Source organism: Sorex araneus, chromosome 2 (genome assembly GCF_027595985.1).
Source record: "Sorex araneus isolate mSorAra2 chromosome 2, mSorAra2.pri, whole genome shotgun sequence".
Taxonomy (NCBI): Eukaryota; Metazoa; Chordata; class Mammalia; order Eulipotyphla; family Soricidae; genus Sorex; species Sorex araneus.
Genome location: NC_073303.1, coordinates 40,647,140 through 40,935,497, shown reverse-complemented (window position 1 = coordinate 40,935,497; position 288,358 = coordinate 40,647,140). Strand labels below are relative to the sequence as shown.

At 43.6% G+C, this 288,358-nt stretch overlaps 3 protein-coding genes and 2 non-coding genes across 6 annotated transcripts; 2 read left to right on the top strand and 3 right to left on the bottom strand.

Annotated features, from left to right (window-relative positions):
• Positions 1-10,991: 10,991 nt before the first annotated feature.
• LOC129401663 (WAS/WASL-interacting protein family member 2-like) lies at positions 10,992-58,148 on the top strand. The gene is made up of 3 exons (XM_055124397.1): positions 10,992-11,172; positions 15,516-15,871; positions 57,819-58,148. Exons 1-3 carry the CDS (start codon positions 10,992-10,994, stop codon positions 57,876-57,878), a joined length of 597 nt encoding a protein of 198 aa, XP_054980372.1. The 3' UTR covers positions 57,879-58,148.
• Positions 58,149-99,675: 41,527 nt separating this feature from the next.
• Positions 99,676-186,250, bottom strand: CEP192 (centrosomal protein 192). The gene is made up of 46 exons (XM_055127300.1): positions 186,180-186,250; positions 183,960-184,127; positions 182,416-182,541; positions 177,000-177,172; positions 175,043-175,092; positions 173,541-173,661; positions 170,004-170,152; positions 167,186-167,330; positions 166,469-166,557; positions 159,839-160,073; positions 159,131-159,274; positions 157,068-157,132; positions 156,081-156,290; positions 153,715-153,841; positions 153,275-153,304; positions 151,502-151,632; positions 149,727-150,549; positions 149,508-149,634; positions 147,476-147,623; positions 140,891-141,809; positions 139,321-139,469; positions 136,599-136,829; positions 135,827-135,952; positions 135,322-135,465; positions 135,137-135,200; positions 132,577-132,716; positions 132,392-132,484; positions 131,728-131,846; positions 131,177-131,353; positions 129,315-129,405; positions 128,966-129,142; positions 124,176-124,436; positions 123,585-123,700; positions 120,091-120,200; positions 117,750-117,900; positions 115,396-115,559; positions 114,716-114,839; positions 113,321-113,426; positions 112,240-112,438; positions 110,517-110,596; positions 110,175-110,270; positions 108,213-108,332; positions 107,607-107,728; positions 105,441-105,570; positions 104,933-104,991; positions 99,676-100,091 (listed from the first exon to the last, which is right to left on the bottom strand). Exons 2-46 carry the CDS (start codon positions 184,121-184,123, stop codon positions 99,953-99,955), a joined length of 7,464 nt encoding a protein of 2,487 aa, XP_054983275.1. The 5' UTR covers positions 184,124-184,127; positions 186,180-186,250; the 3' UTR covers positions 99,676-99,952.
• Positions 124,076-124,271, top strand: LOC129402711 (U2 spliceosomal RNA). Its single transcript, XR_008628779.1, has one exon. It is a non-coding gene; the product is annotated as a U2 spliceosomal RNA (small nuclear RNA).
• Positions 125,658-125,790, bottom strand: LOC129402969 (small nucleolar RNA SNORA66). The gene has a single exon (XR_008628978.1). It is a non-coding gene; the product is annotated as a small nucleolar RNA SNORA66 (small nucleolar RNA).
• Positions 186,251-192,485: 6,235 nt separating the features above from the next.
• Positions 192,486-212,784, bottom strand: SEH1L (SEH1 like nucleoporin). Of its 2 annotated transcripts, XM_055127302.1 has the most exons (10): positions 212,541-212,784; positions 206,976-207,026; positions 205,646-205,792; positions 204,131-204,342; positions 201,999-202,097; positions 198,853-198,993; positions 197,748-197,905; positions 195,860-196,010; positions 194,842-194,917; positions 193,161-193,283 (listed from the first exon to the last, which is right to left on the bottom strand). In XM_055127302.1, the coding sequence occupies exons 1-9, from the start codon at positions 212,649-212,651 to the stop codon at positions 194,905-194,907; spliced, it is 1,083 nt and encodes a 360-aa protein (XP_054983277.1). In that variant the 5' UTR covers positions 212,652-212,784; the 3' UTR covers positions 193,161-193,283; positions 194,842-194,904. The 2 variants fall into 2 exon arrangements, with proteins under 2 accessions (XP_054983276.1, XP_054983277.1); XM_055127301.1 differs by lacking the exon at positions 194,842-194,917 and having other exon boundaries at positions 192,486-193,283.
• Positions 212,785-288,358: the final 75,574 nt, after the last annotated feature.

Sequence of the window (288,358 nt, the reverse complement as noted above, 5' to 3'; positions counted from 1 at the left end):
CTGCAGAGGGGGTGTGAGCCTCACTGAGAATGACTCACATTTGAAATCCAAGGGACCAGCCTACTTGGGGACCACCCACCAGGGAGAGGAAGAGGCAGCCCAGCACCATTAGTGAACAGTGAAGACCGGAAGCCGCAAAGGGTAGGTGTGGACTGGCCCCACAGCACTCCTGGGTCCACAGCAGGTGACCAGGACAAAGGGCCACCAAGGAGAAAAAACTAAAGGCTAAGACAAGACTGAGATAAACATGGACCCACATCTAAAGTATCAGATCCGGTGCCAGAAGCCACCACATTTGGGGGATGCGGTAGGGGGGGAGGTGAAGAAATGGGAGCCACAAAAGGCCAGGCAAGGGCGTCCACCCCCAGCGGCAGCAGCAGGTGGGCCCTGCTTGCCAGAAGAGCTTTCCAGCCCTGAACAAGAGAGGTGAGAGCAGCTTTCCGAATCCACTCGGCTGCCACAGGCGAATCAGAGACCTCTATCTCCCTTCTACTAACTCATCGGGAGAGAATCACTGGGCTGTCTGCCCCCCCATACACACACTCGGCTGCCCCAGGTGAATCAGAGACCTCTATCTCCCTTCTACTAACTCATCGGCAGAGAATCACTGGGCTGTCTGCCCCCCCCACACACACACACACCCTATCCCCCCAATCACACACCTGATTCAACCATTCCTACTGTGGGTTCTGGTGTTAAAGTTCTCACCTGACCTCAAAAAAATGATCTTGACCAGGATCCTACCCAGCGGAGCCTTGATCCCAGCGATCTTCCTTCAGAAACCACTGGCTATAGGACTCGTCAGCCAAGGCTTCTCTTTCACCGAACCCCACATGCTGATCTGAACCCCACATGCAACTAAGAGCCACATTCGGGAAGAAGCAGGGACGAATCCATTCACTAGACTGCTGTGTACATTTCACTCATCCTGTGTTCCTGGAAGCCAAGATACATGAAATGAGATGTTGCCGGGGAAAGCTCTGGAAAGTTATCGTGGTTTGGCAGAGAGAAGGTATTCCGTGGCCACGTGCACGTGGCGTACTAGTGTGAGCCACGTGGGGTACGAAATGTAAGCATTTCGTGACACACCACAAAAATACTGAATCTTCAAGAATTTTAAAGAATTCCAGTCAAGGCAGGTCTCCACTGCAAACAACTGAGTATGAAAGCAGAAGGTGGGCCTCCCACCAGGCTTATTTCTTTCACTATTACCCGTCGGACTAGAGTGATAGCACAGCAGGTAGGGCATTTGCCTTGCATGCGACTGACCCAGGTTTGATTCCTCTGCCCCTCTCAGAGAGCAAGCTACCGAGAGTATCCCGTGCAAGGCAGAGCCTGGCAAGCTACCCATGGCGTATTTGACATGCCAAAAACAGTAACAAGTCTCACAATGGAGATGTAACTGGTGCCCACTCAAGCAAATCAAAGAACAATGGGACGACAGTGTTATACAGTGCTATTACCCCTCTGTTGACTAGGTTCCTCAATGGTTCCTCAGCAAAGGTTCCTCAACAGAACCAGCCCTGCCCTGAATACAGTGCCAGAAACAACCAGAACAACAATACTCACTACGACAACCCTTACCCTATATTTAGATGCTGCAAGTGACTGATACTCACCAAACACACAGCCACTCTCCCCACCTTTATTCACAACCTTTTCTTTATTTCTTCTTTTTTTTTTTTGCCTTTTGAGTTATACCCGGTGATGCTCAGGGATTACTCCTGGCTTATGCACTTAGGAATTACTCCTGGCAGTGCTCAGGGGACCACATGGGATGCTGGGAATTGAACCTGGGTTGGCCACGTGCCACGTGCAAGGCAAATGCCCTACCCGCTGTGCTACTGCTCCAGCCCTATTCACAACCTTCTAAGCAAGTTTTCCTTCTCCCATTTCTGCTCATCTGTAATCCCGGGCATGGGTCCACCTGCCTTTTCTTCAACCAGCCTTGTCCTGGAGTCACTCACCCTCATAGCCATGCCCGGAAGAGCCCCTTCCTCTCACAAAATCCGCATCCCACTTCCTGGTACCCCCGCTGCCTCCCCTGCTGGCCTCAAGGACACAGGGACAGTCTGGGAAGCAGCCAGATCCCTGCAGCCCCTCCACAGACTGGCTGAACAACCCCATTCTTAGAGGCAGGGACTCTAACCAGTGCCCAGCCCCGAGTGAGACTAAACACTCTCCACAGTAGGGGTCGCACAATCTTGATGGCTTTTCCTGGGTCAAAGAAAGCATGTTAGCATCAAATCCCTGCCCTCCAAGACATCAGAATTGCCCGTCAAGGTGCTCAAGCATCTACATTGCAGAAAAATGCTCTTCGACAGTCAGGGCAGTGTCGTGGTGAGGCACAACATACACATTTGAGGTGGCAGTGCTCAAACACTAAACAAATGATCTAGGATTGATTTTGTTTTGTTTTGCTTTTTGGGTCACATCCGGCGATGCACAGGGGTGACTCCTGGCTCATGCACTCAAGAATTACTCCTGGCCATGCTCAGGGGACCATATGGGATGCTGGGAATCGAACCCGGGGTCAGCCGCGTGCAAGGTAAATGCCCTACCCACTGTGCTATCGCTCCAGCCCTGATTTTTTTTTTTTAAGTCACGCTCTCCTTAAGTGTCAGAACTAGCTGCATGCCCTTCCACCTCTCCCATATCTGTTCTGGGCAACTTTGTTGTTATTTTGGCATAATTTGGGTTGTTTTTGTTTGTTTGGGGGTAATACCCAGCAGGGCTCAAGACTCACTCCTGGCTCTGCCCTCAGGAAGGGATTCAGGGGATCAGACTGTGGTGCTGGGGACTGAGCCCACACTGGATGCACGTAGGTGAGCACCCTGCCCACTGTACTACCTCTCCTGCCCCCCCACCTCTCTTCTGATTGCGTGCTCCCACAGCTCAAAGGCTAGAAATCTTCCCATTTTTCAGCATATACCGCCTAAAAGGGAAAAAACTGCAAGCGTACACACAAAGCAAGTAAATTTTTTAAATCAACGTGTAAACATATGCACTGTGGCAATCATGCATTGTACACATAAGACATTAAAGAGAATGAACTAAGTTTAAAGCTCCCGTATATTTGCTTTCCAGGTGCTGGCACCCACTGCTTTCTGGAAGGCACCAGAAGCCTTCCAGAGGTCTGTCTGTTCAGACTCCTCTGGTCTGAACAGCTCTTCCACTGTCTCAACCCAAAGACAGCTTTCCCGATGCTTCTGAATTGGCCACTGTAGATGGTCATGCACCCTGGACACTACTGCCCATTACCTGCATTGCCATGCAAGCACAGAGCCCAAAGTGCTCCAGAAGATGTGAAGAGGAGGCACAGGGAAGGAAGGAAATGTGGGGAGACCATCAGACCATCAGTTCAAAGTCTTTCCAAATGGCTTCCTAACTCCTTACTATGGTTACTATTATTCTCCTTCCCTGTGTGTGTGTGTGGGGGGGGGGTTGTTGCGGGGACCAGACGCCATGCTCAGCTCTTCAGCTCTGGCATGACCAACATGCTCCGGGGGAAGCTACCTCTTCACTCTTCATTTGACCACATCTCAGTTGCCGTGCTTGCAGGAGAGAGGGAATCACACCTGGCCGCGGCCTCACACCGTTGTAGCTGCAGTGCTCACACACACTCAGTTTCAGCACCTCAGCTCCCTACCGCAGAGCCACGGGGGTTATACTTGGGCAGGTTGGGGTACGGCCAGTAGAAGTGGGCACTGCCAGAGACTCAGGATTGCCAGGAAGGTGTTTTTGCTGCTGAGCTGGCCCGGGGCACTGAAACATTCTGGGTCTTTACCTGAGTGATCTGAAACACTAGCTCTTACTCACTGGGCCCTTCTGGTCCACAGGGGTCCAGCCTGCTCCGAGGTTCCTGGCTCACCCGAGTGGGAGCTGGGTTTCTCCCACGTCAGGTACAGAGGGCACGTCACAAATGTTCACGTGGCTTCACAAGAACTGCCCTCTCAGTACGAGGCTCCCTCCAACTGCTTTGCACACACATGAGTTCACAGGACCCTCTGCACCATCCAAGAGGTGAGCAAATACTCGCTTGCTTTTGTTTTTTGGGTTTTATAGGGGCCCCCGGGATGCTCCCAAGTGATGTTCCTCCCCAGAGCAAGTTACGAGAGTTCAAACCTCAGGCCCAGCCTGGTGACACATTGCAAAGGTTCACCAGGGCTACCCCTGACAGTGCTGGGGGGTGAGGGGGCGAGAGGTCTGTGCTGTGCGGGGCATCAAACTCAAGGCCTCGTATATGCAAGGTACGTGCTTTGCCATGGGAGCCACGTGCCAGGCCCCGAAGAGTTGTTTTAAAGAAGGACAAACTGACCTTCCCATGGGCATGAGGCTCCTTGGGTCTCTCGCAGACCCCAAAAGAGAGAGCAAAGAAGGTGGACACGAACAACCCTCACGCTGCAACTTCCTTGAACCAGGAAACCTGGTCAGTCTGTCCACACCTGCTAGCATCTGTCCGTGCACACCCCAAACAGCATGACACCCTGGGCAGGAAAGCCGCTGCCCAGGTCCACATCTGAACCATGATGTAGCTTCCTCCGTGGACTGGGTGGGGACAGACGCTGATGGTGGGCACCAGAGGGACAGCTAGTCCCTTCGGCACATAATGTGCCCTGATTTCCAAAATCTAATCTATAAACCATGCTCCAACCGTGAAAGGAGGAGCATTCACGTCACAATGCGATGTGCTATGACATTAAATAACAAGTGCTCAAACTCAATTAAGGCCCAACTTATTTTTTAAGGGGTGGGAGGATTGTGATATTTTTCTGGATCTAATTGACTTAATAATTCTAATTATGACTATTATGTGTGTACATGTACACACACATATATATATTCACACTTTTCTTTCTTTTTGACACTTTTATTTTTCAGAGGAAAAACCATTATAAATCCAGGGCCTCTGGTTTAGAAATGAGAGATTTCTAAATTTCAATCTTATATCTGAATGTCAATAGGAATAAAGCTAACTTCTATAAAGGTGCAATGTTTATCTTAATAGCCTAAGTGGCAGCAAAACAAATGTCCAAGCAAGTGATCCAACCGTAAACATTACCTCCACCCTTGAAATCACGCATGAATTATGTCCCCAAAAGCCCTCTGTCCCTGTTAGAAAAACATTCTGGCATTTTGTCATTCTGCTGGAGGAACAAACCAAATTCAGTCAGGTCAAATTAAACAAAAGTCTGCCGGCCTCACACACCTCAACCAACAGCAAACACGGGGGGAAAGTACACAAGGTGTATTTTTCAATCACCCACAGTGCCCTGAGCAAATGTTCCAGAGACCTATTCAATAACATGGCTAGCACATAACTCCCCTGGGAGCCTGTGGGAGCCCCGACACAGGCTGCTCCCCCCAGGGAACCGCCTGACCCCCGCTGGGGAGCCCACCTGGCTCCCTCCCCTGAAGGTCCTCAGCCAACACCATCTCCAAGATTTCTGTTTCATCTACACAATCTAACACAGTTTTGGCAAATCTGACCTGAAGCACAGTGAGATTGTGACTCACGCCCTGCTAGCAGGAGTTGTGGGCACAGCGACAACCACCGCCCCAGCCTGCCTCAGCCCCCTTGTCTGGGCTCCCTCACCAGCACGCAGACGAGACTGTGTCGGTGCCCATGTGGGCTCCCAACCTTGCCCATGACCCACAGTCCAGGCCCCAGGAGTCTACACCCACACCTACTGAATCATCAGGCACACAAAGGGGTGTGCGTGTGTGTGTGTGTGTAACACACTATGATGAGCCTTAAAGACACAGAGGTGTTGGTGTCACCCTCTGAACTAGCATTGTGAGGGGGCTCCATCCACCCTGACCCAACCTCTCAAGCTGCCTTGTCAGATGAGAACTAAATCTGATGATAACAATCCGCTCATGACAAGTAAGATGATTTCCTCCCTTTGGGGAGAGCTCTGGTTTGGGGGTGCGGGGAGGGGGGTCAGACGCTGTTGCATGTACGTTAGAAAGGGCCCAAGCCAGAGCTGGAGTGATAGAACAGCGTGTAGGGTTCTTGCCTTGCACACAGCCAACCCAGGTTTGATCCCCAGCACCCCATAAGGTCCCCTTACCTGCGCCAGGGGTGATCCCTGAGAACTGAGTGAGGAGTAAGCCCTCAGCACCACCAGAGATGGGCCAAAAACAAAAAAAATAATACAGTAGTAGAATTTCGCCTAAAATTCAATTAACTCTGCAGTGTGATTATTCACCAACAACATTTTGTTGGCCCCTAACAAAATTTCAGCAAACAGCAAAACTCTTTTTCACCTGGAATTCTGATGATATTAATCCAATTTTTATAACACAACCATAGAAAGGAAAATGTAGACAACAAACTATTTTATATCAAATCAAAATGATTTTATTTCACAGTAATATTCCATATCTGCAAGGTTATATTACTACACACCCCCTTATTTGTGGGAGGATATGGGGGGCCCATCCTTTCTGAAAAGCTATCTGGCAATACTTCTGAAGTTCTTAAACCCACCAACTCCCCTTTTAGAAAACTACCCTTGGGGTTGGAGCGATAGCACAGCGGGTAGGGCGTTTGCCTTGTACGCGGCCGACCCGGGTTCTAATCCCAGCATCCCATATGGTCCCCTGAGCATGGCCAGGAGTAATTCCTGAGTGCAGAGCCAGGAGTAACCCTTGAGCATCGCTGGGTGTGACCCCCCCAAAAAAAGAAAACTACCCTTAAGAATATTATCAATGTGGTATTATTTTTTATTACACCAGAGAAAATGTACCTAAATGACTCAAAATAGGTTTCTTGAAAGATAACAATATGATCATAAATTAAATATTACAATCATCAAAACTGGTATTTAGAGACCATTTAAACTGCATTTAAAAAGGAAGGCAGGATGCTAAAAGTTTTTAAAGTACCTAAGTTGTATACCTCTCAGCATGTTGCAATATAGATTATATGCATGTCATTATTAATCTATAAACATTGCTGAAAAGAACTGACTAAACAGTTAACAGGCTCTGTGTTCAGAGGCTCACTCAGGTGGTGACTGATGGACCATGATGCTGGGTATCATGCATGCAAACCCAGGCATCCCGCATGCAAAACATGAACTCCAGACTACTGAGTTATTTCTCCCATCCAATCTTAGTCTTTTAAAATGCTCTTCTTAGGCACAGAAACCAATCTCAGAAACACAGCGGCAGCAGGCAGATATACTCCTGGACTCTGAATTAAACTACGGCCCCATGCAGCCCAGGGAGGGGAAGGGTTTCTGTCCCTTGGCCTTTTCACCCCGGACAGCATGGCGACCACCACCGTTCGGAACCAGTTGGACAGAGAGTTAGGAGTTTGCAGTGATGGGACGGGATACATGGGGAATCTTGCAATGGGGGAGGCAGAACCGGCCCTGCCTCCTGCCCAAATGAGACCCCGAGCAGTCGCCCATGGACAGCTCCTCCGCTCCTGAACAGCCATGATCTCAGCGCCACAGAAACCAATCTCGGAATGCAGTGGCTGCTGGCAGAAATACCTCTGGACCTAATACCAGAATTCCAAATCTGGGCAGTCATTTTCGCGACCGTGCAACATCATATGCTCTTTGTTACCAACAATAGAAAACATACAAACTAATGATGCCATTCCGACAGGTCTGCTTGTTTGGGGGGGTGGGGACTCCAAATAATGACAGTGAGTTTCCTATAGAAAATTGAATGTAATCAAAGTAAGAAAAGAGTAAAGTGAAAATTATCTGCCACACAGGCAGAGGGGGAGTGGAGGGGGGGTATGCTGGGGTTATTGGTGGTAGAACATGTGCACTGGTGAAGGGATGGGTGTTTGAGCATAGTATGACTGAGACTCGATCCTAAAAGCCCTGTAACTGTTCTCATGGTGACTCAACTAAAATAAATAATAAATAGATAGATAGATAGATAGATAATAAAATAAAATGTAATATTTACATTGGAACACACACAAAAAAATAATAAAATGCTCTTCTTTGTCTCTTTTCAAATCTTCCTCCTCATCATTAAGAAGTATATAATCAAGGGATGGAGAGGGTTTTAGAGATTACCTCTGTGATTTCAGCTCAAAGACTACTGAATTTTTTTAAATTTAATTTTATGTTTTACGGACTGGAGCGATAGTACAGCAGGTAGGTGTTTTCCTTGCACGCAGCCGACCCAGGTTCAATTCCTTCGTCCCTCTTGGAGAGCCCGGCAAGCTACTGAGGAGAGTATCACGTCCGCACAGCAGAGCCTGGCAAGCTACCCGTGGCATATTCGATATGCCAAAAACAGTAACAACAAGTCTCACAGTGGAGACATTACTCCTTGAGAAAATTGAGGAGCAATGGGATGACAGTGCTACAGTGATACTGAGAATCAGCATGAGATACACGGTTACAAAGTTGCTCACCATTGGTTTCAGTCATAGGACGTTCCAACACCCGCCCTTCACCAGTGTACATTTTCCACCCAATGTCCCTAGTTTCCCTCCCACCTACGCCCTGCCCCCCAGTCTGTCTCTATGCAGGCACTACTCGCCCCCTGCCCCCTTCATCTCTCTTTCCTTTCTTCCTTTTTCTTCCTTTTAGGCACTGTGGTTGGCAATGCTGTTCCTGAAAGGTTATCCTGTCCATCACTGCCCCTCCTTTCAGCACAGTTCTCAGTTGGAAATGATCACTCTGGGCAAGAACAGACTGAATTTTTTTAGAAATGATCACTCTGAGACAAGAATAACTGAATTTTTTTCGAAGCTAGGTTCAAACGAGGCGGGCAGAGCCCCAGCCCTGCCTTCAAGAAGCGCAGAATCACGGAAACCGATTCTCATTAGGGGCTTCCTGTCCGGTCGTGCCCCACGGTGGCCGGGGGGCCAGCCAGTGAGGAGCCGATTTCTGGGTGCCCGGTGCTGCGGCAGACAGCAGACAGGAACTCCCAGAGGCCCGAGCCGTCACCCAGGGCAGAGAGCGCTTGGGCAGCCCACTAGGAGTCAGACACAAGAAAGGCTCCAGAGTGCCGCGACACGCTGGGGCACCACAGAGGAGTTGGCGCAGGGGGGCAGCTTCCCCCGCCCCGCTGAGCGCTCGGCGGGTGTCGGCCCCCCTGAAGTCTCCACCTCCTGGGAACGCCTCGGAGCAGCCCCCATCTCAGACACTCTGGTGTGTCTGGGAAAGGACGTGGTCGTGCCAGACCTCGCTCACGCGAAAGGGACACGGATGCTGTGTTCCTGTTTACAAATGGGAAACTTCGAAGAGCGATGAACATGGCAGCCCTGCCCCTACCCGTGTACCGGCACCCCCAGGGCCGCTGGGAAGTTGGGGAGACACATTGTGACAGGACTTAGCACCCCAGAAGGACGGTCGTGTGACAAAGGACACCCAGAGATGACGAAAGGGACTGACAGCCAAGGGCCTGTGCTGAACGCTATCAAGAAACAATAGCAATGGGGCTGAAGAGATATTACAGCGGGGAGGCACCGGCCCGGCACATGGCAGGCCAGGGTTCAATCTTTGGCACCCCATATGATCTCCTGAGCACTGCCAGGATTGAGCCTTGAGTGCAACACCAGGAGTAAGTCCTAAGCATGACCAGGGGAGGCCCAAAATTAAGGAGGAAAGGAAGAAAAGAAGGAATATGGAAGGAAGGAAGGAAGGAAGGAAGGAAGGAAGGAAGGAAGGAAGGAAGGAAGGAAGGAAGGAAGGAAGGAAGGAAGGAAGGAAGGAAGGAAGGAAGGGAGGGAGGGAGGGAGGGAGGGAAAGAAATAATGAAAGAAAGAAAAGGAGGGAGGGAGGAAGAAGGAAGGAAGGAAGGAAGGAAGGAAGGAAGGAAGGAAGGAAGGAAGGAAGGAAGGAAGGAAGGAAGGAAGGAAGGGAGGGAGGGAGGGAGGGAGGGAGGGAGGGAGGGAGGGAGGGAGGAAGGAAGGGAGGAAGGAGGAATGGAGGCAGGCAGACAACAGAATTGATCTAAGGGTTTGAACTTGACCTTTCTTTCAAGAAATGTGAGGTGCAAGATCCACCAAACTGTGGTTCGTCAGGCCCAGCCTCAGACTCAAAATTGAGGCCCTTCCCCGGGGGCAGAGGTTCGAAGCAAGGCTGGGGAGTGGGGGGCAGAAGGTCAGGTAGAAGACCCAGGGTCACAGACAAGGACAGAAGGGCCCGAGGGCCAGCTGGCCGGTTGTCCAGGCCCCTCTCCAGGCAGCTGTGGCCGGGTCCTGGGGAAGCCCCCGAGGCCCAGCCAGCTCGGGCAGCGTCAGAGTGAGGGCCAGGCCCCACTCAGCGCACAGCACTGCTCTGTCCTCCCGGGGCTCGTCGGGCTTCTCCTCAGGGACTGGAGATAAGGGTGGACCTCACTGGGCATCACGGGGCTGCGGCGAGGCCGAAACGAGTGACATGGCAGCAGCACTGAGTGTTGTGCCGTCTGGGTGGGCCGCCACTCCTCTCTGACCAAGGGCCCGGGGCAGGCGGCCTTCCCGAATGAGGATGACGCAAAAGCAGCCCTGGGACTCTCCAGCCTCCCACGGCAGTGAGCCCGGACTATGGGAATCCCTCCGTTCTGACTGGGCCCCGGAGCCACCGGTCCAACAACGCCCGGCCGGACAGCCACCAGCTACCCCCACTGCCACCTGCCGCCGCCACCGTGGGCCCAGCAGATCTACCTCCAGAGCTGCCATCCTGCGGGCCCCTCGCCACCCCGCCCAGGAGGAGCACCTCCGAGGCCACCGAGACAGCGCCTGCTGGCCAACGGGATGGAGCCAGGTCCCCGGGGAGAGAAACGCCTGGCCCACAGAGGGACCGGGGCAAGGAGGCCGCCTACACCCACCCCACCACTGACCTTCGCGCCCCCCAAGCAGTGGCGGCCCGCTAGCCTGTGTGTCGGAGAAGAGCGAGTCGTCTGGCAGGAGCCCAGGCTAGGAGGTGGCTTTGTAATATGAGCACTGTGTCCGCTAACAACTAGAGCAAGACCATTAAGTTCATTACACCTGTCACTCTGCCAGCTGACTATCCAAATTGCCAGAGATGAAAGTACATTATGCCCAAGGAGTGCCACCCAGCCCCCTCCGGGCCGGCTCGCACACTTATCTCAGACAATTTGTTCTCAATGCCTGCACCTGCGGAAGGAATGCGCCCGTAAACAGCTTGAAACTTGGCTTCGCAGAAACCTCGGAGCAGCGGAGAACAAAGTTGACTTTCATCCAAAGCAAGTCCCTGGGAGGAAGATGAGGGACCAGGTCCTCCCCTCGCCCCCCACCACCCTCCTCTCGAACCCTGCCGCTTGCCACCGCCGCCTGTGTGCAGGGTGGGGGAGTAGGTGGAGGGGAAGGGGCAGAGTGGGGGTGGGGGTTAGAGCAGCCCATCTCCACAGACGCGAGCGGCTGCCCTGCAGTACAGCCAAAAATAAAACAGAGAGACACACCCTCTTCATTTCTGAAGCAAGTCACAGAACTGCAGGCAGCCGGCACAGACCTTCCCCGCAGCTGACTACCCACCCGCGCGTCCCTGGGTGCACAGCCCCTGCCGCCTGCCTGCTGCAGAGCCGTTTGCAGTGCAAGCGTGTTGCAGACAGCGGTAACTTATTTATCCCTGTCATGTAACATTAGCAATCTGTCTGGAGCTTGGCAAGCACCGACTTGCACTGTCATATAAACTGTCTGACAAACTTAAAGGTTTGTAAATGCTTCTCTCCCAGCAGACAATAAAGCATCACCCCCTCCCTCAAAAAAAGTTGCCATCTCCTTTTCTGTCCCCTCCCTCTCCCGTCTTCTTCCAAAACAACAAGCTAAAGCACAAAAACAAGAAAAGACGGAAAAGAGAGAAAACCAACAACAAAAGAATCCAAATGGACCAACAGAAACGATCCCTCAGCAGGATTCTTAACCTTGAAAGGCTCCACATTTTTCCAATGCCAAGTAAATCAGTAAATAAATGGGTGGGGGAGGAGAAGAGGAGAGCGTGGCATGGCGAGGGTCAGTGGTGAGGGGGACAGAGCAAAATCTGCAAAACAAAGTACAGTCATTAAAAATTAATAAAGGGTGCGGACATCAGCTCCCAAACCCTTCAGCTCCTGGGGATTTGAGCCAGACACTGCATCCTCATTAAGTGCTGTCTGGCAGCTTGCCGGAGTTTTAGTGGGTTCTGGGAATGCCAATATATTAACCAGAGGACTTTTTGCATACCCTTTAGAGTTTTTATTCTAGAAAAGTCAACCATTTGGCACAGTAAGGCCTTATTTTTGTCCGGGAAAGCTCTCAGCTGCCAATCAAGGAAGAAATTATAGCTATGTTCTTCGTAATTTCCAAGGCCTATCTAGAAAACAAGCTTGGTGGAAAGAAAAGTCCTCACAAAACAGCTTAAAAGGCCAAAGTAGCATTTTTTAGTGGGGATTCAAAGCAAAGTAATCCAGACTGAACGCACAAGGATCTGAGGCAAATGTTATCGTCAAGCCTTCCTAAGATGGATTAATTAAAAATAAGCACTAAATATTCCTGGGGCCAATGATAGTATAGGTGCTTGCCGGCTTCCTTTCATTGGCTAACAAGTGAAGTAAATAATACCACCAACAAAAAAATGATCCCTAAAAAGTGGCAGGCCTCATGACCTAAATTTTCAAATGGCAGGCAGAAATGTCACATTCCTATTTTAAAACTTGAGATTGACTTTCCACACACACCCATAATATAGGTCAAGGTGTAACTCTAGACTAATAGATCCCATATAGGCAGAAAGTCACTTTGGCATCAGAAAAATAATGACTTCCGGGAGGTTTTCTGAGCCCTAAATGAGGACAGAAGGAACGGAGGAAGGAAGGGAAGGGAGAAGGAGGAGCAGGTGACTTGGAGCAGTGGGCTGTCTGCTGGTCACACTTGATAGCAGTGGGTTTCTATAAAGCCCAGACACATTTCTAAAATTTTCCTGGTTAACACAGAACACTCAGGGCTGGAGCGATAGCACAGCGGTTAGGGTGTTTGCCTTGCACGCGGCCAACCTGGGCTCGATCCCCAGCATCCCATTATGGTCCCCTGAGCTCTAACAGGTAATTACTCTAACAGAGTAATTTCTGAGTGCAGAGCCAGGAGCAACCCCTGAGCACCACTGGGTGTGACCCAAAAATAAAAAGAAAGAAAAAAAAACATGGAACACTCTTGGGATCAGAGGGAAAGTACAGTCATTAGGGCGCTCGCCTTGCTTGCATCAAACCTAGGTTCAATCCCCGACACACCAGGAGTGATCCCTGAGCACAGAGCCAGGAGTAAGCCCTGTACACCACTGAGTGAAGCCTCAGAACCAAATAAAGAAATAAAAGTAACACTCTTCTGCTACAGCTCTCAAGCCTTGAACTTTCCATCTCTATTAACTCTCACCAAAGGACAGACACATCATTGAGACTTCAAAGACATGGACTCAGGGACCAAGGGATGTGGCTCAGTAGTAAAACGCATGCCTGGCATGCATGTGATCTTTGTTAGAACCCTGGCCAAAAAAAAAAAATTTTTTTTTAATTTAAAAACCTTCTGAGCCCAAACACTTCAATTCCAAGGTAAGGTGAGAAATAAACAAGAGCTATGAGAAAGGCCTGACCAGTGCCCACTGCATGGGGACCTGGGACTTCTTGGCTTATAAAAGGTGACACTGAGCAATCACCTCCCTCACAGACCCCAAGGCTGAGTGCCAGTGCAGAGATGCAGCCTGAGTGCAGGGATTTCGACTTGACAGTAGGCCAGAGAGTGCCCACAGGGAGCAAAAGTCACCCTCCTCTCTCCCCCTCTCAGGGGCAGAGAGCTACATCTCCAGCAGCCCGGATCCAAAACAGACAGTGTCCCCTGAGCTACAAGGCGGCACTGCCAGGCTGCTAAGTCAACCAAGACTACAGCACAGTCCCAAACTGTAAACACCTCTGCTGGGTCTCTGCTCTCAGCACACTAGGCAAGAAAACTATTCTTAGCACAGTCAGCAGGCCTGGGAGGTGGGGGATAAATATTTGCCTATGTATGTATATACTCAGAGGGGGCAGAGGGGTGAATCTCAAATGGTGTGCCAACAGATCGTCATAAAATCCCTTAATAAGCAGCTGGCACTGCATTGGCTGGGTTCCTCTGCAAGACTGTGGCCGTGCAAACCCAGTCCCCAAGAGGATTTAAGAGACAGCTCTAAAATCCTGTTGGGAAAAGTCTAGAACCACGGCCAAAGGGCAGCTAACTCTTCCAAGGGTAACAACAGAATGTTAAGAAATGAGGTGTGGGGGGAGGAGAGGGAGGGAATCCTTAAATATAAGGGAAGAAGATAACTGCAACCCCATTAGGACAAATTCCATTCTGACATTTCCAGTCCTGTCCTAATTCTTAACAATATGTTCAGTGTGTCCAGGGCAAAGTGAAGCTCTGAAAAGAATTAAGCTTTCTAAGATCATGAGGCATTTAACCTTATGCTTTAGAAAGAACTACTTGGCTACAGCCATCAAATGACATCTCAAGGGTTGATAGGAAACCGAATAATATAATCCAATAAATATACGCGGGTAATATTCAGACCTACTCATTAGCCAAATGTAATGGCTCAAATTTGACATGATGATCCTTTCCTGAATACAAAAAACATGGTCAAGAGAACCGTGCACAGTACAACACAAATGTAAGGATGACAGCAAACGCCATATGAAGACTAGAGAAGGCAAAGTCTCCATCTGGAAAAGGCAGGACTTAACTGAACGCATTGTCAGTTTCTCAGTGCAAATTCTATAGCACCTTCCCTGCAATTCAATCTTCAGTTCTGACGCTCCAGGGGAGAAACCAATGGGAGAATAAGGTTCTTGGCTGGACAAGCCAGGGAGAGGGCCCATTTAAAGGGAGCCTCTTAGTGCTAGCCCTGAGAAAAGGAAACAACCTCCATGCTAGTGACGGATATTTTTCAAAGCCAAAGCTGCTCACCATCTCTCCCCATCTCTAACTGCAACAAATGTATGAAAGTCGCTTTCCTCATCAACCTTCTGTCTCTCTATTCTGGTGCCCAGCACACAGTAGGGCACCCACAAATAGTTGTCACGATTGTAATTAAAATTTTTTAAGCGGCAGGAGGATGATGAGGGTGCGTTTCGAGGATAAAAAGATGCATGAGGGATGAGAAAAGAGAGAAAGCAGAGGAAATAGACGGGGCACAAAGAAAAGGGGGGGGAAGCAAATCTTAAGGATCCGATTCTAGCTAAGAAAGTCTTGGAAGAAAACAAAAATCCGGCCAGTTTCCGTGGTCACTGCCACTCAGCGGTCATTCCAAGGCGTGGGCAGGAATGGTTGGAAGCCCTGCTGGCTTTCAAGAGTTTCTAACCCATCCTGACCACCAGCTAACCCGGGACCCGGAGCACGGGCCAATACGCCTTCTCCAGGCGCACCCCACCCACACCCACGCACACACACAGGCACACGAGCGCGCGTGTGCATGTGGCCCGCCCGGAAATCCCTGCTTCATCAGGAAGCCTGCACCTCTCCTGATGTACAGACAAAAAAGTTTAAAGCCGAGCAAGTGGCCCTCTCCACCACCAAAGCGTATTAGCCGGGAACCAGCTGCGTACTTACAGCGCGCGCCCCCAACCCCACCCAGGGCGGCGCAGCCGGGCCGGGGTCCCACCGCAGCCTCTCCACCGCCGCAGAGGGCAGACCCCACACCACGAAGGCCAGTGGCCGGCCAGCGCCGCCGGCTCGTCGCTCGCTTCCTGCTTATTCCAGCGTGAGGGTCAAGTTCAACACCCGCCCGCGCTCCTCCCGGGCTCCGAGACGCAGCCTGAGCGCACCGGCAGCCGCCGAGACAATCGACTTCCCCAGCCAATGCCGGGAGCTCCGGGCGGCCCCGCGACCGACGTCAACGCGCTCGGGGGGACCCGGCAGACGCCGCGTGAGGCGGATCCGAGGGTGGGTGAGCCGCCAGCAACTGAACTCCGGGCGCGGGGCTTGCGGGGGGGCGGCGGCAGGACGCCGGCGGCGGGGTGCGGTCCGCCCCCACCCCGGGCTTCCTTCCCGCAAACTCCCGGGCAAGGTCCTGCCCCCGCCGCCCGCTGCCCTCGGGCCCCCTCGCCCGCCGCGGAGCCGAGCCCCGGGCTGGGGCAGCCCCGCCACGCTCGGCCGGGACTCCCGGCTGCAGAACGCGGCCGGGTCACCGCGGGACCTCCCGCGCCGGAGCACTGGGAAATAGAAAACGGGGTTGGGGGGAGCTGGGGTGGGGGGTGAGTCGGCAATTCTCCTCCCAGCAGAGCATGCCCGCCGGGACCGCGGGACCCCTTGGCTCCAGGATGCCCGGCGGACGCCCCCTCCCTCCCCACACTCGCTCGCTCGGCCGGCGCCCCCTCTGCCCGCCCAGGCCACCGCGACACCGGTCACACAGACCTGGCGCGAGAGTCCCGGGGGCTGGAGGGCGGGGGGGGGGGCGCCCCGGTGGGAGGGCGCGCGGCGTCCGGCCGCTCCCTCCAGTCCCCGCCGACGGCGCAGACTAGCGGACGTCCCGTTCCCAGAGCGTCCGGTGCCAGTACCTCCGCCGACGGACCCACAACACACACACACACACACACACAGAGCAACACACAAACACACACAGGCACACATACACACACACGCAAACAGGCACACACACGCACACACAACACATATATGCACACGCACACGCACGCACACACACACACACACACACACACAGAGCACCGGCGCGCAACTTGGGCCCCACACTCACCTGCGCGTCCAGCCGGCGGCGGGGCAGCCCGCAGTGCGGCTCGCGGGGCGGCGGGTCCCGGCGGCCGCGGGGGAGGGGCGCGGGGTGCGGGCGGCCGCGGCCGGGGGGCGCCCCGAGAGCGGCGCGCAGGGGCTCTTTAAGAGCCGGGGACCTTCCCCGCGGGCCTCCCCCGCGCTCCCGCCCCCCTCGCACTTTCCCAGGGACTCGCAGCCCGTCTGGCGGCGGCGGCGGCGGCGGCGGCGGCTCCTCCCGGGTGCGCGGGTGCGCGGGGATCCCCGGGCGGCGGCGCGCGGGCGAGCAGGGCCAGCCGCACGCGCCCGCCTGCTCCCGCCGGGCCCGACCCGCAGCCTCCGGGGCAGACGTCGCTGTGGCCGCCGAGGGAGGTGTCCCGCCTCCCGTCGCCGGAGGGGGGAGTGTCCCGCCTCCCGCCGCCGCCGCCGTCTGTCTGCAGCCGTGACTGCGCGGCGAGCCTGTGTCTGTCTCCAACTCCTCCAGCCGCTCCTCCCGCCCCATCCCCCTCCGCGCCGGGGGCCCGGCGAGCGGCCAGGCTGCAGGGGCGGGGGGCGGGCGGGCCCCGGCCGGCTCGCGCAGGCCGCGGGGACCTCTGCAGGCGGCGCGCTCCGAGCCCCAGCCGCCCGCCGCCCAGGCCGCGGGGACCCCCGAGCTCTCTCCGCGGGGCCCGCGGGCGCTGCAGGGCCTGGGAGGCGCGCGCCCACCGCCGGCCGCGCCGGGAACTCCAGGCGCCGGGACCTCGGCTCGCCCCGCGCCGGGAGGCTGTCTGGGCACGGCCGGCTGGCTGCTAGGTGCCCCGGTGGCCCGCGGGCTGCGTGCGCCCTGCGGACGCGGGCACTCAGTGGGTCTGTGGGACACTTAGTGGGACGACCCGCGAACTCTACCCGACCACGCTGCCCGCCGAAAGGAACGGGGGAGGCTCCAGGCTATGGTCGGCGGGTACTTGCCAGCTCTGACCCTTTTCTCCTTGAAGCACCTCCATCCCACATCTCCACTCCCGCAGGCCCTTTTGGACCCAAACTCTATTTAATTGCAGACCAGGTGCTTTACGTCGTCCAGAAATACTGGCTTTGACGTCAGTCAGTCTGACCGTATCAGTGGGATTTTGGGTGACTGCCCTCGCAAATGGGCATTTGAACTGTGCCAAAATCAATCTACCTGCAGATACCACCCAAGTCCACAGATCTGGACTATTGTTCAGGGCCTAACAGATGTGGCAGCTAACAAAAAGGGTTAACAGAGTTCAGCCTCTCTCGGCACACACACAAAATTGATCAGTTCATCTTTACACCATATCAGAAAAGAGACTCTGGTTATCAGTTAGTAACTTGTCAGTCACTTTTTAGTACGATGTCGGCTTCATTCAGCCTCTCTGCACTGCTGAGCTGTCCCGGAACGTCTAGGTAAAATCTGATCATTGCTCGTAGGCACTATGGTAGCGAATGCTATTTCTGAGAGCATGTGCCAAGCCCCTTACCAAATATTTACCAAAAAAATAGATTTTTTGGGGGGGTCACACCCAGCGACGCACAGGGGTTACTCCTGGCTCTGCACTCAGGAATTACTCCTGGCGGTGCTCAGGGGACCATATGGGATGCTGGGAATCGAACCCAGGTCAGCCGCATGCAAGTCAAACGCCCTACCCGCTATGCTATCGTTCCAGCCCATTTAACATAGATTTTTGATTCTCATAACTGTGCATACTGTTTTCCCATTTTACAGATGATCCCCTTTATGACTCTAGAAGACTAAGTAACTTGTTACCAGGCCATAAAGAGAAGGACTTAAAATAAGATAAATGTTTGGACTGTAAGGCCAGTTGGTGGTCCCCAGAAGGGAAGAGGGGAAACAGGGGGGAAGCCAGGACAAAGGGGCCAAATTTATGGTGAGAGATGGAATTGGGCTTTCAGTGGTGTCTTCCACACAGTCACTGTCTCGACATGTTGGTTTTCACTGGTATCCACCTAACACGTCATAAAGCAATGTTCCTTCAGTAAAAAGTACGCCTTTAAAAAGAGAGCTATTTGAACATTATAGAAAATGCCCAGGACTGCGCGGAGGCTGGAGTTGACCCATACTGCCACCTACCTGCTGCAGCGTCACCTTCCAGTTCAGTGCGGCTCAGGCCAGCAAGGACACAACATCTCTCTGCTCTCCACCCAGCCAGGTGCAGGCAACAAAGAATGCCCAGGCCCCGGGCTAACAGGGAGTATGTAGACCAGTGGAGAACTCTGAATCTGGCTGCTAAGGTAAGCTGGTTCGTGCTTAATACCAGCAACCTGGGTGTGACTAGCACATCCGGACAGGGTTATCTCCAGTGTTAGGCAAGTGTCTACTTCACGGAGGGTAGGTAGCTCAGAGGCTCTGAGTTTGGAGAAACTCTGCTCTCTTCTTCTGGGGTTGAAAGAGAAATTGCTTTTTCCTTCTAAGCCAGAGGAAGAAAATGTTTCTTCCCCACGCACAAAAACAATTTGTCCATGCTTTTCATTTGCACATAATTTCCTGTGTCGCATTTGACCTTTTGAGATTGAGAGCTGCATTTAAAAATCGTAACCTTGGTTTTGCCATTTTTGACCAATCTTGATCTCCACTTGCCCTTTCTCACTATCTTTCCTGGTTTATAATTAGAAACTACGGTTCTCTCGATTCTATTTCTAGAAAACAGCCAGCGGAGGGAACTGTCCCTGTGTTTGCCACTCGATCCTTCCTGTATTTGTTTTCTGTTCCAGATATTCCCTCCTTCACCCCCACCCCTCTAAACTCTCTCTCTTCTCTCTCCATCTCTCTCTTCCTCTCTCTGTGTCTGTCTGTCTCTCTGACTACAGCAGTGAGAGAGACAGAGGCTTTTATCTCTGGGTTTACTCTGCATAATTTCAAGCTTGTCTCAGCTTGACCCTAAGCCTTAGTAACCAATCACATTCATTCACGGTCCACACGAAAACTTAGAAGAGACCAACTTTTGTTTTGCTCATTCTGATCCCCAACACTCTGGACTGTCTGACAGTCACAAAGGGCTTGGAAGATATTTGCAGACTAAAGGGTGCCTCCTGCAGGGATGGAGACTAGGTGCGCTGAGGTCGAATCACTCAGTTGGATAGCTAGCAACTGAAGTTGCTTTTATGAAATGGAAGGTGGGGAAAAAAATCTTTCTCATGATAAACTCCTTGTTCTTTACATTCTTTTTTTTTTTTGCTTTTTTTGGGTCACACCCAGCGATGCACAGGGGTTACTCCTGGCTCTGCACTCAGGAATCACCCCTGGCGGTGCTCAGGGGACCATATGGGATCCCGGGTTGGCCGCATGCAAGGCAAATGCCCTACCCGCTGTGCTATCGCTCCAGCCCCCTTGTTCTTTACATTCTTATTGATTATGTCCTGGCCATACTTTGACCACAGGAGCAAGGCCATTCTATATGAAGATGAGAAAATGGGAGCAAATATTACCAAAATATGGATTCTGAGTCCGAACAGAGCCGAGCAGAATGGAAATCAGAGACTAGAACTCAGTCCGCTGGCTCTCCGACCTTACATCCAACCGAAACCGAGCCCTCCAGCTCTTTGTACCTTTTCATTTCAATAAGAAATGGGCGTGTATGGGACTTGTCATCACAACAACCAGAGCAACTGGAAGAGAAAGAGGGAAAGAAAAAAGTCACTAGAGAGATAAATAGATGAATAAATAAATAAGAAATGGGGAAGAGACAGTGAGAAAGAGAAGCTTGTGTTGTGGGGCCATTCCACGGGGAAGCAGGAGCCCCAGTTTGGATGAATACACAGGACCAGCCTCGCTGTCTGAGCTCAGTCTGGGCGTGAGACGCTGTCACCAGGGCACGTCTCGTCATGCACCTCCATCGCCAGCCTGTCTCAGCATTTAATCTCCAAACTGGAAATGAAACTTCCTACCTCAGCATCTATCATGAGATTGGCTCTGTCCCCAGGCCTTGCATTTACTTCTCCAGGATCCTGCTGCTTCCATGACACCAGGACCCCCCTGCCCTCGTCTTTACTCCTCTCTTTACTCCTCCTCCAACCTATTTTGAGTAAAACCCACCAAAGAAAGAAAGGAAACTGTTTATGCAGTCAGCTTCTTTCACTACCCCCTGGGTAACAGAAAAGTGTCTGCTCCTGGGGCTGGAGCGATAGCACAGTGGGTAGGGCATTTGCCTTACACGTCGCCAACCCGGGTTCAATTCCCAGCATCCCATAAGGTCCCCTGAGCACCACTAGGAGTAATTCCTGAATGCAGAGCCGGGAGTAACCCAAAGAGAAAAAAGAAGAAAAAAAATCCTGCTCCTAGGAGAGTAGGAAAGGGATGACAAGACAAGGATGTCAGCAATTACCAGAGGGTCATCCATCCAGGCACTTTTTATCCATGGTATCTGTCCATCAGCCTCCTTGCACTAGTAAACCACCAGCATTCACAGTTCTTGTGCCTGGATCACCCCCAAGTTAACCCAGACCCAGGAGGGTCTCTAAGTCTCGCTGACCCTCCCTGAGCTTTGGGGGCTCTCTCTACAACAGTGACTGGCAGATGAGGCCAGTTCAGCCTCTCCTGTGCCGCATTGCCAATAAATACATGCTCCTCTCCACTCCCTACGGTGGTCTAAATGGTTTCGCGTAGTCCCATGCCCAGCTGTACTTCATAAGCAGTAGTTCCCTTCAGTCCGCTGGGGACAGGCTTCTGGTGACTGCGCAGCGTCCACTTGGTTAGACGGCTTCTGCGCTTCCCAGAGTTCCCTTCCCGAGGGGCCCAGAGCAGGGATACCACCACTGCGAGTGCGTGCAGTGTGGAAGCTCTGCCGGACAGTGTGGCACCTAGCTCTGCGGTGTCCTCCCGTGACCTGCTCTCCCTGATCCTTTCTCCTTGGGCTGATGGGGCATGAGCACAGCTCCGTGAAGGGCACCAGCCTCTGCCACAGGTTGCCAACACAGTCACAGTTAGAGTGGCCACTGGGAAGATCGCTCCAAAGACTAGAGTTGAGGCCTCGTGTACCCAAGACCCCAACTTTGATCATGGCAATGATGCATGGCCTCCAGGCATGGAGGTGGGGGTGGCTCTGGTGGCCCCGAGCACTGCTGGGTCTGATCAGCACCATGTTTCGGAGCTCAAACATTGAACCATCCAGCCCACATGGCTGGACCAAGTATCACTGGGGGAGGCCATGGGGACCTGTGAGCCCTGTTGGGAGGTATCGTCCACCAAAATAGAAATTAGGTGGGGTCCACAGGGTCTCTGCTATGCATCTGTCTCATTTTTCCTACATCACAGCCAATTTTCTAACCCATTAGCCAGACTCTCAAACCCAAACTCAGTCGTCTCCTCCCCGCTTCTCATCGCCTATAAAGGATCCCAGGCCCGTCGCTCTGACCAACACTCTTGACTCTTTTCTGCTTGGGCCACAACTGACTGAGTTCCAATCACTTGTGCATCTCCCAGTCTTCGAGACAGGTTAGCTGTCTGTGGTGAACATAACTCCTCAGTCTAGCTTTCTTTTAGGAAAGGTGCACACCCCTCTCGCTCCCCCGAAGAGGGCAAATGACTCCCAAGAATTACTTTACACAAGAAGATACTCAATGGCCAGTAAGCTCGGGGAAACGTGCTTGAGGGGAACGATGAGAGTGTGTACCCCCTAGGGAAGTGAACGTTTAAAAGACTGGCAATTCTACGCGTTCAGAGGACGGGGACTAATTTGACATTGCACGCCAAGCAGCCCCTCCCACCAAACAGCATGAGGTCAGGCTGCGGAGACAGCCCAGGTTTGACCCCCATCATCACATGGCCCCCAAGTATCACCGGAAGTAACTGCAGAACACCAAGCCAGAAGTAACCCTGAGCCGCAATGGGTGTTATCTCCCCCCAAAAATGATAAACCATAATATCACTGAAAGCAGATGTTCACTAGTTTGTGCATCAATAGTCAAAAGGAAAAAATTGGAAACAACACAGATGTCCATCCATGATAGAGAAGAAAGCCTGAGATGAGAAGCAAAGGGAGTCGGGTCAGGGGAGTGAGGTATAAAGGTGGTGTTAAGAAACTGTAACACTGTAGCACTGTCGTCTGGTTGCTCATCAATTTGCTCGAGTGGGCACCAGTAACATCTCTATTATGAGACTTGTTGTTACTGTTTTTGGCCTATCGAATACACCATGGGGAGCTTGCCAACCGTGCGGGCGGGATACTCTTTGGTTAAGGAACTATAGAGACAAATATCCAAACCACAGAGTCAACAACAGTGAAATCAAAAGACCCAGACCTTAACAACTGAACTTAGAAAAGTGGCTGTCAGGAGAACAGGCCCTGAGGGTCGTGGGGATGGGGTGTGAGGGGTGGGGTGGCAGGATATGGGAGGGAACCTGGGAACATTTGTGGAAGGAAGTTGACACTTGTGGTGGGATCAGTGCTACAATATTGTATGTCTGAAATTCAACTATGAATAACTTTGTAAATCACAGTGTTTTCATAAAAAAGAAAGTCTGGCACATTCAGATAACAGAAGTCTTTAGAGCATTCAGAGCTCTTGGTGTCCGTGAGAAAATCACATGCTTCTTGCCCTTTGCAGTGAGAAGTGTCACACATCAAGGGAAGCATTCGAGTGAGGGAGCCCAGACCAGGGCTACCCGGAGGTACTTCCCAGGGAGTGGGAGTGTCTAGCTTCTGGGTGGGTCTGACGTTAACACTGATCTCAGCTTGGTGCCCATGAAGGATGCTTGAAGGGATCAGATAGAGAAAATCTCCATCAGCTGGTGCCTTGGCAGAAGCTGTCACCCCATTTCAGATGATCCCTGCCATGATCTACAGCCCTCACAGCCCGTTGTGTAGCCCGCTCTCAGTCCCGCCCCGGACTCACAAATGAATCTCGGAACCCAACAACTCACTGCAGGGATGGTTCAATACCATGTGCCAGGCTGATTTCACCAGGATGGAAAATCAGACGGGAGCAGGTCTTCTCTCTCTCTGCCTGTACCAGATGAACCCCCGGCAGCCTCAAACCTTGAGAACCCAATTGCCGCCACCCTCATGGCCAATCTTCACAGGCTCGTCCTGGGGCCCCCACACAAGAGACTGAATCCGCAGAAAAACCCAGGCATGCCGGACCAGTGACTGAAAGTGCCTGTTTTTCGGGGCTGGGCTGTCCCTTCCCATCTTCCCCAACCCCCCCTCATCAGAATCCTGACTGTCACGCCCATGAACTGCCTCCTGGTGCCACTTAAGCCCATTGACAGCCATGATCCAGAGACTCACAAATGAATCTCAGAACCGAGAAGCTCGCTGCAGAGATGGCTCCAGACCCCAGTTTTTTAAATTTTTACAATCTCAAGAGTGTGCAGTCGTGAAAGCAGTTGTGTGATATTTCATACTTTTTTTTTGCTTTTTTGTTGAATCACTGTGAGATAGACCCTTACAGACATCTTATACTATTCATAACAAGAGAATGCAGAATAAATATCTAGCATCGCCTGTGGGGCAGGCTTGAGTGGTGGTGGGAAACTTCGAAATAATGATGGTGGGAAGGTGTAATGGTGGTGGAATTGGTGTTGAAAAATTGAACGTAATCAATTGTTGTGAACAATATTATAAAAATAAAATTTTTAAAAATTTTTAATTCCCCTCCCCCCCAAAAAAATAAATCCAGCCTGCAACCCCTAGAGCACCTGCCCGGAACCTTCTCTACACATGCATGCACAGCATGGTTGGATGTCACAAGAGAAATTGGAGAGGCAGAATTTAAGGGCTAAAGATACTATGTGAAATTTCCAAATAGAATAAGCTGATTCATGGTGATGGGAGTAAAGAATTTATTTGGTGACATCTGGGAGGAAATCATAGAAAACTTTCTGGGAGGGAGAGAGGGGTGCTTTCAGCGTTTGGATCTGGTGGCCCTGCAGTGGCATTCGATTATACAGGAACTCACTAGGTATATACCTAAAGTTGGTGCGCTTTGCACATGTATTGTAAGATCGAAACAGAATGATTTTCAAAGGGAATCTGTTGATGGAGGGTTTTAACGATATGCAGTAGCAGGGTCACTTGCCTGATGAGGAAAAAGGAGAGGGGAGTTGTGCCCGCTATAGGATCCCCTCCCAAACACCTCACAGATCTTCCTCCTGCTACACAGAACTCAACTCAGCTCTCCTGAATGAATCACTGATGCTGAAGAATCCTTGAGGTGCAGAAGACACACACATATGAGACACTCATACCGGGCAGCAAATTTCCACGAATCAGGACAGTGCTTTGATGTCCCCTTACTTGTTCTACTGGGGTTGTTGGGAACACATAACTGACCTTGATGTCTGAGTTCAAACCCCCAAATGTCAAATATATATATACATATATATATAAATATATTTATCTAATGCTTGTATCAGCATTGCTAACATGCGCATGGGTATACTAATATATGTATCTCTGCATGTTAGTATTGCTTATATAGGGCAGGGCACATACCCATAACATACAGGGGCACACACACACACACACACACACACTCACTCACTCACACACACCTGGATCTACAGATCAATTATATCAATACCCTCTAACATATTCTTCCTGAAATGGTATCCCATTTTTATAGTGTGGGGAGTGTGACTTTCAGCAGACACTCAGATATGCTCTAAATTGAATTTCATTTTCTGTAACTGTCACTTCTGACCCTCAGCTCTCAGTCTCCTGAGCCGCTGGGAGACCTTGGCCCTGTCCTTGGGGCTGCTCGCAGCCACATGACAGCTCCATTTTAGAGCACATGGGACTTAAGCACAGGGATTTGGAGCATGTGGAACCAGGGCTCGGAGCACACACACGGCTACTCTGCCACCTTTGTCACCATCTCGATGCCCTCAGATATGCAGAAGCAGCTACCACTGCCTCTTGCTTGGGCACAGGAGTCTTTCTTGAAGCTGTGAGTCAATTTAGTCTTCGGACCCTGCCATCTTCCCGAGGGTTCTCCCACGAAGCAGAACCTGGGCAGCCTGACATTGACCCGTGACTCTCTCGGTCTTCTCTGCACAGACAACCTTTCCCTCGCTGTTACCAGAAGCCCTTTACATCCACAGATCTCTCCTGCTCTCCTTCTGAAACCTTCATGGCCATCTCTAAACTCTCCTGTGTCTACGATTTTAAAGATCAGAAGTCAGACGACTTGGGCTATTCTCTGCCACATCACATGCCTGGTTAATCCATTCAATACCAGCAAATTATCAGCTTGAATAGGAGAGAGAGAGAGGAAAGAAGGATAAATAAGAATCTATGTTCTGCTTAATTATGGGGTGGGGAGAACTCTAAGGGGACCCTAAATGACTCTGGGCCACCTCAGTATGTGTCTCAAGCCTGTGTGTCTGATGCAGGTACCTCTGGGCCAGGGCTATGTTCTAGCTGAAAATGGGCAAGTGGCTCCGGATGGCTCATATGTTCACGCGGTCCTTTGGATGCAGTTTTCTCCAACCGGTGGCAGGAGAGAAAGGCAGAAATTCAAAGCATAAGAGTTATTTGAAAGGAAGAAGGCTCTTTAGTGCTGCCTTTGAAGATGCAGGGACTGCAGAGCAGATGTGGAAATCTGCTGGGGGATGAGAGAACCCCCCACCACCATGGGTAGCAGGACCAGAAATAGGGTTACAATCCTATAGCCAGAACAAGGCTCAGGAGGGAGAGAATCTGAAACCTCACATAATAGCCCCTGGACCACCGTCTCTTGACCCAGCTACGGCCTGTCCAGAATTCGTTTCGATCCAGAGAGATAGTACAGTGGGTAAGGCATTTGTTTTACACATGGCAGGCCCAGTTTTGATTCCTGGCATCCCATATGATCCCCTGAGCACTGCCAGGAGTGATTCCTGAATGAAGAGCCAGGAGTGACCCCTGCACATTACTGGGTGTGACCCAAAAACTAAAAATAAAAAATAGAAGAAGAAGAAAGAGAGAAACCTCAAGAATGTGCATCATCTGTGTGCCAGCCAGGAGACAGATCTTCCAGGAGCCCGATCCTGGCCTTTCCTCTGAAGATGCTAGGGCCAAAGTTGGCTGAGGCATGCTTTCAAGTGTGAAATAATGAATGACTCTCACAAAGTCTCAAGAAAACACTTTTGTCTAGCCAAGTGACTTTTAGATGTTTCAGACTTTTCCTCTGACCTGGTCCTTGAGCCAAAATTCTACAAAAATTGGAATTCCTCCTAAGTAAGGAAACTGGGTGAAGTCCGAGACTTGAAGAGTAACCTGGGCTTGGGTTTTGGCCAAGTACTTTGTACTAACCACCAAATGCATATCAAAATGCACTTCTTTCTAAGTGAATTACTGTGTTATTATACATGGGTCAAGAATATGTTTTTATTGACTATATGTTTACCTTTGGGGGACCACACAGGGTGCAGGAGTTAGAACCCAGGTCAGTCACATGCACGGCAAGCAGCCTGCCTACTGTACCATCTCTCTGGCCCCTCTCTTTATATTTGAAATAAATAAAATTGATTCAAAATGTTTTCTCGTTAGAACAAAACAAAGAATGGTTTAGTCCAGTAGAGCTGGAGGAGAAGCATCAAGTATGAATGTAGGTGTTTTAAAGGTATTCGAGCCCAGTCACTAACAGACACCCTGTTTACGGCCTGCCCCAGGCCCGGATTTGGTCTCTGTCACTCTTTCTCACAATTTGGGGTCATAAATCCCCGGAAACTCAACAAGTCCATGTTAAAGACAGGAAAAAAAATTAAGATGAATCCAAGACATCTTAAAGGTGAGCAAAGAGTGTTATCCCGATTACAATACCTCTAGCCAAACCAAGATGCTTTTAGCTGGCAAATGTTAAGGCTGGGAAAAGTCATGAGTTAATAATGCACCTTTTAAAAATAAGTTATTAAAGATACACTATATATAGGAGCCAGAAAAAGATAGTACAGTGGGTAGGGAACTTGCCTTGCAAACAGCCAACCTGGGTTCAACGCCCAGCGCCTCATACACTCCCTTGAGCACCACCAGGAATGATTCTTGAGCATAGAGCCAGGAGTAATCACTGAACACTGCTGGGTGTGACTCTAAAACAACAGTAAGATGCTGCAGGTTTTGAGACACGATCAATAGGACTGGAAACTAAAGAAAGCAGGGGGTAAAGGAAAGAATCATGGGGTAATGGTGGAAGAATTAGTGTAGGATCACTGTTTCACTGCCATCCCATTGCTCATCGATTTGCTCGAGCGGGCACCAGTAACATCTCCATTGTGAGACTTGTTGTTACTGTGTTTGGCATATCGAATATGCCACGGGTAGCTTGCCAGGCCCTGCTGTGCGGGCGGGATACTCTCGGTAGCTTGCCGGGCTCTCCGAGAGGGGACTTTCATATTATCAGGGGGTTTGCTTTGGTTTGTTTTTTCTTGGGCTGGAGCGATAGCACAGCAGTAGGGTGTTTGTCTAGCACACGGCTGACCTGGGTTCGATTCCTCCGCTCCTCTTGGAGAGCCCAGCAAGCTACCGAGAGTATTTCCCGCCTGCACGGTAGAGCCTGGCAAGCTACCCGTGGCATATTCGATATGCCAAACACAATAACAACAAATCTCACAATGGAGACGTTACTGGTGCCCGCTCGAGCAAGTCCATGAGCAACGGGATGACAGTGACAGTAACAGTGTTTTTTCTTTGGTTTTTGAATCCCACCAGTGATACTCAGGGCTTACTCCTGGGTCAGCACTCTGGGAGAGCTCGGGGACCACGTGCAGTGCCGGGGACCAAATTGGGTCCCGTGTACAAAGCAAGAACCCTATCCACTATACTATCTCTCCAGCCCAGCTATTGTCAAGAATTATACCTTAATTTAAAAAATCATTTTCATGGGGCTGGAGTGATACCACAGCGGGCAGGGCGTTTGCCTTGCATGCAGCGGACCCAGGTTCAATTCCCAGCATCCCATATGGTCCCCTGAGCACCGCCAGGAGTAATTCCTGAGTGCAGAGCCAGGAGTAACCCCTGTGCATTGCCGGGTGTGACCCAAAAAGCAAAAAAATTTAAAAAATTTAAAAAATTAAAAAATAAAAATAATTTTCAGTTAAGCCCTTTCATAAAAATATGGATGGAGTACTTTTTATTTTTTTAATGATGTTTGTTCACCTATCCAAATCATATGAATGACTCACTAAAGTTCTGACCTTCTCAGTTGGCGTACAAGTGCATAAATGATAGAGCCAGAGAAGCGGTTTATACAGTAAGGTGTTTGACTAGCCCGCAGCTAACCTGGATTTTTTTTTTAACTTTTTTAAAAAATTTTTTTATTGAATCACTGTGAGATGATTAGATTTCAGTCACACAGTATTCCAAAACCCATCCCTCCACCAGTGTACATTTCCCATTGTCTCCAGGTTCCCTCTCACCACCCTCCCCTCTCCCAACCTGGATTTAAAATCCCTGGCACTGCGCATGAGCTCCTGAGCCCTGCCAAGAGTGATCCCAAATCACAGAGCCAGGACTCATCCCTGAGGACCACCAAGTGTGCCTTCCTCATACACACACATACATACACACATACACACACAGAGAATATAATATTTTTTTGAGTAGGCCTTTAGTTTTTTTTTTTTAATTTACTTATTTGGTGCTGGGGTTTGAACCTAGAGCCATATACATTCTGAGCATGTGCGCTACCTTATCCCCTACTCTAATAAACTGTTTTAAGTGTCCACAGTTCTCTCTCCTGGAAAGAGACAGCAAGGTCATGTAGTCACAACCAACAACCAGACCCAGAACAACTTTGACAATAGCAAGGAGCAGCTGAAGACTTGAAGAAGGAGTTGTCTGGGCCAACTGTTACCACAGACAGGGTGTCATTCAATCTCTCTAAGACTCAAGCTCTTCTCGAATCTCCTGCCCTGATTAACCAGAAAGAAAATTTACAAAGCTAAGGACTGGGATGCTAGTATTGTGGGTAAGGCACTTGCCTTGCATGTGGCTGACCCAGGTTTGATCTCAGCATCTCATATGATCCTTTAAGCCCTCCAGGAGTGACTTCTGAGTGCAGAGCCAGGAGTAACCCTTGGGTACCATTAGGTATGGCCCAAAAACAAACCAAAAAATACAAGACCAAGAAGTGCAAGAGCACTACAAAGATAAATGAATACATAAACAAGGGAGTAAGTCCATTTGCGCTGCAGAACTTGGAATTCCCTACCTGCAGTAGCAGGGAGAAGCTGGGGGAGGAGTGACACTGGGGCAGGGACATAGTGACATTAGTCCACTATAATTTGACCACTGGCTCTTCCCTTCCCAAAGCTGCTGAAAGATTGAGATACTTTTTCCTACAGCTCCTTCCTTAAAAGCCAAGGCTCATTCTCCAGGGTGTTGCTCCCTTAGGACTACTGACACCAAATGAAACTTGCGGAAAGGTGAAGGCACCAACTATATGGTCCTCTGGTGCTTCCCCTTGTCCTGTTCTCAATCATTGATCGACAAATATTTATTGAGTGTAACTTTGTACTAGATTCTGTTTGGGGTGGGGAGGAGGGATTCAACAGTGAACCAGACAGGCAAAGTCCCTGATGGAGCCAGCATTCTAGCAGAACAGACAAACACAAACACATTAAGAAATATTTGTGCATATTTCTCTCTCTCTCTCTCTCTCTCTCTCTCTCTCTCTCTCTCTGTGCGCGTGTGTGTGTAATTATGTAGTGCAAATAATGATTCAGGGAAACCAAAATTAGATCATAAGCTAGAGAGTAGCAGGACTCTATTCTGGAAAGGAGGTGAGGCAGGATTTTAGATATAACACACTAAAGAAACAAAACCTTAAATGAATTAAGGACCCACCTAGGAAGCAGGAACAAGAATTCCAAGTGCCAAGTGCAAAGGCCACAGGACATGAGCACACATTCCTTGTTCAAGGAATAGCAAGGAGTAAGTGAATGTCAGGCATAGAGTGGTTCAAGGGAAAGCAGGCTTGAGAGAGGAAATGCCAAGAGCGTTGGAGATCATGATGAGCATCTGAAATGGGATTCCGATAGAAATGGGGGTCAATGGGGGAGAGCTTTGAGCACACTCTAATCTACCATAAAGGAATCGCTCTGGATGGCCTGTGGGTGGCTGTGAAAATGGTGGGCACAGACAGACCTGTCAGGAGCTCTAGCTGAGTACGTCAGACTGCATAAGCATCAGCATGCCAGCAAGAGAAGACAGGGCATGAAATGATCCTGAGAAAGAAACTACTATCGCTTCTCGGCCTTTTGGCTAAGATCAAGTGTAAAATCTGAGAAAGAAACTACTGACCTCCGAGTCTGCTGTGGGCATGCAGTGGTCCTGATCATACCACAGAGCAGTGCATAGATCACAAATACCAACACACACACACACACACACACACACACACACACACACAGAGGGAGAGAGAGAGAGAGCCCATCTAGCCCCTCTCCACTCCAGTCTTTTTCTTCCCTTTACCCAGCATTATTCACAATAGCTAAGATAGCAAAGCAATGAAATTCCTGTTGGATGAGGAATAGGATATTATTCCAAAATGAAATTTTATTCATCTATTTTTTTATATTTATCTTTTTTTTTTTCTTTTAGAAACACAGACATAAGAGCTTGGGGCCAACTTCTAGCTGAGTGCTGGGCGACCATGCAGTGTTGGGGATGTCTCCAGGCTTCCTACATGCGAAGCAGGCACTCAGCCTACTGAGCTGTTCCTCCCGCCCTTGGCTATTTTTAAGAGATAAAAGGAGAGCCAGGGTGTGGTTCACTGGTCAAGTGTGTACTTCAACAAGGTGAAGCCCTGGGTTCTATCCCAGTAGAACAAAAAAAAAAATTAAATAATATAACTACAATTAGGGACTGAAGAGATTGTTACAACAGGTAGGATGTTTGCCTTGACCTGAGTCGTATCCCCAGAACCCCATATGGTCCCCCAACCCCAGCTCTGAGCACAGAGCCAGGAGTAAACGCTGAAAACAGTTAGTATGGCCAAAATTGTTTTTTAAAAATTACACCAAATTTTGCCTTTTGTGTTAAAATGAAACTTTGGGGAATTATATGAAGTGAAAGGAGTCAGAAAAAGAAAGACAAGTGTTGAATGATTTAACTCTATGTGGGATATAAGGAAACAGAGTTGATGAACAAACAAAACAAAAATAAACCAGTGGACTTTGGTAATAGAACTTAGGTTACCAGAGAGAAACAGGGTTGCAGAGAGAAAAGGGCTTCCGTAGGCGGTGGCAGAGTTTTTTTAATTAAAAAAAGAGAAAAAGACGGCAAGAAAATCCCCCTTATTATGGGCCCCATCAGAGAACTTGTTTTACACAGTATGTAGCATTGTAGCACTGTCGCACTGTTGTCCTGTTGTTCACCGATATGCTTGAGTGGACACCAGTAACGTCTCCATTGTGAGACTTATTGTTACTGTTTTTGGCATATCGAATACGCCACGGGGAGCTTGCCAGGCTCTGCTGTGAGAGCGAGATACACTCGGTAGCTTGCCGGGCTCTCTGAGAGGGACAGAGGAATTGAACCTGGGTCAGGTCGGCCGCGTGCAAGACAAACGCCCTACCCACTGTGCTCTCTATCGCTCCAGTACATTACAATATGAATTATAAAATTATAAAGTATTACTACAAGTATATGTATTTAATTACAATGAGTATAATATTCTTATATGAATAACATCCTATTTTAAAATAGTTCAGACATATAAGCAGATGAAAAATATACCTACATAACTTTAGAAAGAGAAAAGGGAAATTGATGTTTTACCTACTTGTTTCACCAAATCATCCTGTCTAAAAAAATGAATAAATGAAAATGGAAAAAAATTGTCTGGGCCATAACCAACGATGCTCAAGGTCTACCCCTGGCTCTGTGCTCAGGGGCCAGAATTCGAAACATCATCTTGGCCATAGCAAGGCAAGAAAGAAGATGAACTTCTGTACTCTCCTCTTCTGAGAGGAATTTTACCGTGAGATTTTTCTTGAGAATCACAAGTAATTAACGAAGTTGACATCACATTTGATTACTTTCTATCTGGATTATTGAAGCTTTTTTTAACACCTGCCCCCAGCATGTCTCCCTCCCACCCTCGTTTCTCCTCCAGGAAGCTTTCCCTACTGCCAGGGCCTACTGATGTGTCTTCATATCGCTTCATTGCACACATGGGTGGAATCTCCACTATTAGTCTTTGTCTTATGATTTACGCCATGTCACATAATCCCTTCAATGCCCTTTTGCTTTCCTGAGTATAGCATTTTTTTAAAAAAGTTTATTTAATAGCTGAATAGCATTCCATTATGGAACAGTATCCTGATAAGGAATAGTATTTCATACATACTTTATCTTTTTGTTGTTATTGTTACTGAGGTAGCACAGTTACAAACTTACAGCATCTGTACCACCACCCAAGTGCACAAAACTCTCCACCTCTCTCTTTATATGGCTTGGAGTCTGCCCCTCCCCCAAAGTCCTTCTCCCCCATTCTACATGGTGACCTCAGTTCTGTTGTCAATAGTCCAAGGGTTTGTTTTCACTGGACACTATGCATTCTCTTTGTTTCTTTATAAACCACATGAAGTGAGATCATCTGGCATTTGTCCTTCTCCCTCTGACTTATTTCACTTAACATGACATGCTCTCTCTTCATATTGTAACAGAAGACAAGATTTCATCTTTTTGCTGAGTAACATTCCGTTGCTCCTTATCCACTCATTTCCATCTCGCTCACATTTACAGATTGTTGTTGTAAACGGGTTGTTTACAGATCTTGCTTATTGTAAATAGCACTGCAATGACTATATGTTTTCAGATTTTTTTTTGGATTATGTTCTTGTGTTCTTGGGATTAAAATTTGTTGCTCTATATGGTAATTTTATTATTTAAGTTTTTGAGATGTCTCTATACTATTTTCCATAAAGGATGAACTAGATGACATTTCCACCCACAGTGAAAGAGGGGTTCTTCTTCACCTCTATCACTGATTGCTTTCAGTCTTTTAATCACAGACCATTTCTCACTGGTGAGGGATGTTTTCTCATTATTGTTTTGATTTGCATTTCCCTGATAATAAATCATGTTGAGCATTTTTATATGCCTGTTGGTCATCGGTATGTTATCTTTAAGAAAATGGCGGCCACCAAGATGTGATCCCGGGGGGCCACACGTGTGCGGCCTCACCGCAGCTGCACGAGCATGACTCCAGAGGCCAGCTAAACTACTTTTGGTACCGGCAGCTTTTTGCAGAATGTCTCCAGACTGAGAACTAAGCCACGGCCCCATGCCTACGCAGGAGGGGAAAGGTTTCTCTCTCTCTCTCTCTCTCTCTCTCTCTCTCTCTCTCTCTCTCTCTCTCTCTCTCTCTCTCTCTCTCTCTCTCCTTTTCCTTGCCGGGAGGTGGGGAGGGGGAAGGGCGTGGCGACCGCCATACTATGAGGACCACTAATGAGAGATACAAGCTTGCAATGATCCAATTTCTGGAAGAAATTTCCCTGGACTTAGTTGCTAAAATACAGAAATCTAAAACCGCATGACCTCATATCTCTTCTCAGCAGGTCTGACTCTAGTGGGGAACTCCTAAGTAATAGTGAGTTTTTTGTTGACATATTGAATGTAACCAAAGTAAAGAGAAAGTAAGGTGAAAATTATCAGTTACCCAGGGTGGGAGGGGAGGGGGGCAGTGAGAGTGGGAGGGATGGGAGGTATACTGGGTTTTTTTTCTTTTTTTTTTAGTGGTGGAATATGGGCACTGGTGAAGGGATGGTTTTTTCAGCATTGTATAACTGAGACTTAAGCCTGAAAGCATTGTAATTTTCCACATGGTGATTCAAAAAAAAAAGAAAAGAAAATGGCTATAGAGCTCCTTTCTTCAAGTTTTTATGGGGCTATTTGTTCTTATGTTATTGAGTTTTACAAGTGTTTTATATATCTTGGAGATTAGACCATTGTTAGAAGAATGACTTTCAAATACTCTCCCCTATTCACTAAGGTGTCTTCTCATTTTATCCATTGTTCCTTTCATAGTGCAGAAATGTTGTGATTGATTGTAGGCCTATTAATTTGTTGAGGTAGGGGATTCACATTGGGCTGTGTTCTGAGTTTACTCCTGGCCCTGTGCTTAGGGATCACTACTGACAGTTTTGCGGGACCATATGTGGTACCAGGATGAAAACAGGATCAACTGTGTACAAGGCAAGCTCATTACCACACTGTGCTTTCTCTGGCTCCTCGTTTTTTTCTTTTCTTTTTGGGTCACACCTGGCATTGCACAGGAGTTACTCCTGGCTCATGCACTCAGGAATTACTCCTGGTGATGCTCGGAGGACCATATGGGATGCTGGGAATCGAACACGGGTCAGCTGCGTGCAAGGCAAATGCCCTACCCGCTGTGCTGTCTCTCCAGCCCCTGTTTGCTTATTTTTGCTTTTGTTTTGTCATTGGAGTTGAGTCACTGAAGGTACCTCTGAAGATGATAACATAGGTATCTCAATGTTTTCCTCAATGCATGTTATGGTGCTTTTAATGGTATAATGTTGAGCTTAGTCCACAACTTTATGCAATTATTACAAATTGGGTACTCTGATTGCTTTTATATTGAAGCTACTATAATTAATGCTGCAATAAACTCAAGTCAATGTATCTTGCTGTATTGATGTCATAGTCTTTGAATAGATACCCAAAGTGAGTTTGTTGGATCATCTGATATTTCTTTCTTTAGCTTCTTGGATGCTCCATGCCACTTTCAAAATGGTTGTACTGATTCTATTCCCACCAACAGTGCATGAGAGTTCCATTTCCTTCGTACTTTCCCCAACAATTGCTATTGTTACTCAGAGGTATGAGGTGGTAGCTCATTGTGGTCTTCATTTGAATTTCCTGATAATCAATGATAAGGATCATTTTTCATATGCCTATCAGCCATTTGTAAGTATTTATTCTTTGGAAGTATTTATTCAAACATTCTGCCCAATTTCTCATTAGGTAATTTGTTTTTTGTTATTATTAAGTTGACTTCTTTATATACTTCAGATATTAACTCCTTATCAGATGCCTGGAGTGTAAATACCTTATCTGAGTCATTAGATGGTCTTTTCATTGTTTATGTAGTACAAAAGCCTTTCAGTTTAATGTAATCCCAATTGTTTATCTGTACTTTCATTTCTCTTGATCTTGGGATAAACATCTAATGCCAACATCATGAAATATTTCATGCATACTATCTTCTGTGTACTTTATTTGATCTTTTTAATGCCCTATTCTTTAATCTGTTTGAATTACTGTTGCATATACAGTTAGAGAGTCATCCAATTTCATTCTTTTCCTTGCATCTACCCAGTTTTATCAGTGCTGTTTATTAAAGAGACCTCTTCATCCCTTGTATGGTCTTAGATCCTTGCTATAAACTCAATATTGATAAATATGTGGGCTTATATCTAGGCTTTTCATTCATTTCATTGATCTACTCACTTTTATTACCATGCCATATGCTGTTAATTACTGAAGCATTATAGTTTAGTCTGAAGTCGGGCAACATGATGCTTCCAGTTTTCTTTTTTTCGTAAGAATTGCTCTAGATATTTGAGAGTTTAAGTTTTATTTATTTATTTTAACAACCTTTTCCTATCAACCTCAATGCTTTTTTATTCTATTTCCTTCAGCAGTATCATTGGAATTCAGCATTAAATCTATATACTGATTCTGGTAAAATGGGAGTTTTGAAACGTTAGCTCTCCAACATCATGTAAATGGGGTATCTTTTCATCTCTTAATGCCTCATTTGATGTCTTTTGTATTTATTTTTATTGTATTTTTCAACATACAAGCTTTTCACCCTTGTGGAATTTATTCCACTTTTTTTTTCTTTTTGGGCTTTTTGGGACACACCCCATGATGCACAGGGGTTACTCCTGGCTCATACACTCAGGAATGACTCCTGGCGGTGCTCAGGGGACCATATGGGATGCTGGGAATCGAACCCAGGTCGACCACGTGCAAGGCAAACACCCTCCCCGCTGTGCTATCGCTCCAGCCCCTATTCCACTTTTTAACACATTAGTGAATAGGATTGCTTTCTTAGTTGCTTCTCCTCATTCAAAATTTGCATATAGGAATGCAATACAGTTTTCTGTGCATTTTTCTTCCCATTTTGAATTTTGTTTTGTTTTAGGGGGCCACACTCAGCAATACTCAGGGGTTCTCCCAGTAGTGTGTTTCTCAGAGGTCACTCCCAGCAGTGCTAGAAGGACCTGTTAGTGCCGGGAATGGAACCCACGCTTCCTGCTTGCAAAGCATGTGCTTTACTCTCTGAACTTTCTCAGCCTCTCTAATAGCTTTTTAATTATAGCTTTTTCCACTCTACACATATTCATATCATTTGCAGTGATAATTTTACTTATTTTTTGATCTTTTTTTTTGGGGGGGGGAACACTATCCAGGAGTGCTCAGGGTTTCCTCTTGGCTCTGCGTCCAGGGCCATTCCTGGCCATGCTCAAGGGACTGGGGTGATGCTAAGGATCATGCGAGGCAAGCACCCACTGTACTCTCTCCAGCCCTGACCTGGAGTCCTTTGACCACTACTTGTTTGTTTGTTTGTTTGTTTGTTTGTTTGTTTAATTACGCTATTTAAGACTTATTCTGAATTATATGAATTGGTGAGTGGCCAGAGAGATAGTGTGCCTTTAATGCCCAGTACCATATGTGATTTCCCAAGCACCTGGGCAGAGCCAGGAGTATCCCTGAAAACTAAAGTTTACAATCCCAAACCAAATAATAATAACTTAAAATTTTTAAATAAAGCAAGTGTTGATAGTGGACAGACTTGTCTTGTTCTTGATTTTACAGAAAACACTTTTACTTGCCCCCCACACTGAACATGACATTAGTTGTGGGCCTTTATTATAACTGATCTTTATTATACTGAGGTAAGTTTCTTCTATCTCTGTTTTATTATCTTCTATATCTGTTTTATTATAATAAAGAATATTATCATTATTCTTACCTAATGCTTTCTCAACATATATTAATATTATATGACTTTTTTGTTTCCTTATATTGATATAGTAATTATTACAAAGGCTGAATTGTGGTGGGATTTTTTGTTTTTTGTTTTTTTGGCTTTTTGGGTCACACCCAGCAATGCTCAGGAGTTACTCTTGGTTCTGCACTCAGGAATTACTCCTGGATGTGCTCGGGGGACCTGACGGGATGCCGGAGATGGAACCCCGCTAGGCTCCTGCAAGGCAAACAAACACCCTCCCCACTGTACTATCACTCCGGCCCCTGATTTATATATTTTGAAATATTTTTATCTCCCTGGAAGAAACTTTATTTATATTTATCTAAAAATGTATACATCTTTCCAGGTTATGAAATTTGTAGAATATAGTTGTTCTTAGTGAGTCTCTTAAAATTATTTGTAATTTGTAGTTACTTTAATTTTCCCCCATTAATTTCTTATTACATTAATTAGACATTTTTCTGTATTCTTGTAAGCCTATCAATTTTGTCTTTTTGAAAAATAAGTTCTTGGGGCTGGAGCGATAGCACAGTGGGTAGGACGTTTGCCTTGCATACGACCGACCCGGGTTCGATTCCCAGCATCCCATATGGTGCCCTGAGCACCACCAGGAGTAACCCCTGTGCATTGCCAGGTGTGACCCAAAAAGAAAAAAAGAAAAGGAAAAGAAGCTCTTAATTTCATTGATATTTTCTATGTTTTTTGTTTTCTATTTCCTTACTCCTACTAACTTTTGCTTTTCAGTTGCTTTAGTTATAAAATAAAATTGTTTTTTTTTCCTTTTGGGTCATACCTGGCGATGCACAGGGGTTACTCCTGGCTCTGCACTCAGGAATTACTCCAGGCGGTGCTCAAGGGACCATATGGGATGCTGGGAATCGAACCCGGGTCAGCCGCGTGCAAAGCAAACGCCCTACCCGCTGTGCTATTGCTCCAGCCCCATAAAATTGTTTTTATTTATAATGTTTCTTATTATAATCTGTAGGACTTCCATCTTTGTACAACTTTTCCCACATTTCATATTTCTGATTACCTTAGTTTCATTGTAACTTGTATCCAGATATTTTTAAGTTTCTGTCATAATTTTCTCATTGAACCAGTGGAGGCTAAGCAGCATATTTTGTCTGTTTTGTTTGTTGTTGTTGTTCTACATTTTGTCTCTTTGTGTTTAAAGTTCTGTTTATTTTCTTTTTGTGGTTTATTTCTATTTTTTATAGCATTGTGATCACAAAAAAAAGAAGTATGATTTCGGTCTTCTTAAGTATATTGATACTTGTTTTGTGTCCCAGCATATGGTCTAGTCTTGAAAAAGTTCCATCACACTTGAAGAAAATGTAAACTCAGCTGTTTGAGGTGAAATGTTCTATAAGTGTCTATTAAGCCCATCTGTTCTAGTTCATCATTTAAGGTTATTTTTTTCCTTATTTATTCTCTGTTCAGTTGATCTGTCCATAGTTGTAAGTGAGGTGTTAAAATCCCCTACTATTTTATTATGTTACTTTTAATATTGGTCTTTCTATTAATAATTGTTAAATTTATATTGCATTCCTTTTGCTGCATGGATATTCAGCCAAATATACTTTGTTGAATTAGGTCCTTAACCCCATTCCCATCTCTTATTGCCATCTTTATCTAGAAATCTACTGGATCTAATATAAATGGAGCTGTACCTGCCTTTTTAAAGTTTTCGTGGAGGGTCACTTTACTTTGAACCTGTATTGAGTTGTCTTGGATTCTATGTTGTGCTTCTTGTAAGCATAAAAAGTTCTATTTGGGGGACTGGAGCTATAGCACAGCAAGTATGGCATTTGCCTTACACGCAGCTGACCCAGGTTTGATTTCCAGGGGCACCACCAGGAGTAATTCCTGAGTAACCTATGTGCATCACCGGGTGTGACCCAAAAAGAAAAAAAAAGTTCTACTACATGTTTTCTTAAAATTCTGTCACTCTATGCTTTTGAATGCATTAATTTAGAACATTAACATTTAGGGTGCTTATTAAAATATGACTATTCTTCCCATTTTTTTACATTTCTAGTATTTCTGAGTTATTTTTCATAGTTTCATCTGTGCTTTAACATCATTTTTTTCATATTTTGTTTGATTTCTTTCTCCAATTTTTAGTTTTCTTTCATAGACTTTAAGTTTGTCCTTAGTTTTATAAATAAAGTTTTATACTTATACCCTAAGCAAGTGGATTGATTTTACATTATAAAATTAAACTGCATTTTCCTTCTTCCATCTTTATTCTCCCACAGTGTATACTTTTGGTGTCTTACTGCTTTGGGTGCTATTATCTTTTATTTTACTAGAGACCTTCATTATTTCTTGCAAGACTGGTTGGGTGATTACTAACGGATCTATATTTTGTTACCTGTAAACAGTAACAACAATGGGCCTCATTCCCCTGACCCTGAAAAAGTCCCCAGTAAGGCAGCATTAAGAAGGATGAACAAGGAGAGGCTGGTAAAATCTCAGAGCCTAACTAGGCTGCCAAAATGAAGAAGGATTGAAATGACTATCTATACTTTCAACACTGGCATCGGAAGCAGCCATCGAGGACCTGATGGTGCAAGCGCAGAAGATCAAGTACGACATCATTGGTCTAATCGAAACGAGAAGGCATCGATCACATCATGCCATTTTCAACACTGGAGAAGAACTTTTCCTCGGAACATGCGACAGTTGAGGCGTCGGTGGTGTCGGTGTCCTTGTCAACACGAACTTGGCCATGAGCATTAATTCATTCAAATACCTAACAACCCAAATCAGACGCTTATGCTTGAATAGATACGGTTCATTGCCAGCAGTTTCTATCTTTGTCTTCTACGCACCAACATCAAACTGCGATGAAGAAATTGAGAAGTTCTACATGGAGCTGAAGAAGTTCTATAAAGAAGACCACAGCTTCTACAAGACCATTGTCAGTGATTTTAATGCCAAGATAGGACTGAGGAGGTTGCCCAAAGAACTCCACATCGGGACCCATGGTCTAGAATGGAACAAACAGGGTGAAAGACTGTCTGAGTTCATCATGTTGACCAAGATCATCCCGGGTAACTCACAGTTCCAGAAGGCCGAATCTAAACGTTGGACATGGGAGTCTCCCAGTGGACAGTTCCACAATGAAATTGACCACATCGTATTCAGTCAAAGGTTTTGCCTGACTAAACCACTGTCTCCTTCGTGCAAAATTCTACTTCACGGAGTGGGGAGAAAGGGCTGCGAAGTTTAAGAAGAGAACTCCCAGAATAACCACCAACTGGGAGCTCTTTGGCACTATTGCAGCAACATGGGAAGATACCGTTGTAGACAACATTGACGAGGAATACAATCCACTGGTCCAGCACCTCCATGACTGTGTGAGGAATGCTGAGAGTGTGAAAGCCACAGACACCTGTCTTTGGAAACTCCCGAGCTCATTTGCCAACACGGATTGACACGAGCCTCAGGCAATCACAAGCTAATGTCCGAGCTCGCAAAGCTGTGCAGAGAATCAATAAAGGAAAACTTCAGAGAGAACAGCAGTGTTGGCCAATGTGGCAGAAGCCGGGAAAAGTATTCACAATGCATGCCTGTCCTTCACCAACTATAAGACCAAGATGACTGCCCTCCGATATCCTGATGGATCTTTCACATCTTTCAGAAGGTCAATGGAGAAGATTATTCACGACTTCTACTTGGATCTCTTCAATAGTCATGTCTACCTGCCCACGTACCAAATTCCGCAGGATGGATATGTCATTCCCAATGTTCTTCCTTCCAAAATCTGACACGCCATTTCATCGGTAAAGATGTATATAACACCCTGTCCAGACAAGGTCAGACCTGAACACCTAAAGAATCTGCCACCAGGAGGTATATCGTGATTCTTGGTGGTGGCATATGTGCACTGGTGAAGGGATGGGTGTTTGAACATTGTATAACTGAGACTTTAACCTGAAAGCTTTGTAACTTTCCACATGGTGAATTAATAAAAGAATTTAAAAAAAAAGAATCTGCCACCAGTACTCATCAATACACTGGCTCGGCTCTTCACACACTACCTGTCTGAATGCAAGGTTCTGTCCCAGTGGAAAACCAGCAGAACTGTTCTGTTATACAAAAAGGGAGACATCCACGACATCAGCAACTGTCGCCCAACCTGCCTGTTGTCCGTCGTCTACAAGTTGTTCACTCCAGTCATCCTAAATAGAATAGGCAGAACACTAGACAAAGGACAGCCATGCGAGCAATCTGGGTTCCGAAAAGGATTCAGCATGATCAACCATATCCACAGGGTGACCAAACACATTGAGGTTTCGCAAGAGTTCAAGATGCCGATCTGTCTAATGTTCATCGATTTAAAGAAGGCCTTTGATTCTATTGAGACTGAAGTAGTCATCGAAGCCCTAGCCAAACAGGGCATTCAAACTCAGTACACCAGTATCCTCTGAGAGCCATATTACAGATTCACTATCAGGATCTCACCATTCTACAAGGAAGTGATCATTGATGTAAAGAGAGGGGTTTGGCAGGGTGATACCATTTCACCAAAACTCTTCAGTGCCACCCTCAAGAACGTCAGGCGATGACCGGAATGGGAAGAAATTGGAGTAAAGGTAGACGATCAGCAACTATACCACTTCTGTTTCACTGAAGATATCATTCTAATAACACCAAACATTAGCCAAGCAGCACAAATACTGGCCAACTTTGACGGTGAGTGTAGAATGGTCGTACTGCAGCTGAATCTCACCAAGACCATGTTCATAAGAAACAAGCTAGTTTTTGACGTGCCATTTGCTCTCAACAGAATGAACATCTCTGAATGCACCAGTTATGTGTACCTGGATTGAGAATTCAACATGAGGAACGACTTGGTGCCAGAACTGCACAGGAGGAAGAGAGCAGCGTGGAACGCCTTTAAGAGTGTCAAAGAAGTTGTTAAGAGGATGAAGAACCTCTGGCCCTGGGCACATCTTTTTGACTCTACCAGTCTTCCTGCACTAACATACGCCTCAGAGACCTGGGCCCTACGAAAACAGGATGAGAATGCTATTCGGATCACCCAAAGAGGAATTGAAAGAGCTATGCTTGGAGTATCACGCTTCACTCAAGTGAGAGAAGGAATCCGGAATTCCAATCTCCATCGACGATCGAGGATCAGGGACGCTGCCTCGTTTGCCAAGGTGTCTAAAATAAGATGGGCCAGACACATAATGCGATTTGGAGATGACCGCTGGACTAGATCTGTTACCGACTGGATTCCACTAGACGTCAAAAGAATGCGTGGCCACCCACCTACAAGATGGTCAGACTTCTTTGTCAAGACCCTTAACAAACAGTTTGATACTCTTCGTATTCCTGGAGTGAGCAGACACCACTGAGCCACACTAGCATGCAATAGGGTCGAATGGAGACACGACTGGCACCCGCTCGAGCAAATCGATGAACAACGGGATGACAAGTGATTACAAAGTGATTACCTATAAAACTCTATTCTTTCTTCTACTTTAAAAGATAACTTAGGGGGCTGGAGCAATAGCACAGTGGGTAGGGCATTTGCCTTGCACGCGGCTGACCCGGGTTCGATTCCCAGCACCCCATATGGTCTCCTGAGCACCGCCAGGGGTAATTTCTGAGTGCAGAGCCAGGAGTAACCCCTGTGCATCACCGGGTGTGACCCAAAATGAAAAGAAAAAAATATAAAAAATAACTTAGTAGGGTACAAAATTCTTAGTTGACATCTTCAGTGCTTTGAGCATCTCATGACATTCCCTTCTGGTATGTATGGTTTCTGTGGAAAAGTATGCAGATAATCTTATGAAGGCTCTCTTGTATGTATTTTGCTTTTCCCAAGATTATTGTAGTGTTCTGCTCAGATCTTTAGCACCTTAATTATTTTATGTCTTGGAGTTTATTTGGTTTGGATTTATCTTTTTTGAGATTCTTTGAGCTTCTTCTATTAGGATGTTTAGTCCTTTTCTCAAAAGAGAACTTTTTGGCAATTATTTCTTCAAATTGCTTTTCTAACATTTTTCTTTCTTTTTTTTATTCTATTTTTTAGGGGGTGGGGAGTCACAGATCTGGTGGTGCTCAGGGCTTACTAGTGGCTCTGTTCTCAGAGATCATTCTTGGTGTGCCTCAGGGGACCATATGAGGTGCCAGGGATTGAACTGGGATCAGTCACATGTAAGACAAGCATTCTACCTTCTGTACTATCTCTCTTGTTCCTCTTCTTCTTCTAGAGCCCTTTTAATATGGATGATTTTCTACTTCGTGTGATATCACACGCTCTTACAATTTATACATTTTATCATTCTAATTTCTATTAGCTGTTCTGTTGGATATTTTCCCTGCCACATTTTCCAATTCCTCAAATGTATCTATTTATTTTTGCTTACTATTGACCACCTCTATTGTATTCTCTAGCTCAACTATTAAGCTCAACTATTAAGTCAACGATTAAGCTCAACTATTTGAGAGCACTCTTTATGCTCTCAAAAGATTTATGTTTGAAGCTTTTAAGTCAATGACTGTCTTTGTTAAGAAAACTCATTTTATTTATTCATTGTTTTTCTTCTTTTATTTAATGTTATAATCTTCTTTTTAGGCAACCTACTCAGTTTCATTTGAATTGTTGCCTGAGTTTTTGTTTTGCTCCATAATTTGTGGCAAATTCATCTTCTTTCTCATTTCGTCTAGTCGTGTTTAATGTATTAACTACTGGATAGTGAGTGCATTCATTTGTTGTGCAGATCTTATTCAGAAGTGCAAGCTGCAGGATGAACTCCTGGAATATTTACCCAGGATACTGTGATATCTGTTGCTTTATATACTGACATTTCTCTAGCTGTTTAGATTACTGGAGATAGATTGCCAACATGGGGTAGAAGCTGAGAGAGCAGAGAGCAGAGATGTTACTATTTGGTAGTACAACTATTGAAGCTTCTCCGTTGACTGCTGGTGACTTGCTATGACTTGAGAGGTGCAATATTTGTAAATTCTCACTCCCTAAAGCTAGTTTGCTGTCTTTATTTGTTGCTTTATGTTATCCCCTATTTCTTGGCTGTGGTCTGGCCCCAACTATAGCTTCTGTATCCCAACTCTTTCACTGACCTACAAACAAAAAACAGTCTAGGAGCTGTAGGTGCAGACTGTTGCCAGATCATAGTGAAGAATCATGATTCTCAAGGTCTATTTGTACTATCAGTAAAAATTGCCTCCTTGTAAGTGACTTTCAACTTGTGTGCTCAAGGTTTGGGGAAGAAGTAGACAATTATATAAATTCCCTGTAGGTAAACACAATTACCAAACAGACCAATTATTATCAAGGAATTGAAATGGTAATCAAAAGTCTCCCCCAAACAAAAGTTCAGACCCAGATGGGTTTACTAGAGAGTTCTTCCAAGCCTTTAAAGAAGACCTACTCCCAATCATCTTCATGCTCTTCCAGAAAGTCAAAGAAACATGAAGTCCCCCAGTTTCTCTGAGGCAAACATTACCCTGGTACCAAAAGCAGACAGAGATGCCACTAAGAAAGAAAATTAAAGACCTATATTCCTGACAAATATAGAAGCAAAGATCTTTAACAAAATATAAGCAAACCTAATCCAACAATAGATAAAAAAGAAACCATAAACCCTGACCAAATAGGATTCATCCTGGAGATGCAAGGATGGTTTAATGTACACAAGTCAATTAAGGCCTGGAGTCATAATACAGTAGATAGGGCACTTGCCTTGTATGCAGCTGACCTGAGTTCAATCCTGGACACTGCAACCCCTGTAGTTCCCCTCAGTGTCACCAGGAATGATCCGTGAGCTCATAACCAGAAGTAAACCCTGAGCACAGCCAGCTGTGACCCAAAACAACAAAGATACAAATGAAATACATATATATACAAGTCAACCAATGTAATAAGCCATATCAACATAAGGAAAAATAAAAACCACATGATGATATCAATAAATGTAGAAAAAGTATTTGACAAGATCCAATGCCCATTCATTAAAAGAGAAGTAGAAGAAGCGGCTGGAGAGGTACAACAGCAGGTAAGACATTTGCCTTGCACTCAACTTACCTGGATTTGATCCCGAGAATCCTATATGGTCCCCAAGCCTCACCAGGACTGATTCCTGAACTCAGAGGCAGGAGTAAGCTCTGACACCACCAAGTGTGGCCCAAAGTCCTCCCCCACTTAAAAAATGGGGGGAATAGAAAGAAACTTTCTGAACATACTTAAAGTCATCTACAATGAACCCAGAGCAAACAACATACTCAGTGGAAAAAAAAACAGAAAGTCTCTCCTCTAAAATCGTACATAAGACAAGATTGTCCACTCTCACCACTATTATTCAATACAGTATTGAAAGTCCTTTCCATAGCAATTAGGTAAAAAAAACATATTAAGGGCATCCAGACTGGAAAAGAAAAAAAGCCAGTCTGTCACTATATGAGGATAACATAATACTCCACTTAAAAAAAGAAAACTTTAAAATTTTATCTGCACAATAGAATACTACACAACTGTTAGAAAAAAATGAAACCATGAAATTTGCTTATAAATAGATGGACATGGAGAGTATTGTGCTGAGTGAAATGAGTCAGAAGGAGAGGGACAGATATAGAATGACTGCCCTAATTTTGGGATATAAAAATATATAGTGTGATACTAATATCCAAGGCCAGGAGTATTGGTCCATGGATAGAAGCTTGCCACAAATGTGTGTGGGGTGAAGGGCAGTTAGGATAAAGAAGGGACCAGTATGACAATAATAGTTAGAAATTATCATTGTAGGGCCGGGAGTGATAGCACAGTGGGTAGGGCGTTTGCCTTGCACGCAGCTGATCCAGCTTTGATCCCTAGCATCCCATATGGTCCCCCACGAACCACCAGGAGTAATTCCTGAGTGCATAGCCAGGAGTAACCCCTGAGCATTGTTGGGTGTGACTCCCCCCCAAAAAAAAGAAAATAAAAAGAAATTATCATTCTATCAGTCCTGGATGGCACCACAGCACCGGAGATCCCTCCAGGCCCCATGCCGAGTCACTTCGCCAGGACACCCCAGATGGAGCAGGTGCAGTCTCCCTGCCTACTCCTGATGGAACTCTGGCGTCCAAGAGCTCCCACAAGGAAGGCCCAGGTATGCGGGTACCAGGACTAAATCTCCAGGCAGCATGGTGGCAGAGGCTCTGGCTGGTCCCTCTTGAGCTCTCCACCCGCCCTGTGGCCTAGCTGTCACTTCCACAAGCTTCCCCCGGGTGCCATCTTGGCGCACCAACAGCCTTGGTCCAGAGACTCCCAATTGAATTCCAAAATAGATTAGTGCCCTCCAGAGATGTCTCTGGAACCCAACCATCTACAATCTAGGATTCCGGAAGCGAGCTCTAATGATATTCAAAATAAATATCAATAGAAAATAAATCATCTAGTGTCTGCCCCTGGCAAGCAGGCTTGAATGGTGGTGGGAAAATTCGGGCAAAACATAATGCCCCAAAGTAGAGAGAGATTATTGGGGAAATTGTCCGCCATGGAGGCAGGGTGAGGACTGGGATGGGGAGGGGGATACTGAGGACATTGGTGGTGGAAAATGTGCACTGGTGGAGGAGGGGTGTTCGATCATTGTATGACTGAATCTCAAACATGAAAGCTTTGTAACTATCTCATGGTGATTCAATAAATTTTTTTTAAAAAAGATCATTCTGGATAAGAACTGAGTGTTGAAAGTAGGTAAAGAGATATACATGATAACCTTTTAGTATCTGTATTGCAAACCATAATGCCCAAAAGGGATGGGGGAGACAGGGGAAAGAGGAAGAGAGAGAGAGAGAGGAGAGAAGCACCGCCATAGAGGTGGGCTGGGGAAGAGAAAGGTTTCTCTTTCCCCAGCTTTAAATTGTTCTGTGAAGCCCCAGATATTGAGACAGTGTGGTACTGGAATAAAGATAGACTCTGATCAGTGCAATCTGACTGAGAGTGCTGAAACAAATCCTGAAATTATGGACAGCTAATCACTAACAAAGGTATAAGGAGTATGAAGTGGATCAAGGAAAACCTATTTAACAAATGGTGCTGGGAAAACTGTCTGGTCACTTATCCTGAGGATGCAAAAAAGCACAGTAGAAATGACATCTTTCCCTATATGTTCATTGCAGCACTGTTCACAATAGCCAAAATCTGGAAACAATCCAAGTGCCCTAGAACAGATGACTGGTTAAAGAAACTTTGGTACATTGGGGCTGGAGCAATAGCACAGCGGGTAGGGCGTTTGCCTTGCACGTGGCCAACCCGAGTTCGATTCCCAGCATCCCATATGATCCCCTGAGCACCTCCAGGGATAATTCCTGAGTGCAGAGCCAGGAGTGACCCCTGTGCGTCGCCGGGTGTGACCCAAAAAGCAAAAAAAAAAAAAAAAGAAAGAAATTTTGGTACATCTACACAATGGAATACTATATAGCTGTTAGGAGAGATGCAGTCATGAAATTTGTTTATAAATGGATAGACATGGAGAGTATCATGCTAAGTGAAATGAGTCAGAAAGAGAGGGACAGACATAGAAGGACTGCACTCATTTGTGGAGTATAGAAGAACATCACATGAGGCTGACACCCAATGACAGTAGATACAAGGGCCAGGGGGATTGCCCCATAACTGGAAGCCTGCTTCATGAGTAGAGGGGAGAAGGCAGATGGAATAGAGAAGGGATTACTTAGAAAATGATGGCTGGAGGAACCAGTTGGGATGGGGCATGCATGCTGAAAGTAGATAATGGACCAAACATGATGACCTCTCAGTGTCTGTGTTGCAAGTCATAATGCCCAAACATAGAGAAAGAGTATGGGGAATGTTGTCTGCCATGGAGGCAGGGGAAGGGTTGGAAAGGGGGGATATACCAGGGCTATTGGTGGTGGGGAATGTGCACTGGTGGTTGGATGGGTGTTTGATCATTTTGTGATTGTAACCCAAACATGAAAGCTTATAACTACCTCACAGTGATTCAATAAAATTAAGTTTTAAAAAAACTGTCTGGTCACTTATAAAAAAATTATAACGAACTCAAAACCTTTTCTCTCACCACATAAAAGTCAACTCAAAATAGATTAAAGACCTTGATAATAGATCTAAGTCCATAAAATACAGGAAAACATAGCTGAGGCAGAACACAGCCAGACAAACAGAAGAAAATATAAACAAATGGGACTATACCAAACGAAGAAACTTCTATAGTGCAAAAAAAAAAAAAAACAATGACCACAATAGTGACATTCACAAACTGGGAGAAAATATTTTCCCACTACTCATTTGACAAAGAGTTAATATCCAAGATAAGCAAAGTGCTTGTAAAAATTAACAAAAAAAATCCATCCAAAAAATGGGGAGAAAAGATCAATAGAAACTCAGAAAACACATACAGATAATGTGCAAGTTTATGAAAAAAATGTTCTGTAGTACTAATAACCAGGAAAATGCAAATTCAAACAACAATGACGTATCACCTCATATCAACAATACTGGCACATATCAAAAAGAACAACAACCAGTGTTGGTGGGTGCTACTGGTGGGAGTGTTCAATCCCTGTAGAAAACAGTATGTTTAAAAAACTAATAATTGTGTGTGTGGGGCAGAGGGTAAGTAAGATAGAGAATAGAGAAGGAACCAGTATGACAATAATAGTTGGAAATGATCACGGTGGACAAGAACTGAGTTTTTAAAGTAGGTAAAAAGATATACATGATAACCTATCAGTATCTGTATTGCAAACCACAATGCTCAAAGAAACTGAGAGAGAGAGAGAGAGAGAGAGAGAGAGAGAGAGAGAGAGAGAGAGAGAAGAGAAGTACTGGCCATAGAGGCAGGGGCTGGGGGTTGATGGGAGGGAAGCTGGAGACACTGGTGCTGGGAACTGTACACTGGAAGAGGTTTGGGTGTTGGAATACCATATAACTGAAACCTAATTGTTATCCTACATCAATCATGAGCAGTTTTGTAAAGGTCTATTTCACTGTGATTCAATAAAAAGTTAAAACAAAAAAAAAAACTAATAATTGTGGGGGGCCGGAGTGATAGCACAGTGGGTAGGGCGTTTGCCTTGCACGCGGCCGACCCGGGTTCGATCCCCGGCATCCCATATGGTCCCCCAAGCACTGCCAGGAGTAATTCCTGAGTGCAAAGCCAGGAGTGACCCCTGAGCATCGCTGGGTGTGACCCAAAAAGCAAAAAAAAAAAAAAACCTAATAATTGAGTTTCCATATGCCCCAGAAATTTTACTTCTTGAGATCTACTCCAAGGGCCCAAAAACTCTATTCAGGCAGGGCATTTGAGTTTCTACATTCCTCGTAGCACTATTCACAGTAGCCAGACTCTGGAAACAACTCAGTGTCCAAGAACAGATGACTTGATAAAGAAACTGTGACCTATCAGTGCTGAAGAGATTGTATAGCAGGTCAAGTGCTTCCTTTCATGCAGCTAACCTGGGTTTGATCCCAGCATCCTATATGGTCCCCCGAACACTGCCGGGAGTAATTCCTGGATGAAAAGACAGGAGTAGCCCCTGTGTGCCCCAAAACCAAAAAAAAGAAAAATGGATATATATCATATATATCAGCTATAAGATAGGACAAAATCATGCAGTTTGCTGCCACATGGATGGAACTGGAGAGAATCATGCTGAGTGAAGTTAACCAGAAGGAGAGGGACAGATGTAAAATGATCTCTCTCCTATGTGGGATATGAGAAAACGAAGGAAGGAAGGAACAAATGCCCTGAAACAACAGAACCTGAGAACTGGTCTACACAACTGAGCCTGTGGGGTGTCGGGAAGAAGACACAGGATAGGGCCGTGGAGTTGGGATCCTAATGTGGAGGGAAGAGGGCGTCTGCTGGACAGCGGGGGAGTGAGGACATTGTACTCATAAAAACCTACCAGTAACAGTATTGAAAATCACAGCACTTAACACTCTTTAAATAAATAAGTTGCAAATAAACTCAACTTCAGGACAAGGATCTGTAAGAAGACTGGGGAGCTGGTAGAGAGCCTGGGTGCTGTGCTCCAAAGACAAAAAGAATGTGATTCTCTGGGCCTGCAAGTTATGTGTGTCTCCCAAGCTGGCTCATCTTTTTCCTTTTCTCTCTTTTGAAAATACCCCTGTACTTCCTCCTTGTAAATCTCTTCATCAATGTCCTTCTCTCTCTCTCTCCCTCCCTCTCTCTCTCTCTCTCTCTCTCTCTCTCTCTCTCTCTCTCTCTCTCGCCTTGTTTTACTTTTTTTTAATTCCTCCGATTATCTTCCTCTTTTGACCATAACAAGAAACTGAAGACATTAATTTACTTGTTATTGCTAAGTATTGATGTCCATTTTATTGGATTCTCAAAGCAAATCAAGGGATTCTTTTTCCTTACATAGTAAATACACATAGAAAAATACAACCACATAAGTTGATTTATTTTTTTATTAATAGAAGTACACTGCTGTTAGAAAATAAAAGATTCCATCTCACCTGAGAAATGGAATCATTGTTAAATATGACATTTCTTTGGGGAGGGGAGTGTTTTGTGTGTGTGTGTGTGTGTGTTATCAGGGATTACACATACAAAAAATTGCATTCAACCACTATGCTTCAATTCCCACCTCTGGGATTATTTTCAGTGTGATTTTTGGATCACAGAGGCCCCTGCTTTGGTCCCTTAAACTGCAGATTCTATCTCTGGAGGTCCTCAAGCTCCACCACGGTTGCCCTGGTGACCCCCCGCATAAGACGTTCTGAGCAGCATCGCATCACTGGGCCCAAGCCCTGAACACTCTGACCCTGTTTTCTGATTGTCAACCAGCTGTGACCCCAGTGCCCCCTCAGCACTGCCTGGGAAACCCAAAATAAAATAAATGATCTTTTAAAGAAAGGAATACACTTTTTACTTCTTTCTTTAAAATATGTTAGTGATAATAAAAGTATAAGGTGGAAAAATACAAGCCAACATATCTGTTTCAGAGCTTTTTCTTAAGTCCAGTCTTATGACTCTCCTTCCGCTCCTCTCTGATTTGATTTCCCTTCTTTCCTTCCAAGGGAGCTTGTGTCCTGAAGGTAGTTGTCAAGAGCTATAAAGAATCTGAAATTTGACCCCATTTGTAAGTTAATAAATTACCTTGTTGCTGTATTTTGGGGTGTTGGCAGAAGATGTGAGATTCCAAAGTCAGAGATAAAGACAAGTTAATGTCTGTATTTTCTTTTTTTTTTTTTCTGAACAGATTTTATTCAGAGGTTTCTGAGGGAAGGAAGAAGGGATAAGTGGGAGAGAGAATAGTAAGAATAACGCGCTCAAGAGAGAACGCAGGCTTCTCTAAGGGTGGAGAGCTCTACACACATCCTAGCACTGGACACGAAAGCATGAAAGTACACATCTCAAGGGGGGAGATGTGGGCAACACATGTGCATGGGCACCACATGTGCTCGGCCACGTGGGCGAAAGTAGCACATGGGCTCAGGCAGCATATGCGCACAATGTCCGTATTTTCACCACATCCTGAGCCCAGTTTTCCCAAGGAACTTCCCAAGCCTTCCAGATGAGACTTGCAGGCACGTTTCAGGAAAGGACTCCTGAGTTCTTGGACTTGAATCTTTTCTCCTTGGCAAGAAGGAGACCCTCTGTCTTCCCAGTCTCCAGACACACAAACAGCCGTCTAAAGACTGTTCAGAACAAAAGATCACTTCAAGTGACTCACTTGAAAGAAATGCTAACATCAAAGACCAATAGAAAATTATCTTCCAATATTAATCTTCCTTTCTATTCATGTACTTATACTTATGGTGCATGTAGCACACCCTGAAACTACATATATATGTATATATAGTGTATGCTGCATCTCTTTGTGTAACTAAACTTGATATAAATGCTAACAGTGTGCATATTTTATTCACTACATTATCAAAATGATTCAACTTGATACAAGGACCTTTAGTATTTTGTTTTAAACGGAAATAGTGTCTCACGATGTGATTATACCACAGTGTATTTCTGTATTCTGTTGATGACATTTAAGAATTTCTTTTTTTGTGTTGAAATATTATACGCATTCATGGCTGTGAGACATCTCATACTCTACACCATGAAATACCAAGAGTAGCACACCACATTTGATGGGGTGTAAAGTAGAAGACAACCATAATGCCCAAAAGTAGAGAGAGAGTATGGTGAATATTGTCTGCCATGGAGGCAGGGGGAGGGTGGGAAAGGGGGGGTATACCGGGATATCGGAGGTGGGGAATGTGCACTGGTGGAGGGATGAGTGTTTGATCATTCTGTGATTGTAACCCAAACATGAAAGCTTGTAACTATCTCACGGTGATTCAATAAAATCTTTAAAAATATATTTTTAAAAATAAAGTATAAGGCAACCAATCTCATGCCAATAAAATATATATATTAGCACACAAAGGCTCATCCTGTAATAACACGTTAGTAATCTCTTATACGAAGGCTTAATGGCTCTAGGGTGAGATACAACAATCTTTTGAGATACAACACTTTCCTCTAAGGAAACTTTTTTAGATCATTTTTAGTGGATTGTTCATAGCAAGCAATACAAAATAAATAATTTATGACCTACTTTGGGGGCAGGGTTGGGTGGTGATGGGAAAATTCTAAATAGTGTTTAGTGGGAAGGTGTAATGGTGGTGGGATTGGTGTTGGAATATTGAATGTATAAATTATTGTGAGCAACTTAAAAATTTTTTAAATTAAAAAAAACAAGAATTTCTTTTTTGGGCTGAAGAGATTGAACAGCAGGTAGGATACTTGCCTTATGGGTGGCTTACCTGGGTTGGGTCACATATGGTCCCCAAAGCATGGCCAGGAGTGACCCATGAGCATTGAGCATTTGGGTATCCCTCTCCCAAAAAGGAATTTCTTTTTGTTTCCACTCTTACTGCAATACAACAATGAACATCCCTTTATGTAGACTCATAGCCCTATGACTTGTATACATATTTTTGCACACTGTTGTAAGAGGTTTATTTCAGAGTTTATAATAGAATGGGTCTCACAGTATATTCATCATTGGGTCTTAAGATATGACTCATCTTAAATTTGGGGGCTGTTTCTTTTCTAGGTAGAATTTTGATGAAATAAAGATTTTAGTGGCCATTAGTCTGGAGTATCCAAAACTTTCTCACTTGGCCAAAAAGAAAAAGGAAAAGCAAAAAATTCTGATTGATACATTATGAGGAAGTGAAAGAAAGTAGGAGAACAAGAAAATGGAGGAAAGAGAAGGTGAATGGACACTACTTTTTTTTTTTTAATTCAGAGAGCACATTTTGCCAAGTAAGCAAGGGGTGGGGGAGAGTGTCTCTAAGCAGTATTAAGTCTTGCCAGCGAAGTTTTAAGACACGTAAAAGGGATAATAAAAACAGGCAACTACAATGTGCTGCCTCCTAAAATAATAGCAATGTAGCTGTTTTGCAGAACGAAGGTTGTTGCCTCTGGTTATGGAGGGGATTTTTTCCAAACAAATGTCAATAGTATAATAATACTTTTTACATATAAAACTTAATAACTCTTTTTCCTTCGATTCTGCTTGTAAAAGGCTTACTTGACTCAATTAGTGAATAGAGATAAATCTTTGGTGGAAAAGAAAAAATGTGAAGTACCTTAATGTTATATAAAAAGACAATAAATTATGTAAGAAATGGTAGACTGAGAGCTGTTTTTCTTCTAGGAACCAGGCTTGTGGCTGCACTTATTACTGACAGTGTAAAAAAAAAACTTAGTGGTTTTGAGTACCACATTACTTTGAACACATTTGTGGAGTCAGGAATTTGGACAAGTTCAGCTGGTCAGTCTCTGACCCACAGTCAGAGTAACTGGAGCTGGAACCAGTCTGAAATGATTTCTTGGCTCATTTTTTGATGCTCCATTTCCCTTATGCCTCTGTCTCTCGGGGAATTCTAGGCATCTCACAGAAAAGTGTTTCGGGGATATCTTCAGTTATTAACTGCCTGGGCAGTCAGAGGGAGGGTGCTGCCAGGCTTACAAGGGCTGCAGATGTATCTTGTCAGGCATCACCCTGTCTGCCGGATTCTGTTGCTTCAAGACTCGAGGAGGAGCCCGGAGTCCAGTAGGTGGAGGGGTGGGTGAGGTCCAGGCTTCCCTAGGGGAGCGGAAATCCACACCACAGAAGAGTGTGTGAAATGGCAGGCGCAACCGCAGCAGGCTTTACTTTATAGAACTGTGAAACAAGGAAAGACATGTTTATGTTAACAAGTGAAACTACCCCAAAATATCCCTTAGTGAACAAAATCTCTCCGGCCCTCATTTGCTCCCTATCTTACCTGACGTAACCAATGTGCCTGGCACATGTTTCTGTATGGTCAGGCTGCAGCCGGTTCTGCTGCTGTGACAAGTATGAGCCCACATCCCAGGAGCATCCACAACCTGACTTCCTGAGCAAAGCCGGAAGCATGGCTGTGCTGTCGTCCAGCCCTGCTCGTTCTTGGAGTGTATTTTATTATGCCATTGGATGTTTGCGGGCGGGGTCATACACACCCGGCAGTGCTCAGGACTTACTCCTGGTTCTGCACTTAGGAATCACTCCTGGCGGGCCCAGGGGACCATATGGAGTGTTGGGGATTGAACCTCGGTCAACTACATGCAAGGCAAATGCCCTACCTGCTGTGCTACCTCTCTGGCCCCAACCATTGGATGTTTTAGCTATTTTTATGCTTATTTCCATTGGATAAACCAGCACATCCTAACATTCCCTAATGAAAAATAGTATGTTGCATTTTGGGTTTTGCCACTACAAACAATGCAGAATAAATTTCTTTATCTACAGAAGCCTAAACATATTGATGCTTTCAGTTTAGAGAGTGGGAGCTGCAGCAATAGTACCGTGGGGAGGGCACTTGCCTTGCACGTGGCCAACCCAGATTAAATGCCCAGCATTTGCTATGGTCCCCTGCGCCCACTAGGAAGCCCTCAGTGCAGAGCCAGAAGTAATCTGTGGGCACTATCAAGCGGTACCCAATCACTGTCACAATGTCACTGTCATCCTGTTGCTCATCGTTTGCTCGAGCGGGCACCAGTAACGTCTCCATTGTGAGGCTTATTATTCCTTTTTTTGGCATATTGAATACTTCACGGGTAGCTCGCCAGGCTCTGCCGTGCAGGCGAGATACTCTCGGTAGCTTGCCAGTCTCTCTGAGAGAACAGAGGAATCGAACCCGGGTCGGCCGCATGCAATGCAAACGCCCCACCTGCCATACTATCGGCTCTCAGTTTAGAATAAAGGTTTATTGTTTGGTTTCCCCTCAACAATAATTTATTTTAACTTGTAATAGATATTTTTGGATTATATTCCCAAAGGTTTTAGCAGTTCTTATCCCTACAAGCTAAGCAAAGGTTTTTCTTATCATTTGATTTTTTGTTGGTTTGATAAGTTTCAAAAAAGTAGATCTGGTTATTGCTTTAGTTTGCATTTCTCACCCAGTTTCTAACAATGCACACTAATGCAACATGTCACACTTTTCAATCTAATGAGTTTTTAAAAGCTGTCATTTTATTATTGCTTGCATTTGTGTATCCCAACCAATTCTCAGATGTGAATCAAAAATTTTCATTCTGTTTTAGTTTTTGGACACCCTGAGGGTGCTCGGGCCTTACTTCTGGCTCTGTGCTCAGGAATTACTCCTGGCAGTGCTTAGAGGACCGGACTGGATACGGAGGATCAAGCCCTGTCAACTATGCAAGGCAATGCAAGGCCACTGTACTATCTCTCCAGCCCTAAAGTTTTCATTCTGCATAATGCTTGTGTACAGTCTTTCATTCACTGTCCTGATGGATTGTCTTTCCTTATCAATTACATGAGAAATGGGTGTGCTAACAAAAGCAAAAGCAAAGGTTGCAAAGGCTTTTACTTCATGTATCCTTTGTCTTTTTTCTCTGCTACTGATCTCTTTGTGAAATATCTAAAATGTGTGTGTTAAAATATTTCTGTTGGGAAGAGGGGAAGGTTTTGGAGATGGATGTAGAGATGATAGCACAAGGATGTGACTGTACTGAATGCCCAATGCTGTAGACTTGGAGGTGAGAAATTTCCTGTTTCCATATTTATCACACACGCACTCTCACTCACACGCGCGCACACACACACACACACACACACACACACACACACACCATACATGTGAGAACCAAGAAATAGTATAGTGGGTAGGGCACATGCCTCGCTTGCAATTGACTTGGGTTTGATACCAGCACCACATGGTTGCCCAGCATTACAAGTCTACTATTGTCTAGAAGATTTTCTATAAGGAATATGTGTGTAAATACTGTGTCTTAAAGTTGATAACAGTCTATTTCTGGGCTGGAGAGATACTAATGTAGGTAGAATTGAACCGACCCCTGTTCAAATCCTTGTCACACTCTGCTTCATGAGCGGAGGGGAGAAAGCAGATGGAATAGAGAAGGGATTACTAAGAAAATGATGGCTGGAGGAACTAGTTGGGATGGGAGATGCATGCCGAAAGTAGATAATGGGCCAAACATGATGACCTCTTAGTGTCTGTGTTGCAAGCCATAATGTCCAAAAGTAGAGAGAGAGTATGGGGAATATTGTCTGCCATGGAGGCAGGGGAAGGTGGGAAAGGGATGGTATACCCGGGATATCAGTGGTGGGGAATGTGCACTTGTGGAGGGATGGGTGTTTGATCATTGTGAGATTGTAACCCAAACATGAAAGTGTGTAATTATCTCACGGTGATTCAATAAAATAAAGAAAAAAATTAAAAAAACTTTGTCACAGCATACGGTCACCTAAGCACCACAATCCTGGGCATGAAGTCAATAATAATCCCTACACACCTCCACATGTGCCCCCCAAACCTACCCTCATAATTAATAAATAAAATAACTATTTTCTCTGCACAGGTGTGTCACCAGCTGCGGACAGGTGTGTGTGCTTCACATGCACAGGACCCTGGTTTGACCACATGGCCCCTGAATTTTGCTGAATATAGCCCTTTGAGCCCTAAGAACTACGGGGATGGTCTGCGGTCTGCAGCATGTAGGGCCCTGTTGGCGGAGAACTGTCAGGAGTGGTGTTGCTCCTCTACTTCATTGTATTTCTTTCTTTCTTCAGTGACTTTTTGTATGCAGAGTCAGTCATGATCTTCTGTTTAAAAACACAGGTAAGAATCATTTACTCACCTTCTCCGGATGGAACCCCGGCGCCACTGAGCAGCAACTAACACGGCTCCAGGATTCGGGACTGGGACAGATCCGAGCCGCGGGGGCCACTGGAGTGGGGCGGCGCCAGCCCAAACTCTGAGTGGTCCCGGCCGCCGGAAGTCACGCCCTCGACCCACCCTCGGCGCCATCTTGATGCCACAATCCACAGAGAAGCGGCAGGCATTCTGGTGAGAACGCGGCCCGGACAATGCTCTGGACCCGGATCGGGGCCAGCAACACCGGGGGGCCGGAGGGAGGAGGTGCCACCAGCACACCTTCTCCGGATGGAACCCCGGCGCCACTGAGCAGCAACTAACACGGCTCCAGGATTTGGGACTGGGACAGATCCGAGCCGGGCGGCCGCTAGTGCGGCCGCGCGACCTTTTCTAAAACCTGAAAACATACAATCTTTGAATGGAAAACTAATTATCAAATGCCTCCTTATTAGGGCTATCTTGTTTGGGGATATAACTCCCACAACAATAGTGAGTTTTGTGTTGAAATATGGAACGTAATCAAGGTGAAGAGAAAATAAAGTGAGGTTCATCAGTTATACAGTTGGGGTGGGGGGCGGGGGGGTATACCGGGGATTTTGGTGGTGGAATATGGGCACTGGTGAAGGGATGGTGTTTGAATACGGTATAACTGAGACATAAACCTGAGAACTCTGTAACTTTCCACATGGTGATAAAATTTAAAAAAAATAAAAATAAAAATTTATAAAAAAAAAAAAGAAAAAAAAAAAGAATCATTTACTCCAGTTCATGAGACTATAAGCCTTCTGAAGCTCCTATAAGCACTTTTTGCAAAATACCTGACTGTAATAAATAACATTACACAATCAATTTTTACAATGTAATTGCTTCATAAGAAACCCAATGCATCCATGATAGTTATGACCTACCATGAACTAATTTGACCCCCCAGTACCATATATGGTCCCCAGAGCACTTCCAGGAATAATCCCTAAGTGCAGAGTCTGGAGTAAGCCCTGAGCACTGAGTACTACAGGGTGTGGCCAATAAAAGGAGCAGAGGGACAGAGGGTGACAATCAGAACAGTCAGTGTTGGCTAAGGTATAGTGACAAAGCTGGCTAGGATGTAGTGAAAAAGCAACCATCTTTCACTGTTCCTCGGAATGTTACCTGATTCAATATTGGCAGAAAATGATATGGAGATATCTCAAAAATATAAAACTAGAGCTTACACATGATCCAGTGATTCTTGGTAGCTGCTCCAAACACAAAACACCCTAAACATCCAATAACATATGAATAACCAATTCATGGAATGTATACACAATGGAAAACTGTGTAATAAAGAAAAGAGAGATTGCCATGTTGGTTTTTTTTTATCTGCTTCTGATTTTTAAAATTTTTATTTTATTTTTATAAAATTGTTCATAACTAATACCCAAGGATAATAGAGATAAGGGCCAGGAGGATAGTTCCATGGCTTGGAAGTTGGCCTCACATTTGGGGGAAAGACAGCTGGGATAGAGAAAGAACCATAAGTGAATGATGCTTGGAGAGCTTGCTCAGGATGAGAGATGCATGCTGAAAGTAGACCATAGACCAAACATGATGGTCACTTACTACCTGTATTGCAAACCATAACACCCAAAAGGAGAGAGAGAGAAAGAGAGAGAGAGAGAGAGAGAGAGAGAGAGAGAGTAAAAAGGAATATGCCTGCCACAGAAGTGGGGGAGGATGAGGGAGTGGGAGGGATACCAGGAACATTGGTGGTGGAGAATGGGCACTGGTGCGGGGATGGGTACTTGAATATTGTATGATTAAAACGTAATCACAGAAGTTTGTAAGTCTGTAACTGTATCTCACGGTGATTCATTAATTTTTTAAATTTTAAGTTAAAAATAAACAAACAAGTAAAATTGCTCACAATAATTCATTACACTTAATATTTAAACACCAATCCCACCACCATGCAGCTTCCCACCACCATAAGAGCATAGTGTGTAAAAATTGTTGTATTTCATCCTAGAGCCATTTAAGCCCTTGTATAAGAGATTACAAGAATGTATGTTAAACCCAAACAAATGTGTGCTACTTTTGGTACATCAGTGGGGTGGAGTATGAGAGGTTGCGTGGTCATGAATACGGCTGCACACCCCAGGAATTCTGAAATTTAGAATAGGATTATAGAGCAGATTCTCTCATGGGTAGGGCTTATATCTCTCTCTTCTTGGCCATTGATGAGGTTAGTTTGTGGGTGTGACTGACGAGCCAGTGGAAAACTTGGGAGCTGGGGGAAGGAGACCCAGTCCCACTCTGAGGGAGCTTGAAGATTTCAGTCACAGGCCCTACATACCTGGGTTTTTCTGCAGGTTCTGTCATGGGTGAAGCTGGTGGAGCCTGCGGAGAGCAGCCTTGAGCATGGCTGTGGTTGAGTTCTGGACGTTTTCGGCTGCTGGGGTTCTACTGGGGTGGAGAGAAAAACAACCTGCCCCTCTCAGAGTTGGCTGGGTGAAGACAGTCTGCAGAGGGATGAAAACATTCTAAGTTGCTCTCCTCCAGGAGCTTTATTTCAGAGTCTCTGGATCTTGGTTGTTGATGAGATTATATGAAATATTGCCATTTTTCTCACTTGATGAAACTGGAGGCCATTGTGTCAAGCAAAATAAGTTAGAGGTAGAAGGACAAAGACTGGGAGATTTCACTGAGAGACAATAGAAGGTGGTTTCAATGATGACAAATGCTTGACCCTTGATTAGAAAATTGAAAAGAACAAGAAAGAAAGGAAGTGAATGGACAGGTGTGGGGAGTGGGCAGGGGAAGAGGTGGAATGGAAGTGACATAGAGCATCAGTGGATGGTCCTGGGCATTCTGGTGATGCTGAGGTGAGATAAGTATGTACACCCAAACCATAAACATCAATACTATTGCAAGCATATGACCTAAACTGCTGAATTAAAAGATAATCATCAGAAGGCCCAAGTGTGACAAGCAGATAGTCCACAGTGAGAAGGAAAAAAATGGAGACCCTCTGCTCGTACAGACTATGATCCAAGAGGTCTTCTAACCCATTTTGGCACCCAGAGCGGCTTCTTACAGAAATGCATCTAGACTGTGAGCTGTACTACGACTATGTGCCGCCCGGGGAGGGATTTTCCCTCTTCACCCTGTTTTTCTGTGCGGAAAATGGCGGCAGAGGCATCATCCACGTGGTGAGAGCCACCCCCTAAGACTTCCACCAAGAGGTATAACTTTGCAATATTGTGGCTCATAGGCGATCATGGGAAGGGGGTGTTACCGGCACACCCTCGGCCCAGATAAGATCCACAGCTGCTGCTCGAGAAACAGATCCTCTGCTCCTAAAGACTATGATCCAAGAGGTCTTCTAATGCATTTTGGCACCCAGAGCGGCTTCTTACAGAAAGCATCTAGACTGTGAACTGAACTAAAATATCAGAAATCCAAAACCGCGCGGCCGCTATTGCAGCCGTGTGAGCTCATAGAATCTTCATTATCAGCAATGAAAAGAAATTATTAAATGATGCCTTTTCAGCAGGCCTGATTGTTGGGGGGAAATTCCAAACAATAATAGTGAGTTCTCTATTGAAATATTGAATGTATTCAAAGTATAAAGAGAATAAAATGAAGATCATTAGCTACTTAGGTGGGGGCTGGGTGGGAGGGGGGTATATTGGGGTTCTTGGTGGTGGAACATGTGCACTGGTGAAGGGATGGGGGTTCAATCATTATAAGACTGAGACTTAAGCCTGAAAGCTTTGCATTTTTTTTCACGGTGATTCAATATAATAAAATAAAATTTAAAAAAAAAGGAAAAAATGTCCAACTTCACTTACTATCACTTATTGTTCACTTTGTCACTTATCAGAGAAATTCATATGAAATCCACTGTCCAACCTCATCTCACACCCATGAGGATGCCTCTGCCCAGAGGACTAGGAACAAGAAAGGTTAGCAAGGCTGTGGAGGAAAAGGACAGAAGTTTTAAGGCTGTGACAGAGCTAGGAAGAGGCTCTTGTTCCAGACTTTGATCTGGTAGCCAGAGAGCGCACGTGTTCCCATCCCACCGCATCGCTGTGGCCTACAGCCACCGTGTCCTTGCCTATAGGATGACCAGCTGGGCCTCCACTGATTCATTTAAGAGGCATTTATTAACCACCTACTGTGCCATGCTTTGTGGCAAGATCAAAAGCTTCCCTGCCCTGGAGTAGTTGCTCTGCAGTGAGAGGTTATGCAGGGCAGTATTAGTGGAGAAATTCTCAAGGGAGTGTGTGTGTGTGGAGGGGGGGGGATGCTGTTATTTTTATCATTTGTATGTAGGTCAGTGTTGACCCCAGAACTTTTCTCCACTGGGTTCTTTCCATTCTTAGCAATCCTGACTATCTAAGGAAACAGGATGTCCCTGATCGTGATTCAAAGCCAAGCACTCAGTTCTGGGAGAGCTTTGGGCCAAGAGTCCTTCTAATCTCACAGAAAAAGTAATACTCGAAAATAGCAACTGAACACTCCCTACAGGCCGGGCACCGTTGCTAATACCTGGCAGAGGTTATGCACCCAGAAGACTAGAAAAAGTGCTGGCAAGCGCTGAGGCTGGAGATCTGTGTTCAGGAACTGCGAACTCCATTCCTGAGTGTCACGGGTAAATCGCAGAGTGCTGAGCTCAAGATGAAGAAGATTTAAAAGAAAAATCTCAATCCCTCATGAGAAGTACAACCTCGTGTTTGAATCCTTCAAAACCTTTCTCCAGTCTCTTCTACACTGGCTGGGGCATTTCTGCTGGAGACAGGCACATCCAGGCCTTTCCATACTTAAATGCTTGCCGCCATTTCTCAGCCTGCAGATGATTTTCTGTCCCCGTCAATGAAGCCCATGTCTTCATCTGTGAAGAAACTAAATCCTATGATTACACAAATTAGAATAGTATTCTATCTGATTCCTTTCTTTCATCTCTTTATCATGGTGATTGCTAAGAAGAAAGAAAAAGAATTATTGGGGCCGGAGCGACAGCACAGCGGGTAGGGCGTTTGCCTTGCACGCGGCCGACCCGGGTTCGATCCCCGGCATCCCATATGGTCCCCCAAGCACTGCCAGGAGTAATTCCTGAGTGCAGAACCAGGAGTAACCCCTGAGCATCGCTGAGTGTGACCCAAAAAGCAAAAAAAAAAAAAAAAAAAAAAGAATTACTTATTCATTTAGATAACCAAAATAGATGTTACATAGATTTGGCCTTTGCCCAATCTGAGTTCCTGACTCAGTTCTCCAAACCCCTGGACTCTCCTGAGCGATGAGAGTGAAGCAATGAAGATGCCATTTACTATGTGAATGAGATGGCTTCTGGGCCACACTTCCAGACGTGGGGGGCAGGTGTTGCTGATTGTCAGGAAAACAAACACGATTATGTGACTGAATCTACTGCCAATAACCAATGATGTAAGCGGATGTGCTTACTAAATGGAGCCTCCACACAAGAGAATACTAGACTGAGGCAAGGCTCAGTGAAATCATGCAATTCGCTGCAACTTGGGTGAAAGTAGATGTCACGTTAAATTAAATGAGTCAGAAGAAGAGAAAGACAAATACCAGATGCCCTTACTTATCTGATATATAGACAATAACAAGAGGAAGGAATACAAGGACTCAGAGAGGGATATCTATATTACTCTTGACCCTACATCATAGGATCGAGAAGGACAAGGAAGGGATAAATCAAGGGGGGAAGTAAGCAGAGATAGCTGGGAGGTGGCAGGGGTTGGAGTCAGGGGCCTTGAACGGGTGTAGAGGTGAGATATATGACACATCTAAACTACAGAGCCAGCCATACTGTAAGCAGAAGACCCAAACTATAACAACCAAACTTTAAAATGTGCTTGGCACATTTAAAAATTTTTTTTATTTTATAAAGTAGTTCACAATACTTGATTACATTTAATATACAAATACCAATCCCACCACCATTACACCTTCCCACCATCGTATTTCAGATGTTTCCATCCCGAACCCCAATCCCTCTCCCAAAGCAGAATCAAAGTAATATATTTTGCATTGTTTGTTATGAAAAACTGCTGAAAATGCTACAAAAAGGAATCCTTAGAGGAAAGAGTGTGAAGATTCTTGTATTTAACCCAGGGGCCATTAAGCCCTTCTATAAGAGATCATTAACATGTTGTTAAAGGTTGAATCTTGTTAGATTTTTATATGTATATATATATATATATACATATATGTAAAAAAAATCCCTCTAAAATTGGTTGCCTCTTACTTTGAACCCCATCAAATGACTTGTCACATTTTTAATGCTGGGGGTGGGAGGAACCTGGGGACACTGGTGGAGGGAAGTTGACACTGGTGGTGGGATTGGTATTTGAATATTGTGTGCCTGAAACATAGTCATAAATAACTATGTAAACCAAGATGCATAATATTTTTAATTTTTAATGCAAAATTTTAATTAAAATTTATAGTGCAAAAAATAAAATTTATGAAAGGGTAAATTTGTATAAATTTCAAGTCAATAAATATGAATAACCTAGTTAATGCTATTCATTATAGTAGGAACTCAGAATATTAAAGGATGGCCTTGTGTGCTTGAAGAATTTATAATACTGTAGAACATGGTGTCTAGATGTTTATGTCTATTATTAAATATTTAATATTAATTAAATATGTAGTCAAGCACATTTTCTCTTACACTAGGATAGCATTATTAAAGCATGGAAACAATAACTTTCTTCTTTTTTTTTTTTTTAATTTATTTATTTTTAATTAGAGAATCACCGTGAGGGTACAGTTACAGATTTATACACTTTTGTGCTTATACTTCCCTCATACAAAGTTTGGAACCCATCCCTTCACCAGTGCCCATTCTCCACCACCCGTAAACCCAGTGTCCCTCCCACCCTCCCCAATCCCATCTCCCCCCCACCCCACCCTGCCACTGTGGCAAGGCATTCCCTTCTGTTTTCTCTCTCTAATTAGCTGTTGTGGTTTGCAATAAAGGTGTTGAGTGGCCGCTGTGCTCAGTCTCTAGCCCTCATTCAGCCCGCAACTCCCTTCCCCCACATGGCCTTCGACTACAATGTAGTTGGTGATCGCTTCTCTGAGTTGACCTTTCCCCGGAACGTGAGGCCAGCCTCGAAGCCATGGAGTCAACCTCCTGGTACACAATAACTTTCTTCTAAAATATCTGTTTTCAGGAGAGAATAGCACTGAATGCATTTTATTTTATTGTAACCTCACAACCAAAAACAAACCTTTTTAAGGCTCTATTCTTCTTCAAATAGTGATCTCGGGCTAAAATTAACCATCCATCACCTTTTCCTCTTTAATCAACAGTCTCTCTTTGCAAGATGAACAGACAAGTTAAGGAGACACTAGGCCTCTTTATGGTGATAAAAGTAAAAAGGCTGAAATGTCAACGTACAGAAGCAGTGGCTACCTAACTGACCTGGAAATATAACACCAGCTGGTCAAAGGCCTATGATTTCTTTTTTGACCAACGAAAGAAAAGAAGGAAGGAAGGAAGGAAGGAAGGAAGGAAGGAAGGAAGGAAGGAAGGAAGGAAGGAAGGAAGGAAGGAAGGAAGGAAGGAAGGAGAACAGGTTGCAATCATATCTAGTAATTAAAATACCAATGAAGTTAGAAATCATGAACAGCTTTGTAATTGTGGTCTATCTCACCGTGATTCAATTAAAAAATGTTTTAAAAAGAGATAGAGAAAGAGAGAAAGAAAGAAAGAAAGAAAGAAAGAAAGAAAGAAAGAAAGAAAGAAAGAAAGAAAGAAAGAAGGAAAGAAAGAAAGAAAGAAGGAAAGAAAGAAGGAAGGAAAAAGAAAGAAGGAAACTGAGTTAGTTCTGTAGAAGCCCCCAAGTGTAGGCAATTGCAATTTTCATTTTTAAGACCATAGCCAACAATTTCTCTTAAAGATGAGGCTTTACACCAACCATGGTGTCATAGACCAAGGAGATATACACTGGGAAGAGCTTTCTTGCTTATTTGGGGGAGCTCCACTCTTCACTTCTACCAAGTAAAGGAAACAGCTACCTGTTCAGACTTTGCTCAAAGATAAACTTAGTCCTGTTAAAAATTTTAAGAGTTTACTTTAGCAAAAAGTCTATTCCAACTGGGCAGTGGCAAAAGGAAACTAGTTAAGTGTTCCACAACAGGAGCCAGGAGAAGGACTTTTACGGAGAAGACGCGAAGAAGCAAAAGTAAGGGAATTATTGATTGGCTATGAATTAAAGCCTAGCAGGCTGTGTGTTATTTGTTCTCATTAGGTTTTATTTCTTAACCTTGAGGCATTATGGGTTTCGATTTTGTTTTGCTCAAGTTACCTAAGCTATTAAAGCCATGTCAGCTATGAGCTCCTTGATTAATTAAATGAATGGCCTGTAGACAAATGTTCTTAACAACTTTATGTAAGTCCTAAATTATAAGTGACCCAGATGGTCATTAATAGATGCAACAAGTTATAGAATGCCAATACTTTGCAATACCAATAATAAAAAATAAATGAATAAATGATTTATACACAAAAAAAAAGAATGAGTACCCCCAAATAATCAGACTGAGAAGAAATAGTGCATACCATACAGATCCATTTATGTAAAACCCTAGAAAATACAAACTAATTTTTAGTGATGTTGGAGAACAGACCAGTGGCAATTCTGGATTGAGAAGAGGATCACTAAGGACCAAGAAAGACTTTCAGATATGCATGATAGCCTTCACTATCTTTGCTACAGTGATGGGTTCACAGAGGCATCCCTAGGTCAAGCTTTCCAAACTGTTCTCATCATGTTTAGCATGTCAATACTGCCACAGAAAGCTGTTTAGTTTGCTTCTGTCCAGTTGGGTTCTACCCTTTACTAGCTGAGTGGTATAACACTGGGCCAACTCTGGATATTCCACTGTGTAATATATTTAGTCCTTATTCCCTGATCCCTGGCAACACGCACTGTAGCCATCCTGTTGTTCATCAATTTGCTCGAGCGGGCACCAGTAACATCTCCATTGTGAGACTTCTTGTTACTGTTTTTGGCATATAGAATGAACCAGGGGGAGCTTGCCAGGCTCTGCCATGCGGGAGGGATACTCTCTGAAGCTTGCCGGGGCGGAGGGGCGGAGGAACCAAACCGGGGTTGGTCGCGCATGCAAGAAAAACGCCCTATTCGCTGTGCTATCGAGCGATCTATCTTAGTATAAAAGCCAAATATTCCTCCTAATTTCCTGTTTTATCTCTTATTTCTTTTCATAATTCTTGAAATAAAACTTTCTGCTGGAATACTTTACACTTTAAATTCCTTTTTATCACAAATACATATTTTGTTTTCTGGATATAATCAATTCGAAAGGCATTCAAAACTTAACCCTTTATATATTAACTTCCTAACTTCAAAACTGAATCAGAAGGCTGAGAAAGGGCGGAGGGAGAAAAGAAAAAAAAAGGTGGGAGGAGGCAACTTCCTCTCTTCCCTGCAAGATCACTAAAGCCCAAAAAGGGCAGTTTTCAGACTGTCAGGCTGTCAGACTGATATCTGAGATCAACCCGTCATAACTCTTTACTAACTAGCTCTAGGAATTTTAACTACCAAAAGTTTCAAAGATCAAATAAAATACTGGTAGGATAAGTTTTGCAACCAATTTTATAGCTCTAGAAACTCATGTTCTGAACCAAACCAGTACCTTATGGACCTGTTTTTATTTTATTTTATTTTATTTTTTGCTTTTTGGGTCACACCTGGCGATGCACAGGGGTTACTCCTGGCTCTGCACTCAGGAATTACGCCTGGCAGTGCTCAGGGGACCATATGGGATGCTGGGAATCGAACCCGGGTCGGCCGTGTGCAAGGCAAACGCCCTACCCGCTGTGTTATCGCTCCAGCCCCATGAACCTGTTTTGAGATAACACAATTATTTCAACTCTCATTTTAACAATCCAATGCAATTCAGATGCAAACAAACACATATATATGTGTGTGTGTGTATATATATATATATATATATATATATATATATATATATATATAATACATAGCAGCATAAGAACTTGGAACCAACTTTTACGAAGCATGAGAAAAACCTCTTTTGGCTTAGTTTCAATAGTTCTTATACCTTAGTTATTTCAAATCATGAGTTTTCTACACCAGATACTTTAACAATTCCACAATACAAACATGCTGAAAACACCTGAACTGCCAATGTTTATGGAGATTAAATACAATAAAAAATAGGGAACAAGGAGAATTGACAAGCTTCTTGGTAGACATGCGGGGAGGTGGGGTACCCCAGTTTTACAAGGACAGAAATGACTGATCTAAAGATCTTTACAGGGGGCTGTCACTGATCACACCTGGGGTGGCAATGGGGGGAGGGGGGCACTGCCTTATAGACAAGACAATCAGAAGCAGTTGACAGTTGACAACCTAGAACTGCAAGTGACAACCTAGACCCGTAAGTGAAAACCTAGACCTACAAGTGGGACCAGAAGGTGGAGGCAGGCCTACGGGACCATTCCCTAGCCTGACACTATCTCCAAACAATGCCAAGAATCGACTTCCATTTTGTGGCAATGTAACCTAGTCAGTATTTATTGAAATTGGAGAATCGCACGGCAGAATTGAAAAAAAAAACACACAAGACTCTCTAAATCTTTATTTTCCACCCAGAAAAAAAAGTTATACCTTTCACCAACTGTTTCTGTGAGCAGCCAGTGGAGATTTTGGTATCACTAAGTCTTTCTTAATCAACAGCTTTACAGGCGTATAATTCAAGTAGTATGTGACTCACCCCTGTGTATGACTCGGTGGTTCTGCTGTCCAGAGAGTCAGACAACCATCCCTCCCAAAAATCCTAAAGCACTTTTTATAAAACAAATAACATTTACAATTCCATATCTTTTGGCTATCTTATTCTTCCTCCAGCCCCCGCCCTACAAGACCACGAGTTTACTTTCTTTTTCTCTGAGTTTTCTTCCTATGGGCTCGGTTACTCCAGACACTTCACATAAATAGAATCTGTCTGTGACTGGTACTAATCCTATTTATCTTTGGGTGAATTTGTTAGACAATTTTAGAGCCGTCCAGTGCCTGGTGGCCTCTGCCAATAGAGCCACAGAACTTGACGTTCTGCGAGTGCCTGATAGTCTGGCCCCCGGCTGTGGAAACAGAGCTTGATCCCCTCATAGATTCTGAACAGCGCTAGAACGCTCCCTTAGCTGACTCATGATTTTCAGACTCTGTGTTGCTGATTCTTTGTGTGTGTGTGTGTGTGTGTGTGTGTGTGTGTGTGTGTGTGTGTGTGTGGCGGGAGGTTTGGGAGGTTTGGGAGGTTTGGTGATGCTCAGGGGTTACTCCTGGCTCTACACTCAAGAATTACTATTGGCAGTGCTCAGGGTATGATATGGGATGCTGGGGGTCAAATCACATGTGAGGCTAACACCCTACCCACTTGTACTATTGCTCCAGCCCCTGTTTCTGTCTTTGCATCTGGTTCTGCTTTGGCCAGAATCAACACTTTCACACTGGTGCTAGCAATAAGTGACCAACAACAGAAAATGGGGTCCTTCACTTTCAGACTGTCTATGAGTGTTCCTCCACCAAAATATGTTGAGTTTTCTGGGAAGTTGGATGGGAGTTTCAAGCCTTACATCAGTGAATTATGTTTCTCACTGATTTTACTTATGGCTGAGATTGTAGAAAAAAATGTGCAACTATCTGGAGGGATCTTTCTAAGCAGAAAGCCTTTACTCTCATGAGGTCCATTTGAAATACTTTCTTTTCTTATTCTGAGGACAGGGAGTGTGGTTTGAGGCACACCTGGCAGTGTTCACAGCTTACTCAGTGCTGTGCTCAGGGGAACACATGTGATGCTGTGGATGAAACCAAGGAATAGCCATATGCAATGCAACCACCTTAACCCCTATACTATTCCTCTGGTCCTGAAATATTTTCTTATATTATAAGAATATTAAGTCAGGTTATGAATTCTGTTATAACGAATATTCTGATTGATCTATAGAGGCTAACGCTTAAATTTGATATTTCTGAAAATTATACTAACTGAACTTCTAATATGTTAATGTGTAAGTCTCCTAAGAGAAATATTTTCTCTCCTGAATGTCTAACTCATAGAGCACATCTCTATAAGAAGCAAAATTAATAAAACCAAAGTGCTCAAATATATCACACTTAGTAAATGGGTTTGACTTAAAAGATACAAATACCCTTGCTTGCTTCTTGAATTTCACTCATGTGGAGTATAATTCAGGCATGCATTTTATTTTCTGTAAGACTTGTAGAATGGAGAGATTATGTAGTGGGTATGGCACTTGCCTTGCATGCATCTAACCTGGGTTCAATCCCTGACAACACATATAGTCCCCCAAGTCTGCCAGGAGTGATCCCTGAGCACAAAGCAAGGAATAAATCGAGAGCACCATGGGGTGTGACACAACAACAACAACAACAACAAAACCCAAAACCAAATGATTTGAATTTTTTCTTGAATTCGAGTTTTCTAAGCTTCTTATATTTGTTTTAGATCAAATAAGTTAATTCTGTGGACCAGAGTGATAGACCAGCAGGGAGGGTGTTTTCCTTGCATGCAGCCGACCAGGGTTTGATCACAGGCACCCCATATGGTCTCCCGAGCACCAGTAGGAGTAATTCCTGAGTACAGAGCCAGGAGTAGCCCCTGAGGGTTGCTATATGTGACCCCAACAGGGGGTGAAAGCTGTAAAAAGGGCCAGATCAATAGTACAGTGGGTAGGGCATTTGCTTTGCATGTGGCAACCCCAGGTTTGATCCCCAACATCCCATATGATCCCCTGAGTACCACAAGGAGTAATTCCTGAGTGCAGAGTGTGGACTAGCCCCTGAATATCGCTGAGTATGCCCCCAGAAAGCCAATAAATAAATAAATAAATAAATAAATAAATAATATAAGGTAATTTTTCATTGCAAACACTGATAATAAAATTTCCCATTCCAGAGAGGGGGCAGACAAAAAAACCTAGAGAGAATGGTGGATGGTTTTGGCCCTTTGGAGGTGGATGTGGTACAATAACTCTGTATGCTTAGAGCAGAAACCTCAATGCTATTGTAAATCAAGTTACCTCAGTACTGTTTTTTAAACTTCCAGGACCAGAAAATTATTCAAAGCACATGTTTTGCCCACAGGAAGCCCAGGTTCACTCTCCAGCACCAGGGGCTCCCCCAAGCAGCCCAGGAGAAGTCCCTAAGCCAGATGTGGCCCCAAAACACACACCAAGTTTTCTGAACTCTCTATCTACAATTTTTTAAAGTGTATGGCTAAGAGGCAGAGAGAACACAGGGGCTAAGGTGCTTGTCTTGCACACTGCCAGTGCCATTTAGTTCCCTGGCACCATATTTGGTCCCCTGAGTCCCTAAACACCACTGGAAGTGGACCGACCCAAAAGCAAAATGAACAAACAAATGAAAAACACCAATCATTTTCAATTAAATTGAATCATAAATCAAACACAGTAATAATAATTGCGTTCTGGGGCATGCCATTTTCCATAGAATTTTTAAGGACCTTAGTTAACTTTAAGACTCTGATTAATATTAATTAGTGGATAATCCCAAAGGGCTTCTTATTTTCCTATTACAGAGCAACAATCCTGAGACAGAATCAGGATGAGATCAGGCCCTCACCCCGATCAAGAAGCAAGAAACATAAATTCCTCAGAGCCACTTAAACCACATTTCCAGCATATTGTGCCGAAAGGCCAAAGACCTGCCAGCCAGAGCTTCTTCAGGGCAGCATAACCTGCCATGTGGTTACCTGGGGGGCGGCCACTCCTGCTGCAGTGAGAAGGAGGCTCCAGGCTTCGGAGCTTTGTGCAGAAAATCATCAAGCATATTCGGATCCCCAGTTTGTGTCGCCCCCAGAATTGAGTGCGGTGTCTTATGCCAAAAGACAATGAAGTTGTCAGGTTGGACCAGAAGGTTTTGAAGCCCAAATATGAGCTTAACCTCCCATTCAGATGCCTTGAGGGAGGAAGCTAAGACTTACTCTCCTCTTGCTGCCTCTCCATCCTTCCGCTGGCCCCCTTCCCAACAAACGTTGGGACAAAAAAAATGTAGTTTTCTAGATTTTGACTTTTTTTTTTGCTTTTTAGATCACACCCGGCGATGCACAGGGGTTATCCTGGCTCTGCACTCAGGAATTACTCCTGGCGGTGCTCGGGGGACCATATGGGATGATGGGAATCAAACCCGGGTCGGCCGAGGCTGCGTGCAAGGCAAATGCTCTACCCACTGTGCTATCACTCCAGCCCTGATTTTGACTTTTTGACCAAAAATTGGGGGGGTCTGTAACAATAGCTTTGGGCCATACTAACAACTATATCCTGATATGTGAGGTAGGCTGTGGGGGTGAGGCGGGGGAGGGAAACTGGGGACACTGGTGTTAGGAAATGTACACTAGTAAAGGTGTTGGAATGGTGTATGACCAAACCTTATCACAAACAACTTTGTAACAGTGTATTTCACAGTAATTCAACTAAAAAATAATCAAAATTTTAAAAAGAAAGCAAGCAAATGGGGCCAGAGAGATAGTACAGCAGGCAATGCACTGGTCTAGCACCACAGCTGACTTGGGTTCGATGTCCAACACCAGAAAACAAACAAACAAAATGGCTAAAATGGTGTTTTTTGGGTGAAGATGGGGGGGCTACACCTGGTGATGCTCACGGGCAATTACTGGCTCTGTACTCAGGAATCACTTCTGGCGGGCTCAGGGGATCATTATTTGGTGCTGGGATAGAACCTGGGTTGGCCACATGCAAGGCAGGTGCCCTCCCCATTGTACTATGGATCCAACCCATTCTTTTAAAAAAATTTTATAAAGTTGTTTTTAATATTTGATTACATGTAATATCTGAACACCAATCCCACCACAATTACACCTTCCCACCACCATATTTCCATCCCGAACCCCAAATTCTGCCCCCAAAGCAGAACCAAAATAATTTAATTTGTATTAATTGTTATAGTCTACTAAAAATAAGACAAAAAAGGTTTCTTAGAGGAGCCATTAAGCCCTTCTACAAGAGATTAGTAACATGCTAAATGTTGAGACTTGAGACTTGTGTTGTGCGCATATACATATACATATATACACACATATATATGTATGTTTAAATACATTTCCCCCTAAGATTGGTTGCCTTCTACTTTAAACCCCATCAAATGCGGTGAGCTGCTCTTGGAATATTGGTGGTGTAAAGTATGAGATGTAGAATAGATTCACTCATGGGTGAGGCTCGTCCGAGCGTGTGGAGAGAGGCTGTCAGCAGCAGTTGGGTTCTGGAGGTTTTCGGCTACTGGGGCTAAATCCCTTGGGGCAGGGAGGAGCCTCACCTGTCCCCTCCCGGTTGCCCCAAATGAAACAGCCTTGCACGGGGCCCAGCAGCATGGCTATGGTGTCTCGTTTTGTGTTCTCTTCCAAGATATTTATAATGATTCTCTGGATCATGGCCATTGATGAGATTATATGGCATCAGTGGAAGCATTATGGGTGTGACTGCCAAGCTACCGGAAAAAGGGGAGATGCAGGGAGGACACCTATTCTTGGCTCCATTGGAGTTTTCAGTTACAAGTCCCACATACTTGGGTTTTTCTGCAGATACACTCAGTGGCGAGGCTCATCCTAGCAAGTGGAGAATGGCTCAACCATTCCTTTTTATTGTACACCTTGACTTCCTACACACACACACACACACACACACACACACACACACACACACAGAGTGCACTTCCTATTCTTACTCATGCACTGTCTCTCCAATTCCTCCCTTAGCTGTTTAGCTGTGCCAGTTCATATGGAACCCCCTGCCTCCCCTCTTTCCAGGGAAACCTTCATTCCATACCTGTGACAACCAGAGACATGAGCCTCTCAACAAGAATGCCAGCACCAGGATCTAGAGACCAAGAACGCTGGAACATTGGCCAACACCTTATGTGAGATGGGTTTGGATGAACCCAACAGTTTGTGAGTTGACTGATTTTCATTCCGTAATACAGGGAGAAGGCAGAAGTTCAGGCTTTCGTGGACATGATCCTGCCAGGGTGGCTTTTGTCCTTTGCTCCTCACATGACAGGATGTGCTCACTGCATCCACTTGTCACGCATACTCATGTCCATAATGATTATAAGAAGTCTCCGCAAGAGAGTGATTTCAAAACAGCTGAATAGGAAACCTCAGACCTTGCTTTTCCCCAGAGACAACCAACTGAAAGGTAACATATGGCCCCAGAAGCCTTGATGGGACTCCATGGATATTTGAAACAGACAAGAGGTTGAGGCCCCTTTGTTCTTTCCCAACCACAGGGACAAGTGAAAGGACCCAGCATGCATTTTTCCTCCAAAGAAGAAAGAGTGGGGTGTGTTCCCAACATTCCAGTTTGGGGGAGCGCTATCCTGGCCAGGGGCTCTGGTTGGTCCCGCCTGATTAAACATGCTGATGGAACCAGCGGACTCTGAAAGCCCAAGTTGAGAAAAGGAGAATTTGGAAACTTGAGGTGACAAAGAATGTGAAGTACCACAGACAGGCGCCAGAGGGAGCAAGAGAATGCGTGCTTCTGAAAAAAAAAAAAAGAAGAAGAAGAAAAAAGGAAACCCAAACCTTAATTGGGACACTAGGGATGCAGGGGTGCGCACAGAGAAGAAACATCTCCAGAAAAGGTTGGAGAAGCTTTCTAATCGTCTTTCCTGTAGAAAAGCAATCTGTCAAGATCTCTTCCTTCCCCTACCCCCAGCCAAAAAGCACACGAAGAAACAGGAAAATGTAGTCCAAAGGGGCGGTGGGGCAGTCCCCAGAAACCAATGCCTCACTCAGAAAGAATCCAGAGTAGTCACATCAAAGGGGTCCAATGTGCTGTGAAAGAATGCAGAGAGAAAATTAAACAGAATCATGGAAATGACACCTGAACAGAGATAACCAAAATTGCAGAGACTGACTAGCCCCGGGTCCTGGGGAGATGGGAGAGCAGAAGACCTGCTCCCTCCCTGCCCCCCAACACACACCTAAATAACAGCTGTGAGATCTATAGAAGCTTTCCACCTCCCAGTGAAAGTTTTCGATGGGGAAAACGAGGTAAATTATAACGATTCCCCGATTCTGCAGTAACACGTGTTCCTGGAGAAGCTTGTAGCAGCTTGTCAGGGTGGGCATAAAAGAGAGCGTTCTCCAAACACTGGTTGCTCCTGATAGTGGAAGATAAAGAAGTGGGCAGCAGTTACTGTTAAACAGACTCCCAACACTGAAGCAGCTTCTAAGATATTTAAAGGACCAATGTCCAGGTGGAAAATGTACACCGGTGAAGGGATGTACACCAGTCATAAACAACTTTGTAAGTGTGTATCTCACAGTGATTTAATTTTTAAAAAGGGGGAGAGGATTAATTATTCTTTTTTAAAAGGAGATTCATAAATAAATCTCAAAAGATATCAATAAGGGGGCTGGAGCGATAGCACAGCAGGTAGGGCATTTGCTTGCATGTGGCGGACCCGGGTTCAATTTCCAGCATCCCATATGGTCCCCTGAGCATCGCCAGGGGTGATTCCTGAGTGCAGAGCCAGGAGTGACCCTTGTGCATCTGCATCACCAGGTGTGACCCAAAAAGAAAAAAAAAGAGAGAGATAGATCAATAAGCTGCAGAGATTCCTCCAGACCCCTGCGCCAGGCTGAGTCTCATCCGGAGTACCCCAAAGGAGGCAGGCGAGCCCACAACCCACCCAAACAGAGCCCTAACAGCTGAAAAACCTCCATAACCCAATCGCCGCCATGCTCACAGCTAGCTCCACAGGCTTGGGCCGAGCCTCATCCAGGAATGAATCTGTTGAAAAACTCAAGTTTTGGGTTTTGGGACTCAAGTATGGGTTTTGTGACTGAAATCTCTAGGCTCTCAGGAAGTTGGGGATGGGTAACCTTCTCCCATTCCCTGTTCTTTCAGGATCCAGTCAGGTCTCTGGTGTCATATGAGCTCATTAGCAGGCCATGATCCAGAGACTCACAAATAAATCTCAAAAGAGATCAACAAGCTGCAGAGATGCCTCTGGATGCCAAAGTCACCATACAGTTAAAAATTTAACTCTAGCTGTACTACCCCCACTCAAAATTTTATAATTCACAGCCACGTAGCATCTCAATGAGCTGACAACAAGAGTGTGGCCCCCAAACCAACAACAAACCACTGATATACCGTTGCATGGGATATAAAGTAGAAGGCAACCAATTTCAATTAAGAACATATTAACACACAAGGCTTAGCCTGCAACAACATGTTAGTAATCTCATATACAAGGGCTTAGTGGCTCCAGGGTGAGATACAACAATCTTCACACACTTCCTTCTAAGGAAGGTCTTTATGATCATTTTTAGTGAGTTGTTCATAATAAGCAATACAAAATAAATTATTTAGGGCCTACTATTGGGGTAGGCTTGGGTGGTGGTTGGAAAAATTGGAAATAATGGTGGTGGAACGGTGTAATGGTGGTGGGATTGGTGTTGGAATATTGAATGTAGTAAATCATTGTGAATAACTTTATGAAAACAAAATAAAAAATTTTAAAAGGCCCAATGCCCTTCTTATTCCCTATATTTACCATTTCCCCTGCTATGAGTCAGACTTAAAACAAGGATTTATACAATTTATACAATGCTCGAATACCCATCCAAAACAAGGATATTTTAAAAGTTACTGCATATATACAGATTAAGAAGTGACCTTACTTATAGCCAAAGAGACAGTACAGTGGGTAGCAAGCTTCTCGTGCACACAGCTGACCAAGCATCACCTACGGTCCCCCAACCCCTTCCAGGAGAGAGTGCTGAGCACAGAGTCGGGAGTAATCCCTGAGCACTGCTGGGTGTGCACCCCTCCCACCAAAATATGAAGTGATTTTATCTGCCCAGAGAAAATGTCTGAACCTGTTAATATTTAAGTTTATAGTTCAGGTTGATCCTTCTTGACACAGAAGGGGGGGAAATATTCAGACAAAAGAATAATGATATTCACAATAACAAATAACTGGAAAGAAAAGTGGGACTCAAAGGCAGGGGTGATCAGGTGGAAGAAAGAGCTTGCAAACTTGAGGATGGGACCATAGAAATTAGTGACCCTGAGGAACTGAAATGAAATGAAAAAAATTGAAACAAACTTCAGGGGCCTGTGGGACCTCACCAAGAGGAGCAGCATAAGCACCGTGGGCGCCCGTAAGAGGAGAGAAAGGAGAGGTGCAGAGGATGTTTGGAGAAGTGATGGCTGACGCTCTTACAGATTTGGTACAAAGACATGGGAATAAACATCCTAGAAGCTCAGAGAACTTTCAAATAGGATGAACCCTGAAAAAATACACATTGAAACTTCAGAGGATACACATTGAAACACATTATGTCGCTTCTCAGCTAAAAACAATGAGACTTTCTGGCAGTTTCTTTTCAGAAACTTGAGGTCAAAAAGCAGTGGACAAATAAATAGTCCAAGTGCTAAAAGAAAAAAGAAACTGTCAACCAACAATCTTGTAGCGGGCAGAAAAAACCATCCTCAAAGGGGGGGAAGAAAAAAGGAGAAACAATAGCATGCCAGATTGGACCAAACTGCAAATGGGGGGCCAGAGAGATAGTATAGTAGGTAGGGCACTTAATCTGAACAAGGTTGACTAGGCTGATCGCCTCAGCTGGGTCCCCCATGTCCCACCAAGAGTGATCACTAAGCACAGAGCAACAGTAAGAGTGTGGCCCCAAAACCAACAATAAAAAGCTGAGGCTGTCTGTGACCACTAGACTTTCCCTTAACGAAATGCTCAAGTGAGGCATGAAGGTATAAGAAAAAAGTCAAGTTCCACCTGACTTGAAGGCAAATAAAGCAATCAGGGGCCGGAGCGATAGCACAGTGGGTAGGGCGTTTGCCTTACACGCGGCCGACCCGGTTCGATCCCCGGCATCCCATATGGTCCCCCCAGCACCGCCAGGAGTAATTCCTGAGTGCAAAGCCAGGAGTAACCCCTAAGCATCACTGGGTGTGACCCAAAAAGCAAAAAAAAAAAAAAAAAGCAATCAGGATATCAATAAATGCATGGGCATCTTCGCACCCCCCCCCCACTCATATGTTTCTTTAACTAGGATTATCTGGTCTCTTATTTAGCAAGCAGCAAACTGTGACATGTGTAGTCTCAGGTCTCATGAAAACTCACTTCTGTTCTCTGTTCTCTCCTTTCCTCCTCCACTTCAGGCATAGATCCTACAGGGCGTAATTGCTATTTTGGGCTTTTTTCTAGTTTGTTTTGTATTGTTGTTTGGGGGCCACACTAGGTGGTACTCCTGACTCTGCATTCAGAGGTCACTCCTGGGTGGAGCTTGGGGTACCTTGTGCAATGCCAGGGGGTGGACCTGGGCCGGCTGTGTACAATGCAAGCATCCTAAGCTACTGTACTCTCTCCAGCGCAAATTTTATAGCAATGGTCCCCAACAATAGTTTTGCTTTTATATAGATTGAATAAATATGGATTGAATAAATAAATTATGTATGACTGAATAAATGGAAAACTGAAAAGATAATTAATAATCTAAAAGTCACTAATAGTGTAACTTTGGTTTGTAGCTCCAAAAATTTTTTGGATATAATTTAAGACAAGAATGCACTTCATGAAATGAAGTGGTGTTTAATTTAGTTCATGAAATTACTTGGTGTTTAGGGGTATATAATGTATCACGAAGGACCTTTATAAAACCAACAACTGAAGGAAGTATTGGGAAGTAGACATTGATTTGTTTTTTGCAGTTCTGGGGATCCAACCAGGATTCATGTGAGGCATGTGATCTGTCTGTAAGCCACATTCTTAGCCAAGACTGGAGACTTTTTCTATGTCACTAAAATCATACTGCTATCAGGTTAAAGTGTGAAGAACTTTTTGTAACTAAATATAATCCTGGTGGTCGTCACAAAGAAAACAGCTTCTGTATCTACACAAAAGGACGTTTAAGCATTTCACTACAAAAATAAACACAAAGCAATGCAGAAATTCAGGGACAAAAATGCTGTAATGGTTTGAAGATTTAGGGGGTTAGTGAACCTCTTCCTTGTTCGGGATATAGAGCAACACCCCACACCCCCTAACCCACCCAGAAACCTCTCAGCAAAAAAGACCCAGAACTGAGAGAAACATTTCCTCCTGACCAGATGGCAGTCTGCAGTGGCACCTGGAGTAAAACTAAATTTTAGGTTTTTAGCTCAAGTACAAAGTCAGCAAGACACATCTCCCTTTCTGCATTCCTAATTCTGGGCTGTGGTGCAAGCAGGTCCCCCCACGTCTCTCCAGAGGCGCCTCTAGACCCTGTGTGTTCATGTCACTGAGAGTTGCTTTCTCCACTGTGTCCGCTGAGGCTGAGGCGTCTTCCAGAGAGACCAGGGAGTGAGTTCTCTGGACAGTGCCAGTACCCGGTCAGGAATGCCTCTTGGCAAAGGCTAAGCAAGTCCCAGTGCGTGTGTGTGGTTATATGTGTGCATATAAATGTATATGAGTGCATATGCAGGTGTATGTATGCATGTGTGTATATGTGTGCACGTGTATATACATGTGTATATGTGTATGTGCACGTGTATATGTGTGTGCATATACGTGTGTGTATATGCATGTGTATATGTATGTGTACATGTGTGTATGTGTGCATGTGTGCATATGCATGTGTTTGTATATGCATGTGTATATGTATGTGTGCATGTATGTGTATGTGTGCATATGCATGTGTTTTCATATGCATGTGTATACATGTGTGTATATGTTTATACGTGTGTAAAATGTATGTATATATGTGTGTATATGTGTGTGTGCGTGTGTGTGTGTGGCATTTTGGACTCCTCAGAAGAATGACAAGCCAGAGGCTTCAGGGACATGACTCGACTCTCTCTGTGACAAGACCCTTCCCAGGCAGGAGCTAGGGCCCCCAGCGTGAAAGGAGCCCGCGAGGTGACTGTGAGAGACTGGGGAATGCTGGTCTTCTGGGCCCCTTTTGGCATTTTCTGTGCACCAGAGAGGAAACACACAGAATGGCCCAGATGCACTCTAAAGAGGGCCCCTCACAGGCACAGCGGCTGTCTGCGAGAGACTATAATTGGGACCCCCGTGGGGTTTTGTCTCCAAGACCTGTGGCAGCATAAAGGCTGTGGCGTGCCTCCCTGGCAACCCCCGTGGCCTTGCGGAGTGTGTGTGTGGCATGGAAGCTCCGCCGAGGCCCAGCCATCAGCGCTGTGACGTGATGTTAACAGAAGAGAAACTCTGAAGGGCGGATAAAGGGTGGCGAGAAAACGCCAGACAGGGGGTTTGTCAGCTTCCACTGTGTGGGAGGTTTGAGGCGAGCAGAGAGAGCGCAGAGGCGAATGGTCTCCTGCTGGCTGCGGCGGTGGGTCGCCTCTGCCCTCGCCCCCCCCACAGAGCGCAGCAGGGGCAAAGGGCCTCTGCACATCTCTGTCTGCGCCAAACCCACACGGGCCCGCTCCGGCCACACGGCTCCGCAGGCCGAGGCCCACGCGGCCCACACAGGCCCAGACCGGCCTGAACTGACCCACACTGGCCACACTGGCCCTTGCTGACCCGCACTGGCCACACTGGCCCTTGCTGACCCGCACTGGCCACACTGGCTCGCAGTAGCTCATACTGCCCCATACTGGCTCACGCTGACCACAGGGCCACACTGGCTCCATGACCTGAGGCCACACAGGTCCAGACCCTGGACTCTGCGGCTGGAGTCACTTCCTGTTGGCAGGCCACAGCACCAGAGTCTGAGTGAGGCGGCCCTCTGGGCAGCCCCGTGCAGGGGGCAGGCAGTGCGCCCGGGGCCCCACAGGCCGCCTCGACCTCGGCTCCCCGGTGCCCCGTGCCCCGTCAGCCTCTCAGGGCTGGGCCTCTGCCCTTCCCAACTGCATGGACCCGGCCTGGAACCCTTCCCCTGTGGAGGGCGGCAGGGCGGCCCACACAGCCGGGAGTTTGAATATTTATTGTGAGCTCCCATATTCTCCCCCAGGACTGACAAAGATCGCAATTATCCTGTTCCCGCTGGAAACTCTGGGCTGTCACCTCTTTCACAGGGCTGGTGGGAAAGGAGAGTTTCTTTAACTCACTTTGCCCTGGGACGCAATTACCACCTCATTCAGGGCCCTTTGTGGCCACCTAATCTGGCCGATTATGCACGGGTGACATGGCCACAAAGCACATGACTGACGTACCTGACAGCTCTGTCTGCGACAGGGCCGTCACAAAGACGGACGCGGGTCCTTTGTGGGGTGCTGGGAGGGGGGGAGGTGCTGACATCCTTCCTGACCCCACCGTGTCCTTGGGCAGCCGCGTGGTACTGCACACCCAGAGGGAGTCGGCGGGATCGCCCCAGGACGCGCCTTGCACACAAGGAACTGGCAAGGCCTGGGCGGGGGGGGGGGGGGCTGGAGAGTCGAGTTCACTTAGCTCTGGGGTGCAATCACCACCTCACTGGGAGCCACCTGGGGGGGGCGGGTCCTGCCTCCCCCACCGGGCTGCTGGCAAGAACCTCCCTGGGAACCGCCGTTGCAGTTCCTCTTCTGCTTGGCGGAGCCGCTTCGAGGTGCTCTGGACTGGACATCCCCTCTGGCCGCTGGCTTCATCCCCGGACACAGACACACACATACCTGTGCTTCGAAAAGAGCATCCCCCTTCCCGTGATGCCCCTGCTTCTCCGCACATGTGCTCTGTTTCCTAGCATCTAACCCCCAGTAGCCCGCATGCTTCTCACCAAAAGGATCACACCATAAAAGCGGTTCACAACGTGCCTAACCCTGCGTTTCCCCCTCAGCCGTCTTTGCAGGACTAAGGCTTCTGGGCACTGATCTTGAGCTGACTTTAGCAAACATGCCACAACGGGGCAACCCAGAGCATGTGCAAGGGAGCAGCTTTTCCTGCCTGTCCCCTCCCACCCTCTGCCCTTCTGGACGGCAGAGCCATCCACTTCTGTTTGGCTCTCCTCTCCCCTTCTCTCCCCCACCTCTCCTCTCTTCTCCACCTTTATTCCCTCCTCTCCTCTCCTCTCCTCTCCTCTCCTCTCCTCTCCTCTCCTCTCCTCTCCTCTCCTCTCCCCTTTCTCCATCCTTTCCCCGCCTCTCCTTGCTTCTCCCCTCCTGTCCTTTATTCTCTCCTCTCCTCTCCTCTCCTCTCCTCTCCTCTCCTCTCCTCTCCTCTCCTCTCCTCTCCTCTCCTCTCCTCTCCTCTCCTTTCTTCTTTCCCCTCCTCTCCTTTCTTCCCCTCCTCCACCTCCCCTTCATACCCTTCATAACCCTCCTTTCCTCTCCCTACTCCTATTTTCTTCTCCTCTCTCTTCCTTTCACCTCCTCTCTCTCTCTCTCTCTCTCTCTCTCTCTCTCCTCTCCCTTTCCCTACTCCTCACCCCACCATAGGTCTATGGCTCAGGGCCACTCTACCCACCAGCCTGAGCTCTTCAGCTCTGCGGAAGCCCCCTGCCACGGCTTTGTAACCTAACTCAGTAGACTGTTAATGTTTTAGCCTTTTTTCTCATTTCACTTCCTTATTTGGTAGTGGTGCCTGCTGGTGCACCAAGTGAAGGAGGGAGGCTCTGGTTATTTGACACCAATGAACGGTTTTATAAGGGATGCTGGGCACAGTGGGACCCTGGAAGAGAAGTTGGCCCTTGTGAGCAAGGTTTCTAGAGGCGTGTGGGCTCACCCCTACTGGGCTGGCGGGTGGGAAGTTCCACGTTCATGGATCAGCTACTGACCATCTTGTCAGTGAGAGTCAGCTGACCAAACTGCTTAGTGCTGGACACGGCTGACTCCCGTGTTGGAAGTTCTTGGGACAAGCCGCAGAGGAAGAGTGGATGCTGAGTCCTGCCCAACTTCTGCCTTCAGCTCACTCCTTTCACAGGTGTCCCTTTCAAGAGACTCATAAGAAATGTCAAAGTTGTTTAAACTTTTGTTTGGGGCAAAGGTGTTCTTCAAACCATTCTTGTATTTAAACCATAAGCCCAGATAGATTAAAAAGAATCTATTTTTCCCTAAAACTATATTTTAACTTATAACATGAGCCTGTAAGATAATATTAGGAACTATGCTTATTAGCTTCATAGCATGAATTTTATTAGCAGTATGGTATTCAAGTTTTATTTGTTGAGATTCATTTCCATATTGCTATATATGTAAAGACAAACAGGCAATTAAAATGTGTCTGATATCACTGAAAGAGCCCCCAGTACGCCATCAGGCTATACTAGCACACGACAGGGATGAATGGAGACGTTACTGGCGCCCGCTTGAGCAAATCGAAGAACAACAGGATGGGATGACAGTGACCGTGACACAGTGATCACTCATATGTGGTATTTAAAATAACTGGACAAGGGAATGAAATGTTTTAAAGGGGAGATGACCCTATAGGCCAAGAATCAACCTTGGCCCCAAGGTAGAGGCAAGAGGAGAAGGAAAGAAAGAGTGGAGGGGATAGGGAGAAGAGACAGAGGAGAAGCAACGGGAGCCACTTCAGGGGATTTGGGTATAAAGGTGTTGAGGAATGACAGAGCCAAGTATCCAAACCATAAAGTCAACAACACTGAAATCAAGAGACCCACTCTTAACAACCAAACTTACAAAGGTGCCTGTCAAGAGGGCAGCTGGAGTCAGGGAAGGTGGGGGTGGGGGTGGAGGAGGGAGTTAGGGAGGACGGAGGTTGGAACATTGGTAGAGGGACGTTGACACAGGTGGTGGGAAAACTGCTGCAATACTGAATGTCTAAAACTCAACCGTGAATAACTGTAAACCACAGTGCCTTCATTCGAAACGGGCCGAGGGAATGTGTCTGTCTCGAACACTTAGTTATTTAGAAAAAGAGTGAGGACGCATGAGAATGAATTGGCTGAAGAACCCAGGTATGCGGGTTTTTTTTTTTTTAATTTATTTATTTTCAATTAGAGAATCACCGTGAGGGTACAGTTACAGATTTATACACTTTTGTGCTTATACTTCCCTCATACAAAGTTTGGAACCCATCCCTTCACCAGTGCCCATTCTCCGCCACCCGTAAACCCAGTGTCCCTCCCACCCTCCCCAATCCCATCTCCCCCCCACCCCACCCTGCCACTGTGGCAAGGCATTCCCTTCTGTTTTCTCTCTCTAATTAGCTGTTGTGGTTTGCAATAAAGGTGTTGAGTGGCCGCTGTGCTCAGTCTCTAGCCCTCATTCAGCCCGCAACTCCCTTCCCCCACATGGCCTTCGACTACAATGTAGTTGGTGATCGCTTCTCTGAGTTGACCTTTCCCCGGAACGTGAGGCCAGCCTCGAAGCCATGGAGTCAACCTCCTGGTCTTGAGTGTTAGTCTCCCACTCTGTTATTCTATATACCATAGATGAGTGCAATCTTTCTATGTCTGTCTCTCTCTTTCTGACTCATTTCACTCAGCATGAAACTTTTCATGCCCATCCACTTGACTACAAAATTCTTGACCTCCTTTTTTCTAACAGCTGCATAGTATTCCATTGTATAGATGTCAGGTATGCGGGTTTTGTGGCTGAAATCTCCAGGCTCACACTCAGTCAGGAATGGACCCCCTCCTCCCATCTCCCTGTGGTTCTGGGTCCCTGACAGCCGTGCCCACAAACTGCCTCTGGGCACCATATAAGCTCACTAATGGCCATGATCCAGAAACTCACAAATAAATCTCGCAAGAGAGCAACACCCTGCAGAGATGCCTCCAGACTCCAAAATCACCATTCAGTTAAAAATTTAACTCCAGCTCTAGCACCCATTTAAAATTTTTAGAATTCCTTGAGCCCACTGGACATCTCATACTCTACATCACTGATATACCAAGAATAGCACACCACATTTGATAGGGTGTAAGTAGAAGGCAACTGATCTTGATAAAAAAAAAATATATATATATATACATATATATGGGGTGGAGCAATAATACAGTGTATGTATGTGTATATAGAGCGGGTAGGGCATTTGCCTTGCATGCGGCCCACCCGGGTTCAATTCCCAGCATCCCATATAGTCCCCCAAGCATCGCCAGGAGTAATTCCTGAGTGCATGAACCAGGAGTAACCCCTGAACATCGCCGGGTGTGACCCAAAAAGAAAAAAATATATATATATGTATATATACATATATATGCATATGTGTGTACATATATATACAGCGGGTAAGGCTGTATATATGTATATATGCATGCGGCTGACCCAGGTTGGATTCCTCTGCCCCTCTCAGAGAACCTGGCAAGCTACCAAGAATATCTCGTCCGCACGGCAGAGCCTGGCAAGCTACCCATGGTGTATTCGATATGCCAAAAAACAGTAACAAGTCTCACAATGAAGACACTACTGGTGTCTGCTCAAGCAAATCGATGAGCAACAGGATGACAGTGCTACAGTACAGTGCTACTCACTACTTTGGGGCACTATGGTTTGCAATATACATACTGTCACATTAGAGAGAGGCTGTCACATTTGGTCTTTTATCTACTTTCAGCACACATATCCCATCCCGAACGATTCCTCCAACCATTACTGACTTAGTAACCCCTTCTCTATTCCAGCTGCCTTCTCCTTCAGCTCATGAGACAGGCTTCCAACTACGGAGCAATATTTCTCTCTCTTGTGTCTATTGTCTCATATTATGTTATTTTATATTCCACAAATGAGTACAGTTATTGTGTCTGTCCCTCCCTTTCTGACGCATTTCACTTAGCATGATACTCTCCATGACCATCCACTTATAAGCAAATTTCATGACTTCATCTTTTCTAACAGCTGCATAGTATTCCATTGTGTCGATGTACCAAAGTTTCTTTAACCAGTCATCTGTTCTCAGGCACTCGGGTTTTTTCCAGATTCTGGCTATTGTGAACAGTGCTGCATTGAACATATAGGTGCAGATGTCATTTCTATTGTGTTTTTGCACCCTCAGGATATATTCCAGAAGTGGTATTGTGAGATCATATGGAAGCTCAATTTCTAGTTTTTGAAGGAATGCCCATATTGTTTTCCCAAAAGGCTGGACCAGTTGTCATTCCCACCAACAATGAAAGAGCGTCCCTTTCTCCCCACATCAGCATCAGTACTGGTTGTTCTTGTTCTTTTTGATGTGTGCCAGTCTCTGTGGTGTGAGATGATATCTCATTGTTGCTTTGATATGCATCTTCCTGATGATTAACGATGATGAAGAGCTTTTTTCCATGTGCCTTTTGACCATTTGTATTTCTTTTTTGAGGAAACTTCTGTTAATTTCTTTTCCCACTTTTTTGATGAGGTTGGAGGTTTATTTCTTGTACAATTCTACTAGTGTCTTGTATATCCTGGATATTAAGCCCTTATCAGATGGGTATTGGGTAAATATTCTTTCCCATTCTGTGGGCTTTCTTTGTATTTTGATCACTGTTTCCTTTGAGGTGTAGAAGCTTCTTAGTTTAATGTAGTCCCATTGGCTTCCACTTGCTTGGTCATCCTTAAAGATGCTTTAGCTTCAATGTCATGGAGGGTTCTGCCTACAGGACTTTTCTCTTTTATAATAACACTTAATTAAGATTCCTTTAAAAAAAACACAGGTAGGGCATTTGCCTTGCATCTTTTATATATGCCTTGCACATATAAAAGAAAAAATATACATATATATGCATGTGTATGTATATATATATATATATACAGCAGATAGGGCATTTGCCTTGCATGTGGCCGACCCGTGTTTGATTCCCAGCATCCCATATGGTCCCCTGAGTGCTGCCAGGGGTGATTCCTGAGTGCATGAGCCAGGAGTAACCCCTGTGCATCACCGGGTGTGACCCCAAAACAAAAACAAAAACAAAACAAAACAAAAAACCATAGTGATTACAGTCATCAACCGAATCTAGCTTAAGTCACAGAGGAGTTTGTTATGGAATGGAGCGGGTGTGCAGCTGTAGGGCAGGACAGAAGCAAGGAGAGACAGAACAGGAGGGACTAGCCACTCTCTTGGTTACTTTTTCAATTTGATGGTTTCTTTTACTTTTTTTTTCCATTTTGGGTCACACCCAGTGATGCTCAATGGTCATTCCTGGCTCTGCACTCAGGAATTACTCCTATTGGTGCTTGGGGGACCATATGGGATGCTGGGGATCGAATCCGGGTCGGTCATGTACAAGGCAGATGCCCTACCCTCTGTACTATCACTCCGGCCCCCTAATCTGATGGTTTCTTGTCTCTGTTATTTACTTCCTGTTAACAGTGCATCTTTCCACAGCATCTCATTAATCTCTCTACTCTTCTCTGTATGGGGCTCCAAAGTTTCCCCCAGTTTGTCATTTGTCTTTTCATGATGAGTTTGCCTTTTTTCCACTCAGAAAATTCTAATTTGTCTGCGGTTGAATCCTTTCAACCCTGCTTAATGGCTTGGTGTTTGTCTTCACAATCAGCACTTCATGACTGAAATTGTTTTTTTTTTTTTTGGTATTTTCTTCTGAAAGGTTCATTTTATTCTGAATATATGACACCCCAAAGATGTATTGGAATCACCTATCCCTTATTACCCTAAAATGCCCCCTTGACCATATTTGCAAATTTCTGCATGCGTTGGGATCTCTCTGAAATCTGTTCTCTTGCACTCCTTTTTCTGAGTCGTTGCACTCCCGGTTGTTCTAATATTGTCAGGATTCTACGCTGAGTTACACTGTCAACCTCTTCATAAAAGTTTCTGCCGCCTGAGAGAAGACACTGGGTCCTGGCAGCTGGACAATGAAACTGGAGCCTCCTGCTGTCTGGTGCCTCTGGAACCTTGGGGCAGCAGATTCGAGCCAGGAGAAGGCTTTCCCGGGCAGGGGGCTGAATCCTGAGACCAGACACCTGGAGACAGAGAGCCCAGGATAACGTCTCACTTGAGGGGGCGGAAGAGAGTGAGGAGGGATGAAGTATTCTTCTGCACCCCCACTTCCTTTCAGAGGGGTACATCTGCCCCTATCCTTCTCATTGTCAGAAGACTGGACCAGCTTCCAACCAGCACTGTCCTGGTTGTATGTGTGTGTGTGTGTGTGTGTGTTAGAGTGGTGGCGGGGGGAGGGGTGTTGCTCCTATCAATCTCAAGTCACATTCCCACTTAAAACCATTTAGGCACCATTTATTATTGTAAAGGCATTTCAGTAGAAATTAGGGAGAACTGATAGATTTCAAATCACCTTCAAAATGCAACAGATGTAATCCTAACAAGCTCTCCTCTTGCACACCCCATTGGGATAATGAGAAAAGTGGCATTTGAGAACCAACTGCTTAGAATTCATGCATGCAACACTGTAGCAGTTATAATTATTGTTATGCCCAGTGCTCAGAAAATTCTAGTTGAGGGGCTGGAGAGATAGTACAGCGGTTAGGGCACTTGTCTTGCATACAGCAAATCTGGGTTTGATCCCAACATCCAGTGTGGTCCCCTGAGTACCACCAGGAGTAATTACTGAGTGCAAAGCCAGAAATAATCCCAAAGCATTGCTGGGTGTGTGGCCCTAAACCACCCCTACCCCCCAAAAAAATAAAAAGAAAAAATTCTAGTTGAGTCAAAAAGACATGCAGTTGCTATAACGTATGCATAAAAGTATCATTAACAATATTGCAAATAATGGTACCTATAAAGATGAGGGGGGAGGGGCTGGAGTGATAGCACAGCGGGTAGGGCATTTGCCTTGTACGCGGCCAACCCGGGTTCGATTCCCAGCATCCCATATGGTCCCCTGAGCACTGCCAGGAGTAATTCCTGTGTGCAGAGCCAGGAGTAACCCCTGTGCATCGCCGGGTGTGACCCAAAAAAAGCAAAAAAAAAAAAAAGATGAGGGGGGAATAGTTAAAAACACAAAATAATAAGAATTAAAAATTAAAATGGAAGAAAAAGCACGGAAGGAAGGAAGGAAGGAAGGAAGGAAGGAAGGAAGGAAGGAAGGAAGGAAGGAAGGAAGGAAGGAAGGAAGGAAGGAAGGAAGGAAGGAAGGAAGGGAGGGAGAGAAAAAGGAAGGAAGGGAGGAAAGGAGGGAGAGAGGAAGGAGGGAGGAAGACTTGTAAACCATGGTGCTTAAATAAAGTGTTTGAATAAAGTAAGAGTTTAAATAAAGGAAGGAAGGAAAGAAAGATAAAAAGAAAGAGAAAGAAAGTTAGTGTTAATTTAAATCCTAATAAGGATGCATGGTACACGTAGGTTTGAGGGGTACAGCCCCAGTGAACTTGGGGGCTATTCCCCGGGGAAGCGAGCCAGGCCACAGAGGGCCAAAAAGTGGGGAGGGAGTCGACTGATGGAAGATTCTCGAAGGCTGAGTTAGAGCAGGGAGGCTGCAGGTGGAGGGGCAGCTGCAGGCTCAGCTGAAAGGCAACGAGGCAGAAGGTGCGGTGGCAGCCTCTGTGTGTGTGTGTGTGTGTGTGTGTGTGTGTGTGTGTGTGTGTGTGTGTGTGTGTGTGTGTGAGGAGTCCGTGTGAATGGGGAACAGCAGAGCCTGGCGTTGCGCAGATGAGTCAGTTCTGGGGAAGAGCGACCTCGGCAGGAGGGACTGAAACACACGAGCACAGGCAGGTGCGTGTGGTCCCTCCACTCAGACGCCACTCGGGAGAGACAGTCCAGAGCCAGGGCACTTGCCTGCGCGCAGCCAAGCCCAGTTTCATCTCCAGCACTGCCTGGGCTCCTCCAGGAGTGATCCCTGAGCACAGCCGAGTGCTCCCCAACACCACTCCCCACTCCCCCACCCCAAATACAAATACTCTTTCATGAGTCAAAAGTCCTCTCCAAATACATTTCACATGTTTCTTTATATATTTTCTCTGCTTTGCCTTGCATGCAGTCAACCCGAGTTTGATTCCTCCACCCCTCTTGGAGAGCCCTGCAAGCTACCGAGAGTATCCCACCTGCACGGCAGAGCCTGGCAAGCTCCCCGTGGCATATTCGACATGCCAAAAACAGTAACAACAAGTCTCACAATGGAGACGTTACTGGTGCCCGCTCGAGCAAATCGATGAGCAACAGGATGACAGGACAGTGACAGTTCTTCCACTCTATTTTGACTGTGTCTTATAAAGATCACTGATCTCCGTGGGGCAATATTTTTATCCAGTCACATTACTGAATCCTCTTCTTTTTAAGGGGATTCTCATGGACTCCCATGTAGACAATTCCATCACCTATCACACACTGCCACTCACCATTCCCGCCCCTGTGCCCTGGGGTCTGCCGTTCAGACTCCTGTACACCCAGTGAGTCTCCATTAGCACGACTTGGACTTGAGCTAGGAAGGGCTCATGTTAAGCCAGTGTCCACCCAGCTCTGCCTTATTATAGTAGCTACATATTCATAATAGCTCCTTGCAATAGGAAGGCAGAGAAGTCCAGTCACCTGTCTGTGTTCCATGAGCCTCCGTGCACTGGGCACAAGGCTGGTTCCAAGGACTCTTCTCTTCGAATGGAGGGGACTCCACAGCAGAGGACACTCAGAACTCACCTACTCGGTGGGGCCGGCCCCCTCCCCCAGGCCCTGCATGGCAGGGGAGTGTCCTTCTCTGGGGATGGCACCCAGAGACGAACACACCTGTGTGTGTAAAAACACAAAAAAGAAAAAGAAGGGGGTGAGGAGCACCTCACCGCACCATGCTGGGCACTGGGCACAGAGCAGCAGCGCTGACTCTCCCGCCACCCGAGTTCAGTAGTCTCCAGCCACTTCCCCACCCCGGGGAGGTTGATGGCGATGATGAGGCAGGCCAAGGAAGGAACGGAGCCAAGCTGGTTGGTCTCATTTGCAGTTTATTCCAATTCCAATCTCTTCTCTATCCACTCCCATCTCTCTCTCTCTCTCTCTCTCTCTCTCTCTCTCTGCTTCTTCCCCAACCCCCTCATACAGGCACCTTAAATCCCCCGCCCATCCGGCTCCGGATGCGCAGTGGCTTATGCATAGGTGTGGTTACAATCAATAGGGGGTAAAGTTCTATCCCTTAGGGGGTGCTTTCACTAGGACAGAATCTCTTTCAGCAGGACATCCGCCCAAGAGCAGAACCCCATGGGTGTGTTTCTCCTCTTTGTCCAACTAACATATAAGTATTCATATTATAAATCATTTTGTATGAACATAGCAAGAGATGCATTAAGCTTATAGAATTGCTTTCCTGGGGTCACCTCGATCTCAGACTACAGTGCTCAGGCCAGATTAGTCTTTCCTAGCCCTAGTAGGGTCCTAGTCTTGTCGTTGCTTTTGGATCATGACATGACATGTCCATGACCAAGCTCTTAACATATAATTAAGCATTAGGCGCTTTGACCAGACCCATCTCGATGCCAGGGTAGCACATAACTCACCGCTTGCCCTGGGTCCGTCCCGTCCCTCGTCGGGACCCTGCTTTTGGGGGGTGCTAGGAAGTAAGGGCAGCCGAGGCTTAAATCCAGAAAACAGATGCCCGGGAGTGAATAATATTTGAAGCCAATTAAATCCCATGTTACCAAAGCATATTAATAAATGTCTTTCTTTGTCCATACAAAAAGGATATTGTTTTAAAGTAAACTATTCAAAAGACATAAGAGAGGACAAAGACAATATTAACTTACAATACAAGTTCACTGTCCTAGCAAGGTCTGACCTTACAGATTAACAGAGTCTGATTAGGGGGAAGGTCTGAATAACTAGTTAGGGAAGGGAGCATAGAAGTGATAACAGATAAACAAAGGAATGGGAGTGACTAGGGAGCACTTGATGGGTGTGACTGATATACCTAAGCTCCTAGGGGCAAGGAGAGCAGGACATACCAATGTAGTCTAGAATTGTTTAGAGATTATTACCAGATAAACCCAAACTCTGTGGCAAGGGAGAAAGGACAAACCAATGATATCCTACACCTGTGGAAGAGCAAATGATGGGGTACCAAGCCCACCACAGGCTCTGTCCCTCCTTCCCTGCCTGGTACCCACTCAGGTGCTCTCTGGGAGTTTGTTTTTAAAAATTTTCTGGAGTTTGGGCTACACCTGTGCTCAAGGCTCACTCCTGGCTCTGCTCTTAGGGATCATTCCTGGTGGACTCGGGGGACTGTATGGGGCGCCGGGAATTGAACTGAGGTTGGCTACTGGCAAGATTAACACCTTACCTGCTGTTCTATTACTCCAGCCCCTCTCTGAAGAGTCCAATAAGGACATCTCCAAAGAAACTGCTGGGGATCTGGCTTCCGAGGCTGAAACTAGATGCTTTGTTTTTAGAGGCAGCCCTGTCTGAAACTCCTGTTGGACAGAGTCTAGTACCTGGTCCCGGCTCCCTCCCACCTCCCTGTAGTCTTACATCCCCTCTTAGCACATCCAGAGGAAAACGTGTCTTTCATGTCCACCTTGAAAACTCTCAGGAAGGGGCTGGAGCACTACTGCAGCAGGTAGAGCATTTGTCTTGCATGCAATCGACTCAGGTTCGATCCACAGCACCCCCATGTGGCCCCCCAAGCACTGCCAGGCTTGTCATTCCTGAGTGCACAGCCAGGAGTAATCGCTGAGCATGGCCAGGCACTACCCAAGAGAAATCAATAAACAAAACATCACCAAAACTTTCAGGACTGGGGTCAGGGGTTAGATCTGCTCGGTTCAGCCCTGGCACTGCCTGTCCTCCCCCTCCCCCTCCCCCTGCCTCCAGCATTGCCAAGTATAACCCGGGTGAACCCCAGTCATGCAGGCCCCAGGCAACACCACATCTTCAGACCCAGCACTGAACCGCCAACCCAACGGCTGAGAACCCCTGAGCACAGAGCCCGGCTTGGAAGACCCCCTCCCCTCAAACGACAAGACTTTCTGGGGTTAAATCTCACATCGAGCAAAGTGCTCAGGCACGCACTACACAGGGTCATTTTCAGCGACAACCAAACAGGAAAATCTGACCTGACTAAACAGTAAGGAAGTGATGTCGCGAAGGAAGTTGCCCTGGCACTCCCCGTCCTCCCTCCCTGCTCGAGGACAAAATACAAGATCTATCTTGGGGGTCGGGGGCATGTGTGGCTAGAGAGACGGGAACTGAAAGGAATGAAAATGATGCTGAGGACTAAATTTCCTGATTCCTCAGTGCCTTGTTCTGTGCTCAGTCCGCTCAGCTGTCAACTTCTGGGGTTCTATGAGGGGTGTTGGGCCACGGCTATGCTATGTCCCATATAGCACATCCCTGTTGGAGCAGGCTGAACCCTCAGGGGACAAAACATAGGTGACACTGCCTTGTGTTCTTTTAGTGTTCAGTAATCTTTAAATGTTCCATCACCTTTTGGGCCAGAATGATAGTCCAGCAGGTAGGGTACTTGCCTTGTAAGCGACTGACCCAAGTCTAATCCCTGGCACCCCATATGGTCCCCGAACTCCACCTGGAGCCAGGAGTGGGCCCCAAGCACTGCTGGGTGTGGCACAGAAACAAAAACAATTTAAGGTCTGGAGTGATAGCACAGTGGGTAAGGCATTTGCCTTGTGCTGAGGCTGGCCTGGGTTTGAGTCCCATCATCCCATATGATCCTCTGAGCACTGCCAGGAGTAATTCGTAAGTGCAAAGCCAGGAGTGACCCCTGAGCATCACTGGGTGTGACCCAAACAGCAAAAAAAAAAAATAATAATAAATAAAAAACAAAAGTAATTTAATGTTTATCACTATTTAAATGCATGCGCACTTATAAGTGGGTTTTCAGCTTGCTTTCAAGACCTTGAACATGTCTCTTGCTTGCTCGTCTCTGGTTCCGTTGCTTCCTCTCTCCACTCTGGAGAAGCCTGTGTTCTCTCTCAACTATGTGTTTCTCCCTCTCTCCCCTCACATCTAAGTAAATTTCAATAAAACCTACATTGCCCCACCAAAAAAATAGAACTTCCAGGGAGGGTTCTTGGCTCAAATATGTCTAGATCTTTCCCTGGACATGAAGTTTATTGTTATTGCTGTTGTTTTGGCCACACCCAACAGTGCTCAGGAGCTACTCCTGGCTCTGTGCTCAGGGATCTTTCCTGGTGGTGCTTGGGGGAGCCACATGGTTACCAGGGACGGAATTAGGATTGGCCACGTGCAAGACCAGCACATTAACCCCCATGATATCTTTCCATCCCCACAAAATTAAGCATTTAAAGATAAAACAAAGCAAGGGCAGTCTGTTTCATTTACATGTAAAAGAGATTTTGTTCATTCAGCAAGGTTTGCTCAGGGGCTCCCTCCAATTGTAGGGATGGTGTCCTACCTTCACAGTGCTGGGAACTGAACCGGGGCCTTCCCCAGGCACGCTTACACATGGGCACCTGCACCGACCCCGGCTTCAAAGAGTTTCTTTGAGACGAGTAGTTGTTGGATCGTGGAGGTTTTTGGTAGTTTTTACCGATGTGTCTGATCTGTTTGTGCCGGATGCTGTCTTTTTTTCTTTTTCCTTAAGCACCTCACTGTGTGCCGTTGCTGCCTACATTACCATGAGCCTGGTGACTTCAACCACCAGCCTTTACGGTCTCAGTGAGAGAGGGTGGGGAATCAAAGCTCTAACGAGCTTAGACCTGAGGCCCTCCGCAGACGGTCTCTCCCAGGCTGGCACCAGGGGACTGGCCAGGACTAGGGTTTCCTGAAGACTCAGAGTGTTGGGGCTGGACTAGGCCGCCAAGATGAGCCCGTGGAGACTGTCCCGCAAAGGGGCAGGAACATGAGGCCCATGAAAATGGGCGAGATTACTTGTGTGTCCTGGCTGGTCTGGACGAGGTTGAACATCTCTTTCTTCAAGCTGCCTTCAGTTAATAACATAAATTTCAGGATACGAAGAGTCAGTTTTCCTCTTCTCACAGATTCCAGGTGCTAGCCCAGCCTGTCTTTGACATACAGAACCCAGGTGCTTGTCCAACTTGTCTTTGGTATGCAAACCCCAGGTGCCTGTAGCCCAGGCAAGCTTTCAGCTTTGTATTTCTTTCCAGACGCCAAAACTCACTGACTTGCAGATGTAAGGAAATAATGTATGCCTTACTGCCTCTATGTTCTTCCTGATGACATCACTGTATTGAGCCCTTTTGAGGTATGTACAGTAGGGTGGTAATAAAAGGAGATCTCAGGACACTCTACCTTTTGTCACAGGCTCTGAGCGAACCCGTGATCCTCCATGAAAAATGATTTCTCTCATGTTCCTTGTCTCAGCGCCTCTGACTGAACGAATATTCACACAACACAGAGGAAAAGGATCCACTTTCCAGCTCTTTCAACAGGTCGGCTGGCAAGATTCACTTCCTGCTGGTCAGTGAAAGACAGCCCGTCAGCTACTGACTGGTCCCCCTGGATTCTGTGCCACATGGATCTTCTCAGGAGAGCAGCTTCTTTCAACTGAAGCCAGGGAGAGGGGTCGGAGCAGCAGTACGGGGGAAGGGTCCCTGCCTTGTGCTTGGCCAACACTGGTTTGATTCCTGGAACCCTTTATGGTCCTTTGAGTCCCACCAGGAGCAAGTCCTGAGCACTGCTGGGTGTAACCCAACAAACAAAGCCAGGGAGAGACTGGAAGTTGGAATTCAATGTTTTAAAATTGTATCATGAAGGCACACTTCACTTCGATTGAGGTCATGCTATTGGGTAGAAGCAAGTTTCTGAGTGTGGGGGGTCACTCAGGATCATAAAGACCAGGAGGAGGGACTCCCTGGGGGTGATTGGTTGTATGAGACGCTGTGACACCAGTGCTGCAGTTTGTGTTCATTACCTCACCTCCAAGTGTGAGCCACTGATGGGGGGTGCGGGGTCACACTGTTGATACTCTCTATTACCAAAGCTGCTATTTTAAGAATGCCACAGCGCTGAGCATTCAAGACATGGTCTGCTCATTTTCTTCTCCAGAGAAATGCACAGGAACACAAAAGCACCTGAGCTCAGCCTTCTGTAAAGTAACGGGCTGCTTGGTCGCACTCAATGAGTGTGTCACTAGCCTGCCGACAACGGCAGGTGATGATATGTCCAGAAATCCAGTCCTATAGGATTTGGGGGTTGAGAGATCTGGGGGCCCTGGTTAGTGATACTGCAGGGGTGACTTGGCAAGAAGTGAGCCTGGGATGGTCGGGAACTCAGATGGCATTTTGAAATTCAATAAAAGCTGAAGAGCAACCTGCAAAGACACCGCTTGGTTACAATATAAAAAGTAAAATGTCTTGGAGATGCCAAGTGAGGGGGCTGCTGGAGCCAGGGGCCAACAATATGAAATCTGTTTATGCTAACCAAATCGGGTGTTCAGAATGTGTGGCAGCCAAGACATGTAAGAACCGCTAAGCTAACGTGGTCTACACTGAAGTCGATATAAGTCTTTTAAGTATAAACACAAAGTATAGGTACAAAATCAATCTCATCTAGAGAAATGCTAAATTACTTAGCTCAGGAAAAACTTTCTATCAAACATTTATAAATTAATTCTCTACCTAACTCTACCTTTTCTAGTGAGAATCTACACAAAAATTCCAAAGACCAAATTGAAAAGGAAAGCCATTGAAGAAATGGAGCCAAGAGAACAAATACATATTTATGAGAAACAGTCCAATTTAATTACACCCAGAGATGGTGTCCTATCAAACCAATGCATTGTGCATACAAAATCATCCCTACCTCTAAGTGTAATTGAAGACTAAAAACAGATGCCCTCTTAGCCAGCCTCATTTCTGGACTAATTAAATCAGTAATGAGACCCATTCATCATTCCCGAGTTCTAGAGAACTTCAGGGCTGCTCTGCTGAATGTCTGGCCTGCCTGACACGCAGAACTGTGTGTCAAACGTGCTCACCCAGTTGGGAACCAGATTTGCGATCTGAGATTGCTGGCTCTCCATCAGGACTTCTCAGAGCATGTTGACTTTTTTTTTCTTTTTGGGTAACACCGGGCAATGCACAGGGGTTACTCCTGGCTCTTCACTCAGGAATTACTACTGGCGGTGCTCAGGGGACTATATGGGATGCTGGGATTCGAACCCGGGTGAGCCACGTGCAAGGCAAATGCCCTCCCCGCTGTGCTATCGCTCCAGCCCCGAGCATGTTGACTTTTGCATGTTGGCTTTTCTCTACTTATTTTTAAAAGTTTGTTTTGTGCCACCAGGTCCCCCAAATCCAGGAAAAAACATAAATCAAAGCTCGGCTTGCAGTTCCCATTCTTTCCTACTTCTCTGATCCATCTGGTGAATCCTTGACTTACGTATTCATCCACCCCGGGTCGGGCCATCCCCTCCCCTCCCCGGGTTCAGCAGTGTCCACACTAGCCACCCAGCAGGATGAAGAGCCTGGAGGCTGCAGGGTGACCGTCTGTCTTTCCTAACTAAAGGGCATGACTCCACACAACTGCCAAGAATGAAGAGTGACTGTCCAGGGAAACTGCGGTGGTGCTGGCACATGCAGGAAGCACTTAACACCAGTGATTATGAGGAACTGTCTGGGAAGCCCAAGGCGATGCCCACTGGGAGCAGTGAGAGGGGGTGGAGCAGCGAACACACACCCGTCCTGGACCATGAACAAGCCTGGAGTGTGGCAGGCTGCGGCCAGGTTGCGGATGTTCTGCAGAATGCGGATGCAGATGTGTGTGCCCGTGCTTACATTCTAGAGAGCCAGCTGAGTAGGTAGAGAAGGAGTGCAATATGCAAATGAAGCAGTGTGACAGGGGAATGATGAGAATTTATGTATACTTGGTTTAATAACTGATGTATAGAATGGATTTAAAAGAGATGACTTGAAATTGTGGGTAGAAAGTTTTAAAAATTGCCCACCGTCTGCACTGGGGATGCACGTCTCCATTTTAAGCTCAGAGAATGCCAGCAGGGAACACTGCTGCAGCAAACCATGTAACCATGCTGGGAAGACGCCGTCATGTGCGTGCACCCCCACAATGCAGTAACGCCCGATAAAAACAGGCCCTGGGACCCCTGAGCTTTGTCTATGGCTTCAGGTGCTGGCTGAGACTTACCCGGTCTGACCAGCTGAGTAATAAAGACCTTGTTCCCCCGCTATGAAGTGTCTCGGGCTGCCTGATTAACTGATCACCCGGTTACAACACGGTGAAGAGAGAAAGGGGGCTACCTTGGAGAAGGCACAGAGTCAGGTCAGCAGAAGGCAGCATGGACGCAGCCCTCCCTGAGACCCTGGAGAGTGTGAGCAGCTGGGGGCTCAGTGCAGCAGAGGCTTCAGCCACGCTGGAATAGCTGGAGGGATGGCAGTGGGTGTCTGAAGGGTCAGAGGGTGAGTGAGGCCACAGGGGGAGGCAGGACCCACATAAGGATGAAGACAAGATGGGATTCCCAGGGCAGATGCTGGGGCAGACGTCCAGCTGCAGGTGATGCAGTTATACCATCAGAGGAGTGGTTCTGGTGGACAGTCTCAAAAATGCAAACTATGTTCAGGTGGGGAAGAGGTTCGAGAGTCCAGAGCAGCAGCAGCCCTCTAGTGAGATGGCTCGAGGATGTGAAGTAGAACAGATACGCTTAGGGATCAACAGGCCTGTCATTCTCACCAGTGCTGTCTAAAGGGAGTATTAGGGGCTAGAGCTATAGTGTTATACTGGGGAGGGCATCTGTCTGGCACACGGCTGACCTGGGTTTGAGCCCTGGTATCCCATATGGTCCTAGAGCACCGAGAGGAGTAACCCCCGAGCATCACTGGGTGTGAGGCCCCTCTCCCCCACAAAGAAGGTACTATTACTGGGGGAGGAGGAATAAAATAAAGGCGATATTATTGTTTTACAAGTTCTGAGGCTGAAGGTTGTCCAGTAAAACCTTATTTGATATACAAAGTCTAGGATGGAGTGGGGCAAGACCAGTGAATTTAACAACTGTGTTAACTTCCAAAAACGTTTTCCAACTTGATTTCTGGAAAGAATTTCTAAAGCAAAAGAAAAATGATGTGGGAGAAGACAGAGGAGATGGTTTCTCTAATTCAAGCTCGCAATCCCTGGTTCGAATAAATGAACGGTTCATGCCAATCAGGAAGCTGTAGACACAGCCCCCAGTCTGTGCTTCCTGCATAATATCCAGCTGGGGGGAGAGATAGTACAGCAGGTAGTATGCTTGCCTCGCATGCAGCTGATCCAGGTTTGATCCCCAGCACCACACATGGTCACCCCAAAGCCCCACCGGTAGTGATTCTTGAGCACAGAGCCCAAGAATCTGTGTAAACTGTGAACACCACTGAGTGTGGCAAAAGAAAAAAAAGTAATTGTGATTAAATTATTTATGTGATCAGATGTGGGAGTGTTAATAGTGACCCTCCCTCACACACACACACACACACACACACACACCAAACACTCACAGACTGAGATTTTGTTGCTTCAGTGCAGACAGCCAGGGCTCAGGAAATTTTAATAAGAGACGTACTAGCAACGGCTGAAAAGCTATTAGTGAACATGTTCCTCCTGGTGAAACCAGATCACCAAGGCACCTTCCCTGCCTCCAGATGTGCCACAGCTCAGGAGCTGACACTAGAAGAGCTTGACTATCCCCTGAGCGACTCTTTCACTGCCTCCCCCCCTCCTGCTGCATCCCACTGGCTGCGCACTGCAAACTGTCCCTTCTAGGCTGGATTCTGGGGTACCTGCCCTGACTAGGTTCCATGACAAGCACCATCTTAAATTCTATCAACCTGACCAGTGGGTCTGCGCTGCTCCCCACACTTGAGAAAAACTTCTTTGAGAAGTTTTCCCTCCTACTCCAGGCGACTTGTCAAAGACAGAAGGAGCAGAGAAGGAATTTCTTAGGGAAAGCAAAACTAAAGAGGGAGAGAAAAGGCGCACAAATGTTGGAGCTTGGAAATGATTAGCAAAATAAAGCAATATTCTGATTTCTGCATAAAACAATAAAAAAGGCTGTTTTATGGAAATTAAGTTTATTTCTGATGTGCCACATTAAAATATATGCCACATTTATTGAAAAGATCATAATCAATACATAAATAAAATTCTCTTCTCCCTGTAAAAGTTAAATACAATACCATAGCTACATACATGATATCTGTAGTCATCAGTGTTAACTTCTCAGAAAAAAAAAGGAAAACTATTCCTATCTAACTTATCATACAAAATATATACAGAAAAAGCATAATTGTAGTGTAAGACAAAGTTACCAAAATATAACTTTTGCTGTTTCCATAAAGTGTATTAACTTTTCCCAAGCGCTTCACCGAAGAGCCGAATAGCGATACTCTTGTTTTCATCTGTTTGAATCACGAGCAAAGCATCAAATTTGCCCGCCGACTTTGGCTTGAACTGTATAGGCATGTTGATGTAATGCTGGGCTCTGGAAGGGAAGAGAAATGTCAGGAGCATGACGTCAAGCAAGCAAACGCCGGCCACGGTGCGCGGTGGCTGTAGCAGAGAACCAGCTTCCACGGAAAAGAACCTGGTCAGGACTCAGTTTCTCTTTGGCTCTCATTTGCTCACGGCTGTCACGGGGAAGACAACCCTAGATCCGAGCTGTGTCCACACGCAGTCCCCAACAGAAGGGAATGAATGGAAGAGGTAAAGAGGGGTCTCCTTACTCGGACAGCAAGCCCAACTGGGGTGAAAGCACCGTGGCCTGGTGGTCGACAGGAAGAGAGTTGTGCAGAGTTTATTCTGAAACTCACGGGAAACTTAAGTGAGAACCCATTTGGAAAACTTACTTTCAGACTGTATTGTGCCAGGTAGTGAGTGCCTTATACTGAAAGAGATTCTGTTTTTCTTCAGAAAATGAAGTCCCCAGATTTTTAAGACTACTCTGTGACTGCTGTGGTCAATCAGACCCACATTTTATCACAGCCTGTGAGGCGTCCATCAGGCTCAGCCTGGGGCTTACCGGAGTATTTTATAGCTTTTAGACTTTCCTCAGAATGAAGAGGTGGTTCATCCTTATTGCCACCTCAGAGGTATGTTTTTAGGTTTGGAGTTTGATTTTAGTTTTGGGGCCCACACCTGGCTGTGCTCAGTGCTGACTCCTGGCTCTGTGCTCAGGGATCACTCCTGACAGTGCTCAGGGCACCATATGGGATGCTGAGGACTGAATCTGGGTCAGCAGTGAGCAATGCATGATCTACCTGCTCTATTATTGCGCCAGTCCTCAGAGGTATGTTTTCCAAAATCAGTCACTGAAATGATACGCACTTTTGCTTCCTGATTAAATCCCTGGCATTAGCTTTTGGGTGTGCAGTAGCATAGAGGGCTAAACACTCAAAATAAAGTCCATTTCCCCAGGAATGTGCAACACACAAAGTCTGTTATTAGACCCATTTGCACTCAGGAATTACTCCTGGCGGTGCTCAGAGGACCATATGGGATGCTGGGAATCAAACCCGGATCAGCTGCATGCAAGGCAAACACCCTACCCGCTGTGCTATCGCTCCAGCCCACCATGTGCCATTTAAATAAAAGTGGTATCTAGTCCTTGAAATTCCCAACGATAGCTCTTTCTTTTGTGTTAGAATTTTAGTTCCAAGAATAATGTAGTGCTGTTTACCAACTTAAAGGGCCATTTTGTAACTTATGAATCACTAATATAGTACAAATTTGGAAACAAATCTCTAGAAGATCCCACTTCCAAACAAATCTCTAGAATCCCACGGTTCTATCAGGGGCCAGAGTACTAGTACAGAGGGGAGTGTTTGCCTTGCAAGCGGCCGACCTGGGTTCAATCCTCAGCATCCCAAATGGTCCCCCAGCACTTCCAGGAGTCATTCCTGAGTGAGGAGCCAGGAGAAACCCCTGAGCAATGCCAGGTGTGACCCCACCAATCAAACAAACAAAAGGTCTATATTCAACTGAGGAACTGTTGGGCTACTTCCCTCTGCCACCCAGCTGCCCACTACCAGCAATTTCTTTTCCTTCTGGAGCTGAGGAAACAAGTGACAACAGTGTCCTGTGTACAAAGTTACTGTCCTGGGGCGGGAGCGATAGCACAGAAGGTAGGGTGTTTGTCTTGCATGCAGCTGACCTGGGTTCAATTCCCAGCATCCCATATGGTCCCTTGAGCACCGCCAGGAGTAATTCCTGAGTGGATGAGCCAGGAGTAACCCCTGTGCATCGCTGGGTGTGACCCAAAAAGCAAAAAACAAACAAACAAACAAACTTAAAGTTACTGTCCTTCCACCACCAAAGTGGCGCAGACTCTACCACTGTGCGGTGGCATTTTTAAAGTATGTTGGGGAGGTGGTGACAACAACAGTAAGAAAACTACAATATAAAAAGGGATATTGTATTAATCATGTCATCACAAGCTCTACTTATTTTATTATTTTTTTTTGCTTTTTGGGTCACACCTGGCGATGCACAGGGGTTACTCCTGGCTCTGCACTCAGGAACCACCCCTGGCGGTGCTCAGGGGACCATATGGGATGCTGGGATTTGAACCCGGGTCGGCCGCGTGCAATCACTCCAGCCCCTCTACTTATTTTAAAATTGTTATGGGATCACTCCTGCTGTGCTCAGGGTGGGGGCCATGAACGTGCAAGCCTGAGCCACATTTCTGGTCCCCATTGGCTCCACATGTACAGAATAACCTAAGTGTGATTTAAGAAAAGAATCACGATTTAAGAAAAGAATCATGATGTGCTATATAAGACTAAATAATCAATTTTCTTGATTTTAAATATTTTGATAGTAAAAAAAAAAATCCACAGGGGCCAGAGAGATAGTATAGCAGGTAGGGCACTTGTCTTGCATGCTGTCAAACTGGGGTTCGATCCCCAGCATCCCATATGGTCTACTGAGCACCACCAGGAACAATCCCTGAGTGCAGAGCAAGCAGTAACCACTGAGCACTGGAGAGTGTGGCCTCCAAACAAAAAATAATTTAAAAAAATTAGCACAATCAAGTTACTATGATTCAGAAAAAAGGGACCAAGTGCTTGGTTTTTGCATGTCGGTGCGGAGTGATGGAGTCACGAGCAGTTGGCAGTGTCCCGCTCCCCCAGGCCAGCAGAGGGACACACTCTGCTATGAAGTCTCAGCTGAGAAAAAAGATAATGCAATAGATAATGGAGGGGGTTTTCCCGGGACCCAGTTGGAAGATGAGCGAGTTCCTCTTAAAAAGAAATGAGAAAGTGGTAACTGCCTCAGACTCCCTAGGAACAACAATTCCTCCTCCCTGTTACTCTGTGATCTAGCACTTTAAGTGGTCTGAGGGACCCAAGCTAAACTGGCTCACAGTACCCCCTTTTCATGAAAAAAAAAAAAATTACCCAGTGAAGCACCCTAGAAATCTACCTTCTTTAATGAACAAACAAGACAAGCCCTCCCCACCCCCCACGACCACACCCCAGGCCACTATAATGGCCCTGTCATCCCAGTGCCCTCCCACCAGGGGGCACCATCGCCTACTTTGTGCAACAGCTCTAGAGGAATTTCTAAGGATTTTTTTGGGAACAGTCTCTGAATGCTAAGACGAAAGATATTACAGTAATCAAATGGCTTAACTAATGATTTAAAGAAAATTATCCATTATTACATCCAATAGAACCCCCTTTCAGGTTTAATATTAAATATAATAGAACCTAAAACTTAGGAACAACAGTGATGGGGTCAGAGCAATAGTTCAGCAATAGTTCATTTGCTTTGCATGTGGCTGATGTGGTTAGATTCCTGGCATCCTATGTGGTCCCGAGATTGCTGCCAGAAGTTAATTTCTGAGTGCAGAGCCAGGAGTAACCCCTGAGCATTGCTGGGTGTGACACAACCCCCTCCCCAAAAAAGGAAACAACAATGACAATCCAGTTTGAGATGTCAAACTAAATGTATATCACAAGGAAAAAGAAAATTAGCAAACATAAGAAATTGAAACCCTGCTTTAATAAAAACACACAGCATTTGAAGGATGCCAACTAGAAAAATAAAATAAAAAAAAAAAAGTTCCCCATTTGGCAGGGAGAGGTGGATAGATCAGGAAAAGGGACCATTATGGCACTCTAGAAGAGGACCAGAAGCTGCAAGGAGGTCAAGTGACAAGCATGATACCCCATCAGTAACGTGTGGTAAACCACAGTGGCTGAAAGGGGGGAAAAAGAATAAAGTGCCTGCCATAGAGGCAGACTGCGGGGATGGGAGAGAAACTGGAGACCCTGGGAGGAGAGAAGTGAATATGGGTGAAGGGATTAGTACTGGAACATTCAAAGCCTGAAATCCAATCATGAATAACTTTGTAACTGTAACTCATGGTGGGTCAATAATTTTTTTAAACTTCCCCATTAATCTGGGACAGTCTTGTCTCAAGTAATGAAAATCTAAAAAAACAAACAAAAATGCTAACAAAAATAAATAAAATTAAAAAAGAAAAGTTAAGTTCCCAATTCTCAGCATTGTGAAAGCAACATTTAAGAAGGAATTTGCGAAAAATAACATTTAAAGAGGGAATTATTCATGAGGCTGACACCCAAGGACAGTAGATACAAGGGCCAGGCAGGTTGCCCCATACCTGGAAGCCTGCTTCACGAGGGGAGGAGAGAAGGCAGATGGAACAGAGAAGGGATCGCTAAGAAAATGATGGCTGGAAGAATCAGTTGGGATGGGAGATGCATGCCGAAAGTAGATAATGGACCGAACATGATGACCTCTCAGTGTCTGTATTGCAAGCCATAATGCCCCAAAGTAGAGAGAGAGTATGGGGAATATTGCCTGCCATGGAGGCAGGCAGAGGGCGGGAAGGGGGGTATACCCGGGATACTGGTGGTGGGGAATGTGCACTGGTGGAGGGATGGGTGTTTAATCATTGTGAGATTGTAACCCAAACATGAAAGCCTGTAACTCTCTCATGGTGATTCAATAAAATTAAAATAAATAAATAAATAAAATAAAGAGGAAATTATTCTAAAGTGAATCAGAAAATAAAGTTTCATGGTTTTTTTTTTTTTGTAACTGGAAAAATATTAGGAATCATAAGTTGAATTTAAAATACCGCCCAAATTCAGGCTGCTCTACAGTGGGTATCACACAGACTCCTTATCACCCGCGCAAAGATCCACAAGCGGGGGCTTTGCACTCTGTGCTGTTGGTGACAAAGAAGGGGTGCAAGAGAAGATTCCGGTTCCCTAGGAAAGTGGAAAGCTTGATATCTCGGAAACAAAGCCAAGCATGGCACTAGGAAAAGAACATTGTGATAGATCACAAACTTACCTCAAGGAGTATTTTGAATGTTTGACATAGAAGGGTTCTCTGGGGCTTAAAAACTTCAGCTGGAATTTATAGAAAACATTTACAAAGTTAGGCAAGTTAGATATCTGAACATAAACAAAACGTACCATGCTTTTAATTAAGGGCAACTTTTATAAATATAAGAGCAAGACAAATGTTCACAGGATAAAAACACATTTGGCGGAATTCTAATAAGAATTTATACTAGTTGTGACTAGAGTCAGTGTACCAGATATGTCTGGATATGACAGAAGAGAAAATAAATGAAAAGTTTTAAAAGTGAAAATATAAAATATTTTTCCACTTTCAGTTATGAGGTATTTTTTTTCCAAATACAGCACTAAGGCTACTGAAACACTAACTCATTATTACAACTTTAACATAATCCATAAATAAATAAATTTACTGATGACCACGAGAATGATTATCAAATAGGGGAGAATATTTATTCTGATGAGATGCACATTCGATAGTATTTCCAGTAACTTACCATGTGCGTAATAAAGGAATTATTTCGCAAATTTATTTTTAACGTCTTTGACTCCCCAACGCGAGTTGGCAGAAAGCAATACACGTCTTTTGGGGCATAAACTCCACGGTGAGTCAAGTCAAGTTGACTGCTTTGGAAAAAGATTTGAAAGTTACCATTTAAAATACACAGTAATTAAAGCACTGATATGTATGACAAAGTGCTGCTTTAGTTTGCTCTTAGTCACGACTTAGTTTAGAATGTTGAAGGTGGGCGCCCGCTCTTCCTCAGGAGCCGCTGGCAGCTAGCTCCCTTAGTCAGGCTCCCTATGTGGCAGCCCGTTATCACTTCCACCTCAGAGCAGCTGTTCTTCATTGTGAAGGGAGACTGAGTCCTCTGAGTCTGTATCACAAACTCTGGCCTTTCGCAGCACTTGGTAGCTGTCACTTCCTCTTGCCTTGGCTTCCTGAGTCCACAGTGCTGACTGTCCAGGCAGGCTCACACTCACATGCCCGTTCACGGGGCTCCTATCCCACCAAGGCTGGGCATGGCTGGACACCCTGAACTGCTCACACCACACTCTTCCAGAGCCTTCTCACCCCAGGGAAGCCTGTCCCCTCATACCACATGGATTCCCAGATTAGTATCTTAGCTCAGAGTCTCTGGGGACATACCTACATATCCAGACACCTCTCAGCTATCTCCTCTTCGAACTCACTGAGAAGCTTCTATTCTCCTTTTCCGGGAATAGCATGCGAGCCCACTTTTATCTATCCACCAGAGTCCATCTTTCCTTCCTACGTACTTCTCAAACCTGTTCATCTCTCTTCTTCTCAGTCTTGACCAGAGTCTTGAATTTTTACAATAGCCTCTAATTCATCTTAACTTGTTTCCTTGTGCTTCCTCCTCATCGGACAGACTATAGGTGGAAAGATTTTCCATAAATACTGGAATCACAAAGATGATACCACTGGATCTTCCCAGTAGACGGGTCTGGGCTGATAAAGGGTCTTCTCAGAATGAGGGGGCAAGGGGGAGTGCAGACTCCCCTTTCTGCCTGGAGGCCCAGCAACCCACAGTCACACTCGACATCCTCTGACATAGAAACAGCCTAGCTCTACAACTGAACCTTATCAAACTGCCAAGCCACCATATTGTTCCAGATCCAAGGCTCCTGGACACCTCTGAATTTCATCGTACTGTCAGCCCAGTAGGATCACAGCAAATCTGGCGGAAGCTGCCTAGAAGACCGCCCAGCTCAAGGCGCCTAAACAGGAACACGGAGGCTCAACTAGCACTAACCAGCACAGCAGATCCTCAGGCAATGACCTTGACACATCACTGTGAGATAGAACAATTATCACAAACTGACTGATTGATCCTACAGTTCATAACTCCATTTGCGTCTGTGTTGTAGCAAACAATATGAAGTAAATTTGAGTGCACCTGCAAGGGGGCGGGCGAGGGTGGTGGGTGGGAAACTAGGACTAGTGGAGGAGGGAAGGGCACATGTATGGTGGGCTTGGTGTCGGAACACTTCATTCCTGAAACAACTATATTATGAATAACTTGGTAAATAAGAGTTATAATTAAAATTTTTAAAAAAGATAAAATGAAACACATATTTATTAGGTGATCCAGCAATTCTAATTCAGATATTCACACCCCAATCTAAAGGCTAGTGTTCTTGTGAGAGGAACAAGATCACCAAAGGACCAGCAGACAGACCCTTAAACAAAGAGTTGTGAGTTGCTCCTGATCAATGCTGGGTGTGACCCCATATATATATATATGTATGTATATATATATGAGTATATATATACATACATATATATATATGAAAAGCACCTTCATTCATAACTCCAAATAAGAAGCTACCAAAATACCAGCAGGACCCCAAAAACCATTATGTGAAGTAAAAGAAGACACCAAGAATGTGTATGTATGAGATTCGAGCAAAGGCAATCCACGGCAGTGGACTGGAACAGAACACATCTTGGGGTGAGAGTGCGTGTTGACTGAAGAAAGACATCTAAGAATTAAGAGGTGAAAGAAATCTTCTCTATCTTGATTGGAGTGGTGATGCATGTAAACTCACAGATGTAGTCACTGAATATTCTACTGAATACAATTACACATCAATAAAGTACAAGAAACAAATCTTTAAGAACAACAAAAGCAACATACGCAGGTATGACAGCGGAGGTTTCCGATACTGCTCTTCTTTGCGGCTTAGCTAAATTATCTATTTTAATGAGAGTACCCGTGGAGCTGGATGGTTTTACAGGCTTGTTTTCTGCTTTGACACTCTGTATAAAAAAAGATCATGGGGTGAGGGAGGAGAAATAATCACTCTGGGCGATAATAAAAGCCTTTACCTACTTCTATTTCCTTTATAATTTTTAAAAGGAAACTTAAGGCTTCCCTTCATGCCCCCCCCACACATACACACACACATACACTTTTTTATTACATCGAGCATAGATTTTACACACATACACTTAATTAAGTCTAACATGGATTTCAGAGACAAACCCAGACCTTAAACCTACCAATCAAGAGACAAGTGAGAAAATGAAAATTATAGGGCTGTATTACAGAACTACTGAGATTAAAATAACACTGGGGAAATATCCACATTTTAGTCCAGTTTATCAGATCAGTTTCAGTTTGCTAAACACACACACACACACACACACACACACACACACACACACACACACACACACACACACACACACACACACAACACCACCACCTCCCACCCTGACTTGAATTCAGTGTAATACAAACCTGTCCAGTGAGCTGAAATCTTAAGGTGTGTTTCATATGAGTCTCTGTAAGGGGGTGACACTCAACATCCCAAAATTGGGCATAGTCCCCTCGATCTCTGGGCAAAAATGTGATGGAGACCTACAAAACAATACACCCCAGAAAAAATGTAGATGCTGAGAATCACACACAAGCAAATATAGTTTCACTTATTGCTATGACAAGATATATTTCCATTTGCTGGCATGAAACATTAAGGAGAAAAATTTTTTACATGGGCTAGCTTTGCCACTAATTGAAAAAGAATTCAAATAATTCACTTTTGAGTGGGATGATTGTAATGCCAGGTCCTAAACCAATTCTCTTTTCTTCACAGAAAAGAGAAATGTTTACATAAAAGAAGTTACCTAAAAATTGTAAGACTAAACATTATTAAGACCTCAATGAGGACCCGCCAAACCCTGAAAAACAATCTTTCTCTGGTGCTATGGAACCCTCTGCTGGCCAACTGGCAAAGGCAGACTAATAAAGGGGACCAAAAGGCTACACAATAAAGGTAAAGGAGGGTGGACTGGCCAGAGGAGGAGGCAGAAAAATGTAGCACAAGCCACATACTATTAACTCCAGTGAACTACAGAGTGTTGTTCAGAACTAGTTAGTTACCTTTTATAGACAGACCTCAAGGCCAGGGACACTCAAGAATGATTACGGTGTTGCATTTTAAAAAGTCTGCCAATGTTGAGAGTTTTCTTTATAAGAGAATTTAGTGTTAAAATGCCAGGCCAGGGAGAGCACACAAGGAGCTGGAGCCTCCAGTTCCTCTTAGGCGGGAGAAACCCCTGAGATCACCAGGGCGGATCACTCTCTGCCTCCTGCAGAAAGCACTGACAGCTAGCTAGGTGAACAGTTCATCTTTTGAGTCTGGACTTGACACTGACACTTCAGTGAAGCAATTTCTGCCAAGCCTGAACATAAGAAGCAATGCAAGCAGCAGACCTATGAGCAGGGAGGCAAAAGCAAGAAGCTAATCAGTGTCTGGCAAGATGAGGTCGTTGAAATTAGAGAATGACTGGGTTGGAGCAATAGTGTAGTGGGTACGTTGCTTGCTTTGCATGCTGCCAACCTGCGTTTAATCCCTGGCACTACCTATGGTTCCCTAAGCACCACCAGGAGCAATCCCTGTGCACAGAAGCAGGAGTAAGCTCCAAGCATCACAAGTGTGGCCGAAAACCAAAACAAAAAATTGGGGTATGATAATGTTACAATGAAATGGACATTGAGAACATGCAGAAAGAAAGGGAACAGCCAACTCCTTGAAAAGTTTCAAATGATTTAGAACCCCTGGGGATGATCATATCATATATTCTACAAATCCCATTTACACCTTCATCCAACCAAAACACTAACTCTAAAGGAAGGAGGAAAAAAACATAAATCATGACATGTTCTACACTGGGGACATAATGAGAACTTAACACATTCATAAGCTTCTTTAAACACAAATCAACTGAACAGTGTTGAAAAAGGGATTGTATTTCTTACTTTAATAGATTGGACTGGAGCGACAGCACAGTGGGTAGGGCATTTGCCTTGCACGAGGCCAACCTGGGTTTGATTCCTCCGTCCCTCTCAGAGAGCCCAGCAAGCTACTGAGAGTATTCTGCCCATATGGCAGAGCCTGGCAAGCTCCCTGTGGCATATTTGATATGCCAAAAATAGTAACAAGTCTCACAATGGAGATGTTACTGGTGCCCACTCGAGCAAATCGATGAACAACGGGATGACTGTGCTACAGTGCTACTTTAATAGATTATAACTGAGATATTTACTTTTTGATTCACTACTGTATTCATCAATAATTATGCTATTTAATAATTTTTCCCCTAACAGCCAATCCTCTGGGTCAAAACCAGACACAGCATGTGAGGCCAGTCAACACTATGGCCTTAACCCTCTGAGCTGTGAGACAAAGGTAAGGCTCACCTTTTGGATGCCATGGCTTTCCAGTATGCCAGAAATAGGGGAGCAGATGAATGCAGCATAGGTAGCTCTGAAAACATCTCCACTCTCATCAACTCCCTGCAAGACATGTTCAGAATGAGGATGTTAGTCTCACTTAGATAGAAAATCAGGCAAATTAATTAGTATATAAATTCATTCCACGTCTGCTCCTATTTAAGTATGCACTGGGACCCCAGAACCTCACCCAGATAAGGCATACATTCTCCCACTGAACTAACCCCAAATCCCAAGACTTCAGTTTTTAAACACCATGAATAAAGTTTAGAGATGAAAACAAATAAATTCCAGGTGATTATTACTGACCTTGACATAAGGTGGAGCTAAAGATGACAGATGCCACTTCACTTCTGTGTTACCACGATTCTCAAGTTCCAGACAATTCTCTAAAAGAAATAGATGTGTAACAACTCAAACTTTTGGGGAAGCAAGTGACCAACACATCACTAAGATATTTACTGTGATCACAAAATAATCTAATCATTAGATCAGTAGAAGAGTCCAAGAAAAGTTACATTACCTTCTAACAAACTAGTTTTGATTTAATAAAACGCAATGCAAAGTTACGGAAAGATATTTTTCTTGGGGGAGGGGCGGGGATGGGGGATGCTTTGGGGCCATATCTGCTGTGCTCAGGACTCACTCCTGACTCTGGCAGTGTGCGGTGCTGGAGACTGAACTGGGATCAGCAGGATGCAAGGCAAATGCTTAAGTCCCCTATGCTATCTCTCTGGCCCATGACCTTGACTATCTGCAGTTCTATGTTCATTGCAGCACTATTCACAATAGTCAGAATCTGTAAACAACCCGAGTGTCTGAGAACAGATGCATGAATAAAGAAACTATAGTACAGCTACACAATGGAATACTATGCATCCACCAGGAAAAATTAAGTTAAAAAATTCACTAATAAGTGGATGGACATGAAGAGTACCATGCTGAGCTAAATGAGTCAGTGGGAGAAGAACAGACGTAGAATGGTTGCACTCACTTGTGGGGTATGAAAAAACAGCATAAGACTAATACCCAAGGACAGAAGAAACAAGGGAGGGAGAAACAAGGGTAGTAGAAACAAGGGTCCACTGCTGGAAGCTGGCCACCAGTGTGGGGGAGAGGGCAGTTATGACAGAGAAGGAACCACTATGACAATGATAGTTGGAAATGATCACTCAGACAAGAACTGAGTGCTGAAAATAGGTTAGAGGATAGAAATGATAACCCTTCAGTACCTGTAATTACAAATCATAATGCCAGAGAAGGAGGGAGGGAGGGAGGGAGGGAGGGAGGGAAGTGGGTAAAGGGATGGGAATTAGAACACTGTATGACAGAAACCCAATCATGAATAACTTTGTAACTGTGTATCCCATGGTAATTTAATTTAAAAAAAAAATTAGTCTGAGTAGAAGACAAAATCAATGAGAGGGGCAAGGACCTAAAGGAACAGTGGACAGATGATCCCAAGTCCCTTCTATTAGGTCCCATGTACAACAACTTTGGTCATTGACACTGAACTGTCAAAGGTGGGGGTGGAGACTAAAAACATCAATCTCAGAACACTGAGTATGCCAGTAGATAACAGGGTGATTTACACATATTATTTTACTTATTCCTCAAATCCTATGTGTTAACAATAATCATTTATTTACAACGGGGAAACTGAGAAAGTGCATTTACCCACTCTAGACACCCCAAATTACACTAGTTAGAAACAGAGCCAGTTTCTAATCACTTTTCTCTCCTCTTTGGCTATTTAATTATTAGTTCTTCTCATCAAATATATAGTAAGAATTAGATAGGAATGGCTCTAACCAACAAAATGAAAGGTTCTTGGAATATAGCAGTATAAAATACCTAGGTTTAACTTCTACTATTTTTGAGTTCCTGCAATTCCAGCTGTAACTGACGCAACTGTCAGGATGATCACATTAGCTCTGAGTGGGGAAACTGGCATCTGTAATAATAGGGTGAATTACGAAAAGAGCACAGACCCAGCCTATCAGATTATTCACTGCATAACCTGATACAATACCTGAAGTGTTACCAGGTTCTGTTGTAGGAAAAGTAACACTCTTGTTTCTTATTTCAACTTTTGTGGAAGGTGGTTTTGGCAGTAATTTTGTCAGATGACTAACAGCTCCTGTGGTCATGATTCCAAATGAGGGAGAGGAGAAACGAGTGAGACGTTCTTCTTGTGCCAAGTCTTCTCGAATCTGAACTTTTACAACTTTCTGAAACGAGCCAGCAAAAGAATTACACATAAATTTATCTGAGTTTTAGCAACAATTCCTATTTTTAAATTCCTACTTTAGATCAAAAGAGGCCAAACAAATGAAACACTAAAAACTTTAAAAATACTTTTTCAGATCTCAGAGTAAATCTTTGACTATATCCCCTCTTTCTGCCAACCCCTTTCCTTTTTGTAGAGCCGAATTTGAAAACAATGACTTTTATGAGAGAAAAAGGCTTTGAGGCCCCACTCCGCACCCACACACACACACACATACATACATACATATGTATATATATATTCACACACACACACATATATACATATATAAACATATTTCTCTCTAAGAGTGGTTGCCTTCTACTTTAAACCCCATCAAATGTGGTGTGTTACTCTTGAAGCACGAATGGTGTGAGGTACGAGATGCTGCGAGGCTGCACCCAGGGACAAGTTTACTTGTGGGGTGAGGCTTGTCCAAGCGTGTGGAGAGTGGCCATGAGCATGGCAGAGGTGGAGTTCTGGAACTTTTCGGCTGCTGGGCCTAGGTCCCTTTGGGGCGGGAAGGGGCCTTACTTGTCCCCCTCCAGAGTGCCCCGAATAAAACTGCCTAGCGCGGGGTCCGGCAGCATGGCTATGGCGTGTCGTTTTATGCTCTTTCCCGAGAGAGACCTACTCTGCACTCTTGCCCACCGCCAGCACACTCCTGGAGAATAATTCTTTCTACTCACTAACAGGAAAGCTTGATTTCAAATGCTCTCAGAACTCCACTAAATACACCTAGTGGGGTTGAAAACACCTTCACTTCATTTCTCACTTCTGAGTACTAATACGAACTTAAGCTGCAAATAAGAGAAATGTTGCTTATAAACACTTTAAAAAGTACCTTCTGTCCATTGTCACAGTGTATGTAGATCACACCATTCCACGGGATCATTGACTGGTTTGTGGATAAGGAGGAATTAGGACTCACAAGAACTTGTAGTTTACTCCTTTAAAAAAGAATTTAATAACGAACATGAAGAATGCTCTGTAGTAGCAATAATCACAATCTAATTCCATGACTAACAAAAAGGTAAGTGGTGGAAACCTATCATTTAAGGGCAAATCTTATGAAAACAAACCATGTCAGAGAAATTCTATTTTAAGAGCAATTCAAAATAAAAATTTTGCAGCAAAAGACCAAAACTCAAAAACTCTGAGCCACATGGCAATTAAGAATGATTTATAGTACAAAAGAGTAACAGCTATGAAACTGAAAGAAAAAGGAGATGGAAAAGGAAAGAAAAACTGTTTCCTTTTTACCCAATTGCAATTTTTTTCTGTTACTCACAGATTTCTTCAAGCATCATAGGATTTAAGAGTTTTAAATGTGGACAATGCAATCATATTTGTGATATGAAAGAAATTCCCAGGTATAAAAGGTAACTTGATATACCTCAAAAACAGCTGAGCAAGGTAAGTTTCCATTGCTAATAGTGAAACACATGTGAAAACCTCGTTCTATCATTTCCTTATCTTTATAGCCTTAATGAGTAAATTCTTAATGGATAGCAGTATTTTATTACAGTGAACTAACTGTGATTTAAGCTCAGTCTTAGTCAAATAAATACTCCTAAAATGCATACAATTTCACAAATATAAATAAACTTCATCTTGGTCTTCTGCAAAACTGATCATTGCAAATATGAAGCAATTTTCAAAAGCCCCCTAAGAGTATGTGGAGTTGTAGCTATTGAAAATCAGCAGAGGGCAGCTGCTCGTCAACATTTGGCCCCGAGACTTCCTTCTCCCTTAGGATATTCTTTGTGGAAAACAGAAAACTAGGTTATGGCTCAGACACACCAAAAATCAGGAAGTTTTTTTCTTGAAATTTTGTCCTTTAGACAAAACCAGGAGAACAAATGAGCCAAACCCAGTGGCCACTGACATTTACAGACACCCTGTCCCACCCCCCTAAATGTACGACTGAACTCCTTCCGTCATAATTTTGTAGGCACAGTGCCACGTCAGAGAGCATTTGATGTCTCTCGATCCAGGAAAGCTTTCCCATCTCTTACCTCTCTTTACCTCTTAAATTAAACCACAACTGGTGATACAAATGCAGTGGCCCAAGCTTCACCTGTGGTGGCCTCACAGGGTCCCACAGGATCACGCTGTACCTGACTGAGCACAGTGCAAAATTCTACAGAATCAATTAAAACAACTTAATAAGCATGGTACTCAATAGCTCACCAGCCTACTATATGAGTACCACCCAGAGAAAAGAAGTCACACTTACTCTGGAGAGATAAATCCATGCTGCGGAGTTACTGTAAGGCAATGTGCTGGCCAGTACAGCTCAAATCTCAGTAACCTAGAGGAATGATTTAAAATCTGGAAATGCCCAGTTCTTGCCAGATCACCTAGGATTTACCAGATAAACCAAGTATTACTAAACTTATATTTAGCACTAGTAGAAAAGCCAAATGTAAACAGCAAAATAAATTATATTAGTGTGTTATTGAGGAATTTCAAATCCCTGGTAAACCCAGACCATTTGCTTACTCCTCTAAAAGTATCATGGTACTGTAAAAAAGTTTCAATCCTGAACAAAGTCAGAAAAAAAAAAGGAAATTCAGAAGTAGTTATCACCTTGGGGCACATACATAGGTACAAAATTTGCTCCTACTCTAAAACCATAGCATAAAGAACAACAGCGGCCACTGCTCAGTGAGCACTGTGGGGCAGGGAATGTGGTGGAGGGAAGGCTCGGCCAAAGGAGGACTGGGAGTTGACGAGGAGCACAGTCTCACGGGCCTCTCTCTGGTAAGAACCCTGCTCTGATCCAGTCTGAGCCAGGCCTCCAGGGCAGTGCTGTGGTGGTCACTGAGGCAGGAATCCATCTGTATAACCAAGAGCCTCAGAAGGACAGCATGGGTTCCCTGGGGGCATTTCAGCGGAACCACCCGGGATACTCACATGGAGACGGGGCTACCAAAATTAGGTGTTCAGGCTGGATAGTCCATGTTTCTTCAGGGTCAGGCTTATCTTGAGGAGGGTGAACAGCTTGAGAAAGTGGAGAGCCTTGAGGACCTTTAACTGGTAAAACATCCAAGGAAACATTGCCCCCATGTTTCCCGGAACTGTCAGATGAGAAAGAGGGGGAAAGAAAAGGAGTGCGCAAATGAGAGAGAAATGAAACATGAGAAAAAGCCAGATTACACTATGTTTTTTTTAATTTTTCATAAATCAACATTTATATAAAACTAAAAACATAATGTGCATTTAAGTGAATAAAAATCCTTCACAATACTGTATACACAATTGTATAAAGGGTAAAAAAAGTATCATTTTCGAGTAAGAAAGAGAGAGACAGACATAGAAAGATTGCACTCATCTGTGGAATATAGAATAATAGACTAGGAGTCTAACACCCAAGAATAGTAGAAATAAGTACTAGGAGGTTGACTCCATGGCTTGGAGGCTGGTCTCTCATTCTGGGTAACTCAGGGAAGGGACCACCAAGTAAAATGTGGTCGGAGGTCATTCGGGGGAGGAGTGACGCGTGCCGAATGTAGACTAGAGACTGAACGCAATGGCCACTCAACACCTTTATTGCAAACCACAACACCTAATCAGAGAGAGAGAACGAAAGGGAATACCCTGCCATAGTGGCAGTTTGGGGTGGGGGGAGACGGGACTGGGGAGGATGGGAGGGACGCTGGGTTTACTGGTGGTGGAAAATGGGCACTGGTGAAGGGATGGGTTCTCGAACTTTGTATGGGGGAAACATGAGCACAAAAATGTATATATCTGTAACTGTACCCTCACGGTGATTCACTGATTAAAAATTAAAAAAATAAATAAATAAAATAAATTTTTAAAAAAGTATCATTTTGGTCAAATACTGTGAAACTTTAACTAGAACACTCAGTTAATTTCTTCCTGCTCCTGATGTCTGCATGCCACCTGCAGTTTCAAAGATTTACTAGACCACTACCTAACACGAAGAATTTAAAGAAACTGAAAAACTCTGAATGGAGCCTAAACTACAGTGGTATACATCAATATTAATATCTTAATGCCTTATTCTTCATGGGTTTACCATGGTCCTGTATGAAAGTATGAGCATTTAGGGAAATTTAAAAGTTATCAGGCCTGCATCTTACTCATAAATGGCTCAGAAAATAAGTTACAAATACATTAAGAAAAAAAAAAGGCAAACATGGCAATATGCTATATATAACAATGTGGAGTCTGAATGTAGATGAAATATACTGTATATCATTTAAAATTTTTTCTTGGAAAGTGAAATGATTTCAACTTAAACTGAAAAATAACGGGGCTGAAGCAATAGCAGAGCGGGCAGGGCGTTTGCCTGGCATGCAGTCAGACCTGGGTTCGATTCCCAGCATCCCATATGGTCCCCTGAGCATTGCCAGGAGTAATTTCTGAGTGCAGAGCCAGGAGTAACCCCTGAGTATCACCAAATGTGACCCAAAAAGCAAAAAAAAAAAAATAAAAATAAAAATAAAAAAATAAAGTAAAATAAAATAAAATAAAAAAGAAACTCTGGTACATCTACACAATGGAATACTATGTAGCTGTCAGAAAACATGAAGTCATGAAATTTGCATATAAGTGGATCAACATGGAAAGTATCATGCTGAGTGAAATGAGTCAGAAAGAAAGAGACAGACATAGAAAGACTGCACTCATATGTGGAATATAAAGTAGCTGAGAGGTACAAGCTTGCAATGATGCAATTTCTGGCAGATATTTCTTTGGACTTAGTTACTTAAATACTAAAATACAGAAATCCAAACCCGTGCAGCCGCTAGTGCAGCCACTCGACCTCATATCTCTTTATTCTCAGCAATGGAAAACAAATTATCAAATGCTTCCTTTTCAGCAGTCCGACTTTAGGGGGGAGAAACTCCAAACAATAATAGTGAGTTTTTTGTTGAAATATTGAATGTAATCAAAGTAAAGTGAAAGTAAAGTGAAATTTATCAGTTACACAGGCGGGGTGGGAGGCTGAGGAGGTTGGGGGGAGGTGGGAAGGTATACTGTGATTCTTGGTGGTGGAATATGTGCACTGATGACGGGATAGGTGTTTGAGCATTGTATGACTGACACTTAAACCTGAAAGCTTTGTAACTTTCCACATGGTGATTCAATAAAAGAATAAATTATAAATAAATAAATAAAAAGAAAAAAGAAAAATAAAGGTGAAATACACATTTTGCAACAAAAATAAAAGCAGAGGGGAAAAGATTAACACTAATATGAATCAAATCATCTCAAACTCTGGTGAAAGACTTTACTCTTACCTTTGAGATTCTAAACTAGCTCTGGAGGAAAACTTTACAAATTCTCTTCTGGAAACAGAATCTCTGAATTCTCCAATTACTGAAAGCACCATTTTACGCATGTTTCCATAAAACAGCTGGATGTCATTAGGCCGCTGGGGAAAATCATACACTGAAACAGAAAATAATATTTCAAATAAACAAACTATATAATCACTCAATATCAATTCATAGACTTGGGTGAGAAGTAGCATTTTACTCTTAATGACGATGACGGCGTGAAGTGGATGCAGCAGCTCAGCCTCCATGTCAGGCTCCTGCCCGAGACCAGAATGCTGTTAACTTACCTCTGACCTTTGCCACTTCAGTCTCTCAAGTATAATATGGAGTGATAATCTACTCAGGGGTTGCTGGGAGCATTTGGAATAAGTGTGTTTTTGTAATAAGCATGTGTATAACGTATACTGTGGCCAGGCCCTGTTCTAAGGGAGGGAGGGAGAGAGGGAGGGAAAGGTCGAGGGGGTGAGGAGGGGAGAGGGAGAGGGAGAGGGGAGGTGGGGGAGGGAGAGAGAGAGAGAGAGATGCTTGCCATTGTGGTAGGACGGGGTACGGGAGGGAACCTGGGACCATTGGTGGTAGGAAAAGTATGCTGGTGAAGGGACAGGTGCTGGAACATTATATGACTTAAATCCCATCATGAACATTTGTAACTGTGTATATCACCGTTATTCAATTTTAAAAAAATAAAATTAAAAATAAACATTGTAGGTAAATTAAAATAGTACTGGAGCTACACTCTCTAACAAAGCATTGAATGAGAAAATTTATACAAGTTATACAGACATTAAGAATTACAAATAATGGAAATTTAAATTTAAAAAATACACAGTATCATTTTGAATTTATAACAACCAAGATACCCAATCAGTAAGTCAAATGCTAAAAATATGCCACTAAGCATACATTTGGAAGAGAGTACAAGTACTTGTGATTGCAATATATTCTAGCAAATATTATTCAAAGTAACCATAAATTCAACTGCAATGGTCATATAGGTGAGCTATTAACCAATGCAAAACAGAGCGGAACTGTCTCTCCCACAGCTGAGATGCTGCTCCAGACAATACACAACTTCTCTTGAGGAAGCCTGCAAACCTGAGGGGAAAGTTGTCAATCCCCATTTGATCTCAAATCCCACTTCAATCCTGTCTTGGATGGGTGACATCACCAGCAGGTTGAGCTCTTGGTTGAATTTGTCCCTGAGTGCAGAACCAGGAACGAGTAAGCCCTAAACACTTACCAGGTGTGGCCCAAACACAGACAAAACATTCCCTTATTCTTGGATCTCTAGGTTAAAATTTTTCTTGGAAAGTGAAATGACTTCAACTTAAACTGAAAAATAATGGGGCTGGAGCGATAGCAGAGGGTAGGGCATTTGCCTTGCAGGCGGCTGACCCAGGTTCGATTCCCAGCATCCCATATGGTCCCCTGACCACCACCAGGAGTGATTCCTGAGTGCATAAGCCAGATTATCTACATTTTAGATAACTCCTGTGCATCACCAGGTCTGACCCAAAAAGAAAAAAGAACACACACACAAAATAAATATTCATATATATTTATATCAGTAATAAATATTAGATATTTGAACTGTTTAGATCAAATAGGGTTCAAACAGGGAAACACTGCAGAAATTCAATACCAACTATTTTAGGTTATGGAAGGAGTGGGCATTTGGGTCACATGGGTCGTGCTCAGGACTTACTTCTGACTCTGTGCTGAGGGATCACTCCTATCATTGCTCAGGGAACCACATGGAGCCTGGGATTGAACCACTGTTAGCCCCATAACAAGCTAACCCCTATAATCTCTCCCCATCCCTTATTTTGGGGGTCGCATACTACACATTCCCATATCCACATTCACTACTTCCTGCATGAGTCATAGAGTAAGCATAACAGCTAATAAATTTCAAATAAAATAGCAGAAAAGCAAATGGCAGATGAAATTCAAAGTTCATAATCATTAAATCCTAAACAGTAATTCATTCGAGTTTAGTAACAGATCTACTCATACAAGAGATGCAGTAATAATCTAACCTATACACAGAAGAACTTTCATTTGATCTCACAACAACCCTGCATGAATGAGAAGTTCAAAAGGGAAACAGTTTCGGTGACAGAACCCATCCAATCACATCTAGAGCTAGGCCCTAATCCAGCTAATGCCATTATCTACACTTAACATTCTCTAAATCAATGAATCTGAATAATACTACAAATGATCCATGTCATTTGATTTCTGAAAATTCTTAATTCGAGGAGAAAATTTAAAACTGTTTAAGGTACGTTTGAGTTCTTACCTTCAGTTACAAGTAGCTCATCTTCAAATGTTTCAGCAAAATCAATGCTATGCAGCATGTTGTTTTCTGGAAGGATCTGTTCTAGAACCTCTGGTTTATGCAACAGGGCTCTGTCAATAGAGATTTTTATTTGAATGTGGTTCCATATATGAAGTTATCTTAATTAGATTTTTAAAATTTTTAAAAAATTTTGAATCATGAATTATAGTTATGAAATTATTTATGAGTTTCAGGAGCACAGTGTTCCATCAATCCCTTCACCAGTATCCACTTCCCTCAAATTCTACAATAGCATGAATGTGTTTCCAACAATCCCTTCACCAGTACCCAAGTGGTGAAGTACTTTCCTCAAATCCTACAAAAAGCATGAATGCATTTGTTCATCTTAGACTCTAATACAAGCAACTTTAAAAAGATAATGTTTTGGAAGTTCCTTTATTTTTCTTTTCATTATTTAAAAAAATTTTTTTTATTGTATAAAGTAGTTCACAATATTTGATTACTTAATATTCAAACTCCAATCCCACCACCATTACACCTTCCCACCACATTTCAGATATTTCCATCCTGAAATTTCAGATATTTCCACCCCTGCCCCAGATCCGAAATAATACACTTTGTATTATTTTAAAAAATGCTGAAAATGCTACAAAAATGTTTCCTGAGAGTGTGAAGATTGTTGAAATTCACCCAGGGGCCATTAGCCCTTCTATAAGAGATCATTGGGCTGGAGCGATAGCACAGCGGTTGGGCGTTCGCCTTTCACGCGGCTGACCTGAGTTCAATTCCTCTGCCCTTCTCAGAGAGCCCGGCAAGCTACTGAGAGTATCGAGCCCATGTGGCAGAGCCTGGCAAGCTACCTGTGCGTATTGGATATGCCAAAAACAGTAACAGTAAGTCTCTCAATGAGACACGTTACTGGTGTACGCTCGAACAAATCAATGAGCAACGGGATAACAGTGACAGTGATAAGAGATCATTAACATGTTGTTCAAGTTTGAGCCTTGTGAGTTAATATGTATGCATATGTATGTGTGTATATATACACATACACACACATATATATGCATATATATCTGTAGAAAAAAATATTTCTAAGATTGGTTGTCTCCTACTTTGAACCTCATCAAATGTGGTGCTATACTCTTGGGGTATGAGTAGGATGTGTGTTATGAAGTGTCATGTAGCCACAAATGCGGCCACATGGTTGGAAGTTTCTTTAAAAGTGGTAGATGGTAATATATAATTACCAATTTTATTTTGATGTTAACATTAAAACAGGACCACAGAGCAAGAGAAGAAAGAAAGATGAATAAAATTAGATTCGTTTCAGGTTTTACATTTTCATAATTTGCAATAATCTGTCTTAGTTAGAAACTTGTCTCAGGAAAAAAATATGCCAAGAAAATGACACAAATCAGAGGGGAATTAAACTATCATGTAACTTTGGCTATTTCTCCTCTTGTAGAGAATCTTTGTGATAAGAGAACTAAAAAGTTTTTCTGTAATGTTCAAATTTTCAGAAGAAATTTCATTACTAGAAATTTGTAGCAAAGAGTTGTTCAAAAAATATGCTGTATCTATGTCCCAATAGAGAAAACAAAACAAAATGCCTATTAGCCTAATTTTTCCAAATATTAATTTTAATTTCTAAAATAATTGCAAAAAAATTACCTTCAAAGTTGAGGAGTACACTTGAACATGCAAATAGCAAATGAATATCAAAATTCATTTTAGATAAACCCCCACCTCCAAACTGCTAGTTAATGACTTTCTACAAATAAATGAAACACCTTGAGCTTTATTTATTTTACGTGCATGTTCTCTACACTAGGAAATTGTAGGATAACTTGTTGGCTTGTCCTTTCTCCCTTGCCACAGGGAGCTTAGGTTTATCGTTTACACCATCACAGTGCTCCCAAGTCACTCCCATTCCTTTGCTTATCTGTAACCGTTTTGTCCTCTGCTTCCACAACCAGTCTATCACCTTTTTCCCCAATCAGACTCTGTTAACTTGTAAGGTCAGATCCTCTAAGGACATTGAACTTGTATTGTAAGTTAAATATTGCCTTTCTCTTCTCCTCATGTCTTTTGTATAGTTACTTCAGAATAATGACCTTTTGTATAGATACAGGAAGATAGTTAATATTATGTGCTTTTGTAACTTGGGAATTAATTGACTCTGAATAACATTCACTCCTGGACATCTGCTTTCTCAACTTAAGCCCATAGTCAGATGTCCCCAGGTGAGAAATCCTATAAGCTTAATGTATCTCTTACTGTGTCCAAACAAAGTCACTAATATTAGAATGTTTATACGTTTGTTATATATATTTCGTTAGCTATATATATATATATATATAGCTAAGGAAAGGAGAAACACACCCATAGATGGAATTTCACTCTTGGGTGGGTCATCTTACTGAATGAGAGTTTGTCTAGAAGAAGCTTCCCCTGAGGGAAGGACTTTACCTCTGTTGATTGTATGACCACACCTACCCGAAATTATTACCCCAACCCTCATGATTTGGGATTTAACTAAGGCTGTAAGAGTGGGCTGATGGAGGCAGAGGCAGAAGTATGCAGGAGCAGGATCCAAGAGGAGGATGAGGGCAATCGGGGAAGGAGAAGATTTGGAGGAGAATCAGGGGAGAATGAAGATGAGATTGGAATAAACTGCAATTGATACCAACTAGCCTGGCCCTTGTTCTCTTCTTCATCCGCCTATCGCCATTGGCTGCCCCAGGTGGGGGAAGTGGGGGGGGAGAGGGAGAGGGAGGGAGGGAGGGAGGGAGGGAGGGAGGGAGGGAGAGAGAGAGAGAGAGAGAGAGAGAGAGAGAGAGAGAGAGAGAGAGAGAGAGAGAGAGAGAGAGAGAGAGAGAGCGCGAGCATGCGTGCAAGCCGCTGTGGTCATTCATAATTTATTTTTTATTCCACAGGAAACAAAATCAGTAATACAAGAAGTTTGAATTCAGCATATAAGCATATCACCAATGTTTAAATCACATCTAGACATAAATTTGATAATGCTTCCAATTAATATATATTTTAACTGGTGTACCACATTTTCTAGACTAAACTAGTTGCATTAAATATTCTACGCATTTCTGGTATCAGTTGATCCTTTCAAATAATTCACAATATTCCTAAAAAAATTTTGAGTTATGTGTGTTTATTCAATAAACTCTTTCAGAAATCTTACATCTTCTGAAATCGATGGTCCTAAGTCAGTCTGGCTCATATTTGAGTAAAGAGAAAGAGGCAGAGAATATGTGTCTCAAAATGAAGACACAGTGCAAGAAAATATAGGAAATGAATTGCCTACAGGTATTTCATCCTCATATTATTTAGCTCATATTACGTAGCCACACCAATTTCACCAAGATAAAAGATTATTCATTTACTGACTCATAACAGTGAAACATAATTTATAAACTCCAAATTCCAATTTACCTAGCCTTCATTTTTACTGAATTATCATCTAAGTGACCTACCTTCGAAACCGCTGCCTTAAAATTTCATCTCCACTAAAGAAGTATATTGTCGACATTTCTGTTGTGGTTTGATAATTACATTCTCGGTCTGACGGGTTATATATTATAGTGACATCCTGATGTCAAGACAAAAACAAAATCAAGAGTGAATATTAAATACTCTCCTAAATAGTCCACATAGATATAAATCCACATGTATAACATAAGATTAGGTAAGAATTTCTATTACTTTCAAAGAATAGTGTAGCTTTTAGTCACAAAAACACATACAAATCATTAACTTAAAAATGAATTCATTTCTCCTTTTTCCCTTTTTAGTCTTTTGGACTAGAGCTTGCTGGGTGACCATACTAGTGTGGCAAAGCATAAGCGCTGGCCCTTTGAGTTCTCTAGCCCCGGAGTTCATGTTTCCAATCTAAATAAATTCATACTTAATAATAGATGTCTAGAATAACAATAAATAATGTTATAGTATTAAAGTCTAATTAAAAATCGCTTCTCAGCCTTTTGGCTAAGATCAAGTGTAAAGTCTAATTTAAGTTAACAATCTAAAAACGAGTTATTTACTAGGTAAGAGACTTTCATACTTACTTCCTGTGCTCTTTCCTTGAGCACAAATTTATTGGGAAGAATACTTAACACTTGAGGATCCAGCAAAAGTTTTTTCTGAGAATCCTTAAAACCTACTACTTTAACAAAAGCTGCCCGAGAACCAGTGTTACGAACAGAAAAAACAACTCTGCATTCTTGGCCAGGTATTAGATCTTTCATTGTTATCATGTAGCTGTCCGATAATTTTTTAACATCTTCCAAAATAAGATTACTTGTTCCTCCGTAGCCAGACAAAGGTATCTAAAAGCACAGCATATATACATCCAAAATTACTTTTATGTAAACAGAAACACAATTGTAGTCTGAGAAGAAAACAGATTTAATACAATTCAAGTCACTAATCTTTGTGTACTCTGGGTCATAGTTAGCCCACACCTCCTATCCAGCAACACACTCTGCCTAAAGAGAAAATACAAATTAGAGAATTATGAACTCATTTTCCTTCCAGTACAGAGTCATTATTTTGAGAATGAAGGAAAAATTTTAAAGATTAGCACAGACGTGGTTGCTTAAGAAGTGTTTGGGTGAAGCATGCTGATGCATTTGAAATGCATACAAAACGGATGAATGTTTTCGAGGTGTGATTTAAAAGTAAAACACTAACTGTATAATCTCGACTATGTGACTTCACCATGTAATTCTTTTAAATTTTTAGTAATTCTGAAGTATAGGGGCATTGGGGTGAGTGGGGATGGGTGGGGTGCGGTGGTGGAATAGATTCTGATAGTGTTTGGCCTCGCATAGCCGGCAGGCAGCATGCCAAAGGGACCACACAGATGCCAGTAACTCAAACCAGTCAGATTCTGGAAGCGAAGGTCCAGACTGAGCCAGGCTTGGAGGTGCCGAATGTCACTGTTCAGTGGCCAGACGGCTTCCAAGATTCTATCATGAGTGCTATCAGAACCAGGTCCGCAAAATAAACTGCAAATAAAACGTAGAAAATGCATCCCATGGCAGGAGCCCAAAACTAAATATTCTTTCAAGTATTATTTCATGCCTAATCACTAATATAGGTCCCAAAGAATCCTTTCACAAACTTGAAGACATCAATGACTTATTTAAGTTTATTATGTGCTTAATCCAAATACTTTGAAAATTAAATGCTGGTTCCTCATAAATATGCTGGCTTAACTTTTGATACAAATTAATATCATTTTATTTTATTTTTTTTTCTACAAGAGATAATTTTAAAACCTTGACTAAAAGAGGGCAGAGAATTTATTACTTTTATTTAAAAAGAAAATGTTATAATTAGACAAGAGATCAAGTAATCAAGTTTCTGCAATATTTGTATATGATCTTAAGATAATCTTTCTCGACCAACTTTTGTAATACCATCCTGTACCACATAGCCCAAAAATAACACGTGGTCATCTGCAATGCCTAGATGTTACCAAGCATTGCTTTCTATTTTATTCTCTTTTAACAAGTCCTCTAAAAAGTAGAGTATCTTTGCAGTTACCCTGTAGTAGGATAGAGTAAGCAACCTCAGTAGGAGCTGAGGTTAATCCATTTCTATCACTGCAGTTACTTTAGCAAACCTGGTTCCCCTCACATCTGCAACATCATGCAGAGTTAGTGATCGAGTTTGCACCAAATTAATATCATTTTAAAGGGCATAAAATATAAAGCACCCACAAATGCCATAATGCTCACTCATTAAAAGTGAGCTCTGCTAAGTTTCAAGTGACACAGTATATATACCTTTGCTTAAGTCTAATAATCATACATAACTAATAAGCAGAGTTTAGAAAAAGAATGAAGAGATCTAATTAATAGTAGTATATCCAAAATTTCAGGAAAAACCAATACTCCCTAGCGAACCCTGGATAAGGACATTCCCATGTGGATCACTTTGGGGGTCATCTTCAGTAGCCACCCCAGTCTCTACTCCCTACATACCAGCCACTACTCACTACATACCAGTCACACCCCTTTTCTGCCCACAGTTCTGAAAATCAAAAATGCCTCACAAAATTTCCAAAGCTCTCTGCCTGCTTCTGGTGAGGCAGCTACAGCCTCAAGAGATCACAGTGGAATGTGCAAGCAGAGGCTGGATACAAATCTGCCTGCACCAGTTCCTGGCACTGAAGGCATGTGACCAGGGCAGGCATTTCTCTAGGCCTCAGCAACTAGGTGTATAAAATGGAGAGAAGGACATGAGTTCAGAGAGTTGTTTCCAAAATGGACACAATTATCCACATAGTGACTGTGTGCTGCTGAGACTCAGCATGTAATAAACACGTTTTGATTGGAGGCCTATCATCCTTTACAATATATGAATTACAAAGCACTTCATTGGTTATTCAGACTAAAACAAGAAGTTGGACTGGCAAGCAACAGCAACATTTCAGATCAGAGGTTGACATGACAAATGCAGGGTGAGTATGAGGACATTTCATCCCCGGAGGCGTGTTCTTTTACTGCCCCCAATAAGCTAATTCACAGATACATCATTATTAAGTCAAGCCTTTTTGTGAGATGAAAGTCATGAACAATTGCTGACTTGGGTCCTCATACAACCGATCTCTGGAAAAGACAGGCACCTGCCACGTTACAGCTTCTACTAAAGCACTGGTCTCTCTCCTGAGGATATCAGTTTGGGCATGGCTCAAAACTGTGACTGAATTAGTACTTCTCCAGAAACTCTTAAAAACAGCTTCAAAATCTTGACTGGTAAACCTTAAATTCATCAAAGTATACTCCTTCAAGTCTGAAAAAAATGTTAGTGCTTTTGAGCCACACCTGGTGGTGCTCAGGGCTCACTCCTGGCGGGGCTCAGGGGGCCATGTAAGATGTCAGGGATTGAACCCGGGTTGGCCACAGGCAAACCAAGTGCATTACCCACTGTACTATGCATTAGTTCTGGCTCCAAAGATTAGCTATATGTAGCAGGTTTAATTTCTATCTCACTTTACCTGACAGAGCCCTTCTCAATGAGTTTTCACTTTTATATTTTACTGCTCTGAATACACCCATAAAAGTGACTTAAAATTGGGGCTGGAGTGATAGCACAGTGGATAGGGCATTTGCCTTGCACACAACCGACCGGGTTAGAGTCCCAGCATCCCATATGGTCCCCTGAGCACTGCCAGGAGTAATTCCTGAGTGCAGAGCCAGGAGAACCCCCTGAGCACCGCCGCGTGTGACCCCCCCCAAAAAAAAAGTTAAAATTCCTAAAAACAACAAAAAAAACAGATTATGTAGGGAAGAAGCAAAATATAAAAACACTCATTTTGTATCCTGCAAATAGTATTCAATAAAAAATTCCCAGAACTGAAAAATGCAATTTACTCAGAAGTACCCCAAGCTAATGAAACTCCCAGATATATTCATCTCTGGGCTTAGAACACTGGGGTCTTCTCAGGATAGGGGTAGGCCAAGTACCTACTTTGCCTAAGCCCCAGCAGCCCCTCCCACACCCCACATCCTCTCTGTGAAAGACCTACCCTCACTGCTTCATACCCAAGCTTTGATGAGATGCCAGGCTGCCAAATCGTCCCAGTGCTACAGCTGCTCCAGCACACACCACATGTGCACAAGCCTCCCAGTTTCACACTACTGACAGTCATGTAGGAGTACAGGAAGTTAGATGGGGAAGTTGTGTAGAAGCCCACTAAGCTCAATAAGCAAAACCAGTGACACAGAAGGCTCAATTAATAACAAATAGCCAGTAAATCCTCAATGATTTTAACAACAACACTGTGAGATCTAACAATTTTCACAAATTTTCTTTTAGTATTTTTTGATGATTCCATTTTGCTGTAACAAGCAATATAAAATAAATTATTTTTTTCCCAATAAGGGGACAGGCTTGAGGGGTGGACGGGAAACTGGAGATACTGGTGGAGGGAAGGTCACCCTGGTGGTGGGATTGATGTTGGAACACTGAATGTTTCAAACAACTGTATTAGGATCTATTTTGTAAACCACAGCATTTAAATAAAGTTAAAAATTTATTTTCCAAAAGAACGCAGTTCAGCATGACAGTACCTTAGGCCCGCCCCTGCCCTGGTTGCCAGCCTGCCTGCCGGTGGCTTCTCCAGCCCTGCTGATTAACAGAGACCGTAAGGGACCTGGACAGAGCCCTTCTTTCACTGGCCCCTAATCAAATACTGAGTCTGAGACTTCTGTTCCTTCAGCCCCACAATGAAGACACCAATCTTCCCGTGGAAGGCCTCAATCCTGGGCTATTGCTCACTGTCTCAGAGCACTCTTACAGGAGTGAGCTACAAAGATTCACCAGAGTGTAGTGGGGAAGTGGCACAAGAACCCACCGAATCCGAGGAATAAAGATAACCAACCATCCAGAAGGTGCTCCCAGCACTGACCAGCTCCAGGACCACTCAGATAAAGACTTTAGGGAGACCAGGATGCAGCTCAAAGAAATGATATAGATACAAAAAAGGATGAGCGCAGAAATGAGAAAACTATGACCAGATGTGATAAAACTAGAGGGTACGACAGGTGAAATTAAAACAAAAAACAATGAGTAAGTTGGACACATTTCAAAATTCTCTAACTAAAATGAACCTTAAAAGCATTAGAAGAGACTTGTTACCCACAGGAATGCAATGATGCCTGCTTTTATAAGATGACTTTTCTATAAAGTATATAGTGACTTCCAAACTTGCTTGTAATCTAGATAATCACATGTTTTGACTGACAAAAAAGCAGTGTGTATATAATTTGCCACTATTAAGTCAATAGTTATGATATATCATTAGCTCTATGGGAGGTAAAAAAAAAAAGCAGTAAAATTATCTTACTGTAAACTTAATGCCTGGTTGCGATCGAATTCCAAGATTCTTAATTTCCAGTTTAGCCAACATACAGGATAATCGAGTAGGTGTAAGTAATACAGAAATGTTAACGTCTTCCTTTGGACGAATTCTGATCTCACAGTTACTGGTCAATCGCTCTTCAGAACCAAAAGAGTGTTGGAGCTACAATATAAAAATAATTACTGTATAAATCAGAGCAGGAACACACACATGAATACACACATGAACACACACACACACACACACACACACACCCCGACCATTAATACAAGCTCTTCAAAGACAAAAAAATTAAAATGGTTTGCAAATATAAGTATTCTAGAGACCTACAAACCTGGAAGCAGTCTTGATCTTGTCCTCTAATCACCAATCGTAAATGCTGGGTCACAGAGGCAGAATTATTTCTTAATGTCAGTTTCTGAATCCTAGAAACAATGATGTATTTTACATGGGGGTTCTGTCCATAAATATTACTACACATAACAAGTAAAGCCAGTCAAACCCAGCTGCAATGACCAGAGAAAAACTGATTGCACCTGCTTTCTAAGGAGCTTGGATATGACTCTCCCCACTCCTGGCAGGCTGCATTTCTGAAAATGGACACTTAAGACTTGAGCCTAAGCAACAGCACAGGGTAAGGTGCTGGTCTTACATGCAGCCAACCCAAGGCCGATGCCTAGCACCCCATTTGGTCCCCAAGTCCCACCAGGAGTAATCTGACAGACTTCATGTTCATTCCCTGCATACATCTGCTAGATGAGAAGGATGTCCAAGAACCTCCAGATGGAAATGGAAGCAAGAAATGAAAAAAGATAGCCTGCAGGTCCCTTACTTACGTAAGGACAGTGCTAGGCCACTGTCCAATTTAAAAGCCTAAAAAGAATGCCCACCAGCAAGTTTAAAAGCATGACAGCACTTGTTTGTCTTAGACGAGCTAAGAGATTTCAGCCTGGCATGGCCTCGGTGGAGCAGGTATATCTTAAGAATCGTTATATTAGTCATTTATTATAAGCAGAAACACAAGGTGGGAATGTCAAGAATAACTTAGGGATGATGTGAGGTTCTTTTTCTCTGCCACCCAGTAGATCACACTTTTTTCTCCTTTAAAGGACCTGGGAGAAATACCTCTCCTGAGTCTTGTGGGAATGGCCTGCTTTCTCTGCAATGACAGTGTGCCCTGACCTCTGGGACAGCATCATGAGGAAGCCCCGGGCCCATGCCCTGACCTGAGGATAGGCAAGTGTACAGGCTTTCAAGAGCTACTGTTATGGTGACTATGCCTCACTTTCCACAAGGGGCATTTCCTACTTCAGCCCTTTAAACCCTACTCAGAGCTGCTTTATGAATGGTTAAGCAGATGGATAAAATCTAAAAAGTAGGACGGGATCTTGGAGAGAGAAGTTCAAAGGGTTAGAGTGTGAGTTTAGCACCCTCCAGACTGTAATATATAGTTAAGGCACCTTAACTCCTATACTATCTTTCTGTGCAGAAAATACCGTCTTGGGGCTGGAGCGATAGCACAGCAGGTAGGGTGTTTGCCTTGCACACAGCCGACCCGGGTTTGATTCCCAGCATCCCACATGGTCCCCTGAGCACCGCCAGGGGTTATTCCTGAGTGCAGAGCCAGGAGTAACCCCTATGTATTGCCAGGTGTGACCCAAAAAAAAGCAAAAAAAAAAATACAGTCTCTATTAGAACTCTTGTACTATTTGGTGAATACTCTTCTCATTCACCAACTAACTAGTAAACACCTAAACAGAATATATTTCTTCCTCCTCTATCCTAGAAAAGGAATGCAAATATTAATTGCCAAATTTGGGTAATTAGCATTGGTAATTAGCATTAATCAGAAATTTTTAAAAAATTTACAACTATTTTTGTCTTTTTATTTGGGGGGGCATGGAACACCAACTGTGCTCAGGGCTTCCTCCTGGTTCTACTGGTTCTATGCTCAGGGATCACTCCAGGCAGTGCTCCAGGGACCACATGGGATATCGGCAATCAAACCCCAGGTAGGGCCGCATACAAGGCAAGTGCCCTACCCACTGTACTATCACTCAGACCCTCTACTGCTTTTAAATAGAGGTTAAAATTGTCATTAAAAACGAAGGTTAGGATAGAAATTATGCTGTGGTCATAATGAAGATAATGGAGAGTAACAGTGACATGTTCCTGTGCAGTTAGGTATGTACTCACTGTGTTATACCAAGAGGGACACCTCCCCAAGTCAGAAACTGCTTGTTGGATAAAATGGATGGAACAACCGAACAGCCCGGCTCTGATGTCGGAGAATTGGTTCCCAAAGACACTACTTCCCCTTTCAAGGCTACTTCATACTGAGGTCCAAAGGGCTGCACAAATATCTTCAGGATCCTAACAGAGAAAACAATGTAAACTGAAACCCCAGAATGCAAGTCTTCGGGCAATTGTTTCTCAATATGTTTTATTGATCTTAAATGAACACCTAGTTAACCAGTGGTGTTCTTGGAAAGGAAATGCTAAGAAAATTAAAGTCATCATTATTTACTTGGGTCAAAAATTATTTGCAAATAGGAATTTCTAAACTTCTCAATAGGTGGTTCAAGACATTTTTATAAGAAAAAGCAAAACTGAGGCTAAACTAAGGAGGTTAAACAGCTATCCCATCTAGTAGGTGAGGCTAAGTAAAGAATTTACTCTGATTTCAAGGGTATCTAACAGTGATTTTTGATAGATGAGTGAAAACTTGTCATTACAAGCTATATTACCTTTCCTCACAGGGTTTGGGGTCCTTAGGAGTAAACGAAACTAGAACATCATATTCTTCTCCAGGTTTAAGGAAGAGCTTCTCTGGATCCACTGAAAAGTCACTTCCTTGATCTGAGATCTAAATATTTATATAATTTTAACTGTATGATGACCTATGCAATATAGTTTTTACTCATTTGCTTTCTTATGTGCTTTTTCTGTTTACTGAGGACTTTCTGCCGCCTCCCCCTCCTCCCTGCACCCCTTCCCCCGCCTGTCAACAAATGCTCTACCTTGTCTAGCTCTCTTGCTGAGCACTTTTCCTCCTTCCTCTTCCATATCAAACTTACCTCCACATCATCCCAAAGTGCCACCTTCGCTACCTTCTTTTCCATCCTCAGAATAATGTCTACCTGTGTGGTTCACTCTCGTCCACGTCCACCCAGCATCACACATGCAAATCTTTCAGAAACTAAAGTAGAACTCAGTTCTGTTTACTAGCTGTCAAAGTTAGCACTTCCCACTATTTTATCCTAACATAGCACCCAGCTCTGAAAGCACTTACCCAGATGCTTTCTCAGCTCCCTACAGTACTCTTTCACACAGTAGGTGACACAGCAATCTTCAGAAAGTGAGCAGGTACCAAGAAAAGGCTTGGTACAGCACCCCGACACAAATCCTTACCTTGATATCTAAGGAGACGCCAATATTTCCAGCATTTTTCAAAGGTAAGTGCTGCTTTGCCGAGGAAGTCACACTGGCAAACAAATGCATAGTCTGCAAAATAGAGCAAACCGGGTCTTTAGAACACTGTCAGGATTAGAATGAAATCAAGCAGAAAACAGAATAATGGCAAAGAGCCGAGGTACCTGTAGGTCTTTTGGAGCATGTATCCTAGCTATTCCGGTTCTTGCTCGAAGAGCAACACTTTTAATGACTGGTGTTGGGTTTGGGCTATCAACTTCTATATCAACACTTGCCAAGAATTCCTCTGCTGAGTCCAGAACCTCTACAGAAATGCATTCTTTTAGTACAAATACAAGTTATTTAATTCTAAATGCCCTTAGCGTCCTAATACTACAACCAAGAGATCACAAGGAAATTTTAGAAAGATGATTTTTCTAATGTATTTATTTTATTTGGGTTTCAGGGCCACACCCACAGTACTCAGGCGCTATTATCACTCCGAGCTCAGGAGTGTTCTCTGGCTATGCTGGGGATTCAACCTGGGATTGGCCATATGCAAGGCAAGTGCCTTACCTTCTATACTCTCTCTGGCCTGCAAGATGAATTTTTTTTTTTTTTTAGTCACAGAACAGCTATATGCAAAAAAAAAAAAAAAAAAAGGGCTCAAACCTCTATCTAGACCATTCACAAAAGTCAGATCAAAGTGGATTAAAGATAACATCAGAACAGAATCCATAAGGTACATGGAAGAAAGGTAGGCAAAACCCTCCACAATACTGAAGCAAAAGCTATCTTCAAAGATAAAATGCCATTGACCAAGCAATTGGAAGCAAAGATAAACAAGTGGGACAGCTTCAAACCAAGGAGCTTCTACACTTCAAAAGAAACAGTGAGCAGAACACAAAGACAGCCTATGGAATGGGAAAGGGTACTCAATCAATACCCTTCTGCTAAGGTGTTAATATCAAAAATGTACAAGGCACTGGTTGAACTCTACAAGAAAAAAACAGTCAACCCCATCAGAAAATGGGGCAAATGAAATGAACAGAAACTTTCTCGAAGAAGAAATTACAATGGCCAAAAGACACAAGAAAAAAATGCTCTTCACCATGATCATCAGGGAGATGCAGATTCAAACAACAATGAGATATCATTTCACACCAGAGACTGGCACACAACCAAAAGAACAAGAGCATCCAGTGCTGGTGCAGGTGTGGGGAAAAGAGGGATTCTCTTTCATCGTTGGTGGACATGCCGACTGGTTTAGCCTTCTTGGAAAACAATATGGACATTACTCAAAAAACTAGAAACTGAGCTCTTATTTGACCCAGCAATACCACTTCTGGGAATATGCCCTAGGGCGCCCTACAAAAAAACCCCCAAAAAACACAGCAGAAACACTATCTACAACCCTATGTTCATGTTCATTGCAGCACTGTTCACCATAGCTAGAATCTGGAAACAACCTGAGTGCCCAAGAGCAGACAAATGGATAAAGAAAATATGGCATATCTACATAGTGGAACATTACGCAGCTGTTAGGAAAAATGAAGTCATGAAATTTGGCTAGAATGGATGAGTATACATGGGGCTGGAGTGATAGCACAGCGGGTAGGGCATTTGCCTTGCACGCGGCCAACCCGGGTTCGAATCCCAGCACCCCATATGGTCCCCTGAGCACCACCAGGAGTAATTCCTGAGTGCATGAGCCAGGAGTAACCCCTGTGCATTGCTGGGTGTGACCCAAAAAGCAAAAAAAAAAAAAAAATTAGAATGGATGAGTATACGTAGCGACAGATATAGAAGGACTGCATTTATTTGTGGTATATAAAATACATAATATAATATATAGATAATATTAATACATTGTATAATATTTATTAATTTGTACACACACATATACATAAATAAGAAGTCTAATATCCACAGCCAGGGAAAACAAAGGCTAGGAGGACTGGTCAATGGTTGGAATTAGCCACAAGTGTATGTGGGGCGGAGGGTAGGTAAGATAGAGAAGGGAACAGTATGACAATAATAGCTGGAAATGATTATGTTGGCAAGAACTGAGTGCTAAAAGTAGGTAAAGGAATATTCCTGATAACCTTTCAGTATCTGTATTACAAACTACAATGCCCAAAGAGATAGGGAGGAGAGCAAGAGAGAGCAGGAGAGAGAGAGAGAGAGAGAGAGAGAGAGAGAGAGAGAGAGAGAGAGAGAGAGAGAGAGAGAGAGAGAGAGAGAGAGAGAGAGAGAGAGAGAGAGAAAGAGAGAGAGAGAAGTGCCTGCCACAGAGGCAGGCTGAGGGGTGGGATTTATGGTGATGGGAGGGAAACTGGGATACTGTTGCTGGGAAATGTACACTGGTAGAAGGATGGGTGTTGGAACAATGTATGGCTGAACCCTTATCATGAACGGCTTTGTATGGGTCTATCTCACAGTGATTCAATAAAAAAATTTTTTTGAAAGAAACACAACCCAAAGATAAAATAAAGTCACAGAAGAGGAACGGAGAAAAAAAAAAGACAAGAAAAACATCTACATCTTGATCAAATCAAGAAACTTCCCAGAAGTTCTCAGAGGAACCTATTTGGATAATTCACATTTACGTGGACTGGACCTCCAAATAATATCAATATCTAAAAAACTACTCAAGTATTTACATTTACTGACAATATTAACTCAGTCTTGTATGTAGTTAAATCTATAGAGCAATATAATTTCCCCCAAATGTAAACAAGGTACCTGAAGAACTAATCTGCTTCTTTGGACTATGAAAAAGAACCCAAACTGTCTGAAATTCTGGATCCTGTAAAAATTAGGAAAAAAAATAAGTTAATATACATTGGCATTAAGATTAAGATACTCATAAAGGAAATCTAATTCAGAGCCTTTAATTCTACACCAGTTGTTGCATCTGCCCCACTCACCTGCCCCTCAGAACTAGCAGGCATCATGAGGTTGACGACTGAAGGCGTTGCCAGCTGGGCAAGTACATCGGCATAAGGAGCAGCTTTCAGAGAAGCGAGGATGGGATCCTTGGACAATGTGAAGCAGCGCCAGGCTAAGGCATTCTGTTCGACAGAGAAGTGTCAGAGGTTAGAGAGACAGCACAGCGGGTAAGGTGCTTGTTTTGCATGCGGCCAACCTGGGTTCACTCGCCAGCATCTCATACGGTCATCTGAGCCCCACCAGACGGGATCCCTGAGCATAAAGTCAGGAGTAAGCCCTGAGCACTGCCAGGTGTGGTCAAACACCAAAAATCAAAAGGAGAGAGAACTATCAGTTGCTGAAATGCCAGTAGAGAAATGCTGCTGCAATGTAAATTTACTTACAATTTCTTAACAGAAGGATTAACCAAGAATTTTAAGTGTGTCAATCTCAGAGTCATGTGGGACATAAAGGGCTTCTTACTGTATGTGCATACATACTTACAGCATTAATTAGAAGTCTAATTGGCACAGAGGCATGTGTCTTGTTGATCAGTTTTAACGGGAGAGCTTTCCAGCCTCCATATATTATGTCTCCAAAATCAAGACCATCTTTCTTTTCTGTTTCCACCTAGTTATGAAAAAAAGCAAAACAAACACAGGCATGTTATTGAAAGCGCATGTTAAAGCCCCACTTATAAACAGGCTACCATCACAGACAGCCAGCATTAAAGGTAAGAGTCAATGTTTTCCTAAGCTATATATAGCTGCCATTTTCTACAAAAGCAAACACTAAATTCTTTTTCTGAGGTGGTCTATGCATCCAAATCTCATAGAAAAGACTTTTTTGGCTAACCTTAATATACAAATCTTTAACAGTGTATAGCAAATAGCGAACTATATCCATTGGCTTTGTTACAGAGTATGACATGTAACATAATATTTAAAAGCATACTAATACAGAAATCTTATCATTTCCACTTCCCATATGAATCATTAGCTCCACAACTATTAAGTGAGCATCTACTGTGCACCCAGGACTATTACTTAGCGGAAAACAGGGTCTAATATCATTCTACTTGATAGACAGCAAGTACACCTGCGTAAGACAACAAAAATAATTTTAAATGTTGAAATATGAAGAGTTGAAGAACCAGGTAAATCTTGATAGTAACTATGGCACATTTTCCTACAAATTCATTTTCCCCAAAATTACTTCTAAGGTAACAGGCCTCACTAAAACCACCAAATATGACCATGATCGGTTGAACAGTTACCTCTATCACGGGGGCCTCGGCAATAGCTGTAAGAACAACTCTGCTTGCCAAGGCTTCTGCTTGTATTATTGTGTCAGCATCAGCTGAAAATCGCCAAGAGGCAACACTGAATATACATCTGAAAATCCCAGCACTGCATGGTATGAAAAGTATTTTCATGTCCTCTGTGGCATAAGGTCGAATGATGGCTTTGTTCTTGAAAACTAAACAAGGATGTGTAGAAAGATCCACCTTAAAAAGAGAGCCACATGGTTAAGAAATGGCTCCACATGGAAAAACCAAAAACAGAATCAACTAGTTTAAAATCCCTTTTCCACAAAAAACTAGAGGTTGAGCTCCCATTTGACCCAGCAATACCACTGCTGGGAATATATCCCAGAAAAGCCAAAAAGTATAGTCGAAGTGACATATGCACTTATATGTTCACCGCAGCACTGTTTACAATAGCCAGAATCTGGAAAAAACCCGAGTGCCCTAGAACAGATGACTGGTTGAAGAAACTCTGGTACATCTATACAATGGAATACTATGCAGCTGTTAGAAAAAATGAGGTCATGACGTTTGCATATAAGTGGATCAACATGGAAAGTATCATGCTAAGTGAAATGAGTCAGAAAGAGAGAGACAGACATAGAAAGATTGCACTCATCTGTGGAATATAGAATAATAGACTATAAGACTAACACCCAAGAATAGTAGAAATAAGTACCAGGAGATTGTTTCCATGGCTTGGAGGCTGGTCGCTCATTCTGGGTAACTCAGGGAAGGGACCACCAAGTAAAATGTGGTTGGAGGTCATGTGGGGGAAGGGTGAGGCGGGCGGAATACAGACTAGAGACTGAACACAATGGCCACTCAACACCTCTATTGCAAACCACAACACCTAATCAGAGAGAGAGAACAAAAGGGAATTCCCTGCCATAGTGGCAGGGTGGGGTGGGGGGAGACGGGTCTGGGGAGGGGGGGAGGGATGTTGGGTTTACTGGTGGTGGAGAATGGGCACTGGTGAAGGGATGGGTTATTGAACTTTGTATGGGGGAAGCATGAGCATAAAGATGTATGGATCTGTAACTGTACCCTCATGATGACTCTCTAATTAAAAATAAACTAATAAAAATAAAAAATAAAAAAATAAAATAAAATCCCTTTTCCAAATTACCACAATACCATTAATCGCCTCTTTGGAAATACCCAAGTTGTATTCATTATCTATAAACTACCATTAATCAAATGATAAAGACTTATGAAGATACGTTGAAACCTGTGTCCCTAGCTATTTTAAAGCAACTGGTAATTGCATCGTCACCTTTCTTAAAAAGAGCTCAGTAGATGGCCGAGCACCTGCCCAATGCTGGGTGCAACCAGCTTAGACTGATCGACAAGGTTCTTGTCAAGTCTACTGGTCTCCGGATTCCACACTCCAATCAGCCTTCCTTAATGTCAATGAAACCCGTCCCTTTGACTTCACTCCCAGAGGTGATCAGATTTCCTGCAAACCCCTAGAAAGGGCTCCAATTCCATCTCTTTCCAACCTAAATCTTCTCCTTCGCTCACCTGCTTTTCATCTAATCTTGGGAGCAGAGAGGAAAGGTTAGAAGAGAGGGAGAACAGGATTTTATTTTGCCAGGTAAATAAGATCATTATTGTAACTATTATAGGAACTCAAATTTCTTCATTGAGGTGCAAACAGTCTCAGGCCAGGAGCTGCCGCCCATACTTCCTTGCTCCCCACTCATGAAGCTCATAGGGTCACACAATTAGGAAAGGAGACTTACTGAGTACAGAATTTCAGTCTGTGTAAATCAACTCAGAAACTTGGACAGCAACAGTTAGTGCTAAAATTGTCACCCAGGTTGTTTTTGTTTTTTTTTTAAAGATTGTATAAGAATAAAATCAGATACATAAGTCAAAAAGACACCACTAAAATAAAAGAGAGAGACAGAAGATCCATGCATGCCACAGAGGCAGGCTGGGGTGGGCGGAAGGGAATTAGGACACTAGTGGTGGAAAATGTACATTGGTGACGTGATGGGTGTTGGAACATTGTATGACTAAAACCCAATCATGAACAACTTTGCAATTGTGTATTTCATGGTGATCCAATTTTAAAAAGAAGGATTCCACTTAATAAACAAAGCACAGGTCTCCAAGATAGCTTTTTCTGTTTTTGTTTGTTTCTATAAATAATAGTAACTTATATTCAATCATGTATACAAAACTGAACAGGCAATCCAAAAAACTCATGATTTTCTGTGATTTAAATAGTAGCACTAAAGCATATTTACTTGATATTATAACAATGAAATATAGTGATTAAAAGAAACATTGACTTTTCACCTCTTACATTCAAAGAACAACAAAAGGGAAACCAGGAAAAAGGTGCCTTTTTTTTTTCTGATGTTACACAAGATATAAAGAAACCTGGGGGGTCGAGGGGGATATGCCCCAGCATGAAAGGAAGTGCTAGAAAAAGGGGGAAAAAAACTAAGTAAGCATCAGTGAAATAGTTATGGGGTATAGGGCACTCAATGTGCACTCTACCAACCAATTTGATCCCCACCATTACATATGGTCCCCTGAGCACTGCCAGGAGTGATTCCTGAGCACAGAGCTAGGAATAAGCCCTGAGCACTGCCAAGTGTGGCCCAAAGCAAAACAAAAGAAATAAGAAATTAAAAGCTAAGTCAGAGGGAAAAGAGGTTAAAAAAAAAAAAAAGCTTACCTTTTCATTATTAATACTAACACTGAGAACCCCAATGCTGACCTGCAGCCAGCGGTCAGTGGGATTCAGTAAACTGAGGATTGTCTGTGAAGCAATGCCAAGACAGCATGCATGAGGAAACTTCAATTCTTCAGGCACTCTAACTTTCCCTGGATAAAAATAAAACACAACCAAAATAAGAGTTGTATCAAACACCCAACTATAAGCACAGGAAGCTAAAAGGAACTTTCTGATCATCTATTTAGATAGAGGTATACTTGTTTACAAAGAAACTTAAATATGATGCTAGAATACATGAAGAGCATGCATAAAATTCTAAACAGAACATTATTTTAAAAGTTATTATATGATCTTTGAGTTTTATATATTATCAAATATTTCGTGTTATACTAGAAATTATATGTATATCATATGAGAATATTTTGTCTGTTCGTCTTTGAGCACAGAATTATTTATCTGGTTTGGGGGCCTCACCTCGCAGTGTTCAGGGCTCACCACTGGCTCTACGCTCAGGGATTAGGGATCACTCCTTGTTGGTTTGGGGGACCTTATCAGGTACCAAAATTGAACCCACATCAGTCACCGGCAAGGGAAATGCCTATCTGTTGTACTATTGCTCCAGCCCATAGAACTATTTATGAATTTAAGAGAAATAGATACCAAGTGGTAATTTAATTCTATCTTGATATCTTTTTCTCGTAAATTGCTGCATTGGGTATCATTTTTATGATAATTAGCTGAAGTTTTAGTTTAGGGTTTTTAAAAAATATTTTATTGAATATCCGTCAGAAAGCATGGCACTGTCATCCTGTTGCTCATCGATTTGCTCGAGCGGGCACCAGTAACGTCTCCATTGTGAGACTTGTTACTGTTTTTGGCATATCAAATACTCCATGGGTAGCTTGCCAGACTCTGCCGTTCGGACAGGATATTCTTGGTAGCTTGCCAGGCTCTCCGAAAGGTACAGAAGAATTGAACCTGGATCGGACGCGTGCAAGGTAAATGCCCTACCAGCTGTGCTATAGCTCCAGTCCATCCATGAGAAAGACCACTACAAATCTGTTCATGATTGGGTTTCAGTCAATGATCCAACACCCATTTCCTTGAGTAGAAAAAGGGCAGAAGATGGCACCAGGAGTGATTTGCACAGCAACCAATCAGACACCTTCCCATGTATAGGAGAGGAAGCAGGACATTTGTCACACACTCAAAACCCAAGTTCCTAGAAACTGGAAGGAAATTGGAAGGGAAAGGACTTCTGTAGAAAGCTGAACTAAGCTGGCCACCTGCTGGTCTTTCAACCCATCCCAGGGCAGAGTATTCACCTGTGTATATTTTCCTATTTTTCTAAGGTCACTTCAGGGAACTATATGGCAGCCTGTATCTGAAAATTCAGGACAGAGGAAAAAACATATAAGGAACTCAAAGCAACTAGTATCTCATAACTCCTTGGAGCTAGTTTTGCAGTCCCATTTCTGAAAATTCCAAACTTTTTTTTTTTTAAACAGAAGGACCAGAGGAAACTGTTACCAGTAAGCAATAACAGAAAGAAAAAAGAAAAGTGTCTTACCAAACTCTGACATCCCTTCTGAATCCCAGCGTTCAACAGCATAATTTGCACCAACAGACTGAACAGGCAAATGGTTTGCTGTATTTAGGAGATTCTGATCTAAGGTATTAGAATATAAATCATACACAGAGGAGGACCCCAGGAGTCCAGAGCTGCCATTTTGTCCAAGACAGATCCCCAGGGCTACCGAGCTGTGCACCTGCTCCGCTGCGACGGGCGGGTAGGGGCAGCTTCCCAGCAATCCACAGACAGCACTGCTGCTGGCGTGGCACAGAGGCAGAGCAGCGTTTCCAGTGGGAGGGACTGCACCCAAGTACTTCAGGGCGAAAGGAAGCGTGGGGACAGGATGCTGAGTGCGAAGCGCAGGGACCTCAGTGGGCACACCCTGCCTCTGAGGTACAGCATCCGGCCCCGCTGTGCTGAGCAGAGAGGGACAGTGGCTCGCAGGGGCCGTGGCACGAAGAGTCTGGCCACTTGCGGAACTGTGGGCAGCTGATGGGTCTTCACATGTTATTTTGGGCCCTTCCTCCACAGACACTGGCAGTGATGGAGTCGGGTGTGCTGGCCCTGACCCTGCAGGGTGGCCGAGGCCGGCTCTACTCTGGACCACTTGGTTGACCTCTTCACTGGGGTCAGAGGTCACACCCACAGCAACCAGCTCAGAGTTGGCTCCACTTTCCAAGGTGAGGGTTTTCCCCACTCTCAAGGCAGGTTTCAGAGCTTCAGACTGGCTCCTCAGGAGAGGAGAGGCACCCACTTTGTCCGCATCCTCGTTCTGGAGAGGCAGGGCTAAGGCTCCTTGTCCTCCACCTGGAAATGAAACTTCATCTCTGAATTTTTCCGCACGCTGTTCCTCCAATGGGACTGGACCAGCTCGAATACATGTGGTGCTCAATTCACTGGTGATGTTACTCCGAGTCTTAATAAAGAAATTAAAAAATAACATTTTTAAAGTAATCCATAGTTCAACAGAGCATTGCAAATTCAAATAACACTGATATCATCTCAACAAACATAAAGAAATGTACGTGGTATTAACACACACACAAACACACAAAATCAGTTTACACAAAGAAAAGCAGTTTTGTAGCTGTGAAACAAGAATCAGTTAGAAAACTTAATCATTTTTTTTCTTTTGTGGACAGAGCGTTTGAGGCTACACTGAGCAGTGCGAATGGGTGACTCTTGGCTCTATGACCAGAAGTGACCTCCTGGAAGTAATCAGGAGACCACACATGGCACCGAGGAGCAAAGCAGGGTTGTCTTCAAGGCAAGCACCTTACCTCTGGAACTCTCTCTCCTGCCCCTTAGTAAGTAATATTATGTGGAAGCTAAAGGAGGTGTAAGCCAATATATCTCTCTGAAAAATGTACATCGATAAAAGACCAAAGGTAAGTAATTTTGTGTAAAATTTAAAGGATTTGGGGAAGACAAACTGATGGTTAAAAAAAAAAAATGGAATTAGGAGAACCGGAGCGGCCACACACACGAAATGGTTCCTCTGTTCCTTAAAGACTATGATCCTGGAGGGCTACTAATCACTTCTGGCACCCAGCAGCTTCTTACAGAAATGCACCTAGACCGTGAACTGAGCTGCAACCCCAGGCCACCCAGGGAGGGGGAAGGTTTTTTTCTCTCTTGGCCTCTTCTTTCTATGGGAGAGGCAGTGGCAGCGGCGCCCACGTGGCGACTGCCATCTTCCAGACCCCACTAACTAGAGGTAGGAGATTGCAGTGATGTGGTGCGCAGGAGATCTTGGGAAGGGGGAGGTGTTACCGACGTGCTCCCTGCTCAGACGAGAACTGGAGCGGCCACACACATGAAACGGCTCCTCTGCCCCTTAAAGACTATGATCCTGGAGGTCTAACCACTTTTGGCACCCAGCGGCTTCTTACAGAAATGCACCTAGACTGTGAACTGAGCTACAACCCCAGGCGCCCAGGGAGGGGAAAGGTTTTTCTCTCTCAGCCTTGTCGTTCAGTGACTTCTGGAAGAAATCTCTCTGGACTTAATTGCTAAAATATCAGAAATCCAAAACCGCGCAGCTGCAGTTCACACTCAGCAACAGAAAACAAATTATCAAATGATGCCTTTCAGCAGGTTTGATTGTTGGGGGAAAATTCTAAATAATAATAGTCCTCTGTTGAAATATTGAATGTACTCAAAGTATAGAGAGAATAAAGTGATGATCATAGCCACTCAGGTGGGGGGGGGTGTGGGAGTGGGGTATATTGGGGTTCTTGGTGGTGGAACATGTGCACTGGTGAAGGGATGGGGGTTTGATCATTATATGACTGAGACTTAAGCCTGAAAGCTTTGTAACTTTTTTCACGGTGATTCAATACAATAAAAATTTTAAAAAATGGAATTAAATTGATTTAAAAAAGAAAAGAAAATGATGGGGAACAGAAGAACTTTCATATGATACTGACATGTTAGGAATCGAAAAAAAGCTGTCCACTAACTCTCCCACCCACTGTCCATACCATTGCAGATGCACTGAAAAAGGCAAATTTTAGATGTACCTTTGTCTAGTTAATGGTTTTCTGCTCTACATTAAAAAAAAAAATAGTAGCTCTAGGCTTCTAAAACTTTTGCTACTCATAACCCTTTTCTTTTTTTTTTTTTTTTTTTTTTTGCTTTTTGGGTCACACTTGGCGATGCACAGAGGTCACAGGGGTCACTCCTGGCTCATGCAGTCAGGAATTACTCCTGGTAGTGCTCAGGGGACAATATGGGATGCTGGGAATCAAACCCGGGTCGGCCGCATGCAAGGCAAACGACCAACCTGCTGCACTATCACTCCAGCCCCTCATGACTCCTTTTCATCTAAAAAAGTTCTTACATAACCCCAGGCATACAGGTGTAACATCACAAAGAAATCTATTTTGGGGGCCAGAATGAGTACAGCAGGTACGATGCTTGTCTTGCATGTGACTGACCAGACATGGGTTTGATCCCTGGCATCCTGTATGGTCCTCTGAGCTCCCCACGAGTGATCCCTGAGTGCAGAACCAGGAGTAAGTCTGGAGCACCACTGGGTGTGACCCCCCCCCAAAAAAAGAAATCTAATTTAAAACAAATTTTAAGATTTTTCAATGCCCCCACAGTTATCAACTGCATACCCATAGTTCATGAAGTCTAGAGAGAGAGTTTAATAGGCTGAGCACATGTTTTGTATGCAGGAGGACCAGGTTCACCATCAAGTTCCTAAGCACTCCTGGAAGCACCCGAGACTGCTGGGTATGGCCCAAAAACAGAAACAAAAAAAAAAGAAAAGCAGGTAGGCGCTGAGCAATATGGATGTATTCATTTCTTTATAAAATATATTTAAAAAATATAAATATATATAAATGGGCAGGAGCGATAGCACAGCAGGTAGAGCGTTTGCCTTGCACGCAGCCAAGCCGGGTCCGATTCCTCCATCCCTCTCAGAGCACAGCAAGCTACGGAGAGTATCCTGCCCACACGGCAGAGCCTGGCAAGCTACCCCTTGTGTATTAGATATGCCAAAAACAGTAACAAGTTTCACAATGGAGACATTACTGGTGCCCTACTTGAGCAGATCGATGAGCAAGGGGATGACAGTAATACAGTAAAATATATATACATGATACAAAGAAAGTATATATCATTTATATAATTCACCTTGGGGGTGATACTCCAGCTCTGTAGGGTGGAGCAGCTGGAATATACAAATCCAGAAGCACTGTTAACCCTTACTGATTATTCAGGGTAGTTGGTTTGGAAAGATTTCCTGGATCAAAGTTTTAGAAACAAAATATACTGAAAAACAAAACCCAAATTACCTGACAGTCACCAGTATTAATGTAACAACAACAGAACGTATGTACTGAGTTGTGACTTATTGGTGGCAGCCCTGTCCTCACAAACACACACCTCATGCTTTCTCCTTACAGATGAAAAAAAAAAATGCTGGGGGAGTTTATAAGGTGTAGAAAGAGAAAAGATCATCACCACTATACTAATAATACAAGGACCCAGTATCTAACCACATCATCAAAATACAGCTTTCATTAAAAGGGGGGTGATGGTTTGTTCAACAGGATATCCTATATTAAGAACTTAGTGGTTATATAGCTGTAAATTCTAAGTCATAAAAAAATGTTAAACTTAAAAAACAAGCATATAGATTTTTCTTTTTAAAATCTAGTGTTTCCTATATAAATCTCTCTGACCTACTTCTCTTTCGTCTCCACCACTACTGGATACCATTCGTTTGTCCTTGCTCCTCCGTCCTCCCAAAGAAGCTTAGGTTTACTGAGTTATTCCCACAACAGTGCTCTTGAGGCACACCCAATTCCATCAGGCACCAATAATCCTATATTGCTTTTCTTTTGGTTTAGCAATGTCCTTTTGTATTAACACAGGATGACAGTTGATGCTATGCTTTTGTAACATGGAGTTAATTGACTCCAAAATAATATTTACTCTTGGGAATCCATATTTACCTGACTTAAACCTCAGTTGCCCTTACTTCTTAACACCCTCCAAAAGCACAATCCCAGGAAGGCACAAGGATGGCAAGCCACAAGCTATCCTTCCATCGAAAAGGGACAAGCTAAGGGGCTGGAGCGATAGCATAGCGGGTAGGGCGTATGCCTTGCATGCGGCTGACCAGGGTTCGATTCCTAGAGTCCCATATGGTCCCCCAAGCACCGCCAGTAGCAATTCCTGAGTGCAGAGTGCCAGGACTAATCCCTGAACATCGCCAAGTGTGACCCAAAAACCAAAAAAAAAAAAAAGAAAGAAAAGGGACAAGCTAAGCACCATAAGTATAATAAATTAAGAGCACAATCATGGAACAAACCTTGTTATGACTCCAAAAAAAGTAACTGAATAAGGATCCTGCTGGGTTTAGGAAAGATTTAACCTGGCCTGAGAACTGTAGTCTGGGATATATAGCGAGATATATAGTCCCCAGAAAGAGCCAATTTGATATAAGCTTAATATATCTCTTACTGTGTTTATAAAAAATGACTAGAAATGTTAGTAAGAAGTAAATTTACTATGATTGATTAAATGGATTGTTTAAATGGATTACTAGCTGAGGAAAGGAGAAAGCAATATGTTCAAGATGGGATCCCACTCTTGAACAGATCTCCTTATCTTATAATCTAGAGTGCTGAACACAAGGATGAGATTTTTGTTCTTGTGTTAATCTCCTAGAACTTCCCCTGAAGGAGTGGCTTTACATCTTTCTGTTGTTATGATAATGTTCAACCCCATCTATGGTTATGCACCTCTACCCTTCATGACTGCTATATTACTATGCTGTAAGGAGTGAGGAGAGAGAGATCTAACTATGCTGGGGAAGAAATAACTATGTTGTAGAGAGAAGCAGGAGAATGAAGCTGTAAGAGAGAAGAGAGAAATAAACGGACCCTGATTACCAACCAGCCTGTTCCTCCATACCCTAATTCCTCTGACCTTTGTCTGTCACTGTGGGTCAGCCAGAACAGTTATCAGCCACCGAATGCTCGTGTCCCACGCGCCCATGCTCTTTGAACTCACATACTACCACCATTCTCAGTCCCAGCCCACACTGTCTCTCGCCTGACCCATGATAGCAGCACCTTGTCATATCATCCTGATTCTAATGTGTCTCCACCGCACTTCATGCTTCCTCTCCTTACTGCTACTGGAATGCACCCTCAGAACACAGACACAGGGGCCAGAGAGACAACACAGCAGCAAGGCATTTGCCTTGCACACAGCTGCACCCCAAATGGTCACCTGAAACCCAATGGGAGTGATTGCAGAGCACAGAGCCAGGAATAAGCCCTGAGCACTACAGGGTGTGACCCAAAAAAGCAAGCAAAAAAGAACACCAACACAGCATGTCAGTGTTCCCAGTTTCAGTCTGCAAACTACTCAGCGTTCTAACTACATTTCTTCACTTTTCTATGTACACAACTCTTGCAATCCCTCATATGCAATCTCTATGCATTGTGTATTTTACAGTTCTGGGCTTTCCCCACTGGTTTCTAAGTTATCCTGCAAATTAAGGCTCCTACATAACCTCTCATAAAGCATTGCTGACCCATCACCACTCAAGTCAATTTTCGAATTACCACCCCAGGTAATTTTTAATTACCTCCTTCTGAATCCTCACAGCAAGTCCTAGTCTCATGCACTCCATTACAGTGTATTCGCACCTGTCACCCACCACAATGAGAACTACTATGGAGCAGATAATTAAATGTCTGTGCCTCTATGCCTACACACACAAACATACACACTTTAAAGGTAAAATCAACAGGGCCAGAGAGAAAGTCCAGCAGGTAGTTCACTTGCCTTGTACGTGGCCAAGCCAGGTTCAATCCCCAGCACCTCATCCCTAAGCACCACCAGGAGTGATTCCCGAGTACACAGCCTGAAGTAATCCCTGAGTACAGTCAGGTGTGGCCCCAAAAAACCAAACCACCCTCTACCACCCCCCCCCCGAAAATAGGGGGTAAAAAGCAACTGAAATTATATTCAGGCCTGAATATCAGTCTGAGCCCAACACAGTTATCATTGACAACTGGCAGTTTTGCTAGAAAATACCAAAGTGTTGCCCACCTTGTGGTCCTCGAGGCCCAGGGGTGTGGCTGTGTCGGGTGACGCGCTCTCCCACTCAGACCTGTAGGTCAGGCACAATGAGGGGCACAGTTCACTCTCACGGGCAGAGCTCTGAGGAGCAGCTGAATCGAAAGACTCCAAGGCACACCTGAAAGAAAGAACAGCTGGTGATGGAGCGTCTCATTCCTGACATCACCTGCACCAAGGAAACGGCACTGCTGCTTGCTGCCTGACTCCAACCCTGCTCGTCTCCATCAGGCTCTGCTGTAGTTATCACACACAACTCGGCCATGGATTCATGTTTTAGCCCTTAGTATCTAAAATCATAAAGTATATTTCTACTGAGTGAAGCACATCTGGGTGGCCAAGCATAAAAAATAATGAGACGTTCATGAGCAGATCCTATTTATATGTAAGATATGTGCCTTGGGGGGGGGGCTGGAGCAATAGCACAGAGGATAAGGCGTTTGCCTTGCACGCAGCTGACCCTGGTTCGATTCCCAGCATCCCATATGGTCCCCTGAGCACCGCCAGGAGTAATTCCTGAGTGCAGAGCCAGGAGTAACCCCTGTGCATCGCCGGGTGTGATCCAAAAAGCAAAAAAAAAAAAAAAAAAGATATGTGCCTTGGTATGAAAACATAGCAATGTTAACGATACATTCACTAAAACTTTATTAAACATTTGATTAAAAAATATAAAAAGGCAACCAGCAAGCTTCCTGCACTTGGGTCAGACTGAAAATCTGAACACAGATCAGATCAAAGCCAGTCAAGGCAAACAGAAACAGGTCAGTGATGTGTAAGCCAGTTACTCTTAGGGTTACCCGACACCCAACAGGCAAAGGATTAACCCTCTTCCAGCTCTCACTGATCTCTCCCTAATCTCTCAAGCTCTCTGTCTCCTTCCTATTTCTCTAAATTATTTTGCTTCAAAAAGTAATCTTCAGGGGGTGAAGAAACAGTGCAGCAGGCAGGATGCTTTTCTTGCATGTGGCTGACCCAGGTTTGATCCCTGGCACCCCTTGTGGTTCCCAAGCACTACCAGGAATAATTCTTGAGTGCAGAGCTGGGAGTAACCCCTGAGCATCACCAGGTATGGCCCAAAACAACAACAACAACAAAAACAAAAACAAAAGACCTCTTAAGGGTAGCCATATATCCAAAACACAGATTCAATAAAACTGAAAACATGAGACCTAAGCAGCAACCACTGAAATTGTGTAATGTGCCTGTCAAGCTGACAGAAGCAGAGTGGGGACTACGGTGGGGAGGGAATCTGGGAAGGCTGGTGGAGGGACTGGTATTGAATTATACTGGTATTGAATTAGAGCAGAGCCTGATGGTATTTGTATGCCTGAAAGTCAACTATCAGTAACTTTAGCTCTTTAATAAAAATTTTAAAGAATAAAATAATTTAAAAACAAATTATTTTTGCAAAAGAGCCTTAACATAATCTTATTCCTGACCTGATAATTTCACTTTTAGATATTTTACACAATCAATAATCAAAACACAGAATTTTAGTGGCCATCTCAGTATCATTAAAATGGCAGAAAACTAAGTTTCCAGCAGGAGTATCAAATAGACCAAGACTGATCTATTATGCAGTCTGTAACATTACTAATATTCCTTTCAAAAAGAAAACATATGATTTATAAGAGGGGGAAATAAAATCAAGCAATCTACAAAAATGCACCCAGGGGGCTGGAGCAATAGTACAGCTCGTAGGGTGTTTGCCTTGCACCCGGCTGACCCAGGTTCGATTCTCAGCATCCCATATGGTCCCCCGAGCACTGCCAGGAATAATTCCTGAGTGCAGAGCCAGGAGTAACCCCTGTGCATTGCCGGATGTGACCCAAAAAGAAAAAAAAAAAAAAAAAGCACCCAAAAATGTCTGAAATTTATGAAACAATTATCATGGTTCCCTTTAATAGCTCCAACTATAGATGATTTTCTTCATTTTCCTCTTAATTTTCCTACACTGAGCATGTAACTATTTTAATATTTTTTAAAAGGGGTGGTAATCACCTACCCTGGTAAACTTGTTCCAGAAATCTCACTTGGAGAAGAATGACTCAGTGGTAAAGCGGAAGGTCTGAAGCTGTCCAGTTCATCCTCTGAGATGCACACACCATGCGTGGAAGAGTTGTTCTTCAAGTCTATGAGAAATGTGCATTTTCCAATGAGAAAAGAAAACACAATCATTATATTGCACAGGTTTGTGCATATGATCAATTCCTTTGATACTTACCAATAATTCTGGGTGAGGGTGTGGACTGTTTATCAAAAGCCACACGCTTTTCACTGTTGCTTATTTCACTGACATGCTCATTTTGCCGCTGCTCTTTTCCATTATTATTCTGAAACTCTTCACATAACCAGAGGGAAGCTATTCTGGCGCTTCTTTCTAATGAAGTACTACCAGAGGCTGGAACAGACACTGAGGTGGTAGCTTTTTCACCAGTACCAATAGATGGTAATCTGTGGTCAAGGAGCTGTGTCTTCCCGTCCACCTTCGTACTCTCCCTCTCACTTGTATCTGCATGACCTGAAGGTTCTACTGTTCTCACTGACTCCTGGCTCTTGCTCTGTTCACCTCCACCATGAGAAGTAGCTGCTGTGTTTTCTCCTGGTTGCCCTGAACTTACATCAGCAGCAACTAGGTGTGCTGAAGAAATCTCCTGCACAGACTGTTCTTTAGGCAAAGATAAGTCCCAAATACTGGATACACCAGCTCTTGAAAAGTTTTCCAATCCACCTTCATATCCACTAACTTCAGTCTTTTTAAGGTATTTCTCCATATCAAATACATTGGATCCATTGCTTTTTTCTAAATCATTAGGCAAGAAAGAAGACAAAGTAGACCAATCCTTTGGTTTATCATCTTCCTGAAAATGCTCCTCTCTGGGCTTATTTGAGAGTGCCTTAATCATGGCAGCAAACTGGAAAGGATCAGTGCTCACAGATGCATTTGCAATGGCTGAGGCAATGGTGCTTATCCTAAGTACAGAATCATCACCATCATCCAGCTTGCCTTTGCGTCCTTGGGGTTTGCTGCTTGTGAAGAAAGTGTCCTAGAAATTGAGAAAATATATAGCCGATAAGTTTACCTCAGTTCCACAGACACACACCTATCATCTGTAACTTATTTGCAAATGCTAAGAGTGAACACTAGTGGAACTGGGACTGATGAGCACTGGATGTGCTGCCAAGTGATGGGGGTGAGGGGCTCTGGGAAATGGAGTGCAGAGACCCTCGTGGCAGCTGAGCTCAGAGAGGAACTCTATGATGCCAATGATGATGACCATCTAAAGGGGGAAAAAAAAAAGAAATCAAATGATTTTCCAAGATGGGATCCAATGGCTCTGCAATTGATGCGACATCTTATTAAGCAATTTGCACTCCTACTTTTTAAACAAAGATGTAACCTCAGAATAACAGGTGCCTCTAACAGGTTTGCCTCAGACAAAACTGTAGAGCAATGTCTTTCTCAGAGGAAAAGAACGCATTTTGAGATATGCTGAGAGAAGGGAGTGAGAAAAGCCAGCTGCTGGCTATGCTCTCTTCCTTGACCTGGGCTGTCCGTGGTGCCCAAGCTCTGACAAGTCACTGATTGTAAATTTGTTTTATAAACTCTGTATGCTTCTTATGCATTTATGCATTAATAAGGGTGTTTTGTTTTGTTTTGCCCGGGGGGGGGGGGGGCGCGCACTCACACCAGGCCATGCTCAGGGTTTACTCTTGGTTCTGTGCTCAGGCATCACTTCTGGTGGGCTCAGGGGAACAAATGTGGTGCCAGGGATTTGAACCTGAGTCGGCTGTGTGTAAGGCAAGCACCGTACTTACTGTACTATTGCTCCAGCCCCTAATAAAGGTATCTTTAAAAGAAATCTTGTACTTGAAATAAAACCAGGAAAAAAGTTATGTATTTTTCACATTACCTTATCTTGACCATAATGAGAACTATAGTTTTACTTTTCCTTCATAAAGTAAGCCTTCATAAGCCTTCATAAAGGCTAAAAATACCTCTGTTTTCCCTTTCTGGGTAGTCAATGTCACATCATTTTCATCCACTTGAGAATCAGTCTCCAGATCTTCAGCCTGAAGTGTAACTGATCCTTCACTTGGCTGGGACCTGGGTCGTTCATGTGCATCTCCTATAGAAAAAATGGAATATTGAACTGAAGTCTCTATGCTCTCAGTGGTGTTCAACCTTTTCTCACATGTGAAACAGAAATGATTTGTGCACAGAACAGTGGGCTGGTCACTGACAACCACTGCAGCACTGACCTGTGAAATGAGAACGAGCAGCATAATTAACTGTCAGGGAAGAAGTCCTTAGATCCTAAATATCAGTCATCTTTGGAACTGCTTAAATGGGCACTAAGACCAAAGACCAAAGCAATGTTGATTTGGCTCAATTCCAGAAATCAAAACACTGAAAAAAGACTGGATTTCAGTATCTTCCCTTACAAATACTGACATTTAAAATTTTTGGCTCTCAGGGCCAGGGAGATAGCACAACAGGTAGGAGTGCATACCTTGTAGGCAGGAGTCTCTGAGTTTGATTCCTGACATAACAAAGCCCCCCAAAGGACCACCAGGTGTTGCCCTGATGGCTCTAGTTCCCTGGCCTCTACTTGGGAATGCACCACCATAGCACCCACCCCGCCCCCCTCGCCACACACACACAAGACTGAGCTTTAAGATTTTAACAAATTCGACACTGAACCTCTCTACAATAATAGAAAATTAGCTAACCATCTATATGGAACCTCTGTAAACAAATTCCCTTTAAGTGATTGGAATTATTAGAATATTTAAATTATTTTAAGTATCAGAATAAATATCCTTTAAAAGTCCAGAGCATATGGCTGCTCTCCATATGCTTGGGCTAAGCCTTAACCACGAGTGAATTCAAAGAAAACCCAGGTACACAGAACATGTGACTGAAAACTCCAGGTTCAGCAGAATAGGCAATGGGTGACCTCCCCCAACCTCCCCTTATTTCTGGCAACTTGGCAGTCAAACCCAGAAGCCACTTCTGGCTGGCACCAGATAATCTCATCAATGGCCATGATCCAGAGACTCATTATAAATCTCTTGAAAGAGAACATAAAATGACACACCATAGCCAAGCCATTGGATCCAGTGCCAGGCTGTTTCATTTGGGGCAACCAAAGGTCGGGGAGGACTGTGAGGCCCCTCCCCACCCCAAGGGACCCAGCCCTTGCCCAAGGGACTCAGCCCCCTCAGCCAAAAACCTCCAGAACTCAAGTGCCACCATGCTCACAGCCACTCTCCACACGCTCAGGCCAAGCCTCACCCATGAGTGAACCTATTCCTGGACCAAGAGGCCGCAAATCGTCTCATATCTCACACCACTAATATTCCAAGAGTAGTGCACCACATTTGATGGGGTTTAAACTAGAAGGCAACCAATCTTAGAAACATATTTTTACAGATACATATGCACACGAGGCTCAACCTTTAACAACATGTTAGTATTAGTAATCTCTTATAGAAGGGCTTAATAGCCCCTGGATAAAATACAACAATCTTCACACACTTTCCTCTACGGAAACTTTCTTGGATCATTTTCAGCAGTTTATTCATAACAAACAATACAAAATATATTGTTTCACTTCTGCTTTGGGGCAGGGGTTGGGGTTCTGGATGGAAACATCCAAAATCTGGTGGTGGGAAGGTGTAATGGTGGTGGGACTGGTGTTTGAATATTAAAAGTAATCAAATACTGTGAACTACTTTATAAAAAAAAAAGTCTGGAGCACATCTTACCTGACTTCATATGATCTGTATCACCAGGCACTGTAATAGCAAAAAGTAGGTAAATGTTTCTGATCATTGAAAAACACTGATTAAGAGTTTAATTTTAAAGATTTGGTGGTAAAAATCTGTCATATTTAGATTATCATAGTCTTCTTTAATTAAAAGTTTAAGTAAGAAACACCTTTATAACTCATTAACTCAGTAATTAGGCCAAAGCTAACCTGCCAACTATCTGTATGAACTTTCATTTTCTTTGGTTTCTATGGAAGGACTTAGGTAGGTTTTGGTTAATTCATTCCCACTTTAGACTGAAAAGGCAAGGCAGAGTAATATAAAAATTAAATTAAAAAAAAAAAAAAGCATGCTTCATTGTACTCATAAAGCACATACTCACCCAGCCACTAACTTACAGTTTGAAAACAGAAATGAGAAAAGCAAGTCTCCATTACCTGAGATTTGCTCCTGGTCAAATGGACTTGTTTCTTTTTCCAACTCACTTCCAGGTAGATCCGATTTTCTTATTAAAGCCACAGGCTCTTTCATCTCTGGTGATGTAATGAAATAACCAAACGATGGCTACAAATCAAACATATGCATTATTTCTTTAGTATGCAAATCTTAACAAACCTAAATTTAATAGCTCCAACAAAATCATTCTGTTCTTTCCACTTGACCTTAAATTACCAGAGATAAAAAAAAAATCCAGGCAGAGCCTTTTATTTCCTTCTTTCTATCTTTGATCTTCAGAACTAATATTGTCAATGTTGCTTGTACTAAGAAATCCAAATTAAAACAAACCCGATATGATGCTTCCTTCCTCTAATCCTTGAAGGCCTAGAAAATCAGGGCCTATTAATCATCAGTGACATGTTGGTGAGAAAATAAAAAAACTTTTCTGCCCTCACGGAACTTACAACATGTAAATATTTTTGTTTTTTGAATATTTAAAAAAATATTTTCAATACATGCTTGAAAATCTTTATGAAGATTAGTATGTCACTACTGACTTAAGACAATAGATTCAGAAAGACTTTGGAAATTGTTAAAGGTTAACAGATGCCTATTTGCTTATCTTAAATTTTTTTCATATAGAAAATCTTAATCTGTTAACTTGAACAAAAGTAGTATTCCACACCTATCACCAAAACAGAAATTCTGGCTATATACCCTTTTTTCATGGTTTCGTTTCAGAGTTAAGCTTTTAAAAGTAAATTGTGAATTCCAACACTCTAATTGCGATTTAAAATTACTGAGTTCTAGTTTGAATACCCACTCCCCCCATGAACCATAACTCACTCCCTATTACTGGGATCTGATCATAAGTTCATTGACTCCACCTCCAAAATAAACCTTGGTTTTTCTGTTTCATCCTGTTTTCTGAAAGCTCTACCTACTCCCCCAATGCCTTGATGCTTCACTGACTAGCACCCCGATGCCTGAGGCCTCCAGTGACCTCCTCTCTTACCTAGAAAGGCATCTGAGCACCACGGTCAGGTTTATTCCAATTCTTCTGAGAGAAACAAGGGCCCTACAAGGCCCCCTTACAATCTGGCCCACTCATACTTCAAGTCCACCTACCCCTCATACCCCACCCTCACCACCTGTAGTTTGAAAAGCCCACTTTCTCTTCCTGAGACCTTTCCTAATACAGCACCCCCTGCAGGGAACGGGCTTCCTCTAGATCTTTTGGTGTCCGCCCTTCCTCATTATTTAGGACCTAACTCAGTCTAATTACCCTGACAGCACCCTGACCACCACCACAAAAATAGCCAGGAGACAGTCCAGCAGTTGGGATGCATGCGCCCAATCTGGGTTTGATCCCAGCACCACCACAATTCCCCCCACGCATGGTGGTGTATAGTCCTAGAGGCTCTCAAATATTATCACACATGGCCCTGAGGCCTCTGAGAGTCTCTGGAGTGGTCCTGGTGGTTGCCAGCACTGAACAGCACCACATACCTTAGGCCGTAGCACTCAACCTACAATCCAGCTGCCCAGGTATCATTAGGAATGACCCCACGGCTCCTTAAACACCATTTGGAAAACCCCCTATCCATGCCAAAATTTAAAAAAAAAAAAGGCTCCTTCTCACACTATCCTTCATATTATACACCACTACTGGTTAGTTTTTAATTCTTACATCTATTACATTACATTCAGCTGAAACACTCTACATTTCACAAGTTTTAAAATGGGTTTAAAAAATGAATCTTTCCCACAAGTAATGATGTAACAGTAGCAACAAGCCAGCCTTGAATGCTACCTTAGACTTATTCTAAATACATTATATGACTCATCAGACTTAACAGATCCCTGTAAGATAGGATCCCATTACAGAAATTGGAAAATCAAGCACTGTGGAGTCAAAGAATGAATTAGTCAGGGTGGAGAGAGAGCTCAACAAAGTAAGAGCTCCTTACTTTGTACGCAGGAGGCCCGGGTTTGATCCCGGGCATAGAATGGTTTTGAGCACAGCCAGGAGCAGCTCCTGAGTAATGAGCTAGAAGTAGCCCCCTCGCACTACCAAAGCAAGAGAGAAAGAGGGGGAGGGGGAGGAGAAGGGGGAGGGGAGAGAGAGAGAGAGAGAGAGAGAGAGAGAGAGAGAGAGAGAGAGAGAGAGAGAGAGAGAGCCCAAAAAGCAGGGCTAGAACTGGAGTCACTGACTGAATGCCTCCTAAACCTAAGCTTTCTTTGATTACTATTCTATTATCCCCCAGGTCTGCCTCAGCTTTAAAAGTTCTGTGCTTAGCAGAACTCTCATACCACTCAAAATAGCAAGGCTGGAGACTTTACTTCTGGCATATATCATACTTACTCTCTTCACATTGTATCCACCACCAAGACAACCAAGAGCTTCAGACCTTTGAGCAAAGAACTCTCCTAAAGATAGATGTAAATTACTGGAATCCTCATTGTCCATGTCTGATGTGCCAGGTGATTTCCTTAACAGGCCGTAATTGACTGAAGTTCCCCAGGATTTATCTCCTTGTACAAGCGATGTGTTCTGGGTATCTATATTTTCTTCCTAGGAAGAAAATTACTGTTTCATTTAAAAAAAATTTTTTTTAAAAATCTTTTAATGAATCAAGATGAGATAGTTACAGACTTACACACTTTTGTGCTTACGTTTCAGTCATACAATGATCAAGTACCCACCCCTCCACCAGTGCCCATTCTCCACCACCAGTGTTCCCAGTATCCATTCCACTCCTCCATACTGTTTCATTTCTTTCCCCCAATAAGTCTTCTTTCTATTCTAATATGCCACACAAAAAAATAAATAAAAACTTAAAGAAAATGTCAATTGTTTGAAAATTGGACACAAGTTTTGGACACATTCAAGTATAAGTATCAAATAACTGAAATCCAGAAGAAGAAAAATTTACTTGTGAATAATTGCATTATAAGATGAATTCTTTTAATATACTGTCTAATCATATCGCGAGTCTTAGTCAATCTGCAAAAGAAGTAAATTGCCAATAAAAACAAATATCATTACCTAATTTTAAAACATGATTAAAATCTCAAGTCTATTAAGGAAATTTTAAATAAATTAAAAATTTTCAGTATGTTATAATGTATAGACAAACAAGATATAATTCTAACTATATATCTATTCAGAAAAAAATTAATGTTTTGCCTACATTTCAAGAAACACAGGATTTGGGGAGGGGCGGGCAAAGCCAGGGATCAAACTTAGGGTCTCACAAATGCAAGGCAGGTGCTCTACCACTGAGCTACATATATATCCATCCCCAATATACTATGAGTCCTAAACTTCAGTGAATGTCAAGTTACAAACCTGGATAAACTGATGCTCTTTATTAAATTCTTCTTCATCATGTGCAATCAAATCCAAAGCTTCAGCTTAAAAACAGGATTTTTAAAAATTAGTAATATCCTAACACCTATTAAATACTAGCATAAAAACAAAACAGCTAGCTAAAATAATGAAATATTAAAATAACAAAATAAAAATCAGTATATAAAATCTCCTTTGACTATGCATCTGTACCACGTATATAAATCTGTGGTTGTCAAAATTCCATGCTGAGTGTTTTTTTTTTTGAAGTTATTTACTTGCTCTAGCTTATAAAAGGGACCGTATACAAGGCATATTTTTTCCTTTTTTGGAGGGTGGTCAGGGGAGGGGTTGGTTTGGGCCACACTTGGCAATGCTCAAGAATTTCAACTGGGACCACTGAACAGTCCACCATTTGGTAACAAGTCAGAAACACAGAAGTTTGCCCAGAACTGTTCACACTTAGAGAAGTCCCACCTACCCAAAACCACAAAAGCTGTCTGACAAAGATTAGCCCTCAAAGCTCCTATTGTGCACATCCACTCGCCTCACAAAATGAGTATCAGACCACTCATGTGGAGGTGGACACCTTCAGTCTCCAGCCACGCCATCAACCACAACAGGCGCTCCCAAGATCCCATCTCACTCATGCTCCCAGTCCTGCTTTCCTTTGACATCCTTTGTTACCTTCCATCAAACTTTTTAATAGTCCCCCAGCTTTTGGCATAACAAAAGAAACTCAGGCTAAAAAGAAAAACCTACTGAGGCTAGGGAGCTTGTACACCAGGTCAGGCGCTTGCATCCAGCCCACCCAGGTTCGATTCCCAGCATACCATGTGGTCCCCAAGCCCCACTAGGCATGATTACAGGGTGCAGAGCCAAGAATGTGCCCTGAGCACAGCCAGGTGTGGCATCAAACCCAAAACTATTTCTGTATTTTCTCCCTACTCAGTGGGAGAAAATATCTGAATATGATCTATCAGATAAGGGTCTAAAAGTCGATATATAGATCACTGAACATCTTCGTTCAATCTAGGATTCTCAGCACAAGGCTTAGCAGCACAGCAAAATCTTGACAGACTAAGGCTCAAAGTCATGTTCTATAGACCCAGTTTTCCTTTCACTGTCAGCGCATCTCTTTTGTTTGTTTGGGGGCAACACTGGCAGAGCTTAGGGCTTATTCTAGCTCTGAGCTCAGGGATCACTCCTGACAGGCTTGAGGGACCATACATGACAGCAGGGATCAAATCAGGGTTGGTCGTGCGCATGGCTTACCCAGTGTTCTAGCTCTCCAGACCTCTTCCATCAGTTATACCACATTTCATAGCTTTTACACCAAATGGATTGTTTTTTTATAATTGCCCACCTAGCACAGCATTTCTTTTCTTTTGGTTTTGGGATCATACTCAGTTGTACTCAAGGCTTGCTGGCTCTGTACTCTCGGATTATTGCTGGCAGGGGACAGGGGATCATATGCAGTGCCAAGGATCGAACAGAGCCACATGCAAGGTAAGTGCTATACTATCTTACCTGCTATACTATCTCTTCAGTCCCCATTTAGCATTTCTTTTGTTTTACACATAATTTTAAAACTGAGAAAGTAAGGAAAGTCACTTTGAATTGTGCAATATGGTGGTTCTAAAAAGATGGGCTGGGAGATGGTTCAAAGGACTGAGTTGCATATTTTTCACATGAGAGCCCCTAATCCATTCCTCTGCGCTGCACGGTCCCCAAGAACCAGTGGGAAGAACAACCCCCAAGCAATAAGCCAGAAGACCCCCCAAAGACCACCAAGTATGGTCTAAAATCACCCAAAATTTAAAAATTAAAATAAAAAATATCTAAAATTGTTTGTCTAACTCCCTGCTTAAGGAAAAGGCTCAATTCATTCTGCAATGGTAGCTCTAACTCAAGTCTTTATTCATATATAAATGAGCAAAGACCAAAGTATTATTTCTATAGTTCAGAGAAGATTTGACATAGTCAACAGATATATACTGGATAATCTTAGGACACCATGAGAAACAAAAAGTGTGAAATAAAGTAGAAGTCAATATACTTACAACCACATTGAAAATCTTCATTCATCTCATTAGTCTGAGTATTTAAATCTTGCTCATTATTGAAAGATGTATAATAGGCAAGATCAGTGACCCATTTACCCTCTTCATTTTGATAGACCACATTCTGTTTTTTCAGATCTGTTTCTAAAATTCCAAAAATATTTCATGAACACATGCAATTTTAAGAACAATACCCCTAATTTTAGTTAGCTGAGTTATTAATAGTACTAAAATCTGCCCCAAAACTAGACTGTAAACAGGAAAGACATTTTTCCAAAAGAAATTATCTCTCTGATGGCAGAGAAGCCAGTACTAATCATAATAAAAGTCACTAGTGGAAAAGAGGGAAAAAGAGAAAGAAAACTAGGCTTTGAAAGGCATATTTTCAGGTGATCTCTGAATAATGATATCATCTTTTAATCTTTAAAACATGTATCTATTCTAGGGGCTGGAGATAGTATAGTGTGCTTGCTTTGCACACTGCTGACCTGGGTTCAATCCCCAGCATCCCATCTGGTCCCCCAAGCACCTCAAGGGGAGATTCCTGAGTGCAGAGCCAGAAGTAACTCCTCAGCATCACTAATTGTGGTCCACCTCCCTGATCTATTTTAATAATGATTACATATCTATTTTAATAATGATTAGGCAAGTTCCATCTGGAAATACATTGTATTAAAAATACACAAATATTTTATATAGCTCACTTACGGTCATTACTCTTTTCAGTGGTCTCATTATGTTCACATATTTGCCTTTTACTAGCTGGTGACCAAAGAGTATCGGAGGAATTCATTCCATTGTCAGTAACAGGCTCTGAAGATGCCAAATCCATAGGTTTTTGAAGGGCGCCTTTAGAAGTCTTGGTGTCTAGACAACTATCCACTGGCAAGGCTATTTCTGAATTTGATGCCAAACTCTTATTATCATGAAGAGAGCCTTCCTCCTGTTTTAAATTGTAAATCAAATCATTATCACCACTACTGGTATGGATGCCATGACATAAATAAGATTCTCATTAGTAACCCGGGCAGACTTCAGAACAATTTCTCTTGAACTCCCCTTTAAAAATCAGTAACAGAGCAGCAATTACTTTATTTTTCATAACTCTTTCCAAAATCTCATGGGGAAAAAGTCATTTAGTTAGTATAAAATGATTACAATATAAACTCAATAATATTTGTTTTATTTTCCTAGATCAGTGCGTTTCAGTGCTGGCCTGTGGACTGATGACAGTATACAGAATGTCCTACCCATCCATAATGAAGCAAATGCCACTTAATTGCCAAGCCCCCATCAGTATAAAGATCAATATTTTATCTCTCTGAAGCCATGCTTCAGATAACTTCAGTCATCCACCAAATATTTTAGCAAAGAAACAGTAGCCCATTTCACATGAACAGTATTTGAATTAAATATCGTCTTTTCAAAAGTTAAAGAGGTTCCATTTTTTTTGTTTGTTTTGGGGCCATACCCAGCTGTGCTCAGGGATCACTCCTGGCAGACTGAGAGGACCATATAGGGCTGGGGAATCAAACTCGGGTCCACAATGTACAAGGCAAGCACCCTATCCATAGTACTACCTCTCCAAACCCCTGTTCTATTATTTTTGTTTACATCTCTCTTTCCAGTGGTTTACAAGTTTAGAATATTTTTAAAACAATAGCTTTCAGAACTAACAGAATACCCAGGGCTGGGTATTACATGTAGAAAATTTGCTTTGTGTGTGAGAAGCCCTGAGTTGAAATCCCTGGCACCACAAAAAGTTTTCACTTAACTAAAAACATAAAAAGAAATATATCAAGGCTAAGAAAACAGGACAGTAGATAAAAAGCTTGTCTTACATGCAACCCGAGTTTGATCCCCAGAACCCCATATGGTCCCCCAAGTCCTGCCAGTAGTGATCATTGAACACAGAGCCAGGAGTAATCCCTGAGCACAGTGACCCAAAAAATCAAAAATACTTTTTTTAATAACAAAAAAAAAAAAAAAGTAGGACTAGAGCGATAGCACAGTGGGTAGGGCATTTGCCTTGCATGCAGCCGACCTGGGTTCGATTCCCAGCATCCCATATGGTCCCCTGAGCACCGCCAGGAGTAATTCCTGAATGCATGAGCCAGTAGTAACCCCTGTGCATCGCTGGGTGTGACACCCCCCCAAAAAAAACATACAAAATATGTTACTGTAAATAATGGTTTTATTCTTCGCTTAGTTGTTTGTAAACTATTTCACAAACTATTTTTTATTTTTACCAGTTCACAAGTCTATAATAAATTTAATATTGATTTTAAATTTATACTAATTATAAATTTGGGCTGGAGCGATAGCACAGCGGTTGGGCGTTTGCCTTTCATGCAGCAGACCCGAGTTCGATTCCTCCGCCCCTCTCGGAGAGCCCGGCTACCGAGAGTATCAAGCCCTCGTGGCAGAGCCTGGCAAGCTACCCGTGTGTACTGGATATGCCAAAAACAGTAACAAGTCTCTCAATGAGAGACATTACTGGTGCCCGCTCGAACAAATCGATGAGCAACGGGATGACAGTGATAAATATACTAACAGTTCACAAGTTAAAAACTGCATTCTAGATTATAAATGAGCAAATACTAAGCAATTTACCAAAACCAAGTTCATAATGTGCTCACGGCAAAGATAAGCCAACAGACTGATACCAAAGTGCACCCAACATGTTGACATTACAAGGTATAAGAAAGGTCAGTTTAACATTTATAATAATCACTAAAAGTATAAGCCCAATAGTTTGACCAATCTTATAAATTGAAGTAACAACACATAAAAACTCAAATATTATTTTATTTTATTTTAAATAGGATTGAAACAGTAAATATTAAAAACATACTGAAGAAAACCAGTAACAGCTGCACCAGACACAGCAAATGAAGCCAGTATCTCAAAACCAAGCTCCCCAACAAACTCCCAAATGGTGCTTCTGATTCTTTCCTAGCATAGCAATCCCTGAAAGAGGGTTTAAGACCTAAAATACTCCTAAACATTCAGCTACAACCAATTATCTCAAGTCGTTACTAAGCCTGAATAGCTTTCTTTTCTGCTATAAGATGCGTTGACAAAGAAAGGCTCGTAGCGAGTACTTGCAGCCATGTCTCCAGACTGTGAACTAAGTTTTTGCACCACGCCGGCCAACGGGGGAAATATCTTTCTTCCTTGGTTTTTCTTCCCTCCGGGAGGAAGAGATGTAGTGTCCGCCATTTTATGGGACTTTTAAACAGGCTGTCTGGAGCACACATGGCTTAGAAGTTCCGTTAAGCCAAAAGGGAAAACTGATGGTGTCTGAGGAATATATCGCCTTCGTGTTAAATATAGCAAATCAGAAAATGGAAGAAAATAAGAGAATTGAAAGATTTTATACCTGCCTACAAAATGCTTTGAAAAGAGAAGCCAGTAGTAACTCACATCTCAAAGTGAAAAGCAAAGAGAATAACTCATTATATACTCATAAGAAAAAAAGAAAACCAGAAAAGGCATGTGACAAATGTGTTACTGAAGAAAATGATAATGACCTTGAAAATGATGAGGATGCTGGACTCAGTGTTAACATCTTCCCTGAAGATTACTAACATTTGGTTCTCAAGTGTCCTGGTAGACTGTTTCTAATGAGTATTACACAATTGCTCTTTATAAGAGTATTTTAGTTGCTGAATATATCAATCAGGAAAACAATATTTTCTCTATATTTTAGAGAAACTGTTCTTATTAAAATAAATGACTTTTTCGAAATAAATGTAAATGATTAAATGCCATTTCAGTCACATATTCATTGTAAGAATAAAATTATACTTTTTAGTGGAAAAAAAAAAAGGCTCATAGGCCACTTTTTTAAAGTCTAAATACCTAAAGGTGGTAGCTCTATCAAAAAATGAAAATGATGACTTTGAAGGAAGTTATAAGTTTAAATCCTAGTGCCACCCTGTTACCTGGACAGCATGCCAAAATTATTATAAAAATGATGAACTTTTTTTTTTTTTTTTTTGCTTTTTGGGTCACACTCGGCGATGCACAGGGGTCACTCAGGAATTACCACTGGCGGTGCTCAGGGGACCATATGCGACGCTGGGATCGAACCTGGGTTGGCTGCGTGCAAAGCAAACGCCCTACCCGATGTGCCATCGCTCCAGCCCCTAAAAATGATAAACTCTATCTCCACCTACTAGCACAAAGCCGGTACCTTAAAAATACCAGGTAGTGAACTCAGCATCGAATCCCAGAAGACAGCAGTTCGCCAGAGATTTCTCCGGACTCCACACTGAGCCAATTTCACCGAGACACCTCAGATGGAGCAGGTGTCCTTTCTCTGTCCACTCCAAATAAACACCTGGTGGGCACAAACTTCCAGAAGAAAAACCCAGGTACGCAGGGCCAGGGATTGAGGAATCCAAGCCACAGGGAGGTAGTGGGGATAGGTAACCCTCCCCTTGGGGATCCTGGCTTCACGCCCACGAATGGATCTCTGGGTGCCTTTAAAACTTAATAATGGCCTTGATTCAGACTCACAAATTAATCTCAGGATGGATTAGCTCCCTACAGAGATGTCTCCAGACCCCAGTCATTTACAATTTTAGAATCCCAGGAGTACATGGTCACAAAAGCAGCCACGTGACCTCTCATGATATTCATAATAAGCAATAGAAAATAAATTATCTAGCATTTGCCTGTGGCAGGCAGGCTTGAATGGTGGTGGGAAAATTCAAAATAATGGTGGTGGGAAGGTGTAATAGTGATGGAATTGATGTTGAAATATTGAATGTAATCAATCAATGTGAACAACCTTATGAAAATAAAATTTAAAAATAAAAGAAAGTACCAGTTAGCTTAAAAATTCAGATGTAAAAGTTCTACAAGAAAACACTGATAGTTTTGTGTTCTTCTGTGGGTAACAACTTCTACACTTAACACTCATAGAAGTTAAATTGTGTCTCTTGAAAAAACTGCCTGAGTCTAACCCAAAGAACCTGAGAAACCTTAGGAAAGAGGCCCTTTGCAGAAGCAGTAGTGAAGGATTTTAAGACGAACACATCCTGGGTCTGGGATGGGCCTTACCGCAATAAGCAGCAGAATCTTTATAAGGGAAGAGGAAGATTTCAGAAGTGGTAAAAACACAGGAAGGGAAGGTGATGTGAAGATGGAGCCTTAGATAGTCACTGGGAACTTCATCCAGTAGGTTCTGTGAGAGTCAATAACCAGGATTCTTATTTTACAGCTACCCAAGCATTTTTAACAACTGCCTATGACTTTCATGATGAGAAATGATCTCTGTATGAACTACAACACTAAGCATCATATCTTCAACTAAGAAATTTCCCAATCATTGTTTCTGTTGAAATGACTTGACCAAAATGCTTAGCAATTTAGTTCTTAATATTAAAAATATAATAAACATGCCAGAGCAATAGTACAGTCATAGGGAGCTTGCCCTGCAGGTAGCCAAACCAGGTACAATCTCTGGTATCCCATATATATATATTTTTTAATTTATTTTATTGAATCACCAAGTGGAAAGTTACAAAGTTCTCAGGCTTATATCTCAGTTACACAATGATCAAACACCCATCCCTTCACCAGTGCCCCTATTCCACCACCAATAAAAACAAAAACAAAACAGAAACAAAAGCAAAAACAAAAAAAAACAGTATACATCCCACCCCTCACCCCCCAACCCCCCTCCCCCGTGCGTGAGTGATAATTTCACTTCCTTTTCTCTTTACCTTGATTATATTCCAGATTTCAACACACAACTCACTATTGTTGTTAGAGTTTCAAAACAGACTCACTACTTTTGTTGGAATTTATCCCCCAAGAATACAGCTCTATTAACAAGGAAATATCCCTGAGCACCACCACGAATGATTACTGAGTGTAGAGCTAGGAGTAACCCCTGAGCACTGCAGGGTATGGCCCCTAAACCAAAAACTAAAATATAATAATATTCAATTATCACTAATTAGAGAAATAATTATTGTATTATAACAGAATGTAGTACTTATTCCCAAATTAAAATGGGCACAGACATGTTTAGAAAATTTTTTGTGAGTCATGGCGATGGACACTGGAGCAGATTAGACCTGACCTTGCAAAGCAGCCCAAAAACAAAGCCTCGCAAGAGGGAGTATCTGGGTAAAGTTGGCAAGAACTGGGTGTCAGCACAGGTACTTGACCTTGAGCCTCACTCAACCTCCTAGTCATATGTGCCAAAGACACAGAAACTGTTGTGTATGCTTAGCAGGTCATCCTAACCGCAGCATCTAGTCTCGATTGGGATTGGACCAGGGCCAAGGAGAGGTGATAGGCCAATAATGCTAAACTTCATGTGATTGGACATTCCTGTAAGCCAAGGCCCTCTGTGAAAACACGTGTGTACTTGGCAATACAGTGAACAGCCATCAGCTGCTCCTGGGGGTTGTTTCTCCACGAGCCGATCATCCTTTGCCCCACGTCTGCCCAGACCCGGTATACAACGTGTCTGGGCACGTTAGGGAAAAACTTTCCCCAACAATTTATTCTAAATTACTGCACTGTAATAAAACCAGTAAGATGCTATTTACCTTTTCTTTCTTGCTTAGCTACCTCTAGGCTGCTGAAAGCTGGAATTCTATTAATATAATTGTACAATGATCAATGGCTATACAAATGATCAATATGAAAAAAATTCTATCAACCCCAAATTCTGGTTAGCAACCAGGCTTTATACTCTACATAACTAGTTTCGGGTATGGTCCAAACCCTTGCCCCCTTGAACTCAAAAACAGAGCAATATAAAAAGTTTAGTAATCTAAACTGATAATAAATTCTTTCTCTCTTTTCTTCCTTTTTGGGCCACACCTGGTGATGCTCAGGAATTATTTCTTGCTCATTTCTTAGGAATCACTCCTGACAGTGCTTGGGGAACTAGAACTAGATGAGATACTGGGAAATGAACCCAGGTCAGCTACATGCAAGGTAAGTGCCCTACCCATTATACTCTTTCTCTGGCCCCAAGTAACAAATTCTTGAACTTGCTGACTAGGTAACTTCTACTTATGACATTTTCTTTTTTTGCTTTGTGGGTCACACCCGGCAATGCACAGGGGTCACTCCTGGCTCTGCACTCAGGAATTACTCCTGGCGGTGCTCAGGGGACCATATGGGATGCTAGTATTTGAACCCAGGTTGGCCATGTACAAGGTAAACGCCCTACCTGCTGTGCTATCACTCCATCCCCCAACTTATGACATTTTTAAATATACTAAAATACTGTATTGTATAATATAATCACTGTAACAGAAATTCAGAATTTTATGAGAAAAAAATTTGAAATGCATAGGAACTTACTCTGCGATAATCGGAAATAGCGCCCTTCAAATTTTCTACACTTTGTTTCTCTTCAGATCTCAAAGAACCAGAGGAAAACAGTGACACAACTAAAATACGACAAAAAAAAAAAAAAAGCAATGTCAGGGCCAGAGAGATTGAGATTTAGAAGTTTGTCTTGTAAGCAGCTTGTCCCAGCTCAATCCCTGGCACCACATATGATCCCCCCAAACATTGTCAAGAGTGATTCTTGAGCACTGTGCCACATTAAGCCCTGAGCAAAGTCGGGTACAGTCCAAACTATTGCCCCTTGAATTCAAAAATAGAGCTATTTCAACCATTTAGTAATCTAATGTAATATATGCGCCTTGCTATTTGAATTATTTTATGTAACTTAATACATAAATACATATTACATTTACATACAAATGTTGCAATCTGCATAGGAGACAAAATAACCTCAATAAGAGGCAACAGTGACAGACCCCTCACCATTCAGAGGATTCATTTCTAATTTTCAAATGTCTGCACAGAACACAATCATTCATAATTAACAGATACAAACTACTTCTAATAATACTAATGCATTTGATTACCAGAAGCTCTCTTTAAGTTTTCAACTGCTTAAATATTTGAGAGTGAAAAGTTAATTAAATCATACCAAAAGAGTTATTTTTTGAAAAGGGTTCTATGTCATTACGAACTTTACAAATAAAAAAATTTTATTACAATACTCACTGGTCCCAGGTACACAAACAATATGATCTTCCTCAGACTTTTTGTGGGGCATTTCAGAAATCCCCAAAGAGTGTGAACCATGAGAAAGCAGAGAGCCATTATTTTCTGATTGAAATTTACTGCTGCAGTTAGAATTTTCATTTGCCTGTTGGAAGAATATTTAAGCTTTACTAATTTTTCAAATAAAAACAAACATTTTGAGAGGAAAAATGGGTAGCAGAGACAGCCTTCCTTACAGAAGGATGTCAGATACTTGATACAGAAGGAACTGGAAAAGTTGTCCTTGTAACCACCAATGCACTCACTCTTTCTGGAAGGCTTCAGCAATGATACTTAAACTAACTTCTGAAAGGTGTTCAGGAACAGGATGTTCATGAATGACATTAAAGTAGGAAAAAGAAAAGAAACTTCATGAGACAATCTGGCCCACAGGACTTTAACCTTAAGTACCAACTAGAATAACCAATAGTGGGGTAGCCAGAATTATATCTTCCAGTATGATGCAATAAGTGCAACAAATCACTGCTATTTAATCTGACTCTGCTGGGAAAAAACATCTGAATTCTTGCCACAATGTTCCATCTAACCAGGAAAGAAAATAAAGCAGTTAGATATATCTAGTGTATGGGCTGTTACACAAAAAACTCAGACTTTCTAAACATACTTAATGACATAAAAGAAGATCCCGGGGCCGGAGCGATAGCACAGCGGGTAGGGCGTTTGCCTTGCACGCGGCCGACCCGGGTTCGATCCCCGGCATCCCATATGGTCCCCCAAGCACCGCCAGGAGTGGTTCCTGAGTGCAGAGCCAGGAGTAACCCCTGAGCATCGCTGGGTGTGACCCAAAAAGCAAAAAATAAATAAATAAAATAAATAAATAAATAAATACCCTTTAAAAAAAAAAAAAGAAGAAGAAGATCCCATGAAGACAAAATACAAATATAATTCTTGATTAAATCCTGGATCAAAAACAATGAAAAAGAAAAGGAGTCAGAGAGATAATACGGCAGAAGGGCTCTTATCTTGCATGCAACTGACCTAGGTTCAGTCCCCAGCATCCCATATGGTCCCCTGTGCCTCTCCAGGAGTGTTCCCTGAGTGGAAAGCTGGGAACAAGCCTATAGGACTGCTGAACATGGCCTCCAAACCAGAAAGAAACAATGTGGAGCCTGTTGGTTAAAACTGAGTACAGATGCATTGATTTCAATACCAAAGGGATCATAGAGATAAGAGCAGGTAGGGCATTTGTTTTGCACACAGCTGACCTGAATTCAATCACCAGCACTACATATGATCCCCCAAGCCCACAAGGAGTAATCCCTGAGTGCAGAGCCAGGAGTAAACACTGAGCACAGTCAGGTGTGGCCCCCAAACTAAACAAATATCTTACAATAGCCAGAATCTGGAAAAACCCGAGTACCTGAGAACAGATGACTGGTTAAAGAAACTTTGGTACATCTATACAATGGAATACTATGCAGCTGTTAGAAAAGATGAAGTCATGAACTTTGCATATAAGTGGTTCAACATGGAAGGTATCATGCTAAGTGAAATGAATCAGAAAGAGACAGACATAAAGATTGCACTCATCTGTGGAATATAAAATAACAGAGTAGGAGACGAACACCCAAGAATAGTAGAAATAAGTACCAGAAGGTTGGCTCCATGGCTTGGAAGCTGGCCTCACATGCTGGGGGAAAGGCAGCTCAGACAGAGAACGGAACACCAAGTAAAATGTGGTTGGAGATCTTGCGCGGGAAGGGAGATGCGTGCTGAAAGTAGACTAGAGACTGAACACGATGGCTACTCAATACCCCTATTGCAAACCACAACACCCAAAAGGAGAGAGAGAACAAAAGGGAATAAATACCCTGCCAGAGAGGGGTGGGGAGGAGGGTGGAAGAGATACTGGGTTCATTGGTGGTGGAGAATGGACACTGGTGGAGGGATGGGTTCTCGAACATTGTATGAAGGAAACACAAGCACGAAAATTCGTGAATCTGTAATTATATCCTCACAATGATTCACTAATTAATAAATAAATAAATAAATAAATAAAGAACTATGATTTACAAAGTTAAAAAAAAAAAATATATATATATATATATATGAAATGCTCTCCTGTGGCATTCAGCTTAGGGATAAAACTTAATCACGGTCGTATGTCTTATTGCCACTTCTTTGCCCTTTTTGTAGAATTGTAATTAAATCTTGGCATCCATATTCATCTTCATAAAACTACATGGCAATCAAATAAAAAATATTTCATGTCAAAAAAAAAAAAAACTAAACAAATATATTTAAATTAGAAAATTATGTTTAGGGGGCCCAAAGAGAGTACGGCAGGCAGGGTGTTTGCATGAAGCTGGCCTGGTTCCAATCCCCAACACCCTACATGATCCTCCAGCACCGCCAGGAGTAAGCGCTGAGCACTGCCGGACATCTTCCACAAGCCAAAAAAGGAAAAGAAAACTGTGTTTAGGAAAATGTCCTCATTCACACAAGATAAATGGAAAGTATAATGTTGAATGTCATAATATCCACAACTTATTTTTCAAACTGCTCAGCAAAATAGGATTCTGAAGGAATAAAGAAAATGCAACGATGTTAAAATGATAGCAACTGATTAATCTGGGTGAGAGGTATATAGATGTTCACAGTACTGTTTTTTCATCTTTCTGTGGCTGAACAAAAGGTAAGAGAAACAGAGACTGAAAAGATATTTCCTATAGTTCCTAGCTTTAATTTTTATATTAATATCCAATAGTCACGCAATTATATGTTCAAATTTCTGTAAAACCATACAATTAGAACATACCTGACTAGAATCATTGGTGGGTAACTTAAAATCTTTTTCTGAAGATCCCTGTCCTTCTAGATCTTCATATATCATTCCAGGAATTGCTAGTTGTTCAAAATAAGCCTCCAAATGGTCATCATAAAACTCTTCATCATCAATATCATCATCTTTGAATAAAATGGAGAAAAAATGACAGGCTTAGAAAGAAATGATGAACTATGACTGACTTACAATTTATTTAACAGTTCCAGGAATCAAACTCAGGACCACATACATCAAAGAAAATGCTCTACTATTGTGCTCCATCCGCAGCCCTGAACTAGAACACTTCGCCAGAAAGGTTAGTAAAACAAAAATGGGTCAACTGATCCATTTGCTTTTAATATTTGACAAGAAAACAACTAATGTGATTTCAGCCTATAAAAATCATCCTAAGTATTCTAATAAAAATGGCATCTTTAATCTCTTTTGGAATACAACACAGAAACAAATCCTGGAGCATATATATATATATATATATATATATATACATACATTATACATATACGTATACACATATGTATAAATATATACATATATATACTTATACATAAAATTAGGATATGACTGCATCTCACTCAGTGGGATTTGAGGTCAGATTATTCAAAAACTGTTGTGGCAAGGAGGAAATTATCAAGCAGTAAAAAGGGAAATAAGACTATCATTGGGGAAACAGAAAGAAATTTAACAAAAATTATAGTTTAATGTAAAATGAGCCCTTAAAAAGTGCTATGAAAAAGTTGAACACTGATCGCTATGATTTAGAACTATTCAACCTCCACTTTATTTTTTTTTTTTAATTTTTTGCTTTTTGGGTCACACCCGGCGATGCTCAGGGGTTACTCCTGGCTCTTCACTCAGGAATTACTACTGGCGGTGCTCAGGGGACCATATGGGATGCTGGGAATCGAACCTGGGTCGGCCGCGTGCAAGGCAAACACCCTACCCGCTGTGCTATCGCTCCAGCCCCCCACTTAATTTTTTAAAAGTGAACCAAGAGTTATTATTGAACAAAATTTTCTTAGAAAGATGGGAGAGGAGAAAAAGAATGTATTCAAAAGAGAACATGAATTTCTTCAAAGTAGAACAAACAAGCATAGAGACAAGCAAGTGAGAAAGTGTCTAAGGGAGAAGCAGGGCCTGAAGGACAAGCTTCTAGCTCCACTTTGAAGACACCAGCACTGCAAGGAAACAAGGGAACCAACCCTAGCAGTGGTTTTAAGTATCCTCGTGCCCAGTTCAGCAAGAGCAACATAAAATCAAGACTATTAGTGACAGTGATGATGTCACAGGTTGCCCCTGCCTTGTTATCTCATGTCTTCCTTCCTTTCCCTTTTGTGACTGTGGTGCCCAGTGACCAGTTGTCACACACACTTGGTTGTGGTGCCACAGGGAGTTACACTCTGCTCCGAGGCCAGGGATCACAGGTGAGTGGGCTGTGCCTGAGTGGCATCACCTGCAGCATGCAGGACCAGTTCCCATGGTCTCAGGCCTGCAAGGCAAGCTGCTCTCCCAGTGAGCTCCCCCCAGCTCTCACTGGAGTTTAAAAGAATTGTTTTGTCATCAACATTGAGTCTTAAAAATGCTCATTACAGGGCTGGAGTGATAGCACAGCGGGTAGGGCGTTTGTCTTGCACACGGCCGACCTGGGTTCGATTCCCAGCATCCCATAGGGTCCCCCGAGCACTGCCAGGAGTGATTCCTGAGTGCAGAGCCAGGAGTAACCCCTGTGCATCGTTGGGTGTGACCCAAAAAGCAAAAAAAAAAGCTCATCACTTACACGTGGCCATTTTACCTGAGAATCTGGCCCCAAAACATTGGCAGCAAGATCTGCCTGAATGTCTAGTTTCAGCCCATTAGCCTGGTCTTTCAAGCCATGAATAATCTGGCTTGATAATCTTGTCTTGGTTTACTCTCGATTCAGTCTCCTGCCAGCGCCATCAACCTGCTTGCCAAAACCATTGGCTATAACCCAAACGAGGCTCTCTGCCACCACCCAACAGCCTTTGCTGAAACTGCTTCTGTTTCCTCAAAGGTCTTCTCTTCCTATTCTCTCTACATTAAGACCTACCACAAGTCTTTCCAAAAGAAACGACTCATCCTCTTCTGAAAGCAACCCAGACACATTCCTCAATCAGAAACTTTCCCATAATTTTCAGAGATTAAGTAGTCAAGTAAATTGTTTATAGAGTAGTATTCATTGAGGTACCTCTTTAGCGGGGGGGGGGGGGGGGGGGGGAGGGGAGAGTGTTGCAGTTGTGCTTTGGGGTATTTTGTGGGTTTGTGGTTGTTTTAGGGGGTAAAGGGGCACACCCAGCTGTGCTCAGGGCTTACTCCTGGCTCTCCACTCAGGGATCATTCCTGGAAGTGTTCAACGGAGCATTTGCCAGGGATGAATCCTAGGTCGTGCCACCACCAAGAGAAAATGCCTTATGTGCTTTACGACCTCTCCAGTCCGCCGTGCAGGTTTTTTTGGAGAACAAGGATATAAATAAATACTTCAATGTGTCCCCAATTTCTAAGCTTTATACTGAGTAGCATTTTATACTTTGATGATATTAAACTGAGGGATAAGTATAATTATTATCAGAATTGATAAACAAGAACTAAATCCAGAAAAAATGTTGATTATTTTTCCCCATCTTAGTTTTCGAGCCAGACACATTATTTATTAACAAATGTATATAACCCTATCCTACTTTGAAACTTAAATACATTTTTTTTGGTCCAGATCTTCCTTAAAGAGAACATAAACTTCTTCCCCCATTAAGGTAAAAACCTCTGGTTTTGTTGATATATATATTATACATATATATATTGCTCCTCCTCTTCCTTCTAGTTCCGTTTGGTTTGTTCTATCTATACTGCCCCATACCACCATGTTTTTATCATTTAATAACCGAGGGGCAGGGGTGTCAAAGTGTTGTTTTTTTCTTTTTAATTGTACTGAATTTAACATGGTTATGATAGCGTGAACATGTATGCTTTCGATGTCAAAAGTTGCTGCAGCTTCACCACTATCAAAAAGCCCAAAAACCTTCATATTCCTCCTTCTGTCCTTCTCATCTGCCTCTCCCAAACCCTCACTCCTCCCACTCCTTGATCATTTCTGTTCCATCATCAAAGGCTAAGAACTCATCATTACTCTATACTGTCTATTCCTGGGGCCAGAGCAAGAGCACAGCAGGTAGAGGATATGCCTTGCACGTGGCCAACCTGTGTTTGCCGGGTCTATGAGGAGTGACCCTTAGCACAGAGCCAGAAATCAGTCCTGAGCACCGCCAAGTGTGGCCCAAACACCAAAAAATAAAATATAGTAAAATATACTATCTATTCCCTTGCTTTGTTTCTATATAAAAAGTTTTAAAGACCCCATAATTTCACAAAACCAGCCATTTGTGTTCTAGGAGTAGTAGGGAAAGGGAAAGGCAAAGAGATAAAAGCCTGGCGCAGGTATTCGCCCACAAATGAGCACCCAGAGATAGACTAAAGAAAACCTCAGCTGCTTTACAATACCAGAGGAATCTTCCAAGCTGCTCAGTGACACGAGTTTCTCATTTTCTAGTAAACTAGCCTGGCTTAAGTCACTGTTTAGAATTTTTTCTTCAAAATGCTTTCCAGTATCAGGAAGAGTAATCTGTAAGAGATAAAAATGCAAGTAAGAGAATATACTCACCACTTTAAAGACTATGGTGCAAGCCTGCCAAAATTAGTCCTCTGCTATTGCACTGCAATTCCATAATTCAGGATTTGAAAGGCTGTTTCATAACTTTCTTTCTGCCCATGTCACCACCCTTAAGATCTGAGATCTCATACTGCACATTCTCAGGGAACATCACAATAGCATTAGAATACTACATGCAGTTAAACAACACAGGCCTGCAATAAGAAATGAATATAAAAACAAAACTGAATTTAGCCTAACATTGGACAAGCTTGATTTTTCACTCTTCAATGCAGGGACCATGTGTCTTTTTTTTTTTTTCTCTCATTTCTTCTCTATCCCATTTGTAGGATGCAAGGCAAGTGCCTTAACCCTTAGACTATCTTTCTGACTTATATTTCTCCCTCGTTTTTATTATTTAACTCATGCTTCTCTACTTGCTTTATTATCAATGAATTCTGAGACTTTTAGAAATCCAATTCTTGGGGCTAGAGCAATAGCACAGTGGATAGGGTGTTTGCCTTGCACGCGGCCAATCCTGGTTTGATTCCCAGCATCCCATATGGTCCCCTGAGCACTATCAGGGATAATTCCTGAGTGCAGAGCCAGAAGTGACCGACCCCTATGCATCGCCAGTTGTGACCCAAAAAGAAAAAAAAAAAAATAGAAATCCAATTCTTCAACCTGCTTTGGGAAATAAATTATAGCTCTATATCCAAAGTAGCACTGTAGCACTGTCATCCTGTTGTTCATCGATTTGCTCGAGTGGGCACCAGTAACGCCTCCATTGTGAGACTTCTTGTTACTGTTTCTGGCATATCGAATATGCCACGAGTAGCTTGCCAGGCTCTGCCTGCGGGCAGGATACTCTCGGTAGCTTGCTGGGCTCTCCAAGAGGGATAGAGGAATCGAACCCAGGTCGGCTTCGTGCAAGGCAAACGCCCTACCTGCTGTGCTCCAGTCCATATATCCAGAGTACACAACCTTAAATCCAACCAATTACATATGAAAAATTGGTGCTATGTGATTAATTTTACAATGGTTACATCTGTAGCAAATGTGTGTCATTCTTTAAACAATTTAGTATAAGCAAAAATACACATACCTTTTATAGTGCATTAATTCATATAAGTAACTTAGAAATGATTTTATGTGTCCATAAAATAAAATAAGCAAATACAACATATTATATATTTTGTATTTAAAATATGTTGTATTTAAAGGAATTTAAATATGAGGGTCACAGATCCATTCCCCACAGAGAAACACATGACATTAATATTAATTTAGCTTCTCCCAGATACGGAATAAGAACTTTCACCCTTTAGTAACATCCCAGAATGGATAAGATTACCTTGTTTTCCATATTATTCATCCATGACGGTAAACAAAAAATAGGTGAGTCTGTAAGAAAACAAAGACAGTAACTGAAAGACCACATTATTTTATCAATGAAATATTCAATGCCATAAAAATCATAAATACTTTTCTATATTAAAAAAGGACCACTTATTTATTTTATTTTGGGGGGAGAAGATTTTGGACCATACCTAGTAATACTCAGAGCTACTCCTGGCTCTGTGCTCAGGACCTTATATAGTGCTGGGATTCAAATCACGGTCAACCTCAGACAAGGCAAGACCCTTATCTTTAGTACAACCTCTTTTATCTTAAAAAATACCATTTTAATTATTTTACCCTTTTTTATTATTATTAATTTATTGGTTTGAGGGTCACTCAATTGTGCTCAGGAGGGTTAAGGGACCGTACGCACTGCCTGAACCCAGGTGAGTCACATGCAAAGCAAGCAAGTACCTTCCCTCCTATACTATCTCTCTGACCCCTAAAAGACCACTCTTAAATGATATAGGAGCCCATTATTGGTCAATTAAATTTAAAAATGTCAAAAATATCAAGAGAAAAAAGCAGAAAATATTATTTACAGGATGCCTAAGCTTGGGGGCGGGGGAGGGGGAAGATAAAAAAAATTAACATTACATCAGTAAAAAACCCAAAAATTGACAATTGAAAAAGCTATAAAACGGGTGTTGGGGGATGAAACAAATATAGCAAAAACCACACATTAACTGGAATGGAACACATGGGGATTTTGTTTTGTTTCAACTGATATAGAGTCGGGCCCTGTAGATGACTTGCAGCTAAAAGCACCTTCTTCGCCAAGTGTGAGGTCATGAGTTTGATTCCTGGTGCAACAGACATACACTGAGCACGGTTCCAGGAGCTCTGCTGTCTCGGACCAGAGGGAATATGACAGAATGTGACGTCTGTACACAGTCAGGTGGGTGTGAGCACAACTAAGGGGTAAGCATACGTGCCAATCCCACAACTATACAGGCAGCTTCCTCACAGCACCACACCAATGACACAACACCACGTCATCCCAACAGCAGCAGACAGAAGCGAAGGAGATTTTTTGGGTTTGTTTTTGCCTTTTTGGGTCACACCTGATGATGCTCAGGGGTTACTCTTGGTGGTGCTCAGGGGACCATATGAGCTGCCGGGGATGGAACCCAGGTGAGCTGCATGCAAGGCAAATACCCTCTCCTCTGGACTATCAACTGCGGCCCAGGAGGAAGGGTTTTAATTCGAATAATAATCATTGAATTGGTACAATCAAATGTAATACAACTTCACTGATAGTTTATAAACCATAAAATTACCTTTTAAAAGCATACAATTTGGTGGTTCTCAGTATATTCACAAAATTGTACAAGTACCACCATAAGTGTTTTCACCTCTCCAAAAGGAAATAATTCACAGTGACACCCCATTCTTCCCTCCCCTGCAGGCAATAGCAACGACTAATCTACTTTCTGTCTCTGAATTTGCCTATTCAGTATTTACAGATTTACTGACCCTAACCCTAATCCTCCTTCTGTCCCTCCTTCTTCTGACCCTCCCTCCATCTAGGGGGGAGGGAGCACCAAGCAGTACTTGCGTCAACTCCAGCACAGGGATCACTGTCACCGTAGACAGTGTTTGGGGGACCATGAGACACCAGTTTGATTCCATGTGTGACCTCTTATGACTACCTCCTTGATACATTATTTCTAAGTGCACCAATACATCAGCTTTTGTGGAAGATGGGGGAGGAGACAGCAGGCAGTGCTTGCGTGCAACTCCCAGCACAGGGACCACTGTCCCCCTAGACAGTGTTTGGAGGACCATGTGATACCAGCAATTAAGTCCAAATACCTCTATAGATGGCCCCTAGAGGGAGGGAGGGACAGAAGAAGGGTTAGGGTTAGGGTCAGGTAAGGAGGGAGGAGGAAGGAATTCTAACAGAGTACCTTGCTCCTGTTCCAGTGGAGACATCCTACCAAAAAGATCTTGGCTCTGAGGGGAGTGTACAGTTTGCGCAGTTTCGCCTTGCTGCTTTCCTTTTCTGGCTCCATCACCATGAAAAGCTGACGCACTGAGAAGAGACTCTGACACATGTCGACTCTTTGTATAGCTCTTCTTCCTAGAAACAGAATGTTTTTAATGAGGGTACAGAACAACAAAATAGTTATCTTGGGTAAAAGTTTAAGTCATCCATTAATCAGTTACATACTTCATCTCCCAAAAGGGGGTAAAAAAACGAGTGCAGTAAATCTTTCATTCCTGAGATTAACACTTTCATTTAAGGTCCCAGAGACATACCATAATTTTTCTACCAAAAATCAAAATTTCCTTTCCAAATTAAGTATCTCTAAATCTACTGAAAGTAGAGGAAAGTTAAGGAAAGTAAAGATTTCTAACAGAAAAAGACATAAAGTATATTGATTTACCTGCCAAGTAAGTCATTCCCTAAATACTAAAGACGTGTTTTGTTTTGTTTGCTTTTTGGGTCACACCCGGTGATGCACAGCGGTACTCCTAGCATTGCACTCAGGAATTACCCCTGGTAGTGCTCAGGGGACCATATGGGATGCTGGGAATCAAACCCGGGTCAGCCACATGCAAGGCAAATGTCCTACCCACTGTGCTATCACTCCAGCCTCAGTACTAAAGATTTGGAATGTTCTCTGACAGCCCCATCGCTCCCCCTGGTCTCCCTTTGCGCCTTACCCACTGTGCAATCATTCCAACCCCAGTCCTCCTCTTTTTATCCTTCTCCTCATATATGGATGAAAATGTTCTCCCTTCAATACAGTTTTCCTCCCAATCTACAAAATCTCCTGGTCATGTCATAGCCCACTCCAATCAATTCACTAGAAAGAAGAGTCAGAAAAGAACTTCAGAAAAAAGCCTCTGGTCAGCAGGTATCACGGGTCAGTCTTCAATCTGGCCAGGATTCAGAGCACTGGCATCACAAATTGCTTTCCTTTCTTCCCGACAAAATCTATTCCACCTTCTTGAAGGTCCTGGGTCACCAACATCTTGCTATTATGGAACCCTTTCCCTCAACGTTCCTTTTTACTTCACCACTTCAGTGAACACCTGGATGTCCCACGAGGGCACAGTTCCCCTAATGTCCTACCAAACGGGGACTACTGCCTCTCCAAAGTCATGTTATCATCGAGGAGATATGAAATATGCACGTATGTAAGCCCCCTAGTACCACAGTACCACTTCAAGATAAATCTCCCTAAAACTCCTCAGTTGGGTATCACTACCACCCCCTTTTCATCTGCCTTATTTGCCTATATATCAAAGTTCTGAGTTTATGAATCGACCTAAGCATCCAATCCATTCACATACCCACATTTGATCTACACTCCTCTTCCGTAACCCAAATCCCAAGGCCAAATCATCAATTACTCTCAATTCCCTTGTCCCTCTGAGCCTTTATCAATCCAAGTCTTGATTAAGCCCAACTCCTGACCACGTGTACTCCAGCAGCTGTACTGAATAAGACTGGGACAAACATCACTCTCCCACAAGCAGTCTCACACTAAATTCATGACCACGAACCCTCAGAGATTGGGCTTGGAGTAGTGTCTGACAACAGTACTTCCCTGGCCCATTCATTTTCCCATAATCCCACATAATTGTTTTAATGCAGCTTCCAAAAGTCACCAGCTCTTCCTACACCACTCACAAAGTCTATGGCCTCAGTCTCCTATGAGAAATCTGAAGCAATGAAAAGTAAAACTTCCAGAGATTCTCATAACCACAGTGCACCTCTGAACCTGCGCTTCGAGGAACTGTCCAGGGTGCTACCCATCCAAGGGCCCTCCCTTCACCCCAGTTTGGAACTCTTGTGGCTTGTGTATGCAGACATTCCTCCAGCCATTCTCTCCTCGGTACAGTTCAAGAGGAGATAAAGTTTCCCCTTTGCAACAGATCATTCCTATTATACAAATATAATTCAGAAAAAACAGCAAATAGCCTATTTCCACCACATAAATCACTATTCAGTCCAAAAAAATCGGTCAAGCCTCTTACGTAGCCATCACGTGATAAATACCTAAATGATTTTTAAGAAATACACAATTGTTCTAGAACTTCACATAATAGTCACATTCCACAACTCTGCAAACAAGAAAAAAAAAACATAAAATCTGCAACGTTTATGTGATGAGATATAGACCTTCTCTCAACTATCTACATGAATCAGCTCTCAGTTACACTCCTTTACTTACTTTTGCAACTTAACCCTGCACCCCACTTCTCTCTTGAACTCATTCTGCCTCTTTGGGACTACTCCTCCTAATTTTGTCATGGTTATTAATGACTGAGCCTATCGCTAGGTTACTTTTTGTTTGTTTTTGTTTTGGGGCCACATCCAGCAATGCTCAGGGGCTACTCCTGGCTCAGCTGTCAAGAAATTACTCCTGGCAGTACTTGGGGACCATACTGAATACTGAGAATCGAGACAGGGTTGACCGTGTGCAAGGTAAATGCACTACCCACTCGGGCCACATGTGACGTTACTTCTTTTTTTTTTTTTTTTGCTTTTTGGGTCACACCCAGCAATGCACAAGGGTTACTCCTGGCTCTGTGCTCAGTAATTACGCCTGGCGGTGCTGAGGTGACTGTATGGGATGCTGGGAATCAAACCCGGGTCGGCTACATGCAAGGCAAACACCCTACCCACTGTGCTATCACTCCAGCCCCGATACGTTACTTCTTAATCCTCATATTGACACAATTCAGATTACTCACTCTTTATAGATTTCTTTAGGTAGCTTTTAAGACACTGTCTTCCTCCTACCTCTGACAACTACTCCTAGTGTGTGTTTATTTCTCCTTTCCTTAATGTTAATGTGTTCCCCACCCCCAGCCCACCTCATACACACCAAATCAAGCCAAAGTATTCCTCTCTTCTTCATTTGCTTGCCTCCTTTAATCCTCCAACTTCCTGGGTAGTCTTTTTGCTTCTGGTCTTGTCTCCCAGTGGTCTATTCTCCACAAGGCAGCCAAAGTGAGCCTTGTAGAACATTATTCAGCATGAACCTCTGATCATTTCCTATCAAAGTCCTTATTCATCCAACTCCAGCTTTCTTCCTGCTTTTTACACACACTAGCTTGAACTACCTTGGTGCCTTTGCACTGGCTGTACACGCCACCTCACACCCACAGAGCCAACTCCCTCCCAAATCATTGCACAGCCTCCAAGAGACTTACATCGTCTCCAAGAGATTCACGCTGGCCACTCGCTAATAACCCTCCTAATCTTTCTAAGATACTAGAGTCTATTTTTACATCTGTACTATTCACTGGAATGTCCCAAGCACTTGAAAAAATACCAAGTTAATAATAAGCATGCAATAACAACAACAACAAAATACACACTGAAAAGTGAATAAACTAAAAGGGATTATATCTAGAGAGCAGAGAGCACTTACATCTAAATGCTGCCAAGGAGCATTTCACAACAGAAACATGTGATTAATGAACATGAAAGTATACTCGATCCCTTGGTGCCAGGGCAATAGTACAGCAGGTAGTGTGCTTGCCTCAGACAGAGCCATCTGGGTTCGATCCCAGGCATCCCATATGGTCCCCCAAGCCTGCCAGGCGTGATCCCTGAGTGCAGAGCTGAAAGTAAGCCCTGAGCACAGCCAGGTGTAGCACAAAAACAGCAAAAATCAAAAGTATATCCAATCCCTATTCAATTATGAATTCAAACAGAAAATCAGTATCACCATCAAAAGATATAACTACCAAACTTTCAAAACTTTTCTTCTAGACTATTTTCTGTGCATTTAAGCATGTGTACTGTTTCTCTTTTTTTCATTTTTAAAAGCAAAGATTTAAAATAATACTGGGGAAGGGGAGGGCTGGAGTGATAGTACAGTAAGTAGGGCGTTTGCCTTGCACGAGGCCGACCCGGGTTCAATTCCCAGCATCCCATATGGTCCCCTGAGCACCGCCAAGAGTAATTCCTGAGTGCAGAGCAAGAGTAACCCCGAGCATCACCAGATGTGACCCAAAAAGAAAAAAAAAAGTCCTACAGGATTGGACATGAGAGATAGTAGAGCAGGTAGGGTACTTGCCTTGCTCATGGCTGACACAGGTATAATCCCCAATATCTGACAGGTACAAGCTGCCCACAATCCTCAGTACCAAACCTTGCCAGGAATTATCTTTGAACAAAACCAAAAAAGTACTACAGTATTAGTACAAGGTCTATGACTCAGTAGCAGAGCACTGGGTTCAATCTTTGGCAGCTCAAAAATAAAAACTGAGTGAACATAAATCTTTTAAAAATCCATGTGGTCACTGAATTTAAATATTTAAAATTAAATGTTCTTAACTGAGGAATTTCAATCATAGGAATTTATCTTAATACTTTTCTAGCATGCAAAATACATGTATTAATAAGTTCATTGGACTTATAATAGCAAAAGTTCAATCTAAATATCTAATATTGTATATTAACATTTTTAATTAATTATAATATTTTGTGTTAATTATACATAAAAGACGAGCACAATAAGTTAATTTTAAAACTAGGTGCCATAGCAATAGTACAGTGGGTATGAAGTATGCTTTGCACTAGGCCGATCCAAGTTCTATCCCCAACTTCCAATACGGTCCCCAGAGGAGTGAGTGATCCCTGGGCACACTGTGAGAAGTAATTTGAGCATTTCCAGGTGTGCCCCCCCCAAAAAAACCTAATAAACAAAATTATAAATAACATGCATAGCTTAACTATATCATTGTAAAAAAATATCTTAATACAAATACACAAGTGCAAAAAAAAAGTCTGAAATTTTCTAGGTCTTTGTTGTCTTTCATGTAATATTTCCTAGCTTTTCCAATGAGTATATAATACTTTCAGAAATCAGGGGGAAAAAGGGTTTTAAACAATTAAAACTGATTTAAATCATTTAAATAAATTTTAAGGATTCTTAGAATGGGGCCCAGGGTGGAGTACATGGATTAAGGTACAAGCCTTGCATGCAGCAGGCCCTAGTTTGATCCTTGGCATCACACAGTGCCCCAAGCATCACCACCGGCTGTAGCCCTAGGACCTGAAAACTCTGGGTATGATCCCGGAAGTCCCTGACCACCTCCAGGGATGCCTGGGAAAACCCTTAGGCCCAAGCAATATGGTATCCTCAAGTCCTGACATGAACTGCATGCCCCGCTCACCAGGAACTGTCCAGAAGGGTCCCAGACCTCCGAGCACCATTTGGGAGGTAGCACCAACAAAACCCCCATACCAAGAAAAAATAGATTTTTTAGAATGAGTTCATTAGAGGAACCTGATTTCACAATACTGAATGAGGCTCATTTTTTTGAAAGTGAAAAAAAAAAAAATCATGAACTTACTCATCATCCCGAAAGCTAAGCTGCAGCCGCTCCTTTGGTTCAGTTTCACTCTGGCTACTGGGAGAAGACTCAGATGGAAGTGAAAACCTCTCTTCTGCTAAAAATGATGCTTGGGCATCAATATACCTACACACATACACAAAAATGGTTATTATTATTTTATTATGATTTATTATTGCTTTTTTATAGTAAGTATTAATGTTCACATTTAGGGTGTACAAAGTTACTGTACTTCATTCCATCACCACCATCAAAAAGAAAAACTGACTCAGATATAATTAACTGATGCTAGGTCAAGGTCACCTGACACAGAGCTAACATAAAGCCAACCACAAACAGGACCCGAGAGTTCAAAACTATATCCTATGTGCAATGCACTGTAAAGGATTACTTATGGATTAAAAGGAGTCAGAGAAATCTGAAAGCCTCTAGACAGCCGAGAGTTTTCTCTTCATTAGTCCCTTCACTCCAATGGTGAAGGTGACACTTTTTTTTTTTTTTTGCTTTTTGGGTCATACCTGGCCATGCACAGGGGTTACTCCTGGCTCATGCACTCAGGAATCACTCCTGGCGGTGCTCAGGGGACCATATGGGATGCTGGAAATCGAACCCGGGTCGACCACGTGCAAGGCAAACGCCCTACCCGCTGTGCTATTGCTCCAGCCCCAAAGGTGACACTTCTTAGCAAATATTTAGACTGAGAGAAGAACAGGAGCACGGCTGAGATATTTAAACAAAACAAATGTTTTTAAACTTTTGGATTTCCTGGAGCACGCAGCCACAAACTCTACAACACTGATAAACCAGGAGTAGCACACCAGATTGGATGGGATGTAATATAGGAAGCAACCCATCTCAATTACCAAAATATAAACACAGGAGGCTTAAACTGTAACATCTTAGTAATCTCTTATAGAAGGGCTTACTGTCTCCATGGTGAGATGCAACAATCTTCACTAACTTCTAAGGAAACATTGTTTGATCATTCTTTTATCAAATTATTTATAACAAGCAATATAAAATAAATTATTGATGGCCTGCTATGGGGGCAGACTTAAAAGGTTGCTGGGAAAATAGTAGATAATGGTGGTGGGAAGATGCAATGGTGGTGGGATTGCTGTTGGTATACTGAATGTCTGTAACAAATCATCATGAGCAACTCTGTAAACCAGTGTCTATATAGTGTAAGGGGAAAATAAAATTTAAAAAAAAATCACCATCACATCATCACATAAGACGGGGTAAACTATACCGTCACATTTTGAGATACAACTCAAATTAGGGACAGAAAGGCAAAACACTAGGATGGAAAAAACAATTAGTAGACCAAAAGGTAAGTAGCGCTCAATTCCAAACCAATCTACCACTGCTAATGCAACAGACTGGGAAAGGATATGGTAAATTTTTACCTTTTTCTATGTTAAATTTTATGTAACTGGTCATCCCCCTTAGAAAAATTAAGCTCCAGTCTGAGAAATTGCTCAGAAATATCACTGTAAGTTTCATATGCCTACAAAGTAATCCTTTGTTTAAACACATCTCACCTGTTATCATTGTTGGATCTATTTTTAGCAAGAGTTGAAACTGCAACAGGTAAGCCAAGATTTGAAGCAATAGTGACATTTTCCAAAGTCCCACTATTGCCAAGTAATGAATTGGTTAAAAAACTTGGAAATAACTCTTCAGTTATACCTCGAAAATCTTCCATTTCACTATAACAATAAAAAGATATTTCATAAATCAAATGTAAAATGCTTCTAGATAATTAAGAGCACTAATCACACAACTCTTGAAAACTGGTAAATCTTAGAGGGGTGAAAAAAGGCATCTTTTTGGCACAGCATTGAGGTAAACATGGCTACTTTACAGCTGAGGAGATTAAAAATCCAGTTATCCTCTTATAATTATCATAATTAAATACAACAAGCTTACTTTACTCTTAGCTTTTTACAGCAAGGAAGCAAACTACTACAAATGTATCTAACAAAGAAGAGTCTCAATAATGATGGGTACACACAGATGACTTTAGGGCACACCCCAAAGTTACTAGTAGCATTTCACTCTCATACAGAAAAAAACAAAACTAGGGAAAACTATTCCTTGGTTTCAGAGGTAACTGTTTAGGATAAGTACAGTTTTAAAAGGGAATTCAGGGCCAGAGAGATAACACAGCGGGTAGGACACTTAGCTAGCACACAGCTGACCATCATTCAATCCCAGCACACCATAGGGTGCCCTAAGTCCTAAAAGCAGTGTGATCCCTGAGCACAGAGTCCTGAACACCTCTGGGTATGGCTCCCAAATATAATGAGTCCATTCAAAGAAAAAAAAATTTAAATTGAAATAAAGCAGACTTGGTACACAGATAAGAAAAAAAGATGAAGCTAAATAAAATATATTTGGTACAGAGACCAGAAAAAAAGTTGGTTCACATGCAACCGAGTGTGAAAAACAAGGGAACAAAATCTGTGTGTCTGTGCTTTTTATACAGAACCTCCAAAACACATTGGTCCCTGGATCAATCTGACCCTGATCGAAGTATTGAGGAGCCAATTTCAAAAGCATTTCAAGGAGCCAAGCTGAAGGCCAAACTCCAGCACCACATGCTCAGGGCATACACCTGGCTCTGTGCTTAGGAATCACTCCTGGTGGCTTTTTAGGCAATGCCAGGGATCCAACTTGAGGCCAGCTGCCAGCAAGGCAAATACATTTCCCCCTTGACTATCTCTCCAACCCCCGGAGATATAAATTTCTTATGGTAATAAAAATTTCTCAGGCATTCACCCTAAGAGGATTGGTAGGAGGAAGGGGGGTGGAGGACAGGACCCTGGAGCCTTCACCCTATGAGGTCCAAGGAGACAAGGAGGAAGCAGCCAAGGAGAAGGAATAGCAGCAGCTGATGCTCCGTAAGAACCTTTAAAGGGCTTGTGATTCAGAAACAAAGTGAAAGTAATTGTTCGAGGAAGAAGTCTGAACCCCATTATTTGTTAAACTGAAGATGAGGACTGCAGAGCTATGGCAGGATATGGGATATGGCAACAGGGAGCTCAGAGGTTGTGCCAGCAAAACTTGATTTGGCAAAGTGGCGGCACCTGAGTACTGCCAGGTGTGGCCCCAAAAGGAAAAAAAAAAAATTTATGTCTCCAGCCTAGATATCAAACTTGACCCTCAGATAGCTCATAAAATAAGAATCTTGATTCCTTCTCATTCCACCTCCAGCAAGAAAAGCCTGTTTCTTCAGGCTTCTTCACCAGAGAAAATGATGCCTTCCTACTTTCTTAGACCAAACAACTCAATCATAACCGACTCCTCTCTCTCTCTCACTCTCAAAGACACACACATCCCCTTCAAGACAAACTCTAAGCAAACCCCAGCGGCTCTTCTGTAATAATATATACCCAGAACCTGAAACTTCTCACTATTCCACAGCTCCCCACGTCATCCGGCCACTACCACCTGTGTCCTGTGCCGTTACACATGTCTGTCGCTAGACTCTAAGCAGACATATGAAAGATCACCACAGGGGCTGCAGCGATCGTACTGCGGGAAGGATGCTTGCCTGGGGGGTGTCCGACTTAGCGTCCTACACGGCCCGCCCGAGCACCACCACAGGAGTGATCGGCGGGCGGCAGGGCCAGCTGTAGCCCACAGATGCGAATCGTAAACGTCCGCAACTCCCTCCGTGTAGCTGGCATCTCGGGGCACGGTCTGGGCTGGGGCAGCGTTCCGGCGACTACCTTCCCGAGGCTTACCGTCCGCCTTACCCACGAAACCGATGTCGGGAAGAACGGTTGCCTCCGCGCAGTCCGAACTCAGGAACTCCCACCCGGAACTCGAAATGCAAATTCTGTCACAGAAACAACCAAATCTCAAATCTCAAATGACGGAGGCGAGAGGGGTCCCTCGTCTGACCAAGAGCCTGACGCGAGGAGCCGGGCACAGGGAAAAGTCTCGCGATCTGAACTTGGCCAAGACCGCGGGGGTGGAACCAGGCGTCAACGCGCCGCCCTGGCACGTGCGCGACTCCGTTAACCACCTGACTCCCTGGGTCGGAATTTTAAATCGGGGGGAAAAAAAGGGAGAGAGGAAAGGCATCGCCCTGCACCGCGCAGCCCGCGCCTCCACACAGCCTGTGCGGCCCGAACTCCCGGGCGCAAGGGCGCGGCTGGCCCTCGAGTGACTCGGCCGTGGCCCCGGTGAGTGGGGGGCTGAGGGGCCACTGCAGGACGCGATCTCCCCGATCCCCCAGCCCCCAGCGCCAACCCGTGTCTCTCAGAGGCGGTCTCCCACTCTGGGCGGGAGCCTCGGGCACGGAGCAGCGCGGGGAAGCCCACCCGGCCGGGCGCCGCAGGGCCGCCACCTCGCAACTGCCGGGCTCCGGCCCGCACGAGCCGCAGCCCCAACCAGCTGGCGGGGGTCCCCGCCCGGCCCCGACCCCGGCGCCACCGGGCTCAGACGCGGCCCCGTCCGCCCCGCGCTGAGCCGCGAGAAAGGAGCGCAGGCCCCCACTCACCGAGGCCGGGCGCGCCGGCAGGAGCCCGCCGCCAGGTAGAAGGCGGGTCGGGGGCGGGTGGTCCCGAGGCCCAGCCAATGCGCGTGCGCGGGTCCCCCTCCAGGGCGGCCGCCCGGCCCCGCGCGCCCCAGGGTTCGCGAAGGCTGTTGGCGGCCCGACCCGGAGGGCGGGACCCAGAGTGTCTCGGATTGGACGGCACGAAGGGAAGAGGCGGGCAGAAGCCCGGTGATTGGGCGAGGACGGCGCGTCCTGGATTTGAAGCGAGGAAGCGGCGCGCCGCCCTCAGGCTGTCAGGGAGCTGGAGCCGGCGGAAGGTGTTTCCAGGGAGGCGGCGCCCAAGTGGAAAACCCCGTCACCTTGGTGCGGGCTGGGACCCCGGAGTACCGCCGCTCGCCTACACAGCAAGAACTCGGGCCGAAAAATGACCGCCCTCCACCCACTCCCCCGAGTTTGGTCTGTTAATCGGTTTCCTGACCTTCATAACGCTCTTCTATTCCGGCACCGCTTGGCAGGCGCTGAAATACGTCATTTGCCTGCTAAAAGCTACGCCCACAAGCCAAATTCACCCTCGATTAGCTTCCTAGGAGACTAAAGCTACAACTCCCCATTACTGACCGTGCCCAGACGTCCTCACCTACTACTCTGCTGAAGCCAGAGGGAGTTTTCAAGCTTTCTTCCATACAGCCTCATGAGGGTCAGTCCCTCTTTTCCAAAGCTAACATCATTCATTCAACACTTACTCAAAGAATAGGAATCTGGGCGCTTGGGAGAAAATAGAAGAAAAAACACGAACTTGAATCTTTTTTTTTTTTTTTTTTTTTCTTTTTGGGTCACACCTGGCGATGCACAGGGGTTACTCCTGGCTCTTCACTCAGGAATTACCCCTGGCGATGCTCAGGGGACCATATGGGATGTTGGGATTAGAACCCGGGTCGGCCGAGTGCAAGGCAAACGCCCTACCCACTGTGCTATTGCTCCAGCCCCACAAACTTGAATCTTAACAGTTCCTGCTTCTAATTTTAGTCTGATAGGGGCACGTGTGTATGTGGTCTCTGCTTTCTACTTCCAAAATACTAACAACTCTCATTCCCATATACGCTCTTCACTGGTCCCGTGCCTATATTGTCTTAGCATCTGTTCGTAAAAATAATGAAACTTTACTTTTTTTTTTTTGGTGGTACCTAAGACCGCAATAGCAAGTCTCACAATGGAGACGTTACTGGTGCCCATTCGAGCAAATTGATGAGCAACAGAATGACAGTGACAGTGACCTTAAGACCATTTTGTCCTTGCCTCACTGCCTCCATTTTCACATTTATTGCAAATAATTCCACTTTCAGCCCAGCCCGAGCTGGAGCGATAGCACAGCGGGTAGGGTGTTTGCCTTGCACACGGCAGACCTGGGTTCGATTCCTCTGCCCCTCTCAGAGAGCCCGGCAAGCTACCGAGTATCACCAAGAGTATCTAGCCCCTACGGCAGAGCCTGGCAAGCTACCCGTGGCAGACTGGATATACCAAAAACAGTAACAAGTCTCACAATGGAGACCTTACTGGTGCCCGCTTGAGCAAATCGACACACAACGGGATGACAGTGACAATTCCACTTTACCTGACTTGGTCCTGGTGTCTTTATTTATAATGAATTGTCTTTCTAACTTAAAAACTTAGTGACACCTTCGCGGTTCTTTTGACAGCTCTGTTGCAAAGTGGGATGCCCCCTTTACTGCCTTAATCCATACTCAACAAGATCAATGGAGGAAAATACTTATTACCCAACTCCTGGGGCTTGGAGGAGTCCTGAAAAATAAACCAACTTCTCAATTCTAAAACTGAAAGCATGTTAAGGAGCAGTCCTTGTTTTACAAAAATTCTCTTATTTCCTCCATCTATACCTTAGATATGTTGGAAAAAGACTGCTGGAATGTATCTACATGTTCCAGACTCATCCGCCAGCATCTCTACAAACCCAACTCAACAAAAGGTCCTCCCTTAAATGATTAAGGCACTCCCCACAACACAACCTGTAGGAGTTATCTGCAGGCATTAGACCTCAGACCAACACTGGGTTAAGTTAAATCTCAGTTCTGGTTCTTATTTTCTAGCTGTGGGTTAACTGTCTGAATTTGTAAAGTTGTAAAGTGTCTGAATTTGTGAAGTTGAGAAAAATCAGTGGGCTAGACTATAAAGCCCACTAATGGACCTAAAGCAGCACACATGTATTTGATTTTAACATACTTGCTTATATTCTCTTATATACATTCTTCATCCCTCTCAGGCCGGCAAGCTGAGAGTATCCCACCCACACAGCAGAACCTGGCAAGCTCCCCATGGCGTATTCGATATGCCAAAAACAGTAATAATGGGTCTCATTCCTCTGACCCTGAAAGAGCCTCCAATATAGCACTGTTGAGAAGGACGAGTAAGGAGAGGCTGCTAAAATCTCAGGGCTGGGACTAATGGAGAGGTTACTGGCGCCCGCTCAAACAAATCGAGAACAACAGGAATACAAGTGATAAAGTAAGGAGAAAAAAACGTACTTGTGTCAGGTTTGCTCTGAGAAGGCAGCTAACCTCACAAACACTGGAACATGAAAGCTCTCAGTAACAGAAGGAAAATAAGGAAGCCATTACCAACCTTACTTGCTATTTGAAGAGGAACTGAAACCCCAACGAATTCCAAACCTTGGGGTGGGAGCTATAGTCCAGAGGGTTCGATCCCCGGCATCCCATATGGTTCCCCAAGCACTGCCAGGTGTAATGCCTAACTGCAGAGTCAGGCAGGAGTAACACTGAGCATCGCTGGATGTGACCCAGAAAGAAAAAAAAAAAATCCAAACCTTCAGGAATGCTTAAGGCCAGAAGCACTTCCCATGGATTTAGAAGTGCTGCCTATCCTGTTCAGACAAGACAGCACTGGGGACTAGAGACAGTGGCATGTCCTCACTCTGATCAGATCCCTCACACTCCATGGTCCCCAAACACTGCTTAGCAACCTGGAGGCTTCGAATGCAGCTAGAATGATCCAGGTAATAGCCAGCATTGCAGATCCTGAGCAGCACAGCAGCCACATGCCCTTGCATTGACCCTCCAGCCTGACTGGCCAAAAACCACCAGTGGGTACCAGCCTTCTGACCACTATTTGGAAAAGCCCCCAACCAAGACCGTCATCTTCTATAGTTTTTCTTTGCTACTTTAAGTGGTAAAACCCAACCACCAAAGCCCAAAACCTCTACAATGTTCACAAGGTATGATTCTAGAGTTTTAGATTAATCTCCCATGCAACCTGCAATTTAAATACACATAGACCACTTTTACCTCTAGGTCATAAACTATAATTTCTACCTTCCTCCAAGTTCTACTTTTACCTGTTGAAATTTCCACATTTCTTCCAAATCATACCATCTTGAACATACTATTTTTATGTTACCTCTTTTTACTATGCATGTAATTATCTCATAAATTCTGTACAATTCTTCCACTAGAACATGCACTCAGGAATCACTCCTTGCAGTGCACAGGAGAGCATATGCAATGCCAGGAATCAAACCTGGGTCTGCCGCATGCAAGGCAAGGGCCCTACCTGCTGTACTACCACTCCAGCCCTTGCATACAAACTTCTTTACAAATTCCAATGTTTAATAACAAAATACCTTGCATATGATTCAAGATAAATTGAGCAGGATTTCTATCCATCATCCAATTTATAATTATTGAATTTTTGAATACATGAATTATTTTTTTGGGACACTGTTGGCAGTGCCTGAAGGTAGCTCCTGGTAGTTCAAAGTAAAATGAGTACCAGGGATCAAACCTGGAACTTCCATAAAGCACGTACTCTTCGAGCCATCTTTCCAACCCTTCACAGACATGAACTCTTAATTCTGAGCTGGATTCAACCATAAATTAAACCTCCTGCTTTGAAACACAAGTGTATGAGTCAGACACAGTTCAAGTTGTAGAATGAATGCATGGCATGTGTGAGATCCACAGTTCCATCCCCAATACCACATGAACCCCAGAGCTTCACTAGGGTAAGCAAGCACCTCCAATGCGGTCACATAATAAACAGAAAGAAAAAAATATCAGTCTTGTATTTTGGGTTTTTTTGTTTGTTTTTGTGCCACAACTACATTGCTGAGGACCAAATTAGTGCCAGAGAATTAATCTCTGATCTCTCACTCGAGTCCCATAAGTCTTCAAGTGTTTTAACAGAATATAAGTCTATGAGACTTTAAAATCTAAGTCTTCCAAAAAATTAAATCCATTGAAATTTGGAAAGGGTTTTGTTCTTACATTTTGGAAAGCTAAATGTTAACTTTGCAGGCAAAACAGTTCAATGTTTATACAAACCAGCCTCAAAATGTTCATTAAGATATTTATAAGCCTTGCAATGGAGGTATTGAGTGACCATGAAGTGACAGCTCATTTTTATTTGCATTTGATTTTTATTTGTATTTCCCTAGTGGTAGTGTGCAGTATTGTTTAATTGGGTTTTTGTGTTTGATATTGAATTATGGAAGTTTCTAATACATTCTGGATATTAACCCCTTGTCAATTGAAAAAGATATTTATAAGCTATGCAAACATAACAAAATATTCACTAAGATATTTGGGTTTTTTTTGTTGATGCTATTGTTGTTTTTGGTTTCTGGGTCACGCCTGGCGATGCACAGGGGTTACTCCTGGCTCATACACTCAGGAATTACTCCTGGCCATGTTCAGGGGACCATATGGGATGCTGGGAATCGAACCCGGGCCAGTCACGTGCAAGGCAAACACCCTACCTGCTGTGCTATCACTCCAGCCCCACTAAGATATCTGTAAGATATACAAATACCTTATTAGTTACTTTATCTTTTACATGTTAAAAAGTTCTAAGAGTGCAACACTATCTCAAGAAAGGTGTCATTCCAATTAGTGGTTACAAGAAAGGAAATGTAATGTAGGGTGGGAAGAAAGGGAGAAGAATGACAGGACAAAGAAGAGCACCCTTTTCAATGGTGCCCAACTGAAATACTAAACTTACACTGTAAAATATTTCAATAAAAAGATCTTTCAAAATTCTAACATTTATATCAGCTGCTATTTTAATGAACTGCTACACTATTCGAGCTTCTATTTGAATAAAACACATCCCTCTCTAACCCTGAAATTATACTTGTCAATTTCTGAGAAAAGTAAACCAAAACTATTACAGTTTTAAGGACTTTACCACAATTATTGTCAAGTATACTTTGATTTCAAAATCTAAAAGAATATTAGACCCTACGTTGTTGTCTGACTGAATTGAAAGTCAACATGTTAGATGCAGATGAAAACCTACACATTAACTTTATGCCTTTTTTTAAATAGACAATCTCTCTCTACACCTGATTTTTTTTTTTTTTTTGGTGGTACCACGGATCAACCCAGGTCCTCAGATATGTGCTCTCTATGGAGCGCAGCCCCAGCTATAACTGGATTTTTTTTTAAAGCATAATAAAATATTTTAAGGAGAGTAGGCCTTACTAACTACCAAACAAAAGATATCCCATTACTTATGAAGCACCAGATTTTTATGTTTTAAAAAACATTTTTATTAAATAACCTACTTGGAGAATAATTACAAAAACTTTAAACAGTAATTCCAAGTCATGAAAGGCAATTTCATTAAAAAAAAAAAAAGTCACACCAAACAGTCCATATTATGTTTTGCTGCTTTATACACAGGAATGATTTATTTTACAACTAGTCAATTGCAACATTAGCCTGTAAAATTAAAAAATATATTTTAATGTCTCAAAGGCAAAGTAAACTTCATGATGATATGCTTTCACATTAACCAATATGACAAACCATAAGAAAACACCATGATAACAATTCAAAATAAAATGTACAAAACAGGCACTTTGAAATCAGCTACTGTGTGTAATTCTCACAATTAATGTTACTTGTACATGTCTCATTTCATCAAAGGTGATTAACCAATGGAGCAAATGTGCCTTTGATGCAGAAGCACAAATTAGGTTCCAAACACTGTGTTCTGTTGTAATACATGCAAGACAGAACCTAAATTAGAAAAATCTTCTGAAAGAAAATAAAGAAAAACAAAAAGCAGCCAGGAATGAAAGCATTTACAAGCACTTAAGGCCTTTAAGTGTTAATCAGTGTTTTAAACCCCTTCATTCTCAGGTAAGGGATTAAGAGGCCGAGAGAGAGATCGTCTGCGAGGGTGAGGATACTGGAGGTTGGCAGTGTCAGCATCGCAAGAGTGCTCTACCAGAGGAGGAGGAGGAGGAGGAGGAGGAGGAAGGACCTGGGCATAACTGGACCATCTCGATCCAGCCCGTGGGGAATCCAGAGGGGGAAAGAAATACCTGAAACAATGAAGACAGGAACAAAACACCAAAACAAACAAAAACAACAGAGGGAGGGGGGAAAAGAAAAGAAAAAAAAAAACAGAAGAAAAAGAGAAAAGTAGTAAATACAAAGAGAACCAAAGAGAAGAAAACACATGCTGGAAAAAAAGAAAAGCTTTAGTATATTCATGCCAAAACTAATAGAACATAATAGCAAAAATCAAGACCCTTTCTCAAATCAAGCTTGCTTATGCAAGTATAGAAACTTGAAAAAAAAATACAATCTGTTCAACTTAAAATGTTAAAAAAAAAATTATCAGTGAATGTTACAAAGACAATTTTATAACTTAAAACATTTTCTTATCTCTCAGAAATATATTTGATGTTATCCTGTAAATTTACAAAACTAGTAAGTTGTTTTCTTTAATTAAGCAATGATTCAATGTAGCAGCAGATTGTTTTCTTTTTTTAGTGCATACATGATACTGAAAACCAATTCAATACACTTTCACAGAATAAGGCTAAGCTACTGCAACATACTTTGAAGGCGCAATCTTTGCACATCCTTAGCTTTTTGTGTGCAAAAATCTTAGAAACAGCTACACAATTTTGTAAGTAAAAGGGCTCAATGAATACATACTACAGTCATAATTCTGCCATTTTATAACTTACCCGTAACACTTAGAATTTTGCAATTTAAAGATTTACAGCTTTGTCATCAAAGAATTCTAGAGGATATGAACTAAATGAAGCAGCCAGCTAAATTATAAATATTCTGGGACATGGAATCACTGGTGAGGTTCGTGACATGCAATATCTTAGGAAAAATTTAACTTGCTTTTGTAGTATGTATCCAAATTGTGACCTGCAGGAGACCTGAAGCCATAGCATCCTACCATAAAACTACACAAGCACACTTAGAAACATTTATCTCTTTAGTGAATAATGAAATTTATGAATGAAAATTTACAAAGTCTTTAAATTTTACTACCAATTATAAATTAAGCAATACCATAGGTTTGACTACAAACTGTACAGTCAAATAACTTTCATTTTACTACTACTACTCTCCTTGTATATTTTATAAATATTACAAAGAAACGACAGTTGTATCATATATAAACCAATTCTATAAAAGGTAAACAAATTAGCACTCAAAACAATCTTTATGAAAAATATTTATTCAGTTCCAAATTAAAATTATAAAAATTCATCATTTTAGCTTACTGTTCTAGAAAACAAAAGAAATAAGTCTATATTCTCCAGGTGGGATAAGGTGATACTTTTTCTTCCACCCATCTATCTATAAGGATGGTAACTTTCCTTTTAATTTAAAAATCCAGATTACTTTCAAGAACATTTCAAAAAATTGTTTTGGTGGCAATAGTTTCAACAAAAAGCCTCTCCATTTATATTCCAAAAGTTTCAAATAGTGTCATTAAACTGGCTAGTACAAAAAAAAATGATATACACTGTTTTTTTAAAAGGCCTTTTGGGCTGCGTTTAGTAGTAAGCAGGCTGCTGGTGTATCTTGGGAGAGGTCAAACGGCGCTGGGGGAGGGGAAAAGGAGCTCACTTTCCATTCCTGTGTGCATGCAACAAGCAGCAAAACAGCAAAGTTACTCCAGTTAGCTTGTACTCAGCTGTGCTTTCTGTTAAAGGACATAATACAAATGGAGAAGGGAAAATGCATCACAGATCTAACACATGGTTATTAGCACAGTAAGAACACAGATCAAAACTTCAAAGCTTTCTATGAGAGAAAATATGCATACAAACAGCAACTGAAACAAAGATTTTTTTTTAAAAATCAACACTATTGTCCTTTGCTCCATGAAATCATCTTTAAAATATGTTAAGTTCTATACTAACCTGAAATTGCTTTTAGGCAAATACTTTAAAACCACAAAATCAAACAGAAGAACTTCTTTGTAAAAATATAACAATAAGAGAATAATTGGGGAAATGTGGATACAACTATCTTGTGTCTTTTGATTATTTAATCTGACAAAAGGATAATCACATACAGTTTAAGTTTGTGCTTTGAAGTTTCCAGAATTGTATTCTAAATCATTCACAATGGCATATTAAAATAACATTAATTTACAATTCACATTTTGAAATTTGAATATGAAAACAAGAAGATGGCTCTTTAGATGACATTATTATTTAAGATAAACAAGAACCTAAAATATACTCAATATTTAGGAATCAGAAACTCAGAATTTACCATTTTTCCTTTTATAATAGTCATTAAATTTTAAACATAAAAGCAAACCATTGAACTCTCTTCTGCAAAGTTTTAACGTATTTTATTTGAAATTTCAGTTTGCCCCTATTCAAAGGGCATACTATCAGCACTAACATATAATTACTTATCTAGGACGTTTCTGCTTGAAAGTTACACTTCAGAATAATAGCCTTACAACCTACCTGTAAATATCAAGATGAAGTAAGCTAAAATATGTGACTTTTAAAACATCCATAATCAGTTGTGAATTTCTCTCAGTTAAAATTAAATAAGGCATCTTTAATATGAATAATAGAATTTTTCTTAAAAAAATAATTTTTATTTTCCCCACAAAAGAGCCTACCTGCCAGCAGAAGATCCATTTAATGAATTTTGAAGATTTGGGGTATTTGAACCTAGGGAAGGATTTGAGTTTCCCTGCTGAGAACTCCCATTGACAGGGCTCCCATTACCTTTCAAAATACCAGTACACTTCCAATTGTCCATGTAATTAGCTGAAAGGAAAACGGCCAAATACATTAATGAGATTAATACATATGTTCAAGGCACAAATGTGTATTCACGTCCTTATCATTATAAACATGAGCGCTCTTTATTTTTCTCAGGAAAATGTTAACGATCTTTTTAAACAAAGCACAAATAATGCAATTTTAACTATATGACAAGAATTACTAACTTAAGCAATCCAGGTTTGATCTCTAGCACCCTGTACGGTCCCCTGAGCTTTGCCAGGAAGGATCCCTGAATGCAGCGCCAGGAGTAACCCCTGAACAACACTGGGTGTTGCCCCAAAATAAAAAGAAACACCAAAATCTTCACCATACCTCCTCCAGACAAGAAAAATATTAGCAAGGTTCTTTAAGCCTCAGTACTATCAGAGTAAATCAGTACTATCAGAGTAAATTAGTATTAAAGTTGTTCTCATTATAATGAATTCCAACTAACTGTATATGTAGAACAGTGGTATAATCTCCTTGGTTTCCGAAATCATGTGAGTGCCTAATATCTTCAGAGAATGTATGCAGCTAACAAAAATTTGAGTTCTGAGGGGCTGAAGCAATTGCACAGCTGGTAGGGCATTTGCCTTGCATGCGGCTGACCCGGGTTCAATTCCCAGCATCACATATGGTTCCTCGAGCACCACCAGGAGTAATTCCTGAGTGCATGAGCCAGAAGTAAACCCTGTGCATCACCGGGTGTGACCCAAAAAGAAAAAAAAAAAATTTGAGTTCTGAGTGACTTGTCCAAACTCTGAATGCAAAGTTGGCCACTGGAGAAAATGAATTCAAGAAATCCAGCGCAGAGAGGTTGCTGGGATCGAGCTGGGTAGTCCTGACTAAAGTCCAGAGACAGGCAAAAGCAGCAAAGTCCTTGAGTTCCAATTACAGAAGGACAGATACTCTGGCTCGCTCCATCACAGCTTAAAACTGAAAGAAGGCCCACACACCCAGCTATACTACATTTTATAAAACAGCAACTGTTCAGAATAACCGAACTAAGCTAGAATTTTAAATCCTAAATTTAGGTTATCATCTGGAGTAGTGCAAAAATAAGGATGTCTCAGTCCAGAAGATAACAGAAAAAGTGTAGACCACATCAGTATGGCATTTGTAAGATACTTTGAGAATTGATGACACCAAGATTACTGAACTTTTGGGGTTTTGTTTCATTTTATTCCTTGTCTTGTACCACCCACCAGTGCTAAGGGCTTCCTCTTCCTGGCCCTGTGCTCAGGGATCACCCTTGGCTGCACCTGGCAGAATATACGCAGTGCTGGGGGTCATACCGGGTTGTCACATACAAGGCAAGCAATATACCTGCTGTACTACCTGTTCACATCAGATATATAAATTTTTGGAAGGTGTAGACATAGAGAAGATACAAGGTTTTCAAGAAAGGGTTGGATGACTGAAGCAACTACTTAGTAAGAGATGACTATAGTCATAATCTATAGTCAACAAGGTAAAGGTCAACAAGTTACCTACACAGCAAACATCTTTTCATTAAAGATACTATAATCAGTTGCAATTTTACTTTTAACTTTAAAAGTTATTTTCTACATGTAAACTTAGTATTTCACTTAAGTATTAGCAGCTACAAATCAGATAAACTGATGATATTCTGCAAATAACTGCAGAAACATGTTTTCTAAAATATTAAAATTTATATTTCTAAGGAAAAAAATTCTAAAGTAACAATATAAAGCAGTAACTCCTTTATTGACATCTTACCTTTCCACAATCTCACACAACCATCGTCTCCTGAAGATGCTAGTACTGTTCCTGTTATATTCCAACTAACTCGCCACACCTGAGAATTATGATTATCAAACTGTGCCACTATGTGGATTTCAAATTTTGTTGGCCCACCAGAGGAAGTAAGCTCTTTCCTGTTAATAAGAAGTTTCTTTAAGTAAAAGAAATACAAATGGTCTCTCACATATTTGCCGTTTTATCATGTAAGAATGTGTGCATCTGCGCTGCTCTCCCCCATAAGCTCATGTCACTTTTCTTTGACTTCCCACACCTGCCTTGATTTCACCACAGAAATTTATTTTTGGTTACTATGTCATACAAGAAAGAAATGACAAGAATTTGTGTTCCCCAAAAAGTTTGAGGACACAAATCAACAATTTCAGAAAAAGAATAAAATGATGGGCCGGAGTGATAGTAAAGTAGGTAAGGCTCTTGCCCTGCATCCAGTTCATCTGGATGCCAGGAATCCCAGATAGTCCCGAGACCACCAGGATCCCAAGTACTGAGCCACTGCTGTGTATGACTCCCCCCACTAATAATAATAATAATAATAATAAAGCAGAAGGGAAAAAAAGGAGAAGAAAAAGAACTCACCCAATTTAAAATAAAATGAGCTAAATAGTTTCTTCACAAGAATACCTCAATACTATGTTTTCACTAAGCAGACACCATATATCGTTCAAACATTTGTAGAGTACCTATTAAACTTAGAGCAGAGGTCCCAAACTAATTTGATCTGCTATTCCCTTAAAAAAAAAAAATCACTCAGCATCTTTAAGAAAGTGCCCCCATGGCTGCACCTGAGGTAACTAATCGGCTAGACCATTTCAGTTTCCCCCACCACTCCCAGTCACAGTGTAGAAAACATCAGTGTTCCACTTTGGGAAACACTAATGTAGAGGCTCAAAATCACAAGCTAAATAAAGCACAAAAGAACACAAACCTCCTCGTTACTCAGTTCCTCACACCCCCAGAACCATGCATTTATACCTGATGTGTTTGTCGGCTGTCACCACAAATACAGTAAGTGCAAAGAGCATCACAAATAACATCTTACAGTGTAATTGTTTCGAGAACTCACCTCACAGGCTTCAGTGTGAAAATCCTCACATCTTTGGTCGCTATGGCTAGAATATGGAAAGACCTGCCCAAGTTTGGAGCAAACGCAATATCATGAACAGGGTCTGTAACTGTCATGAGGGTCTCAGCTTTTGCATATTTCCTGTTGAAAACACAATTCACATCGAAAATTTCAGAAACATATTTTTTAAATCACTGTCAAGATAACCTGTTTTTATTTTCACGTGGTCCACAATGAAATGTGTAGATGACTCATACCCCTTGAACTATAAATGCTATATCTGGAAACGGTGTCTTTGAGGATATAATTAAGGATGAGATTATTCCACATTTAGGGCAGACTCTAGACCCAAAGTGTTTGTTCTTATGAAAGACAAAAGAAAAACAAATTTTAAAAAACATGTGAAGACAAAGGCAAAACTGGAGTTCTGCTGCCACAACACAAGGAACTCCTGGAGACACTGAAACAGGACAAGACAAGGAAGAGTCTCGGGAAAAAGACAATCCCGATGACATCTTGGCTTTTACTTCCAGCCTCCAGAGCTTCGAGAGAAGAGTTTGGAGTAATCTGCTACGGCAACCCTAAGATACTAATAACCTCCAGATTCTTTCCTTTGATTTCTTTTTAAATAATTTAACAAAAACTTAATTAGAATGAGATCTGGATTCATTAGCCATTATTTCTTTTTTTTTTTTTTTAAGGATAATTCAGGGGCCAGATCGATAGTACAACAGGTAGGGCACTTGCCATGCACAGGTCAACCCGATTAGATTCCTGGCACTCCTGACATCCCAAGCCCCAACAGGAGTGATCAGTGAATGCAGAGCCAGCAGTAAGTCCTGTCCACTGGTCTGGCCCCAAATAAAACAAAACAAAAGGGTAACTGAGGCATCTATCTCCAAAATACAAAAAAATTCCTCTAAAAGATATGCATACCTGTTTAAGCTCACAGTACAAGAGTTAGAATATGGAAAAACCCAAATATCCCAGGACAGATGAATGGATAAAGAAGTTGTTGCATATATAAACAATGGAATACTACTCAATTGTTAAAAAAAAAAGGAAAGAAAGACAGAATCTTGTTGTTCAGTGCAGCTTAGATGAAGTGAAGGGTATGACATAAATTAAACCAAGTCAGAGGGAGAAAGGCAAATACTAGATGATCTCATCTGTGGTATATAGAGAAATCAAACGAGAATGGACAGTATCAAATATAATGAATACTTGGACACAGGACACTTAGGTGGTGGTGAGGTGTGGTAACTGTGTACATCAAAACCTTACATAAACATGAGACCTAAATTGTAACCATTAAACTTAACAAACAAAATTAAAATAACAAATCTGAGTGACAATACAAGAGATTAAGATGCTTGTCTTGCTTGTGGTCAATCCTGTTCAATCCCCAGCACCACGTATGCTCCCTCAAGCACTGCCAGTACTGATCCCTGAGCACTATCAGATATGGCCCAAACACCTGCACCCCTGCCCACAATTTAATTTTTAAAGGGGGTGGGACTAAATTTTCTAAACAGTTGAGCCAGAATAAGAGTGAAACAGATAAAAGTCAGAGTTGACATTACAGTGATTGATAAAGGAACTTTAGCAAAGTCTAACTTACCTTGACAATTCTATTTATCTACAACAAGCTGTACAGAACAGCGATGCTGCAGACGGAGGAAAAACAGGACTCCAGGAAGGCAGAACACAATTGTAGGAACTTAAAAACCAAGTAACAATGGAGCCTGTTGCAGCACTTGCCTTATATGTACCAACACTGAATGGATCCTTGGCACCCCCATATGGTTCCCAAAGTGCCATCAGGAATGTCCTGAGCAGAGAGCCAGGAGTAAGGCCTGAATACAACTGGGTAGAGCCAAAAAATTCAAACTTCTGAACTGCAGGGTCTATGGCAACTAGACTCTTTCTTGCCTCACCAAACCAATATGTGATTTTACCAAGTGTTTTGCCTACACCATCAGTCTCTAGGTCCCCTGATGGATTTTCTCCTGCAAGATTCTGAATACAACTCTGAAAGTGATTACAGCCCTCAAAACTGTTGCAGATAACTTATATGACCCAAACTAATTTTCTAAATATAATTCCATACTCTCTCCTACCCTATCCATTTCCAGAGTTCCTTATCTCAACAAAATACACATTATCCTTTGAATAATTAAGCAAGAACTCTGGAAATTATCCTAACAGCTCTGTACCTCTTCCTCACCTTTCACATCCAACTGACCACCAGGTTCTCTTGATATAACTTACAAAACTGTATAAAATTGTTCACTTCTCTTGATCTCCATCACCATTTCTCCACTATTCTATTATAAAATCATTGAAATATGCCACCTGATGTCTTAGAGCTTTCTAATCCTGTACCCATTAATGTTTCCCTCCATGAAACATACTTTCTACATCTACAGAGAAGTTATACTGCTAATTATTATTATTAATGATTCCTCAACATATAAACTCTCCGTGGCTTCATACTACACCGAGATTAAAATCTCTGGGGCCAGAGCTATAGCAAATAGGGCACTTGCCTTGAATACAGCCTCTGTGGGTTTGATCCCCAGTCTCCCACATGATCTCGGGTCCACAGGAGTGAACCCTGGGCAAGGAGCCATGAGTAAAGTCCTGAGCACTGCCTGGTGTGCCCTCCCCGCAAAAAATTCTAAATATTAAATTTAGGTCTTGCAGATTCTCACCACATTCCCTTGACTATTACCTTCCAATCACAGCAAAAAATAATGGCTTTCTTGTTCACAGGCCTTATCACATACAGCTTTCTCTACCTTTTTTTGTTTGAATTTTCTACTTTTGTTGTTCGGATAACTTCTACCCATCCACAAGTTTTCTTCTGGTCCCCCGAAACTAGATTAGTTCCCACAGAAAGTCTTAGCATCCTCTTTCTTCCAATTTATAAGATTCATAACCATCTTTTACAATTTTTCCCCTAAAACTTGGTACATAATGAAAACCCAATTACCTTCACCTCTATCATTTACAGGCCTAAAACTTGGCATATCATAAGAAGTAAATATGTAAAGAGCAATGCATCATTCGGTTAAGAAAACAAGGAATAACTTTTTTTTTAATTAGATGTAATTCAGAATAATTAAAACCAAAGCAGTACTAACCTGGTGTTTTCATTATATTCAAATATCTGAACCTTGGCCATCGCATTTGGACTACTATCATCACTTCCTACAGCTATCATAGGGGAATGAGCACGCGAGCTAAAAATAAAAAATAAGAAACCATATTTTACACAATATAAAAAACATTTCATAGTAGTTTTAAAATACTGGTATCAACTTGCTCTACAATCCACAAGACATCACATCTCCACTGGTGCCTAGACCCCTCCCAAACACCTGCCCGAGCCTCACCCTAGAGGGTCGTCCTTGGGAATATATGACCTGGAGCTGTGAATACGGTTCTTCTGCACTGCTTAAAACACCTTTTCCTGGGGCTGGAGCGATAGCACAGTGGGTAGGGCTTTTGCCTTGCATGCGTACAACCCGGGTTTGATTCCCAGCATCCCATATGGTCCCCTGAGCACCGCCAGGGGTAATTCCTGAGTGCAAAGCCAGGAGTAACCCCTGTGCATTGCTGGGTGTGACCCAAAAAGCAAAAAAATAATAATAACAAAATTTAAAAAAAAATAACACCTTTTCCTATGGACAAGATTTTAAGCATTCTACAGATTTTTTTTCTAAATAAAAGATGATTTTCTTTCTGAAAAAAACTGCTCAATAACTGTGGGATGGAAATTAATTCTGTAAAACCAAAATCATGATAAAGAAAAACTTGAGAACCAGAGACATAGTACAGCACCTGCCTTCCACTTGATGGATCTGGCTTCAGAACCATATAAAGTCACTCCACACCACCAGGAGTGACCCCTGAGCACAGAGCAAGGAATAAGCCCTGCAGACTGCCAAGTGGGGACCTCCTCTCACCCCATCCCAACAAAAAAAATCTTGAAGACGGAGAGAGACAGGTGGAAGAAAAGCTGTAAAAAGCTACCCCACTTGAAGGCATCAGTCACACGTCATTCTCTGCAGAAATAAGAAATTAATTTCTTTTGAAAAATGCAAAATAAAAGCAGCAATGACAATGAACTCCACTGGCCGGAACTCTAACTTGAATCATTATTTGTAACTAATCCCAATTACCTATATGGTTTCCACTGCCTCCCTCCCTTACTCAGATTAATTTATAATGTAATTAAAAAACTGGTTATTACTAAAGATTTATAAAGTTTTAAATCACCTGAGAGAAATATCAAGTAAACTGTGAAGTGCTGTAGGAATAAAATTACTGGCCAAGGAAATGTCAATTCCACAGTATTCTCTATACCACATAAACTTTACTTTTAGTGTTCTAAAAATTATTTTGTTTATACGTGTTAAATATTTGAATGAGGACTAAATGTATATTTATAATAATATGGTATAAAATTATGAAACATCCCAGTCAACAACCTTAGTTGAGAATTTCCTCATTTCACAGCAAAAAACAAGTGTTTAGGGACGGCTGTGGGTGGAGGACAGGGAGGGGCCTTTCGGACCCTGATAGAGAGAGGGGAGCACTCTGGTCACTGGTGTGGTGTTGATGGAAGTAATGTGAATCATAACTCAATACAAATGCTGAAAACAGAAAAAGAGCAAGTGTTCACTTTATTTTTTCTGCCTTTTTGTTCATTTCATTTTGGGACCACTTCTGGTGAAATTAAGAGATCATATGTGGTGCCAGGGATTGAACCAGGGTCAGCTATATACAAGGCAAGCAGCTTTACCCGCTTTAATATCTCCCTGACCCTTTTAAAATATAAATTTAATTGTCTCTAAATAAAACATAGTAGGGTTAAAATTGATCATTTTATGGTACTACTACATGGTAGCAAACATTCACCTAAAACAAATTAGTGATCTGAAAAAGTACTAAGTCTCCAAACAATTTTAAAGAAATAAAAAGCAAATCGAGTAATAATCAAATATGAGTAGAAAGATCTGTTTATTGTACTTCTGTTACCACTTTTGATACATCTAAAATTTTCCCTAAAAGCTTTTAAAAAGGGGGGGAAAAAAAAACTACCCTAACCTAAAATATCCTGGTTACATTTTAGAATTTATTACTTTAAGCCATGAAAACAATTCCAGAAGGCTTCATGACTATCTAAAAGCTTTTTAGAGAAAATTCTCCACCACTTAGCTTTACTACTTTCACTAGAATATATTATCACAGTCTGCTGTGTTAGGCTTACCTTGAAGGGTTCCAGGAAATACAACTACAGCTTAGCTTACACGAGATCTCATGCTGCAGAGACCACTGGCTGAGATTCATGACATCGGGTGCCTCATAGATTCGCACTATCCCATCAGCTGAACAGGTGGCTAACATCAGACCCATATGCTTGGGAGCAAATTTCACATCAGTCACTGATGTTCTGCTATCCACCAGAGTTGTTCTCTTAACCTGAAAAAGAAGTTTAGTAACTTAACAATGGAACTCAAAGAAGTGCAAAAAATAAATAAATTAGAAAAAGTGGAAAGAGGACAAGTCTGACATCACACAGAACTCTTTCACCATTTACTAGGATAATTTTGGTCTGAAGGTTATTTAAAAACTGGTATTCAATTCCCTACACAGCATTTGGCAAATACCAAACATACATAACTGGCAATGAGTAACAAGTACCTGTAATTACTTCACTGAAGGCAGAAGAAAATTGGTCTTATAAGGTTTATATTAATCATGTAAAAATGCCATTGGGAGTCTGGAGCAACAGCGGGTAGGGTGTTTGCCTTGCACACAGCCGACTCGGTTTCAATCCCCAATACCTTATTTGGCTCCCCAAGCACCACTAGTAGTGATTCCTGAGTGCAGAGGCAGGAGTAACCCCTGAGCATTGCCAGGTGTGGCCCCAAAACCGAAATAAATAAATAAAATAAAGATGACTTTAAAAAAATGCCCTTGGGTTCATGCCTTCCCCTCTTCCTCCTTTGCTGCTGCGGTGCTGACTGGAACGCACAAACTCGGCCCTGATCATTACACCCTTCAGTTGCGGTGCTTGCAGATGAGCTCACTGGGGTCAGTCGCATTTAGTTGTGGTGCTCATCAGGGGACTACGGGACCCAGCAGCCACTCACAACCAGGCTCATGCACGGCCAGGCTGAGTATTGCAAGTGCTGGCACCCAGACCGTGTGTACCTCACTGCCCAGGCCCTCCACCCCTAAGTGTACACCACAACTGAGAGCACAAGACCCCCCAAAAACAAGCACCTCAAGTGTGCAACCTGATCATGGCAGCAGCAGCAGCAACGGTAACAACAAGGGGGGTAGTGCAATGCCATGTATGAGTGCCAAGACATGGAAACAACCCCACTAACTGCATCCACAACAGATAAGTAGATAAAGGCATAGTGTATAGACTCACAAAGGGGCACTACTGAACTCCTAGATGAAATTGTTCCTTTTGCTAGAACTATAAGGGGTCATATTAATGAAATTAAATCAGAAAAAAAAGACAAATGCCAGATGATCTTGTGTGTGTGTGTGTGTGCGTGCACGAGAGAGAGAGAGAGAGAGAGAGAGAGAGAGAGAGAGAGAGAGAGAGAGAGAGAGAGAGAGAGAGAAAGAAAGAGAGTTACGGTAATTAAAAAAAAAGACAGCAAAATGACCAACAAAACGTACTCTTAGACTCTGACTCTACCTTATGGCTCAGGGACAATGAGGGGTACTCAGCTCTAGACTTCAGAAAAAATAATAAACGCCTTACCCAATGACTCTGTCCTCGAAGTTTATCGTTTGATTCTCCTACTATTTCTTCCCATACAGCAGCTGTTCTGTCAAACGAACAGGAAGCCAAAACCTGTCCAAACTCGGGATGAGCCCATGTCACACGCCACACAGATCCACTATGCGTCTGATGAATTAAAAAGAAACCCAAGTTGACTCACATTTCACCATACTTGATTTTACTTGGAAGATACCAGACAGATCACTTTACTTTGATAGGACTTTAAAAAGCTATCTGATTTTAAAAAAGAAAAAAAAGAAAGAAAGAAAAAGCTATCTGATTTAACATTTAATTCTAAAGTTAAAAGTTAGGGCCAGAGAGTTAGTATTATGGGTCAAGTGCTTTCCTTGCACACGGCTGACCACAAGCCCACCAGGACGGATACCTGAGCACAGAGCCAGGAAAGAGCCGTAAGCACTGCTGGGTATGGCCCCAAATCCAAAATAAATAAATACATAAAGAAAACTGTACAAAACATCATGACCACTTAAAATATGTAAAGGGAAAAGGTAAGTACAAAACCCTGAAAATCTGGGGCCAGAGCAATAGCACAGCTTGTGGGAAGCTTGCCTTGCACATTGCAATCCCAGGTTCGATCCCTGACATCCCATATGGTCCCCTGAGCACCGCCAACTGTAATTCCTGAGTGCAGAGCCAGGAGTAATCCCTGAGCATTGCCAGGTATGGCCCAAAAAGCTATAGAATACTGAAAATCTAAATTTTTTTAATTTGTTTGTATACTATAGAACGACAAGCTTCTTTTTTGTGTGTGGTATACAGAGCAGTGCTCAGGTATCACTCCTGCTTCTGTGCTCAGGGATCACTCCAGGTGAGGGCTCAGGGTACGACATGTGGTGCTGAGGATTGAACCCATTATACTAACTTTCCAGCCCCCAAGACTACAGTTTGTTGTTTTTTGGTTTGGGAGGGGATTTTTTTTTTTTTTGGTGGTTGGAGGGGGAGGGGCACACCCAGTTGTGCTCAGAGTTTACTCCTGGTTCTGCACTCAGAACTAATTTCTGGCGGGCTCAGGGGACCATATGAGATACCTGCAATTGGGATCAAACCCAGGTTCATTTCATGAATGTAAATGCCATACCCAGAGTACTATCTCTCTGGTCCCAAGAACTACAAATTTTCTTAAGTATATTTCTGTTACATTTTATCTTACAATTTTCTCAACACTAAACAGTTAAGTCATTGAACATCCTCAAATAAACATTTCCATTCAATTAAACTGAAAATTGATTACAAAGCAAATCACTGTAATGTAAATAATGTGGTATAATTGAGTTGTAAAAATACTAACCTTCCAGCTAGCAGTACAATGCCATTCTCCACTTTCACTTTTATCCCAGACCTATAAAAATAAATATTTTAGACAAGAATTTCAATAAACTAGTATGAAAAATATGAACCCCAAAGTACCCTCTGGACAGAAAGGAACATAAAATCCACAAGCCTACCACCAGGAAATAAACATTCGTATCATCAATCTAACATGTGCCAAGAGTTCGAGGGTCTCAGACACTAGTCTAAGAACGTAGATGACAGAATATGCTTGAAGAAGTAGACAACTCTGTCACCGTCCGCCGCCTAATGTGCAGTATTTACGGCCTACAAAGTTGTCACGCACATAGAACTAGTGAATACTTAACTTCACTCCTACAGGGAAATCGGAGAGTGTGATTCATTCATAGGAGTTTCTCTGGCAGCATATGTACCAAGCAACTAATCAAGACAACCTGTTGTATGTGTGTTGCAATTATCTCTTAACAGCTTCCATTTTATTTTTAGTTCTTTATTTTGAGTTTGGGGGCCACATCTGGCACTGATAGATTCCGAAACAATTTGGTGCCAAGGATGGAACCCAGATCTCCTCCACAAAAAGCATGCACTCAGCCTGTGGAGCGGTGTGTGTGTGTGTGTGCACGCAGCCAACCCAGGTTGTATCCTGGCATCCCATATGGTTCCCTGAGCATGCAAGGAGTGATTCTCGAGCGCAGAGCCAGGAGTCACACCCGAGCACTGCCAGGTTTTCTCTGAAACAACACCAAACTCATTTGTTAACAAACTCATGGCCAAGAGCACTACATTCAAGGTTGAATAAATATTCCCCGGCATAGTTTCTCCAGAGGGTACATCACACAGTCCTCTTGCACTTACAAAATGGCAGCACTATGCTTGGGACCATTTTAAACTTTGAAATGATAAAGAGAACAAACATTTTTTTAAAGCAGTACCAAACAGACTAGGAAAAAGCACACTGAGTGATGCCGATTTTCTGCCACTCTGCGTATGTCAACAAAGTCTCTAGGTACTGGTCTGGACTTTATAAATAAATTTGGGCACAAAGATAAATTCACAAATACAGAATGTGCAAATAATGAGGATCGACCAAACATGAAAGCAATGTTGGTGTCTCACCCACAAACAAAATAGGCACTACAGTAACGAGATGTACTTTTCAACTCTTAATGTATTTTCTTATTCCCATAATCTGGATCAAATTAACTCTATAGCAGCGTGTTTGATGCCACTGAGTCTCATACTTTAGGTCTTTAAAATACTAAAATAGCACAGCGGGTAGGGCGTTTGCCTTGTATGCGGCCGACCCAGGTTCGATCCCCGACATCCCATATGGTCCTCCAAGCACTGCCAGGAGTAATTCCTGAGTGCAAAGCCAGGAGTAACCCCTGAGCATCGCTGGGTGTGACCCAAAAAGCAAAAAAATAAAATAAAATAAAATGAAATAAAATAAAATAAAATAAAATACTAAAATATTGGGGCTGGAGTGACAGGCAGGTAGGGTATTTGCCTTGCACGCAGCCGACCCAGATTCAATTCCCAACATCCCATATGGTCCCCCCGAGCACCGCCAGGAATAATTACTGAGTGCAGAGCTGGGAGTAAGCCCTAAGCATTGCTGGGTGTGACCCCTACCCCCCAAAAAAAGCAAAAAATAATAATAATAATAATAAAATACTAAAATGAGAATACACATTAATTCCAGATACTTGACATTATGCCAACAAATTTACATACTACTGATGTAACCACATTAAAAAAAAAGTATATAAAGCACAAGTCAGAACTTGCTATAAACAGTTATTCTAGTTATCTGTCCTAACCTAGAGTTGTATCAGCAGAAGTCCTTCCCCCTAAGGTGGAGGGTCAGGGCAGAGATAGGGTATCTATCTCTAGGGTAGGGAGCCCGTCTTGCTCGCCCAAGGTACCAATGACTGTGCTACCTCCAGCCAATGCAACCAAGCACGTGAGCTGCCGCCCTGGCAAGGCAATAAGGGAGAGGGAGGGAAGGGGAGCGGGAGCAAACTGGGAGAGGGAAATTTAAAAGGGCCAGATAGGACAGCAGGGAGGGTACTAGCCTTGTATGCAGCTGGCTTGGGCTCAGTACCCCAGCACCACATAAGGTCCTGTGAGCCCTGCCAGCAGTGATCCCGAAGCACAGAGCAAGGACTAAGCCCAATGCATAGCTGGGTGTGGGCCAACCCCCAACCCCAAACAAAACAAAGTTTGCACCCTAACAACCTGTCACTGTCATCCCATTGCTCATCGATTTGTTTGAGCGGGCACCAGTAACGTCTCTCATTGAGAGACTTATTGTTACTGTTTTTGGCATATCCAATACACACGGGTAGCTTGCCAGGCTCTGCCGTGCGGGCTCCATACTCTCAGTAGCTTGCCGGGCTCTCCAAGAGGGGCAGAGGAATCGAACATGGGTCGGCCACGTGAAAGGCGAAAGCCCAACCACTGTGCTATCGCTCCAGCCCAACAACCTAACAACCCAAAAGAATCAAATCCTGGGGGCTGGAGCAATAGTACAGGTAGGGCATTTGCTCTGCACACAGCCAACCTGGGTTCAATCCCCAACAACTAATTAGTTCCCCCAAAACTGCCAGGCATTACGTCTCCTGAGCATCATGTATATGGTCAAAAAAGAAAAAAAAAATTAAGAAAAGAATTAAAACCTTGAAATTTTGGCCCATGAAACACTAGGAAAAGACTTTGGATAAATCTTACTAAAAGGATGGCATTTTAGTATGTTTAAAAAAATACAGCTATAAACTTTGTAAGATTCCTTGGAAAACTGAAAATAGAATTAACATGATCCAGCAATATCACTTCTGGGTTTATACCCAAAAGAACTGGAAACAGAATCTTGAAGAGATCATGGCTCTATACCAGCTTCAGAGCAGCATTGTTTGCAACAGCTACAATACAGAATTAATCCAAATCCAGACATATGAGTGATAAAGAAAATATGTCATATCCAATAGGATAGAGCATAAATTCAGCCTCAGAAAGAAATTCTGACATATGCTATAATGTGTATGAATAGCAAACAAGCCAAATCCACAAAAACAAGTATTATTGATTCCACTTTTTCTGAGGTTCTAGAGTAGACACGTTCAGGACACAAAATAGGGTCTGTACCAAGGACTGCAGGGAGAATTCGGAACTACTGTTGGAAATTAAGAGTTAAGACATGGGGGTGGCTGAAAAACTCAGATATGCGGTTTTTGTGGGCCTGGAAGACAGGCCCAGAAACTGCCTCTGGCATCATATAAACTCATTAGTGGCCATGATCCAGAGACTCACAAACAAATCTTGGAAGAGAGCAACAAGCTACAGAGATGCCTCTGGACCCCAAAGTCAGACCATCCAGTTAAAAGAGTTAATTCCAGGGAGCCAGATCGATAGCACAGCGGGTAGGGCGTTTGCCTTGCATGTGGCCGACCAGGGTTCAATTCCCAGCATCTCACATGGTCCCGAGCACCGCCAGGGGTAATTCCTGAGTGCAGAGCTAGGAGTAACCCCTGTGCAGTATCCCTTTTTGGGGTATGACCCAAAAAGAAAAAAAAAAGTGGTTGAAATGGTCAATTTTACATATGTGTACATTATCAAAAATTTTTTAAATTGAAAGAGTAATGCCAGTGACTGACAGAGGAAATACTGTTCCTGGTAGTATAAATAATAGTACAATGTAATTTTTCTTTAAAGTTATGTGTATGGGGCTAGAGAAATAGCACAGCGGGTAGGGCGTTTGCCTTGATGTGGTCAACCCAGGTTTGATTCCCAGCATCCCATATGGCCCCCCGAGAACCACCAGTTCCTGAGTGTAGAGTAACCCCTGTGCATCGCCAGGTGTGACCCCAAAAGAAAAAAAAGTGAGTATATATATATATATACACACATATATATACACATATGTGTGTGTACTACTATGTATACACACACACATATATACATACTACATGTACAACATACACACACACACACACACAAAATCTCCCTAAGTTTCTCTACTGGAACCTGTCTAAGAAAATCATTTTATTTAAACACAAACACACATAGAAGGACCTAAAAAATAGTTTACAGGGTTGGAACACGTGCTCTGATGCAACAGGCGCAGTGTGATGCTTGGAACTGCATGTCCTGTCTCCCCCCCACCCCATTCCTTCTACCAGCATAATAGTGGCCCCAGTATCCCTGGCCAACCAGCACCACATTGCAGGGCCCGAGCACTGCACCACCCAGCCCTGACAGCTGCTGAGAATCTCCAAGGAATGGCTGCCCCAAACTATGTATTTTTTAAAACTTAAAACTATTAAGGACTTTCACTCAACACTGCTCCTGAAACCTATGGATGAAACCTACAAATTGAGAAATCTACTTCAAGACTCAGTAATAATGGGTGACATTTTCTATTATTGATTCACAATAGCCAAAAGGTGGATGGCCAATGGATATAAACAAAGTGTTACAGACACAAACACAAGTCACCCCATTTTAACAATGAAAGTCCTGAGGGTCAGGGAGGGACTCAGTGGTAGCAAGCACGCCTCTCCCATGTGTGACCAGGCTTGGGTCCTTGGCAATACTGAAAACTGAGTTTCAATTTAGGATGAAAGGACAAAGTTTGAGGATGTAGTGTTGGATGGTTGCATCGGCCGGGCTTAACGCAACTGAATTACAATGCACCCTTAAAAATCAGTATTTTACCATAACAAAATTAATTTTAAAAAGCCGATCCTAAGCCTCTTTAGTATAATCAATCCATGAATTTGGCAGCACCACTTTAAAAGCGAAAACCACTCGTCAATAAAATCCTTTGAAGGAATCACAGGTACCATAACCCGACTTTTTATTTTCAACAAGTGAAAAAAAAAATCTTCCACGGTTACTTTGCAGTGGTCGAAAATGCAAATAATTCACACTGCCGCCTTCACCTTCGGTCTCTTCACCTTGAGCCAACCCACTGCCATCTCCTAGGGGGCTTTCCTGCGTGTCAGGGCAGTCTACACTCGCCGGCAGCCGGCGGAGACCTGCGAGTTTTCTCCCACCGAGAACAAGGAACACCCGCGAGCTTTTCCACGCGGACGTAAGGGAAGGAGCGTGTCCGGGGGAGCGCGGAGCCCCCGCCGGGAACCCACTGCGACGTCTGGGTCCCAGGGCCGAGTCCCCCGGACCCAACTAGCGAGAAACTTCAAACACGGGCTCCCAGGGGAGGAGCAGGGCGCGAAACGGCTCCGCGCGAAGCCGACGGCCCGCGCGCCCCCTGCACCCCACGGCCCGCGCGCGACGGAAGCACGAGTCCGGGGCGCGGCCCCGCGGCGGGAGCGCGCGCGGAGCCCCGCGCAGGCGCACAGCAGCGGCCCGCGGCGCGGTGACTCCACAATACGCGGCGGCATGGCGGCGCGGGCGGGCCGCGGCTTCCGCACCGCCGGGCCTCGCGGGCTCGGGGGGCCGGCCACACGCGTCCCGGATTCGGGGGCGGCCGCCCGGGCGGCGGCGCCTCGTGCCGCGGCCCCTTCCTCGAGGGCTCGGCCCCGCGCGAGGGCGCCCCGCGCACCTTGACGCTCTGGTCGCTGGAGCAGGTCGCCATCCGCCGCCCGTGGAAGTCGAAGGAGACATCATGGATGAGGTCCTTATGGTCCGCCGCGATGCTGCGCGCCACAAACATGGCTTCCGTCGGGCCCGCGCCTTCTCCGTCGGTCCCTCCCGCCTCCGAAGCGGGCGGCCGCGGCGGCGCGCGGACCGCAGCCCACCAAACCCCGCCGCCGCCGCCGGGGCCGCGCACGGCGCGTGCTGTGTGCGCGTGCCCGCGCCCCTCCTGGCCACGCCCCCGGCCCTGGCCACGCCCCTCGGCCCGTCATGCCCCGCGAAACCCCAGGCCCGCCGCGTGAGCTACCTGGCTGGACTTGCTTCTGCCGGCGGCTGCTGTCTGTGAGCCAGAGACTCACTCTCATACATACATGTATATATATATATGTATATATATATACATGTATGTATATATATGAGTGAGTGCAGATATATATATTAGTGAGTGCAGAAAAATGAAATATATATTAATATATATATTAGTGAGTGCAGAAAAATGAAAAGCTTCATGATGCCACCCCCAGCTCTTGGAGTTGGCGACCAGCTTTTGCTGGCTGTTGCTGTGTGTGAGCCAGAGAAGAGAATATGATACAGTGAAGTACAGAGAAATGGAAAGCTTGGCAATTCCACCCTTTTGGCCTTGCGTCCATTTCCGTTTTTCTTGTATTTCCTACCCCAGAAAGGGCAGAAGTAACAGAGAGGACACACGTGAATTTAGACTGGAGCAGAGCGTTGTTGGGACACTGACTTCACTGAGTCCAAGATCCATGAGGACACAAGAAGGATGGTGCTGAAACTGAGAAAGCGAAAGGTTATGGAGGTCTGAGAGCAGGAGGAAGAATTCCTGGCCAAAATGTTTCCATTAGAACAGACCGATTGGGGAAGACCTAGAGTCTTGGCCATGAGATGCCAGCAACTGGAAAGTTCTCCATGTGAAATGCGAGTCGCCTAGGAGGATGGCAGGATCCCTAGTGAATGTGCATAAAGACTACCCGTGGCAGTCAAGGAGCACAGTTCCTTGAAGCAGCAGACTTGCAAATGTGGTCCTGAGTTCAGCTCCCCAGCATCCTACCTACACCCCCCTACCCCCAGCATTTCAGCAATCTGATCTCTGCCCCACAAGTGACCTCAGCCAGGTGTATAGGCACCACCAGGAAAGGTGTGACCCCTTGGTGAGCACCCTCGGCTAAAACATGTGCCAGAGGTGAGCACATGTGTGAGCACTGCAGGAGCCAGGGATATGGCTCAAAATGGGGCAATGGAGCACTGCATAGCATGTGGGAGTTTGATCCCAGGCACCACTATTTGAAGCGCTCTCAGGCCCCAGCAGCCACACTGGGTCTCCCTAAACCTGGTCATGGTCTCCCAAGCCTTCACCCCAACACCACTCCTCTCCTTTAAATAAATAAATGATAACTCACTGGTGGTCAAAGGAGGAGTAAGCCCTGAGCACTGTTGGGTGTGTCCAAAAACAAACAAAAGTCCTGAAGGATTCAGTCAAGCCCCGGGAGCAAAGGAATGCTCAGCAAAGGTCTGGTCAGAGGGGGCTGGATCGATAGCACAGCGGGTAGCGCGTTTGCTTTGCACACCGCCAACCTGAGTCAATTCCCAGCATCCCACATGGTCCCTCGAGCACCGGCAGGAGTAATTCCTGAGTGCATGAGCCTGGAGTAGCCCCAGTGCATTGCCAGGTGTGACCCAAAAAGCAACAAAAGAAAAGAAAAAAAGAAAAATGGTCTAATCAGAGTCTACTATTTACCAGGCATATAGAGGACTCAGTGATAAAGTTAGATAGGATGGGAGTTAGTGAGGGATTTGGGTCAGGGAGAGCAAGTTCCAAAACCATTTTGAAATTGATCCTGCAGAGTTGGAGGATTGTGTTTTAAACAGTGATTAAGAATAACAAGAATGTTAGCTTAACAAGAACGATGAGGTTATTTAGCGGGCTAGGAACTTTTCTAAACAGACCCAGATATCCCATGTTGGGAATGCAGGAAAACTACAGTGGAGGTTAAAAAATTAACCAACTGCCTTTCTGAATATTTTTTGTTTGTTTGTTTTTAGACTGGAGCAATAGCACAGTGGGTAGGGCATTTGCCTTGCACGCGGCCAACCCAGGTTTGATTCCTCCGCCCCTCTCGGAGTGCCCAGCAAGCTACTGAGAGTATCCCACCTACACGGCAGAGCCTGGCAAGCTCCCCATGACGTATTCGATATGCCAAAACCAGTAACAACAAGTCTCACAATGGAGACGTTACTGGTGCCCGCTCGAGCAAATCAATGAACAACAGGACAACAGTGCTATCATGCAGTTTGTTTTTAATTGGGCCACAACTGACAGTGCTCAGGGATCACTCCTGGCTCTGCACTCAGGAATTACTCCTGGTGGTCCTCCAGGGACCATATGGGATGCCAGAAATCAAATATGGTTGGCCACATGCAGTACTTACTGTCTTACCTCTCCAGTCCTACAATTTTATTTTTTTAATCACTTTCTCCTTTTTTCTTTTTGGAATAGTAGGGGGTTGTGCCCAGCTATACTTAGTTTCCCCCTGTCTGATTCTTAACCCCTCGACTATCTCTAGCCACCACTTTCTCCTCCTGCCTTTCTCTTTGTAGTTGCCATGACCTGGGGTGGGGGTCATACCCAACACTAGCTGTGGTGCTCCCCTCACCTCTTGGTTGCAGTGCTCACAACCAGTCCTCTATATGCCTGGTAATCACACCCTTCCCTGTGGTACTCACACTTGGCTGCTGTTTGGCCAAAGCCACCTTGGTATTGGAGAACACAGACACCAAACGTTCCAGGCACAAACAGCAAAACTAAAAGGACTATGCTTAGTGCAGGAGGGAACAGAAGGGATTGAACTCATGGCCTGACGCTTGCAGGGCAGTTGCTTTAAGCCACTGAGCTTTATGGTAAAATACATTTTTATTTGCTTTTATACCATGTCCAGCAGTGCTTAGGGCTTACTCCTGGCTCTGCTCAGTGATCACTCCTGGCAGGCTCGTGGGACCATATGTGGTACCAGGAATTGAACCCAGTGGCATGCAAGGCAAACACTCTACTTGCAGCACTATCTCTCTTAGCCCTGCAAACACTAATTTTGAAAGAAAAGTTCAATATATTAGAAGCTCAAAGACAAAACATTTTTTAATTCTTGAAGCTCAGTGACAGTAAACAGATCAGTTGCTAGACCATATAGGGGTAAGCATTGAATCAGAGAGGCTCAAGGGACTCCCCACTCCCAACGCCGGAGGCTTTATGTCTTAGAACAACTTTGCCTGCTGTTTCATACCTATAATATCAGTATCTAGTACCAGAGAGGTATATTTGTTACCACAAATAAATCTATAATGGCACGTCATTATCATCCCAAATCCCATAGCTAACTTCGGAGTTCACTTTTAGCTTTTCATATTCTATGGGTTTTGACTGGAGTGATAGCACAGCGGGTAGGGCGTTTGCCTTGCACTCAGCTAACCTGGGTTCGATTTCTCCGCCCCTCTCAGAGAGCCCGGCAAGCTACCAAGAGTATCTTGCCCAAATGATATGCCAAAAACAGTAACAAGTCTCACAATGGAGACGTTACTGGTGCCTGCTCAGCAAATCGATGGGCAACGGGATTTCAGTGATACAGTGATGGGTTTTAACAAATACATGGGCCCACTATTGAAGTAGTATATAGAACAGCTGCCTTAAAAAATTCTCTGCTCCCACCAGGAGGTATTCCTGAGTGCAGAGCTACGAGTTAACCCCTGTGCATGGCCAGGTGTGACCCAAAAAGCAAAAAAAAAAAAAAAAAAAAATTCTCTGCTCCTGGCCCAAAAGATGGTACAGATTGTAGGGCACTTACGTTGCACACGGCCTCTTTCTGTCAACCCTGGTTTGATCCCCGAGCACCACCAGGGATGACTCCTGAACACAGAGCCAGAAATAATCACTGAGCACACTGGGTGTTCCCAAGCCCTCTCTCCCCCATCTTCTCCATCCATCCACCCTCTCCTTAACCCCTGACAACCCGTTATCTTTTCTCTATCTCTATCTCCATAGTTCTGCCTTTTCAGATTGTCAGATTATTACAATCATGTAGTGTTTATGAGATTGAGTTATTTTACTTAGTAATACTCATTTAAGGTTCTGCTGTGCATTGTTAGGGGTTTATAACATCTTTTTAATTTTGTTAAAAATGTGTTTTGTTTTCGTTTGGGCTCCACCCCAGCTGTCCTTAGGGATCCTGTCTCTGTGCTCAGGCTCACTGCTGGCTCTGTGCTCAGTGACTACTCCTGGTGGTGCCAGCAACCAAACCTAGGTCACATTGTGCTAGGCAAGCACTCTATGCACTGTCCTACCACTCTTAGCAGGATAACTTATGTCTTTAGCACTAAATAATACTCCACTGTCTGGATGTACTGTAGTTTATTCACCTACTTAATAATACTTTCTTTCCTTCCATGGTTTTGTTGTTTGTTTGTTTGTTTGTTTGTTTGTTTGCTTTTTGGGTCATACCTGGCGATGCACAGGGGTTACTCCTGGCTTTCCACTCGGGAATCATCCCTGGCGGTGCTCAGGGGACCATATGGGATGCTGAGAATCAAACCCGGGTTGGCCACGTGCAAGGCAAACGCCCTACGCGCTGTGTTATTGCTCCAGCCCCTCCTTCCATGTTTTGGCTATTACAAATAAAGCTGCTCTAAACATCTGTAGTGATTATTCTATGGATATGAGTTTTCAAGTAATTGGATAAATGCAAAGGAATGTTATTACTGGCTAATATGGTAAATTGTTATGTAAGAAATAGCCAATCTGTCTTCCAAAGCAGCTGTATTATTTAACATTTCTGCCAACAGTGAAAGTGTTTGTTGTTCCACATCCTCACCAGCTTTCCATATTGTTAGAGTTCCAGGTTTTGACCAGTCTAGTAGATGGCTATCAATTTAAATTTTTTTCTTATTGTTGTGTTAGAGAAGTTCTGGTTGTTAATTCATTGTCAGATGTATGATTTGTGAATATTTTCCATTTTTTTTATTTTGTGGTCATATCTGGCTATGCTAAAGGCTTATTCCTAGTGTTACCCAGGAGACCATCTGCAGAGCTAGAGCTTGAACCTGCTTTGGCTTCATGCTAGGCAAATAAAATAATCTCCATTCCTTGATTTGAGAATATTTTCTTTCAGTCTGGGGTTTTGGATTTCAGTCCATTGGGGTTTCTGGGTTTGTCCAAAGTTTTGGATTTTTACTGTTCTCATAGGTATGTGGTGTATGTGGCATAGGTATTTTTACTATATTTTACTATTCTCATAGGTATGTGGCAGATCAAAATCTTATTATTTTGGTTTGCAACTTCTTTTTTTTTCTTTTTGGGTCACACCCGGCAATGCACAGGGGTCACTCCTGGCTCATGCATTCAGGAATCACCCCTGGCAGTGCTCAGGGGACCATATGGGATGCTGGGATTCGAACCCGGGTCGGTCGCGTGCAAAGCAAACGCCCTACCCACTGTGCTATCACTCTAGCCCCATGGTTTGCAACTTCTTGATGACTTATGCTATAGAGCACTTTCTCATGTTTATCTACACGTGTGTGTGTGTGTGTGTGTGTGTATTTCCGGGGATGGAACCCAGGGTCTCACACATTCAAGGTAACACCCCACCATATACACACACCTATATCTCTTGTTTGTGAGGTATCGGTCTAGATCCTTTGCCAACTTTTCTTTGTAATATTGCTCCACCCCACCCTTTGTCAATTTTTTGATAAGAATTGTTGAGCCTTTTTTGTTCAGTTTTGTTTTTGTTGGTGAGGGAGAGAGAGATTCAGGCCACAACCAAGGGTGCTCCATGCTTACTTTTGGCTCTGCACTCAGGAATCACTCAGTGGGCTCCAGGACCCATAGGGGATGTAGCTTAAACCCAGGTTGGCCACACGCACGGCAAGGGCCCAGCCTGCTGTACTATCTTTCCAGTGATGGGTTGTTGTAGATTTTAAGAGGTTTTTTTCCCCCTATTTTGGATAAAGTGCTTTATTAAATGTGTCCTTTACAAATATTCTGATCCAAGCCAAGAATGACTTGGCTATTTCTTAAAATTATATAATAACTAAAGAATGTTTGCTGTAAAGTGTTTCTCCATACAATTAAAGAGAACAAGTAGTTCTACTTCCCTTATAGACAGTAACTAGTTCAAGTTCCTTATAGACAGTAAGTAGTTCAGTTCCCTTCCATCCCGCAATTTAACCTCCCTTGCCCGAAGGTCACAGTTGTTCCTGTACAGCCCTCCATGTGTTCTCACGTGGTTGTGGTACTGGCTGTAGTTTTCACATACTTCTTACTTGTGATGCTCACCCAGGCTCCGTTGGATATAAATATATTCATCAGGAGCAATTGGAACACACATAGTTTCCATTAATAACTGCAGAAAACACTTCCAACCTTTGGGGCCTGAAGAATGGAAAGTAAAACAACTGGGTTTAAAAAATATTGGGTATACAATGTTAGGCACCTCCACCAAGTTAAAACAGTTTTGCCCATGACTTGCCATCTCTGGCCCTCAGGCGGCCAATGTTGGAACTTTCAACAGCACCAAGCAGAAAGCTGAGAGCCAATGCTCTCATTGATCTTGCAGGTGTCAACTGTAGCCTCAGTAAAGGTGCAAGAGGGACAAGCTCTGCGAGGCTGGGTTTCTGGGGCTTCTGCTGCAGCTCATGGTGACCGGGCTGAGTTTGCTACTCTGTCCAGGCTGCTGCTGCTGGTAAAATCCACGCCAGAGCCCTAAGCCAGCCTCGCCCTTTGCCTGCCACTACCTAATGCTGCTTGGAGAGGGAAACCTTCACCTTTTCTCCCACCTTCCAGTCTCCTACCAGTATCTTTTATAGGCAGAACCCAACCGGAAAGAGCTGGAGAAACCTGGAGAAACTCCCTTTAAGGTTTCTAGATTTTTACCCAGAAAATAGAAACTTTTTAAGCTTTCCCAATTCCTATACCATTGAAGGGAAGATGGAGGGATAATAAATATACTGGATCTAGTATGTTGTTGCATAATCTTGTATCACTGTCATCCCGTTGTTCATTGATTTGCTCAAGCAGGCACCAGTAATGTCTCCATTCGTCCTAGCACTCAGATTTTAGCAGCCTCTCTTTACTTGTCCTTCCCAATAGTGCATCATTGGAGGCTCTTTCAGGGTCAGGGGAATGAGACTCATCATTGTTAATGTTTTTGGCATATCGAATATACCACAGGGAGCTTGCCAGGCTCTGCCGTGCAGGCAGGATACTCTCAACAGCTTGCTGGGTTCTCTGAGAGGGAGAACTAGATGGCCACGCGTGCTTCCGGGAACTTTGTTTTATAGTCTCTGGATCTTGGCCGTTGATGGGATTACATGGTGCCAGGGGCAATTTGTGGGTGTGACCTAAATACTGGAAAAGGGGAAATCTGGGTGGAGGAGGCCCAGTCTGGATCCGAGAAGGCTTGGAGATCTCAGCCCCAGATCCTGCATACCTGAGTTCCTCTGCCGGTTCTTTCATGCGTGAGGCTCATTCGAGCATGTGGAGAGTGGCCTTGAGCATGGATGTGACTGGGTTCCGGAGATCTTCGGCTGTCAGGGCTCTCTCAGGCAGTGAAGGAAACTCAGCCCACCCCCCTCCAAGGGGCCCCAGTGAAGAGAGCCTGGTGTGGGAGCAGGAGACTCTGTGTTGCATAATACTTACTGTCATATTTACCTTGTCCTAATGTCCTAATGTTTTTTTTTTTTTTTTGGTTTTTGGGTCACACCCGGCGATGCACAGGAGTTACTCCTGGCTCTTCACTCAGGAATTACCCCTGGCGGTGCTCAGGGGACCATATGGGATGCTGGGATTAGAACCCGGGTCAGCCGTGTGCAAGGCAAACGCCCTACCCGCTGTGCTATCACTCCAGCCCCTACCTTGTCCTAATGTTAATGTAACTGCTTTTTTTTTTCTTTTTGAGTTACAACCAATGATGCTCAGGGATTACTCCTGGCTCTGCGCTCAGGGATTACTCCTAGCGGTGCTTGAAGGGCCATATGGGATGCGAGAGATCAAGTCCAGATTGGCCGCATGCAAGGTAAACAAACACCCTACCCATTGTACCATCACTCTGGCCCAAGGGAACTGCTTTTAATGTGACAGGATTTTTTTATAGGTTGAATTTTTTTGTTGCTGTTTTCTTCTCTTTTTGTTTTTGATTTGGGGTCATACCTGGCAATGCTCAGGGTAACTCTTGACTCTCTGCTCAGAAATCACTCTTGGCAATGCTGGGGCACCATATGGGATGCTGTGTAGCAAATCCAGGTCAGCCGCATGTAAGGCAAGCAAGTTACCGCCATACCATCTCTCTGACCCCACTGTTTTCTCTTTCTTTTTTGTTTTGTTTTGGAGCCACACCCAGTGGAGCTAAGGGCTCTGTATTTAGGGATCATTCCTGTAGTGACTCAGGGATCATATATGGTGCCGAGTATCAAACCCCGGCCAACCACATGGAAAGCAAGTGTCCTACTCACTGTACTAGCTCTTCAGCCACTCGTTTTCTATGTTTTTTATTTTTAAGGGGAGTCGGCCACATCCACCTGTGCTCAGGGCCTACTCCTGGCTCTGTGTTCAGACATTACCCATGGAGGGGCTCAGGGAAGGATAAGTGGTGGCAAAAATTAAACTATCTTTCCAACCTAAAAAACCAAATTTGTATTTCTAATTTCTGTGTAATTATCATTAGGAATTTTTTTATCACCTTTTCCCTATCAGCATACTAATAAGTTTCCTAATGCCGAACTAGAGGCCACCCCAAAAGCCTCCGTCCCTCTCAGAGAGCCCAGCAAGCTACCTATAGTATCCTACCCGCACGGCAGAGCCTGGCAAGCTACCCATGGCGTACACAATATGCCAAAAACAGTAACAACGACGGTCCTCATTCCCCTGATCCTGAAAGAGCCCCCAGTATGCCATCGGACTACATCAGCACACAACAGGGACAAATAGAGACATTACCGGTGCCAGCTTGAGCACTGACGAACCACGGGATGACAGTGATACAGTGAATGCCGAACTATTGTTGGTTTAAATACATGGCTGGTGATTCACTAATCTGTCTCTGTCACTGTCATCCCGTTGCTCATCGATTTGTTCGAGCGGGCACCAGTAACACCTTTCATTGTGAGACTGATTGTTACTGTTTTTGGCATATCCAATATGCCACGGGTAGCTTGCCAGGCTCTGCCGTGCTGGTGCGATACTCTCAGTGGCTTGCTGGGCTCTCCGAGAGGAGCAGAGGAATCGAACACGGGTCGGCCGTGTGAAAGGCGAACGCTCTAATGCTGTGCTATTACTCAGCCCATAGGAAATTGAGGAAGCAGAAATCTCAAGGATTTGACTCTTATTTATCTAAAGTGAAGGAATATCTCAGATAGGTTAAGGGTTAAGGGAATATGTGCTGCAATTGTGTGAGATGTTAAGACATTCCACTTAGTCTACAGAGCATGGATTTTTAATTTTAACATATTTTAAAAACTTTAAATTGTTCATCAGTTTTGAGCATACATGATTTATTTTAAAAAGTTGATAAACTCGGTTCTTGGGATTTAAAATATATTTAAGTATCAGGTTACAAATCTGAATATCAACTTTGTTCAAATTGTTCAAAATTCCTTGTTTTAAAATAAAGATATTAACATGTGGAACTTGAAAATTATAGAATACCATAAGAGAATTAAAATCACGATAGTCCCATTGCTCAGATGAAACCTTTTAACGATTAACATTGTATCTCCTCCACTGGGGGTGTGGGGGAGTTGAAAGGAGTTTTATTTTTTCAATTCCTCTTACCTTTTTTGTTCTGCTGAGGTGTGTGTTCCACACACACTTGACTGTGATGCTCTCTTTTGGTTGTGTGCCAAGATTAATGTGTGGGGTGTCTACTTGATTTTGGCAGTGGTGTTCCCAAACTGTTTTGTCTGGCATCTCAGACTGCGGGACTGTGTTGGGGATCAAACTTGTCACCTCATGTTGCGAGTAAGCAGCTTTGCCCCACTGAGCTATCCCTGTCTTCCAAGGATAAAAAGACAAAACAAAGCAACCTAAAATACACTTAAAGTGTACTGTGCTATAGATTGGGTGTTTTTATTTTTTGGATGACTAAGGTCTAGATGAAAAAGTAGATTAATGAAACTAAATTCAGTGGTTGATATTATGAAGCGTCTAAATGCTTAACCTTGAATTGAGAGGTTAACCAAAGAAACTATTTTGGTTGTTGTTTGGGGCCACACCTCTGTTCAGGGCTTACTCCTGGGCTCTGTACTGAAGAATCACTCCTGGTGGTACTTGGGGGCCCAAGTGGGCTAGCAGGGATTGAACCCAGGACGGCCACTTGTAAGGCAAGCACCCTACCCACTATATTGTCTTGCCCCAGAAAACTCTTTCTTAGCCTCATTATCATAACTAGTAATATAATTAAGTACTATCCTTAATTAAATCAAGTACAGAAGGTCTCCAATGTATGATGTTTTGACAATATTTGTTTGACTTTACTGTTGTATGAAATTGTTAAGCACTGAGAAGAAACTGAGCTTTTTTTTTTTTTTTTTTTTTTTGCTTTTTGGGTCACACCCAGCGATGCTCAGGGGTTACTCCTGGCTTTGCACTCAGGAATTGCTCCTGGCAGTGCCTGGGGGACCATATGGGATGCCGGGGATCGAACCAAGGCCGGCCGCGTGCAAGGCAAACGCCCTACCCGCTGTGCTATCGCTCCGGCCCCGAAACTGAGCTTTGATCTGACCTTTCTTGGGGTGGCAGTATGCAGTAGAACAGCTTGTGGTGATGGGCAGGAGCCAGGAGATTTCCTCTCAGACACATTATTTCACACAAACAAAGAATGCTCTACACACCTTTTCACTTTCAGTACAATATTCAATAAGTTACAGGAGATATCCAACATTTCACAATACAACAGGCTTTTTGGTCTAACTATGGTAATGCAAGTGCCTTTAGCTTAACCAAGCTATGTTTGTAGGTCAGGTGTATTAAATGCATTTTTCACTTGTGATATTTTCAATTTCAATAACACAGTGGGTAGGGCATTTGCTTTGCACACAGCCAACCTGGGTTCCATTCCTCCGCCCCTCTTGGAGAGCCTGGCAAGCTACTGAGAGTATCTTGCCTGCATGGCAGAGCCTGGCAAGATCCCCGTGGCATATTTGATATGCCCAAAACAGTAACAAGTCTCACATGGAGACGTTACTGGTGCCTGCTCGAGCAAATCAATGAGCAACGGGATGACAGTGCTACAGTGATATATTTTGGCATGGGGGTTGCTCCAGCAATGCTCATGAGTTCTGTCTCTGCACTCAATAATCACTTTTTTTTTTCGGTTTTTGGGTCACACCTGGCGATGCTCAGGGGTTACTCCTGACTCTGCACTCAGGAATTACTCTTGGCGGTGCACTGGGGACCATATGGAATGCTGGAAATCGAACCTAGGTCAGCCGTGTGCAAGGCAAATGCCCTATCCACTGTGCTATCACTCCAGCCCCTCAGGAATTACTCTTGGTGGTGCTCAGGGAGCCATATGGGATGCCAGGGATCGAACCCAGGTCAGGCATCTGCAAGCCAAATGCCTTACCCACTGTACTGTGTCTCCAGCCTAAAATTTTGTTTATTGGTTAAAAAAAACAGCTTCTGGTTTCATTTACTCTTTGAATAGTTTTTTTTTTCTGCATCATTGATTTTAACTTTACTTAAGGATTAATTTGTTGTTTTTCTGAAGATATAAGGGCTAGGTTATTGCTTTGAAATTGTCATTATTTACTATATTATTGGGCGGGAGTAATAGCACAGCAGGTAGGGCATTTACCTTGCACCCGGCCGACCCGGGTTCAATTCCTCCGTCCCTCTCAGAGAGCCCAGCAAACTACTGAGAGTATCACGCCTACACATCAGAGCTTGGCAAGCTACCCGAGGCGTATTCGATATGCCAAAAACAGTAACAAGTCTCACAATGGAGACATTATGGTGCCCGCTTGAGCAAATCGATGAACAACGGGATGACAGTGCTACAGTGCTACTATATTGTTATGAACTTCCCCACAGTACTACTTTTGCTGTGTCCTTTTGGTTCTGATAGTCTGTTCTTCATTTTTGTTTGTTTTAAGAAATCTTTTAATTTGTTCTTTGTTTTCTCTTTGACCAGTTGTTATTAACAGTATGCTGCTAATTTCCCAAATGTCGGAGCTTTCTCCAACTTTCTTCTTGTGATTAATTTCTACCTTCATGGCATTGTAGTCTGAAAAAATATACTGATATGATTTCTGTGACTTTATGAACACTTGAATTGTGTCCCATTATGCAGTCTAGTCTGGAAAGTGTTCGATCGATGTGGAAAAATATATAATTGGGGGGCTGGAGTGATAGCACAGCGGGTAGGGCGTTTGCCTTGCACGCGGTCGACCCGGGTTCAATTCCCAGCATCCCATATGGTTCCCTGAGCACCGCCAGGGGTAATTCCTGAGTGCAGAGCCAGGAGTGACCCCTGTGCATCGCCGGGTGTGACCCAAAAAGCAAAATAATAATAATAATAATAATAATGTATATTTGGTTTGGCGGGGTGGGGGATGGTCTTTTTATGTGTCAGTTAATCAGTTAATCGAGTTCTTCTAATTCCTCATTTAAGGATCTTGTTTTCTTGTTGATGTTCTGTCTGTTTGACCTTTGCATTACATGAAGCCATTCAGTATACCTAGTTTAGATGCAACGACTGCCCTCAGCTACTGGTTGCCTGAGGATTTTTTTCTTGTTTTTTGTTTGTTTGTTTATTTTTAATCATTCCTTCAAATGTTGAGCAATAATATTGCCAGCTAGAGGATTCATGGTTGGAGGGTCTTTTCATCTAATTTATGTTTTAAAGCTTTTGCTTCTTTATTGATTATTATTATTATTATTATTTTGGTCTGCATGATCTATCCAGTGGTGGGGGCAGTGCTAAAAAGAAAGCTTTTTTTTTTTAAAAATGTTTTTTAATTGAGACACCGTGAGAACAGTTACAGGGTTTTCAGGATCAAGTCTCAGTCATACAATGATCAAACACCCATCCCTTCACCAGTGCACATGTTCCACCACCAAGAACCCCAGACACCCTCCCTCCCTCTCCCCCTCTGCCTGTGTAGCAGATGATTTTCAATTAACTATCTCATTGCTATGATAACATTCAATTTTTGACCAAAAACACACTATCATTATTTGGAGTTTCCCCCGCAACAGTCAGGCCTGTCAGAATGGCATCATTAGATCGTATGTTTTCTGTTGTTGATAACAATGAGCGTGTGATGTTGCACGGTCGTGAAATTGGCCACCCAGTTTTGGGATTCTGGTATTAAGTCCAGAGGTATTTCTGCCAGCGGCCGCTGCATTCCAAGATTGGTTTGTGTGCCTCTGGGATCCTGGCTGTTCAGGAGCGGGGGAACTGTTCATGGGAGGCCGCTGGGGTCTCATTAGGTCAGGAACCAGGGCCAGTTCTGCCCCCACCCCATCTCGAGATTTCCCATTCGTCCCATCATTGCAAGCTCCTACCTCTATGTCCAATTGGCACTAAACGGTGGTGGTCGCCATGCTGCCGAGAGGGGAAAAGGATGAAGACAAAAACCCTTTCCCTCCCAGGGCTGCACGGGACCATAGTTTAGTTCAAAGTCCATGAGTGGAGCTGCCAGCAGACTCTGGGTTTCTGTGCCTCTGGTATAATGGCCGCTCCAGGGTAGTGGAGCCGTTCCTGAGTGTTTTCTCTGAATATCAGGAAAGGTTGTGCGGCCGCATAAGTGGCCGCATGGTTTGGAAAGATGTCCCAGTCCCAAAACTGGAGCTGTGTTAGTAGAATCTCAGTGTCACCGGGACTCCATCTGGAGAAGGCAGGGACTCTACACCTTCTCCGTCTGGCGCCCCGGTGTTGTTGGCCCGGTCTGAGGTCCGGAGCATTCTTCGTCTTGCGGTGCTGCCGGCCCAGGTTCTTGCTGCTGACTGTTGCGGCAAAATGGCGCCGAGGGTGGGTTGAGAGCGTGACTTCCGGCAGCAGGGGCGGGCTGGACACTGGGCTGGCTGAAAAGAAACAGTCTTGATGGAGCAGTGTGACAGCCTTTTGAAAATGAACTTATAGGCTTGCTCTTTATGTCCACATTCTCCCTTGAACACGTGTATCACTTGCTTGTCTCTATATCTCCTTGCTTTTCCACTCTAAAGAGTCCATTTTCTCTCTGAACACATACTCTCTCTTTCTCTCCCCTCACATATTTCTTTTTTTGCTTTTTGGGTCACACCCAGCAATGCACAGGGATTACTCCTAGTTCTGCACTCAGGAACTACCCCTGGCTGTGCTCAGGGGACCATCTGGGATGCTGGGAATCGAACCTGGGTCAGCTGTGTGCAAGGCAAACGCCCTACCTGCTTTGCTATCACTCTAGCCCCTCCCCTCACATATTTCTTAGCAAGTTTTGTTCATTGAAAACTATCTTGCTTCACACACAAAAATAAATAACTAAAAGGAAAGAAAATACAATTATGGTGGTAGCTAGGTGGCATCACTCTGCAGAACTGGAACAATGTCTCTAGAGGCTGTGTATGTCCTAATTAAGTGTCCAGTATACGGTATCATTTTCCCCACATTCAGGAATCTAAGTGGAAATGAAAGTGGAATCACTCGCTATTGCCTGTTGACCTATTAAGCAAAATGTTTCTTTCCCACCTTGTACTCTGTTGATCTGAAGTTCTTAGATCCAAAAGGAGGATTGTTTCCCCAGAGACACAGTATTTCAGTTAAAGTGTTAGTGAAAGCGGATTTCCTGTGGCCAAGGCCATAGTTCAAATGAACAGAGTGCATGCTTTATGTGCAAAAGGCCCTGATTGAATCCCCAGAGTCACGTGCCCCCCACCCCCAAACCCAGTATACCTAGGTTTAATCCTAGTGGCCCCTAGCACCACTTGTTCAAAAAGCTCATTTCCTGGCTGAGCACTGTACCATCAGGTCTGCGTTACTGTGAGTAGCACCCAGCTACTGTTGGCCAGGCACCCTCCCCCAAAAATCATTTTTTTAATAAGTAAAGGCAGAATGTAATGTAGTAAAGAGGGGATGCCTAGATCACCTTTGACCTCAGAGTATAGGAAGGAGAAGGACAGAAAAATCAAGGGAGGGAGCAAGAAGAGGAGAGAAGGGAGTAACGGGAGAACAGGGGTCAGGGTCCTTAGGTATACAGGTGATGTGAAAGAGTGGTGTTGCTCAGCTAGAGAGATTGTACGGGGTAGGGCACTTGCCTTGTGTACAACCCACCTGGGATCAATTCCCAATACCCTATACAGTACCCCGAGCCCCACCAGGAGTGATCCCTGAGCACAGAGTCAGGAGTAAGTCCTGAGTATCTCCAGCCTCCAAAAACAAAAGGAGATGTGAAAGGAGAGGAGAGGATCAACTGATCCACCTAGTCAGGACCATTAAAGACAGGAATAAAGTCATACAACAGGCTAAAAACCATGGCCTGCTGAGATGCTTGCTGAAGGCGAAGGGGATACCAGAGTGGGTAGTGGGAGAAAATAGCTGTGAAATAAAGATGGTAATTGGTGTGTGTATTTTTTCCTTATTAAATTACAGACATTTGATGTGTTCTATACATGTAGCAAGTATCTTTGACTTTATTTTTTAATTTTTAATTTTAATTTTAATTTTTATAAGGTTGTTCACAATAATTTATTACATCCAATATTCTAACACCAAACCCACCACCATTATTTAAAATTTTCCCACCACCACCCAAGCCTGCCCCGAAGGCAGATCCTAAATAATTTCTTTGTATTTCTTGTTAAGAGTAATCCACTAGGGCTGGAGCAATAGCACAGTGGGTAGGGCCTTTGCCTTGCACGTGCCGACCCAGATTCAATCACAGGCATCTCACTTGGTCCCCTAAGCACCACCAGGTGTAACTCTTGACTGCAGAGCCAGAAGCAACCCCTGAGCATTGCTGAGTGTGACCCAAAAAGCAAAAAAAAAAAAAAGGGGAAAAAAGTAATCCACTAAAAATTATCCAACAAGAATTCCTTAGAGGAAAGTGTATGAAGATTGTTGTACCTCACTTTGGAGCCGTTAAGCCCTTTTATAAGAGATTACTAATATGTTGTTACAGGTTGAGCCTTTTTTTTTTCTTTTTGGGTCACACCTGGCGATGCACAGGGGTTACTCCTGGCTCATGCACTCAGGAATTACCCCTGGCAGTGCTCAGGGGACCATATAGGATGCTGGGAATCGAACCCGAGCTGCTGCGTGCAAGGCAAGCGCCCTACCTGCTGTGCTATCGCTCTAGCCCCTGAGCCTTTTTTTTGATCGAGATTGCTTGTATTCTACATTATACCCCATGAAATGAGGCGTGCTACTCTTATTATATCAGTGGCCTAGAGTATGAGATGTCACAGCCGAGTGTTCCAGGAATTATAAAATTCTAAGTCAGGTGATACATTTGGAGTTCAATGCATCTCTGCAGCATCTCTGCAGCTCCGGGGTGCCCCAGTGAATTCAGCCTGGCGTGGGGTGTGGAGGCATCACTGCAATTTGTTGCTCTCTCCCAGGATTTATTTTGAGTCTCTGAATTATGGCCATTAAGGAGCTTATATGGCTCCAAGAGGCAGATCATGGTGACCACTAGGCTCTGGAAGAACAGGGAGATGGGGGCAGATGGCCCATTCCCGACTCCACGAGAATTTGGAGATTTTGGTCACAACACCTGCATACCTGATTTTTTCAGCAGATTCATCCTAATATGTGGGGGGCTCATCCCGAGCCTGTGGAAATTGGCCGTGAGCATGGCAGCAATTGGGTTCTGGAGACATTCATCTACTAGGGCTCTTTTGGGGGGGTGGGTGATGAGCTCACCCACCTCGTCCGGAGTGCCTTGACGAATTCAGTCTGGCGTGGGATGTGGAAGCATCTCTGACTTTCTTCCCCTCTGACTGTCTTTCTAGAGGTACAAGATGTGTTAACTTTATATCATAGTATATAAATGTTGCAAACTTTACATCATAATGTTTATATTATAGAATTGTTAAAGCGAAGAGTAAAGAATACTCAGAGATTTTTGTTTGTTTGGTTGGTTGGTTTTGGGGCTACACCCAGCTGTGCTCAGGGGTTACTCATGGTTCTGCACTCAAAAATTACTCCTGACTGTGCTCGGAGAGCCATATGGGATGCCAAGGATCAAACCCAGTCAGCCATGTGCCAGACAAATACTCTACCTGCTGTGCTCACTCTCTGACAACCTCAAAGATTTTGCATTCTCTCCTGAGAAAAGGGTTCATGTTTTGGGGGTTGTTTTTGAGAGATTTTGCTAGGTGATGAGTAATTGTTAGATATATATTGTCTTTACTTTGAGCATAAGTTTCACTTAAGAGCATGAATTGGTGCGAAGTTGACAAGTGGTTGACTAAGAAGGTTAATTTTTAGTGTCACCTTAGTTATACCCTATAGCCTAGTCAAATACTAGTTTTTTCTTTTTTTTTTTTTTTGCTTTTTTTGGGTCACACCTGGCGATGCACAGGGGTTACTCCTGGCTCTGCACTCAGGAATTACCCCTGGCCGTGCTCAGGAGACCATATGGGATGCTGGGATTTGAACCCGGGTCGGCCGCGTGCAAGGCAAACGCCCTACCCGCTGTGCTATCTCTCCAGCCCCTCAAATACTAGTTTTGATGTGGTTGCAAAGGTATTTTGCAAATATGTTTAACAGCTCGAATCAGTTGACTTTTAGTAAAGGGGATATACTCCATGAGTATGATGTAGGCAGTGGACAGGCTTAATCTATTCAGATGAACGTCTTAATCTATTCCCTGAAAGACTGATGTTTTTCAGGGAAAGGAAAGAATTCTATCTCAAGGCAAACATAAATAGGCTGGAGGGATAACACTGACATAAGGTACTGGCCTTGCATGAAGCTGACCCAGGTTGGATCCCCGGCACCATGAACACTACCAGGAGTGATCATCTCTGAGCATAGAGGCAGGACTAAGTCCTGAGCACTGCCAGGTATGGCCCCCAAACAAACAAAACATTTGAACCCGGGTCGGCCGCGTGCATATTTTACTCTGACTGCCCTACAATCACATTAACCAGTTCATTAAAATTGATAGGCATGTATATAAATAAGTCATAAATACCTATGTAAAGGGACTAAATTCAAAGAATTTATATTCTCTTGCTATGATTTCTCTGGGAAGTTGTGATAAAAATTAGTTTTACCTGGTTTTTCACTTGCTGTGAATGCCATAGTATATTCTTTCCCCCTCCAGCTTCTGCGTCTCTGTACTCTGGGCGATCAGCCCCACCCGGTGCAGGTCCCTCTGTCCCAGGCCTGCAGCTCTCGAGCGCCTCATTACTCAGTGACCTGCAGGTGGCACTAAAGCATCTTCTATAGAAATCTGAACTGCTCCCTGAAGGTTCTTAGGTGCTGACGAAGTCTAAATTTTCTTTAGCCTGTATCAGAGCAGAATCTTCTGCTCTGCATTGGAATGAAATTTTTAACTTTTGTTTTCTATTTTTTTCCTTCTGTTTATGTTTGGGGAGGTCACACCTAGCAGTGCTGAGGGTTTACTCCTGGCTCTGTGGTCCGGGATCATTCCTGGCAGGGCTGGGGAGACCATATGAGCGGATAGGGCGATGCTGGGGATCAAATCCAGGTGGGCTGCATGTAAGCCAAGTGCCTTACCTGCTGTACCACTTCTCTGGCCTGAAATCTATCTGTTTTCAATTTCCTGCTTTTGGCTCAAGTACTCAGGACTCCAAGGGTGAGGAGGTGGGAAGTGGGCGTGTGGTTTCTTACCTACAACTGGGGCAGCCTGACAGGTCCTCCTGCTTGCAAGCTGACGAGTTAAACTGTGTTGGCTCATCGACATGTCTTGTTTTTCGTGGCAGGGCCAGGCTACCACTCACTGCACTATCTGTAGCCTCAGGGCTGGAGTGACAGCACAGCAGGGAGGGCTCTTGCCCAGCATCCCACAGGGTCCCCTAAGCACTACCAGGAGTGATCCCTGAATGCAGAACCAGGAGTAAGCCCTGAGCACCACTGGATGTGGTCCCAAAACAAAAACAAACGTATCTGTAGCCAGAGCACCTACCTGCCCTTGTGCAAGTGCCCTGAGCCCCACCCTGAATGGGCCAGGTGCAGCAGCGCCCAAAAGGCGTGTGTCCTGAAGGGCCAGCAACAGCCTGAAGTTTGACACAGCCCAGGACTTTCTCCAGGAGGGAGACTGCTCTTTGCTCTGCAGAAAAGCTATTATTCACTGAACAAATCTTCGTGGAAAAAAAATCCAGGAAGGGAACAAAGGGAAGGCAGTTCCTTGCTCCCAGGCAGAGAAAACTCCCTGGCAGATGCTCTTGAGCCAGAAGCAAAGAGGAAGGCCAGTCGCTGGAAGGCCACTTAAGAGGAAGGGGTGTGAGTCCACAGTGGAGAAGGGGCGCCTGAGCACTCACACCGGATCTCAGGGCCCAAAGCTGCTGCCCCGGAACTGCTGGACTCAATTCTCACGAGGGGGTCTTTCATGGTATTCCCCCTCCTCTTGGATTTGGGAAGAGGGGTTCCCCGTCCCCTGGCCCTTCAGTGGACTAGAAAGTAGGTGCACACAAACTTCCTGAGTGTCTTTTTTGCTGGCCTTGGATGTAGAATCTGGCTAACCAGGTTCCCGGGGCAGAGTCCGGGCTGAGTTGTGTTTTTCCAGTGGCGCAGGAGAGAGAGAGGGTGGTAGCTGTGGCTCCGGCTGAGAGAGCAGCAGTGCTGAGAAGGGCAGGAGAGAAGAGGGAGCAGGGCAAGCAGACCCGGGAGGGCGCATCCCACTGAGGGCCAGCTGGGGCTGGGCAAGAGGAGAAGCTAATTTTGGGATATGCGCTAGGTTCTGGGCGGGGGAGGGGAGAACCCTTGCTATTGTTGTTTGGTTGGGGGTGTTTGGGGCCACACCTGGAAGTGTGCCCTGGGGCTATGCCAGCCTCTGTGCTTGGGGGTGACCCCTGGGAAAACTCAGGGGACTGTACGTGGCACCAGGAATGCAACCTGCATCCTTTGACCCTTTGTGAGGCGAGTACCTTAACCCCGATGCTATCTTTCAGCCCCCTATCCTGGCTGTTAATATGCAGCACTCAGGTGGCAGGGATAGAAAATTCAGTCCCTTCCCTGCAGACGATTTCGAGGGATTAAATTAAATTATTTATTTGGGTTTTGGGCCATTATGATGTAGGTAAGTAGGCTAAGGAAGGCCCTCCCCCCAACACCACACCATCATGGCAGTGAAATTTCTGGCCAGAAAGTATCACTGTATCACTGTCATCCTGTTGTTCATCGATTTTCTTGAGCAGGCATCAGTAATGTCTCCATTCATCCCAGTCCTGAGATTTTAGCAGCCTGTCTGTACACATCCTTCCAAATGGTGCCATATTGGAGGCCTTTTCAGGGTCAGGGGAATGAGACCCATTATTATTACTGTATTTGGCATATTGAATATGGCACGGGGAGTTTGCCAGGCTCTGCTGTGCAGACAGAATACTCTCAGTAGCTTCCTAGGCTCTCCAAGAGGGACGGAGAATGTATGTAAGAGAATACAAGCAAGAATATTAAAACCAAACACATGTCTGCTGCTTTAGCTATATCAGTGGGCTAGACTATAAGAGGTGTGGCTGTGAATGCGCTTCTGGGAGCTTTGTTTTATAGTCTCTGGATCTTGACCATTGATGGGATTACATGGCGCAGTTTGTGGGTATGACTGCCAAGCTACTGGAAAATGGGGGATCTGGGTGTAGGAGGCCCAGTCCCGGTCCGAGCAGGCTTGAAGATCTCAGCCCCGGGTCCCGCATACCTGGGTTCCTCTGCTGGTTCCTTCATGCGTGAGGTTTGTCAGAGCGTGTAGAGAGTGGCCCTGAGCATGACTGTGGCTGGGTTCTGGATGTTTTTGGCTGCCAAGGCTCTGCTCGGGGAGGGAAGGGAATCTCAACCCGCCCCCCATCACCCTCTGGGTTGCTTTACAGAAAGTAAGGCCTGATAAAATCTCCAGCAGCCAACCGTGAGGAGACTGAGCCCCTCCATATAGAAATTACTGGAGAACCCTCAATTCTTTCCTTTAATCTGATTAACCCTCAGCTAGCCAGACCAGTGTAGACTGGACCCACCCTCTGAGAGAAGATCCCCCAAGAACAAAGATCAAGAAAAGGAGTTTCAAAGAAGATCACTCCCAACTCCACCTGCTCAGCAACAACCCTAGCTATGGGCTCTTACCTAGTCAGAAAGTCCCACATGGAGCAGCTTGGGAAAACCCTATGAAAGGCACCTTGAGCAAATGAAGGGCAAGACCCCATGTGCTGCTTGTGACCATGTGGCCAAGCACATGTGGCACCTGCATCCCCTCTCTTGAGATTTCTTGCTTCCCTATCTGATGCTGGGGTGTGTAGGGGCTCTCTTAGCCTTGGAGAAGCCCATTTCACTCTGTCTCTCTTTCTCTTTCCCTCTCTCTCCTTCCCTCCTTCCTCACCTTCAAAAGCCTCCAAATAAAATCTGTTCTACTTCACTGCTGTCTACTCCTAACATCCTTTTCTACAACGCAAGACAAGAACCCCGAAACTTTGGGTCTTGGAGTAACAGAGGCAGCTTGGGAGAAAGTAACAATCTCTCTCCTCCCTGACTCACATAAGCTGCCCATGGGGATCCACCAACATCAATATCTTACAGTGCTCAGGGCTTACTTCTGACTCTGCGCTAGGAGATCATTCTTGGCAGTGCTTGGGGGACCAGATAGAGAGCCAGGAATTGAACACAAGTCAGCCATGTGCAAGGCAAGCTCCTTAACTGCTGTATTATTTCTCCAGCTCCAGTTTAGTTTTTAGTGAAGCAAGATAACTTTCACTGAATAAAATCCCCTTAGAAAGATGTGAGAAGAGAGAAAGAGAAAAATGTGTGTTCAATAAAGAACACTAGTTTCTCTCGAGTGGAAAGGGCAGAGCAGAGAGAGAGAGAGAGAGAGAGAGAGAGAGAGAGAGAGAGAGAGAGAGAGAACTACGTGTTCCAGGGGAAAACATGCTTGCACACATGTGGCCCAGGAATCACAGAATCACACTCAGCACCAGCCATCAAACCAGAGACCTCGCTGGCTTCAAGTCTGCAGGGCAGTGCCCTGCCACTGGGCCTCCAGCAGCTCCTTTCCCCCATTCCTGGGACTGCCAGGGCCCTGTGAGAGGGGGTGCAAGCCCCCCATAGTATGGCCCTTTTGCCCTTCTGGCTGTTTGCATATGACCAGATAAACCAAGCAGAAGAAAAAGAAGGGTTCTGAGTGCTGAGCCAGGACTTGGTCTGAGCTGGGGCCTGCTTCAGCCTGCTATGACCCTGGTCAGCGGGGGACATTAGCAGCCCTGAGCAGGATGTGGAATGAGGCCATGTGCAGCTGGATGACACAGCGTTCTCACCCAGAACGTTCAGAAAGGATGACTTGTGCTGCTCTATGACAGGAGAATTTGAAACGACAGGAGAAAATAGTCAAGGGTCTCTGTTGACAGAGGTTTGGCTGGAGTGTGAGGTTTGTAGTCTTGGTGGAGGACAGTCCCTAAACAGGACAGCAGCCAATTGCAAATTGAAGAATCCACCACGGACCCTCAGTCTGTAGGCAAAGGAGACTCATCAGCCCTCCATGTGTGAAACACAATGGAGGAAAGTAGCACGTTAGGATTGATCATCAGGAAGCAATCTGAAGAAGACAAGGGTGAGAAAATAAGCACCGTTTCTTTTCAAGCATTTTGCACCTCCTAAAACCATAAACCAATATGTGTGGGGGAGGGGGGAAGTAAGAGAGAGGAGAGAAAGCAAAGAGAGGGAAGAAAGAAGTTGATTCCTAATGGGTCATATCAGTACATACTCTCTGAAGAATCAGCTTCTATCATTTTCAATCCTTCTGGCAAGGGAAGGGTGAAAATATATGCCACTGCAAATATTCTTCCCTGCTAGTTTGACTCAAATTCACACTTCCTCTTCCCCTTATGACAGAGAGCACTTACTGTTCTCAGCTTCTCACGTTGTAATGAGGCTTGTCATCCTGGGACTGAAGGGAGGAAATTAAATTTTCTTTTAATGCGATCACCTCCCCAGGGCCTGGTTATTGGGCCATGAATGTGTTATGCTATAGTCTCAGGAATTTGGAAACTTTTTTTTTTTTGGAGGTGACTTTTCAGAAATAGTTTGAGATGACTGTAGAAACTTTCTAAGTCTTTTGAGTTTCATATTTGCCAAATGAGGAGTCAGATCTCCCTCTGATATCTGATATCTAAGAAGCTCTTTTTTGGGGAGCGAAGGATGGGGTGGGGTTTGGGCCATGACTGGTGGTGCTTGGGTCTACTTCTGACTCTGTACTTAGCTGAGGTCTCTCCTCATAGATTAATTTTGTTTATTTCAAGCTACAAAATGTGCGGTGCTTTTTTACTCTCCTAGCAGTGCAGAGAGCAAACTGGGTCACGTGCAAGGCAAATGCTTTAACCCCCATACTAGTTATTTGACCACTGCAAAACTGTATCTTGAACAGTGAAGTCTTATAGGATGAATAATCCGCAAGTATTTCTACATCCTGAACCCAAGAACCCATGAACAGGTTACCTTTCACCTGGTAAAGGTCCTGGTTAAGGATCTTGATGGGAGATTGTCTTGGATTATCCAGGTGGGCCCAGTGTCATCACAGAATCCTTGTGAGGAGGATGGGGTTGGAGTCAGAGGACAGGTAATGACAGGGATCCAGGCCAAGTGGCTGACCTGGAGAAGCTGCAAGAGGCACGAACAACATCTTCCTTGAGCCTCCAAAGGGAATGCAGCCCTGTGTCACCTTGGGTTGGTGTCTTTGTGGTAGGGAACTCTCCAGTGGTGTCCTGGTAGTACTGGACCAACTGTCTGAGCCAATAGCAAGTGCTCGAGATCAGTGGCACAGAACCGCTTGGGCCACGTATGGCGGTGCTCTGGGGGCCATGGGCCATGTGGTGCCACAGAGCAAACTTGAGTCCTTACTCGTGGAAAGGATGTGTTTCACCCCATTAGCTGTCTCCCAAGACTTAGCTCTTTGTGTGGGACCACCCTGATAGTGATTGGGAGCCACTAGGCTGTACTCCTCAGCAGTGCTCACAGGGTCACACAGTGTTCACGGGACCACGCAGTGCTCACGGGGCTATGCAGTGCTGGGGACTGAACTGGGGCCTCCGCATCCAAGTCACAGTTCTAGCCCTCTCTGTTCTCTCCCTTTCACAGCGCATTTTTTTTTATTATAGAGCTGTGCGATATACTTGATAAGATTAATTTTGTTTATTTCAAGCTACAAAATGTGCGGTGCTTTTTTTACAACAACAATATTAAGCAAATGCACACAGCAGGTATCAAGTCCACGGGAAGATGTCACACAGCCTCTCTCTCTTCACAAGATCTTGTCTGGGACCCAACCTAAACTCTACATTGGGATCTTTGGTTTGGTTTCGGGGCCACACCTGATGGTGCCAAGGTTCTTTCTCTGACACTACGTATAGTTTCCTGACCACCACCAGGAGTAAACCGTGAGCACTGCCAGGCTTCCGAAAAGTACATAGATCATTAAATACATATCTGTTTAACGCACACTGTCTGTGGTATCTTGTGAGTGCAGCCCGTACACAGACATGAAGTTACTTCTGAGTCTATCATATAGAAAGGAGGTATAGTTTCAGAGAGCTGGGTGTTCTCTGAGAATGTGGCCTTAGAGATCTGAGCTGGCATAAACGAAGTCTGGCTACCTTGAGAACACTGTGCTTAAAGGGCTGCAGGTGTCAGTTGCCCAGCCATGAGGCGAGCAGGCCATCTCGGAATGGGTGGGTCAGTACTGGCTCCGGTGCATCAGACAGGAGCTGTTCTGTTGTGTTCCTTCTCAGTTCCTTACCATGGTGTCTGAGCACTTCAAATCACTTCAAAGAGTGGCTGTACACCACTGACTTGAGGGGGATTTTCCATCAAGCTGAATAACTGGAACCAGGCTGCTTGAGCGTTCTTGGAAAAAAAATTTTTTTTAGAACCCTATTCATTTATTTCTTCCCATTACGTATGTCAGAGAGAAATTGCTATATTGAATATTATGTGTTCTTTATATGAATTTTCCACGGTTCCTCAGTGTGCTTGGGCTAATCTATATGCCCACTGGTGAGCCAAGAGCTTCATTTGTTCTTCATTTTTGCCAACATTTGTGATGCTTGCCTCCCTTAACTGTGCGAAAGTTTTACAGGCAGAGAGGTAGGAGGCCCTTAGTAATGGGTTTTTCAGGAAATAATAAAACCAAGAAGAAATGGCCTGTTCACTATCCTGAAGCTGCCCAGAATTAGGAAAATAAGAACCCTTTGCGAGGCAGATACTGAGCTCTTTGGAGATGGAGAAAATGAGTCAGGGCATTTCCCAGTTGAAGAAACTGAGGTCCCACGCCAAGGAAGGTGGACTGTTCCCTTTTTCAGAAAAGGGGAAGCTTCAAGAGAAACTGAAGGTTGTGATACTCTGAAAAGACCATCAAGAGCTCAAGACAAGATTCCCACTGGACAATGCCCTAGTAACCTAAAACCGTCAGTCAGGGGCAATTTGGGAGGAAGGTCTCCAACTTTGCACAAGTATATAGACACATTCTCCATCTTGGGAGTTGCCTGTGTGTCACCCGAGATGTGTAATTTTTTTCAGTTCCATTATAGTGCATTCTGCATCATAGAAGCAGCCCACATTTCACCCCGAGTTGTGTACTTTGCCATTTCTCCTATGGAGAATTTTTTTTTACTTTTTAATTAATTTTTGATTGATCATTGTGAGATATACAGTTACAAAGTTATTCATGATTAGGTTTCCATCATAAGATGCTCAAATACCCATCCCTTCACCAGTATACATTTCTCACCACCAATGTCCCCAGTTTCCTTCCCTCTCACCACCATCTCCATCTCCCTCTACCTGCCCCCGCCCGCCTCTGTGGCAGGCACTTCTCTCTCTGTCTCTCTCTCTCTCCTGGGAAGTATGGTTTGTATTACAGGTACTGACAAGTTACCTTTACCCACTCTCAACACTCACTTCTTGTCCAGAGTGATTATTTCCAACTATCATTGTCATAGTGGTCCCTTTTCTATCCTAACTGCCCCACTCTACTTGTGGCAAGCTTCCAAGAGTCCTCCTGGCCCTGGTTTTTACTGTCCTTGGATATTTGTCTCATAGCATTTTTTTAAATATCCCATAAGTGAGTGCAATCATTCTATATCTGTCCCTTTCCTTCTGACTCATTTCACTCAGCATGGTGCTCTCCATGTACATCCATTTATAAGCAAATTTCATGACTCCATTTTACCTGGTGGCTGCATAGTATTCTGTTGTGTAGATGTATCACAGTTTCTTTATCCATTCGTCTGTTCTCAGGCACTCATGTTGTTTCCAGATTCAGGCTATGGTGAATAGTACAGCAATGAACATAGAAGTGCAGGTGGCATTTCTGCTGTGTGTCTTTGAACCCCCAGGGTATATTCCCAGAAGTGGTGTTACTGTGTCATATGGAAGCTCAATTTATACTTTTTTTTTTTTTAAGGAATAACCATATTGTTTTCCAAAAAGGCTGGACCAGTCAGCAATTCCCACTGAAAATGAATGAGAATCCCTTTCTTTTTTTTTTTTTTTTTTTGCTTTTTGGGTCACACCTGGCGATGCACAGTGGTTCCTCCTCGCTCTGCACTCAGGAATCACTCCTGGCGGTGCTCAGGGGACCATATGGGATGTTGGGAATCGAACCTGGGTCGGCTGAGTGCAAGGCAAACGCCCTACCTGCTGTGCTATTGCTCCAGCCCCGAGAATCCCTTTCTCCCCACATTCAAGCCAACACTGAATTGTTCTTTTTGATGTGGGCCAGTCTCTGTGATGTGAGATGGTATCTCATTGTGTTTTGATTTGCAACTCCCTGAGATTAGTGATGAGAGCATTTTTTTCATATGCTCTTTTGCCATTTGTGTTTCTTTTTTGAGAAAGCTTTTTTTTTTTTTTTTTTTTTGCTTTTTGGGTCTCACCCAGCGATGCACAGGGGTTACTCCTGGCTTTGCACTCAGGAGTTACTCCTGGCGGTGCTCAGGGGACCATATGGGATGCTGGGGATCGAACCCGGGTCGGCCGCGTGCAAGGCAAACGCCCTACCTGCTGTGCTATCGCTCCAGCCCCTTGAGAAAGCTTTTATTAATTTCTTCTCCCCATTTTTGGATGGGGTTTGTTGTTTTTTTTTTCTGGTAAAATTCTATCAATGCCTTATATATTTTGATATTAACCCCTTATCAGGTGGGGATTGGATAAATAATTTTTCTCATTCAGTGGCTGATTTTGGTCACTATTTCTTTTGAGCTGCAGAAGCTTCTTAGTTTGATGTAATCCCATTTGTTTATCTTTATTTCAACTTGTTCAGTCAGGGCTGTTTCATCTTTGAAGATAACCTTAGCTTCAATGTCATGGAGGATTCTGCCTACATTTTCCTCCATGAACCTTATGAATTCAGGTCTAATAATGAGAGTTTTAATTCATTTTGATCTTTTGTGCCTGGCATTTGAAAGAGGTCAGAGTTCATTTTTTTTATCATTATTTTTGCATGCAGCTGCCCATTTACCTTACCACTATTGTTGAAGAGGCTCCTATGGAGAATTCTACATTCATTCTTGAATTTCTCTGTCAGTCTCTTCATTCTTACATTCTATTTTACTTCACTATTCATCTCCTTCTGAAATTCTTTTCTGAGAGGGAAGGTGATGATCTCAGAGAATATGGGCAGAGGTGAGGACTGACTTTCCTTTTCTCATTAAGAGCAATTCCTTGGCTCAGCCTGAGCCCATGGCTTCCCAATACTACATGTGGTGGGAATCAGTTCCTTGGCCACGTAGATCAAATGAAATTTGGGCACTAGTTGACAACCGTTTTGTGAGGCGGGTGGGCTGCTAGTATCCATGAATACAGGTTCTCCTGGTGAAGTTTACCAGTCCTTACTCTCACAGTTGACCCAGGTGGCCCAGATGGGCACAGCATAGAAGTGGTAACAGTCTCTTTCTCAAGTTTACACCCCTTGCTTTTCACTTCACGTGAGTCACCTCCAGCACCTGGCAAGATATCCAGGGGTCAGTGACCTACGCTGTAATTTGCAAGCCACCTGGGATCCCGCTTCTTTTTGTGGGAGTCACTTTGATCTAGGCAGGTGGACAGGGAAAGACCCTCGGCAATAAAACTTAGGTGAACAGAACTTCTGGTAGGAAAATCCTAAGACTGATCCACCCTGTGGATACAGAAAACAGACCTGATAAGAACTTCAGCAGACCCTGAGGAGGTTGGACCCCTCCCCTTGAAGTTCCTCAAACCCTCGGACCTCTCCCTAATCTGATTAAAATGTGATCCAGCCCGGAGAAGACTCCAGAACTTCCAGATCTAGACAACCCGAGAAGAGCCTATAAAAGACATCTTGAGCAAAGGAAGGGTGCACATATGCTGCCCGAGCCCGTGTGCTGTATGTGTCCGCGTGGCCAAGCACATGTGGAGTCTGAGCACATGTGTCACCATCATCTCCCCTCTTGTGATGTGGACTTTCATGCTTTCCTGTCTAATGCTGGGATGTGTGTAGGGGTTCTCTCTCCACCCTTGGAGAAGCCCATGTTCTCTCTTGAAAGCGTTACTCTGTCTCTCTTACTCTCCACTCTCTCCCAGTTTTCCTTTCCTCCTTCCCTCCAAATCATCATCATCATCATCATCATCATCATCATCATCATCATCATCATCATCCCATTTGATGTCGGTGGGTCCCACAGGTGACTTACGTGAAGCGGGGAGGAGAAAGACAGTCACTTTCTCCCCAGACGCCTCTGCCACCCGGGACCCAGAGTTACTGGGTTCTTGTCTTCCCTCTCGGAAAAGAATTTCAGGAGTAGACAAGCAGTGAAGTAACAGATTTTATTTAGAGGTTTCTGAGGGAAGGAGGAAGGGATAAGTAGAAAGGAAAAAACAGTAGGAGTAACACACTCAAGAGCGAACGCGGGCTTCTCCAAGGGTGGAGGAAGCTCTACACACATCCTAGCACTGGACATGAAAGCATGAAAGTACACATCTCAAGGGGGGAGATGCGGGCGACACATGTGCTTGGGCACCACATGTGCTCGGCCACGTGGGCACAAGCAACACATGGGCTCAGGCAGCATATGCGCGCGCTTCCTTTGTTCAAGGTGTCTTTTATAGGGTCTCTTCAACCTGCCCCCACGTGGGGGCTTCTTCCCAGGTAAAAGTCCGTTGCTAAGGAGGTTACCAGGGAGGTTGGGAGTGGTGATGGTCTTCTTTAGAAGGTCTTATCAGGTCTGTTTTCTGTATCCACAGGGTGGGTCAGTCTCAGGATTCTCCTTCCCAGAGACTTTGTTAATCTGTTTCATTGCCAAGGGCCTTTCCCTATCTACCTGCCTACATCATATTGATCGTCGAATTTCTCTAGCGGTCTCAATTACGTCTTCATTCGTCATAGCCTTGAGATTTTAGAAGCCTCTCTTTACTTGTCCTTCCCAACGATCCTGCGTTGAAGGCTCTTTCAGGATCAGGAGCATGAGACCCAGCTTGTTACTGGTTTTGGCATATTAATACACCATGGGGACCTTGCAAGGCTCTCTCATGTGGGCAGAAAACTCCTGGTAGTTTGCCAGGTTCCCCTAGAGAAGAAGTAGGCTATTAGATATCGCGCAGCCGCAATATCTAGTAGTCTACTTTTATTTAGAGGCCCTTCAAATAACCCTCTAATAAAATCTGTTTACCTCACTGCTTGCCTACTCCTGAAATTCTTTTCTGCGAGTGAGACAAGAACCCTGAGAACCCTGGGTGAGGCCTGGAACTGGCCTCTCCTTTCCTGCAAAGAGCAGATCCTTGCTCCAGCCTGAGTCCGTGGCTCCCCAAGAAATCAGGTGGCGGGGATCGACTCCCGTGCCAAGAAGACCAAGGAACTTAAGGTGTGGCCTGACGGCCACCTGGTGGCGCTAGCGGGGCTCAGGCCCATGCCAAGCAAGGGCTCATAGCAGACTACCAGTCCTAGTCTTCCCGGCAAGTCCCAGGTGGCAGGGGGGAGTGGGAGAGGGTGACTGTCTTTCTCTCCTCCTGACTTACTTGAGGAGCCACTTGAGGGGTTCACTGACATCAACTTTTCCTACCTACAATAGGACTGTTTTATTTTCAGCCTTTGTTTTGGTGCCACAACGAAAACATTGGCGGTGTTCAGGGATTGCTTCTGGCTCTGCTCAGGAATCATTCTCGGTGGTGCTCAGAGGACCATATGGGGTGCCGGGGATCAAACCTAGGTCTCCCACATGCAAAGCACGGCAGCCCTTTGAGCTGTTCCAAGTCTTCACATATCTTCTTTTGCGAAGCATCTGTTCAAATATTTTTCTATTTTTAAATACTCTTATCTATTTTTAATTTTTTACTTGTGAGAATTATTTTTTCCTCCAAATTTTCAGTGGGGGTATGGTTTTTCATAGTGTTAATGTTACTGTCTTATGCTTACAACACTACTGCAACATATCTTCCACCATGGTGTAGCAATATTAACTAAAAGCCAGGAGCAGAGCAAGATTATAGTGAGTAGGGTGCTTGACTTGAATGCGGTACACCCAGGTTCGATCCCCGGCACCACATATAGTCCCCTGAATCTCTCCAGGAGTGATCCCTGAGCACAGAGCCAGCTCTGAGTTCAACCGAGCATGGTCCTCCCAGCGCCCCTCAAAAGAAGAGAAAGCCTTTTAAGATTAAAGAAAAGTCTTGTCAAAAGATCTCAGGGAGGGACTGGAGAGATAGTGCAGCAGATAGGGCATTTATCTCCCACAGCTGTTTTAGTTTTTTTTTTTTTCTTTTTGGGTCACACCTGGCAATTCACAGGAGTTACTCCTGGCTCAGCACTCAGAAATTTCCCCGGGCAGTGCTCAGGGGACCATATGGGATGCCAGAAACTAAGTCCAAGTCAGCTCTAAGGAAGGCAAATGCCCTACCTGCCGGACTATCTTTCCAACCCTCCATCATTGCAGGTTTTCTAAATACAAATTTTCAAGATTAATATTAGTGCTTGTCATATATTTTGGGGCCACACAGAGCCATGCTCAGGGCTTATTCCTGGCTTTGTGCTCAGGATCACTCCTAGTGGTGTTTGGGGACCATTTGTAGTGCCAGGGATTAAACCCAGGTTGACTGCATGCAAGGCTAGTGCCCTACCCGTATACTATTTCTCTGCCCTGACCATCTAAGTTTGAGGGAAAATAAAGTCTAAACTTAATTCTCTCTTAGCCCCTTTCTGGAGCAAGAGGGATTTTGCTCATTTAATCCCCTGAGGTTGTCCTGTGTGAAAAGAATATGACAATAATATTCTCCTTAATATGACACAAATAGCACTTGGCCATCAGAGAATAACTTGCCAGGCAGTTATTAAGTGTTTTCCGAAAGTGATGTTGCTTTGCAAAATGCTTTAAAATAAATTGAATGTGCTCTTCCACTTAAGGAGGAAAAGAAGCATATCATTTGGTTTCATTTAATAATGATTTAGATGATTGTAAGTAAAGCAAGTGCATTCAAATTAAATTATTGATTTTCATTATTATAAATTAGAACTTCAACAAGAATAAATGACAGCCATTTTTTTCTCTCCAAATAAATCCCAATTCTTAGAAAGCTTCATGAAAAATATGTACTAGTCACTATCCGTGATGAATGGATAAGCTGACATCGTTTTCGTTAAAGCCATTGCAGAGCGCAGGCCCTGGCGATGAATTAGCACAGAGTCATTCTTCTGCAGAGAGGCTGGAGGACAAGGTAATGGGTTCTGCACAGCAGCTACTCCTGCCCGTTAGTGACTGCAAAGCCCAGTGATGAATGTTTTCCAGGCAACTGGTATAACTTGCTACTAATAACTCAATACTCATTGAACAATCTTTAATAATAATGGATTTCTGTTCAAAAATAAGCCTCAGCCTATCTATATTTTTATGATCCGTGTATCATATTGATTCCATTTTTCACATATAGTAGAAGAAGATAAGACTGAGAAGGCAGATTTTAGCATCCTCTAAAGTTTACTTCTAGGGTTAGAGGCTTGGAATTAGAAGCAGCTCCTACCTAGAATTTTTCTTTTCATCTCTGAGAAAAGCAAAGGCAATTACAGATAAGGTGTTTCTTTATTCTGCCCAAAATAAAATATATGACTAGTATTTTAGCAAATCCAAATAGCAATGAGTAGAAGTTAGATTCACATACTCTTTCATGCTAGACTTTTAGATTGTAGGGCTAGAGCGATATTACAGAGAATAGGGCACTTGCCTTGCATGCAGCCAACACTTTATCTGGTCCCCTCAACCCCACCAGGAGTGATTGCTGAGGACACAACCTGGAGTAGTCCCTGAGCACCAACAGGTGTGACACCAAAACCTAAGAAATAAAAAAGAAAGTAAAACAGAATTTTATATTATGGTTGTACATATGGACATACACAGGTTTTACATAGATAGGTCCTAACCTATCATACAGAGATTATGAGAGTAAGAAAGGTCCAACATCAGACCAAAAGTAATCCCAGGGTTTTCAGAAACTGTATAAGCACTCTAGGATATTTGACTTTGCACAATGGGATTTAGCTTAGCTACCACCTCTAACTCCCTCCCAAGGTGCAGGGCTCATAATAAGGTATGGAATGAGTATATCCACTCCCTCATTGCCTGTGCATGCTTAAAACCCCAGAAATACCTTTCCGCATCTGTATCACAAACTATAATGTCTAAAGAAAGAGAGAGACAAACAGAGAAGAGAGATGCCTGCCATAGAACAGGCTGGGTGGGGTGGCTTAAAGAGGTGGGAGGGAAACTGGGGACACTGGTGCTGGGAAATTACACTGGTGGAGGGATGGATGTTGGAACATTGTATGACTGAAACACATTCATGAACAATTTTGTAATGCTTTTGTAACAATTTTGTAACAATTTTTGTAACTATTTTGTAACAATTTTAATCTCATGGTGATTCAACAAGAGAAAAAAATTTTAAATTTTCTGGGTTTAAAACCCAGAAATACGGGGGGTGAGTTTGAGTTAAACTTCTAACAATATGCAGAATCTGGTGATCTGGTGGATATGTGCTTTCTTTCTTTTATTTTTCTCTTTTTGCATTTTGGGTTACAACCTGCGATGCCCAGGGCTTACTCTTGGCTCTGCACTCAGGAACTACTCCTGGTGGTGCATGGCGGATCATATGAGATGCTGGGAATTGAACCCGGGTTGGCCACGTGCAGGGCAAATGCTCTACCTGCTGTGCTATTGCTCCAGCCCCCAAACATGTGTTTTCTTTGGATGAAATTTTTCTTGGCTGAATTTTACAGTGGCTAAGAAGACTGTGAAATAGAGTCAGAAATTCCTTGTAATGCCAAACTCCAAAGCCAGGAAGACTGATCTCAGACCAGGAAGATAGTTCAGGGGTTAGGGAATATATTTTCACATACCCAACCTGGGTTCAATCCTTGGTACCTCATATCTCCTCATCATTTTCAGGGGTAGCTTGGAGATATTCAAACATCACTAGGTATGGACCTGGAGATCCCCAAATGCAACTAGAATCTTCCCATTTGCTCCCAGCACTGCAGGGTTCGTTCAGCACCACATCATTGGGCCACAGCACAGAACCACTAGCTAGTCAACTGAATATAACCAGGAGTGACCTCAAGGCTTTTTTTTTTGCTTTTTGGGTCACACCCAGCGATGCACAGGGATCACTCCTGGCTCTGCACTCAGGAATTAACCCTGGCGGTGCTCAGGGGACCGTATGGGATGCTGGGAATTGAATCCGGATCAGCTGCGTGCAATGCAAACGCCCTACCCGCTGTGCTATCGCTCCAGCCCCGACCCCAAGGCTTTCTGAACATCCCTTGGAAACCCCTCCCCACCCCAGTCCTCCCAAAATACAAACAAACAAAAGAAACAAACAAAAAAAATCCATGATCTAAAAATAACTTTTCCCTTTGCAGTTCCTTCCTCCCTGCTCTCTTGCTCTCTGTGGTTGCACTCCATAGTATATCAGAGCATTTAGCACATGCGCAGCCTTTGCTTGCTGGCCCATCCACATGGAGATAAATACATTTGATTCAGGTTTGCTTTCTGTTTTCAAATGATAAAGTACCCAACCCCTAAGATTACTATGAAGGCTAAAATGGGGAATAATATTATTGCTTGCAGCTGTTTTTCCCACGTGCTCTCTTTCAACTTCCCATGTTGAATACAGTCCTTTATCTCTTAACAATAGGGATATGTTCTAATAAGTGCAAATTTAGGCTTTTTTTTTGTTCATTGCTTCAACATCATAGAATATAACTACACAAACCTAGATGAGTATATGCCTAGTATATGCCTAGCTTATATGGTATAGTCAACTGTCATATATGTTATATCATTCAGCAAAATATCATTTAGGGGTTGGGGGAGAGTGATAATACAGTGGGTAGGACACTTGCCTTGCACATGGCCAACCCAGGTTCGATGTCTGACACCCCACGTGGTCGCCAAGCCCACCAGGAGTGAACCCTGAGTACAGAGCCAGGTCTAAGGCCTGAGCACCAGGATGTGTGGCCCAAAAAACAAAAATTAAAAACCAACCAAACACATGAACAAAAACAACATTAAAGCATCAAGGGATATGGTTCAGGCAGTTTACAGCAACTTGGATAGAACTGGAGGGTATAGTGTTGGGTAAAACAAGCCAGAGGCCGAAGGGCACAGGCAAGGGGAGCATGTGTGGTTTATAAAGAAATAAATCAAGGTCATGGATAATATCAACTGATAACAAACCCGGAACACTGTATTATAAACAAGAATACCAGATGGTGTGTGTGTGGGGGGAGCAGGGTAGAGGGGAATGATGACGTGGGCCAGGAGTGACCCAAGGGCATTGAGGTCAGAAATGATACTTGGTACAATTTGAATCTTCTTAAATTTGTGAAAACTTGTTTTGTGGCCTACATATGTTCTGTCCTGGACAATTTTTCATGTGTACTTGAGAAGAATGTAGAGTAGATTCTGTTTCTTTTGTAATACAGACCCTATATATATTTGTGAAGTCCATGTGGCTTATCAAACCAAATTGCTTAAGGCCAATGTTTCTTTATTATTTTCAGTCTGGTTTATCTAGACATTGATTAGAAGAGGTAATTAAAGCCCTTCACTATAATTGTATTACTATTTCTCCCACTAGGTCTTTTAATATTTGCTTTATGTACTTATGTGTACTTATTTGGGATTGATAAACATTTACAAATGTCATTGGGTTGACCTCATTATCCTATTATCATGGCCTTTATATCAAAATCTGGTTAGGTAGTTTTCTCTTGGTTTCTATTTGCATGGAGCCTCTCCTTCCATCCTTTCACTTTCAGCCTTGCAATGCTTTATATGTAGAAATGTGCCCCTACTAGATAGCATATAGTTGGGTCTTGGTTGTTGTGTTTATTTTTTATTCTGTTCAGCCACTCCACATCTTTTTTTTTTTTTTTCTTTTTGGGTCACACCTGGCGATGCACAGGGGTTATTCCTGGCTCTGCACTCAGGAATTATTCCTGGCGGTGCTCAGGGGACCATATGGGATGCTGGGAATTGAACCTGGGTCGGCCGTGTGCAAGGCAAACTCCCTACCCGCTGTGCTATCACTCCAGCCCCACTCCACATCCTTTTATTGCTAAATTTAGTTCATTTATGTTTAGAGTAATTATTTATATAGACTTACTGTTGCCCTTTTGCTCATTTTGTTCTGACTATAGTTTCTTTGCTCCTTTATTATATTTTTTACTCTTGTTCTCTATGGTTTGGTGCTTTCCTGTGCTCATGTTCTTAGACTTTACTCTCTTTATCTTGTGTAGCTACCACAGGTTTGTTTTTTGTTTGTTTGTTTGTTTTTATTGTTTTGTGGATACCAGGAGGCTTGCAGCTTATATTTAACTATTTTATTATCATTATTGAGGTTTGATCATTTAAAATAGCTTTAATATCTATTCTTTTCAGTGTACATGTTACTTACCCCACCCACAATCAAAGTGTCACTATCCCTCCACCACCATCCCAAGGGGCCACCTCACCCGGCCCCACCCTACCCTCCCCTACCTGATAGCCCCCCCACTCCCCACCTCAGCTTGATATCCTCAGTTCTCTTGTCTCAGGATTTGCTGTCATCGAACATTGACTCTTATCTTGCTTAAGCATCTGACATATTGCCTTGCTTAAAGTTTTTTGTATTTGATGTCATAATTTACATGTTGTTTGTTTTGGGATCACATCACAAGTCTCAGGACTTACTCCTGGCTCAGGGTTACTTCTAGTGGTGTTGGGAACATAGATGGTCCCAAGGAGTGAAGCAGGGTTAGCTACTGGCAAGACAAATGCCCTAACCTCTGCCCTATCTCTCCAGCCTCACAGTGTGTCATTTTATCCTGTATATCTATTAATAAATTATTAGTTACTTTTATTTTTACTGTTTCTGTCTTTTATTTTGTATACTAGGTTTATGAATAATCAATACAACTTTAGAGCATTCAGAATTTACCCATATATTTACCTAAACTGGTAGATTTACACTTTCATATGTCTTTCTATTGCTAATAAGTACCTCTTTGCCCAGTTTTAAAAATCCCTTTAGTGGTTCTTTATTGTCGCTGTTGCTGTAGGGTTTTTGTTGGTCTGTTTGGGGACCACATCTAACTGTGCTCTTATCTCTGTGCTCAGGGATCACTGCTGGTAGTGCTCAAGGAACCATAAATGGGTGCCAGGGATCAAACAGGAGCTAACTCCATGCATGGCAAGACCCTTACCCACTGGACTATCTCTCCAGTACCTCTTTAACATTCCTTATAGAACTATAGAGATAGCACAGAGATTAAGGAGCCTGTCTTGCATTCTTTTTTAATTTAAGTTTAATTTTTGAAAAATTGTTCACAGTGATTTGTTACATTCAATATTCCAACATCGTCTACGGCCATACCACCCTGAACGCGCCCGATCTCGTCAATATTCCAACACCAATCCCACCACCATTGCACCTTCTCACTACCATTGTTTCCAATTTTCTTAATCACCACACAAGCCTGCTCCAATAGCAGGCCTGAAATTTGTATTGCTTGTTATTATTAATTCACTAAAAATGATCCTAAAGGATTTCCTTAGAAGAATGTGTGTGAAGTTGTTGTATCTCACCCTGGAACATTAAGCTCTTGTATAAGAGATTACTAACCTGTTGTTACAGGGTAAGACTTGTGTGTTAAGATTCTCTTAATCGGGATGGGTTGCCTTTTACTTTACATCCCACCCAATGTGGTATGCTTCTCTTGATATATCGGCGATGCAGAGTAGGAGATGCTCTGGGAATTCTAAAATTTTGATGGGGTGATACAGCTGGGGTTAAATTTTTTAACTGGATGGTTATTTTGGAGTCCGGAAGGATCTCTGCAACTCTCTGATCTCTTTCAAGATTTATTTATGAGTTTCTGGATCATGGCCAGTTAATGAGCTTATTTGGCACCAGAGGCAGTTCATGGGCATGACTGCCAAGCTCCTGGAAGAATAGGTGAATGAAAGGGAGGTCATGCATCCCTGATGCCATGGGAGCCTGGAGATTTCAGTCACAAAAACCACACATCTGACTTTTTCAACAGATTGATTCATGAATGAGGCCCACCTGGGTTTGTGGGGCCCAGCCATGAGCATGGTGGCAATTGGGTTCTGGAAGTTTTTGGCTGCCAGGGCTCTGCTTGGGTGCCCTGGATCTGAAATTTAGCTTGGTCCGGGGCACAGAGACATCTCTGCAGCTCGCTAACTTCTTTCAAGGTTTATTTATGTGCCTTGCATTTTTGCTCTAAACCAACCAACCCTGATTTGATCCCCATCACTCCGTATCTCCCCGAGCATCTTTGGCTGTGTCCTGAAGGTCCCCAAGTACCTCCAGGATGGCTCAGGTAACCCCTATATCTTCAGGGCCTTAGCAGCAGTGCATCCTCCTGCATTAGTATAGAATCTCTGGCCCATTCGGTTAAGAATTGCCGGGGGGGGGGGCGGCTGGAGAGATAGCACAGCGGGTAGGGCGTTTGCCTTGCACGCGGCCGACCCGGGTTCAAATCCCAGCATCCCATATGGTCCCCTGAGCACGGCCAGGGGTAATTCCTGAGTGCAGAGCCAGGAATAACCCCTGTGCATCGCCAGGTGTGACCCAAAAAGAAAAAAAAAAGAATTGCCAGGAGAGTCCCCCCAAACAAAACAGAAATAAAGGTTTGTTATGAATCAACCTAGGGGTACTGAATGCCTTCTCTGGTACTTCTCCGGAAAATTTTTCACCTCTTGGTTATGAAGAACAATTTTACCAGGTAGGTTGTTCTTCATGGATAATTTCTTTCTCTCAGCACTTTTCTATCTTCTCAGCAACATGGTTGTAATAATGTTTTCTCCACCATTAACCTCTTGCCTCCCTTTTTTAGCACTTTGAAGACATAATGCCACCTCGAGCCTAGAGAGTTTTTTTTCTTTATTTTTTGGTTTTTGGGCTACACCCAGTGGTGCTCAAGGTACTATTCATTTCTCTGCACTCAGGGATCACTCCTGTCAGTGTGGTTCAAGGGATCCAACAGCGGTCAACCACATGCAAGGCAAGTACTTTAACCCCTGTGCTTATCTCTCCATGGGCTTGCAAAACTTCTACTAGAAAAACTGTTAATAGATTTATAGTTGTTTTGGGGCTGGAGCGATAGCACAGCGGGTAGGGCATTTGTCTTGCACGCATTCGACCTGGGTTCGATTCCCAGCATCCCATATGGTGCCCCCAGCACCGCCAGGAGTAATTCCTGAGTGCAGAGTAACCCCTGTGCATCGCCGGGTGTGACCCAAAAAAGAAAATAAAATAGATTTATAGTCATTTCATTGTATGTAACAGGTTAGGGCTTTAAAAAAAAACATTTTTCTTTGTCTTTCACTGTATCACTGTCATCCCGTTGTTCGTCGATTTACTCGAGTGGGCACCAGTAACGTCTCTATTACACTCAGCCCTGAGATTTTAGCAGCCTTTCCTCTTGTCTTTCCCGACGATGGAGGCTCTTTCAGGGTCAGGGGAATGAGACCTATCGTTACTGCTTTTTGCATATTAAATAAGCCACGGGTAGCTTGCCAGGCTCTGCCATGTGGGCAGAATACTCTCGATAGCTTGCTGGGCTCTCCGAGAGGTATGTATATATCTGTTACTGTGTTGGGGATGTGAATACACCACGGGGAGCTTTCCAGGCTCTCCCGAGCGAGCAATAGACTCTTGGTAGCTTGTCAGGTTCTCCAAGAAGGAGAATTAGGCATTAGATGAATATATTCATTCAATATAAAGAGCAGAAATTATTTTGGATTAATCAGGATTAGCATTTTCATTATTTTATTCTGATACTTAAAAAGACAAATATAACATAACAGCCTTAATAAAAATGGATCTTTACTGAAGGGCCACTAGCTTCTTTGAAGGTAATAAATATACGATACCACCTCACATATATTAATAACAAGCGGTCCCATCATTGCAACAACTCTTCATATATAAACTGTTGGGAAGCTGAGGGGATGACACGGAAAAGACGAGAGGAGTAGGAGACATAGCAATCACCTCAGGAAAAGGAAAGTCAGTACTGAGGCCCAGCATCAAGCAAAGAAAACAGATCAGAAGCGTGGCATGCCCACAGATTTGACTGTGAGGATGTTTCTTATTATTATCAGAACTTGAGTTTATGCCTCTTATTGTTTATTTCAATGAAATATGGAAACCCTACTTTGTGTAAAAGAGATAAATAATAGGTGGTTACACCAAAAGATGAGATGTGAGAGAGGAAATAAAATAGGATACTTAAGGATCTTAAGGATGCTAAACAATTAAAAGTTAACTAAGCATACCAAATCCCTTCTCCTCTCTCCCGGCCTCCTATGCATCATCTGTTAAATTCATTGCACTTGGACATACCTTTTTTTTAAGCAGTAAGTGTTGAATTTCATATGCTTACAGAACTTTTTTGCTTCTACAAAAAAAAAAAACCCACAAAAACTTTTCTAAAGGGCCAGAGAGCTATCTCCCTGGATGAGTGCATGCTTTCACGTTGGAGGCCCGAGTTCAATCTCCAGCAGCACTTGGGAGTGAATCACAAGTACAGCTCTGGGAATGGCACCTGAGAATTGGGAACTGCGGAGTATGGCCTAAAAACAAAAGGAACTATTTAATGGTGAAATGGAATCTTATGGTTCTTTCCTAATTTTGTTTGTTTGGGGGGCACACTCGGCCATGTTTAAGGTTCTTGGCTGTACTCTCAGAAATCACTCTTGGCACCCCCAGGGGACAATATGGGGTGCTGGGGATCAAATCCAGGTTGGCTCCATGTAAGGAAAGTGCCCTAACTGCTATATTCTCTCTCTCTGACCCACTTCTGGTTCTTTTCTAATAATTTAAAAAAAATAAATCTGTTATGAATCAAGTTCTTCATAAATGCTGTGTGACAAAGTTATTTGAGAACTTAATTTCTTGGATTGGCCTGGAGCAATAGTGCAGCGGGTAGGGTGTTTACCTTGCACGCAGCCAACCCGGGTTCGATTTTTCCGCCCCTCTCGGAGAGCCCAGCAAGATACCGAGAGTATCTCGCCCACACGGCAGAGCCTGGCAAGCTCCCCGTGGTTTATTCGAAATGTCAAAAACAGTAACAACAAGTCTCACAATGGAGACGTTACTGTTGCCCACTTGAGCAAATCGATGAGCAACGGGATGACGATGATAATGATGATGATACAATTCCTTGGATGAACTTCTGTGATCATCTAGAGATCACTGCAGGCAGCAAGGTCACTTTCTAAGTGACAGAACAGAGAGGACAGCACCAAAGACCCCTCACAGTGATAGAATACAATGCCCTCATTCCACATCCGCCATGGAACTAGACATTGAGGGCTCAGATGCTGAGGGGTTATTTGGCTTGGCCTGAACTCTCCTCCTCACTGTGATGATACCCGACCAGGAAGGGAAGTTGTTTTCCTATGGTTTGGTTTCTGACGGCTTCACAGAGCTTTAAGATTGTTAGTTTCTGCATGCATGTCTCCTTCTCTGGTGTTTTGTACTTCCAGAGCACAAGCTGTGGTTTGGCAGTGAAACTTTTCCTTATGGTTTTTGTTCATATTTGGTCTGGCACAACGTCGGATGGGCATGAAGGACATAATGGGCCTTTCTATGAAGGAGTCAGTGATCTCAACAGCTTTCTTGTAAAACTATTAAATTCATAACATGTTGATTCTTTGACAAAATTCATTTGACAAAATTGTAACCTATTACTCCTTTCTCTAGATTAGTAATATATTTATATATTTATGAATTTACAAAATATAGGAGTTCTAAACCAAGGAGTTCTCTTACATCCCTTGCATTTATTTATATATATTTATATAAATCTAATAAGCTTTATAAGCCTTATACCAATTGGAAGATTATTGATGAATTTTCAACAGAGGTGGACTAGAAATTCCATTTTATTTTTTTTCATTTCCTAAAGTAGACTTTTTATCCACATTTACTGAATTCCGTAAAATCAACGTTTTCTGTTGCAGAAAGTCAAAACATGTATTCTTGTAATCGGTGGGATCTTTTTCTTTTTTTCCTTTTTCTTCCTTCTTTTCTTTTTTTAAATGTGTGTGTGTGTGTGTGTGTGTGTGTGTGTGAGTGTGAGACAGTGGAGTCGATTTAGGCCACACCTTGCTGTGCTCAAGACTTACTCCTGGCCCTGTGTTCAAGGATTACTCCTGGTGGTGCTTACGGGACCACCTATGGGGTTGGGGACTGAAGAGGATCAGCCATGTGTACACCTTAACCCCTGTACTACCTCTTCTGCTCAGGTGGTATAATTATTATTGCTTTAATGATCAATGAAAAATATTCTAATAAGACTTGCTAATAAAGCTAAGATCAATACGGGTGCTATTTGTCATAGAGAAGCATTTCTGAGTGGATGTTGAACTGACTTTTCTTTAATTGATTTAGAAATGAAAACCAGGTACCAAAGAGATAGATCAATGGGCAGAACACCTGCTTCTTCGGAGCCTGGGCTTCAATGCCTTGGGTACTGCCAGGAGTGACCCTGAGCACAGAGCCAAGAGCATCCACTGAGCACTTCGAAGTGTGTCTCCAAAACCAAAATAAATATATCACTGTCACTGTCATCCCATTACTCATCGATTTGCTCGATTGTGCACCAGTAATGTCTCCACTTGTTGTTACTGTTTTTGGCCTATTGAATACGGCATGAGTAGCTTGCTGGGCTCTGCCATGTGGGCTAGATAGTCTTGGTAGCTTGCCAGGCTCTCTGAGAGGGGCAGAGGAATCGAACCTGGGTCGGCCGCGTGCAAGGCAAACGCCCTACCACTGTGCTATCGCTCCAGCCCAAATAAATATATAAAATAATAAAATAAACAATAAGTAGAAGACAGACATCACCATGGATGTGGCTCATCGATAGCATCCATGCCTCACAGGCATGAAGTTTGGGGTTTAATTCTAACAAACAAAAAAATGACCTGTCTTCATTACAAAATACATTTACAAAAATCAATAGCTTTTTATATATAAGCTTTATTTTAGCTTCGGCCAACATCTAGAAGTCCAAAGGAAGGCTGAAGAGAAAGTACAACAGTCTGGGTGCTTGCCTTGCATGCAGCAGACCTGGGCTCAATTCCCAGCACCACACGCACTGCCTGGAGTGATCCCTGAGCCCAGAGCCCAGAGTAAACCCTGAGCACACCCTGGTATTCAGACTTGGTACAGGGATTAAAGTTTACACATAATTTTTGTGACCCCAAAACAAAACAAAATGCATAGGAAAATTGTCCTATTTGACATGACAACAAAAATAGAAACTGCTTAGAAATCATGTTTGATAGGTATACCTGCCAATAGAGTTGTGTGGATTAAATTATACTAATACATTTAAAGCACTTTTTAAAAAATTCTTTATATATAAGAGTTCAACAAATATTGCACTGTAGCGCTGTCCTCCTGTTGTTCATCTATTTGCTCGAGCGGGCACCAGTAACGTCTCCATTGTGAGACTTGTTTCTGGATTTTGGCATATCGAATACACCACAGGCTCTGCCGTGTGGGCAGGATACTCTCAGTAGCTTGCTGGGCTGTCTGAGAGGGAGGGAGGAATCGAACCCAGGTCAGCTACATGCACAGCAACAAATATTAGGTTCCATTATTTAAAAAAAAATTTAAAGAAACACTGGGATACAATTACAGACTTACACACTTTCATGATTACGCTTCAGTCATACAATGTTTTAGTACCCATCCCTCCACCAGTGCCCATTCTCCACCACCAATATTCCTAGTGTCCCTCCTGCCACCCCAACCCATTCACTCCCCAGCCTCTGTGGCAGACACATTCCCTTTTACTCTCTCTCTCTCCTTTTGGGTGTTATGGTTTGCAATACAGGTATTAAGTGGCCATCATGTTCGGTCTATAGTCTACTCGCATCTCCCATCCCATGTTGATATTTTGGTTGAACGCCCTACCCCTGTACTATCATTCCAGTCCCACTTTCTAATTTTTTTAGAAATTTCCATATTATTTTCCAAAAGGGCTGAACCGGTTGACATTCCCATCGGCAGTGAAGGAGAGTCCCTTTCTCCCTACATCTGTGCCAACACCGGTTGCTTTTGTTCTTTTGGATGTGTGCCAGTCTCTGTGGTGTGAGATGATACCTCATTGTTGTTTTGATCTGCATCTCCCTGATGATTAGTGATAAAGAGCATATTTTTTCATGTGTCTTTTGGCTCTTTGGATTTCTTCTTTGAGAAAAAAGAGGAAGAGAGAAAAGAGAAAGTTTCTGTTCATTTCATTGCCCCATTTTCTGATATGATTGGATGTTTTCTTCTTGTCGAGGTCAACCAGTGCCTTGTATATCCTTGATACTAACCAGATGAGTATTGAGTGAATATCCTTTCCCATTCTGTAGACTATCTTTGTATTTTGGTCACGGTTTCTTTTGAAGTATAGAAGCTTCTTAGTTTATCTCTGTTTCCATTTGCTTGGTCAATGGCATTTCACCTTTGAAGATATTAGGTTCCATTATTAAAAAATATGCAGGATTTGTGTGAGGACAATTTAAACTTTACTGAATTTTTGCTACTCACAGGTGATTGAAATAAATGAAAATAATTACTAGCTTTGACTATTAGAAGCCAATATTACAAAGTGATTTTTCTCTCTGAGTTAATCTACATTTTTAAAATGGTTTCAACCAAAATATCAACAAGAAATTTTTTTTTTCTTTTTGGGTCACACCTGGCGATGCACAGGGGTTACTCCTGGTTCTGCACTCAGGAATAACCCCTGGCGGTGCTCAGGGGACCATATAGTATGCTGGGAATTGAACCCGGGTCGGCTGCATGCAAGGCAAATGCCCTAACTGCTGTGCTATCGATCCAGCCCCACAACAAGAAATTTTTATACTTTAAAGTGTATTCAGTCATTTGTGGAATATAAAATAACATAATATGAGACTAGCACCCAAGGACAGTAGAGACAGGGCCCGGAATATTGTTCCATAGTTGTTAGCCTGCCTTATGAGCTGGGGCAGAAGGCAGCTGGAATACAGAAGGGAACACTAAGTCAATGATGTTTGGAGGGATCGTTCAGGATGGGAGATGTAGGCTGAAAGTAGATAAAGGAACAAACGTGATAAGTCTCTCAGTATCTATATTGCAAACCATAATGCCCAAAATGAGAGAGAGAGGGTATGGGAGAAATTCTCTGCCATAGAGGCAGGGGGAGAGGTGGCATGATGGGGTGGAGGGTACTGGGGACATTGGTGGCGGAAAATGTGCACTGGTGGAGGGATGAGTGTTCAATCTTTGTATGACTGAAATTCAAACATGGAATCTTTGTAACTGTATCTCACAGTGATTCAATAAAAAATCAATTAGGGGCTGGAGCGATAGCACAGCAGGTAGGGCGTTTGCCTTGCACACGGTTGACCCGGGTTTGATTCCCAGCATCCCATATGGTCCCCTGAGCACCGCCAGGAGTGATTCCTGAGTGCAGAGCCAGCAGTAACCCCTGTGCATCGCCAGGTGTGACCCAAAAAGCAAAAAAAACCCGAATTAATTAATTAATAAAATAAAATATTAAAAAATAAAATGTATTCAGTACATCTAGATCAATAAAGCATTTTTACATATTATTTAGAATTTTTGAAGTGCAGTAACTGGGAGAATTTGCTCTAGCAACTGCTACAATTTATTATAAAAAGACAATAATTAAAATCATACAGTACTTGCATGAATTGAGCAATAAAACAAAATAGAAATTCCAGTAACAATAACTACACTGTATATAAAGATTTATAACATATATAATGCATAACACTTTCAGAATAAATAAATGCGGACAGAATCATTTTAATGAATGGATTTAGAACAATGACTCTTTGACCAAAATTTATATCTCCACATATTTTGTTGTCTTGTTCTTGTTGACCCATATCTGGCAGTGCTCAGGGACTATTTATTCCTGGTTCTGTGCTCAGGAATGATCGCTGACAGTCATTCCTTGGGGAACCATATGTGGTGCTGGAAATTTGAATCAGGGTCCAAGCCACCACAGCTACATGCAAGGCAAATGCCTTAACCTCACGTGCCATTAATCTGGCCTTATCTATACATCTTATACAAAAATTAATTTCTATTCAGATGTAAATATGTGACTGATATCCAGAAATAATTAGTTTTTCATTCTACAAATATTTATGGAGGTGTCACTGTGTTTTTGGCACTATTGTAAGCATGGGGGTACACTATCCAATACTTATGAGGTCTCTACTCTCTTGAAAGCTGTACTTTAGGAGCTGAAAGATAGTACAGCAGGTAAGGTGCTTGCCTGACAAACGGCAGGCCTGTGTTTACTCTCTGGCATCATATATGGTTACCTGAGCACAACTTCAGGGAAGTTATGCCCTGAGCACCACCAAGTGTGCACCCTCTCCCACACACAACTTTTTTAAAATCTGCATTTAATTGGAAGAAGATAGAAAAAAAAAACAAACAGAAAGTCATATAATTAGATTTACTAAGAAACAACTAAGAGTAGAATAGACCAGGGCCTGGAGTGATAGCACAGCAGGTAGGGTGTTTGTCTTGCATGCAGCTGACCTGGGTTCGATTCCCAGCATCCCATGAGGTCCCCCAAGCACTGCCAGGAGTGATTCCTGAGTGAAGAGCCAGGAGTAACCCCTGTGCATTGCTGGGTGTGATCCAAAAAGCAAAAAAAAAAAGTGTAGAATAATTCGAAGTATTCCTCTGGAAAATATATCTGAGCTCAGAGCTGAGTTATGACATGTAACCAAAAGATCAGCCAAAGCCTTTGAAGAAGGAATTTATTCAGCATAATTGAATATAGATATTGCAAGTCAGTAAGTCAAACGGGATGTGGAAAGCAATTCAGAGATGAGAAGGAAGAAAATTACTCCTAATCCTATGGAAAGAGATCAAGGTGTGAGTATTAATACATCCCATGGGAAAAACAGGAGCAAGAAGCTCTGAGAGGAAAGCGCTGCAAGGCATTTCCTCAGAGAAGCAGTGCAGGTGCCATGATTTCCCCACTCTCTAAAGTTTGATCTTTGGTAGATACCCTAACTAACCAAATGGGTAAAGAATCTCTGAAAATGAATTTTCACAGTGCTCTGCAGTAGAGAGGATCACTGAATAGCTCTGGCAGCCACAGAACTTTCCAGGCTAATAATAGCAATGCAAAGGTCAGTCAGTGGGGAACAAAAAAGAAAAACAGGTCAGCAGGAAGGGATAAAAGAGAAAGTAGGAAAAGTAGGTCTTGGTAAATGTTAGAAAAGTAAGAAAGTCAGTGAGGATGAAAGTTTGGTGAGTAGTGAGGAAAAGGGTCTTATGATGTAGGCAGGACCAGATGATATTGGCCATGTGTGATAAGGAACTAGGATTGTAATTCATTGTAGGATAACATTGGTTCGTCCTTATTCCCTTGCCACAGGGAGCTTAGGTTTATTGGGTTACACCCATCACAGTGCTTCTGAGGCACTTCCATTCTTCTGTGTTTATCTTTAAATTCTTCTCTGTGCTCTGCTTGCCCTAAAATCACTAATATTCCCAAATCAGACCCTGCCACTTGTAAGGTCAGATTCTTCTAAGAACTTTGAATTTTGTATTTGTAAGTGAAATGTTGCTTTTCTCTTCCCTTATGTTTTTTGCATTGTGCTATTTTAGAGCAATGTCCTTTTTGTATAGACACAGGAAGACAGTTAATGCTATGCTTTTGTAACTTGGGAGTTAATTGACTCTGAATAACATTTACTCCTGGGCATCTGTCATATTTACTCAACTTAAGCCTCAGATGCCCTTGGTTCCTAGCACCCCAAAAGCAGGGTCCCCCTAAGTAAATGATGATTGGAGGGATAGCTTGGGATGGGAGATATGTGCAGTGATGTATTAGAAAATGGGGGGTCTGGGTGGAGGCGGCCCAGTCTCGATCTGAGCAGGCTTGGAGATCTCAGCCCCGGGTCCCGCATGCCTAGGTTCCTCTGCCAGTTCCTTCATGCATAAGGCTTCTCCGAGTGTGTGGAGAGTGGCCTCGAGCATGGCTGTGACTGGGTTCTGAAGGTTTGGGGCTGCTGGGGTTCTGCTTGGGGTGGGGAGAGAAACTCAACTTGCCACTGTCTGAGGGGCCCCAGGGAAGAAAGCCTGGTGCAGGGTTAGGAGATTCTTCGGCGGTCTCTTCTGGGAGCTTTGTTTTATATAGTCTCTGGATCTTGGCCGTTGATGGGATTACATGAATGGCGGTGGGGGGTGGGGGGGCAGTTTCTGTGTGCTTCTCTGTGGATGTGGAAAACAAAGACCTGATAAGACCTTCAGCCACCCTTAGGAGATTGGACCCCTCCCCATGAGGGAAATTCCTTGAAAACCCTCCGACCTCTCCCTTAATCTAATTCACTTTAGTGATTCAGCCCAGAGAAGACTCCAGAATGTTCCGCATCAAGACACCCCGAGAAGTGGCTGGAGCGAAAGCATAGGGGGTAGGGCGTTTACCTTGCATGCAGCTGACCAGGGTTTGAGTCCCAGCATCCCATATGCTCTGCTGAGCTCTGCCAGGAGTAATTCCTGAGTACAGAGCCAGGAGTAACCCCTGTGCATTGCCAGATGTGACCCAAAAACCAAAAAGACAACTAGAGAAGAGTCTATAAAAGCCAGTCTAAAAGCCCATTCAAAGCTCTCTCTGCCCCTGGAGAACCCCACGTTCTCTCTTGAGCATGTTACTCTTTCTCCTTCACACACACTCTTCCCCTCCACACCCTCAAACCCTCCAAATAAAATCTGTTACTTCACTGCTTGTCTACTCCTCAAATTCTTTTCTGTGAGGTGAGACAAGAACCCCCAAAACCCTGGGCAAGGCCTGGGACTGGTTTCTCCTTTTCTGCAAAGAGCAACTCCTCGCTCCAGACTGAGTCTGTGGCTCCCCGAGAAATTGGGTGGTGGGGACCAACTTCCGTGCATGGCAGACCAAGCAGACTTCAGGTGTGACCTGATGGCCACCTTGTGGGGCTGGTGGGGCTCAGTCCCGTGCTGAGCAGGGGCTCATCGCAGACTTTACTAGTCCTAGTCTTACCAGTGGGTTCCGGGTGGCAGAGGTGGAATGAGAGAAGGTGACTGTCTTTCTCTCCTCCCGATTCACGTGAGCCACCCATGGGGTCCACCGACATCAAAAGTAGACTGTGGACCAAATATGATGGCCTTTTAGTACCTGTATTGCAAATCATAACACCCAAAAGGAAAGAAAGAGTAAGAGGGAATGTGCCAGCCACAGAGGCAAGGGGTGAGGGTGGCGGGAGGGACACTGGGAACACTGGTGGTGGAGAAAATGGGCACTGGTGGAGGGATGGGTGCTCAATCATTGAATAATTTGAATCTTTCATGATGCAAAGAAAAGTGACTGAACAAGGACCCTGTTAGGGTTAGGAAGGACTAATCTGGTCTGAGAACTGTAGTCTGGGATCTATAGCGAGATGTCCTCAGAAGAGCCACCCTATAAGATTAATATCTGTTACCGCGTCCATACAAAAATGATTAGAAAGATTATTAATAAGTAAATCTAAGATGATTGTTTGTGGACTAAGGAAAGAAGAAGTATACCCTTAGATGCAAACACGACCTTGAGCAGATCTCCTAGCAGGAGGAGATCTTTGTCTTAGAAGAGCTTCCCAGAAAGGAAGGGCTTTACATAAATTGATCGTGCTATCTGATCGAGGTATAGTTGCTCTCTCAACCATTGGAGGTTGGGCTCTAGACTAAGGCTGTAAGATGGAGCTCGGAGAGATGAGCATGGGGGTACAGGAGGAACACGGGAGTGGATGACAGTGGAAGGAGGCAGAGAGAGACAAGATTGGAATAAACTGGGCCTGATCACCAACCAGCCTGTTCCTTCCTTCATGTGTCTGTTGGTGGCAGCTGCAGGCAAATGCAGGCTCATGACCACTGAACTCACATGGAGAGAGACCACGCTACACTCATACATTATTTGAACCCACAATTCATATTCAACAAAATACAATTGTGGGTTTTAAGAAAGGGAATCTGACTTTGAATTAAGGGAAGAATTCGGAATTCTCCATAGAGAATGAAACAGAGAGGGATCAAGATTCACACCTGAAGACATTAATAAGTAAGTTCACTGACCCAAGTGAACAGTGCTACTAGGTTAGGTCAAATCACTGAGGATTGGTGGTGGTGGATGGATACAGGATTTCTATAGTAGATGTCGCTGCAGACCTTGCAGAGAAATTGGATCAGAGGAATAAGGAAATGAATCAAGGAAATTTAAGGCACATTGTATGCAAGGGACATGAAAGTAACAAGAAGAATCTGAATATAGCATACTTTTCAGTGGACATCTGAAAAGTAGTGGGAACAAACGTGAATATACTAACTATATTAGAGGAAATATACCTTCACAGGTGAGTTGTACCAGTTTTCATATATGGCAATAGGAATCCGAGTTGGCTTATGGGCAGGAATAACAATCCTACAACAGATGAAAAGGAAGAATAGATATTGATCAAGACTTTAAAGAAAGTGAAGGATAGCTGTATTAATTAGGGTCTGAATGACCCTCAAACATACTGCCAACCAACTAACCACAAGTGTGTGGGGGATTGAGGGTAGATAAGATAGAGAAGAGACCAGCATGACAATAATAGCTGGAAATGATCACACTGGACAATATCTGAGGGTTAAAAATAGGTAAAGGGATATTATTGATAACATTTCAGTATCAATATTGCAAACCACAATGCCCAAAAGGAGGGAGAGAGCGACAGAGACAGAGACAAAGACAGAGACAGAGAGCCAGAGCCAGAGACAGAGAGAGAGAGATATTAAGAAGAAAAGTGCCTTCCATGGAGGTAGGCAGGGGGTGGGGGGTGGGGAGTGATGGGAGGGAACCTGGGTACACTGTTGCTGGGAAATGTACACTGGTGGAGGGATGGGTGTTGGAATACTGTTTGAATGAAATCCACACCTGAACCATTTTGTAAGAGTGGTCTATCTCAGTGATTCAATAAAAAAGTTTTTTTAAAAAACCATGCCAACCATTTGGTTGAATAAGTTGAACAATCCTCTATTCTCTCTACACATTTTGAAAATAATGTATAAATAATGATGAAGAGTCTGACATAGAGTAAACATAGTCCCATGCATTCCTTATAATTTGTAGGTTCTGGATTTCTTCTGAAATTGCATTCAAAAATGAATTAAGGGGCTGGAGCAATAGCACAGCGGGTAGGGCGTTTGCCTTGCACGTGGCTGACCCGGGTTCGATTCCCAGCATCCCACATGGTCCCCTGTGCATCGCCGGGTGTGACCCCAAAAGCAAAAAAAAAATAAATAAATAAATACAATTTTAAAAAATGAATTAAAAATTCCCAAAATGGTAGTGTAACTTCTTTCCATTTCAACTGACAAGGTAAGGGGCTAGAGCCATCGCACAGCTGGGAAGGTGTTTTCCTTGCATGCAACCAAACCTGGTTCTATGCCCACCATCTCATATGGTCTCCCAGTCACCACCAGGAGTAACCCCTGAGCATGCCAAGTGTGGCCTAAAAAACAAAACCAAACAACAACAACAAAATCAAATTGACAAGGAATAAAGAAAGGAGGGAAGGAGGAAGGAAGGAAAAGAGGGAGGGAGAGAAAAAGGAGTATGAGGTTTATAAATAGTCAGCCCCAATATAATCATCAAAGAAAAGGTCTTGACTTTTCTTTTCTTTTTTTTTTTTTTTTTTTTGCTTTTTGGGTCACACCTGGCGATGCACAGGGGTTACTCCTGGCTCTGCACTCAGAAACCACCATTGGTGGTGCTCAGGGGACCATATGGGATGCTGGGAATCGAACCCGGGTTGGCTGCGTGCAAGGCAAACGCCCTACCTGCTGTGCTATTGGTCCAGCCCCTTGACTTTTCACTTTATAAACAATGCAATAAAAATTACTCTACATGTGGAGGAAACATAGCCTATTAATCAATAGAAAAGCAGAAAAGACAAGTGGAGCAACAGAACTAATCATTGGAATTAGCAAACAAAAATTATTTTATTATTATTATTTTTTACTTTATTTAAACATCCTGATTTATGAAGTTGTTCATAGTACAGCTGTTTTAGGAATTCGATGTTCCAGCACCAAACTCACCGTCAGAGCGACTTTCCCTCCACCATTTTCCCAGTTTCCCACCTATCCGCAAGCCTGCTCCCCAGGCAGGCACAAGATTGTTTAGTTTTTATTGCTTGTTACAACACGCACTAAAAATTTCTCTTATATGAATAGTTCTCTGTGTGTTGGGGGTGCAGAGTAAGAGGGAAATGTTTTAACTTTATAAATATATCAAAATACTTTAAAAATATTAAGCATGCACATGTGAATATGTGAGTTACTCAAGAGAGAGCTAGAAACTTTGTGGAAAAAAAAATAAGCCAAATAGAGAGTAATGTGGAAATCATCTGCCACACAGGTAGAAGCAGGGTGTGGGATGGAGGTTGTACTGTGGTTTTTGGTGGTGGAAAATGTGCAATGGTGAAGGGATAGGTGTTTCATCATTGTATGACTGAGACTTAAACCCGAAAGCTTTGTAACTGCTCTCACAGTGATTCAATAAATAAATTGATATAAAAAAATAAGCCAAATAGAAATTCTAGGTTGAGAACTATAAAATAAATTTTGATTGACTGAGTAGACCTAACATTAGATTGGACTCTACAAAAGAATGATTCAGTGAACATGAAAATAATTTAGTAGAGGGACCAGAGCTATAGTACAGTGGGTAGGGTGCTTTTTGTCCATACAGCTAACCTGTATTCAATCCTCAGCAGTCTATTTGGTCCCTTCAAACTCCACCAAGAGTGATTCCCTAAACTCAGAACCAGGAATAAGCTCTGAGTACCACTGGCTGTGGCCCAAAACTAAATAAAATATGTAGCACTGTCGTCCCGTTGTTCATCAATTTGCTCGAGTGGGCACTAGTAACATCTCCATTGTGAGACCTCTTGTTACTGTTTTTGGCGTGTGGGTGGGACACTCTCGGTAGCTTGCCAGGCTCTCTGAGAGGGACAGAGGAATCAAACCCGGGTCGGCCGGGTGCAAAGCAAATGCCCTACCCGCTGTGCTACACAATGTGGGGCCACACCTGACTGTACGTGTTCAGCTATGCAGGCATTACTGTTCAGTGCTTGGGTTCTTAGGCTCTACTAGGGTCACCCCATTCTAGAGTACATGGCTCTAGAGATAGGACTCTGGACCAAGTGCATGTAAAACACATACTCCAGCTTCCATGCCGGAGTATTTACTGTGTTTAAGAATGTGTTATCACAGTAAATAAAAGCTGTCAACTTAGAATTCTATGTCCAAGAGCCAGAGCAGTAGTACAGAAGGTCTGGCACTTGCCTTGCATGCAGTTGACCTGGTTTGATTCTGGCCATCCTGTATGATCCTCTGAGCACTACAAGGAGGGATCCCTGAGTACAGAGCCAGAGTTAAGCCGTGAGCATCACTGGGTGTGTTCTGTTTCCTACCCCATGAAAAGAATTCTGTGTCTGGTTAGAATATCCTTTATACACACAAAGATGAAGGCCAGGCAGCCAGTGTAAGGGAGAGAGTACATGCAAGACATGTGCCTGACCAGGCTTGACCCCTGGCACCACATGGCATCCTGAGCATCACCAGGAGTGGCCCTGGTGGTCCCCAGCATTGAGGACCATAATTGTAGAATATCACCCCATTCTTAGACCCTCGCATTGAACTTGAAGGTCTGGCTGTCCAGTATCACTAGGAGAAACCCCTGTTTAGGAGACCCCCAAAATAACAAAAAAATAAAATTAAAATTATTAACACAAAGATAAAATAGACACTTCCAGTTAAACAAGAACTGAAGAGAATTTCTACTGGCTAGAAGTCCTGATCTATACCAGAGCTAGTTAAGAGTGCTAGAAATTATAAGGAAATGAATAAATACAAAATAATTTTTCTCCTTTTTTTAAGGCAACTTTCTATTGTGTAAATATATTATGGTTTTATGAGATTTAGAGATAAAATGTATGTCAACAATAGCAGAGAGGGTGAAGGGGGTGCATAACTGGAAGCACTAAATAATTCCTGGAGTCTTGATATAGAACATAATAGAGTCATTTAAAGTTGGTGGAACCAAGCATGGAAAACAACTCATCTTCACGGGCAATGGAAGACACTCAGAGTTGCCTTAGCCGGTGTCCATTTTCCCCTGCCTAATAGCATTCTTAGACATTTTATGGGTTTGCCAATTTTCATATATCCCAGGAAAAGTTGGTTCTTCAGAGTCATCCTAATTAAGTGCTGTTTCCTGTTTCTTTATTACTAATTTAGGAACCCTAGTTTAAACCAATCAGTACAAAACATTCCATTGTTTAAGAAAAAGGATTTTTTTCCCTGAGTTTAAATACACAAACATTTTTCTCCCACAAACATCTTTTTTTTTGCTTTCTTTGGGTCACTCCTGGCTCTGCACTCAGGAATTTCCCCTGGTGGTGCTCAGGGGACCATATGGGATGCTGGGAATCAAACCCGGGTCGGCCTCGTGCAAGGCAAATGCGCTACCTGCTCCAGACCCTCTCCCACAAACATTTTCTCCATCAAAAAAATTTCCCTTATTCCTCTGGAGATGGTATATGTGAGGTCAGGACTGTGATAATGAGCTTTAATTTAACTTAGAGCCCGTCAGCCTCACTGGAGGGTGAAGTTGAGAGCATGGAGTCCTGGAGTCCATGGACAAACCATTCTTAATCTGCAATCTGTGGAGCATGGCTACAGGCACTGGAGCAGATAAGACCTGACCTTGCAAAGCCCAGAAGGGAGGCTCCGCAGAAGGGAATAAGTATCTGGGCAAATTTGCCAAGAACAGGGGTGTCAGCACCAGGTGTCCGGCCTTGAGCCTCACTCAACCACCTAGTCACATGAGCCCAAGACAGAGAAACTTGGCTCTCCGCTGAGATGCGACCCGGATGGCCACACGTTTGTGAGGCTGCTCTGCTGCTGATCGACCACGATCTGGAGGCCAGATAGACTACTTTTGGTACCAGCAGCTGCTTGCAGCAATGTCTCTAGACTGTGAGCTAAGCCATAGCCCCATGCTGCCCCAGGAAGGGAAATGATGCAATTTCCAACATAAATATCCCTTGACTTAGTTACTAAAATACTAAAACCCAGAACTCCCAAATTGTGTGGCCGCAGTAGCAGCCACGCGACTTCATATCTCTTCATTCTCAACAATGGAAAATTAATTACAAACACTTCCTTGTCAGCAGGGCTGTTTCTGGGAGGGAAACTCCAACAACAATAGTGAGTTTTGAGTTGAAATATGGAATGTAATCAAGGTAAAGGAAAGTGAAGTGAAATTTATCAGCTACGCAGGTGGGGGTGGGGGATTGGGGGTTGGGGGGTGGGAGGTATATTGGGGTTTTTTGTGGTGTAATATGTGCACTGGTGAAGGGACTTGTGTTCGAGAATTGTATAACTGAGACATAAGCCTGAAAGCTTTGTAACTTTCCACATGATGATCCAATAAAATAAATTATGTATATTTAAAAAAAGACAGAGAACCTTGTCATGTTTGCTTAGCAAGTCATCTAACCACAGCATTTAGCCTTGGTTGGTATTGGACCAGGTCAAAGCAGAGTAGGAAAGGTAATAGGCCATTAATGCTAAACTTTATGTGATTGGACCTTCCTGTAAGCCAAGACCCTCTACAATTATGTGTGTATTTGGCAATAAGGTGAACAGCCATCAGCTGTTCCCGGAGGGGGTTTTCCACATCCTTCGACTCATGTCTGCCGTGACCCTGTGTGCAACATGTCTGGGCACATTGGGGAAAACATCTGCCACAGGATTTTTTCAGTAAATACTAGAGTTCAAGTTGGATTTTGTAATAAGTGACTCCAAAGGCATTCCATTTTATATAAACAAGTAAAGCTTGAGGGGCCTTTTGGAAAATTGAGTGGCAATGTCAGTGCTTGAGTTGGAGTTCAGAGAAGGCATTATGATAGATACAAATCTAAATATGGGCCAGGGTAATAGGACAGTAGGTAATGCACTTGCCTTGCATGTAGCTAAACTGGGGTCAGTCCCTGGTACCCCATAGTTCTCCCAAGCACCACCAGGAATGATCCCTGAGTGCAGAGCCAGGAGTAAGCCCTGAGCACCCGGGGCTGTGACCCAAAATACAACTGTATCACTGTCGTCCTGCTGCTCATTGATTTGTTTGAGTGGGCGCCAGTAATATCTCTATTCATCCCTGTCGCATTCAGGGTCAGAGGAATGAGGCCCATTATTGTTACTGTTTTTGGCTTATCAAATATGCCATGGGTAGCTTGCCAAGCTCTATCATGCGAGATTCTGCATCGGTCTCTTCCGGGAGCTTTGTTTTATGGTGTCTGGATCTTGGCCATTGATGAGATTACATGCATGGCGCTGGGCGGGGGGCAGGGGGAGTGGGCGGTTTGTGGGTGTGACTGCCAAGCTACTGCAAAATGGGGGATCTGGGTGGAGGAGGCCTAGTCCCAACCCAAACAGTCTTGGAGATCTCAGCCATGGGTCCGAATACCTGAGTTTCTCTGTCAGTTCCTTCATGGGTGAGCCTTGTCCGAGTATGTGGAGATTGACCTTGACTATCGCTGCAGCTGGGTTCTGGGGGTTTTCGGCTGCTGGAGCTCTGCTTGGAGAGGGAAGAGAAACTCAAACCGCCCCCCTCCAAGGGGACCCCGGTGGAGACAGCCTGGCCCAGGGGCAGGAGATTTTGCAAAATACAACAATAATAAAATAAAAAACACCACAACCCAATGAGTGACAATTCTTTTACATACCTTTACACACACATGCTAGTGGGCTTGTGATGTTTATTCATTAGAAGCAGCTAAGTTTTGGGTATATTAGGAGGTATACAACTATCTCTACCTTACTTGACTTATGCCATAAAGAATTGTAGGCTCCAATTTTATTCTAAGACCTGGATTTTTTTTTTGTATTTTAAAATCTTTGTAATCAAAAAACAAGGGTGGGGCCAGCGTGGGAGCACCTGGATGGAGCCCGGGCTTGGCGGGGAGTGGAGTAAATGCGACAGGTCATGCGGCCTGGCTCTTAAAAAAAAAATGGGTTAGGAAGACTGTCAATGGTTGGAAGTTTGCCACAAGTGTGTATGGGGCAAAGGACAAAAGGACAGTTAGGATAGAGAAGGAACCCATATGACAATAATAGAAATGATCACTCTGGACAAGAACTAAGTGTTGAAAGTTGGCATAGGGATATACATGATACATTTTCACTATCTGTGTTGCAAACCATAATACCCAAAAGGAGAGAGAGAGAGAGAGAAAGAGAGAGAGAGAATGAGAATGCTTGACACAGAGGCAGGTGGCCAGAGGTAGAGGGAGGAGAGGGCGGGAAGGAAATTGGGGACATTGGTAGTGGGAAATGTACAGTGGTGAAGGAATGGGAGTTGGAACATTATTTAACTGAAATCAAATCATGAACAACCATGAAACTGTGTATCTCACTGAGATTCAATTTAAAAAATAGAAAAAAAAATCCCTGTGATCAGAATCGTCTGTGTGTGCATCAAGGATTGCACCACACTGAGCAATATGTCCTTCCACAGACAGTCTCACATGATGGCATGCTTTTGTTGAATTTGCAGCATTTTCTTTTTCTTTCTTTCTTTCTTTTTTTTTTTTAGAATTTTGTTTTCCTAGCATCCCTCTCGGAGAGCCCAGCAAACTACCGAGAGTATCCCGCTCACACAGCAGAGCCTGGCAAGCTACCCGTGGCGTATTCGATATGCCAAAAACAGTAACAACAAGTCTCACAATAGAGACATTACTGGTGCCCACTCGAGCAAGTCAATGAGCAATGGGATGACAGTGATACAGTGATACAGTGGCATGTAAAAAAAAATTACTCCTGGCTGTGATCCAAGGGATATGCAGTGCCAGGATTGGAACCCGAATTAGCTGTTTGCAAGGCAAGCACTTTACCTCTGCCCAATAGTCAATGTCCAATAGTCCATAGTCAATAGAGAGTACTATCTCTCTCCGCAATAGTCAATGGTTTCTTAACAGTAAATCAAACGTATTTTACATATCAAAAATATCAGGAGGTAATTGCTAAATTGGTTGATTTAACTGGTCCACTGGGAATTTCTTTCTCTCTACACTGCCAGCCTCAGAAGACACAGCTGCCTAGGACACTCACCTCAAGGTCACAAGATGCCTCAACATTTCTAGACACTTAGCCAGTTATACCAGTGCCGTGGAGAAAGAAGACCTTCTCTTTGGGCCTCCTTAAGAGAAACACTTGCTGGGGGCCAGGGAGATGGCTCAATAGTAGAGCTCATGGGTTTGTGCTCCAGCACTACCACTGCCCCCCAAAAAGAGAGAATACTTCTTTTTTTTAAATGGAGGTATCATAGATTATAATATGATTGAAGTCTTCATTTTACAGCTGCAGAGCTACTACCCAAATCCCTCTACTGGTGTTTTAAAATTCCTCAGCCATTATCCCATGGACCCATTTCCTTCTCCTCCACCCTCTCATTTCTCAATCCTACAGATCATGTCTCCAGATTCATTTCCTTGGGAATTGACTAATCCCTTTCTGTGCGTCTGTATACTCTACATATGAGTGAGGCCATTATGTATTTATCTTTTACTTCCCAGCTCACTTTCTGCTTCACTTAGCGTGACACCCTCCTGCTCCATCCAGTTAATGACAAACCACAAGGCCTCAGCTTTCCTCATAGCTAAGCAGTATTTCTCCTGACTAGGTAGTATTCCAGAGAACTGTTATAGGCCAGTTTCTTGATCCTTTCATCTGCTGCTGGGCACTTGTGTTCTTTCGTACAACACTATGAATGGAGGTGTGCTCAGTCCCTCAGACCAATGTTTTTGTGTTTGGGGGGTAAATTTACAAGAAGTAGAATTGCAATCTACTATGAAATCTTGTTCGTAATGTGAGAATATTTTCCCCACATCTCTACTGGACACATGAGACTAGTCATTTTATGCCCTATTAGAAAGAGGAGGGAGGGCTTGAGCGATAGCACAGCGGGTAGTGCGTTTGCCTTGCACTTGGCCGACCAAGTTTGATTCCCAGCATCCCATAGGGTCCCCTGAGCACTGCAAGGAGTAATTCCTGAGTGCAAAGCCAGGAGTAACCTCTGTGCATCGCCAGCTGTGACCCAAAAAGCCAAAAAAAAAAAAAAAAAAAAGGAGGGAGCTCAGAGGGAGGGCTCAGTGGCCTTAAGCCTCTGCCTTGCAAACCCAGGGTCATGAATCCAGAACCCTGGCGAGCACACCATCAAGGAATGTGCAAAATAAGCACTGGTGTGTGACATGCAACCTGTATCACAGCAATGCAGGGATAGAGGAGAGGAAAACTTTTTGTCTTTTTTTCAAGAGAGGGGATCTGGGGTAGAGAGATAGTACCCCAAAGTTTTAAGCACTTACCTTGTATGCAGTCAACCTCTGTTTGATCCCCTATACTTAATTTGATCCCTGGCACCTGAGCACAGAGCCAGGAGTAAGCCCTGAGCACCGCTTGGTGTAGCCCCAAAACTGTTCCCCGGGCCCCCTCCACCTCCCCGCCCCAGGGGAATTACTAGGACTGAGTTGGATAAACAAAATTTATCCGGAAACTGGGAACATGTATCTCAATCAAATCATTTTCTCATGAAAGGGGAAAGGAACTTTGGGTAGAATCCCAAAATACTTATTCAAGGAATATTGCATTTTAAAATTTTGTTAATACTGGTAATTAGCGAGTCTTTCCTTATAGTGACATCAGAGGTATAAAAGGAAAAATAGGTATAGTAGGTGTCATACAATTTTAAAACATTGTGCAACATAAGCCAACATCTAAAACATCTAAAAATAAACATCAATTTGTAAAATTATATTTATTTATAGCATGTGTATCTATAATATATGAACAATATTTATAAATCAATACAAAAAAGACTACCAAGTAGAAATTTTCACAGAAGATTAAATATAAATGAAAACTAAAACCGTGAAAATATGTTTACCTCACTAAAAACCAATATTCTCAAAGTAAAACATCACACTATTTTGATCTATCAGGTCAATAGCAAGTGCAATGTTGATAATAGTAATTGAGGGAAATGGCTTCTTTTATTCACTATTAGTGGCGAAAGTGTAATTTGCTACAGTGTTTTTAAAAGGATTGCTTGATGGTAACTATTAAAATTTTAAATGTACCTATTGATCCAGAAATTCCTTCTGGGAATCTGCTCTGCAGAAATACTTGTACAATACTACAAAGGTATTTGTACATTATGACTGCTTCTATATTGCTTATAATATTAAAAACAAAATAAATATTTATCAATGAGCATATGGTCATATTATATTATACATATGCATACAATGCCATACTTTTAAAAATGAAGCAAATATATATTGCTAATATTCAAAGCTGTTCATATTCTATTTAAGAGAAAATAATTTTTAAGACAATTATCTCACTTTTATGTTGGAAAGTGTAGATGTTGAAGTCTCTGGCAATATTTACCCTGGAATATAGAATTGCAAGGGGGTAGAAGTGGGGAGTTTCACATCTTTTTCTTTATTTACCTTTTGCCATTTGGTGTTTTAATATTCAGATACCACTTCCTTAATTTTGAAAAGAATAAAGGGAAGTACTACAAAATTTCTGTCAAAACCCATAAACACTTTTTTTTAAACACTTTTTTAATTTTGATTTTTTTAAATCACTGTGAGATCGAAGATTTCGAAGCCATTCATGGTTGGATTTCAGTCATACAATGTTCCAATACCCTCCCTCCACACTGAAACATTTTAAAAAATAAAATCAAATATATATCGAAATCATGATGCTAGATAAGTTAATTTGAAAATTACTTACAGCTTTATAAGGAAATATTCACCATGCAGTGGAAAATCAGTAGAGGTAAAAAAAATTCTAGGTACAGGGCGAGAGTGATAGTACAGCAGTGAGGGCATTTGCCTTACACATGGCCAACCGGGTTCTATCCCTGGCACCCCATATGGTCTCCCGAGCATCACCAGAAATGATTCCTGAGTGCAGTCAGGAGTAACCCTTGAGCAATGCGGCGTTCAGCCCCCAAACAAAACAAAATTCAAGATACATAGACATAGCTCTGAGTGCCCAAAGATTTGAAAGATTCACTAAAATTAAAATTCACAATAAAATACTTTGTTGCTGTTTTGTTTGGGAGCTACACAGATCAGTGCTAGGGGCTACTCCTGACTTGGGGGGACATGCACATTTGCCTCCTCCTTCAAAGCATGCAGTCCCGCTCTCCTAGCCATCTCCTCAGCCCCCCAAATACTTATTTTTAACATATTGTCATGAAATAACAAGAATGATGGTTTTAGAGAATAGACTGAAGTAGGGGGCTGTCGTGCTCTACTCGTCAAAATCTGAATCAGCTGACCCTAAGGCAAGAAGCTCTCACTCTGTGAAAACATCCAGTAATTCCATTTCTTGGAATTCATCTGAGTGTACACATGAATGTACTTGGAGATTTGAGTACACAGTTATTTGTGATGTAATTTATTGGAAACATTGTGGGGATACTTAAACCATGGTTTAATTTCTTTTTTTTAATTTCTTTTTTAAAGTCTGTTCCAACCCTTACAAACCAGTTGTCTACTTTAATAGTGTCTCCGAAAAATTTTGGTTGTTTGAAAGCAGTGAAGCCAAATGGTCTAAGAGCTGCAAGTTTCAATACTAATGACTGAGAAAACGGACAAGTATTGACCAGGGATTCAGAGCTGTCCAGGAGGCACCTGTGTTTGCGGGGGACTCTGTCTTCACTTTCTACCCTCTTTTCTCTCGAGATCACATTCCTCCATGATCGAACTTTCCTCTGACTCGAATGACTGGTGACAGTTTCATGGGCTCTTACAGCTCTGGGGTCTCCTCTGACTCTTCTGTGTTTAAGGCTTAAGCTGTATTTTAATAAGTTGGTATTGCTTTGCTGTGCCATGTCTCATAAAATCTCCAAAGATGGGGTCTAAGAGATAGGACAGGGTTTAGGGCATTTGCCTTGCACACAGCTGACCCAGGTTCTATTCCTGGCACCAGAGAGGGTCCCCCAAGCCTTGCCAGGAGACCCCTGGAAAGAGAGCCAGGAATAGCCCCTGAAACCACAGGGTTTGACCCAAATCCTCCCAAATAATATACAAATATAAGCACAAAAGTTCATTTATTTATTTATTTATTTATTTATTTATTTATTTATTGTTTTTGGGGTCAGACCCGGCGATGCTCAGGGGTTACTCCTGGCTCTGCACTCAGGAAACACTCCTGGCAGTGCTCAGGGGACCATATCGGCGTGCAAGGCAAACGCCCTACCCGCTCCAGCCCCAAGCACAAAAGTTTTAACTCCAAAGATTATCCGGGACAGATCAAACATGGAACACTAAGAGAAATGCACAGCACATTTTTTCCTGTGCCTTTTGGCCCTTTGTATTTCTTTGAGGAAGTTTCTGTCATCTCCCTGTTTTTCTGATGGGTTTGGATGTCGTTTTTCTTGCAAAGTTCTTATCATGAATAACTTTGTAATTTCACAATAACTAAATAAAATATTTTTTCTTAAATTCACACAGCACAGGGACTGGAAAGAGAGTTCAGCCAGCAGGTAGGGTGCTTGCTTTGCATGCTGCTGACCCAGGTTCAATACCCGGTGTCCCATACGGTCTCGCAGCCAGGAGCACCACCAGGAGTAATTCCTTAGGGCAAAGCCAGAAGTAACCCCTAAGCATTTGCAAGGTGTGGCCCAAAAAACAAAACAAAACAAATGCACAGCACAACTACCTGAGATAGACAAGGCTAAGCGCTCCTGTGTGGCCTGCAGCTGCAGCAGCGCTGTTCCCAGAGTGGTCCTGGACCTCCCACGAAAAGCTGTGAAGAGCTGTGGCATAGAAGAAATGGGTAAGCCTGGGTTTTCCTCACTCAATAAAATGATGCAAGCACAGTAACACAAGTATTTGTTTTTTAATTTTTTATTTGAGTCACTGTGTTTTACAATTTTATAACCCTGGAGTGATAGCACAGAGGTAGGACATTTGCCTTGCACCTGGCCGACCTGGGTTCGATTTGTCCATCCCTCTCAAGGAGCCTGGCAAGCTACCTAGAGTATCCAACCCACACGACCGAGCCTGGCAAGCTACCCATGGCATATTCGATATGCCAAAAGCAGTAACAGCAAGTCTCACAATGGAGACGTTACTGGTGCCCGCTCGAGCAAATCGATGAACAATGGGATGACAGTGCTACAATGCAGTGCAGTCAATGACAGGGCTTCGTGACTATAATATTCCAAGACCCCACACACACCAGAGTGTCTAGTTATCTCCATTATTGTCTCAGGGCACCCTTCACCTCAACACTACTCACGTCTCGTCCCCCACATCTCACTGCCATGGTGAGACCAGTTCTTAATTTCTGTAGCTTTTTGACCTTTGTTATTACCTTATTACCCTACTATGCCTCGTTATATCCCTAATACGAGAGATATAATTCTGTATGTTTCTCTCTCCTTCTGGCTGACTTTACTCAGAATGATACCCTCCAAATAGTGGCAAATTTCATGATTTTTGTCTTTTCTTGTAGTCCAGTAGCATTCCATTGTGCATAAGTACCATAGTTTCTTTATCTATTAATGTTTCTGAGCACTTGGGTCATTTACAGATTTGGGCTATTGTGAATAGTGCTGCAGTGAACATAGGAGCTCAAATATTTTTTCTGATTAGAGTTTTTGGATCCTCGGGGTAGATGCCCAGAATTGGAGTTGCTGGGTCATGTGAAAGCCCAGTTCTTAGGTTTTGGTTTTGTGTGTGTGTGTGTGTGTGTTGTGTATGGTATGTGTGCTTTATGTTTGGCAAGGGGAGGGGGGCGGGCAGCACAACTGGTGGTGCTCAGGGGTTACTCTGGGTTTTGCACTCAGGAATCACTCTTGGCAGTGCTCGCGGGGCCATATGGGATGCCAGGGATCAAACTTGGGTTCTGGGGAACAAACTTAGGTTGGCCACCTGCAAGGCATTCTCCCTACCCACTGTACTATTGCTTTGGCCCCAACTAAAAAATTTTAATTAGGGGCTGGAGCAATAGCACAGCAGGTAGGGCGTTTGCCTTGCATGCAGCCGACCCAGGTTTGATTCCCAGCATCCCATATGGTCCCCTGAACACCGCCAGGTGTAATTCCTGAGTGCAGAGCCAGAAGTAATCTCTGTGCATCGCTGGGTGTGACTCAAAATGCAAAAAAAAATTTTAATTTAACAGATTATAAAATACTGTAGAGGTTATGAAAATATCATTTTGCATTATATAAATGCAGGAAGGTGAGATAAGAAATATTAAAGGATTCAGCAGTTTTTGGATGACTTTCTTTCTGTGGGCAGGGAAATATTTCTAGCAAGTGCCAATATTCTTCTCTACTTTTGGATAACATAGAGTCTGAAGCAATACATATAAAACCTGCAAAAATCCACCGTTGTGTCTTTTCACATAATCTGAGTGTGTGGTAAGAGGATCAGGTTCGGTCATCTGAAACTTACTCAAATTGAGACATTTTGGGTAAAAATGTCAAATGTCAGGACTGGAGAGATAGTAGGTAGGAAAAGAGACAGCACTTGCCTTGCCTGCAGGCCAACCCAGTTCAATCCTCAACACTGTATGTCCTTAGTACACCAGGTGTGACACGCACAGCCAGCACAGAGCTGATGGTAGCCCCTGAACACCATCAGTCTGGCCCAAAAATCTAAAACGACACAAAATTTTTTTTTAATCTCTACAATGAAATAAAATGTGTATAAACCTGCGTGTCTAAAATCAAGGAAATATTTGTGAGGCCAGAGACAGTACAGTGGATAAGGCATTTGCTTTCCATGAGGCCAACCCGGGTTCAATACCCAAAACCCCCTACTGCCAGGAATGATTCCTGAGTGCAGAGCCAGGAGTAACCCTTGAGCGTTGCCAGGTGTGGTCCCCAAACCAAAAAAGTTAAATAAATGAAAATTTTAAAAATAAATAAAGGAAATATTTACTTGAAGGAAGAATACACCATATCGGTGGGCAAAGTGCATTCTGGATGATGAGAAGTCTGAAGTGCTACACAGGATGGGCAGTGCTTCTGGCCACGAGGCTGTTGACATCAGAGCAGTGTTTAACTGGGGAATTAAGCGGCTCAGCTGTGCGGGAATTACTTCTGTGATATCATCTACGTTGTGCTGCCAGTAAATGTCCTGAAAATACTCTGCTCCGGAAAAGCTATGTCTAAACGAGAGAAGTCAGTTCTCCAAAATAATTCTCATCAACTCCTGCCTCTGAACAGCCCCGTCACGCTGCCTAGAGAGAAGTACAGCAAAGAGGCTGTGTAAGGGAGCGTTAATGGGAATTCTGGTGAAAGAAGAACCCATCTGCTGGTAACGTCTGACAAACAGACAGAAAAATGGAAGTCAGAACCCAGGAGACACTGCAGGGGTTTTAACCTTGCACACAGCTGATCCTGCTTCTATCCCAGCACCATCAATGGTCCCCTGAGCACCACCAGAAGTGAACCATGAACACAGAGCCCCCAGGGGTAGTAGCACTGTCATCCCGTTTGCTCACCGATTTGCTCCAGCGGGCACCTGTAACATCTCCATTATGAGATTTGTTGTTATTGTTTTTAGCATTTGAATACGTCATGAGCTGGAGCGGTAGCACAGCAGTAGGGCGTCCGCCTTTCACGCTGCCGACCCGTGTTCGATTCCCCCACCCCTCTTGGAGAGTCTGTAAAGCTACCGAGAGTATTGAGACCGCACGGCAGAGCCTGGCAAGCTACCCGTGGCATATTGGATATGCCAAAAACAGTAACAATAAGTCTCTCAATGAGAGACGTTACTGGTGCCCGCTCGAACAAATTGAGCAAATGGGATGACCGTGACAGTGTGATTTATTGCATGCTTCTTCTTCCCTTTATCCTCCTTTCTCCCACCACCTCCCTTTTCTTCTCGCTTCTTTCTTTTCACCTTCCTTTCAACCTTTCTTCCTTCCTTCCATAGAAGAAAATCAAATAGGCAGAAACCGCTCTATAAACTTTGTACTTGAAAGCTGATGCCAGAGCTGAAAGAATTCCAGATGGCCAAAGACTTAAACTTTCATCATGTTTTAAATTTGCATAATGAAAAAACAATTATCATTTATGCTTATGAGGAGAAGTTCTTGCCACCTTGTGGAAGGTTTTTTAAAATTATACTTTAAATCATTCCAACAACTCCACAGTCTTTGAAACCATGTGTTTTTATTCATGAAACCATGGTTTTTGTGATGCTATAGGGAATATCAACAGCATATTTCACAAACCCAGATTCTGAATTTTTTTTAAGTTATTGCATGTTTCCTGGAACTGGTGAAACTGAGATGTTTCTAAAGTCATTCCTATCTATTTTGGCAGGCCCTGTGAAAACATTAGCCTTTCTTGCAACAACACTTAAAGAAAAATTAGTCTCAGAGCTTAGCTGAGGGTAACGAAGGATCCAGTGGCCTATGAATCAAATTCATAGCTGAAAATGTACTAAAAAAATAAGCCTGGGAAGTTATTTTTAGTTGATGAGAACTCTGTGTCCTACTATTTCCCCTCCTTTATTCTATAGCCCATCCCTGTGCCGTGCCGGAAGGCTGGACTGAGCACTGGGGTGCCCTGGCCAGAGAGCATAAGGTCTCAGACTTTCCTCTTTCGCTCCCTCCTGCCGCTGGACTCACCACCAACTGGGGCAATAAAAATAACTCCTGACTCTCTGGGAATCCACTGCAGAAAGAATGATTCTGTTCTGGCTGTCTGTGCTCTGCTTCTGCCCTGGACCGCTTTCCAGAACGTGGCGTGTTCTACCCTTCTCAACATTTTCTGTCCCCTGAGCTACTAGGCCCTGTGGGTTGGAAACCCTCGCCCAGACCAGGTCCCTCAGGATCTTAGAAACCACTTATTTCCTTCAGGACATGCTCTGCCCTCCTACTCCACGGTGTGGAATCCCTGCCCACCCCCCACCCCCCACCCCCCACATTCTTCAAGCGCTGGTCTGGGTAAGCCGGGTGGGAGGACTCTGTCTCAGGGCATTGGTTCTAGGGGTTCTGAAAGGAGAATGATGATACTAGTGTCTCTTTTCTTTTTACTTACATATTTTAAAATTTGAGATTTTATGATTTAATGACTTTTTGGTTTGGTTTTGTTTGGGGGCCACACCTGGCAATGCTCCAGAGACCATGTGGGATGGGGGGATCAAGCCTGAGTCAGCCTCATGCAAAGCTGTGCTAGCACTCTGGGCCCAAGAATACTATTAATAACGGTTTTTCCAGCAACACACCCATCAACAGTGTACCCATCTGCCTCTCCAGGTACGCCAGTCCCATCCCTCCCACCCCACCAAACTCAGTGTGGATCAGTTCTCCCATGGTGCTGCCTTTAGCCCTTTGTTGGTTCCTCACTGTGCATCTTTAAGTCCCACATAGGAGAGTTCATTCTGTACCTGTCCCCTATCTTCTAATTAACTTCACTTAGCATTATATACTCTAGTTCCCTCCACGTTGCTGCAAATTGCATAATTCTGTTCTTTTTTAGAACTACATAGTATTCCATTGCGAATATATGCTACAACTTCTTGATTCATTTAATGTAGTTGGGCATGTGAGTTATTTCCATATCTTGGCTACTGCACTAAGTCCAGCGATGATCGCATATTGCACAGAATCTTCAGACATTGGGTCTCCACGGTGGATTGGGTGACTTTCAGTCACCTTAAGCACATGATAAGCTGGGGGTTCTGAGTTAATGCTGGGGGTTCATGGATGTGGATGTATCTGGACCATCTGAGCTGCTGGACAGCAGTTCCTGAGGGCAGCAGGAATGGGACTTGACTGTCAAATGCCCTGCCTCTGGCGCACACAGGGTGCTCACCTCAGCCCCTCGGTGAACTCCATGCCACAATCCTCTCCTTTGATGACTGGCATGGTCTTTGCCCCCCCACCCAACAGGACCTTCCCGTTGATGTCCCCTCTTGCCTCCCACCAGAGAGATGTCTGGTTTCACTGGATCCCTCTTAAGTCCTTCAGGGCAGGCTTCACACTCAGCCTGTTGGCACCTTGCCTGCCCGGGTAGTGAAGGGGGTGGAAGACAAGGCTCTTGTTGAAGCAGAGCTTTCTACCTCTGTTCCAGAAAATTCCAAACAGTAGGTAAGGTACTTGCTTTGCACACAGCTGACCTGGATTTAATACCTGTTATCCCATATTGGTTCTCTGAGTCCACTAAGAGTGATTTCTGAGAGCAGAGCCAGAAGAGGGAGAGAGGGAGGAAGGGAGGGAGGGAGGGAGGGAGGGAGGGAGGGAGGGAGAGAGAGGGAAGAGGGTTTCAAATGGGAGGTGAACCTTCATTGCCATCTATACTCTGGCTCACTCTGGAACCAGAGGTCTCATCAGTGAAGCTCAGAAACAACTGAGTGGACGCAAGTCAGTGTCAGGGCTGCCTCCTGCACCATCACGCAGCAGTGGCAGAGAGTGGCAGAGAGATGGCGAGGAGGGCAGCAGGGAGACCCGAGGCAGAAAGTCTCACCTGTGTCAGCACACACAGGTGCCAGAACCTGGGCAAGTTAGAGCCGCACACTTGCAATTTCTTGAAATGGAAGCTCACTGTGGCCAGAAATGACTGGATAATAATGACCATGGAGCCTGGAGCCTGGATATCACCAAGAGTCTCCAAAAGAGCAATGCCCGAACCCCCCAGTCTGGGCAATAAATGAAAAAGAGGTGATCTCTCTCTACCCACCACTCCAAACGTTTCTCAGTAAATAAATCTGTAGCACACAAACCCATACATTTCATCATACAGCTTTAAAACACACACACACACACACACACTCAAAGCAAGTTCTGAACATTTTTCTAGGACACTGCACATCCAGGGATAATCCTAGGTCTTTGTGACAAATTCATCTTTTCAGGCCGCTCTCTTACCTCCATCATGCAGAGCTGACTGCTGACAGGAAGTGAATTAGTCAAGCTTCTCTAGAGGGAAGTTTGGCAACAGACATCAATATGCTCTTTATTTTACTGTTATTTATAATCATGAAAAGTTGGAAACAATCTAACTGTCCAGCAAGAGAGGATTGATTAGTAAGTAAATGGCAATGGGGCATTGAAATAGAACTGTTAAAACTGAAGGCTGAAGATCTGCTATCGTATTTATTTTTTTTAATTAGAATTAAGTGCATTTCCTTTCTTTCCATGGGAATGAGCAGAAGGTAAAATGATTTCCAGTAGGCGGTTGTTTTAAATATTCCCTGCAGCTTGAGACATTCCTTACCCTCATGCTGCTTTCGTCACCGCCGACTCCCACCACAGCACCCACACCGGGCCAAGGGTCTCTATCAGCAGAAAGGGCTGTGAACTGGGCTGGGCAAGCGCTGGAAAGGCGGGTCCCACACAGCGCCAGTCTTCAAGGAGCTACTGGTCTAGTGGCTATGATGAATAAACAAGAAACCATAAGGCAGTGACAGGAAGTGGGGGAGGAGAGAGAATTCATTAGAAATTAGGCTGTAAGTGGCCGGAGCAATAGTACACTGGGTAGGGCATTTGCCTTCTATGCAGCTGACCTGGGTTTGATTCCCAGCATCCCAAATGGTTACCCCGAGCACTGCCAGGAGTAATTCCTGCGTGCAGAGCCAGGAGTAACCCCTGAGCATTGCTGGGTGTGACAAAGAAAGAAAGAAAGAAAAGAAAGAAAGAAAGGAAGGAAGAAAGAAAGAAAGAAAGAAAGAAAGAAAGAAAGAAAGAAAGAAAGAAAGAAAGAAAGAAAGAAAGAAGAGAGAAGAAAGAAAGAAAGAAAGAAAGAAAGAAAGAAAGAAAGAAAGAGAGAAAGAGAGAAAGAAAGACGGAGGAAGGGAGGAAGGGAGGGAGGGAGGGAGGAAGGAAGGAAAGAAAGAATGAAAGAAAGGAAGGAAGGAAGAAAGAAAGGAAGAAAGAAAGAAAGAAAGAAAGAAAGAAAGAAAGAAAGAAAGAAAGAGAGAGAGAGAGAGAGAGAGAAAGAAAGAAAGAAAGAAAGAAAGAAAGAAAGAAAGAAAGAAAGAAAGAAAGAAAGAAAGAAAGAAAGAAAGAAAGAAAGAAAGAAAGAAAGAAAGAGAGAAAGAAAGAAATAAATCAGGCTACAAGCAGTCAGGGGAGTAGAGGGACAGTTCTTGTAGGTGCCCCATGGCAATGACCTAGCCTGCTGCCCTTAATTGAGTCCTGGGAACATTTTTATAGGAAAACCTTCTTTCAATTTTAGTTTTTTAAAAATTTATTAAGGAGGGCTGGAGTGATAGTACAGAGGATAGGGAGTTTGCCTTGCACACAGCCGACACGGGTTCGATTACCAGCATCCCATAGGAGCCCCTGAGCACCACCAGGAGTAATTCCTGAGTGCATGAGCCAGGAGTAACCCCTATGTATCACCGGTGTGACCCAAAAAGAACAAAAAAGTTTATTTAGGTCCAGGGAAATAGTATGGTGGGTAGACGGCTGACCCCAGTCCAATCCCCAGCACTGCACATGGTCCCCGAGCCACACCAGGAGTGATTCCTGAGCATAGTTAGGAGTAAGCCCCAAGCACCATAGGGGGACCCTAAAAGAAACAACAAAAGTGTAAGTATGTAGGCCCTAAAGGCTGAGCTCATGTTCAGATGCAGGAGGCCTGGGTTTTATCCCAGGAAAGCATGTTCCCTCGGCACAGCCAGTCATGATCCCTGAACACTGCCAGGGATCGTAAACTAAAATAAATTTTGAAAATGTACGCACTTACAGTTGGGTTTTTGTTTTGTTTTGTTTTTTGCTTTTTGGGTCACACCCGGCAATGCACAGGTGTTACTCCTGGTTCTGCACTCAGGAATTACCCCTGGCAGTGCTCAGGGGACCTTATGGGATGCTGGGAATCAAACCCGGGTCGGCCACGTGCAAGGCAAATGCCCTACCTACTGTGCTATTGCTCCAGCCCCTGATTTCTTTTAAAAATAATTTAAGCGGCCCAGAGCACTAGTACATGGGCAGAGTACTTGCCTTGCATGTGGCTGACCCAGGGTCAGTCCTGGCATCCCAGATGGTCCCCAGAGCCCCACCAGGAGTGATTCTAAGTACAGAACCAAGGAGTAAGTCCTGAACACCACTGGGTGTGACCCCCAAAACAAAAATAAATAACAAAATAATTTAAGACATGGTGCAATGAGAGAGAGTTACTGGTGCCCACTGGAACAAATCGATGAGCAACGGGACAACAGTGACAGTGACAGTGGTGTTTTTATTTTGCCTGCAGAAGAGACCTGGAAATAGCAGGGAAGATGTATAGCACTGGGAATATATTCTAGTCCACTGAAGTGCACACATTAAAATGAACATTTTTGTGTTATATGCTTTACCACAGTTAAGTACCAAAAAAGCTTTTAAATGATAGTTAGATAAGTACCTATGTGTTATTATAACATAATAAACAATATTAATAATAAATGCTAATATATATTTATATTCAATGCTGTATAAATATAATATAATATTATGTTTAATGATATTAATTTGTATTAATTAATATTATTGATTTATTAATAATATTTAATAAACCAATGTTAATGTTATGTCATATATTTACTCTAAACACTTATAAGTAAAATTTTACTAATTAAAAATAATGAAACTAAAACCTGAGGCCCCGAATAATTCTCACATTTCAAAGCTCGACTAGTATATCTCTGTGCTAGTCTTCAGATGCAGAGATCAAGATCTCAGGGGATATGGTGATGGAAAGTGGAAGCCTGGGATCAGGAAGTTAATTTGTCCACTTTACACTTTCTTGGTGGGTGTTGAGAAGAATAGAATTTCAGCATAGTACTGAAAGTAGACTAGAGACTGAACACAATGGCCACTCAATGCCCCTATTGCAAACCACAACACCCAATTGGAGAGTGAGAGAGATCAAAAGGGAATAACCTGCCACGGAGGCAGGGTGGGGTGGGGGGGCAGATCGGATTGGTGGGGGAGGGATACTGGGTTTATTGGTTGTGGAGAATGGGCACTGGTGGAGGGATGTATTTGTGAACATTGTATGAGGGAAAAACAAGTTCTAAAATGTGTGAATGTGTATCTGTACCCTCATGGTGATTCACTAATTAAAGAATAAAATAAAATTTTTTTAAAAAAAGAACTTGTAAGTTGAAGTTGAGGCAAAGTTTAGAGGGACAGTATAGCTTTAAAAAATATATAACAAAATGTTTTAAATAAATTATCTAAGTTTCTATTTTAAGAAGTAAAAAATTAATTCAAGTTGAAATAAGTAGAAAGATGAGATAAGAAATTGAGAGCAATAGTAGAGAGACAGTATGGGGAATATTGTCTGCCATGGAGGCAGGGGGAGGGTGGGAAAAGGTGGGTATACCGGCGATATTGGTGGTGGGGAATGTGCACTTGTGGAGGGATGAGTGTTTGATCATCATGTGATTGCAACCCAAACATGAAAGCTTGTAACTATCTCATAGTTATTCAATAAATTTTTTTTTTGCTTTTTGGGCCACACCCAGCGATGCTCAGGGGTTACTCCTGGCTTTGCACTCAGGAATTACTCCTGGCAGTTCTTGGGGGACCATATGGGATGCCGGGGATCAAACCCAGGTCGGCCGCGTGCAAGGCAAACGCCCTACCCGCTGTGCTATCGCTCCGGCCCCTCAATAAAATTTTTTTTTAAAAAAAGGAAAAAAAAAAGAATTTCAGCATAGTAGCCACCTAAGAAGTTCTGAAGAATGTGTTCATTATTCAGTCCGTACCACATGGTCCATGTTATTTGTGACCTTTAGTCATCTCCACCTTTTCCAGCTGTGATCCATCTGATTTCTGTAAGAGCCAGTCTTTCATTGCTTCTGAATGTTCTCTTAGCTGGGTTGGACCCAATAGTCCTGTGTTTTCTCCCTTCGTCTCCTGTTCAACAAGGCAAGAATTGGTAAGGTTATGCCTATTATTTCATATTTCTCTATTCCATGTAAACAGGTGGGATACTCTCAGTAGCTTGCCAGGCTCTCCGAGAGGGACGGAGGAATCTAACCCAGGTCAGCTGCGTGCAAGGCAAAAGCCTTACCCGCTGTGCTATTGATCCAGCCCAGAGTTGAAACTTAAAAAAGGCAAATGCATAAAACCCTTCCATGGACCCATGGGTCCCAAGACCCACCCTCTCGTTATTTTTCCAGTTCCCACCTAGTTACTTGTCATCTCTCTCACCCCCTATAACAGAGTCCATGGTCAGGGAGATGCAGGAATAGAACCTGGGTGGGCACAGGCAAAGCAATGCCTTTATACTATGCTCTCTCTCTCTCTCTTTCTCTCTCTCACTCTCTCTCTCCAGCCCTCAGATTCAAGGATTTGAATGCGTTTTTCTTAGTAAGAATACACTCTGTACAAAATTTTCTGATGTGTGCAGAGTTTTGTTTGCCAGGTAAGAAGGTGTTGGCCATTAGCTTGTAAGTCCTATGAAAATACTTAGTAGCACCAAATTGTATACTTAAGATGGCAGAGATAGTAAATTTTATAGACATACTGTTTGCCACTATAAAAACAAAACTTCAGAGAAGAAATAATTAAGTCTGTCTGGTCTATGTCCCATGCAAAAAAATATTTTGAAACAACATGAAGTCTTTTGCATTTTATATTATTTTACATGATACCTTTATGTTTTATAGTTGTGTCTATTTTCAAACCACCCAGTTTATACACAAACATAATATCGGAGAAAGGGGGGAGCAGAGAGTTAATACAACAAGGGTTACTTGCCTTGAATATAAATCACTTGCCTTGAACACAGCCAACTGGGTTCGGTCCTTGGCATCCTGTCTGGTCTCTAAGCCCACTAGGAGTGGTCCCTGAGCATCAGTCATGAGTAAACCCTAAGCACAGCTGAGTGTGGCCCAACAACAAACTAAAAAAAGTGGGAAGCATGTGTAAACTAAAAAGAGCCCAACAGAAAGTTCAACAGGCTAGAGGACAAATTTACCAAGAAATTAAACGACCAAAAGTTAGATATGTGGGAGCCACACCCACAAACCACCTCTGGCTGAGCTATATAAGCTCATTTATTGGCCTTATTTCAGAGACCCATAAATCTAGAAAGAGATCAAAAGACGCAGTTAGGGCCAGTGGAGTGGAGGTAAGCGGTAAGCGGGAACCCCCCATGACTAAGATCTCCAAGCTCTCTTGGCAGTCACACCCATAAACTGCCCCTGGCCACCATTTAATCTCATCAACAACCAAGACCCAAAGACTATAAACTAAAGCTCCTGGAAGAGAGCACCGCAGAATGTCCTGACCCCGTGCCAGGCTGTCTTCACTGGGGCACCTCGGAGGGGTGTGGGTTGAGTTTCCCTCCCTGCCCCAAGCAGAACCCTGGCAGCTGAAAACCTCCAGAATCCAACCACTGCCATGCCCAAGGCCACTCTCCACATGCTCATATGAGCCTCACCCAAGAGGGGATGAGCCTCACCCAAGAAAGGATGAACCTAACCCAAGAGCAGACTGGCAGGAAAACCCAGATATGTAGGACCTGTGGCTGAGATCTCCAAGCCCACTTTGGATCGGGACTGGGCCTCCTCCCCCCAAGTGCCCAGTTTTCTAGTAGCTTGGCAGTCACACCAACAAACTGTCCCTGGCATCATATAATCTCATCAACGGCCAATACCAGAGACTATAAATTAAAGCTCTGAGAAGTGAATGACACAGAATTTTCTGGGCATTATGTTGTATCCATAACAAGCAGTTTTGAGTGGTGGTGAGACTGGTGTTGAAATATCGAATATAACCAAAGTAGGGAGAGAGTATGGGGGAAATTATCTGCCACACAGGCAGGGAAAGGTTGGAACAGAGGTGGGGGAGGGTGGGGGGAATACTGGGGATTTTGGTGGTGGAAAATGTGCACTGGTGAAGGGATGGGTGTTTGATGATCAAATGACCAAAGCTCAAACATGAAAGCTTTGTAACTGTGTCTCACAGTGAATCAATAAAAAAGGGGGTGTGTGGAAAAGTTGAAGCTCAAGACTCAGAGAGGCTGTATCTGGTGACAGCAGTCTTTCTGATTCATGGTTGACCATCTTTTGCTTTCTTGTGTTCTCACATGGTAGCAAGGGAGTAAGAGAGTTCATTCCCAGGGGTCTTTCTTTCTTCCTATATATATATATATATATATATATATATATATATATATTAAATGAATCACCATAAGATGGTTGGAGCAATAGCACAGTGGGTAGGGTGTTTGCCTTGCACACAGATGACCTGGGTTCGATTCCTCTGCCCCTGTCGGAGAGCCTGGCAAGCTACCGAGAGTCTCTCACCCACGCGGTCGAGCCTGGCAAGCTACCTGTGGCGTATTTGATATGCCAAAAACAGTAACAACAAGTCTCACAATAGAGACATTACTGGTGCCCACTCGAGCAAATCGATGAGCAACCGGATGACAGTGACAGTGATACAGTGATACACCATGAGATATAGTTACAGACTTACAAACTTTCTTTTTAATTAATTAATTAATTTATCTATTTAATTTTTTTAAATGAAACACCATGAGATAGAATTGCAGACTTACACACTTTCATGATTACATTTTAGTCATACAATAGTCGAATACCCATCCCTCCACTGCCTCTGTGGCAGGTACATTCCCTTTTACTCTCTCTGTCTCTCTCTCTGTCTCTCTCTCCTTTTGGGTGTTATGGTTTGCAATTCAGGTAATGTGTGGCCATCATGCTTGGTCTATAGTCTACTTTCAGCACACATCTCCCATCCTGAGCGAGGCCTCCAAGCATTCTTTGCTTGGTGGGCCCTTCTCTATCTCAGCTGCCTTTTCCCCCAGCATGTGAGGATGGCTTCCAAACCATGGAGGAATCCTCCTGGCCCTTATCCCTACTATCTCCCATTATGTTACTTTATATTCCACAAATGAGTGCAGTCCTTCTATGTCTGTCCCACTCTTTCTGACTCATTTCACCCAACATGATACTCTCCATGTCAATCCACTTATATGCAAATTTCATGACTT

What these genes read in the sequence shown, in the direction of transcription:
- LOC129401663 (XM_055124397.1), top strand. Translation starts at nt 10,992, where the DNA reads ATGAAAGTACATTATGCCCAAGGAGTGCCACCCAGCCCCCTCCGGGCC. An exon ending in AAAGTTGACTTTCATCCAAA is followed by an intron (nt 11,173 to 15,515) that starts GCAAGTCCCTGG and finishes AAAGCGTATTAG; the next exon opens with CCGGGAACCAGCTGCGTACT. An exon ending in CGCGTGAGGCGGATCCGAGG is followed by an intron (nt 15,872 to 57,818) that starts GTGGGTGAGCCG and finishes TTAAAAACACAG; the next exon opens with GTAAGAATCATTTACTCACC.
- CEP192 (XM_055127300.1), bottom strand. Translation starts at nt 184,123, where the DNA reads ATGGAAGATTTTCGAGGTATAACTGAAGAGTTATTTCCAAGTTTTTTA. An exon ending in TGGGCCTCGAGGACCACAAG is followed by an intron (nt 141,810 to 147,475) that starts GTGGGCAACACT and finishes TTCTTTATTAAG; the next exon opens with ACTCGGAGTAACATCACCAG. An exon ending in TTTGGTAGCCCCGTCTCCAT is followed by an intron (nt 114,840 to 115,395) that starts GTGAGTATCCCG and finishes GGTAAATCCTAG; the next exon opens with GTGATCTGGCAAGAACTGGG.
- SEH1L (XM_055127301.1), bottom strand. Translation starts at nt 212,651, where the DNA reads ATGTTTGTGGCGCGCAGCATCGCGGCGGACCATAAGGACCTCATCCAT. An exon ending in GAATATAATGAAAACACCAG is followed by an intron (nt 198,994 to 201,998) that starts GTTAGTACTGCT and finishes TGTTTTCAACAG; the next exon opens with GAAATATGCAAAAGCTGAGA. An exon ending in AATGGATCTTCTGCTGGCAG is followed by an intron (nt 193,284 to 195,859) that starts GTAGGCTCTTTT and finishes TCATTGTTTCAG; the next exon opens with GTATTTCTTTCCCCCTCTGG.